General features: G+C 38.6%; 12 protein-coding genes and 4 non-coding genes across 34 annotated transcripts; 12 read left to right on the top strand and 4 right to left on the bottom strand.

Annotated features, from left to right (window-relative positions):
- Window positions 1-2,520: 2,520 nt before the first annotated feature.
- kif3ca (kinesin family member 3Ca) lies at window positions 2,521-19,212 on the top strand. Its single transcript, XM_026318780.1, has 8 exons — window positions 2,521-4,444; window positions 13,137-13,238; window positions 13,609-13,731; window positions 15,472-15,590; window positions 16,018-16,134; window positions 16,467-16,575; window positions 17,418-17,545; window positions 17,989-19,212. Exons 1-8 carry the CDS (start codon window positions 3,035-3,037, stop codon window positions 18,074-18,076), a joined length of 2,196 nt encoding a protein of 731 aa, XP_026174565.1. The 5' UTR covers window positions 2,521-3,034; the 3' UTR covers window positions 18,077-19,212.
- A 1,941-nt stretch (window positions 19,213-21,153) lies between these two features.
- Window positions 21,154-25,300, bottom strand: LOC113137260 (toll-like receptor 5). The gene is made up of 2 exons (XM_026318778.2): window positions 25,030-25,300; window positions 21,154-24,383 (listed from the first exon to the last, which is right to left on the bottom strand). The coding sequence occupies exons 1-2, from the start codon at window positions 25,075-25,077 to the stop codon at window positions 22,497-22,499; spliced, it is 1,935 nt and encodes a 644-aa protein (XP_026174563.1). The 5' UTR covers window positions 25,078-25,300; the 3' UTR covers window positions 21,154-22,496.
- A 1,252-nt stretch (window positions 25,301-26,552) lies between these two features.
- Window positions 26,553-50,971, top strand: dtnba (dystrobrevin, beta a). 7 transcript variants are annotated; one of them, XM_026318209.2, is made up of 22 exons: window positions 26,553-26,818; window positions 32,562-32,602; window positions 35,197-35,288; window positions 35,507-35,587; window positions 35,925-36,138; window positions 36,301-36,386; window positions 37,566-37,720; window positions 37,900-37,999; window positions 38,691-38,857; window positions 39,805-39,929; window positions 40,922-40,993; window positions 41,500-41,577; window positions 42,294-42,378; window positions 42,624-42,703; window positions 43,244-43,357; window positions 45,585-45,681; window positions 45,918-45,938; window positions 46,242-46,395; window positions 47,910-47,999; window positions 48,263-48,310; window positions 49,366-49,398; window positions 50,106-50,971. In XM_026318209.2, exons 3-21 carry the CDS (start codon window positions 35,198-35,200, stop codon window positions 49,371-49,373), a joined length of 1,866 nt encoding a protein of 621 aa, XP_026173994.1. In that variant the 5' UTR covers window positions 26,553-26,818; window positions 32,562-32,602; window position 35,197; the 3' UTR covers window positions 49,374-49,398; window positions 50,106-50,971. The 7 variants fall into 7 exon arrangements, with proteins under 7 accessions (XP_026173994.1, XP_026173996.1, XP_026173995.1 ...); XM_026318211.2 differs by lacking the exon at window positions 26,553-26,818 and adding an exon at window positions 26,847-27,005 and having other exon boundaries at window positions 39,808-39,929; XM_026318210.2 differs by lacking the exon at window positions 26,553-26,818 and adding an exon at window positions 26,849-27,005 and having other exon boundaries at window positions 37,903-37,999.
- A 4,555-nt stretch (window positions 50,972-55,526) lies between these two features.
- On the top strand, window positions 55,527-103,235 carry dnmt3aa (DNA (cytosine-5-)-methyltransferase 3 alpha a). 8 transcript variants are annotated; one of them, XM_026319096.2, is made up of 24 exons: window positions 55,528-55,706; window positions 61,072-61,092; window positions 61,240-61,294; window positions 67,756-67,863; window positions 73,522-73,645; window positions 73,910-73,947; window positions 74,084-74,215; window positions 86,516-86,719; window positions 88,368-88,526; window positions 89,008-89,115; window positions 89,736-89,883; window positions 90,065-90,208; window positions 90,596-90,640; window positions 91,261-91,340; window positions 91,514-91,626; window positions 92,214-92,397; window positions 93,262-93,346; window positions 93,517-93,662; window positions 93,836-93,926; window positions 94,120-94,268; window positions 94,348-94,433; window positions 94,573-94,642; window positions 96,266-96,384; window positions 96,828-103,235. In XM_026319096.2, the coding sequence occupies exons 5-24, from the start codon at window positions 73,525-73,527 to the stop codon at window positions 96,967-96,969; spliced, it is 2,364 nt and encodes a 787-aa protein (XP_026174881.1). In that variant the 5' UTR covers window positions 55,528-55,706; window positions 61,072-61,092; window positions 61,240-61,294; window positions 67,756-67,863; window positions 73,522-73,524; the 3' UTR covers window positions 96,970-103,235. The 8 variants fall into 8 exon arrangements, with proteins under 8 accessions (XP_026174876.1, XP_026174879.1, XP_026174878.1 ...); XM_026319091.2 differs by having other exon boundaries at window positions 55,527-55,706; window positions 61,072-61,294; window positions 73,525-73,645; XM_026319094.1 differs by having other exon boundaries at window positions 55,527-55,706; window positions 61,072-61,294; window positions 96,314-96,384.
- Window positions 103,236-104,623: 1,388 nt separating this feature from the next.
- On the top strand, window positions 104,624-121,910 carry LOC113137594 (dihydropyrimidinase-related protein 5-like). Its single transcript, XM_026319363.1, has 14 exons — window positions 104,624-104,681; window positions 111,134-111,251; window positions 112,026-112,175; window positions 116,359-116,517; window positions 117,554-117,733; window positions 117,968-118,036; window positions 118,369-118,413; window positions 118,504-118,579; window positions 118,712-118,868; window positions 119,013-119,154; window positions 119,464-119,606; window positions 119,721-119,928; window positions 120,133-120,310; window positions 120,430-121,910. The coding sequence occupies exons 2-14, from the start codon at window positions 111,153-111,155 to the stop codon at window positions 120,513-120,515; spliced, it is 1,692 nt and encodes a 563-aa protein (XP_026175148.1). The 5' UTR covers window positions 104,624-104,681; window positions 111,134-111,152; the 3' UTR covers window positions 120,516-121,910.
- A 1,307-nt stretch (window positions 121,911-123,217) lies between these two features.
- On the top strand, window positions 123,218-130,562 carry LOC113137529 (microtubule-associated protein RP/EB family member 3-like). Of its 3 annotated transcripts, none has more exons than XM_026319251.1 (9): window positions 123,218-123,309; window positions 125,826-125,893; window positions 126,189-126,313; window positions 126,711-126,856; window positions 127,048-127,207; window positions 127,299-127,340; window positions 128,065-128,201; window positions 128,715-128,867; window positions 129,584-130,562. In XM_026319251.1, the coding sequence occupies exons 3-9, from the start codon at window positions 126,193-126,195 to the stop codon at window positions 129,650-129,652; spliced, it is 828 nt and encodes a 275-aa protein (XP_026175036.1). In that variant the 5' UTR covers window positions 123,218-123,309; window positions 125,826-125,893; window positions 126,189-126,192; the 3' UTR covers window positions 129,653-130,562. The 3 variants fall into 3 exon arrangements, with proteins under 3 accessions (XP_026175036.1, XP_026175034.1, XP_026175037.1); XM_026319249.1 differs by having other exon boundaries at window positions 126,186-126,313; XM_026319252.1 differs by lacking the exon at window positions 127,299-127,340 and having other exon boundaries at window positions 126,186-126,313.
- Window positions 130,563-132,239: 1,677 nt separating this feature from the next.
- Window positions 132,240-143,796, top strand: tmem214 (transmembrane protein 214). The gene is made up of 17 exons (XM_026319225.1): window positions 132,240-132,484; window positions 135,877-136,070; window positions 136,451-136,601; window positions 136,793-136,927; window positions 137,498-137,580; window positions 137,857-137,962; window positions 138,937-139,018; window positions 139,196-139,297; window positions 140,245-140,386; window positions 140,780-140,871; window positions 141,038-141,086; window positions 141,253-141,360; window positions 141,542-141,659; window positions 141,784-141,880; window positions 142,043-142,211; window positions 142,386-142,537; window positions 142,677-143,796. Exons 1-17 carry the CDS (start codon window positions 132,334-132,336, stop codon window positions 142,801-142,803), a joined length of 2,058 nt encoding a protein of 685 aa, XP_026175010.1. The 5' UTR covers window positions 132,240-132,333; the 3' UTR covers window positions 142,804-143,796.
- A 440-nt stretch (window positions 143,797-144,236) lies between these two features.
- trnaa-agc (transfer RNA alanine (anticodon AGC)) lies at window positions 144,237-144,309 on the top strand. The gene has a single exon. It is a non-coding gene; the product is annotated as a tRNA-Ala (tRNA).
- Window positions 144,310-145,007: 698 nt separating this feature from the next.
- trnaa-agc (transfer RNA alanine (anticodon AGC)) lies at window positions 145,008-145,080 on the top strand. Its single transcript has one exon. It is a non-coding gene; the product is annotated as a tRNA-Ala (tRNA).
- A 227-nt stretch (window positions 145,081-145,307) lies between these two features.
- trnaa-agc (transfer RNA alanine (anticodon AGC)) lies at window positions 145,308-145,380 on the top strand. Its single transcript has one exon. It is a non-coding gene; the product is annotated as a tRNA-Ala (tRNA).
- Window positions 145,381-145,730: 350 nt separating this feature from the next.
- trnaa-agc (transfer RNA alanine (anticodon AGC)) lies at window positions 145,731-145,803 on the top strand. The gene has a single exon. It is a non-coding gene; the product is annotated as a tRNA-Ala (tRNA).
- Window positions 145,804-146,760: 957 nt separating this feature from the next.
- On the bottom strand, window positions 146,761-149,360 carry ccdc25 (coiled-coil domain containing 25). The gene is made up of 9 exons (XM_026318617.1): window positions 149,180-149,360; window positions 148,966-149,013; window positions 148,759-148,798; window positions 148,550-148,601; window positions 148,367-148,442; window positions 148,007-148,110; window positions 147,654-147,856; window positions 147,446-147,491; window positions 146,761-147,339 (listed from the first exon to the last, which is right to left on the bottom strand). The coding sequence occupies exons 1-9, from the start codon at window positions 149,202-149,204 to the stop codon at window positions 147,310-147,312; spliced, it is 624 nt and encodes a 207-aa protein (XP_026174402.1). The 5' UTR covers window positions 149,205-149,360; the 3' UTR covers window positions 146,761-147,309.
- Window positions 149,361-149,812: 452 nt separating this feature from the next.
- Window positions 149,813-156,908, top strand: esco2 (establishment of sister chromatid cohesion N-acetyltransferase 2). The gene is made up of 15 exons (XM_026317954.2): window positions 149,813-149,937; window positions 150,581-150,638; window positions 151,105-151,232; window positions 151,358-151,652; window positions 151,793-152,099; window positions 152,535-152,653; window positions 152,763-152,874; window positions 152,980-153,067; window positions 153,202-153,244; window positions 153,359-153,497; window positions 154,069-154,200; window positions 154,558-154,647; window positions 154,890-155,033; window positions 155,810-155,994; window positions 156,342-156,908. The coding sequence occupies exons 2-15, from the start codon at window positions 150,586-150,588 to the stop codon at window positions 156,472-156,474; spliced, it is 1,968 nt and encodes a 655-aa protein (XP_026173739.1). The 5' UTR covers window positions 149,813-149,937; window positions 150,581-150,585; the 3' UTR covers window positions 156,475-156,908.
- A 279-nt stretch (window positions 156,909-157,187) lies between these two features.
- Window positions 157,188-162,841, bottom strand: pbk (PDZ binding kinase). 2 transcript variants are annotated; one of them, XM_026318732.1, is made up of 8 exons: window positions 162,770-162,841; window positions 161,990-162,157; window positions 161,140-161,279; window positions 160,416-160,585; window positions 159,147-159,276; window positions 158,501-158,686; window positions 157,585-157,799; window positions 157,188-157,421 (listed from the first exon to the last, which is right to left on the bottom strand). In XM_026318732.1, the coding sequence occupies exons 2-8, from the start codon at window positions 162,154-162,156 to the stop codon at window positions 157,419-157,421; spliced, it is 1,011 nt and encodes a 336-aa protein (XP_026174517.1). In that variant the 5' UTR covers window position 162,157; window positions 162,770-162,841; the 3' UTR covers window positions 157,188-157,418. The 2 variants fall into 2 exon arrangements, with proteins under 2 accessions (XP_026174517.1, XP_026174516.1); XM_026318731.1 differs by lacking the exon at window positions 157,188-157,421 and having other exon boundaries at window positions 157,427-157,799.
- Window positions 162,842-164,116: 1,275 nt separating this feature from the next.
- scara5 (scavenger receptor class A, member 5 (putative)) lies at window positions 164,117-223,070 on the bottom strand. 3 transcript variants are annotated; one of them, XM_026318696.2, is made up of 12 exons: window positions 222,827-223,068; window positions 218,323-218,440; window positions 214,049-214,177; window positions 195,299-195,498; window positions 194,691-194,869; window positions 194,449-194,575; window positions 194,148-194,316; window positions 186,595-186,675; window positions 184,554-184,661; window positions 180,447-180,512; window positions 173,437-173,625; window positions 164,117-168,747 (listed from the first exon to the last, which is right to left on the bottom strand). In XM_026318696.2, the coding sequence occupies exons 2-12, from the start codon at window positions 218,432-218,434 to the stop codon at window positions 168,614-168,616; spliced, it is 1,494 nt and encodes a 497-aa protein (XP_026174481.1). In that variant the 5' UTR covers window positions 218,435-218,440; window positions 222,827-223,068; the 3' UTR covers window positions 164,117-168,613. The 3 variants fall into 3 exon arrangements, with proteins under 3 accessions (XP_026174481.1, XP_026174480.1, XP_026174482.1); XM_026318695.2 differs by having other exon boundaries at window positions 214,049-214,180; window positions 222,827-223,066; XM_026318697.2 differs by lacking the exon at window positions 164,117-168,747 and adding an exon at window positions 171,495-172,879 and having other exon boundaries at window positions 214,049-214,180; window positions 222,827-223,070.
- A 747-nt stretch (window positions 223,071-223,817) lies between these two features.
- On the top strand, window positions 223,818-227,961 carry LOC113136893 (sterile alpha motif domain-containing protein 12-like). The gene is made up of 4 exons (XM_026318007.1): window positions 223,818-223,920; window positions 226,575-226,699; window positions 226,941-227,081; window positions 227,352-227,961. Exons 2-4 carry the CDS (start codon window positions 226,579-226,581, stop codon window positions 227,366-227,368), a joined length of 279 nt encoding a protein of 92 aa, XP_026173792.1. The 5' UTR covers window positions 223,818-223,920; window positions 226,575-226,578; the 3' UTR covers window positions 227,369-227,961.
- Window positions 227,962-232,363: the final 4,402 nt, after the last annotated feature.

The raw sequence follows: 232,363 nt of genomic DNA, 5'->3' as shown, positions 1-232,363 counted from the left end.
TTACGCTTGTCAGAGTAGTTCCTTAGGAATGCCGAGTATGCCCTGGTTTTTACGCCAAGTACAGACTTGACACAAACTAAGAAGGAGAGAAAGTTTAAAAAAAAGTTTTGGATAAACTGAGAAATGGACAAATAGGAAACTGCCCGGTGGCCCTAGACTCCCACAGAGGACCCCAAAAAAAGTCCTAGATATACTCAGTATCATTTAGGTCAATGTGAATTTATTAGTCAGCAGTTTGTCTTCCATGTCTTATCTCTTTACAAACACATTATTAATCAATTCTTATACACTTTAGAACTTATCAATTTATAAACAGTGATGTATTTTCATAGGTCTTTTAAGACTCAGTTCAAGTTCACTGATGGATCCAAAAACAGTCTGCAGATCATTTGATAATCAAGATAACAGTTAGTTGCAACTTTACCAGCTGCTTTTAAATATGATGCCTGACACTGCTGCTTAGTGTGCACCAAAAAATCTAAATTGACCCAGTGATTGAACTACTGTGACCCCAACACTGTCACTTCAACTCAGTCATAGTAGAGAAACACTAGGTCAAACCCAAGAAAAGGAGTTATGATTGTTTTTTTTATGTTTTTTTAGATTACAATAAACATATATATGGTGGCAAACAGCTGCATCCTTTAGCCCTTTTACAATTACCAATACATTTGTGATAGCTTTAATGCGAAACTAGAGCTTGTTGTGTTTACTTTAGTTGGAACAAATGACAGAGTGTTAATATAAAAATAACACTAACAATTTTGACCCAGTTGTTTTTTATATATGAGTCAGATCATCCCAGTTATTTACTGACCATAAGTGGAAGAGGTAGGGAGTCAACTTTTCTGTTGGATAAATGATTCTTTCCAGATTTCTATTTCCATACTAAATGAGCATGAGCACTTTTTAATTTTTAATCTAGAAAACACAGGGCAAAAACTGTAGTTAGTGTAAATGTTTGAAAGACAAAGCAAGACAAATTTGTTTGTATTTGTAACACATTTTCCTCTGACTGATGTTTTAGTTTACATCGGTTATTGCCAATTATTTAATCATCTCTTTTGCTTTTTATTTCAGGTCAGGCTTTCACAACCACATTCTTTTTGGTTTGACAGGCAAATATTTCTGGCATCCCATTTTCAGATCACATGACCCCTACGCACTTGGAAAAACTACCTTCAACTTTAATGGCCTGGTGAGTGGTTAATAAAAAGTGACATCAGAAGCACCTGAGCTAAGGGGATTTTTATAGCACACATATGGGTAATTTTCCAGTTCTGCTCATGAAATGTCAACAAAACCTGGGTAAGCCTACAAAGGCACTTTGCCAGTCACTGTAGATTCAGCAAGCCACATTAAATATGCCTCAATTAGGTAACATGTTAAGGTAGGACATTGTTTGTAGCTGTTCCATGTTAGAATATTATGTGTTGAATTCCCCTTTGTGGTTTATCAAAGTCCATTAAACAACACTGAGGTTGTCATATGTTCTAAATGGGAGCAGGCCATTGGAAATTTTGGTTTTATAGGGAATCACCCAGAAATCTGGTCTCTGCTGACATGAATCTCCTGATCTCCTTTGGTGACATTGACCAACTGCAGGTCAGAGGATATTAAGAGTTATTTCACCAGGTGGTGCTATTGGTTCATATTTAATGGGTGCAATGCTTATAAAGGTCTTGTAATGATTTATTTTGCATTTGGACCCTTTGTCCTCAGTTTGTGCCACTGTTGTATAAGAACTGGTGGGAAACATCAAAATATGATTGATGAGTAATTTATTCCATTAGGAATCAGGAATAAATCTTTGTTTTTCTACATGCAAGATGTACAATCTGAATTTCTCCAATGGGGATGAATAAAGTATCTGTCATGTCATGTCATGTCAGATGTAGAAAGCCACAGCAGTTTTCTCACCATAATACCATGTTAACCTTATTGATTCACATTTTTGGTCTAAAAACATTGACATCTGACAAGGATTTACTCTTTGTGTTGTAGTTTTTTGCTAACTTCTGTCTGTCTCTTCCTCCAGCTATAACACTAACAAGATATTATGTACAGAAATATTCTATAGTGTGTTTTTCCTTTTAAAAGTATGTTTTCTCTAAAGTATTCTGTTCAGTTTAGTTTATTTTCTTGTATCTGAGCTTATAATTTGTGTAAATATCAGAATCAAGAAAATTAGGCCTAATGCTTTTAAAATATGATTAATTATGAATCATTCTTAGGTGGGGGCATTACAGTTATAGCAGTAAACACATAAATGCTGACATGAAAGTGGTCGGTGTGTTCATCTAACGACTTGGGGGCAGCTTTGGACAGGAATTAAGTCTTTAGTGAGATTAAACTTCATTTCCCATGATCCCTTGTTTCACTCCGCAGTGATGTGGGGTGTGGTGTTAGAATGGCTGTGTGTGTGTGTGTATGTGTGTGTGTGTGTGTGTGTGTGTGTGTGTGTGTGTGGTTACAGGAGGGGAGTTGTGTGTCTCTCCGCACAGACCGAGACCCGCAAATCCATTTCGGAGCATCTGTGAGCGCAGGACGGGGCAGCGCTGTGTAGCGGATCTGTCAGGTGTCTAGAAATCAAAGCGACATGATTGTCACATCTGAATTGATTTCTTTCATTAGCCTACCGGCATTGTGCGATTTTTATCACCGAGTCAATCTGGCCATGTAGCGGGACTGCAATGGAGCGTCGATCCAGCTCATGAGAACTGCTGACGGTCTGCCTGTTTGGAGTCCAACCTCACAGACAATAAGCGGAGGAAATTAGCCTTTGGAGACAGTGACATCTTTTCTCCTTTACACTGGTAAATATTACAGTCTGATTTATTAGGCACTGCAGCCATTTTCCTTTGTGGTCTGATCCAGAAGCCACAGTCAATTTGTAAATGATTTGAAAATCAATGATTACTGAGTTCACAGACAGAGAAGGATATTAAGGCTGATTAAAGGCTTCATAAAGACTGCCAGCTTGTGTTAATGAAAAAAATATAAAGTGTCCTTTTGTTAAAATTAGAGGACAGTCATGTCAAAAAGTAAGAGCAGTGAGACGGTGAAGGTGGTAGTTCGATGCCGCCCTTTGAACCGGAAAGAGGAGTCCAATGGACCCGCAGGGAGCATAGTGCAGATGGACCTGCGGCTTGGACAGGTGATCCTCAGAAACCCTCGTGCACCAGCCAGCGAGCCCCAGAAAACATTCACATTTGATGCAGTTTATGATGCAAACTCCAAACAGCGAGATCTGTATGACGAGAGCGTGAGGCCTCTGATAGATTCAGTGCTTGCAGGGTTCAATGGCACCATATTTGCATATGGACAAACTGGAACTGGAAAGACATACACCATGCAGGGTGTGTGGATGGACCCTGAGAAACGAGGTGTGATTCCCAACGCTTTTGACCACATCTTTACACACATTTCCCGCTCGCAGTCTGATAAACAGTACCTGGTGCGGGCGTCCTACCTCGAGATCTATCGGGAGGAGATCCGGGATCTCCTCAATCCCAACCACGCCAATGCCAGGGCCCTGGAGCTCAGGGAGAATCCAGAGACTGGGGTGTATGTTCGAGATCTCACGTCATGTGTTTGCAAGAGCATCAAGGAGATTGAGGAGGTGATGAATGTGGGAAATCAGGCCAGGGCGGTTGGGGCGACAGACATGAATGAACACTCATCCAGGTCCCATGCTTTGTTTTTGATTACGGTGGAGTGCAGCCAGCCTGGACCCGATGGGAGGAAACACATTCGAGTTGGTCGCCTCAATCTAGTGGACCTGGCTGGCAGTGAGCGCCAAGCCAAGACTGGTGTCCAGGGAGAACGCCTGAAAGAGGCCACCAAGATCAACCTCTCGCTGTCAGCACTAGGGAATGTGATCTCAGCTCTAGCAGACGGCCGCAGCAGCCATGTGCCCTACCGAGACTCCAAGCTGACACGGTTGTTGCAAGACTCTCTGGGTGGAAATGCAAAGACGGTCATGGTTGCCACTTTAGGACCAGCCCCCCAGCACTATGACGAGACCCTCACCACCCTACGCTACGCTAACCGAGCCAAGAACATCCAGAATCAGCCCAGAGTCAATGAGGACCCCAAGGATGCTCTACTACGTGAGTTCCAGAAGGAGATCGCTCGCCTCAGGGCCCAGCTCAATCACAGGAAGTGGAGGAACAAACAGAAGAAGGAGCAGGTGGATGGAGAGGGCTGGGAGAGAGACGAGGATGGAGAGACAGAGGGTGAGGAGGATGAAGAGGTGGAGAAGGAGGCAGAAGAGTATGTGAAGCTGGAGGAGCAGAGGTTGGAAAGGGAGAAGGACGCCATTAGAGAAGACCAATTCCTGTTGGCTGAGGAGAAGCAGAGGCTGCTGGGGGAGAAGGAGAGGATGATGGGAGATCTGAGGAAGGAGCAGGAGGCCACCGAGCAGCTGACTGCCAAGTACAAGGTAAAAGTCCAAATTTTTTTCTTTTTCTTTGCTTCTTTCATCCTTTCTTCTTCAATTCAATTCATTCATTCTAAGCAAAAATACACAAAAGACAAAATATAATAGTGCCTATAAAATAAAATGGAGCAAAAACAAAACAATAGTGGCATTTATCTTTTGTACTGACAATGTTATTCATTGTTGGAGCACCTGTAAAGCTTTGACCCACATGAAACACCCTTGGTTAAATCAAATGAGTCTAGACTGCAACTAGCTATTATTTTCATTATCAGTTCATCCACTGATCATTTACTGGATTAATCAGTTAATCACACAATCTATAAAATGGCAACCATTACTGACAGTTACCCATTGGTAAATTCCTTCAAATCTTGTTTGTCTGGTCAACAGTCCAAACCCCCATAAAATATTTAGGTCTGTCAGTCATTTGTCAATGTGACATAAAAATAAGATTTCTCAGAAACATTGTTACCTACTCATATACCGTTATTACATTTCTAGTGTTTTGGTAAATTACACTGAGCATATTGTATTGATTGATTTTATTTATTCTGGTTTTAATGCAAATAGTTATTTGTCTTTGCAAAGCACTCCTCTGGGTTTGAAATATGCTTCATGAAATATGTAGCTTCTCTTACTATATAATGATAAATCAGTTTCCAAGGTCAAGATTAAAATTTCACTCTCGTGCTGTAACGCTCTGCTAGGATTTTAAATAAATGCTAGTCAAGAGCCAATAAAACATGTCATAATGGTAATAATCCATATGATTTAACAGCAAAAGGTTAAGATGCTTGTTCACAATGAATGTATCATTTCTCGTTCTTTATATTTCTTTCACACACAATCCAGGAAGTCAGATTAAGGACATGTGGTCTATGGGATTATCACATGTGATAATCTGATGAGCTGTTATTAAGGGACAAAGGGAAGTTTTATAATCTAATTACATCTAAGTGTGTATGTGTATTTGTGTATGTGAAGGTTTGTGTGTTGTAGCCTGAATGTTACAGACTAAAGGGGGCAATTTGTCTGAATGACCTAAACATCATTCACAATGAGCAATTTAGTTTTAATATGGCTAACATAGATGTTACATTGAAATCTGTGACAAAGATGAAAAATGAAAGACATTAATTTCTAACGTATGTTTGTAGCATATTGATGTCTGGAATTAAAAATGTTGTTAGATCGAAAACAAGCAAGTCAACATTATCAGTCTGTCAAACAACAAATTGAGAGACCTAATTTTGAAGGCTTATATGTCCTGAACATGAACTACAAGGTCCCTGGTTGTGTTGGGCAGCTTTGTCTAATGATATTCACTATCTCTCCCCACTCATGTCTTCAAGTCCTAGATGAGATAATACTGGACCATAATGATTCACTGTGACTCTGTCAGGGTCATTTTCTTTAATGTTAGAAAGCTCAAAAAAGAAGAGATCTCAGTGTACTAATTTGTGCGATGCAGCTTGTTGTGGTCTCACATTATCATTCAAGTATCTTTGAACCTATATTGTGTAACTGGTATTGTGTGTGTTTTCTGGGTTCTGGCCTTTACCCACAGTCTGATTGCGTGTCTCATAGGAACTGGTGACCATTGTATCTTAAAATGTTGGTCGTCCATTTCCTACACACCAAGCAATCAAAGATCCACATTAATTACTTGCTCTGATTCATGGGGATATCCAGTCAATAAGTCACCCGTGCAGAATGACTGAGTGCCTGCACTGTCTAACACTGTAGCCGGAGCCTGGATCAGCTTACTGAGTTGCATTCAACAGCCTAAGGCTGTGACGAGGGGATATGAGAGGAGGGAAGAGATATTTTCAGAGAACAACAGAAAGGCATGTTGAAGGTTAAACGAAAAAAAAAAATTTCTGTTATCAATTTGTGATGTTCTGTGCATTTTATGAGCAATAACATGTCATTTTCTACTTATTTCATGGATTAAACACACTCAGCAGCACGACAAAAGGTCTGAAATTCCTGAAACTGGCAAAAAAAGAAGACACAGCCCTTGTGCTTCCCTATTCTTTTTAGTAGCATCGTAAGCTCTTTCATTCTCACTTCATATAGGGGGGTTTATTTTCGGAGGTAAGGTATGAGGTCTCAGAAAGACCTGTGAGGCTGAGCTAGTGTACAGTATATCCTCATTATATGTCCTTCAGCCTGAATGCTTTCATTCCTGTGTCAGCCTCCTCATATTTCTCCCTGTCACGTTGCCTTCCAAAGCGCTGTGGGGCTAATAGTGTCTTGTGCTAAACCATATAAAATCTGCTGTGATCACACAGCACAGTTCAGAGAGTCTTGGTGTTTGATGTTGACCGAGTAGCTGCTGAGTGATGTTAGTGCAAAGAATCAGGAGAATCAGCAAAACTGCTTCTCCACTCCCCCCGAGGAGGAAGATGATTAAAGAGAAGAAGTATTTCCTGCCTTTGATGCATCACTTTTTTTGCTGGTGGTTCAGAAGAAAACCATTATATTGTTTAAACAATCTTGCAAGATACACGTTTAGTAGTTTGGTCTAAGATGCTAAAATTTAAAAAGGTGAGTTTATTTTATTTTTTAATGTCAACTGACACCTGAAAGCTGGGTGGCACTGGATAACATTTTGATGTATTTTATTTAGTCCCATATAGATCATCCTGTTGCTGTAAATAGTCACTAAAGCTGTTGAGGATAGTCCCTACTCTTGTTTAAGAAATCTTTGCTCACGACTACAGTAAGCAGCTGTAAAATTAGAAAATAAGCATACTGTCCCATTTTAAAAAATAAAAAATATACTGTATATTTGTGACTTGTATGTCTACATGGATACAGAAGTAGTGCAGTCTCATTAGACACTGCAGATTCAATCAGTGAAAATAGTCTTTAGTTGGTTAAAGCACAAATTAACAACTCAGGAAATTGATCGAATAACATGAGTCAATGGTTGCAGCTCTGATTTGGTATGACCTATCTATCTTATAAGCTATGTTTTGAGCCAAAACTTTAAATTTTAATTAGTTTGATTATACATTAAAAAAATAAAATATAACATTAGCTATAATGAGTTTGATATTGTCCCAGCTTATTGCCATTCTTCGATTGGCTAATTCTGATATTAGTCCACCAATCACAGAATGTTGCCTGAAGGTTCTATTTTTCTCTCTTGACCAATGAGAGTTAGGGTTTGTTAGGGTTGCTGGGCAGAGACAGACTGATACAGACTGGATGAAAACATTAATGGAAATGAGTCCCGAGATAACCAGTTTTACTTACAATGAGAATGAAATGTACCTGAGAGCCTTCTCCCTCTCTGCCTGTCACACACAAAACAAATGTAGGCCAGAAGACCAAGCTTGTGAAGCTGTGCTGGGTCATCTGGTGTTTCTGCAGGGTGTTATTAGCTTAACTGGCCTCCAAGGCACAGTGCTCCACCTGTGTATTGTGTTGTGATATTGTTCCAACTGTTGTTTAGCTGATGTCTACACTGCTGGAGGTGCCAGCTTTAATGCACATGATAAAATGTAATGTGGGGGCATCATGTGGAGCTCTGCAGATCCTGATACCAGCACAAGTACTCGCAACATCACAGGTTTAAATCTGACATCTGTCCTCATGTCTATGTCACCTTCCTATTTTCTCTATTTCTCTCCTGTTGTAATGTGTGAAAAAGCTGAGACAGATTTTTTTTTTTTTTTTTTTTTACAAAGTGAGATTGTGATGAGCAGGAAAAACAGCCTGGATGAATTTTGGCATATTGTTAAACTGGGAGACATGTAAATGTGTGTTTTTAGGGTAGTATTAGGTTTTATATATTAATTAATTCATCATCTGTTGGATGAAAGACATTGGATGGTGTTGTAAACATTTTCACATCCATGTTTGCATCAGCTAACAGTCTGCCTTTGCCCTTGTTAGCACATTGCTGCATTTCTTATCATCACCCTGTCGACTGTGTGCTGCTGCTCTCACATCTCTTTGACCGAGTCATAAATCGAGTCATCAAATTGTGGTGCGAGGCAGGGGAGATCACGGTATGCAAACCACTGATATGCCAAATGTACTCAGCTGCAGAAATCCATTCAAAGGTTTCTCAGCCGTTTACATATTCAGTTATTCCATCCCGCTTTAACAACAACAACCATCACTGTTTGACGGTATTGAAAATGATGATGGACAGCTTCTGTTTTTACTAAATTACCAGTGACAGTAATCATTATTGTATCTCACCATAAATTCCTGTTGTTTCGTGATTTTCTTAACTTTGCCATCTTTTTCACCTAACGCTTCAGCCAAGTGCAGCTTTTAATAGTATTTGTGATGGTATGAAACTGTGAGGTATCAGTACAGTCACTGTAGAGAATTTCAGGCTGAGCAGCAGCTTCTCATAAGGACGCTGCTGTGTCTGACCCTTCAGTGGACTATTCTTAGATCCACTTTTCTGGGTCAAAACTGAACTGCCTTCCTTCTTCTTTCAGTCTCTCACATTAGATATGTCTTTTTTCCTCTTATTTAATATTCTGTAGGCCCTTAAAAGTGACATAAAATGTCCTCTCTTCTTTCTTCTCTAAAACATGCTTTTATTTTGAACAGTTTGCTCAGTTGCAGTATACTCTGATAGGTCTGCATTCTGTCTGCTTTAAATATTATTTTCCTTTGATGCCTTAAAACCTGGAGTTCAAAGGTCATTTCTGCTTGCTGATGTTAAGATCATGTGGTATGACTGAAAGCTCCAGAACAACTACTAATCATCCACTTACACCATAATATTTCGCTTTATTAGAGAGGTTCAATGTTTTGTAGCATTATCCGTGATCCTGCCTTGTCTCCTTCTTCAGTTATTTCAGTGAATTACAGCTTTCCCTGAGATGCACCATGCTAAATAACGCTTTACACCTTCAACTAAAAGTGTGAAGTTAGTGTTTGAAAATGTCACCACAAACACTTTTTAATTTGTTGGCAGAGAAAAATTATATCAAGACAGAGTGTGAATCTAGTACATTGAGACTAAGAATAAAAACTCTTCCATGGCAGGCTGCCCAGATAAAGTCTGTGTTGGGAAACACTGGGCTATTTCTCTCTGACTCCTTTGATCTTTTGATTTCTTTTGTATGAAGCCTAAAATAGTTGCATTGTCCGCCTCTCCAGCAAACCAAGGACTGCATGTTGTCTGCCTAAAGCAGGATGATAATTAAATCTTTCAGATGAAAAACAAACATCTATGTGCTTCAATTGTGAGCGTTCACATAACATTAACTCATTTTTACCATGAATGTATCTGACAGTCTTTGTCTTTTGTTACCAGAGGAAATTGACATTGACCATGCATTTAAGGTCTTTCCTACATTCTGCCAGCTGAAGTTTAGCCAATCAGAATGCATGTTCAGCAACAATGCCCAGTGCCTCATGGGAAAAACTGTCAGCATAACACACACACACACACACACAGATGCACACATACTGTACATGCACACACACTGTGTGCCTCAGCTTTCCACAGTATGTCATAAACACATACATTTACATACATGTAAGCCCTCACACACACATCGACCATCACAACTAAATGCACTCCAACCTAAACCTGAACCTAAGTCTGGCCTGGACCCTTACACCCAGCTCTTTGAAGGGGTGTCAGAAAGTGAGGAGTGGCCAAAATGTTCTGTTTCCGAGGTCTAAAACTCAAGCTGGTCCTCACAAAGATGGCCATGTGTAGGTATAATCACCTAACACGTCCCCCTTTTTTTTCCTCTCATTAGACAGGAAGACAGCCGTATAAACAGGAAAGAGTCATTCTCTCCATAAAGCTTTACATGTATATGTGTATGTGTGTGTGTGTGATTGCATGGAGCGCTGTGTCACTGAAATATTGATGAATCCACTCTGTGTGTGTTCACTTTAAGTCTTGAGATCAGATTGAGCCAGTTTCTGAAACAATACACACTCTTCTATCTCATACAAGGAGCCAAACAGAAATAGAGACATGTCTTCATGTGAACATTAAATATTAAGCATATCTTTATTTTGCAAGGCATGGAAATTTAAAATGGCAATATTATTAACACCCTATTTCACCATTTTTACCATTCTCTTTTCACATAACACATCTTATATCTGTTCTCAGTAGACTGTGATGTTTTTTTTTTGACAAATAAAACATCACCATACTTGTATAATATAAAATAAAGTGTGGTTAATAACATCTTTATCAATACATTTTGAAATCAATTACTGGGAATAAAAGATGACAGGTTACTTTGACCTTATGCTTGGTGAAATTAGTATGACAACCTGCTGGTTGCATGTCACGCACTGGATTGCCCTTGTGTGTTTGTAAGATGTGGGAGATAACACACAATAAGCGAATGGTAATAAGATTTTAGACTTGTGGCTGTTGTAGTGCTTTTTGCATTGACCGGGGCTGATGTGAAACAGAATCTCAGCGATGGCCTGACTTTATTCCTCTCCCCTTCTGTCTTTCATGTTCAGTGTCTCTTGTCTTTTCCTTTTTACTTCTTAATTTCTTCTTTTATCTCTTCCCAGCAAGCTTTTGGTCTCTCTGCTGCACACATGAGATCTGTTGTCGTCACATTGTATTTATAGCTCTTTTGCTCCCAGCAGGCCCCGGCTTGGCTGCGATTGGCTGGCTCATGTGAACAAGCCAGCTCAATACGCAACACTTGCTATGCTCTTCACTCTCCCATCAGGAAGTAAATCAGTCACATCCACAATAATTTGAGCACACACTGATGGACAGATTATGCTGTACATCCGCACACAAAAACGCAGACCGAAACTCCTTGCTCCTTCTCCTATCCTTCTGCAAACTCTACAGAGTGGGAAAATACATATAGTAGATTAGAATTGTCTGTGTGTAATTATGAAAATAACAAAATTGCAGCTTTTCAGTGTAAGACCTAGATTAGTTCATCATGATATACAGTGAGACATCCATTAAATTACTCTCTCAGTTAATGACTTGTCAATACCAGAAGGTTTATAATGACATGATGGACAAATTTAGCTCAGCTGTGACTGAATATCACACACCCGGACTGCATCTGTCTGTATTCATGAGTGTGACCTAAACCTTGATCCGCAAGGATGCCAGGACACAGAACAATGACTGAAATGACAAGTGGTGCATCTTCAACTGGATTGAAGATCTTGAATGAGTCATTGCTTCTATTCCTCCTCTTCTCGTCTTCTTTTTGTCTTTTAAAAACATTATACTAGCTCATCTCACCTCATCTTATTTTGGTAGAGTGCATTAGTTTTTTCTTATAAACTTTTTAGTTCAACTTTGATTTTAATTGGATATTTGTGAATTAAGGATAATTGGGGCTTTGACACAGTTTTATGAAGCCAGTGAGACTCAAAGTGGATCTTGTAAAAACTCAAATATGTTTATTTCTTGTACTACAAAATAGTATGATGTACTGCGACAAGTCTCTAATGGACAGCATGAAAAGTGTGTTAAAGGGCCAAATTGTTCATTTAAGTCACCGACCATTTATAGCCTGCATTGTAAACGGCTCTATATAAGGGATTTGATTCTATCTAACCAGCCTGTCAGGGGTAAGAGACACAAGATGCATGAGGGAGAAAATCCCTGACATGAATCAGCCCTTTAATGAAGCTGAAAGAATATGACAAAACACAAAGAGCAGCAAACCAGGGAGTCACACACACTCATGGACACAAAGAGAGCTCGAAACAAAGAGGCTTTCTGTAAAAGACCTGCTGCAGATGCATCCTCTCTGAAGGATGCCAGTGTACTCCCAGCGTGGGCTTTTGTGTCTGCTCCTATAATCATATGAATAGTGTGGTATATGAAAGCAATGTATAGGCTGTACAGAGTTACACACTGGCTTTTTGTATAAAGTCCTTATACGGGAATGGCCATGGCCTGTGCGTTTCCTTCTTGGACCCTGTTTTCTATCCTTTCCCTTCCTCCTTTTTGCATTTTCTTAATCTCTTTTCATTCTCACTGCATTACTTCAAAAGTATAGGGTAATGCTGTTTTGATAAGAGCAATTTTAACAGTCCATTTGCTTTGTTAGGCATTTGAGAAGATAGATATAATATTTGATATTTTTAGTTTTAGCCTTACATTGCAGTGCTTCCTTTTCACCATTTTTTTACAGAAATCTGCTTTAGAGTTTTAGAGATATCCTGCAAACTTAACTAACAGACAAACATGCAAACAAACAATAAAAAACTACCTTGGTGGTGGTTAATAATTGATGCTTCATCTATCCATTAATGCTGCTTAAATGAATACATCAACCCAGTCAATATCCTTTTAGATAACTTGGCACAGCCGCATGCTGCACATATCCTCCCCTGAAACTTTTCTGTGTAGCTTTAACAAAGGAAAGGCTGAAATGAATTTGAATGAATAGAATAACTGAGAGAGAGAGAGAACACAAAATAAAAGAGTAAATCAGCCTCTTAAATCCCAACATAATGAAACAAACAGGAGGGTTGAGCTTTAATACACTGATAGTACATACATTGCATGTACATATATTTTAATCCTTACCCTGTTAATTTGAAATAAACTATATCTATTTTTGGTTTGAGAAATGATCAGTAATGTGTGAACAGGGTGGACTGTGTTGTGTTGTGTGTCATTGACTTGCTGTTAGATGGACATGTTTCAGTGTTCAAATGATTAATCCAGATATTGTTCATTTTTTAGGCGATGGAGAGCAAACTGCTGGTCGGTGGAAAGAACATCATAGATCACACCAATGAGCAGCAGAAGATGCTTGAGATAAAACGGCAGGAGATTGCAGAGCAGGTAAACCTTTGTTTTTCAAAGTGTATGTGTCCTAATACTATGTACGTGTCATGTAATTCATACTTTTTACTTGTAGAGTTGACCGTGTTACTGTACTAGTGCCTCACTGTACTTCTGATTCACAGTCTTTTTGCTACTAATTCTTAATTATGGAGTATTTCCTAGTACCAAGTTATATATTTATTTTTATTATATTTTACTACTCTCTTCAACTGCAGCATTAAATACTGAATAAACTCAAGTTCATGTGTAGTTTTCAACTTATAGTTAAGGGTAACCTACAAAATACCTTGGAAAAAAACAAAAAGGCTGCAAACTGCAGGAAGGATGAAGATGAACAGAAAGGTGACACGCTGAATAATGTTTTCAGACACGTACGGAGAGGGAGATGCAGCAGCAGATGCTGGTCCAGGATGAAGAGACGCTAGAGCTGAGGGAAACTTTTACTTCTCTGCAACAGGAAGTGGAGGCCAAGACCAAGAAACTTAAGAAGGTAAAATATCCACTGGCACTTTAGACAACATGCAGAAAACCGTCATCTTTGCACAATCCAAATATTGTAGGCATGCACAGAAGAAAAAGGACAAATCAGTGTAATTTTTACATGCGCCTTCCTTTTTTTGCTCCTAATATGAGTATATGCCTCTTTACCCCTTTCACTCCTGAACCTTGACCTGGACCCTTATGATCCCCTGCCTCGGGCACATGCTCCGTCTGGATACACACTTAAATCTCAGTTGCTCAAGGTTTGTCCTGCCGTCCCCTCCTCTTTCCCAGACCCTAACATCCCCCATCTTTCTCTCTTACTTTCTGTCTTGGGCCTCTTCATACTTTTCGTGCTAACCTTCTCAGTCTCTTCCTAGGATTCTCCCAATAACTCGAACCTAAACCCCTCAGTGTAAACAAATATAAAAAAGTCTAAACCTTGTAAACCCTCCCCTGCTCTTCACGCTTCCCAATCTGTTGCAGTGGCCCGACCAGCAGGACTAACCCCAGACAACCCATTGTGTGAGTGTGGATGACAGTGTGACTAATGATCCTGTGTGGGTTTGTTTTCTTTCTTGATGCCTTAACAACAGTGACCATCCCAGTCTATACCATCCACCCTTCTCCCACTGCATGGTGTTGGAAGGAAGGAGAGCAAAATTTTCACATTGTAAATTTAAAGCTAAGGAAAATGCTCAGAGACTAGAAACACTGCAAACCAGGAATTTGCAAACAGGTGATGAGGGTGATAACACATTATTGTGTTACTTTGGGATTTATAGTGATTCATTTAATGGTCACAGCGTAGCTACAACACGGTTACCAACTCTCAGCCTTTAGGCATGAAGCTCTCAGGCTCTGTCTCTCACTTTCTTGTCAATTTTTAGCTGGTTGACCACAACTATTGTATGCAGCCTTTTTCAATTCATATTCTGTGTTTTGTCCACACATCAGACATGTCAGCTTTTACACAGATCTTTTGTGTGTTGAAATTATTCAGCATAAGGCGCTAGATTCAAGGATGAGTCTGCTTGTGTTTTCTGACAAGCTTCTAATCCCAACAGAGGGTGATGATAGTGAAGACTGAGCAGAATGAAGAAGTGCCCAATAATCTTCTTCTTTCCAGCAACAAACATCTGTAAACATATAGTTACACTGCAAACCCTCTGCTTGCCACAATCACTACCTCTGTCACAGGGAAGGAAAGAACATAAACACCACTGTTGCACAGTAATGAGACGTACAAACATTACCAGGGCTCTGTTTTACAAAGTAAATCAAAGCATGTAAGCAGTTACTCTGGGGGTTATAATTAAATCACATTAAGACCTAATCACATATGACACACCTCTGTTGTCTCATCTTTATCATGACTGCCATTAACCCTTTGCATAAAGTCGAAATCCAGCTTTAATTCTATAACACTTCTATTTATATCATATAAAAATCACCTTCTCAGTCATACTTGGAGAATGGCAGCATCCATGATTGAGTCAACAATAAAACTGGTGTTTGAAGAAGAAAAGTTGATCTATCTAAATACGCCAAAAGGGTCAACAAAGGACAGGACAGGTGCCATGTCGATATGCTCCTATTGGCTACTCAATCCTCCAGGCACCAGTGCCTCCAATGTTGGTTGCTACGGGCAACCAAACTGCAGAGAGTTGGAGACCAGTTCATCAGCAACTACACTGCACTGAGCGACATGGCGCCTCTTCATGCTCTCTGTTTGTCTCTCTCCTTCTAGCTGTATGCCAAGCTGCAGTGCATCAAAGCGGAGATCCGGGACGTGAACGACGACCACGTGACGAGCCGACAGGAGCTGGAACAAACGCAGAACGAACTCACCAGAGAGCTCAAGTTCAAGTGAGTCAAACCAACTTCGTGAAGAGTCAGTGAAATCAAATATTCCCTGATGGTTCAGAAAACACTCACATCAGATGCATACATGTTTCCTGGGTACTTCATTATTCAAAATACTGAGAGATGCTGAATGAATTTATGAATGAGCACTTGAATGACAAATACACACACTTCAACACTTTAGCCCAAACAAGCTGTCAGAGCAGACTGTGTGTGGCCTAAGAGGCAAAACCTCAAGCACCAGAATCTGTCAGGGACTCACTGCTGCTGCTGATGGTTAATATTGCTCTGTGGGCACACACATTATAACTGAAGGTGACCTAAACTGAAGCTGTAAAAGTGAAAACACACAAATCAGATACTGCAAACTTAAAAAATTCTCATCTCATTTGACTCAAAATCTGTGTTGATCCGTGCTGTGTACATGCAGGTATTTGATCATAGAGAACTTCATTCCTCCAGAAGAGAAGAATAAGATCATGAACAGACTGACCTTTGACCCGGAGGAGGATCAGTGGAAGTTTCAACCTCTTGTTCCTGCTGAAAGGTCAGCATTGGTTTGAGATTTGAGCCATTTGGGCCATAGTGTTTGATCAGTGGCCTGAGGTGGATTTAATGAACTCAAAATGTAGTGAATTTGAGTCCAGATTAATATTCTTTTGACCTTTGTAACATGCCTGGTTCTTTATGGTGCTTGCTATTGTTTCTTGTCACCCTCCACTGTAAGTTTTAAGGCAGAGAAGCCTTAAAATACTTTATAATATATGGTAGAAACTTAATTTTGATATGATACGATCAGCTTTAGAAAGCTGCACTTTGGCATTTTCACCGTTAATTTCTAGTTGATTTTTTTGTTCTCCCACTTCTTTCTCTATTTAGTAAATCTTTGCAGATGAAGAAAAGGCCGACATCTGCAGTCGGATACAAGAGACCCATCAGTCAGTACGCCAGGGTTGCCATAGCGATGGGCACTCACTCCAGATACAGGGTGAGCATGTGTGTGGTGGTGCAGGATGTCTTTTGAATGCAGAGTTGAGACGTAACCACTTAAAAGGCTGAGCATCATGTCCAGAGTGAATCTGACTGGAAAATAGATGTGGTTATTTTTAGCAATAAAATGTTTACGATACTAGAATAAAAGCTGAGTACTCTATAAAGGATCATAAGGTGTTGACCCACAACAACAGCATAGTCCATCAAAATACCACAGGTACTTAACTTACACTATAATAGAGATGAGGGGTCAGTACAGCAAAAGCTTGGGGGTTTAATAGTTCATATACTCCTGAGACCCAGCCCACTGACTTGTGTCCCTTGTAGTGGACAGTTTGTTCACACCCAAATGGTCCTATGGTCCACTACAGTGGACATGCTATAAAATTAAAAATAAAAATAAATTTTAAAAAGTCTAAATTGTAACATGTTTTTTTTAACCAGAAATAGGTAGGAAATTACAAAAACAAGAAATTGGAAGACACTTATTTTCCTTGGTTCTCAGGAGGATATACTCCATGCAAAGCTTTTTATATGATTAACAGACTTTAAATGAATGAGCAGCCATTGCCATCATGCCAGGATACAGGTGATGGATGAGAAAAACAGTTCAGATTTGTTCAGTAGCTCAGCTGTTTGTACAAAACAAGCAATATAAAAAGAGGGGGGTCATAAAAGCATATAAGTGATGCATTTAATGGATATATTTGAGTAAAACATCTTTAATGCAATCAGTGGAATCAGTTTTCATTAAAGCGCATGAACCTCAGTATGTGTGATCCAGGTTATACACTTTGATTTGCCATTGCTCACTTTTTGTGTATTTTTTGTGTGCAGGCTGAGAACATCATGTTTCTGGAGCTTGACATGACTCGTCCAAGCACTGCCTCACCGGATCGTTCGGCAGAGGCAGAGCCGAACCAAAGTCTCTCTCTGGACAAAGGCGTTTGCAAGTCTCGCTCCTGGTGAGCCCAACCAGACCCTAATGATAATGTAGATCTGATTAGCTTTTCATATTGGCTTATTAGCAATCCCGCTCAGCATCAAAACCCCAGTATTGGTTAGACAATGGCAGGCTATAAAGTGATATCCAATATATGCTTACCAGATTTTTATTATTCTTTAGTATTTCTTCAAGTTTTTGTGAAATTCATTTATTATGATTAATTATTGTATCTTAGAATTTTTCTGTGGGAAAGCTGCTTTTACTGTTCAGCCTGTATCTATATCTAAATGGTATTATTCAGGATTAGCCTCTAGGTGGTCTTAATCTGATGGTTTATCTTTCATTTGCTCAGCAGTCTGTAATCTCTATGATGCTATTAACTCTCATTAACCTCTGTTTAAGTTGTAGGTAAAGACATATATTGTATATTATACATGTTTTAATTTGCATTTTCATTTGTAGGTGCCAGACTCCAAAATCCATCACTTCCTCCTCTTCCAATATTTCCTTGGCAGCTTGTCACACTGCCACACCCACAGCGGCGCAGTAAAGCTTTAATGAAGAGGGTTTTTTGCTGTTATTTTATTTCCTTCACTTTCTCTTTCTCTTTTGGCCAGCGATCTTCTGAATAACGTTTGAATGAGGCCTATAAGTGGGACACAAACACAAAGCATCACCTCTGCAGAGTCCTGAGAGTTCAGGGACTACTAACAATAAATGACCTTATGAACCTCAGAAACTCTGTAAAACCTCAATCTTTGGATGTAAACACCCCCAGAACCTTTTTCTTCCTGCATGTTTGACACTTAGAGCATTGGCTCATCCTCTGAAACAACTGGCTGCAGTTCTGTACTGCCCAGACTGTTGTGTGTGTGTGAGTGTGTGTGTGTGTGTGTGTGTGTGTGTGTGTATGGGTATATGCAGTGTATATGCAGGGCTGTATGATTGCCTGTTTGTATTTCTAATTGTGACCAATGCAGATCTGAAAACTCACAAACAGCTTGAATCCCCTGTAAGATACCAGTGTAAATATTTCATGTATTTGGGGTTTTTCGGGGGAGGTTTGGTCTGTGTGCAAGGGAGAGTCAGTAATCATTCCCTCAGAGAGGTTATGTCCATGTTGACAGAGCTGGGCACAGTTGTTGGTCAGATGAGGTACTTTGAATACTGAATGGTGACATTAATCGTACCTATTGTTTATCTTTATTCCTCCATCCCTCCATAGTGTTTCAATTATAACAAATGTCCTAAAATAATCTCAAAGGCAAATCATCTTTCCTATCCCCTTAACAAAATATAAAAAAATATCAGTCAGTCAGTTGTCCTTTTCTGTTTTACCTTATGGTGGTCTTCCTCACACTTAACATGCATTAAGTTATTTTCATATATTAGGGCAGGTCAGTAAAAGCTAACCCACTGGCTTTTTGTTTAGACAGCAGTGTGCAGTCAGGTGTGTATAGTTTGGTGTCACAGGGTCCTTTACTTCCGAGGTTAAGAGGAGCAAACGTGGGGGGTCATACTGACTAATTATCACTGTATTATTGATGCCGGAGATCCTGTTGCAGCAGAACCCCCTGCTAGGTATAAGCGAGCACAGAACAGTCCTTTACTAGTGTAAAGGTACAACAAAAATACTGCAGATTGCAGACTTTCATGGTTTTTTATTGTAACTAACACGTGACATAGTCCTCCTTTGCTGTACAAAATGTTTTGTGACACAAGAGTCAAAGTATATCTTAAATAATGTCTGATGATGTGTTTTTGGAAATTTGTGTTTCACAGAAGGATGATTTTACAGGTAGGCTGAACTTGCAACCTGCTTTTTTTTTTTTACAGCTGGAAATGATTTTCATCACCAACATTTTTTTTTAATTGATAAGTTGATCTTTTAAAATATCTGTTACATGTTCTCAGAGCCAAGGTGGTGTCTTCAAATTACTTATCTGACCATCAGTGCAAAACCCAAAGATGTTTAAACAGAGAAAAGAAGTGAATTCCCTCATTTGAGAAGCTGGGACCAGAGAATGTCATTTTGACAAAGGATCTCTCCACAGTCAACTACCTGTAAAACCAGTAATATTTAAAAAATGTGATACAATTTACTGTCATATGCTGTTTTGAAGTGATTTAATTGTGCATTTACCTACTTCCTACTGTGTCTCAGCCCTTTACAGATGCACCAATGATTTTGTGTGTTTTGTCATCAGTATCTGGGCACAAATTTGACCCACTTTAAAAAAAAGCGACTTGAAATACTTTGAGGCTTTATCCAATTTTTCATGTTTGTGCTACATGATATGTTAAAAAAACATGCAAATATACCTTTAATTTGATGAATGCTTTACTGCAGGGGGAAGTATATTATTATGTTGATATAGAATGATACTGTACATTTACTTGCAAATGTTTTCAATATGAGAGGGTCTATCAGGCCATATTTCAGGGTGCTATCAATCAGTCAAAGACAGTAAAATATTAATACACAAGCAAAAATAAATCAGTCAAATAGCTTATTTAAATGTTTGTGTTACGTTGCTCTTTATTTTCCCTATGTACTGCAAATATGCACAATTTATAATCTATATTTTCCAGCTGACTGATGAAGGATGAATATGATTGGATAATTTAACAAATAACAAATTTGGATGAAAAAATGAAAATATATTTAGCTCTTTGCACATTTCTGGTCTCTGTTGTCTCTAAACTCTGCTGATTTATGAACATTTTTGCCATATTAGTAAGTAAAATCACTCCATGTATCTTTCCCATCTGTGTCATGGTTGTAAAATATTGTATAATGTGAGTGCGAAGGCAGTGGGGGTGGGGTGAAGGGAGGATGTTGATGGATAGAGGGGGGATGGATGGATGCAGGATCCAAAGACCATAAGGAAGTGAGGAATAACTGAAGGAGGTGGCTATGGAGCCTGTTTCTATGGTAACCTGTCGGTAAAGGATGTTGGGATGGGGATGGGGAACTAAATGAAGGGAAATTGTGTGCCTGTATGTATGTATATGGTGGGTCAGACTAGTCAGGCTGAGCTTATGTCTGACTGGAAAAAATAAATCCAATAAAGACAGTCACAGTTTCTACTGGTGAATCATGTTTAATTCTCTCAGATCATTATGTTCGTAGGTATTCTGTGTGTGTTTTCTACCAGTCAGGATGTGTGACCAATTATATTCATTTAATGGGATCCCATTAGCCTCATTAAAATAGATGCTATTTTTGCTGTGACTCACACAAACCAGCCACAGCTAAATCTGTAAATACTTACAACTAAAAAACACAACTGTCTCATCCATAAATAAATTCATTAATACAGTTTTTAACTCAATAAGACACTCCACTGTAGACTCTCCAGCATATAAGGTGATGTCCTTGTGTGACCAGGAGTCATAAAACCAGTGATTCCTTTTACAATGTTATAAAACTCCAGAACAGCAAATACTCACATTTGAGAAGCTGCATCCACTAATTATTTGTCTATATTTGCCTGACAAATGACAAAAATAATAACTTAAGTATCAAATGTGTTGCTTTTCTAACTGTATAATGTTCAACTACATTTGAACATTTTTTTAAATTTTCTTTCAGTATGTTTTATGATCATACGAGTACAGACCTAGAATGATCTGACTGTCCATTTATTTGTATTTTAGCATGAAAAACAAGTCATTATTACTACACATAGTGGCTTTAATAAGATATTAAAATATACTGCTAGTATTCTTAAAATATACTGCTAGTATTCAGATGTTTTACAAGAATGTCTGACATTTTCAGGTTTTGGATGTGCACACAACATTCACACAAACAATCGGGTCTGGTGATTACTCAGTTCTCACACACACACACACAGAGGTCTATAAATTCACTCATGCAGTCTGAGTCTTATCAGGAGTTGACCTACAAGCACACCCAGTGTCTCTTCCTCACCCTCCGCCTGTTAACATTTAATATTTTATGACCAGAGAGCAGCTTTATTGGGACAGCAGGAGCAAGTTTGACTCAACTACTCTCCAAGCTGCCATCAGATTATAACAAATAAATACATACAAAACACAGACTGGGCTCTGGGAGTATTAAACAATTCAATTAGGAAAGAATATAAATATGTGCAATGTGCTTTTTATGTAAAAATAATGGGTTTGTATGTTTTTACCTCACTGACACTAAACAAAACATTGTTATTGTTGACCTGTTTCTTAACTTACGTCCCTATCAGCACTGATCAGACCTACTTACCCAGTTTTCCTCATCTCTCATGTATATTCATATTTGTGCAATTTTTATGAAATCCTGGACTATCTAGCTGCTGGCAGGTTGACTCTTTCTCTCTAAATGATCTGACTGAGGATATTCCATTGAACACTGCATTGCTGCACATGGTCCCTGCTGGTTTTTTGAGGTAGCTATAGTGTTGAAAAACAGCATGGAAGTCATCAGTCTGTGGTTACTAATTAGTCTGATGCTGCCCTCTGCTGTAAGAGGAGCAGACAGCAGTTGTCTTATCAAACTGCTTCAATAACAGGTTCAATGACAGCGTAGATATAAATAAAATATATATAAATATTTATATTTAGTGGTAAAAATACAGTATCTCTAAAAAACAGTTGAAAATTATTTTATCTTTCAATTGGTTACTTAAATAATCTCTTGGTTATCTTTTGCCTTGGACAACTTCTACATTCACATAACAGGGCAGTGCTAATTCACTGTAGCATTAAAGCTCATGTAAACTACAGCTTTCCATATTACAGAAGTACATCTGTGGTGATTCTGGGTAATGTATCATTAAATATACATCTGGTGCTGTGTTTTAGTTTGCTCTCTTTTCCTGCTGTTGCACAATAATACTCACACTCAAAATGCTTACACACATATATGCATGACCCCCATTGTACTATACCACTGATCATTTGTACTTTATTTTTGGGGGAATGAAATGTACACATGTTCACTGTTGCTTTTACTGCTCTGTGACCTGAGCCAAGTAATCTAACAGAGGAACCCTATAGAAACCAGAGGGAAATTCACATCTGAGCTCCTGAACAGGACTCCTGAAGGTTATGTTGGTCTCATTCAGCCAAGTCAGGAAGCCCCTCAGGCTGGAGTCACAGTGAAATCGATTCATATTTAGGTCGAGGATGTCGAGAGACCTGAAAGTGGCTGGATCAGGGGAGGCTATAAAGTTGTTGGAGAGATTGAGTACTTTAAGGCTTCTGGGAAAGATGTCTGGCTGGAGATATGTCAAGGAGTTTGATGAGAGGTCCATCTCCTTTACTGAGGTGAGACCCTTGAAAATGCCTTGCGGTAGAAACTGCAATGCATTGAAGCTCAAGTTGAGACCAATTGCATGCCCAAGATCATCAAACATATTCAGACATTTACCCTGGGACCAGACAAACTGCAGGGAGCTGCTATGAAGATCCAGGATTTGAAAATTATTCAGATCAATGGTTGAAACATGTGTGCTGAGCCCGCACTCCCTCACAGTGTTTCCACCATAGAAGAGATACTTCAGGCGTTTCAGCTGAGTCAAAAACGCGTAAACATCACCCAAGTTTGTTAATCTATTGTCCTGAATGTTCAGATACTTAACATTACTGGCAAATCCAGTGATACTAATAACTGATGAGGGCATCAGTTTGTTATCATTCAACAGGAGATGATCTAAGCTCGGTAGAGATTCAGGGAAGCCTAAATCTCGCAAAGAGTTTCCTGTTAGATATAGTGATTTAAGGTTGGGAAGGCCACTAAATGAACGATAACCCAGTACGCCAATGTGATTATGGGACAAATCTAACAACTGCAGGCTTGTCAGAGAAGAAAAGGTGTAAGAGTATAGTTCCCCTAGCATGTTGTGTGACAGGTTGAGCATCTTTAAATGAGCCTCAAGACCTTTGAAGGCGTTTCTGTGTATCTGATTCACTTTGTTTTTGGAGATGTCAATGACGGTGACTTCTTTCAGGGGACTAAAAACTCCCTGTTGCAATGCAAATATTCTGTTTTTAGACAGATCCAAAATGTGGACTGAGCTCTTTTTCAAGCCTTCAAATGTGCTGTGGTCTGGATCAGGGAAGTTACTGAATGAAAACCCTTTACCCATTGATCCTGACAGTATGAGATGGGAGATCTTTGCCCCCTCAATTGCTCTGCAAAACTGTTTTAATGTACCTACACTAAACCCATTGCTGGACAGGTCAAGGGTCTGAAAGGACATTCCTCTGAAAGGATTTCCACATTTCTCCCAGTCAAAACTTTCATTATACATGGCCATAAGAAAACTAGAATGCAAGTTCAGGACCTTGAAATGCTTACCCTGAAAACCAATCAGATCTGGCTCACAAATATTGTCAATTCTGTTCAACTTGAGATTCAGATCTTTCAAGTTAGTCATGTTTGCAAAGAACATTGCAGGCTGGAGTCTCTTAATCTGGTTACCAAAAAGGTCAAGAGTCTTTAAGGCGGACAGTGGTTCCAGATAGTTTTCCTTCAGTATGGACTCTTGAAGAGAACAGTAATCCAGGTAGAGCTGCTGCAAACTAGACAGTCCCATGAAAGCTTGTGGTTCAAGTTGAAGGCCGACATTGAAGCCGAGCACCAGTCTCCTCAGGTGTCTTTGTTTGCTGAAGGCATTGTTTCTGATCACGAGTGGCACATGCTGCAATCCCAGGTCAAGCTCCTCCAGCTGCTCGAGGCCAGACAGGGAAGAAGAGTTGATCTCACAAATGTGATTCATGTCCAGGTACAGGTGGGTGATGTTGGGAGGGAGTGTAGGAACTGAAGTGAGCCTCTTGGCTGAACAGTATGCTACAGAGTCCGCTATAAGGCATGATGGGAAACATCCCGACACCTGCAAGGGGAAATTTAAAAATGTGAATGTTTTTTTTAAATTAAAAGCATATTGCTTAGTTAATGCTTAACATTTACAGTTTCTTTAGTTTGGTGTTGAACATTATCATCATCAACAAACCCTATAGCGCTTTAAATTTCTTATACTCTGAGATTTTCTACTCTGTGACTGCACTGAGAAAACTGAAACTCTTCCAAAATAAATTTATAGATTATCATAGGATATTTTACAAATTGAATTATTAGTGGAGCTAATCCTACACATTCACGGCGCAGCCATTCCTTGTCTTATTGATTATATATATAGTCCCTACAGTTGATTTCCCTGCTTTTCCAAAAACATCATATTATTCAGTATAAATTTCTTTTCAAATTTAGACATAATACCATCTACCTAGCTCATTGGTCTGTCAATATTTTATCAAAACACTGCAGTCAGTCTTTTAGCACGCAGAAACAAATATCTATCATTGTGCCTTTCCCCATATGTCTTTTGTAGTTACAACCCAACATAAAAAATGGAAAATCTTATAAATAATTGTATTTCACTACAAGTTTTAAAGCATTACATTAAATTACTTTGCATACATGACAAACACATAATCATGTTTATTCACATTTACTATGTAAAATGTATGTTTACCTACCTGTAGGAACACACAGATGATAACAACCTGAAGACCCAGCTTCCACATCCTCCTAATGATTGAATAAATGCACTGAAAATATTTGTTAGGTGAACTAACAATCTGGTCTCTTCAATGAAAAAACAGCATGACAGAGATTTCTGTTGACTGTGTTTTTATTTGAGTTGTTGCGTCACTTGTAACGGGAGTTACATTGACTGAGCAACATAAACATGACATTGTACAGGAGTTGCCTTTTAGTGGAGAGTCCAGATTTCGTAAGGAAGGTAAGTACATCTGCATGTTCACATGCATTAATACAATTTGCTCGGGGATGTATTTTACTTGCTATTAGATTAGATGGGTGTGTTATTGTGGACTGTGTTATTTCAAGTGATGAAAATACATGTAAAATTCAGTACTAAACACAATCATACAAAAATATATTTGATGGGAAACTGTTGTAGTCTCAGGATATGTGGTAAAGCTTTTGATCTGTTTTTGCTTAATGTTTCCTCTTGTGCAATCATTGAGTACATTTTTTCAATGTGTTGAATTTTCATTTTAAATGTGTATACTGATTTCCCAAACATGGCTTATCCTTTTTTGGGGGGACTTTCCTGGTTTCTTCATCACCTGTTGCATAATTTTACATGTATGTTGCAGGTAATTAAGCAGGTTTAGTATAGGCAGTGTTGAAATACAACTAAGTGCAAAACAGCACCATTTTGAGGTACTTGGATTTCTTTTCATAATACTACAAACACTTGACGTTACTTTAAAAGTTAAGATTTTTACAAATAAAACATAGAAAAAGCTTGTGGTGTCATGTCAGAAACTACCAAACAATATATTTTATTCAATAAATTCAATATAAAAGTGGCCCTGTACTCCTTTATGGCTTTTCACTCACAAGATGCAATTATTTTCATTGTATTTCGATTAAACCACAGAAAAGTGTGGTGCATACATGCATGTTATATCACACATGACTGATGAATTTCACAACCTCTATAGAATGAAGGTTCATCAAATACTACACAGAGGGGAAGAGGATGACTGACATTGTACCAGTAATGTTACAGCTTATCTTGTGTGTACTTCCATGCCATGCTACTTTATACTTCACCACATTTCAGAGGCAATTATTACACTTTTCAGACACCAATAGCAACAGCAAAGCACTAAATAACCAAGAAGAGACTCAGTACAACTAAAAATGGCACAAAAAGACAAGAAACACATACAAAAAAAAAAAAAAAAACTACAGCTGACCATAAGAGATGTAAATCGACTTCAGAGACAAAAAGTTACTGTACAAAAATACAATAACTACAGAAAAAATTTGCTAAATCATTTCAAAGATATGCACAATGAAAAAAATAGATGCAAAACCATAATAAAAAGTAAGAAAATAAAGGACTAGAGAAACAAAAAAGACAACCAAATGACCCCATTTGGAGTCATTTTGTGTTTTTGGTTATGAAGGGTGGGGTGGGGGCCTATTCCCGTCTGTGCCCTGGGACCCATTGTGTCATTATCCGTCCATGGGTTAGAGAAAGTAATCAAACGGTTCATCCTTCATGCGTGAAGTAAACGCACCTTATTTTTAGCGCCTAAAACAAGTCAGCTACTACACAGACACACACAAAAGTGTAAGATTAGATACGAAGTTGGGTTTTTAGCGGACAACGCTGTCAGAGAGGAGGGAGGAGGGCGGACCGGAGAGGAGTGACTTCTTTCAAAAATAGTAGGAGCAGAAACCGGTAACGATACGGCGGCGGCGGCGGCGCGGAGGGTGTGAAATATGGTGAGCTGCGGAAATAAATAACGGGACTGAGGAGGGGGGGGGGCTATATATTTCAATTGAGAGAGGAGGCCACAAAACAAAAGAGGAAGCGGATATTTTTCCGGGAGAAGAAACAGCTAAAAAAGAGCCACACGTTTCAGTGTTGATGTTGGTATTTGGCCACAAATACCTGCCGAAAATAGTCCCGGTGAGTAAACCCCCGCCTCACACAGCCCGGGGACCGAAATAACACTGACACTTAGCGGCACATTTAAGTTTTAGTCGTCTTAAAGCTGACTTTTAATGTAAAGATTCACCCGAGTTTGGAACTGAGAGATTTCAAGAGCACATTCATTCGAGGGAATAAGGTGAACAGGGAGTTAAACTTTTCTGCAACATGGCCGCTCAGATGTCACACAACTTCCCAGAAGTAGGCAGAACTAAAAACGAGCCCGAGTCCTTTTTGAATTGTACAGGCGCCCAAAGTGTCCACTGAAGACCTCTGAAAGATTTTAGTTTTCACTCTTTGTTTTGAGAGCTGCAGTAAGACTTAAGTCAGATCTGCCTTTCAAATCAAAGCTGCTCCTGGTGTTTGGCTGGTGCTTCCAATCGGGGGAACGGTAGTCCATTAAAAAATCTGACAATTTTACGTTACTCGGCTCATGGGGAAACATACAGGCTATTTGCAGCATGATCTAATACTTTTTTTAAATCGTCAGTATCCATTGTGATATTCGGCACACTATGTTACTTATGTGCTTTTGAGGTTTACTATATCCTGTACATGAATGTCATAATTAAAATGCCAGTTGAATGGAAACGTGTATTAAAAATGTTAGTAATACAATGTTAGGCTTATTAAACAATTTAGCTGACCATTTGAATTAAATAATAGATGGTAATATACTTTAATGAATTAAAACCAACCAGTATATCATTTCATATGGAGCCTGCAAAACGGTGTTATCAGAAACAGGCTGAGTATAGTTCCGAACCAAAAAGTGTAAAATGTGTTTATGTCATACACAAAGTACAGAAAGTGGTAAGTTCTGCCTGTAGTTGTGTAATTTTGAATGGTTTTAAAGATGATTTTTTTTGTTTGTTTTGTGCATCGGTATGAGAGTACAGTTTTTACATTTTAACTCTTAAATTATGTTTTTGTTTTGTGACTCTAACAACACTGATTTTACATTATATTATGCTTTCTGTATCACAATTAAAATACAAAATATAGTTGTTTTCTCTTTTAGCAGATGTTATTCAACAGTTAGAAAATACTTTGACCAGCAACCAAACAACTTTCAGTTTTTTTTTTCACCTGCAGCTGAAGCTCAAGCATTCAGATAATGGTCAAGTTCATTAACAAACAGTGCAAGTAAAAACTGATAGAAACATAGTAGAATGTAAAATCTCTAGTACAAAAACACACTTTTAAATTTTGTATCATCTATGAAGTCAGGATTGATGGATCGAAGGGAACTACTTTTTCTTTTGGTAGCAGCATACTGTGTACTTTGAGCAGTGGGTGATTTGTTGACATCTTTAACAGGGCTAAGTGATACAGGAAACAAGAATCAACACTCCTACTTTTTCCTGGCAGTCATCCCCCTGCACAGGATAACCAGGCATTTAGCTTAGTATTTTACTTGAATGTTACCTGCAGCCTCTTTTTTCATAACATTTCATCTCTGTCTCCATATGGAAGGAGTTAAGCTGTTGTTGATTTACAATAGTGCTGAATTGTGTTACTGTCTCCTCGTTGTGGGTGGGGAGATAATAAGGAGGAGGGTGAAACCTGTGATTACAGGAACAGTCATTCCTATCCAGTCTCTATTTTATGTAACTTCTTAAGAATTAAATTATAGTGAAATTCCTCATCTTGCATGTAGAGGCAGTTGGATGGCCCTCCAACATTTCTGGGGACCTCAGTGCTCTCTACTAGTTTAATATTTGGGATGTTTGATGCCTCTGAGTTCTCAGGTACTTTGTGGCACTGCAAAATGTAGTGTAATGACAGCCTAGTTATGTGTGAGCAAATAACTACCAGTTGTGCCAACAAGTACAACAGCTTATTTTGAAGTCCTGCAATGAGTTTCTAAGGTCACTGGTACTCTTCAACAGCCTTAAAGCTTGATAAATCCAGTACACGTAGTTGGTGCTGGATCCCTGCTACACAAGATTATAATACTGCTTTAAAATTACTCACTCAAGGGCAAAGTGATAGTCAAGGAGCTTTTTGATTAGATCATTGCCTCCGACTCTTATTTTGATGATTGCTGTAATAAGTTGAATTGAAGCTTTCTGTTTTTCCTTTTATGTAAACTTGTGGGCCTGTTGCACATTTTGTTTTTGAGGTATTTTAGGCTGCAAGGCCAATGTGGAACAATTAAACATTTCCACATTTTCATGCAATTTGTTTCTTCAGGCTAATAGACACAACTTTCACATGCGTTTCTTTTTTACTTTGTCTTTTGTTCTATTTTTATTTTCAGTTTGCGTAGATTACATCACTCAAAATTGTCAACTTGAGTTTAGTTTTTAGTAACAGTCCAATCCAGATTTAATGATTTTGGTTGTTTTACAAGCTTTTGGGCCCATGGCTCCACCTCATAATGTGGCTGTAACATTCAAACACCCCTGGCATGCTGACTGTCCATCTTAAAACGTGTAACCGGATCTGAGTTGCTTCTGTTTTTACCCGCCTGGTGACAACCCCAGGGTCATACTGGGTGAATTAGGTTGTCTCTTTGGCAGCACAGGGTCAAGGGTCAGGACTGAGAGGTTGGAGAGGCAGTGAGAGAGTTTTCCTTTTGGTTCAACCTTTTTGCAGTTGGTGCAGTTGAGGATGTTTCTCTGTGGAGAGAAAGGCTCTGGGAAATGTTAGGTAGATTCCTAAGTTGGGTGTTAAGTTCAGAGGAATTTTAATTTGCTTTTCTGTTTATTTCTGTGTGCTGAAGAAATAGTTGCTTTATTGATAGTTAGTTGATAGCCAAACAGGAACAATTCATTGTTTTCAAGCAATATTTCTATGTATATAATGATACATATAGTATCTTTGGGTTTTAGACAAGCATTTTGATGATATTATGTTTGGCTCAGATAAATAGTGATCTGTATTTTTTTTGTGCTACTTCCTGATATTGTATATGCTAAGAATTATTCAGTTTATTAAAAATCTAACGTAAATATTATGAAAATAATCTTAGGTTGCTACCCTGACATCATAAATATATTTTATGAAAAACACTGGGTATCATGCATTGATAACTGAAGTGACATTACCATACATGCTTACAACAGCGTATTTAAATCATTTCAGGTGTAAGACCTCTTTAAGTCATCTACTGTAGTGTCAATCAGTTTATACAATAACAGTCAAACAGTTAAATCCAGGCTGAATGGCACTCGCTAGACCATGTTTGCTTTTCATGTAGGAAAAATAAATCATTCTTTCTGTAGAAATCTTGTTTTTCATTCAATTGCTAATGACAGTTTATTTGGTCTTCATTATATCTAAAATGTTTGAGGATTTGAAGCCAAACCAAGACCGTCAACTCCACAAAATGCATAAACTTCAAGTTCAGAAAGTTGCCACTTAGCTTTGCGGAGGGATTTGTGGGTCTGGCCAACAAGCCTCATCTGTTTCGCATGTTACAGTAAAGGGTCGCTTAGAGGATAAACGGAGCTCATAGGTATTTCAGCATCTAAAGTTGCAGCATAATGTATATATATCACACCCACACTGGTCAGGGCCTGTCAGGGCAGACGGTGAGAATACAGAGCAGCTGCAAGTGGTAATGTGGTCATGTGGCATGCATGGTGTGTGTGTGGGGTGCAAAGGGTGGCAAATACCCTCTTATGCTTCTTTAGTACAACCTCGCCTGCTTGACGCCCATCTCTGTATTGGTGTTTTCTTCTTCTGTCTTACTCTTGAGTTGGGTTCAGCTTCAGAATACAGTGGTGAGTCTGGTATCTGTTTTTTTGTTCAGTTTTTGGTCACAAATCCAATCCTGTTATGTTTTAGACTGACGGTAACTGATTCCTGTGAACAGCTGTTTTGTGTGTGTGTATTTGTGTCTGTCTGTGAAAGAGGGAGAGTGGTGTTTGTAGGAGACAAGATTGTGTGTGTTTGTTTTCAGGACCATTTGTGCTGCTTAGGTGTTGGGCCTGTATGAATGTAACCCTTGTTTTGATGGGATACTGAAGTGTGTGTGTGTGCGCGCGCATGGGTGGGTGGTTGTTAATGCACAGGTGCACTGGTTGGGTGGTCTACACTGACACTCACTTTACACACACTGTGACAAACACAAAAGAGGGAAAATGAAATGTTGATGAGACTGAACATCATAATATTTGGAGCATACAGTCTTACATGATTATTGTTTATATGTTTGTTGTACTTACGAATGGCATCACCATGTTTTTAGAGCTGCGACGATTTAATGATTGACTTTTATGCCAAAGTAAAATATCCATAATCACAATAATGAAGATTTGATGCTCTGTACACATGATAGTTGACTGAATATCTTTAGATGTGTTTGGGCATGTGTGACTTTATAAATGAGGATTTTTCACTGTTTACTGTTGCTTTATAACAGTCAGAAAAATACTTGATACATTTATTGTTAATGGAAAGAGTTGTTGTAACCCTGTATGTTCATAATCTTTGGAACCATCAAAACAGATTGTTTATAAAGAGGAAGGAGCTGTTTTTCGGTGTGTCTAAGCTCTGGAGGCAGCGACAGTTCTTCTACATGAATTTTGCGACATTCTGCAGCTCGACATGAATCTCTTATAGTTGATTATCAAAATGATGTTGTTCTGAGGTCCAGTGGTCAGCACTGACGCCTTAAAGTAAGAAGGTTCTGGCTTTGCAGTTATAGGTGTCTTGTCGTCAGTTTTCCAGACGTCTCTTTTAGAGTTTATATCTATGGGGAAAATGCTTTTTTTGGCCATAGGGGATTTATTTTTTCATTGCAATACCGCACATGCCCACTGCTATAAATTAGCAGGAAGATTGAGAGGAGGTGCTCCATCCAGATTTCCTAATGGGTGGTAACACAGTAACATAAAATGATTTTAGTACTAATGGCTGCTCAGTGTATCAGATCACAAGTTAATATATAGTCTAAAGTTAAAGTTTCCTGATTTCCTGATCAAAGGATAAGAAAACAAAACTTCATGCCAGCTTCCAATACTTTCATAACAATTTTCAGTATTCAGTGTTGCAAACGTGTTGTGGTCTTAAGAGTATTGAGACGTACTTCTTAACAGCAATTACACTTACTCAGCAAGTATGGTACTGGGAAATACAGCTAAATATACAGGAAGAGGTTAATAGATTTCAGTGCGTATGTGTGTGATCATGTGTGGCATTTGAGTTTGGTAACCAGCTGCACAGGAACAGCATATTATTATATCTGTCAATATGCGTTGCAGGTTAGTAAACAGTGTATTTTAATTTGGATTTTGGATTTTCTTGTAGAATTTAAATTTCAGGATGTAGCTGTTGTTATATTGAGTCATTCACATATTTCCTGCCTTGAAACTTTTTGTTACGAAATAACAGTAAATTCAGCAACAAAGATGAATTTTGTCTGATGAACCAACAAACTAACTAGTGGTTAGAAATGTGTGTATCTCTAGTTGTGTTCAGTATTTGTCTGAATTTGTGTGTCCTGTGCTTTCTCTTTGACGTTATTGTCTGCAGACTGAAAGCACTTTTTAAATTAACTTTCTCTTCTGCCTGTGTCTCTGCTAGACGTGGCTCCTGTGTCCTGTGTGACCCCCTGACACAGAGAGGTATGACCACACACACACACACACACACACACACCCAGATAAATACACACCCAGTCTGTATGGGGACACACAAATACAGTGCATTTAGTATAATAAAGAATTCATCTGTGTTTTGCACACTCTATCTTAAATCAGACAGTGTGCCTGCTGTTTAAGGACTCAGTGTACATTTAGAGCAGTGTGTGTTGTTAGTGTGTTTGTTTCTGTACAGCTCAGCAAATGTCAGTCATAATAAAACACCATGGTACAACAGCAGTGTGCATCACCACCCACTGCAGGAAAGCAACACATGCAGTCAGCTGTATATACCTCTCCACATCCGTTCTCTTCTTTCTTTTTTCTCCCCCACTTTACTTTCTGTAGCTGAGATCTGAAAGCAAAGACCTGAACCAACAGAACAGTAATTCATGTCTATCATCAGTCACATTAACTTGGAATGTTCTCATTGAGTTTTTCAGGGTTTTTATTTCTGCTCGAGACATATACAGACTTATCATTCAGGAATACATTTCATACTTTATTTTGTGAGCAAAGCTCTTTTTAAAATAGCTGTAGCAATTTGATAGTTGCATGCCTTAAATAATGGCAGTGTCTGTGTCTCTGTGTCTCAGCTGGTCCAGACTGAAATATCTCAGGAATTTTTTGATGAATAATTATGACATGTGGTAAACATTCCTGCTTCCCTCAAGATGATTTTACTTTGGTGACCTCAACTTTGTGTTTAGTGTAACATGTTAAAATAATAAACTGGGATAAGTGTGTTTTATTTCCGACAGAAAATGTATTCAAAAATAGTTGTCAGATAATCAATAATGAAAATAAATATTGATTGTATGCTAATCAATATGCACCTACCAGCCAATGTTATCTAACTTAAGCTTATGTGAAGGTTGGTCAGGAAGCTGCAGGTGCACGTTACATGTGGGGACTTGATTATAAAGCCCGTTTCAGTTAGACTTTGCTTACTAAAAAAAAACTGGATCAATTCCTGTGATGTACCTTTGTACTTTGGCCCATTGACTGGGGGAAAATGGCACCCAAAACTCTTCCTGGCCCTCTGACTTGCGAGAAGGGTAATTTTATCTATGATGATTTAAAGCTTTTAGAGTTAAAATAAGAAACAAATCTCACAGACCAGATGTTTCTCCATGTCAGCTGTACACAGACAGACAGATAGGGTGTAGTTATTGCCAAGGCCAGGATGGAAATAACACTTTACTCACCATGGGAATCCAGAGTGGTAACTGATGAGCAACTTACACTGACTTTGTTGGCTCATGTACTGTATAATCCAAAACATTCAGTGTAGTCATAATGAGCATCAGTAAAACTCAGCAACAAACCACCTGTTCAGCTGCCTTCTATTTTGGCAAATACACATACTCCCTTTCTGGTTATGAGTTCAATGCAAAGATCAATACTGCTCTCATGTTTGTCCAGTAAATATGAAGCCAAAAATATACAGATTCACAGAGAGACAGAGACAGTATTTGTCAGCTCTGACCCAGAATATGTGAAGGTGCCAGAGACAGAGATTGAGAGAAGAAAAACTTCATATTGGCACAGCAAGAAAGATTTAGCTTAACAAAAGTGTTTTTGAGAGATGAGGACTGTAAACCTGTGAACGCTTTGATTCCCCAGCACATCGTCCAAACTAGTTCTGAGGTCATAACCTGCCGATTAAAGGCAAGAGACAGCATATTCTTCATACATGCATCTGTGATCACTGTCACTTCATATCCCAAGTCCTGTTTTATTAAACGGATTTAATATCTTTATCTGTCTCTTCACTACTTAAAAATGGCTTAAATGATCAATCTCAAAAGCACATGTGAACTTATTCTTGCACCTGACTAATAGATATCAACAGATTGTGTGTGTGAGTGAGAAATAGTAACAGCTGTATAAAGATGTGAGGGAATGTGTTTCTGCATGTGTGTATGAGAGAGTGACTGAAAAGAGGAATTCTTCTTTTGTCTGGATGAAGCACGAAGTCTCCTGGGAAGCTTTCAAATCCTTTCTGGAATGTGTGTGTGTGTGTGTATTGGGGGTTGGTTTGTCACCATATTTATACAGGGAATGCAAATATTTGTCTGTGTGTGTGTGTGTATGTCTTTGTGTTTCAGCTTTGTGTTTGTTGTATAACTGTGATGACTGATATTTTCTGCTGTGATCTGTCACCTGACAGCAGTGGATCATACCAGTCTTTCTGTCTTTGTTTCTTTTCTTGTACAGTCCACCCTTCCCCCTCTGTACCCCCATTAAGTTGTCTAAATACCAGCATACAGATTTCAGATCCGATTTCATCAGCTGCACACATTAATGTGTTTATTTACCAAGCACTCAAATCGTCCCCTTGTGGCCCTGAACTTGACTCTCTGGGAGCCTGCCTCTACTTTGTGTGTGTGGGTGTGGTTGTGTCAGTGTGCATACAGTGGAAAATCTGCCTGGTTTGTCAGTGCCATAGTTGCATTGCAATTTAGTCTAGTCACTTATGAGGTGAGTTCTTTACAAACAAAAAAACGCCTACACCTCAGTTAAGCACTATAAGATCAACAGTTGGGCGTTGTCCTGCTGTGTTGTGTTTTGTGCAGGATGGTGATGGAGGAGGGGGGGCAGAGAGACAGAAGGAGGGCGGCTCCAGCAACAGTAGGAGCAGAGGGGAGACAGATTTTTGTGGAGCTTGGTGAGTGACCTTTGAACCTGAAAATGAACCTTATGTGGCCTCTGCATAAATGGACTTTGTCATTTTTTTTGCTTGTTTGTTCTGTGCTTCAAAATACTGGAAAAATACTTTCATTCTCTACTCTGGTTTTGGCTTGGGATTGATGAGATCCTCACAAATCTTTTCTTTGGTACTGATGCATAATGACCAACCAGGGACCACTTGTTTTTTTTTCACAGGGGAGCAGAACTTTGATGCTATTTGTCTTTCAACATATCGAACGGCCTGCAAGCTCAGATTCATACAGAAGAGATGCAACTGTAAGTCATTAAAATTGTATTATCAGTTTGAATGTTAGTCTTCCACATTTTTGTTTTGAAAACCATGTCAAATTAACTTTCCAGTGCAGTTTCATGTGATTTTTTTTTTTTTTTTTTTTTTTTTTTTTTTTTTTTTGGGCAAATAAGATTATTAAACACAAAGCTGTCTGTGTGACAAATGTCTTATGGAGATAAATAAGATTAAAATACTGTCTCGTCTCTTTTTAAATCAAGTTATTTTCTGTTGGTATTAGTGGAATGATGCACCCTCTATCTAAATACTGTCACAACACTGTAGATAAATTGAACATGTGTACCTTCATTACTCTCATTCCAGTGCATCTGATCGATATTTACAATGTGATCGAGGCGGTGCGGGACGCCGGTCTGAACGCTGTTGAGCTCAACGCTGGCATCTCTGTGACCAGAGTGGAAAACCTGGTGTCCTCGCTGTTCAACCAGCTCAGCAAGCGCCTGCCCACCACGTACACCATCAACGCACGAGAGTGCACCGTCCTGTTAGTTGAATTCCTATTGGCTGCCATTGACAGGTAACTGAAGTACAAAGCAGTCACTGCAGTGACCTGTGGATCTGATGCATTCAGTTGTTTTCCATTACCTTGCTTGTGTCGTCATTTGCTTGTGTGTGTACGTGGTTTTATGTAACGAGGGTGACATATGCCATATTAAAGGGGTTTTTCTGTGTTTTCCAGTGAGCCAGACAGCCAGCTGACGGTGCTTTTTGTGAAGGCAATTCTGGCCACATTGTGTGGAGGGAAACTGGTCGATAAACTCCGATGTGAGTATAAGCCAACAGCCTGTCAGCTGATATTGTTTTTTTTTTTAGTTTCCCCAAAAACATTTTGCCAGAACACTGGCATGAGCTTGTTGATTTCACATGTGGGCTTTGTTTGTAAACACAGAGAAAAATCATTACCGTGACTGGAGAAAGTCACGGTAAACACTCCCTTGGCTGAATGTCAGATATCTCTGCCTACAAGGATGAAAACCCCCACTAAATATGTGCAATTAGGCACATTACATGTACATAACACATTACAAAAGTGACATAGGAAAACAAATAAAAAACAGACATGAATAAAACTAAACACAATAATTGAAAAAAGACAAACTCCAATAGGGCAAAGTTAGAAAACCCAAACTACTCTTTGGGAAGAAGGATCTCAGTGACTATGCTGCATATTGGTCTATTGCTGCAGCTGACTGTGAAACAATATCTCTTGTGATTCTTCTTGATTGTTACTCAGTGGCAAACTTTAAAAAATCTCAAACCGTCTTTGGTATCTGTCATAAATACCAGATGTTCATTTCTGTTATTTTATTTAGCCTTTTTATAGCCCTGTAGTAAATATGGTTACTAGCAATGCTAGTCATATTTATAGGACTGATTTCAACAGCAAAATGGTCATCTGATTTCTGAGTGAAATGATACATTTAATCCTTCTTCCTACTGACAGTAATGTGCAGAATAAAGTTTGTGGAACAGAAGTAGTTAAATTCCACACTCTTTTTGTTATTGGTGTTAATGTGCATTTTTTTATAATATACAAATGGAGGTGTGATTTTTCTTGCCCCTTCAAATGTCTGGTATGTATGTTGGTGGCTGAGCTGCTCACTGCACGATTTTGGTTTTAATGTTGTATTTATATGAATATGTCCTAGAACATATCTTACCCCCATTGTTAATGCAGTTATGTCCAATTCCATTTTCCACATGCATGGAGAAGTATGGTAATTACATATCTGCCACCTTGTGGAAAACACCTGCCAGTGCTGCTGTACGCTCCTGCTGATTTATATACTATTGTATTTATCATGCTCATGGGAGTAAGCTTCTAGATTTACGGGTGTTTTTTGGTTAGGGTGAAGTAAAGATTGTTATTATGCATGTGCTGTATTTGCTTAAGTTAGGGTAAATCTGTGTAATCCTAACTTTATTTTTTTTTTCGGTGTGTAGATGTGTTTTCTCAGGTATCTGACTCCAATGGTGTGTTGGTACAGTCCAAGTTCGATGGTTTTCTCAGAGAGGCCCTCAAGCTGCCCACCGCTGTACATGAAGGCCCGTCCTTTGGCTACTCTAATACATTAGCTCGCTCATGCTTCCCACAACAGGTGCAATCACACAGCCTATATCAACCCTGATTTTCCTGCTGTGTTAATAGAAGTAGTATAGTATGTGCAGTCTTTCTGCTACAGTGCAGTTTCTCTGAACAGGCTTATAAGAATTGAGTCTAATTATAATGATATGCTTTTGTTTTGGGACTTTTTCTGTGTTTCTGAACTTCATGTAGAAGAGGGTGATGCTCAACATGTTCTTGGACATCGTGGCCAACCCTCCTCAGTGTCTGGTCTGGCTGCCTCTCATGCACCGCCTGGCCAATGTGGAACATGGTACACACACACACTGCAGACACACATAAACCTTTTAGCTGGCTAATTTGATCATCTAAAATTTACTTGCACTGCAGTAAATTGCAGCAGTAAATGTTTTCGTAGGCTGTATTTATTTACATAAATTAGGTCTGCACTTTCCAAATCCAGCAATTTTATGTATGTGGTTATTTTTTAGATAATTTTAATTTCCAGTAAATTAAGTGGCTCTGACTAATATGAAAACAACACTGTATATGCAGTTTATTTTCACTGCCCCAAAGTGGCAAAAAATCCTTTTATTGAAAGTGTCATTTTCAAAGTATATTATTTTATGTCAACTTTGACAAAAATGTTTATTGTTCATATGCAACATATACTGCTTTAGACACATTTGTTTCACAGAACTAATAAGCACGTTTCTTGTATTGAAGAATGTAAATGAGGACATAAAATAGATAGATACTTTATTCACCCCCCATGGAGAAAATTCTGAATAAAAATAAACATGATATATTATCAAATGTTCATTATTTTCACATTTTCGTTCAGTCTCAGGTTATGTCTTTATCATGTATCATCCTTCAAAATATCCAACCTCGTTTCTGACTCTGCTGTAGACGAAGGACAGGCGTGTTGTCTGTTTATCAACTTGTGACACTTGTCCGTCTTGCAAAGCTGACAGGTTCTCTCCCTCATGTCTTTCTCTCAGTCTACCACCCCGTGTCCTGCTCCTACTGTCGTTGCAACAGCATGACGGGGTTCCGCTATCGCTGCCTGCGTTGCCGCGGTTACCAGCTCTGTCAAAACTGTTTCTGGCACGGCAACGCCAGCGGCTCACATAACAACCAGCATCAGATGAAGGAACACTCATCCTGGGTGAGTCACTGTGCGATTACTCATTCATCACAACAGGGGGCACTGTGACTGTGTGTGTGTTTGTGTGTTTCCAATGTGCAACTTTTTCTGCTTCTTTACTTCTTGACAAGGATGGACAGAAAATAGTATTTATTTATAAAGATTTTTAACTAGTCATTAAAGCTGTTAAATAAACCCAGGGCAGTAAAGTGACACAAAGAGAAAATACTCAAGCAGAATAGAAAAGTTTGCACAGTACTTGAATAAGTATACCTGCTTACACTCCACTACTGCTGACTATGATACTTTTTAAAAAATGTTCTAGCCAGTAGGGAAAATGTTTTAATGAAGAAATTATGTATTTATAGATGGAAACATAGTTGTTGAATTATTCATTATCAAGGCTTGGCATAATTTGTCTTATTAATGTTTCAGTTTCAAGGATTAATTTTTCACTACTACAGCTCCTTCCTGTCCAGTAAATCTCTTTATCGCAGGCATTTCATCCCAGGACTCCTCAGTAGATTGTACATATCATTTCCAGCAGGATTCAGTTTTGGGCTATGTTTTTTTCTCAGTTTAGCTGCTTCACTTCAGTGCTTTATAGGAAAATGTTACAGCTGCCTGTACTCTCTGTTTTGAAGAGGTGTGCTAAATGCACCTTGATTAAAAAGATCTTAACACTGCCGTTATTCACTTTAGAACATGTGACATCCCATAAGTATATTGTTAGTAGAAAAAGAGATGTCTGAGTTTGCAACAGTTGCTGTGAGTTGTCTGGAATAGCTGAGATAAACAACACAGTGACAACACCTAATGTTTGCATACAGTTCAATCCTTATTTTAAATGCAGTAAAAGTTTCTGTAGAATCTGCCTGTTTTACAAATGTAAATAAACTGTTTATGAACTTTGGCCTGACGTGTGTGTGTGCGTGCGTGCGTGCGTGCGTGCGTGCTTGCGTGCGCAGAAGTCACCAGCAACAAAGCTGGGCCGAGCCCTGGGCAGGACTCTGGGCTGTGTGTCATCCAGAGAGCCCCCCCACCCTATTTACCCAGAGGAGCCTGAGAGGACACTCAACCTTGCTAACATAGTGTAAGACCTCACAACAGTAACACACTCATATTAAAGAAAATAAATCACAACTAAAGCTAAAACATAAGATTTTCTTAGGAATATTTAAGTGAGTCTATGTAACTTTTTAAATGAGAAAATGAAACCTGAAGAAATAAATCTCACCAAGTGAATGCACTCACTGATTTTGGAGTTATAGTCTTAATTGGTCAGATAGGACTGAACTGATATTACATTTATGCAAATTCCCTCAATCCCTCAGACAATTTGTATAAAATTTAATCTGCTGTTTCCAGGTCCAATTAATAAAATAAGTATTGTTATATACAGCTGGAATCTACTGCCACAGTTGAAAGGCTTTACAGTAGCTGTAATGTCAAGACAAAAACCCATGAATAAGGGTAGTTTTCATTACAGAAGGTGTAATATTGCACATCATGATGCATCACTAGCAGGTTGCAGGCTCTTGGCAGATCTCCTGCCTATTGGCTGTCACCAGCAGAATTACATGTACACAGAAAGTCCAGGTAATGTGAATAAAGTTAAAGTTCCACCTCTTAAGAAAGCCACTTTGCTCGCTCCGCCCCTTGTGGTGAATCCATTGTTTGATTTTCCAAATGCTGAGTGGGTCATTACAAACCTGCTAGCATTAGGCACATATTCAGACCATCACACAGAGACCGCACTTAGCACAGATGTGAGTATGCTTCCAGCAATGCTGTGTTAGATTTATTCTCTTTTGAAGCTTACGTTTTCTGAACCTTTGTTTCTCTCTTGATCTACATTCACTCTTTTTTTTTCTTTCTTGCCTTCTCCCTCTGGTGATCTTTGGCCTGTCTGTGTTTGTTCAGACCAACACAGTTCACTATTGCATGAATGCACTTAAAAGCACGTGAGAGTATGCAAGTATGCAAGCTGAAGAGTCGGAAAGGCCCTTGCTTCAAATGCTTTAATGTTATGCTCATTTGTGTTTGCACTGTTGATAGTAATTTTCTCATGCATTGTGTGTGCAGCCCTACTCGACCTATTGGAAACACCAGTGAAGCCATGTTGCTGTCCTCATCAGCACCAGAGTCCTCAAAGAGGTAAAGAGCAGCGTTTGCCTGTTTCTGGAGTTCATGGGTAATAACTTGTTTGGGGTTTTTAGAAATCTTGCTTTGCTTCATTCCTTTGTTTTATTTCTCTGGACTAGTTTGCTTAAAATAAAATTTGGGTGTCTAATTTATACTCTTTTTTTTTTTTTTTTAAAGCACTTTGTAGTTGTGCCATGTGAGTACAGTTATTATCATCTGAAAAATTTTCTTTTTATGAAGAATGTGCAAAGTCCCAACAATGCAATGTGCTGAGACATTCAAAGACTAATAAATGTATAAAAATGACATTTTATTGTAATAAGATAACAGTATATATACAGTATGCAGATTAGATGTTGTGTTGACAGTATCATCCACAATCACACACATCCATCAAGAGTGCACAACTGTCTGTGTGAAATAAAGCTGTTGTTATTTTTCCTGCAGGTCGGTGAAATATGATCATAATCAGTGACTCTTATGCTAACAGTTTTTCTGTCTATGTTTCTGTCATCTAGTTTGGCAGCGGCCCAGCGAATGAATGAGGAACACGCTCTGATCGCTGCATATGTGAATCGGCTCCAGAGCAGCCCACGGTGAGAGAGCTGCAGGGGCACAGCAGGGGGTGGTTACATAAGGGAATCAGGGAGGGTGTAAAGAGGGAGAGCAAGGTGCAGCACAGTTAAGCCTTAACTAAGTCATAGTCCAAATTTAATCTTGCATTTTATTATCATTATAATGAAGAGAGCAAGTGAAGACTGAATTTAAATGATCTAAAACAACAAATGTGGTAAACACAAGTGTCGGTGTCGTACCAGTTTCTGTACCTTAATTTATCCAGGGGTTAAATGCTGCCCTGCAGGGAACATTTACTGAAATTTCAATACCCAGTTATGCGTCATTCATACTGCCACCATGTCTACCTTCCACATAGCCTCTTTTAGTCAGTAGTTCGCCACTTCAATTCAATTCAAAAGTAGTGTAATAGTGTTTTTTTTTTTTCGTTGAAGTGGTTTATGTGATTTTGTTCCTTTTAATAGTGCTGACATTTTATACTGCTGTAGGCTGTGTACATGATCAGAAACCAGACTGGTGGAAACAGTGACAGAGTAATAGAATAGATTGTTACTATTCACCTGCAGTGGCTCGCAGAGTATGTTTTAAAATCTTGAGAAATATAAGTTAAAAATAATGGAAACAGACCTTAAAGGATTGAGGATTTTAAATTAATGTTCCATATTGGTTTTTGGCTGTATAAATGAATGATAATCTATTTTACCTTTGCTAATTTCCTGCTCCTGTGGGTGAGTAGTGTGGACAGTGCCAGCAGGCAAGATGAGGAGCACAAACTGATCGCCCGCTACACGTCCCGTCTGGCGGAGTCTGATGGCACAGGAGTGAGTTGACAACACGTTGTTTTCTTTGCACACAGTAAACTGAAAATATTATCTACATAATCAAGTGCATATCCTGCATACAGAACTCTTGGACATGATGGTGGTCTGTCTCTCTGTCGTTGTTTAAAAAGGAGTTTTTTCGAAACCCAACTTCTTAGTTCTTAAATGATAAATGACCAACCCTCAGTCTGCAAGTCTGACAGCTGAAAATAACTAAGGTGTGTGTGTGTGTGTGTGTGTTACAGATGATACCAAATCGAAGCATTAATTTCGATGTGAACAAACAGAAGAGAGAGCTCATTGCTCAGCTGGAGTGCAAAAACAGGTAGAAATCTGTGAATCAGTAGATGGCTTGCTAGTTTTAATTAGGTTGCTTTTTTTAGCTTTAGTTCATGCACATTTAGGGTTGTCATTTTGATGGTGTTTTTATGTAGATATGCTAAGGCACTACTGCAGTAAGATTTAAGGTGTTTCTGGGTGGTTCATTATCTTATTTTTGAGAGAATGCTGGTCAAATGTTGATGTGTTTAAGAAATTATGCAAATCATCCATGGACTTTTATTCTCTTTGCTGGGACAATGCTATACCCTTTCACATTAAAAGGACCTTACAGCATGTGTTTATTTCAGTGCTTTTCTACGTGCTGAGTATGTTTACTATGGGTGCATACATGTGTCTGAGTTTAGGTTTACTAAATCCTGCTGAACAACTTTTCATATTTATATTCTGTAGATCGAAATTGTATATTTGTCTAAAAAAGCTGCAGTTGGCTGTAGAGGTGTTTATGTTTTTGTCTCATCACAGTCTGTCCAGTCATGCAGTGCTGTTCTAGTCTTAGCTGACCAGTATGTTTTTCATTTCCCAGGGAGATCTTGGCAGAGATTAAACGTCTCCGTGTAGAGCATGACGCAGCGTGCCAGTCCAGCCCAGAGAAGGGCAGCACCAACCCAACCCTGCTGGCTGAGCTTCGCCAGCTCAGGTAAACACAGGCTCCACCAGGGACCAGGAGTTACAGGGAAACTTGATATGCATATACATATACCGATTGCTTCTCTTTTTCTTTGAATTACCATGTCCACAGAAGGCAGGGCAACACATAATTTTGAGAGTGATCAAAGTTTGTTAGCCACTGCGCTGAAACTTTTGCATCATGTGTCATAGTCAGATTTGGCGGGAAATCTGCTGTTTTGCTTTGCAGCACAGAGGGAGCGTACTTTATGGCAGATGGCAATGACAGATGGTTGATCTCTAAAAGCTGATGTAAAAATCACTTCCAACATGTTTATGCTTTTCTGTAAGAACAAAAGCTTCAAGGAGAGGGAGGGGGAGTTGGATGTGATGATGATGTTGTGGCTTTTATGTAGAGCAATGATAGTTATGCTGGTGTAGATGGTGGCTAACAGTTTATTGCCAGGTGTCAGTTCCAGTCCCCCTGTAACTCTAAAGTATTTTTCATTGTCACGTCCATGCTTCTGTGAATTATAGGTCTTTTTTTCCAGGCACAGTTTGGTCTACACAATGAGCAGACTCAAAAGTTTGCTTGTGTAACTCTGTGGAAGTGATGAACTGTGGATTTGAACAGCCCACAACATTTGTGGATTTTCTGGGAACGTGCCCGTAAAATCCTCAACTCTGTAAGCATGATGAAGTCCAGATTTAGGTTTTGATGATAATTTGTGCAAACTGGTTTTTACCCTTAAATGACACCTTTGTCTTCCTCCTCCATATCTTAAAGGCAGACACTGAAGCTATTCATAAAATGAATGAATTACTGTCATTAATAGTAATATCTAGAGATGCTGTGACACCTCACAACTTGTAATCATGCAAAACTTTATCACTTCCCTGTATTGTTGATGTGAAGTTTCATGTCTGCAATTGTAAGAAGAACCCAGTTTTCTTTCTAGTGGTTTCTTGGACACACATGATTTTTATTTCTGTTAATGATTTTTTTTTTTTTTTTTTGCATATGCAGAAAACATCTTGAAGCTTTTGTAGGAATGTCCTAAATAATGCAGATACAGTGGAAGTTTCATCTTTTGATGATAATGGTTCTGTATGATAATGATAATGGTTCTGTATGCTTCATGTCTTAGTGGTTGTTAGCTGACGAAGAAGCTGTCAGAGTTAGTAGGAAGGTGAGGGAGAAATGAGAAAATGCTGTTTTTCATGCAAATATTTTGTTATCACTGCAAACAATTGTAGTCTGTATTTCTTTTATGACTCAGACTCAGACTGTTTTAGTTGTTTACCATGTTCTCTACCATGTGAAGGAAAGTCAAACAGAAAGGAGTGTGTGCCTGCACAACTGTTCCATCCAGACCATATACTGTTTTGGGGAAAAAATTGTAAACACCTGTACATGTCCTGTATGTGTTTGTCACTTCAGTATAATGTTAGTTACTTATGCTGAATCTTAAAACTCTCTTTCAGAGTCTGTAAATAGTAAGAATGTGGATCTACTTTGTATCCTTTAGGTAATTTGGAAGCCTTATTACTATAGAGCATTTTAGCAGTATTTCATTTAAGTGCATGACGGAAGATGTTGACAGTCTTGGTTACACTTTCAAAATCTGGTTTCAAGGTTTTATGGTTTACCCCCAGACTCTCATGTATATCAGCCTGTCTCTGTTAGCCCTCATTTCTCATGCTCAGTCAGAAAAAAGTCTGGGATTTTTAACTGAAAGGTCTCTTCTTCATGGATTCCTGGGAATGTGTGTATACATCAAATCACTATGTTTTCATTTTCTTCTGGCGAAACTTCGACTGTTCGACCTAATCAAGAGACTTAAGGGATGATCCTGTGGTAAAAAAACCTACTTGCATTACATCAGTCTCTTATTTCGCTGACTAGGGAACTTGACAACTGTCTGCATATGTGCAGGAGAGAGAGAGAGGAGTCTTGTGGGAACCCAGCTTTGTTTAGTGCACTAATCAGAAACCGACTCAAGGTTGAAGTGGAGCTGTGCACTGTACGATGTATTTTCTGCAAAATTCTAAATTACTGTGTGTTAAGTCATGACGTGAAAAGGCCAAGTCTAATCTTACACCTCTGTCCTTTTTGACTGCATGTTATTATAAATATGTCCCTGCAGTCCCTGCAGTGAGTCTTTGTGCTTGGCTGTTTTTATTCCTGCCTCCTGATAATCTGTAATATGACAGTAATGGAGGATTGGTTGGTGTGTGTGTGTGTGTATGTGTCGCAGACAGAGGAAAGACGAGCTGGAGCAGAGGATGTCGTCTCTGCAAGAGAGCAGGAGGGAACTGATGGTGCAGCTTGAGGGACTGATGAAGCTGCTCAAGGTGACACACACCGACTATTGTTTCCAACATGGTGTATTGTCACACACTAGAGGGCAAAGTTTCTCCTTTTCCTGCAGCTCTCTTCTTCTGTTCTGCCAGTGACAAGCCTCACTTTCCTCCCTGCTGTTTCCTCCTTAGTAATTTCTCCTTAGTAAATCTAGCTCTGTTTCTGATCTCTTCTTTTCCATCCTTTTCCTCCCGATTTGTTTCCACCTTCTCATGTTGTGGCCCTGTAGGATGAGGAACAGCGACAGGCAGTAAGTGTATCTCCTTCCTGCTGGACTCAATGTTGTAAATGTAGCATTCACCTCTACTAACTTTCTATGGCAAAATAAGTCAACTGAAAATCTGATACTAAGCCAAAAAAAAGAAAACAATTTGAGACTGTGTTTAACAGATTTTTAAAGGTGATCTGTAATAAATGTGAATTAAGAATAAAACAATGAAATAGGTTAAAAATTTAAATTGAACCGGACACCACATATAATAAAAAGCATTAAAATACATTAAAAGAAGACAGAACCAGTAACTTATAACCACCCTTTAATTCTGTCTCTTAGGCGCAGGCAGCTGGCTCTTCTCATGCGTCTCCTTCCCGGCCGAGCCCATCAACTGCCCGCTCTGCAGGTGCTGTATCTCCCCAGGCTCACGTGTACCCTCCTCAAGACTCCCTTGCCGGTGTTGGTGGTGATGTACAAGAGGCCTTTGCTCAAGGTAAGACTGGAATTAACAGGAAATGTTCTTAACTGCATGTGGATGAATATTTCTGTTTATACAGATTTTATGGTCTCTCTCTCTCAGTCAACAGTTATTAAACACACGTGGTGTTCCACATACCTGCTTTTCTACAAGTATTACTTGTAAGTTATGAGCTGAAACCAAGCTGTACACTGCCAGTTTATTGGCTCCTTACAATCTTACTACACTACACTCTCTACACTAAATCCCTTCTCCCTTCATGAAGGTGATAATTTTCAGTTTTTGATGAAACAGCTTTGAAAAGATCTTGGGTTGAGCTCATATGTTTTGGAAGGAGTAGTGCTGTTGTTACTGCTTTATACTGACAGGTGTCTCTGTTATGTTGTCCTACCTATTTATATAAACAAGACTAGGCTAAATAACAGACACACCCATACAGTACAACTGCAACACAAACTCCAGCCTCTGTAATGTATGAAGTTGCAGCAACATATTTCTAAAATATTTGTAAAAAACTGCACATTATCACAGTGTGAGGCATGGTGGAGCAGTGGTTACCACTGCCAGCACTCGTCTTACAGCAAGAAGGTTCTAGGTTTGAATCCTGTTTACCCTGCGGTGGAGTTGTTTTCCCCAGGTACTCCAGCTTCTTCCCAAAGTGTACAGACATGCAGTGTGAGGTTAGGCTAACTTGGGACTCTAAATTGCCCCTAGGTGTGAATGAGAGTGTGAGTATTTGTCTCAATGTGTCAGCCCTTTGATACAGTGGCGATCTGTCCAGAGTGTACCTCGCCTCTTGCCCCCGGTAACCCTGGAGTTAACAGGATAGGCAGCAGATAATGGATGGATAAACATTATCACCTTAATAAAGGACTATTTATTGCAGGACTGTGGTTGGACTGACTTAGTTATTGTCGCTAATAAACTGCCAACTGAGCATATATTTCAGGTTTGCAGATAAAAGCTCAAATTTATCCCTTAAAAATGTTTGTAATTTTATTGCTCGTATGTAACAACTGCTCTGTTGTAATCACAGCTGTGTTGTACATCTGTGCCACATGCTTTTATTGAATCTCTGGTTAAATACAAGCACAAACATCCAGTAGTTTCCAGCTAGCCAGTGTTCTGGATTAGTGTCATATTAACGGTTCATGGTGCACTGTAAATTCTTCACGTTATAATATAAACCACTTCACAGGAATAAATACTTCAAGTGGTGGACCATTGGTCAGGGAAATTCCCATCTTTTACAAGTATCAAAAATTAGGGTGCAATATTAAATTAAGTCAAATAAAATTTCAAAGGGGTTAGAAAGTAATACAAAAGCAGTTTTAAGATCAACTATGTGTGCTTAATGAATTCTGTGCTTTGTGGATGTTTCATTTGGAAGACTGGGGAAAGGAGGCACTTTTGAACTTTAAAAAAAATTAACTTAACTTTTTTGTATCTGGTGTCACAGTAAGAAGCCTTAACATTTTAAGTCATTAGTTACCACAACACTCTCTAATTAGTGTATATCTCCACTCCAGGCTCGAGAAGGAACCTGCGGAACGACCTTCTGGTAGCAGCCGACTCCATCACCAACACTGTGTCCTCACTGGTCAAAGAACTCCACTCTGGTACAATGAACACACACTGAACACACACACACACACACACACACTTTCTGCAGATGTGCTTTGATTATTCCTGTGAAAAGCTAGCCCCTGGTGCTGTCTTTCAAGCCTGGGTCAGAGATGGCATTAAGAAGTAAAAGAAGCTTCTTATAATATTTAATTTTTAAAATCAAATCAATCAGTTTAGAAAATAATGAATAAATAATAATCAATTTTTGATCCAGTACAGATTCATATGTTGACTTTGAGCTCTTCTTTCTGACTAGATGATGGTCGGGAAGAAGAGGAGCGACTGCTGAACGGCAAGGACAGAGGTACATTAATGTCTTCGAGGAGTGTCCCATTATCTTAACTGCAATGATATCTTTCCCCTGTCATACTAATGATCATTATGAAGCCTAACTGTTGCAGTGGGGTTTTACTAACACAGGTTTCCTCAGGCTGAGTTGTGAGCATGTTTATAGCCAGATGCTAATAATCATTATCTTTAAATTTTACCTTTTAACCTGCAAAACAAACAGCAAATGGTAAAGTAACACGATAAAGAAATAAAAATAATAAGTCAATTAAAAAAAATCAGTAGACTCCGTGCTTGTTTTTAGTGGCTTTTCCTTCGTTTAGAGGCTTAAATCAGAGTGAAGCAGGTTTCATTACAGGTTTTATTTGACAGAACAGAGGAATTCATTATGAGTAAATACTAGTAAAACAGGATTGGCTGCAGAGAGACCTCAGTTATAGGTGGAATACATTAAGGTAATTTTTTTTATCACATATCTGCTGTACTTAATGATGCCTGGTATTTTGTTTTTTGTTTTTTTACATAATGGAAGTGAATCACATTTTTTGTTTGCACACATAAAAGTCACTCGGGCTAACATTGGACACTTGAGATGCTTTACCTTTACTGCTTGTCTTTCTATGTCTGCGACCACGTGCACACACTCTATACGACTGCGCTTGTTCTCCAGGTGCTCGCGTCGTTACTGTAGCAAGCTTCATTAACATGCCATCTCATTACCCGTGCTTTATGGAACCCCTCCTCTTTACGAGAGGACTGCCTGCAGAGATGTAGTGATGAAACTGCTTCCTGGTCTGCTCCCCGGGCTCTCACTAAATACTCATTAGAATACTAACCTGCAGTACTAACCCGCTGACCCCGAACAGCCAGACAGACAGGAGGCCAGGGTTGACCCCTGCGTTCAACACAGTTAAGTCTTAAAGTTTGATGAAAATTTTTTTTTTTCACAATAGTGTTTTTTTCAAGTTATGTAGCACCTGTCAATTACAGTTTTTGGCAGAAACCTGTATCACTTGTCTTAGCTTTAGCCTGCGCTGTCTTCTGCTAACAGAAGTTTCCTTCTCTCTTTAGCTGGTTAAGATGATCACAGGAAAAACAAAAACAGTAAGTCATCTCATGTAATTCTCTCTTTTTTTATTAGACATTAATAATAAAAACTGTTTTAACCTTGTTTGCACAGACCTCAAATGGCATATATATATAAAATATCGTTTTCTTTGTCTTGCCAGAGATTAGGTGACAAGATCAGTGGCATCTTCATGTTTTTACAATAAATAGAAAGCTGCAGTCAGCTTAGCTAAGCTTAGCTAAAAGACTGAAAATGGAGAAACTGTTAGTTTGGCCATGTCATATAGTAACAAACTCAACATACAAGCATATCTAAAGCTCGAATACAGCATGTTACATCTTGTTTGTTTAATCTCTACATATAACTGAAACATAGAAACAACAGTGTTTGCTTTTACAAAGCTAATATGTGTATTTGTTGATTGGGTGCCCTACCTTCCTATAGTCTGTTTGTGAGTTTGTCAGGCTGCCAGCAGACTCTGATTTTGACAAATGAGGTGTAACATGCTGGTGACTGATCTTTTCACCTTTGGACAATGTCAGGCTAGCTGTTCATAATAGTTTCAGGCTTTGAGCTAAACTAAGACCTACTGTTGGTGGTTCCATCTTATATTTACTGTAAAAACATGATGATGATATCAGTCTACTCCTCTAAGCCTTTCTTTACCTTTTCCTTTCCCATATTGTAAGACAGAGTAAAAAAACAAATTCATTTCTGATTGCCTGTGTCACTTATTCCTCAGGATATGTCATCACGGCCAAAGAAGATCAACCCTTCTGGGATTTAAATATATCTTCTTATATTCATTGTTAGCCAATGGGGATTAGAGCTCCACTACCAGTCAACCAATCATGATGCTGGACACCAAATGACCCTTGGGGTCCCTACTGATGTATAGCTGTTATTCTGTGTGTCCTGTCACTGTTTTGTTCTGATTTGATTATACATAGCTAAATAAGCAATCTGAAACCTACTGAGTTGTACTGTAGCATGTGTGTGTGCTCTGCGTTTTCAAGGTACAAGAGGGTCGAGTAGGTGAGAGGGAAGATGTAAAGAGACTTGAAGGTTTGTTCAGGAAATTTGTAAAGGATTGAAGTGCATGAAGGTTTTAGGATTAGGATGGAGGTACTGTATGTAATCATATCTGAGAGAATCGGTGGGTGGAGAAACAAAAGTAGGTAAAGATGAGAAGTGAGCTGTAACGTTTTAAGTTTTGGCACTGTGTGCTTAGTATTTATTGATTTGATTTTTTTCCCCCATTTATTCATTTGGTTTGAGTGTTTCTGTGAACATTAGTGTGGTCAGGCCCTGCTGAGACAATAAGCTTTAATGGGATGTTTCCTGCTGCATCAAGCCCGTACTGCTGGGGCGATGCACAGTGGAGATTTGAAGTCTGGGTCTGGGTTCAGGTGTCTGGAGCCTGGATGAGATTTGTGTCATAGGTGCTGGTAGGTTAGCAGCTCAGGTTGTCCAGGCTTCTCTGTGGACTCCCATGAATGAATATGAAGAGGTATCTGATTACGGTGTGTGTGTGTGTGTGTGTGTGTGTGTGAGAGAGGACGAGAGAGTGAACATAAAACCATTTACTTCAGCAGGATCGGTTTATCTTTAGCGTAGCAAACTGAGTGAAGGACTGGAATCTGGAAGTATTTATCTCCATTTTTCTTAGAGACAGAGACAAATGAGACACATAACTAATCTTATTTTCATTAAGAACACAGTAAAGGAATTGCTGAATTTTTCCAAATATTGACCCAGAATCTGAAAGGTAATTAATCTCATGTCAAAATCAGAATGGGAATTTTAAGCTATCTCTTTAGGCAATGCTCCTCACTCAGGGGGAGTTTAAGTTTAACTTGCTGGAATTGACTGACAAATGAGAGGAACGTGTGAATTATATGCAATAAATAATATTTAACATTAAACTCTGAGCGTCTGCTGTCTCTGATTGTTGGTGTTAATCTCCAGGACACAAGAGTACACAGCAGCATTAAAACAGGGGTTTGTACTGTATAATTCAATAACCTTTCCACTGCTAACTCATAGCTCTTCCATGACCTCAACATTTTTTTCCCTCCTGGTTTCATGCCCTCTAACAATCTGTTGCGCCACAGTTTAGCAAAACAAAAATATCTAATGTAATAAATCTGTGAAACAAGTTGGAAACCACACTGTGCTATTATCCTGGAAAGTGACCCATTTGTAAAATTCCTCAACTTCCCTCGTCTGGAGTACAGCTTTTCTAAATCCCATGATATTGCAACAACTCCAGCACAACTGGGAACTCTGCAAAAATAAATCAGTGGTGGAAGAAATCTGAGATTTGCAATACATTGGCAGCGAGAGCATGAGTAAACCAACGGTGAAATATGTTTGCCAGTCCCACCCTGGATTCACTGCCTACCTATGCAAACTTATATTAAACTTATATTAGTTTGTTTGGTTGCCCTGTAAACAGATAAGACATTTGCTCTTATGTAGCTGCTCACTACAATTTCGGTGCATTAACTACATGTACCGTTACAATGGTAAGTAAGTAATATACATTATTTGTCTACAATAACTTTGCCTGTGAAGACATTTATTATCAAGGCTGTGTTTTACCATATTGTCATTGGTTATCTTGTCTTTTTTTTATTCCTTTTTTGTACTTGTCTTTAAGTATTTTAACCTGCTAGGAATCTGTTGTGCCACAGTTTAGCTAAACAAAAATATCTGTCACCGGTTCTGTTAATTATTTTTATGGACAGAATTTCTAGGCGCAGCCAGGGGGCCGGAGGGAGTCCAGTTCGGGGACCACAGGATCTCATCTCTGCTTTTTGCAGATGATGTTGTCCTGTTGGCTCCATCGAGCCAGGATCTCCAGCGTGCGTTGGGGTGAGGGTGTGAAGTGGCTGGGATGAGAATCAGAACCTCCAAGTCCAACGCCATGGTTCTCAACCGGAAAAAGGTGGCTTGCCATCTCCAGGCCAAGGGAGAGAACCTGTCTCAGGTGGAAGAGTTTACGTATCTTGGGATCTTGTTCACGAGTGAGGTAAGAACGGAACGAGAGACTGACAGACTGATCAGGGCATCGGCAGCGGTAATGCGGTCGATTTACCGGTTAATCAACGTTCCTGCTCTCATCTATGGTCATGACCGAAAGGACAAGGTCTCGGATACAAGTGGCTGAAATGTGCTTCCTCCGCAGGGTGCCCGGGCGCTCCCTTAGAGACAGGGTGAGGAGCTCGGTCACCTGGGGAGAGCTCGGAGTAGAGCCGCTGCTCCTCCACATCTAGAGGAGGTGGCTCGGGCATCTGTTTCGGATGCCTCCTGGGCACCTCCCTGGGGAGGTGTTCCGGGCATGTCCCACCGGGAGGAGGCCCCAGGAAAGACCCAAGACACGCTGGAGGGACTATGTCTCTCGGCTGACCTGGGAACGCCTCGGTATCCCCTCGGAAGAGCTGGAGGAAGTGTCCAGGGAAAAGGAAGTCTGGGTATCCCTGTTTAGGCTACTGCCCCCACGACCCGGCTCCGGATAAGCGAAAGAAGATGCATGGATGGAGGAATCAACATGTAGTCGTCTGACATAAAATATTTTTATCCATCATGATCACAGTAATTTGCCGAGATGCCTGTTTACGTCCGTTTACGTCGGTTTACGTCTTCCTGTGAGCCAGTGCTTTTGGTCAAGTTTCTTTGAACAGCACCCGCAGCTTGGTTCCACATCAAATATACACCTATTTTCTCCTTCATGTTAAGACTGAAGTTTCTCCTTGATTTAGTGCCCTCATTAGTATGGATGAGCAGTTCTCACTTTTCCCATGAGCCTCCTTCAGAGGTCATGACTCACTGTGCGTTTTGTATATGTGCGTTTGTATGTGTATGAAAGGTGGGGGTGTAAACTATACATTGAATAAACCTCATTCAGGTTGTCTGTTGTTCCTGACCTCACTGACTGCCATAAATAACCCCCCGCTCACCACCTCCTATATTCAAGCTCACACCACCCAGAGCAGTTATGACCCTGTGCGGTAAAGATTAGTACACCTCTTTCTTCTCAGGGGTCACGTGGAGTTTAACTTTCTCATCTGGAGGCAAAATAACTGGCAAATATTAACTAGTCATAATGTACCAAAAGTCTGAGAGTTGAAGTAACTGTTCACTCTGAATCAATTTATAGACAGAAATTTATTCTCAATAATTTAATAATTAATAATCAATACATCAGTGTGCTCCTTGTTTTGATAAACAGTTTGAACAGGTCACATCAGGCTCTTTCAGCTAAAACAAAGAAAACATCTGATTGGTATTTTATTGATTATCAACTCATAATCACTAATAGTTTCACCAAACTGGAGCTGTCCACCTTCTTCAGCTAATTTTATCGATCACATGACCAACCCCTTAGACATCCAGTCTCCCAGACAAGACAGCCTGTAGAGGAGGAGGAGGTGTAGGAGTAAAATCCAGGGGAAAAAAATATCTGTTTTCTCTATTTCTCCCTGTTTTCTAATTTTCTCTATACTGTTTTTTGAGCTTAATAATTAATGAGCAAATTGATAACCATCTTTCAATACAGTTTTTCTCTACAGTTGCCATGACTCAACCTGTAGATAACTTCCCCAGGACGACTGAGAAACTTCAGACATGTTTCTCTACAGTTTGAGAGCATCATGTAAAATTTGATTTTAATAATTGGACCAAAATTAATCTGTAAATGTAAAAGGGCCTAATCTTCTCATGCTACAATTCCTGTTTTCTTCCCTATGTTACCTAGAATACCAAGTCCACAGCTGTTAACAGAGCAGGTTTCAACTTGTTACAGCAAGTTTCAGCTTCACCTGTTGAAAAAACTGGGGAAGGAGTTAGACTTGAAAAAATGAATCTGCCAAAACCAGAAAATGGACAAGTGTGCTGCACTCACTCGTGGGTTGCAGGTTGAGACAGATAAAACAGACTAAGAAGACTAAGACTAACCTGTGAAACACAAAAGTATATTTTAGTGTCAGATCACACACAAAATTACAAAAAAACTTTATCTGCTTTCATCTGATTGATGAAATGATGATAGAAAATGGACAGGACGGTTTATTTTCATTCTGTTGCACACTGACATAATAGTGTATGTTATTATAACAAGGTCATCTTACCCTTTCCAATTATTATGATTATGGCCAGTCATTAACCTGAGTCAAAACGAGCAGCTGGGTCCCCGCTCCTCCCACTTCGTCTGCACTGTGTACATGACACCTACACTGCAATAATACATGTCCCCAGGTTTACTGTGAAGCAGATTAAAGTAAAGATGATTTACAACAACCCACTGGATACTGGAATGTTCAGCACATTATTGAAATGTATATTTGAGAGTTAACAAATCCACTAATAGTTTGACAGCTCATTATTTTTGTACATGAACACGTCTGTGTGTGGTCACTGAGTGTCTTTGTAGTTATGTTGAGTCTTTGTGTAGTCATTTTGCGTCTGTCTGTAGTCACTTTGTGTTTTTAGTCACTTTGAGTGTGTAGTCACTTTGTGTTTTTAGTCACTTTGTGTCTGTTGCTAGTCACTGTCAGTTTTTAATCACTGTGTCAGTTTTTACTTTGCGTGTGTAGTCACTTTGTGTCTGTTGGTAGTCACTGTCTGTAGTCACTTTGTGTCTGTTGGTAGTCACTGCCTGTAGTCACTTTGTCTGTTGGTAGTCACTGTCTGTAGTCACTTTGTGTCTGTTGGTAGTCACTGTCTGTAGTCACTTTGTGTGTTTTTAGTGACTTTGTGTCAGTTTTTTGTCACTTGGTGTGTGTAGTTACTTTGTGTCTGTTGCTAGTCACTGTCAGTTTTTAGTCACTTTGAGTCTGTTTGTGGTCATTTTAAGTCTGTTTGTAGTTATGTTGACTCTGTAGTGATTGTGTCTTTTAACTGAGATCATTGACCAACAGTCATTTCAAACAAAGGCTCAGGTCCAGGGGGACCCTGACCTCTGAGGCTCCTGGGCCTGAGGTCGGTAGACCGGTTGTTGTCCATCCGTGTTCCCGTACCTCTACACCTGTCTTCTCTTTGAGCGTGTTAGTGCCCGCGCGCGTGTGCGCGAGATTGTGGCTGTAGACTTTAGGACCCCGCGGAAACTTTCTCTCTGGTGCGGCAGCCTCTGCGGCTCGTGAGAGAGCGAGCAGACCGGTTGGTAAGACAGAGAGAGAGAGAGAGGCAGGCGGGGAGCGCGAGCCAGCAGCGGAGAGAAGACCCGGTAGAGCGCGAGGAGGGAGAGAGAGAGAGTGAGAGAGAGAGAGAGAGCTCAAGAGTGAACGACAGGAGAGAGAGCGACGACCGTCAGGGTCCGGGTGCCTGAGGGACGGACGACACGGTAAATATAAACATTACATTTTGGCTGGTGAACGCACACCGGCACCCGTTACAGCCGTTAAGTTAGCTACAGTCATCTCCTAAAGTCATCGCTCGCGCGCTCCGGGGCTAAACCGTTGGTTCCGTTTTAGCAGATGATGTGCGCGTGAAGACGAAGCGGTCCGTTCACGGGGCGAGTGAACTTGGGGAGTTCTTTTGGACGGGGGGGCGCCGTTTTTAACGAATGTGTGTTATTCGTCCTCCGGTGGATTATGCACCCCCTCCCCAGACTCCCCCTGGCACCAGCAGGTAATGTTAAACCGGAGTGCACCGTCCTCTTCGCCGACCAGATGCAGACAGACACATCAGCGCGCGGAACCGTCGGCACCGCGGAGAGCGAGCGAGCGAGCGCGCGCCTACCGGGGTTAACGGGTGCATTCGGTCTGAAACGCGCCCCCGTTTGTGTTTTTTACCTGACCCAGTACAGCTTATCGTCTCTACACACTCAGGCACGTGTCTCTCACCGGCCGCCCTCCCCAAGCACACCCCCGCCGGGATTATACACCGTTTATGAGAGGCCGTCCGGTAAAGGCCGCGTGAGGTCGCTCCCAATATTAATTGTCATAAAGCCGAGCTCCGGTAAGCCAGCGGAAAACACTGCGACACTTCCTGCTTAGACTTTAAAAATAAAAGTCTCACGGAGAAACGATATACACAAGTTAACAGATCTGATCGTTTATGTATGGTATTTCCTGATCAATAAAAACCTTTAGCTTGTCTTCCCGAATCCTTTAATTGCAACAAAATATTGTTATTGAATTTTTTTATTTATTTAACAAATGGTGACAGTCATCACAATTCCCTGTGCAGTGGGGAACTGGCCAGATGCCCCCAAAAGCCCCAGTTTTGTCCATATCATCATATATTTGGGTTTTACTTAAGTTCATTAACTCAAATTTGGTAGAAATAGAGACCACTGAAGTACTGCAACAGCAATAGTTCTAATATTCTCCATCTTGTCTCATGTCATTTATAGGAACTTGTCAAAATGTACTTTTTAAGGCCTTGGCATATTTTTAGTTTATACTCTGATAATTTGTTGTAAAGTTATGTTTTATCAAATGACTAATAGATCTGTTTTAATTATTTGTCAGTCAGCCAATCAATTAACTAACCAATAATTTCAGTTGTAATGTGCTGTGACTACTAGTTTTTGAGTTCATTTAGTGTGGTTGTCATAAGTGCCAGTGCCGTAGCTACCAGTGAGCCTGTCTTCTGAGTGTAATATGTACAATTGACCCATGATGGGTGATACCATTATTTTTACAACCAATTAATACAATTCTGTTCAGCAATAAATAATGCGTGTATGCCAAAGGCTTCAAAAGAAACTTTTTAACACTATCAATAAATATAGCTGAATAAATAAATTATGAGAAATCCATATTCACAACAACATTTTAGAAACCTAATTGTATTTGGTCAAAATCTAGAGACAAGGGCCATGCATTGGTGGGATTAGGACTTGTGACCTCAGATGACCTCTTTATTTCTAAGATTCTGGTTATGGTTATAGTTAATAAGACGTAATTAATCAGTAGGGGAAAAATGTCACATCTTACCGCATCACAAACAAGTTAAGAAGAAGATGCAGAGGAACTCAATTCAAATAAATAAGATGATAAAGAAAATATATGCTTCATTTGAAAGATTGGAGGCTTTTATTCTGAAGACTGATGACCTCCTTCCCTGTCCTCTCAATGTCTGACTCTCACTACCTTGACACACCTCTGAAGCTTTTTCTCTGCGCAACATTTCTCCTCCCACCAGTGAAGGCGTCTTCTTGGGCCTTTGACTATGGTCTAATTTAAACCACTGCTGGCATGAGGGCTGGAACAATTTAAATCAGTGTATATAGATTTGCTATAGGATTGTGAGGTGTGTGTATGTCCTAAAAACACAGAACTTGGAGAAGCTGGTTGGCTTAGAGCTTGAGGCATAAACACTGAACCCCTGGGGGTGGTGGGCTGGATACTGTACACCCATTTCTGCAAAGTTTCCACCCTTGTCTTTCCGCTGGTAACCCTGACTGGCTGCCTGTTGGTTTTACAGTAGGTGATGTAAGTCCACAGCATGGGGAGTGACACACTGTACAATATACAGTGGTGTGAAAAAGTGTTGGCCCCCTTCCTGATTTCTTATTTTTTTGCATGTTTGTCATGCTTTAATGTTTCAGATCATCAAACAAATTTAAATATTAGTCAAAGATAACACAAGTAAACACATCATGCAGTTTTAAAATGAAGGTTTTTATTATTAAGGGAAAACAAAATCCAAAACTACATGGCCCTGTGTGAAAAAGTGTATGCCCCCCTGTTAAAACATAACTTAACTGTGGTTTATCACACCTGAGTTCAATTCCTCTAGCCACACCTGTTCGCAATCAAGAAATCACTTAAATAGGACCTGCCTGACAAAGTGAAGTAGACCAAAATATCCTCAAAAGCTAGACATCATGCTGAGATCCTTCCCGGGAGTGGAATTGCCCAAAAACAAATTACCCAAAGAGTGCAGCAACATCCAAGAGGTCACAAAAGACCCCACAACATCCAAAGAACTGCAGGCCTCACTTGCCTCAGTTAAGGTTAAGGTCATTGTTCATGACTCCACAATAAGAAAGAGACTGGGCAAAAATGGTCTGAATGGCAGAGTTCCAAGACGAAAACCGCTGCTGAGCAAAAAGAACATAAAAGCTCGTCTCAGTTTTGCCAGAAAACATGTTGATGATCCCCACGACTTTTGGGAAAATACTCTGTGGATGAGACAAAAGTTGAACTTTTTGGAAGGTGTGTGTCCCATTACGTCTGGCGTAAAAGTAACACCGCATTTCAGAAAAAGAACATCATACCAACAGTAAAATATGGTGGTGGTAGTGTGATGGTCTGGGGCTGTTTTGCTGCTTCAGGACCTGGAAGACTTGCCGTGATAAATCGAACCATGAATTCTGCTGTCTACCAAAAAATCCTGAAGGAGATTGTCTGGCCATCTGTTCGTGACCTCAAGCTCCATCGAACTTGGGTTCTGCAGCAGGACAATGATCCAAAACACACCAGCAAGTCCACCTCTGAATGGCTGAAGAAAAACAAAATGAAGACTTTGGAGTGGCCTAGTCAAAGTCCTGACCTGAATCCGATTGAGATGCTGTGGCATGACCTTAAAAAGGTGGTTCATGCTCGAAAACCTTCCAATGTGGCTGAATTACAACGATTCCGCAAAGATGAGTGAGCCAAAATTCCTCCACAGCGCTGTAACAGACTCACTGCAAGTTATCACAAATGCTTGATTGCAGTTGTTGCTGCTAAGGGTGGCCCAACCAGTTATTAGGTTTAGGGGGCAAACACTTTTTCACACAGGGCCATGTAGTCTTGGATTCTGTTTCCCCTTAATAATAAAAACCTTCATTTAAAAACTGCATGATGTGTTTACTTGTGTTATCTTTGACTAATATTTAAATTTGTTTGATGATCTGAAACAAAGTGTGACAAACATGCAAAAAAATAAGAAATCAGGAAGTGGGGCAACACTTTTTCACACCACTATACCTTGAGTAAATCCAGACACATTGGCTGTAGTCACACTGAAACTGAATCCAAATCACTTATTCTGACTGAAAAACAGACTTGAATCTACAGGAACAGACTTTATGCAAGACATGCTCTTGCTGAAGGAAATAAGCAAAATAGAGACTACTTTTACTAATGCCATTATGTATGGTGTAATTTGTATGTTAATGTGCATCTTGGCTATGGCCATGGAAAAATGTTAGTTTACATGCAGAGTCCAACATCAAAAGTCTAAAAAAACTTAATGGGGAAAAATGGAAGAAACATCAGGAACATTCAATAAAATTTTATAAAACAAATATTTGGTCAATGGTTTAACCTTTCATTGAAATCAGTGTTTGAGCTGTATTAAATTATGAATTGCTATCACTGTGTGGCCATTAGTTTATGGTAATTTGTTTGGGAATATATGCCACCAAAGGACACTGAAATCCTAAGAACCTTGGGGCAGGTTTCATGCTGTGGTGGTGCTGATGTTGTGCTTACATGGTGCATTTTCAGAGTTGGTGACAAATAGTAAACGTGGAAGGACAGTATTCAACAGTAGGGGTGGTGGTTTATTTCTTGGTCTGTAGGTAAAATATAATGAAACTACCATGAGTAGTCTGCAGTTTCTTCTGTATATAATGGGTACTTAGAGGTAACATGATACTTAGACAATGCCAAGAGAATGGGCGGTACTGGTCTCAACAGAGCCCCACAGCTGAATTTTGCCCCAGGGTCTCCAAGCAGCTTAATCCAGCCCTGGACAGCCACATTTCTGCTTGATGCTGCATTACCAGATAGTAACGCTCATTAAATTGACTTCAAACCAAGATGAGTCATATGAGTAAGTTTTTGCACTCAGGTAACCTTGTTTGCCTTTCTTAAACAGCCTTAATAAAAATTGTGGAAATACATTATGTGGTAATACATGACATGTTGACATTAAGCCTACAACTTCACTGTTTTGAGTCACTCACTTATTTTTGTCTGTAGCAAGCACCTGTTTTTAGAAAAAAAAAATGCCATTATAGTCCTGTACTCTACCTTCCCTGCACTAAACAACACGGAGGCAGTTAGAGACTAGCTGGTGAACATAATGGAGCATTTATCAGCCAAAAAGGCGGATTTTTCCCTCTGAAATTAGTGAGTGTAAACCAGAAACTGAGCTGGAAGAGACTGAATGTTGGACGACATTCTTTGTCGTGGGGGGGGGGGCATTTGGCTACAAGTAATTATGATTTCCTAATTTATTAATCCGCTGATTATTTTCACAACGTATCAATTTTATATAAAGTCTTTTAAAAGCTAAAAAGTAGTGAAAAACACCCAAGCAAACCTCTGTAGCCAGCCAGTGCAGGCAGCGTTATCTGGCCACATCAGTCACAGTGTGACAACCTTGAATGTTGAATGTTACCCTGATTCTATCACACTCTTTAAGGGACACCTGCATTTGTGTATATGTTAGTATATTACTGTGCTGAAATTGAATATTTTCTGCTCTACATGTACAGGAATCCCCGTCTACACACATCTGTTATGCAGCCTTGACCTCAGGGCTGTATGTTTTTGTGTGTGTGTGTGTGTGTGTGTGTGTGTGTGTGTGTGTGTGTGTGTGTGTATACGGGTGAGCAAGAGGTGGATAGACTGAGGAAGAGAAAAAACAGGGATAGTAAAATGTCAGCCTCACACTGTGAATAATATCTTACTCAAACTTGACAAACTTCCTCTTAAGTTATATCAATTCTTATCACGCTGTGTGTTTGCTCTGTTTTCATCCAGGAGAGGGGGAGGACTGAGTGAGTGAGTGATCGTCCAACCGACCAACAGACAGACTGAATGAAGCTGCACCTGCTGTTTCTGAGGGCCTTTCCCATGTTTTGATTTGCTCCATTTTTTACTTTCTGTACTTGGTTTCACTGAACTGCTCCCTGCCATGCCATCGAACAGTCCTGCTGCCACCGAACCACCGCAGACACCAGAGAACGACACCTCCAATGACGTGGTGAGAAAGACAGTGTTGCTATAATAGTTTTCCTTTTTTCTGTAAAAGCCTAAATGATTTCAGTTAGCTCTACTGCTAATAATTATTAATAATTCAACTTAAAAGTCCTGCAGTTATGGGGTCATAAGTATGCCAAAACTAAAGAGTTCATGAAATGGAGAGTAAAAATATTAAATGCATGACACATATGACTTGTTAATAAGTAATTGAGTATCTACTATATGTCAGGGCATGAATGTATATAAAAATACTACATAGTACTGATGCAGATAAAAAGAATTGATGCAAGAAAATGCAGACAGGATTTTTCTGAAAACAAATAGTAAATTTAAGACAGTTATTAGATCAAAAGGTGAGGTTAAAATGACTATTATGACTATATATCAACTGTATATATTGTGTGCATATATAATACTGTTTTTTCTTACAGCTCCTCCTTTCAAATGTGTATCTGTGTATTAAGTGAATATATTGAAACCCTCAAAGCATTTGTATTTATTCCAGTGCTCATTTTGATAATTGCTCCATTGCTGATGAATTAAAATATAAATAATGTTTCAGTGTTTTACAGCAATTGCAGGTGGGACAAACTAATTAATGCTACGGAGTCATTTATATTATGACCAATATGGAGCTCACGATACCGTTGAGTACTAGTAACTTTGAAAAAATATACAAAATTTCCCAGAGTAGGAAAAACCTATAAATTGGAAATAAGTAAGTAATGTTCAAGTACTTGTACTAGAATATTATATAATATTTGAATATATAGATTTAGTTTTCCATCTGTTAGTCTTACTGTACCAGCACTGCTCCTACTTCTACTGCTGCTACTATTGCTGTTAATATTGCTGCTTCTATTATTATACACACTGAAATGCTACGACTGATATTTTTGCAGCCACAGATATTATTTCAGCAACTACCACTTTTACTACAGCTATCATTACTACTACTACTTTGGCTTCTGAGCATGCAGTTGAGAGCTTTTTTTAGCCAACACACAGAAAATCTGGCAAGTCAGACTGTGTGTGCCTGTAATAATTAAACTTAGTTATTTATTTACATTTACTACTGCCTTTCTGCATTCCACACATTCACAACAAACAGTCCTTTTTTTACACAAATGAGCATGGTCACACAAAACAGACACATTACCACACAGTCAGACATACACATAGTGAAAAATGGCTTCTTTCATTTGCGTCCCCAGAGCCCAGGGTAGGCCTCGTAAATCTGTGACAGGTTTGAAGTTCATTCTGTAGTCCCACTTTAGAAAGAGTCACCTTACTCACTTTACATCCACATTCACACAATGGCAATAAGCCAGCAAGTACAGAGTTCCCCCATTTAGAGTTTGTTGTGCTTTTCTAACTTCAGAGACTTAACTCTCTCTCTCTGAGTCAAGAAACGCCAAGAAAGAAATCAGAGTGAGTCACAGAGCTTGGGAAAAGATGGCAGTCACTGTAGGAGATAGGAAAGAAGATGGGGGAGGTTTGACTGGTTCCACTTTACATGACAGAAACTGCTGTTCAGATGTGGAAGACACTTCTGGGGGCTCAAATAAGGGTAAAAATGGGGTTAGGCTTTTTGTTTCTTCTTCTGTTTGCTTTTGCCTTATGCAACTATTTAGTTGAATTTTGTGAATGAACCAAAAGACACAAATACTAATTTAAAAAATATATATATATAAAGATAAATAATTCTTTGATGATGATGTAGTTGTAAGTCACCTGTTGCAAACCTGTGAAAAGCTCAAATTTAGGTTTGTCAGTGTGTAGATTCAAAGACAACATTTAAATACAATGTATATGTACAGTATTTATGTATCATGTATCAACACATGATCAAAACTTTATTGACTCTTATGTTAACCCCTGGATTTTTATATTTTCTAGTAACTTGAAAATTGATTCTATTGTAAGCAATACTTCTCTGAGTGCACCAAACTTTGTTCATCTTTCCTTGGCTGCCAAGTGCCAACATTTATGCTACCTCCAGTATATTTTACAAACTACAAAGAAAGTTGGAAGACAACATATTGATCATGTGCACCACATTGTTTTATCCCAACTACAAAGACTGCTCTTACATACAACTAGCTCTTACCCTTCATTGAGCCAAATTTAAAGGCCAAACCATTTAGACTTGTTCTAAATGGCAACATAGACACTCTGCCTTCCTGATCCTTCTCCAAGTCCACAAATTAGTAGTCTTTATGCAGTTAATTGTATGAGATGGCATAGCAGTATAGGGTTTTAGCCAGTTTCTCTAAAAGGACCCAAATTTTCTCAGGCTAATAGGGTCAGGTGGGGTCTCATTTTACTGCCTGATCTTGGACTGTGTGTCAATGTATCCATTATCTGTGTGGGTGCTTTGGGTCCTTTGTACTGTCTGTATCAGCTCTGATTACATGTTACATCACAGTCACCAGAAGAAACTGAGAAAACAGTGTGTTTTGAGGCGAGAGGGAGACAAGAACGTACCAGGTTAGTGGGTTAACTGAAGCCCAGCTTATTTCAGGAAAATCAGTAGTCTACAAGAATTACAGTATTAAAGTAGAATTTGATAACACATATTAAATTGGTTAAGAATATTTAATTGTATAGACAGTAGAAGGTAGATGGATAGAAATAGGACTTTCAGTGATTCATATATGTTTTGCTTGGCAGTTTTTATGCTTTTACATTAATTCTGAGATCATTGTCATTATATTGCTGCTCTTTGATCAAATTAACTGGTAGTGTACTAGGCCCTGTGTTCAAGCTTGTTTGGGATGACCACATTTTGGAGCAGGTCTTATTATTCTCAGGTGTATTTGGGTCGGGTCAGGCTGTACGCTGGTCTCCAGTGGGTCAGGCCTTGATTTAAGTATGCATGTCAGGTTCAGGTACATTTTCCACAGGTTCATTTTCTTTCTGTCAGACCTCTAGTTCAAATGAATGGTTGTCAACGTGTAAACATAGATTATGTTCTATAAAATTGTTATCTGCTGTAATAGATATATGTTTAAATGTATTAAATCTGTATTGAGGCTAGATTCAGTCTAGTGTTTGTTATATTAACAGCCTTTTTAGGTAGTTATTATTAGATTCAAATTATAAAAGAGGAACAGGAGAGGGGGAGATGTAAGACACGATCAAGGGAAAGAAAACGGAAAAGAGACGCAGAAATGAGGATGTGGGGATGGGGAAGAAAGAAAGAGGACAAGCTGTCTGCTGCGAATGGGATCCTCCTCTGCCCGCCTGGGTTGCAGTCTGGTTGCTTAGCAACTGCAGCGGCCTAAAATAACCTGCCAGGAGACAGAAATAGACCAAAGATATATGTACAGATTGCCCAGTGTGTGTTTGTATGCGTTAGCACATTACTGAAAGGCCTCTGTTTAGTGGTTTCCTAGCATTTGTTGGTTTTATTTCAACTAGTTGTACTGTTTTTTTTTTTGTTTGTTTGTTTGATTGTTTTTGTATCTGATTAAGTACAGTTGTATTTTTAAAACGTGTGTGTCAGAAAGTGTGCGTCGTGGCACAGGCATATGGACAGCACACCAGAGCTATTACCAGTTCTAGCTGGTTGCTATACTGATCGTCAGGGAAGTGACATCAAATGTTTAGTCAGCACGGAGGCTCCGTCGGAGACAGTTGCTAAGCAGTTTTTGCACCTTAGCAACCACTCCACTGTCACCGCAACAGAGGGAGGAAGACATTAATGGCACACAAGGCTGACAGCAGGCAGCATAGAGAGGCAGGTAGCAGTGGTTTTGCCAGAAAAGGGCGTCAAGAGACAGAACACTAACAGAGAGTACAATGTAACACAAAACTTCACAAAACTGTTTTGTGCATCCACAAACAACAAAACAGTGCAGGAAAGCAGGAAAAGCAGCCAAGGAAAAATATATCAATAAGAGAGAGTAGTTCATGCAGAACATGTGCAGTTTTAGGGGTTGCAGCATAGCTTTAGAGTGTTCACACAAACAGTGACACCATAACTGATATAGTCCATCCATTCATTATCTGTACAGTCCTATCCTATCAAGGGTCATGAAGGGGGCTGGAGCTAATCCCAGCTGACGTTGCGCGAGAGGCGGGGTACACCCTGGACAGATCCCCAGTCTTTTATAGGCCTGACACATAGAGACAGACAAACACTCATACTCACATTCATACCAGTCGCCAATGAACTACAAACTGCATGTCTTTTGACTGTGGAGGAAGCTGGAATACTCAGAGAAACCCCACAGGGGCACGGGAAAAAGATGCAGAATCCATACAGAAATGCTATTGTGAAAAAAGATGGGCCTCTGGGTATGAGACATCAACTCTATGTGAGTCTAAATGCAATAGATCCACATGAAATGACTGGGACCCCAATGAAGCGAGAATGTGGTTAAGACTCACAATTTGTTGGTACCTCTCATTTGTTTTTACCCTCCATATGTTTTCCACTGTTATTTTAACCAAACTTTTAACTAGTTGGGCAAAATCTTATTATAAATATCAAAATATTGCTTGTATCCACTACATTTAAAACTATGTAGTTCACTTTAGCAATGCAAAAGTCTGTTTCTTCCTTGTAAAGAAAATATTTATTTAATGAAATGAAAATCCCCACAGATGGCCAATTCCTGCCTCCAGGTGAAAACACTAAAATATTCCTGAAGTATCATGCATAATATTTCACATGATGAAGCCACGCTGAAATTTCTGAGTGCTGGTCTAAAGATGCAGCAGGTGTTGCATATTTTATTTGGCTATTTTACGTGTCCTCTGGGGTCCAACAAAAATTCTGCACAGACCCGAGACCCCCAGTAAGTGAAACCTTGCCCAGAGCCAATGTAAAACTAAACGTGCCGTGCAACTTTGGTTGGAAGCTCCAATGATTACTGATGATTAATTATCTCTGAGCATCTATGCACAGATTACAATTGTGTGGGAGTGGTTTTACAGCTCTGGGAAATAGACTGATTGTAAAAGAGTCCATATTTGCTATTGTGGTTCACATCACTTGGGCATATCCTTCCCCAAGTCACTACCTCTTTTTGCATGCATTTATTATTTCACATTATGACATTAAACCAACATGCCCAGTGGTGGGACAAGGTCAATGTTCCACATAAAGGCCAGTTCTAATTCTTGTGTTTAAAGTAAATCTTTTTACAAGTTTCACCAAATTTTATTTTTAAGGTTGGAAGAACTGACCAGCTATTGTGCAGATTTGACCCATACCCATTAAGTCTGAGAAGATCTGAGCATATCTACTTTCAAAGAGACTTTTTATAATAATCTGACATGGTGTCAGATTCACGGTGTTTGAGAATAATTTGCTGCACATGTTTTTATGACACGATTTAAAATGTTTGATCCTTGGGAGAGTATCAGATGGTTCTAAGTCACAAGTCTGCAGTGAAGGCATGACTCCACTGTGAATTTGGGATTTTATTTGATTGAAGTCGCTAAATTCATGACCCCACTCCACATGAAAAAGGCAAAAATGACTCTAAACCATCAAACTCTCAACAACCCAAACATTAAAAGCGTCGTAAAACGGGCCTTTGGTTTAACACGATGTAACAAATGTGAATAAAGAAAGAATTTGCAGACAAATGGTATCCCAGCATACTGCGATCTCATCAGGAAATCCTTCTGGTTAGAAGACTCTCATAGGTTTTTTATTTTGGACCAAAGACACTTACTATGTAGGGGAAACACAGGTGCAGCAGGCTATTTTTATTTATATATATCACTGTAAAATTACACCACTGCTGATCTGCAACACTGCTCTACCATACCACTTTGTCTTTGCTGTGAGCAGAGCACAAGAAGCTTTTTGGACCCACTCAGATTATCTTATTTAGTTTTATAGCTTCATACAAGGCGTTCATTTAACGCAGTGCAAAAAGGCATTATGTTATCAAGGTTTCCATAGCTTATAAAAGGCCTGAAATGAATGCTCTAAATGTAATGTCTTAAATAGATGTTCTATATATTGTATCCACATTTAGATCAATCTAGAGCAGGTCTAGTAGTACGAAATACATCCACCTGTTTTACTACACTCAGCTGCATTTCATGTCATTTAATTTACTGGTTTTCTTTTTCATTTTTTGCCCATTTATACTTTGAAAAATGCTTTCTTCAATTAGAAATAGACTTAGTTTTAAGATCTTAGTTTTCTGAGACGTTAGTTTTAAAATTGATTTTCATTTCAATATTTTATTTAGTGAAAAGTCTGCAAAAAGTGTGAAACTTGGCTGCAGATAACCTGGTTCCTTGCTGCTGTAAACAATGTTCTGCTAACATTTATTCATATTATCCTGTTTTCCAGTGTTCCCCCAGAGTGCTTCGTAACCACACTGCCTTGGGTCATTGTTGCTTTTATGTGGTCTCACTGCTGAAATCAATTATAACTTGATACAGTCATTTTATTGGTTCAGTGGTTGATGTGGCCTCTCTATAATTGGTCAGAGTGAAAATGGAGCAGACCAAGACAGTCCAGAGGAGGGGACGCCAGCGAGTCCACGCAACAAGCGCAGAGTGGGCCGTCCTGGCAGGAAACGCAAACAGCTGCTTCCTGTGAGTACTGTAATTATAGCCTGTTGTCTGCCTTGTATGCTTTGATTCATAGCAGAGTGATTATCTATGCACCTCTGCAAAAAAAATCCATGTGTAACCTAAAAAAGACACAATAAACATGCACACACTATACTCCTTTGCTTCACCTTCATGTAGTCAGTGAGTCAGCAGACACATATTAATTGTCACATTTGAGTGTTTGACAGAGAATGAGACTGACCACTTGCCTGCACACAGCAGGTTGTCATGGCTTCTTCTGCTTTTATGTGTTTTCTTGACACATTTTTTATTATCAGTGTGTCTACAAATGGGAATTCCCCTTCAGTATGCATTGATGATTGCTAAGTTAACCAGTCAAGCATATCGTCTCCATCAACATGTAATATTAGTTTCATTTCCTCATCATTTTTAACTTTGTCATCATTTTCACTTGTCAGCATTGCTCCACCCCCCACATTTTCCACATATTTTAGCAGTTACCACTTTGGTAAAGTCACAGCATAGCAGAAGTTTGATCTTTTGTACCACACTACTGTTTCTAATGGAAAAATGTATGTTTATTAGCAAATGTGGGTTAGCTGATGTTTTCCAGTTAAGCTGTAGCTTTTTATTTTTTTAACACTGTTGGAGACTAAATACTGTTTACACTATTAATACTTTTACACAAGGTGACAATGGTGCTTGTTTGTTACTTCCTCTGTGTTAGTCTGACTGGGGCATTGAACTGGCAACCTTCCATTTACCTTAGGCCAGCAGTAATAACCTGTGAGTGCTGTTACAGAGCTGCATTATTACCAAAATGACCCTTTACATTATATTTCTTCACTCAGCCTGAATTCAGGACTCTGGCAGCTCCTCACCTCCATATTTCTCTCTCCATTCATGCTCTTATTGCTCACCTTGTGTGTGTGTGTGTGTGTGTGTGTGTGTGTGTGTGTGAGTTAGAGTGTGTGTCCCTTTATGCCAACTGAACTTTGCGGCAGAATCAGCAAGTCAACATAGCTGATCAAACAACCCCCCACAGAAAGGAATACCAAGCATGTGTGTGTTATCTGTGTGTGTTTGTGCATATGTGTATCTGTGTGTGTGTGTGTGCATTTGTGTGTGCAGGAGAGCAGGTCTGAACATGCTTTGATGTCTGAGCTCTGACAAGGTGTGCAGAATTAATATAGGTCCTGTCTCTCATACGCACACATACATGAAGCACTCACAGAGCTGTAGATAAAACACATGCATCACACATACATGTGTTTATGAAACAAAGGGTCTTTATGTTGCTGTCAGTCACAGTAGTACAGTAGGATTTTATCAGGAGGAAATATAGTATTGCTAGAATCAGTAGTAATGTATAGTAGTATAGTAGTAATAGATGTAGCTGCATCATATGTTTTGAACTAAAATTTGTCCACACAACCACAGAAAGACATTTACTCATTCAAACACACACACACACAGAGTGGGGGTTATCCAGAGAGAGACATCCTCACTTTGTCTTCCCTGTCTCTTTTACTTCCCTCCTTCACTCACACATTTACCTCTCACAGAAGTACACACAATTGCACTTACTTGTACACCCAGATCACTATAATAACCATTATTATTTTATGGATAATTAAATTAATATCATGGCTCTTCACTTTTTCGATTCTCCATCTTTGCTCTTTTTTCGTTCATGCTCACTGGTCATATTATTTCTGGCTACTCTTTAGTCTTTCTTTGCTGCTCACTTTAAAACTTAAGATAAGTATCAGCCTCTTCCTTTTCTTCCCTCCTTTCTCCTCCGTTTCTCTCTTTTTCTGCCCCTGCAACCATATGTGGAGCAGCTGGTGGGTTTTTAGGCATGTGTGTGTTGCGCTTGTGGCTTCTGCTTAAACACTGGAGTAGTTTGAAGTACAGTTATACTGGCAGTGTTCCCAAAATCTATGCCATGCTTTTACACGTAAATCCCCTCACAGCCACAGTGAGCTGTGATGTCAAGTAGAATAAATACTGAAACTTTTCATGCACACTAGATTTTATTCAGGCAAAGGCTGAACTATAATTATTCTAACTGTCAAGGTCTTAGCTTAGGCAAAGCATGATTTAGTAACCAGAGCTTCTGATTTGTTGTAGGCACATATGCAGCTTAGTCTGATTTCTTTTGGCGTTACCGTTTTGCACCCAAACCACTAAGGTCGCAAAGAGATTATGAAAAATTTGTGGTTGCGTGTTCGATGTTTGACATAAAGTGTCTTGACTTTCAGCTGGCAGATAAAAAACATTTTTCAGCCAAAAGAGAAACAGTGTTTATGTTAAAACTAGCTTTCAAGTAACCTAGCTTGTATCAAGGTCCTGTATTAGGTCATTTAAACGTTCTCTGTGGTGTTAAAAAACGTGCCTCTTAGTTGTTTGTAGAGGGAGTCATATTACTAACAATAAAGTCAAAACTAATTACAACAATAAGCTAATGTTGATCATAATCATTAGAGGTAGCAATCATTAGGCAAACACCATTGTTAGATAAGGTGCTAAGCTTTGTCTTAATTTGCTAGATAGTTTAAAAACAGCTTCTCACTTGTTATAGCTCCTTTGGCCAGTGTGGCTGTAGGAGCTATCTCTAGTAATAACAGTTGTTAGCTAGCAAAACTGAAGCAGTTAAACTAAGTATAATAACAGCAGATAAGGAATCTTAAGCTTAAATGTGGAGAAAGTTAAACATTTTTCAGTTAACACTGTTCCTCACAGGCTTGTTGTGTGTTTTTTTTTTTTTTTTTTTTTTGTCGACAGTCTGTGATGTAAAGCTGAGGCATGTTCAGTTTGGATGCTTTTCCAAATTATGTCATGCCCAAAACACAATCTGGACTAAATTCACAGCTACTGTGATGTGAATTTCTAATAATAAGTTGAATTAAAAAAGGCCTACTGTGCACATATTTCTGCACATATGTGTTACCTCCATCTGTCACACATTTTTGGACTGGTCTGGACACACTGCTTGTGTGTTTGTGTATGCTACAATGTAAGTCACAATACATTTTAATTACTTCATTTATAGTGTATATCTATAAATGAAGACACAACCATCGTGCATTTATTCACTATATGAGGCTTTCTTATTTTATTATTTCAGTGCACTATTGTTTTATTGTTTGCTACATCCTGTTCTCTGCTCAGCCTCCCCCCCGGGTATCATCAAAATTTCATCCAACCTAAAAAATGCCCTTCTTTGGATTACTACAGAATATTGACAAGACGCAGCTCAGGTTAGAGTGTTTTAGCTGTAAACGTAGGTACTTTCCACACTGTTTGTCATTAAAGGTTAGACACTGAGATAAGAGGAAGCTCAGGTCACCAAGGAGTTGTTTGAAAACCACCAATTTACATATAGGATATAATTTCTGGGTTTGTGTGTTTACCACTAATTAAGACTACTGTTGGAGGTAGTCAGCCTCTTCCTGAAAATGTCTGCAGTTTTATGAACCGTGGGCTAGTTTGTGGCAATGTTTGGTTATACTTAGGCAGTAAGGTCAAGTCTCACAGTACAACTTTAAAGCTGCATTAAGCAGTATTTTTTGTGAAAGTCACACTGAATGAAAAATATGAATCAACCCTGGAGTCGGCAGCCAGCAGCCACATTCAGGTTCAGTTTTGATTCACTGGGCCAAATGAAACCAACCAATGCACCTGCTCTCACAAAAGGAAGTGTACAAGCTGCTCACACGGGCCGAATGTACACTTCCTGTTTAGCACTAAATGGCGGAGAGATGAAGTGACTGAAAAGCGTCGAACATTTAGCAATCCAAAGACATCCAGATATTTTTCTCAAGAGTCTGTGGACCAAACCAGGGCTGAATTGAATTTGCATTCAACATGTGGCCAAAAAGATGACTGCAAGCCCAGATTCCTGTGTTTCTGCTGAATGTGTAAGTAGTCAGTTGTTTGCTTTACAGTTAGTTGTAGGAACTGATATAGTATCTGTTTTTTGCCTCCTTATTGTTAAAAAATGTTTAATGCAGCTTTAATGTCATTTTGGGCTTAGACCAATACATTTTAAGATCATATGTTTACATCAAGGGCACGTGATGATATTGCTTGCGCAACCATACCATGTGTTTCATTGTTTTGTGCACACAGTTTTATAACTGATGTGAGCTAATGCATTGCAGTAATTAAGTGTCCATAATTTATGTTTTTGTAACCACATTTAATTTAGCAAGTCTTGCTCTGAGTTCAACCACTTGACTTAAGTGGTTGACTTTTGCCGATTGCTTTGGTTTGTTTAGTTTTGACATGTTTTGTTTTTTCCATTTCCTACAAATAAGTCCAGTCAGATCAATTTAATTTTATTAGCTGATTTTCTAATGTTCTGTCATTTCTTACATAAGCATCCTCTCTGCCAATGGTTTAATTATAACATTTAAAAATGATACACAGTTATTACGCTTATTAGTAGCATATTTTTGGGTGAAACCTTTATGAATTATCAAAGTAATATCTGCTGCCAGCTCTGTAATCAAGCCTGTGATCGTGTCAGGATAAATATATACTTTATTGCCCAGATGGAAAATTTATCTTGGGTTCTGAGTTTCTGCCACAGAAAACCCTTTTTTCCAGACATAGCAGCATCCATATGACAACTGATGCATTAAAGTGCCAAGGTTCCTGAAGTGCAGGAATTCATACATTTAACATTCAACTTAAAAACTGGAAAATGTAATAGGCTCATGCAGGGCTGTCAATCTGAGATTTCAGTAACCCGTGTTCAGTATATCCACATTGTAGATATAAAACTGCAGCTACAAACGATGCTGATTTATTTTTGAAGCTTAACCATTTTGTCTGGGATGTTCTGGGCAGTAAAATCCACCTATATATAAAAAAGCTTGTTTCTGTTTGAGGACCCAGTGTTAAGTGTGCCCTCATATAGTTCAGCCTGTCCCGAGGCCCTTTAAGTCATTTTTTGTGTTCCTTGTCTTTTACAGGCCTTCTCACCTGCTCATTACAACCTTTGTGGGCTTGTTAGTGCTAGCTAGTGTTAGCATAGCCTTTGAGCTTGACATTCATCCCTTTGCTACATTTTTAACAACCCATCTATAAAATCTGTTAGCAATATACACACATAAAAACCCCTGCTGGCCTTTTTAAAGCAGACACATGATCAGAGTTTAGCATCATTAATGCTAATGAGCTAATGAATAAGGCACTGAATTAAAGAACTATACACTGGAGGTTGTGTAACATCAATATTTTAATTACATGGAATGTATGAAATATAAAAACTAGTTTTTGAATATTTTTTTTAATTTTACGTTATACATAATTTTGACCTAGTTTTATGAGGGGTTGGCAACATTTAACAGTTTCCCCCATACAGTATGTGCTATTAATCATCAGTACTCCCCTTCTCTGATAAGTGTGTGTGTCTTTGTGTGTTAATGGGAGCTGTGAGTGTTCATTACACTGATCCAGCGCGCACACACACTGCTAGATGTGTCTGTTCTGTGTTGTATTAACAAGAGCAGACTAATAGGTATGTGCTTGTATTGCAGTAGCTGTTTGATTTTATGTGTGTATGTGTGTGTGTGTGTGTTTATTGTGTTTGGGGAGTTCTTTGATGGATCTAGATAAGTGCAAGCAGTGGTTTTCTCAGACCTAGAGTTTACTCCGTCTGTTTCCCAGGAGATGGCGACCTCTGACCCCTGTGCAAACGCCCCCCCAACTCCGCCTGAGGAACCAGAACCTTCCTCTTCCCCTCGCAAGAAGCGCGGGCGTCGGAAACTGGAGCAAACCGAGAGGAATAAGGGTATAGATTTAACACAGTCGTATAATTTCAAATAATATGACTTCACTCATACGTACTACAAATAAAATGTTGGAACATTTTAGCTGTTTAACCCATGGGTCTTTAAGTGCACTAGTTTACCTGAAAAATTGCTACCTTCATTTAGACATTAAACATTAAATATATATGGAACAGCAAAGTGCTGAAAACCATGACTTTACCTCCTCATTAAACCTTTTTTTAATACGTATAAATGTGTCATTTTTAACTTTTCTTCTCCAATAGATGAGCCAGATGACAGAAACTGCGACTCCCCTAGAGAGGTGAGACATTATATCCAAAAAATGAAGCTAACAACTCTCATACAGTAGTACAAGAAGATTTAAGAGTATAGTGAGCTAGTGAGCGTATAACAAACATTGTGTGTGTGTGTATGTGTGTATGTGTGTGTGTGTGCAGGGTGAGACTGGGAGGCTGCGGAGGAGGCCAGTCCCCAGAGTGACTTTCCAGGCTGGAGATCCATACTACATCAGCAGGAGGCAGAGAGAAGAATGGCTCAGCCGCTGGAAGATGGAGGTGGGAGCGATTCAGGTCTCTGTCTGTGTAAATTTGAGGCTATAGTAACATGGAGCTTTGCATTTCTTTTATAACATCAACCAAAATATAAATGCTTCAAGTAAAGACCTCGATCTGAATCAACTAGACTGGCTTAAAAAGTCTGACATAAACACTTTTTGACAAGTTATCACTTTTAACATTCAAACTGAAATTACATTTTAATACTGGAATATTTTTTTATACTATAAATTTTTAAGTACCTGATATATCTGCTGGGAAGATTGCTATGCTTTTAAATGTAATCTTAAAATGGGTGCTTTGCGATGTGAAGCAACACAAATGCAGTAGAAATCACCTGTGGTTTGCAGTCAAGTGGAAATCCCTTTCAAAAATGAAGTCAGTGTCAGTGTTCACAGCAGAGTTTCATTGTGCTTATCGTTGGGGATATCATTTAAATTGTTAACATGATGCCCCATGTTGAGGAACATTAAGTTCATATGTGTTAATTCTGTTAAATGTTCGTTTTACTCAAATAAAATGAAAGAGCAGTCGTAAAAAAGAACTCATTTCATTGATCATTTGTGCTATTTAAAAATGAAGCTGACTTGAGTCCACTGTTGCACTCGCATTGCAGACAAAATACACTTAACCTTCAGTTTAACATTGACATTTTTTTCTGCCTTCATTGCCCATTTTTGTTTCTCATCTTGTCTTCCTGCCCTTCTTTGCTTTGTAGTGTTTGTTTACACTGGAAGGGAGCAGACTTCCCTCTTATACACAGTTGGCTGTTGGAAGATGAACTGTGTTTTTTCAATATGATTGGCTTTTTAGACATTTACTCAACACTTCACACAGTAAAGTACCACTGAAAATGAAAATGTTGTTTTCCGTTTCTGTGCCTGCAAATGGCTCTCATACATAACATTTGTCTGTCAGATTTTGACATTGTGCTAAAGTGCACCAGTGGTACGCTAGCATTTTAACTTTTTTTTTTTATTCAGTGGAACCCCATAGTTCTCCATTGTACACCTTTCTGTCCTTTATTAAGGGCTGTAGTGGATCCATGACACTCTCATGCCAAAAGCTAAATAGATTTTATTGATTAGGGGTTCTCTTCTAGGGAAGTTTATACCTGTAGAAAAAAATCAAGTATTCTGACAAATTTAAAATAATTAAATAAATGCTGAAGTTTTGTGATTTTTAAATACTCATATGATTTTGGCTTTTATAAGTGTCTAGGGCCCTGTTGTAAGCCAGAGAGGCTGTGCGTGTGTGAATAAATGTCTGTAAATACAAGAAAGTGTGTGTATGACCACAACATAATGAAAGCACAATGACTAAAAGAGACACAGGATGCATGTGGCAGAAAGGCAGAAAGTCATTCAGGCAGATTGACAGATACTAACAGAAACACATTGGAACTGGAGAGTGTGTGACAAGCAAAGCAAAGACTGTGAAAGGAAAAAAAGAGTGAATAAGGCTGATAGAACAAATGAGGAGGTAGCTCAACCACATGTGGCTGCAGTTTCCTTCTCTTCGTGTTTGAACTTGTTCAGTCACAGCTGGTGTTTGATGGACACAGAGCTTAAACTCTGTGCAATATATGACAAGAGATCACTTGAAAGGGCTAAAAAGATCTTTTTTACTTACAGCTTTAAATATGTTTAGAAATCCTAAATTAATAAATAAGCTATAACAAACAGTGCTGCATGAATTGTTGATAACATGAAGATGATGGTTCAAGAAACGCAGAATTAGAGAAACCATATGTAAACACACACACAGATCCTGGTTGTCTTCAGACTGCACCGTGCTGCATGTGCATGTGACAGATGGAAAGATAGATAGGTACAGTAAGTGTGACTTCCTGTTAACACTGTTCTCGCTTACGGCCTTGTCACCTACTTTCAATGATACTAAGAGGTTGGTTGTGATTATAACTTTATATTAAAGAAGGAAAGATATACAGACATAAAGAAGGGAAGTGTAAAAGCAAGAGGGCAGTGGTGGTACTCAATTCATTTATCTATTTCCCTATACCTTAATAATAAAATGCTAAATTGCATGACCAGCATTGAAAATCCTATTTATCCAGCCATCATCTACTGATCTACCGCTTATACTGGAACAATGAGGGTCGCGAAAATCATGTTTACGTAAAAGTCTTTACATGTTTTCTGCTCATGGCCCTTTAAATGATACTGTATATTAATAGAGTACATTATTAGACCATTGATACTGATGCATCAACAGCATTTTACTGTTGAAGCTGACAGAGGTGGTGCTAGTTCCTGTATACAGTTAGCCAGTTTGGTCCAGTAGTCCAGGTCAACCTAAGGATTGGGCCCCTTCAAAGGGTCACAAGATTAAGCTAAGGGGCCATGAGCTGATTAATAGGATCAGCAAGAAGAAAAAGCAAAGTTCTGATACACAAGTTTGTCTTAGTTTGGAGCTGGATAAAAATACATTTTCTAATCTCTAATTGTGTTTTTTAGTTGAATGATCCAGTATCAATTCTTAAAGTCCTGGGCTGATGTGCAGAAGAGATCATTTATGTTTAAAAAGAGCATAGATCATAGGTATAACTAACATATGCATAAACCCTAGCTGCTGTATATAAGCCACTTGAGTCATGGCAGTCTCATAAAACTGTAAATAATTAGTGTCTGTGTTGATCCAAGATGGTTAGCTGTCTCACTGTGAATCTCTCATCCAGAAGAATAGACCAAAAAAGACTTTGCACACTGATCTCAGCTCTGTTTGTGTTTGCTGAAGATATATTATCTCTGGCTATGAGATGTGAGGTCGCGCAAGTCGACTGAACAGTGTGTTATTCAGTCTGTTCCTGCCAAGGAGCTAACACTAGCTAACAGCTGTCTGCAAATATCAGGCTCATGTCTTGTCAGCACAAATAGTACATATGAACTAATGAGACTTTTAGATTCTGTGATCATTAAAATGAATATGCTGTGTTGAAACATTTGATACTGATAATCCATATGTATTTTCTTTTAAATATGCGTGATATAGACGTCCTTGTAAGTGGTGCAGGCTTTTTATTATTGTTGCTTAACTGTGGATGTTTCACGTTAGATAAGGGACACTGAGAAAGTCAAATAAAATAAAAGGAAAGAGGTAAGAATGATTGAAAAGCAAAGCAGAAATGCTACAGAATAAGGGGAAGAAAAAGAATGGAAGGAAGAAAGACTGAAACGAATGGGGAAAGGCAAGTAAAAGATGTATGGAAAAAGAAAGCAGGCAAGAGAATAAAGGAAGCAGAAAAAAGGAAAATGAAAGAGAAAGGAATTGAGATGTAAAGCAAGAGAAGAGGCAGGCTTTGACAATGTGAGGCTGTGAAAGAGAGAACAGGGAGAAATCAGTGAAGGAGACAGAGGTTAACCAGTTCCAGGTTTCTGCCTCTGTGTGTGTGTGTGTGTGTGTGTGTTTGCTCTGTCAGTCAACTGAACTGCAGCCAGCTGTTAACAGCCCCATCAATATCACAAATCACTGCTGTGTGGAGGAAACCTAGTTACCCTTTTCAGGGCAAAAAAAATCTGTCATTTTTTTCCACTTCATGTCTAAAGTTACAGCCAAGAAAATAAATACTGAGTGGGGATATAGAGTACTGTATATATTAGAGGTTGTACTGTTTTCCTGCTTTAACCTGATTGAATTTAACAATTCACATCCTGAACACATGCACACACACTTATCCTTGATCCTTGTTGTGACCTTTAACCACTTGTTATCAGTTAGATGCATAATTCTCATAACTTTCAATCAGTCTGATCATCGAGGATTGACTTTTGAAAAAGTATGCTAGCTATGATTTAAAAATTAGCAAATTAAAGCTACACTGTGAACAATCAAAATGCATTGTGTATTTCCTTGAGACCCAACAAATGTAAATGCCTTTATATGCTCATAAAACAATTGCAAAGCTTATTGTTTTGGAACTTGGTTAGTTTACATTAGCTAGCAGTCGCTTGCCTTTATGATTTTTTTCTGAAATAATCTGAATCTTATCTAAATCTTTTCACATTATTTTGCATCACTGAATTGTTTTGGAAGGCAACAAATAACGTCGTCCTGGAACACAATAATCAAGATGTGTTAACGTCCCCTCCTTAAACCTTCCTTAATCAGTGTTTTTCTTTACATTTATAAAGAAATGCCTATGTGTAACGTGAAAAGTATTGACTGCAGTGATGCACCCACCGAAAATTACTACGACCCCTGTTGCTTTATTAGGCCTTTTAGCCTCTTTAAGCTCATTGTTTTGGGTTTACCTTACTATTAGTACTATAGTACTATTTACTATTTAGTCTCAGCGCTCTTAATGATCCTCTTCCCAGATGATGTAAGTAGTTTTTAGTTTTATTAGAAAAAACACCAGAGTACACTATAAAGCCACTCACAAGTTGAAGAAGAAAGTTAAACATTTAGCAGCTACATATAGCTGCCAGATGTTTTTCAGATATTGCTTCAGAAGAAAGCAGAGCTGAAAAGAGAGTGACTATGGGACTTATTTTCTTTAGGCAGATAGAAACATGACTCCGGAAAAATGCTAATGTTTTGTGTCTACTGGATGTGTAAATAAGCAGCAGTTTGCTAACTTGTTAGCTATAACAAATGAGGAGATATTGCACCACGGTTGTGTGTCTTGTCAAACTGTTGCCCCTGACTAAATGCATTACACACTAAATGCATCAGTGTAGCACATGAAAGCAGGCAGTGTCCCACCAATTCAAAACATTCAAACATTCACTTTACAGACATTTTGCCAGCCTTCCCCTAGTTTCCTCACTATGAAGTGTGTCATGTGACATGCCGTGTAACTGCATTACATAGTAATGCGTGTGCATGATTATATGTGAGAATGTGACATTCTGCTTCTAACACAGCACTGAGGCTTACCTAACCTCTGACCTCTGTGTATGTACACACCTCATACACACTCACGTGAACACTAGCCTGGATTTGTGTGTGTGTGTGTGTGTGTGTGTGTGTGATCACTCTTAGCCCCCTGGAACTACCAGACAATTCTATACTCTGTGTGTGTGTGTGTGTGTGTGTGTGTGTGTGTCATCACCACTCTTAACCCCCTGGAGCTACCAGACAATTCTATACTGTGTGTGTGTGTGTGTGTGTGTGTGTGTGTGTGTGTTGTGGAAGTTCACCTTAACATCTGTTTGGTGAAGGAGCCAGTAAATCACACACTTCACTGCTGGCCAATCAGCAGAGAGGGAGAGGGCGAAAAAGACTTGAGGGCTTGAGTGAAACAGAGGAGACAGAGAGGAAAGTGTAGGAGGAAGAGGTGGAGAAGGTGAGAACAAGACAGATGAAGAAAATGACAGAGAGAAAAAGAGCCAGAGATGAAGGGTTACAGTTGCAGGGTTGCCATGTCTGGTCTGTAAGTGATTTAAATTTTTTTCTTTTCCATGTGTACATGTGTAAGGTTTTCTTTTAAGTCTTTGTAATTTCATTGCAGTTTTGTTTTATGTTACTTGTTTTAATAAGGGGTTTTAATTTTCTCATTTTGCTGGTGGTTTTATGCCAGGTTAAGTACAACACATGAATTACAGGTTTATTAGACCTAACACACATTAGTTTAAGGTGTTTCCCACTGGCAAGAAAAGCATTCATTTGGATCTTTTATATGTTAGCCTTTGACCACCCATCCCCCTCTTGGGCTTGGTCCACTTAAATAACATGCCAGGACCTGTGAGGGCTCCATTCACTGCTGTTGTGTCATTTAAGCAGACAGTGCTTAGAATGTTTGAATCCAAAAAAGTGAAATTATTCATTCATTTACAAGAAAATAGACAGAAATTTGATAAAATTCCAAAAGGAAGGAAAGCAGTGTTGCATGAACACATTTTTCTTCTGTTTTCCTCTACTGTTAAGTGTCTTAAAACTAATTTATCTTGCAACTCCTTCTGGGGTCCTGCAGTGAAGTTTTCAAAACATAAATAATAAAAAAACACAACCTAATAACCTGTTCAGTTGTTGTTGATCATTATTTATCTTGTCATTCTACTGATACTGCTGGAGCCTTTTAGGTGGAATAGATAGTAAAAGATTAATACTTGGAAAACAACACTAACCCATCAAAGTATTACTATGAAGCGTTAAGGGTACATTTTGTTTTTATTTTCCTTAAACAACAACCAGATTCTTTATTCCATTTTGTTACAAAAGGTTGTTTTGGGGAAAGGGTGATCAGATTAACAGTAGAAAATGTGTCCCATTTCTCCACTGGCTGAAAAAGCAGTCAGTGAATATTAATAGAATAATATACCAACCCATTAAAACATCGGGTTTGGTATACTTTGGTGTTGTCTTTAATCAGCTGTGAAACAAATATTTCTAGTCTTTTTTGGGTTTTTTTTGTTGTGTTTTGTTTTTCATTTTTGATTGAACAGTTGTGCCAATAGTTATCAAATTATTCTAGTAATTTAGGTGTGTAAATGTTTCCCAAATGTACCCATGATTAGAAAGCACTAAATTACCAACTTATGTCAATGTTGGGTTCACATTGATGTTGCTTTTGTCTTCAGCCAGCCATCAGACACTCTGATCATAAAGTGTGACTTCTTTTCAGTTCACTTTGACACTATTGATTACCAATTGAAAGCATTTCCCAATTTTACACCAGCTGAAAATGTACCCAAATGGTTACAATGCCAAACTATAGAGGTACTGCCCTTCAAAGGCTATCAGACAGATGTTTGGTCCATGTCACTCCCAGAGGCTTTACAGCATCATGGACGACAGTGGATGTCAACTGCTTTTTAACTTGCCCCACGGCTGTGATCAATGCTAATGAAAGAGCAATCACTTGGTGTGTTTCCTATTGGCTATGTGAAAGAGGGTCTTCTTAACTGCTCTCTTAATTGTAGTGTGTGTATTGAGCAATGGTGGGTTCATCTTGAGGTCAGGGTCAGTCACGCTCATAAAGTGGGCGTGGTTTAAGATATGGCTCATTGATTAGGTCACAGGGTAAGGAGTCACAGGTCAAGGGGGTGGCACTAAGACTGAAAACATTGGCCTGGTCATGGGGTTTGTCAAAGTTCAAAGATATAACTCACAACATTACAACTTCTCTCTGTCTTTCTCTTCCCTCCTGCTGTTATTTGTCCCTCATGAAGGACATGCTGGCCTTTTTTATTTTTTCTAAGTACCATGTTGCTGTCAGCCATATAGCATTTGCACACTTCCTTTTCATGTTAAAAATCAAGCAGTTCCTTAGATCACTTTTATATAGCATGGTAATGACAGTATTCTGGCATCATACATCCCATCATGCACCTCAGCATAAACAGTTTTACCTCATAATGAAGACACTCAATGCATAAAACATCTGGTATTAATCTGGGTGTTGACTTGTTTAAGTCAATAAAACAGAAAAAAAATCACAGTGGCAGGTTTCGGTTTTGATGATGGTACAGTTCAATCAGTTAATGCAGATTTTGATTGTTGAGTAGAATCTCTTTAAAGACCTCTGATGATATTAATACTATTGATAGTAATAGCACAGTTCCACAAGTGTGCTTTAGTGAAAAGTAGTGAACATCTAATATAATTTGCATCTAATGTAATCTAAAGTAGTGACCTTGTATGTATGGTGCAGGTTTAAAACTTGGGTTAGTATGCAGTTCCAAATAAAAGGTGCTAACATGCACACAAAACTTCTAGGATTCAAATGAAGAATTTGCAGAATTTTCAAAAATCAATATTTGTCAAGGCCTTTTTCTTGTTGACACACTTTTAATTTGAAAGCCCAAACAGAAAGGTAGAAAGTACTTCAGTATGACTGTTAAATTGCATTTGTGTGGTGTTAAAAACATCTTTCAAAATTTAAATTGTTAAATGGGCCATATCCCTGAACCCTGTACTCAGTTGTAGATTAGATTAATGTAAAAATGTATATTTGTACTATATGTTTAATTTCATGGCAGACTGTACATTCAGATTTTCAGCATTTGACCCAACATGCTTTCCTTTAAATCTGATAAAAATGTAAGTTATTAAAGTTTTAGGTATATACAAAAATATAAGAATTGGGTACATTCACACTTAATATGTGTAGGCATTAAAAATAAGATGCATTCAGTGCAGTCAATCAGCCACACAGTCAGTAATCAAGCGGAAGAGCAGGGTTTTGTTTTTTGAGGACTCCTCTCTCTCTGTATGAAACTGACCCTTCAGTTTTTTTCAGTGTTGCTTTCACAGAAATCTGAGCAGATGAATATAGACTCTTCTGTCATCAGTGACTCAGCTTCATCCCTGAAAGCAGCAAAGCTTCCTGATGGACTGTTCAATCAGCTAATGTTGCCAGGCAACAAACACAGTTGCATCCAGTAAGCAGGATTTTGGCTGGTATCTCTTAGCAACACGAGTCAGGTCCAAGTCTTTTAATGGGATGATCAGGTCCAGATGCTGACAAAAATGGTCAAGCTTTCTTAACAGCAACAAAAATTGAAGAGGAAATGAGGTGTAAATTAATTGAATTCTGCAGGAAAATTTGGTGCTTCATGTTTATAGTAATATTGCTGTTATTTCTAATGCATCAATGACAAGTATCTTCAAAGGCATTTAATGCAACAGGTCACTGCTAGATCAAGAAATTAAAACACAAATCACAAAGCTAAAACGTTATATGCCTTCAAGTTTAAATACTATATAAAGAATTGATAACAAACATATTAAAGAAAAAAATAATATCTGGAAAACATATAAAATAATGAAGCCGCATTCACCAATACCACCCACAAATAATTTTAATATTTTCCAGCTGTGAATAGCTCTTTTGTTTCCTTTTTACGTTGCATTCTGCCACATTTGTATCCATCAACAGCACACTCAAAAATCAACCATGTATTAGCTATTCTTCATTTTGTCAGTTTGGCACAATTATTTGTCATAGTATTTGTGACACACTAACACTTTATTTTATTTGTGTTAAGTAGAAATCCAGGCTTTTATTTTAAGTGTCCCACATGTTTTAGAAACCCATGATGACATATGGAGTTTCTTTTACAGTGCACATGCATGTGTGTGTGGTCTATGATCTGTGTAACAGGCTGATTAGGTTTTTATGAGGTCACAGGTCAACAGGAGTGGGAAAAACTGACCTTCTCACCTCAAGATCCAACACTCACTTTTACACACTTTTACTGTTTCTTCCACTTGAATTTATGCTGTCTTCCTCCCTCTTTCTTCTGGCATTCTCCTTTTCTTTTTTTGTTCTGGAAGAATGACTCATTTATTACATTACATTGTGGTTTTCAACTCAATAATGGCGAAACTGAATAGTTCTCCCCAGTGTTAAAAACCAAAAAGTTAGAATGTATTTAGGTCACGGAAACGCTCTGAAGGAGTCATGGGATTTTACATCTGGGCCACAGTGAGATTCTTGCAGTGTAGTAAGCACTGAGGTCATGATTATTTTTAAATTGGGTTCTTTTGAAAGAAAGAGCTCACAGCTGCAATGTTTCTGCAAAGGACTTCCCAAAATTTGCTTGTAGTAAAATTGTGCTGATTATTGCACCTTCGGTCTCTAGACCTGTTTGGCTGACATGTCCTAGGAACGACATTGTTTCAAGTATATCCTGCTATTTAAGCCCCATCATGCAAGAACTTTTGGCTGTAAATGGTACAGTAATGGCTAATAAAAGAGAAAAATGACTTTAAAGGTACTTTAATCAATATTTTATATAGGCAATGGATTAAAATATTAAGTGCAATAAAAGGGAAAGGGTCAGTTGTTGTGACAAACCCACAGAAAATTGTCACCTGACCTTGTGGTTCTTCTCAGCTCTGCTGAGCTTTATTTCAACTTTCAGCTCATTGTTTTGGTTTATGACCTGCGTCTTCACTCTCTTGTCTCTCTTGTAGCATTTTCAGCATCAGCAGGCAGCTATTTTCAGTGTAAATGCTCAATGCACCTTAGTCTACCTGCACTGAACTAAACATCAGGCAGGCATCAACAGCCTGCTGGTGAACATGATGGAGATAAAAAGCTCTCAGTTTGTGTAGACCATCTATAGCTAAAAGGAGAGTGAATATTTGGCTCCCATTTGCCATGTGGTCAAAACCATGACTCCTAATGTCTGAAAAAATAGTTTGTGATCAGTTCTTTAAATTTGCTTAAAAGTTGTTGCTATATTAGTGTTAACATAGGATATATTTTAGGTTAAATTTCTATTGTGGTGCATCATTTGCCAATAGAGTCCTTAACCTACTTGAAGATGTAGCTTTCTCTTCTCTCTGCCTTTATCCCTCCCATCACACATGCTTCACTTTCTGTCTGTATTGTATTCCTCAGTTTTATATTATAATCCTATTTACTCTCTCTGTTCCTCCTGAGCTGAACCCACTGAACTCTCTCTGCACCGCACCCTTTCTCCCTGCTCACTTCCTGTTTAGAGGAACAATTAAAGGATTGTTCCTACAGCCCAGGGCACTAAGGCCTTGATCTAGAGCAGCCGCCCCATCAGCTAGTAAGATCCACATCAAAACATCAGTCCTCCTCAAAGGATTGTGTTTGTCTATAAGACCACCAGGGGTAAAACAAAAAGGTTATTATAAATCAGCAAATTATAAGGGAACACACATGAGGGAACGATGTCCTCAGCAGACCCTGGAAATAATCAATGACAAAAACAAACTGTAAGTCAGTGCCAGTGTTACTGACTGAGAAACTCTGTGAATGATCTTTTCAGGTCAGGTTAGACTTACAGTATATTGGCTTGATAATATACTTTTCATCTTAGTGTGGTGATTGTTTGCCTACAGTTTTGTATCTATTGGAAAATTGATCACTTCTACAGTACATTACTGTTTGTTGGAACGCTATCACCTGAACTAATTGGAGTAGGTTTAGATTAATAGGATCTCACACTCACATGCAGGATAAATACATTTTTTTGTTTTATTTTTCTCCTATCAGACACGTGACAGAAATTAGAGAGAGTATAAATCCATCTGTTTAACAATAGAAACCAGGTTATAGTGACATGTAAACGGATTATGATTTTTCATAAAGACTGAGATGCAGAGACATCATTAGACAGCTGTACCCACATGATTGTATGTCAAGAGAGATAAATAACTATATATACTAACTATATATGTATTGGGTGATAAGACTCAAAACTGCCTTACTTCAACTCATGTAAACATAATAGATTATTTATAATGTCAGGGAGCAAAATGATCCATCTGCAGCTTAGTTTACGTTTGTATGCCTATGTTGAATGGTTATTATTTTACAATTTTTTTAAACTACCTAAGTTATACTCATTGGACATCCCCAGACTGTGACTATATACAGACTTTTCCGTCATGACAGGATACAACATAACTTGGCAAGCGTTAACAATAGTTTACTACTGTGTAATAATATCCTTTTATGTAGTTGTTTCTTGTTTCTGTTTTGGTATGTACACAGCGTGCTAATATAAGTAGTTATAATAGTATTTGGTAGGATGTTGTTTTTCAAAAATAATAAAACCAAAAACAACATAAGCCACAGTGTTTGAGTTCAGCCTGCGATCTTTGTTTTATGTCATTTCTCATCATTCTCCCACCTCCTTTCCTGTCAGCTCGCTGGTGTAAACTCTAGTAAACCCCCCTTCCCCAAAACTGCAAAATGTTCCTTAAAAGTCAAATGGAAAGAAAAATGGCCGTCAATCATAAGCTAGTGTAAATGCTGTGTATTTTCATTTGATTGAATGTACTTGAAAAGATTTGAATGAGTAATCCATTATCTAATCACGTCAGCACTAGTGGAGGAGGTTATCTGTGTGGAGGCGTTTTCCCTAAAGGAAATTCTTACAAAAACTCACCCATAAATGGTGAATCATGTAGACTTGCTGCTGGTAAATCTGGCATAGTGCAGAGGTGAGGAGTATGCCAAGCAATTTTGACAGATAAAATCAAAACTCACTTTAAATCAAATGTAAACACCATGTAGTGTTATTTTAGCATGTTTGCCTTTGCTATCTAGTCTAACTTTGCTTTTCATGTGTAATTGTTTGTTTGAACTTGTTTAATTTACTTGTTAACTTGGAAAGTGCTTTGTTATAAAGCTATCATTATTATATTTGTTTTTCTGTTAATATACATTTTCAATTAGCTAACAGTGGATACACAAACATGGTTACTAGGTTGCTTGGATACACAATTACTTGGCTTTGACTTGACATGGAGTCAAATATACAGTATTTCTTAATAGGTTTGATCAATATGAAACAAAACTGTTGATTACAAATAGAAATTACCGTTTCAACAAACCTAACTTTGAATGTCTCTGTGCTTCCTTCACAGGCTGAGCGACGAGCGTACAGAGAGGCAGAGATAAACATGATGGACGACCTATCAGAGGCTGACTTTCAAAAAGAGGAGGAGCCTGCGAGTCCAGCTCCTCCCCCTTCACAGCAACACACAGACCCCGCCTCCCCAACAGTCGCCGTGACTCCGGAGCCAGTCGCCAGGGGAGACCAGGCCACTCCTAGTGAGATTGAGTACCAGGTACAGCAGCCACTAATTATGCTGCAAGTGTTTGTGTTTCATTTAAGTTGATTCAGCTTTGACTTTATAATGTCACCACAAGGTCCATTAGCAGCTGTTCAGGATCATTGATTATATTACCAAATTTTCTTTCTTTACCTATGTGTGCTCAAAAATTAGAAATTTGACCATCATCTTGACAACTGGCGCCTCAGTGGCTTAAAGAGTTCCCAGGCTTGCTCAACCTAGCAGCTAAAAATATTTATTACAGGCATAAAGCATGGTGCACATATGTCCGTTTCTAATGCTGTGTTAAGATTTATTCATAACTACAAGGCATAGTACACCATAAAACAGGGTGGTGTCTATGAGTGATAAGCCCAGTGTGTTTTTAAGATTCAGGCTCCTTCAGAGCCTTGTTTTGGTAGTGGTGAGCTCTGAAAGCCAGACTCACACAGTTAGAAAAGGGAGCAGTTCAGAGGATTCTGCTTTAACTATTCATCCAGGGAGATGATACAAGCATCCATGCAAATTAACTTTCCTGTCGTGTTTTAGCATCAAGAGTACATCAGGATAGTTCGGTATTAAAGGGATTGTATATTACTTTTCTCCACTTTTTTGGGTCTTTTACATTGGGAAAATACGTCTTAAACTACGCTGCCAGTGCACACAGGTGATCCCACATAGAGGACTGTCAGGTGTGGTCTTGCTGTGTGTTTGAAATAGAACAATGGCATCCCTGCTGGCAATGAATCATTATTTTATGTAGCTGTTGAATTTTCAGTTGAAGGCTGTTTTTTTCCTCCTTTATTTTACTCTCTTTGTTGTCTTCTTCTTCAGTTGGACCTTTTTTCAGCTGATACAGCAAAATATCCTTTTTCTTCATTATAAATCATGCTAGCTATCACAAATGCAGCCACCCTTCTTGATTGGTGAAGCTGCTTTTCAGAGGTTCAAAAATATGCTTTTCGATTATTGTAAATTAATTTCTCAATGCGACACACATTATAGGTAAATACACCAGCCATGAAATTCATTGAATCTGAGCGTGGACCTTTCTTTCTTCCTTATTTCATGTCATCACATGCACTCGCATCATGTAATAAAGGTGTTAGTGGCCTCAGTCATTGTTTAACACATCTAACAAGACAATGCATGACTCGCTAATAATAGTTAGCTAGCTGGGGGAATAACCTTGTGTATTCATTTGAAGAGGGGGTAAAATTTGAGAAACAGGACAGTACATTCAAAGCAACATGACTAATGGAAATGAGACACAACAAATCACTCACCACTTTGCCAAAGATGGAAAATGTATTATTTATTATTCTCCAAGCTTCTTCAGACACCTTGATGAAGGTTGAAAGACTGAATTGCAGTTTGTCCTAACATTATCCCCTTTTGGCCTGGAAAACATGGTGCCATTAATTATCATATTATATGTAGCTTTTAGACACTTACATTCAGTGTAAAGTAACTCATATTGGAAATTTGATACTGCCATACTTTCAAAGTGTCATTCTTTAATAACTGTAACATAAAACATATTCCCCATTTAGAAACTTATAGTTCTCCTCTTACAACCTGAGCATCAAAACTTGGCTGATGGCTGAGAGCCACCTTCACATGATAAATGAGCAAATTATGTTTTCTGTGCATGTGCTGACAGGACGGCCGGGGCTTTGGCATCGGTACACTGGTGTTTGGGAAGCTGCGAGGTTTCTCTTGGTGGCCTGGCAGGATTGTTTCCTGGTGGATGAGTGGCCGGAGTCGAGCTGCAGATGGCACTCGCTGGGTCATGTGGTTTGGAGACGGCAAGTTCTCTGTGGTAGGTATCTTTAGTTTCACGACTAAATTGATCAGATGCTCATTTAGTCATATCAAGGACTCAGAAAGTGAACCTGATGTATTGGATGTAATTTGACTTTAATGTAGAACTTTAACACCCTAAATCTTAATATTTCAACTTTATACTTTTATAGATACCAATATATGTCTTAGTTAAGGCATTCCTAAACTTTTAAACACAATTTTACTCCAGTCTAACAAGTTTAACTTAGTGTTTAACAGCTATTCAAGTGTTCAATTCAAAACTTTTATTTTCTCTCAGCAGAAACTCCAGTGAGTGGTATTATCTTTTACTGCTGAAAGCTGACCTTGACTTTTTTCTATTTTCTTTTTAATTATTTGAATTCAGAATGTAGTAAAAACATTTATAAGGAGATACCTTGATCACAAGCTAAAAGAATGATTGGACTCCTACTTTAATCTTGATGACATTTATTATATATATATTTTTTGTTTTGTAGGTTTGTGTGGAAAAGCTGATGCCATTGAGCTCTTTCTCATCTGCCTTCCACCAGCCAACCTACAACAAACAGTCCATGTACCGGAAAGCTATTTTTGAGGCTCTGCAGGTAACAATCTCACTATTGAAACTCAGCTTCTTAATGTGAGGGAGTGTGTGGTTTTGTGTCTCTTTTTTAATGGCCCATAAAGTTTTCTGTTACTGCACTTATTTCAAATATCTGTGGTTATCAACAGGTCTAAAGTTCATATTTTACTCATTCTTTTATATAACACTCTTATTTTGCATTTGTGGAGGTGCTGTTGTCATCCAGCTCTGCCCACAATTTATGGTAACATGGCAACATGTGGGTACATTTTTTAGATTTTTTTCTTTCTTTTTGCTTTTCAACAATACAGAACTCAGAACTTCTATGGTACGCCCATCCTTGTAATAAGGAGTTGCATACTAAAATCTGCACTTGTATCAGCATTTTCTGCATAATTACATGGAGTTAGCATATTTATAGTTTTATTCAGCCTGTTGTTACGCTGTGCGCTATACATTTTTATTTAAACATGATAAACAAATACCCCTATCACTTGTAATCTCCTAGTTCTGATCATTGTATCAGAAAAATGTGGCTGGAAACTTGATTGGTAAAATCCAAAAGAAACTTATGTAATTGTGTGTGTGTGCGTGTGTGTGTGTGCGTGTGCGTGTGTGTGTGTGTGTTTGTTTTGAGTTTAGGTGGCCAGTGTGCGGGCGGGGAGGCCAGTTCCTTCCTGTGATGCTAGTGATGATGCAGAGGGGGTGGAGATTCAGACCAGAGAGATGATAGAGTGGGCCATGACCGGCTTCCTACCCAGTGGCCCACAATCACTGGACCCTCCAGAGGGTATACACACCTTTGTTAATATCAAAAGTACATATGACATATGAATGTACACACTGGAGAAATACTTCTATTACAACAGGTTTAAAGCTAAAGAGTCATTGCTGTAAAAAGCAAACTCGTTTTGGCTGTTACGACCATATGATAATAAAAACTGTGTTCCTTCAATGTCTTTGCCCCACAGAGGAGCAGAATCCGTATAAGGAAGTGTACCCAGAAATGTGGTCAGAGCCCGAGGCAGCATACACGCCTCCACCTGCAAAGAAACCTCGCAAGAACTCAGCTGAAAAAGCTAAGATCAGAGAGGTGATTGACGAAGGAACCAGAGGTAAACAGAAAAATGAACCCAGAATCTCTTGGTATTTTAATTTAGAAATATTTGGTATGCATTTCCTCAGTTCATTTCTGATTCGTCTCTTATTACCAATTCTTGACCAGCCCCAGAGTGAATTATAAAACTGTGAAAGGCCTCATTTCCTCATTGATTCTATTCAGGTCAATGTTGTGTATTTTTGCTGTTGTTGACATTAATCCCTTGAAGTGTCAATGACAAATACACAGAAAATCACATCAGAAAGAAGAAACAATATCATAGGCCTGTAACTTAACTTTTACATTTAGTAAATATAAAATACTGACTACATATTAGTTACACTAATTCTTGACTCTGTATGTCATATTCAAAACAATATGTTGGTGTTGTTTTTTGTTCTAGAGAGACTCATACATGAAATCAAAAAGAAAACCAGGAACATTGAAGGTAAAAGTTGGAAATTTTTTTCAAGCATTATTCTTAAATGTTAATTTGAAATAAAGGTTAAGGGAATGGGCTGCACAATGCCTTTGGCTTGTAGAAATGGTGTTTTACAGAGATGACTTAAAGCTCATTTTATCACTTGCATCTTTTAGCAAGTAATTTATTGGCTGCTAAAAAGTGTTAACAGCCATTATTTGTCAAAACATAATAAAATATCCCCTCAAATTGGCTGTAAATGTGACAGATCTTTAAATATAAGCCCTACGTTGTTATTTCAGAAAATGTCACTCTGAAGTAATGTAATCTGCCATTACGTCACATACAACTTTCATAACTTTAATTACATTTTTCAGTGTTTCGCTGTTACACTGTTCATTAGTCTGTTATCACATTATGAGTTATTTCATTTACTTGTAAATTTTCCAGTTCCAAACTAAAAATCTCTGTAATCCAATTTTGTTCTTGTTTAAATTTTTTGGCATTTGGCTAAATTTATCATTTAATTAATCAACAAATCAAACTTACGTTACTGTCACTAATGAGAAGTGAATATCTTTTGTATTGCACCGTTAGATTCCTCCTCCTAATTGTGGGATCATGTTTCTGTTATGTGTTTTCTATAGATATCTGTATCTCCTGTGGAAGCCTCAATGTCTCTCTGGAGCATCCTCTCTTTGTAGGAGCGATGTGCCAGGGCTGCAAAGTAAGAATCCTCAGAGAAAAACTGTCTTTTGTCAGTCAGGGCTGGGTAATGATTCAGTAATATTATTAAAGAAGAAATTTCATATTCACATTAAATACAACAAAATAGAAACATAAAATTTCGTTATGGTGAACAACAAAGGCAATATCTGTAACTCCTCTTCTCATGTACAGAACTCATTCCTGGAGTGTGCTTACCAGTATGATGATGACGGCTACCAGTCCTACTGCACCATCTGCTGTGGAGGGAGGGAGGTTCTCATGTGTGGCAACAACAACTGCTGTAGGTCGGTGGAGTACAATATATGCTGAGTCTGAAACTGGCAAGCAAAAGTATCTTTTGTGGTCCGAACAAGGTTTTCAATTACACATAAACAAAAACAGTTCACCCATAAATGTCAAAGCATGATGCATGACTTCCTTTATTGGTAACTGAGTCAGACAACTCACATGGAACAAATTTATTTATGTGAATGAAGAGTAAGTACAGAGTTGATTTTGGCATTTACAGTAGGCTCTAACTTTATCACTGCAAACACAGCGGAGAACAGGAGTCACCATAATAGGTTTCACCACAAAACTGCTTTCAACACATTACTTCCAGCTGTACAGTGGCCATTTTACAACAAGTAAGAGAGGTAGTACTACCTAGTGAAACTGAGGAAGTTAAATCCAAACACACGAGGTTAAATCCGATACACGAGTTTAAAAGATAGCTCCTATTAAATCTCTGTTGTGAACTGAAGGTGATCTCTGCGTAAATTACCTACTTTTATTTACTATAGCCAAGGTTTATGCAGCATTATTTAGTCACTTTGCTAAAACTTGTGCATCAGTATTTAAGTGTATGGTCTATGTGTATGTGTGCGTGGAGGTGTTTTTGTGTGGAGTGTGTGGATCTGCTGGTAGGGGCCGGCTCAGCGGCAGCAGCCATCAAAGAAGACCCCTGGAACTGCTACATGTGTGGACCACGGAGCACCTACGGGTTACTGCGTAGACGGGATGACTGGCCGTGCAGACTACAGCACTTCTTTGCCAACAACCACGAACAAGAATTTGTAAGTCAGGCTCTGACATCACAGATGTAATGAAATAAACTATGTCAAAACAGACAAGCTTCCTTCAGGAAGGCTCCTTGTTCAATATGACAGCAGTTTCACATCATTGTCTCATGTCCAAGTATGTGCTAGAGCACTTTTCACAACCACAGTCTTACTAGAGTTCCAACATCCAACATTTATCATAAAGTCAATGACAGCACCAAATAATTAAACAGTTTTGTCTTGTTGGGGAGATTATTCTGATGAAACGAGCAGAATTCTCTAATAAATGACTGAAATTGAGGAGAACTTTTATTAATGGATTTCACTAGTGTGAAAGGGGGGTAACTGTCACTCATAATGGTTGTTGAGGCTGCAACAGCAAAAGAAGTTTTCAGTCCTTCACTGATGCAGCCTGTAACAGAACAGAAAACTTTCTTCTCTCCTTATATCATTAATTTCCAACTTATTGCTCATTAAAATCACCTGTGTCTGAATGACAAAAAGCTTCCAGACTTGCAGTTCATACAACTCTGCTCAAAAACAAATGCATTTATTCTATTCCAGTCAGTTAGCAGTAGTAAATTTGATGTATTTGTTATCTAATTTTGAATCTGCAGTCCACTAGTTAAATAAGAAACGCAGGGTTCAGTGCAGGTTACAGTGCAGGGCTTGTCAGCTGTAAATTATCTATGAAGGCTAATACAAATGGAAACAGACCATATTAACATATAGTTATTGATGTTCCCCAACCAGATTTTACAAAGATGACCAGGTCATTACCACAAATGGAGCTGATCTCTGGTCTTTACCTAAACGTTAGCATCTTTTGTATCTAATCTTATCTGTAGCTTCTTTCTTTTTTTTTTCTCTCGATTTTAGGAGCCAGCCAAGTTGTATCCTCCAGTGGCGGCAGAAAAGAGGCAACCAATCAGAGTCCTCTCCTTGTTCGATGGTATTGCAACAGGTAAGTGTGTGTAGTGACGTGAATCTGTTCATAGGCAATGTCTGTCATGTTCACCACAGATTTCCTAACTTCTGTAGCACCATCATGAGGTACAGAGATGGTGACAAGGTGACACTGTCAAATTGTCTGTTTTGTCTGAGTAAAGCCAAAGTTGTTAAATTTGAAACCAGGGCTGTTGGTGCTGAAGGATTTGGGAATCCAGGTTGACAAATATGTCGCATCTGAAGTGTGTGAAGACTCTATCACTGTTGGCATGGTTCGACACCAAGGACGCATCATGTATGTCGGAGACGTACGCAATGTAACACGCAAACATGTAAGAAAAATCTTTTCCTCCTACAGTTCAAAAGCAGAGCATGTAAACATCTGAAAGATCTGTGGACATTGTTGCCTGAATGGTTCACTTGAGTTCAGATCAGTGCCACCAAGCTGCTCTTTAACCTCTTTTCTCTGATCTGAAGCTAATATGTGTTGTGTTTTGTCTCTCAGATCGAAGAGTGGGGACCATTTGACCTGGTGATAGGAGGAAGCCCCTGCAATGACCTCTCCATAGTCAACCCTGCAAGAAAAGGCCTTTATGGTAAGACGAGGGGATGTTTCTGCTCTGGAGATGTTTTAAAAATAACAAACTTTTAGGGACCAAGTAAAATTTTTATCTCTGTTAATATTAAAACCTCAAATGCTCAAAGGACCTAATAACTTGTTCTATTTTCATTTGTTTTTCATCATGTGAAATGAAATATGGATGTTAACCTTTCTCTGTCCTCCTGCAGAGGGAACTGGTCGGTTGTTTTTCGAGTTTTACCGTCTGCTGCATGAGGCTCGACCAAAGCCAGGTGACGAGCGGCCTTTTTTCTGGCTGTTTGAGAATGTGGTCGCTATGGGAGTCAGTGACAAACGTGACATCTCCCGCTTTTTAGAGGTACAATAAACAGCATTTTCATAGTTTTATACACTAAATGCAGCAGAGGTTCAGAAGTAACTGTGCTGTTCCTCTTAAGTGTAACCCAGTAATGATTGATGCCAAGGAAGTATCTGCTGCCCACCGCGCTCGCTATTTCTGGGGAAACCTGCCAGGCATGTCCAGGTGATATATGTACACACACAAGCACTGTTATGAAGAGTTCACTTTCTGGTGAATTATTTAGAAATACAAGTTTTAATTAACATTTTACTTGTTTTAATATTTCATGACTTCTCTTTTTTCCACTGCATGGGGATTGCAGACCTTTGACACCCATGGCAAATGACAAGCTGGACCTACAAGAGTGTCTCGAGCACGGGCGCACAGCCAAGGTATCCACCTGTGTATGTGTATGTGTGTGTGCGTGTGTGTGTGAATTTTTGCATGTGTATGTCTGTGCTTCTTATCATTATGATATCTAACTTTCTGACCAGTGGTAAACAAAAATCCTGGGTTTTAGCACTAATTAAAGGGCCCTAAACACAAATAGGAAGATGGCAGTGAACTACATTTTTACAAATACTGTCAGTGATACATTTTATGCTACCAGCAAGAGGAACTGTGAATCAGTTGTTTAAAAAAAATTTGAAAACTGTAACTTGTGTTACTATACACCACCAAGGGTGGACAAACCCAGGTGCTTGAGGGCCACTGCCCCTGCTTGTTTACCAACTGTCCCTGCCATACCCACTGCTGATTACCAGGAAGCAAGCACGGCAGTGGCCCTCAAGGACCTGGGTTAGTATCCCTGCTACACACCTTGTAGTGTACATACAGTTGTGCTCATAAGTTTACATACCCTGGCAGAATTTATGATTTCTGGGCCGTTTTTCAGAGAATATAAATGATAACACAAAACTTTTCTTTCACTAATGGTTAGTGTTTGGCTAAAGCCATTTATTATCAGTCAACTGTATTTACTCTTTTTAAATCATAAGAACAGAAACTACCCAAATGACCCTGATCAAAAGTTTACATACCCCAGTTCTTAATACCGTGTATTGCCCCCTTTAACATCAATAACAGCTTGAAGTCTTTTGTGGTAGTTGTGGATGAGGCTCTTTATCTTCTCAGATGGTAAAGCTGCCCATTCTTCTTGGCAAGAAGCCTCCAGTTCCTGTAAATTCTTGGGCTGTCTTGCATGAACTGCACGTTTGAGATCTCCCCAGAGTGGCTCAATGATATTGAGGTCAGGAGACTGAGATGGCCACTCCAGAACCTTCACTTTATTCTGCTGTAGCCAATGACAGGTCGACTTGGCCTTGTGTTTTGGCTCATTGTCATGTTGGAATGTTGGAAGTGGTTTGGTTTCAACAGAACCCCTCATTTTCCACTTCTTTATTAGAGTTTGAACACTGCTGATTGGCATTCTCAATTCCTTGGATATCTTTTTATATCCCTTTCCTGTTTTATACACTACAACTACCTTTTCCCGCAGATCCTTTGACAATTCTTTTGCTTTCCCCATGACTCAGAATCCAGAAACATCAGTGCAGCACTGGATGAAAGATGCAAGGGTCTGTCAGGAGTCCAGAAACTCATTGACCTTTTATACACACACACTAATTACAAGCAAACAGATCACAGGTGAGGATGGTTACCTTTAATAGCCATTCAAACCCATTTGTGTCAACATTTGTGTGCATGTTATCAGGCCAAAATCACCAGGGTATGTAAACTTTTGATCAGGGTCATTTGGGTAGTTTCTGTTGTCATTATGATTTAAAAAGAGTAAACCCAGTTGATTGATAATAAATGGCTTTAGCCAAACACTAACCATGAAACCTGAAAAATAGCCAAGAAATCATAAATTCTGCCAGGGTATGTAAACTTATGAGCACAACTGTAAGTGTGGCTCAAAAAGGGGATAGCTCTAGGATTAAAAGAAGGATGCATGTGTGTGTGTGTTTGTGTTTGTGTATGTGTTTGTGTTTGGTTCTGGACGCTGATTCCAGTTTGAGAAGTTGCGTACGATAACGACACGCTCCAACTCTGTGAAGCAGGGGAAAGACGAGCATTTCCCCGTCTACATGGACAACAAGGAGGACATCCTCTGGTGTACCGAGATGGAAAGGTACAGTGGTGTTTGTGTGTTTCTATCTCCACCCGCTGTGATTTATATGTCACTCTCTAATTTTACCTTAACCCTTTTGCAAGTTTGTCAACATGAGCATCAGACATGGTAAATGAACATCAAAACCTCTGGCTATAGCGACAAAAACCTTAAATTGTTTTTTGAGCACAACACGTTACACAACAGGTGATTCAACACGCCCGTACTTTATATACTGTACATTGAGAATTGATATAATAAAGCTTTTATAGCTGACCTCAATTTTTGCATTGCACTGTAGCTGGTGTTTCTTTGATTTCTTGTCATTGTAAAACACCATGGAACTTATTTTTCAAACTATAATAGTTTCTGGTGATCAGCTGATGATTAAATGACTAATCGTTTCATCTCTTGCACCCTTCATATAATCCATACTAAAATAATTACATTTTCTGTGTCTCCAGGGTGTTTGGTTTCCCCGTCCACTACACCGATGTGTCCAACATGAGTCGTCTGGCCAGGCAAAGGCTGCTGGGACGTTCCTGGAGTGTCCCTGTCATCAGGCACCTTTTCGCCCCGCTCAAGGAGTATTTTGCCTGCAACTAGTCACACACCAACTCTCTCTCTCTCTCTCTCTCTCTCTCTCTCATATATACACACACACTCACGCAAACACACATAAACAATATGTAATAGACACACAAAGATAACAACACACAAGATGCAGCTAGTTCATGAAGGTTGGCTGACGCAGCATGACACACATGACCAGATACATACACACATGTAAAAATACACACTGTAAAGGACTGCTTTCCTAGACCCCATGTAGACCACTGGCTGACCTTAGTCCCCTGGTGCTACCTTTCTGATTTACACACGCACACACACACACACACACACATAAACACACATACACATACACACACACACTGGTGCAGGGTTTCTGTACTGTATACTGTATCTTGCAGTTCATACATACAGTGATAGCTTCTGGCTTTACTGTGGTGTAGTAGCTGGAGTTCAAACCTCCAGGGGGCGCAAGACGGACAAAAATGCCCCAAATTTCTGTTTTTAATATCTCTCTGAATACATTAACACCAACAAATCCCTCTGAATCGTAACACTTAACTGTATTCATGCGTAGTGACAGTGCTGCTGGTGTATTACAGTGCAATGAACACAAATATATACAACCACACAGACACATGCCTGTACTTCTATCTTTGTGAGGACACTTGTTGACATAATGCATTGCCTAGACCGTTATCCCAACCTTAACCATCAATTAGTAAATGCCTAACCCCACCCCTTACCATAACCATAACCTTAACCCTAAAAACAAGTCTTAACCCTCAATCAGGAGTGAGGACTAGCCAAATTGTCCTCACTCAGAGAGAATTATGCTCAAAATGGTCCTCACAAAATAGAAGTGAACACACACACACACTCACACTCCAGTTAATGCTCGTGGTGCTGGTCAGGCAGTGATAGAGTCCAAATGGTGCCACTTTAATACAACACTTGTACAGTTTTTGGTGCTCTTGGAGACTGTCTGGTCTCTGGTTGTTTCAGTCGCTGCAGTTTTATGTCCCTTACTGAGTCAAACCAAATGATCACAAGCAGATGGAGGCAACACCAGCCAAGATAGGTGACCATGAATTTTTAAGATCTATTTATTTGTCAGATTTGGTGTACTCAAGTGTGCAGGGAAGGATCCAAAAGAAAAACCATCCTTGTTCAGACAGGATTAATATGAAGCCTTTATTGACTTAACCACAACTAAGTCAGATTATAATTAGTTTTGTTTCTTGGTGGAAGAGCTGCTGTAGAGGTAAAAATCTCAGTGGTTGAGTTTAACCTCAGTGGGCCAAGCTAAAATACGAGAAGCTTTTCTGTCTAAGTAGCACCAAAAGATATTTTCATCTACATGTGAGGGAGTCCTCACCGTTTTGAATGAAATTTCAATAATGCCCATAGTTTAAAATACTGAAATTCAAGGGTAAATTTTTGGGGATGTCACAGCAGTTTAAATGTTTTTCATATTTGTTATGCAACACCTGCAAGTATCTATTATTTACTGTAGGAAATACTGTAGTATTTATAGTACATACTGTAGTATGTACTGCAGTTTCTCCTCCTGCTGTTACTAGTTCACCTGGGGTCAGTAAATTATTCCAAATAAACATGCAACAAACTCTAGACATTAATTAGGCTATTAAGAAAAAAATAACACAAGGAAGATCAAATACAGACCGCCATCTAGTGGGAAGCATGCATAACAAAGCCACACTTAGAGTGTAGTTAAAACAATCCTATATGTTTCAGAGTTAATGTCATTGTACAAGGAAAATTGTGAATTGTTCATTTTTATAATTAGTGGCCATTCTCATATATACAGTATAGACATAATATATTAGGCTTCCGTACAATAAGTACTTGAAACTTTATACTGTTTTGATTATTTACTGCTGTTTTTTTTTTTGTTTGTTTTTTTTTTTTTTGCAATATTTTAGGCAGTGATTGTACATTAAGATCAGCTAATTTTGTGGTAAATATGCTGTGAAATACTGTACACTAGTAGCATTTTAACAATTTCCTCATGTTTAGTATATGCTGGTATGCAATACATACACAATACCATTTGTAGAAGTGCTGTTGTATTGCATTAGTTACTGTTAACTGTTGCTAAAATGACTGTGATGTTCATCCTAATGGTGCAAAATTGGAATAATACTGTTTGTCACTTTAGTAACTATGTCACTTGTTTGTGGCTGTAGCCAGAAGTAATTTAGGCCTTAGGTCTCACGGCCGAGGTTGGATGTTATAGCTCGTGTGTATAAACATCAGACCCTCTTGTGGTAAAATTAGTCTCAGTAAATATGCAGGGTTCATCGAGTAGTGGACACTTATGCCTACACTGGTCATTGTGTTGATGTGCTGGACGTAAGGTTATGTTAAAATAGTCCCATACAGAGTCACATAAAAGAGGTAAACTGTGAACAGACAATATAGTGTAGACTTTTCAGCTTGTTTAGCTTTGCTTTGAATTTGTTTTACCCATCATGAGAGTGGCTTTATTTTCTGATACATTATGCACGGTCTCTATATCTCTGTAAACTAGTTTGTTAGCACATTAACCTTCTAAAATCATGGGTGCCTTCAAGAATTGCAATTTTTTTCTTCAACTTTAAATTGAGAGATTGTAACGTCAAGATATATTTATTGTTCATGGCATTTAGCAGTGCATGGGCCAGATTTGGCCCCACAATCAAAGCTAGAGATAAACATTTACATAAATGGGATATAGTCAACAATATGTATACAAATATTAAATTAATCTCGATAAATGTACAGCCAGTAATCTGTACCTCAAACAGACTAACAGAAACAAAAACAGCTTTGTACATTGCACTGATAACTCCCAGCAGCAGTAAATAAGCGACTGTGGCTTTGCTAGGTACAGTGTCAGAAATAATCCTATAACAATCCTAAATGAAATCAAAGACGTATTTCAACATTGCATCTTCACCAAATAATGCTAAAGAAACCTGGCCCACAATTAATTCTCACTCCTGACCCCTGTCTTGTATATCCTTCCTCTGCCTCAGTAACCATTTATTTCCTCACATTTTCATGTACCCATTATTACTTTTTAAACTAACAGGAAGGTACTACTGTTACCTTGGAATTACAAACATGACGGGTTTGTATACCACAAAAATACTTGAATCTTGGCTCCATCCATTAAGGGTGAACTTAACCCACTGAGATTATTCCTTCCTTCAGAGCCGCTCACAATCTGAGAAATGCTTTTACTTAACTTATTTTCACTTAAATTCCACTTTGCAAAGTATAGGTCTTGCCGACTGAAGGTACATCCAAATTCCCTTAATTTTATCTGCATCTTAGTGGCGCTCACTAATGACATGAGGAGGGAATTCTGAACTTATCAGACAAACTACATGGACTTTACTGCTACAACTGAATGCACATGAAGCATTTCTAGTCGCAGCATTTTTTTTAATGTATTGATTATTTGCATCAAACTTTATTAATATTTGATTTCCTGGATTATTTAATAACCCAGGTTGCAGTTATAATGTGTTATATTTTGTAGAAATTATTTATTAGCCCAAATGTTGTAGACAAAGTTGGAATTATATCTCACATCAGTGTCTATAGCTAATGGAGATAATGATATACAAGTAAAATGCAATGATTTCTGAAAGACACTGGACTCTCCTCCTCTCACAGAATAGGGGGAAATGACAGTTCTTGCAAAGGAAAAATTCTAATCAATGAAGAAGGTTGTTTGTGGTTCTTCTGATAATCAGATTCACTGTTTTATGGTGAATCTGAAAAACAAATGAAATTTAAGAGTTGGGAATAATGTACGCGAGTGGATTAACTGTAGTGGTGTTTTGATGTCGGATCAGATCAGTCTGATCAACTAAATCATATACAGAAATAATAAACAGGTGTGTCTGTTGGGTAAAAGCCTTCTGTGAAGGATGGTCTTGTGATCCTCATTCCTGGCTCCTTAGAGCAAAAATAAGCTTTTCAAGATGGACAATCCAAACAGTTTTCCAGGTCAAGCAAGGCAAATAAGGGAATTGAGACCTACCCTGAGTGGTCAGTGATAGCAGCAGCTCACAGGATGGATGCATGATGGAAAGTGAAGGAAGCCAGTGAAGGGATTAAATCTTAACGTTTCCAGTTACTATACAGCTTCTCTTGTGCCTCAGCCCCAGTGTTGCCCTTTGTGGTGAAAAAGTTAAAATAGTGACAAGTTAACAGTCACAGTCCACCTTTGCAACCTTTGCAGTTCTACTCCTACTTTGCTTCATAGGGATCCAAAACGTCCTCCATTTATTGTGTCGCAGCGACATCCACTGAAACCAGAGGCAAACCTTTACTCTGTAGACACTATGCTGGTTTTCTACTTCCTACGACTGAAACAGATAGCCCTGTTTAAATAACATTACTTCTTTACATAATCAAGATACAATTATTCAAACTGCCTTGGGTGCTTCTTTGCCTTTTGATGCCCAGTGTATGCTGGGATAAACTAAGCCCTTCCATGATTTTAGTATGAAACGGCAGGTTAAGAAAATGGATTATCATCAAGTTTGGTGTACATATATTTCAAATGTTTCACAGAGTATTATACACAATATGTGTAAACATCCCTGTATACCAATGTATGTGTTATTTAGAAAGGGCTGTCTTGAGAAAAACATTTGTCAGTCTGGTGCTTTTGGTCCTCAGACGACCATCTTTTTCCTGGAAGCCTTCCAATGCTCTGACCTTCCTCAGATACCAGCTAACAACTGGACACATGCAGTCTGTGCTCACACACAAACAGTCACAAAAAGCAACGGTAAACCAGCAGGTTCAAAGTATTTTTCCATCATGTTTACTCTCCGTTTATACAACCAACCTTCAGGTGCTTTTTAAACTCTGCTCTTTTTTACAGTGCTATTGCAGGTCACACATACATGCACACATTTGCTGGAAACATGGTGCCGAGTTTCATGCTTCTCTAAACTCCTTTTGCTACAAAGCACATCATCAACACATACACACACAAGCAAATACACACACATGCATACACACTGTGGTTTTGCCGGCCGCCTGTTGCCATCAGGCTTCCCACAGCGGTGCTGGGTGTCACATTCTCACCTTGCGTCGCTTGGTGCTCCCAACAACCCCTCACCCCCACCCCAACCCACCTAAATCCCTCCCACCCCCAGGTGCTGCATGTCAGTCAGTCAGTGTAATCTCTGATTCCATGTTAGATTAGGGAGTAATGATAATGATAATAATAATAATTACAATAATAATCTGTTATTGTGTGTGTTTACTGTTCAAGGTTGGTGCTCAGTTCAGTTCAGTCTCAGCCTAGAGGGGAGAGCGAGAGGCTAGAGAAAGCATATATTACAGTTAGTATAGTGACTTGTTCTATTGTACCCAAGGATGCCAGAAGAAACTGAAAGGTGAAGCGATGAGCGACAGGACACTCACAAACAGGAACAAGTTGAAATAACACAGAATGTGGTGTTGTAAATTACAATCAGTTCCAAGTGACCCAGAAATCATGCCTAGTAGAATCAATAGGAATTTTTTCACCATGTTGAAGCAAAAAACTGCTAATTAATATCATAAATTGTAAAGAGTTGAGCTTCTTGAAATAGTAGACTGGTAATGTGCAAGAATTTGCTTAAGTTCGAGTAAGAAACTAAAGAGATTGGGAACCACTGGCTGCATTTTAGTTAATTGTTAGTTTTTACACTCAACAGAAGAAGTGTTATTTCAACATCTATCTGTCTGAGAGTGCAGTCAGACAAGAAAAAGAACAGCATGAGGAATGGAGTTGATGTTTTTAAATGATGGGTGACACGGTGATGATGTTTCTGTTCGCCTATCAACAGCTTTTAGGCTGAGTGTTGCGCTGTTTTAAACACTGATACACTTACAAACAAATACACACAAAACACTGTTGTTGACACACAGGGCGACCAACGCTCACACGCAGAGATACATGCACAACACCGACAAATACAATGCTGTGGCGCATGCAGACACTCATCTCATGGACTAAATGAAAGATGAGCTTTTAGGAAAAAGAGGACCTGGTGGTGTTTCAAAAGGTGCTAAAATTTTATCTGAAAACAAGAAAAATATATTGTTAGAAGTATAAATCAAGTTTGTCTTTACAATGACTGTATTTAAGTTTGTCGTAGTAATGAAAAGGCACTATTATTATTTTACTCTTGTATGAATATGAACTAATTAAAAAGGCATTTTAACTTTGTACTTGAACAATGTAAGAAATGAACCGTGAATAAAAAAAGGACTGTTTCTTGTGATTTATCGTTAAGCCTCACTATCATCTATCCAATTGTATGTCAGTGAGGGGTGTAATTACCCGAATCCCACTCAAAATTCTGAAGTGCTCTGCATCTTCCTTGTCTGGTGTTCACAGAGGACAGAACAAACTCTTGCCAATGACAGTTTTACCACTTGTGAGAATGTTATCGAAAAACGAAATCTAAAAATAATAATTATTAGATTAGACAATATGAATCATTATTACACCCCTGATGTCATCATTTATTATGTCTTTAATGGGGTAAATGCAGTATGAAATGGCAGGTTTTAATGAAGGATGATTGTTTATTGTGTTACACATATTATTATTGTATTTTTCCCTTTATTAATCAGTTATTCGTTGAAAGGTAGAAAGGAAATGCAAGGATAGAGAGAGGGATTCCTGCAACAAATAGGCCTACATAGTCCTTGGGAGTCTTTACAGTGAGTTCAGTTTTTGTCTCACCAGACCAAAGAATCTTTTTCTTTGTGCGCTCAGAATTATTTAAATGCTGTTTGTCAAACTCAACGCAGCTGTTATATACTATTTACAGTGACTTCTGTCAGCTACTCTAACATAAAGGCCTGACATGGAAAAGTCTAAAAACATCTTTCATTTGGATACTATACATTTTTGATGCATATTGACAATTTTATCAATTTAATATTAAATCCACAACACAATAAAAGTATACAGAATGTTAAAGGCCTTGAATATGTTATACTGTTCAGTAATTGTGGAGCCAGCAAATAGTCTTTTAAACCTCCTCCTTAAATTAATTACTGCTCCTGAATTCCCACCACAGCAGCAGTCAGCCATGGTGCCAAGGAGGAGGTCCTTGTCTCCATATGTGGGTCTTCGGCTCCACATTGTTGCCTTTAAGTGCTGCTTGTAAACTATTTGCACTGAAAGCACAACCTTTAAGCGCTAGGGTCAGAATAATACCAAAGTAGATCTTGTTAATTTAAAATGATTGTTGTTGTTTTGTTGTTATTAATGTTCATCTTAAAATTATTTGCACAGTTTTTTTCCATCAGACATGTAGGCTAATTTATCTTTACTTTTATAATGGATATAGGTTACATTTAATTTACCTTTACCTCATTGATTATTTTAAGTCTTTAAGAACATTTACATTTTGTATTATCAAATGAATTATCAGCAAAATCGGTATCAACTGCAATATTTCCGAAAGCATTTGAAGGCCTCACAGGGCACAGGAGACACGCCCCTGTGTCTGAAAACGGGGACCCCCTTCTTTGGATACACGTGTTCTCCTATTGGTCAGTTCTTCTGTTACTCTAGCTCGAGCGGCTTCTGATTGGCTGCTGTCGGCGAAGAAGCATCTGAGGCTCGCGCTGTGCCAGCTGTCGAGCACTCGGCTGGTGCTGGGCAACGGGACAGGCGGGCTCCTGTAGAGGAGGGTCTGGGAACCTGAATAAGGGTAAGTAACAAACCTAATCAGAATTAAAATGAAATTGTCAGTGTATATTTTTTATAATGCACTACGTTTTGACCAGATGAGTGAATTTTATTATTAAGAACCTTTTTTATACCGTTAAAATCACATTCTATATGTCGTTTAACGTTAAAAACCGCAGGGCTTTAATGCCAGTTCATCTCTTATTTGGTAACGTCAACGTTATATTACATTAATAGCAGATTGGAGGAGTTGTCTATTGCTTATTTTCATTACCACTTACCCAGTGATATGTTTTCACGTTTGCATTTGATGGGAATGAATTAATGCGGGCATTTGCTCCTCGAGCACTAAAATGAATGGCACTGTATGAATTTCGCGTAAAACCGCAGAGAAATGAATGAATTGTATGTTGGAAGCTTAATATCTTCTGTCCTTTCTGCGACGAAAAGAGCTAACGTTATATGGGTGATGGGCGAGTGCGCGCGCGTGTGTATTTGGCGTGCCATCAGTGCAATAAGGCAGTGTGTAATGTGTGTTTCCAGTTATGTAAGCGAAGTCTGTTATTCGTCTCATGGTTATTCTCAGTTGAACCAAATATATTGAGTCACCGTGATGATGAGGAGGATGGTTAAGAGTCGTCATGCATACAGACGAGGCTGCTGGTGTGTGTGTGTTATACACTGTAATCCTGTTGGGTAAAGAATTTGAATTGAACAGGTGATATGATTCCCTGATTTACCTCTACCTTTTTTTGTTCTGCATGGCGGGTTGTGCATGCAGACTTGCTCTGATTTTGTAAATCAGGCCTTCACATTAAGGAACCTTAAGGGTGTCTGAGGGGGCTCCAGGGGTCCTCAGTGCAGCACAATCAGTTGAATGCATTAGAAAGGATCATTATTAGATGATGTAACTGTTGGCCTACACATGGTATCACACATTGGGAATACGTCTATTATCATAAATACTAACACATTGTTTAGAATAGTCTAACTAATAAAGTCACAAATTTACAATAATATTGAATCCAGAAAGCAACATTCTCGTGTTTGCAAGGCTGTAATCAGTAAATCTGTGATACAGTTGCTTGTAAAATGGGTGGCACAGGGCTGCAGTGGTTTGCGTCTCGTCTTTATGTGTGCAGTTTGCATATAATCCCTGAGTGTGTATCTGGTTCCACCCACTGTCCAATAACATACAGGCCAGATGAATTTCCTATAGGTATGGATAGTTTATAGATGTGATAAACTAGGGATTTGTCCAAGGTGTACTCTGGCCTAATGACAACTGAGACAGGCTTGAGCAAGCCAATAAAAACAGATACAGGTAACAGATGAACAGATGGGTATTTGGCAAATGACTGAAACAAATTAGCTAGTGGCTTATCAACATGGTCACCCATCGATTGGATTAAAACGACTAAGGTCATATTTCAGTCAAAAGATCTACTATTCTTAGCACTTCTATCAGCCTTTGGACTGGACAATGTGCACATCAATTATCCATCATATGGAATCGTTGGGTCAAAACCACAAAACCTTTTTATGGATAACAGATTAAAATTCTTAGGTTTGTATAATGTGTCATTGACTTCTAAAAGACGTATTTTTACAACAGTTCTAAATAATCATTCACAAAGGCAATTTTATTAGACCTATCAGTTAATCTCATTATTTTCTCAAGATGTCTTTTATCAGTGGAGAGGCGAAAATGCCAATTACAATTTCCTTGACTCCAAGGTGATCCAATGAGCCAATAATATAGGATACTTAGTTACATTAAAAAAAGTGGATTGCATAGATACTGTCTCATTCTCACATTTTAAAAATGCGTGAACATAAGATATCTAGCGGATGTTGATGTTATCTAATCTAATTTACTGCATGTTACTGATAAGACCTACCTTTAAAAAGGAAATACAAATGATTTTAATTCACCTCACAGTTTTACTTAGTATTCAGTCACTTTATGTTACCTTAAGAGAATGATTAACTTATTTATTGTAATAAATCAAAGTCAACACATTTGTACCATAACATAACCATAAGTTAATATCTTATGAAACGTTACTCCATGTCTTTGATCAGAATATCCGAAAACAGCACAAAAGTCTGGTGTTTACTACTATTTAAACTGACCAGAATGTACAGACTGACCCAGGAAATATGTGCATATATGGTTCATCTGTTCAGTCTTCACAAATACACTATGGTAAGAGTACACATAGAAAAAGAGAGATGCCCCTAATCCTCAGAGTGATGCCCTAGTTTGTTATGTGAAGCTGTAGTTATTGTCTTTTATCTTTGTGTGATTCACTAATGGCTTATTCATCCATGAACCTTCAGTAGCACCCACAGCTCTTTAACCTCGTTCTGTGTGTGAGTGTTTAATGTCTATTATTATCCCCAATTGCTTTTAAATTTGTCAGATGCATGTTTGTAGTTTCTGGATTTTTAAATAACTCCACCATTCACACACACAAACTGGCTCACGCATATCCAAACACACACTGTACACTGTCCCTCCCCATACTGCTTACTCTCTAAACCAAGCAGGAGTCAGCAGCTGTCTACTCTTTTCTTCTCACTTACAGCATGCATCAACACACGCACACACATTTCCATGCCACACATATAGCCTGCACTTGCCCAGAAACCAACATCTGAGGTTGTCAGCAGCTGCTATATCACATTTAAACTGTTTCTAAATATGTAGGCTTTTTTTCTAAAAATATATTCTTCACAATCAAAGCACAGTCAGCAGGCTTTGCTCTTTATCTGGGTTTTCAGTGTCATTAATACGACAGAAAGTAGTTTCATTCCTCAATGATGCCTGCAGTACTGGCATGCCTTGTTCTGTCGGAGACGGAGAAGGGGCTGTGTGTCTGGTATGGCTACAGTATGTTGTACTGTGTGTCCTTGTGACATTGTGAGTCTGAACTAAGTCTGCCTGCTGCTCTTCATTCATTATTAATTATCACCTTCATTAAAAAAACTCTGCATGGAGAGAGGAGAGGAGATAGTGTGTGTTTGTGTGTTAATTTATAAGGTGTTTGTGTACATGGGAAGTTACTGTGTGCTTGTGCATCTATTTGTCTATTTGTCTGTATATATTGTCTTTATATACAGTCTACCATGTGCTTTTGTTCATTTGTGTTTGAAGCAGCTGGTCACAGGGTGAGTGAGAAACGCTGCCTGGTGTGTCAGTGTGTGTCGTTGTGTCTGTATCTCAGGCTGCCTGCTCTGTCATAATAACTATGACACAGCAGAAAGCAAATACACACACTGTAGACTTACACTAAAAACGATCTAAAATAGATCTGTGCTTTTCAGCCTGGTGGTCTTTAGAGGAATTTTTTGGGCACATTTAGTAAAGCCATCCAGGTAGTATACAAAACATGGTCAGCCTTTTTAGACTTAATAAACTCTTGTTTTTTTATCTTAGATTTTAAAGCCCTTCCATGTTTCACTGTAACAACAGCTTTTCACACTGTCACTGATTGCTGTGAAATGGTATCCTAAGGGTTCTGAAATCCAACACCAAGCTGACCTTAAAAACAAGTAGTAATGAAGACCATTGGATGGATCTCCTGATGTTGTTTCATGTTGTCCATGACACCTCTCATTTCATCGCATCACATCACAGCTCCCCACGGTCCTTTGTGTCGTATCACATCTCTTCAGTCACATTTCTTCATGTGGCCTCAAATCACTTCAAGTTGTCCCAAGACCGCCTTAAAAAGTGAGACATCTTTTACAAGATGTAAATATGCTTTTGATGAGGAATAACCAAAAACTCATCTAAGTAGGTGAAATTCTGATTTAGCAGGCGAAACAGCTGGTGCACAAGATGCACAACACTGAATTAGACTGAAACATGTAGAGCAGACTGAAAAACTACAGTGGTCGAGCACAGACAGCTCAGTGATGCCTGAAGTTTGAATGTCAGCTTGGTGTGTCTTAGCCAATTTTCAGTCTCTTACTCATTGGTTTGTGTAGCCCATAACACACACATAGCACAATGAAAACACTAAAACAGTATTTGGTAGCACTGCACAGTAGAGCTGGAAACAGTCATTTAGTTGATTAGACAATTCACACAAAATCATTTATTTTGGCAATCAATTATTCGTTTCTGTGATTATTCAAGCAATTTGTAAAACAAATGTGAGAATTTGATGCTTTTCCACGCTGAGTATTATTTGCCAGAAATTTGTCTTGTCATTAACCTCTTTTTAAAGGCTCTATTATATGATAAAGAAAACAGACAGTACAGAGTATTTTTTTGATTATATTTTCTTCTGCTGAGCAGACGGGAGGTTTACTTGGTGTTTGTGAGTGTTAAAGGGATCGCTGTCAAGAATGTCACTTACATAATTTGACTTTAATTTCCACAAAGCTTCCAGTGTCTGGTGCAGAGGTCTGTTTAGTCACTGTCTCCCATTCCCACACACACAGTCAGCTATGTGGGTTTGGACAGAGCTGACTGGAAAATAGTGACAACAGCAGCTTCAGCTATTAAATCTCAAGTCATAGAGGCCAGAATTTTACATAGTACTTGGGAAACATTTCAAAACAAAACATGGCCACAGCTCAACCATCTACAACAGTATGCAATGCCTTTATTAGAATTCTCATGCCTAATTTTACATGGATTGGCCTGATGGTTAGAAGGTCAGGCAGGTTGAGTTTTAATGTAAAATGACAAATGTGTTTGCATTGATTTTACAATTTAATTTGAAGTGGCAAATCAGTCCTGGTGTTTTAATATTCCTCGCCCTGCTATGACATGTAGGTGTTTGTGGGTGCGTTTGTGCATAGCCTGTTTTCTCCTGAATGCATGCCACTTCCCATCTCCTGGGAAACCAATCTTTTAGTCTGGCTGCCGTGTCTTTAGGGCACCGCTTTCCATACCGCAATCCCCAGCCCCATCATCACTACCATGTTTACCACAATCACTTTATTTTTCACCTCTACACAGTCATCCCCGTTTATAATCTTCTTCTGTAAGTTGACTTATCTCCTTCTGTTATTCCTCTCTGTCTCTCTTGCTCCCCTCCCTCTCTAATTTAATTTTCTATTTTTTTTTCTTTTTCCCTCAATTTTCCCTGAGTCTGCTGTGATCCCAAATTATTTCTGTGCAATGCTGAAGCCATAGACTTAAGGCTTAGTGTACAGCAAAATTGTATGTAAGATCTTGAAAGTAACTGCTCTTTTCTTACGCTTAGTAATAATTAATTTTAAAAAATCCCACCAAGCTTGAACTTGACTCCAACTCAGTGAGTAGTTGTCAGGCCTGTGAGGTGTAGTACTGTTAGTCACTTGGGACAGACCTCTCTTGATCTACTGCATGTTTGTGTTATTTAAGAAGTAGATTCACCAACAGGAAACCCAAGGTCTATTTTTGTTTCATATCTGAAATCCTCCACCTCACTGGACCCATCAGGTTGGGGTACAGATTTCAGGCTCTGTTCTCTCCCTATTTTTTGTTTGTTGTTCTCTTTCTTCCCTTGTCACTCCCCCTCTCTCTTCTCCTTCCTCTCTCTATTCTCCACCAGCTCTTTGAGTTAATTCTGTGTGACTGGGAGGCCATTGTGTCCCACCATCAAACACATTGCACACAGCCAACCATGCAGAATACACATATACATACATATACATATGGATATTTGTAGAAGAACTGTCGTATCATCCCATTACTATAGTTTCTTTTTGAATAATTATCTGAAAGTATCACACATTGGACTCGGATTTGGAATTTCTGTTCATCCTCTGGCCTCGTCCTAATCTTGAGGATGTAGGGAAGATTCCAAGGTCTGTTCTGTTCACTCTGTCAGCGAGACCTAAACATTCATGTAGTGACTGTCAAAGCTGCACCAGGTTCCCAGTCTCACTAGTAGAGAAAAGGAAATGCTACACTAAGTGTTGGTCCATCCCCTTTGTTTCTCCTGTCTTTTTGTGTTACATACTATAAGGATTTTTGGAAAAGCCACTTCATTAGGGATGCAAGGTCAGATGAATGAAAAGAAATGCTACTGTACTTTCTTTAATTCTTTGCTGCACAGTTTTGAGCTGTCTCAATTCAAACAATAAATGTTTTTTAAAGCTCAATCTTCCTGTATTTGTATGTGTCTGACAAATATAAGACTCCACAGGATGCCAAGTCTGGGAAAGAAAGATCATGACAGTGGTTAGCATTAGGCAAAATATAATTTAGTTTGCGGTGGAATTCATTTATAAAAAGAAACATTGGACAGCCTGGTGGAAGTAGTGCTCAGGGATGAAAAAATATTGTGGTTTGCGGTAAGGCTGCCCTTCAGATGTGCCAAACATGTCATGCAGCAGCATTTCTTGGTTATTTCCCATTGCTCCCCCACAAGACGTAGAGCTCAGTTTTATAGCGTACATTATGAACCATCCTTTTTATATACTGTAAAAATTAATTTAAATATCTTTTTTTTTTTTTTTAATATCCAGCAAGACTAAGGCAGTCAACATGGGGTCCATGCGTATCCTCATCAAGGGAGGGAAAGTGGTTAATGATGACTTCACCCAAGAAGCAGATGTCTACATTGAGAATGGCATCATTCAGCAGGTAACACCCAGCACATATTACTGCTGTATGTATTTTATCCTTACATACATATGCAAATGGATTTTTACTCGATCTTCATTAAATACACATGTACTGCTTCCATTACTTCTCTTCATGCACACACACATACATACACTCTCATTGTGACCTGCACGTTCAGTGTCCAGTTTATCTCCAGCTGTTAGTGTGACTCATTTGACCATAATACAGCATGAAGAGAATGAGCTCTCCATGATGATAGCAAACACTATAATTAGATCACAGAATGTTGTCATGGAAATGAGCACCAGTTTCAGTGAAAATGATGCATTTGCTTCATGGAAAGCTCATCTGTTCTCTTATTTAAACACTCTACTGCAATGACAGAACATGAGCTTTCCTGTTCACTGTCTTATTACAGTACTGTCAAGGGTATGTCATAGGGTGCTCATGTTCAGCCTATTAAAGGGTGAAAAGGTTTTACCATAAGTTTGATCTTTAGTTTTGAATGGCTTGCTGAAACAATAAATAATGAGTGATGAATTGTTCTAGTAAGGTTCTGTATATTACATGCTCAGTTAAACAGTTCTTGTACAGATAAAAACTTAAAAACTTAAAAACACGAGATGCTTCATTTTAGCAATACTGAAAGAATGTAAATAGAAATAACATGTGGAGAATGGACACACACTGTTCACAATTTAATGGGCTACAGTTACTTTGAACCCAATAGCTCTCTTATGTGAACAAACCACTTATTAATAAAGTTGTGTGTCTCTGTGTTATCTCTGTTAGGTTGGAAAGGAACTGATGATACCAGGTGGGGCTAAAGTGATTGATGCCTCTGGAAAGCTGGTGTTGCCAGGTGGAATAGACACTTGTGTGCATCTGCAGCAAAGCTTCATGAATGCCAGCATCCAGGATGACTTCTACAGTGGGACAAAGGTATAACCACACACACAGAAACACACAAAGCTGTGTTATGAGTTGATTCATCAGCATGACTGTGATCAAACACATTTAGAATCAGCTGTCATACACACATACCCTCTCTCTTACTCTCTGTCTTGTCTACATTGAAATATTGGTCCCTGCTTTCAGCTTTCTACATCCATCAAGACTAATGATGACATATGTTCTCACGCTGGTCCTATAGGAAGCAAACTTAAACAGCTGTCACTGATAGCTACTCCTAGCTGTCTGGTTAAAAGCAACAATTTTTACAGGCTCATTTACTCTCTCTCACAAATACAGCTGTTCAGTCTTTATTCGTGCTGGATTTATTAGTTCATTATAGACATGGATGATTATGGATTCTCTGCATATTTTCCAGTGATCCCCTGAGACTCAGAGCAGAGAGGATGATTTAATAATTAGGAAGCTTAAAAATTCAAAAGAAGCAGTGTAATTGTTGCCTGCAGTGGCTGCATGTTTTGGAGGATGTTGTAGGCTGTTATTGTTTTTGTTGCCTGGAATATTTTTGCCCCTGGGGTCTTTAGTCAGGGAGTGTCTGGGTGAATGAAGGTGTGGCATATGCTAAGCATAATATGAGATGAGGGCACATTGGCTAATTGTTTTGCTAATAGTTCTTGTCAATGCACCTTGAAACACCGTTAATAATGTACAGCATAGAGGTGCAACTACTGGTTAATTCATCATCAATTTCTATGCCAATTATTTCTCTCAATTAATTTATTACGTTTGTTCTGAAAACAGAATCTTGTCCAACTTGTCCAAAACTGAGATCTGAAGCTCTTTTAGTACCTGTCAGCTTTAAAATACTGCCAGTGCGTTTGGAAGATTCATGACTCAGTAACTGCAGGGACTTTGCAGTGCTGTATTTTAGTCAAATGAGGCCAGCCTGTAAAGAAATGCCAACTGAGATCAGAGGAATTTTGGGGGCTTGAATCCAGCTCTTCCCCAGTACCCCTCCAAGCACCAACCCCTACCCACTGACCTTGTTGCCATGGCAACTAACCACCGCTTTTACTGTGGCAATAATTGTGTGTGTGCATGACCATAGTAGCATTGTGTGGCCCCTATGGTTACAGCGTCACCATAGCAATGGCCCTTGTGCAATTGTGCTGAACCCCAAAACTATTTTCCCTCCACATCCTCTTCCCTTCTTCTCATCGTTTTGTAACACTGTGCTTCCTCTCCTGCTTCCTTTCCTTCTTCTCTTCTTTCTCTTCCTTTCTGTTTTTTTTTTTTTTTTGCTTCACCCCTTTTTGCCTGTCCCTAACCCAAGTACATACTCACACATTTAAAGGTTGGTGTAAAGTAGAAAGAAATGACATGCAGTGTGGATGATTTGTTTGTACATGCAGCTGTAAGTAGTGTTTTAAGGTTTTATACAGAGTAGTATAAACTCGGTGACCTGAACAAATTGCTGGTTTTTGTCTTTGTTGACTATTTAGACAACTATGTAATTTATCTTAGCAAAGCAACTGTTATTTATGTTCATCACAGTACTCAAAGTATTTGTATTAGTAACTAGTATTTGTAACTACTAACAGAATAACGTATGCTGTACTTATACTCGTAAGTTGGATCCACTCCACTATTATCCATATTCAGTCTGTACATTGCAGATCAATCATACCAATCATGGCAGTAGTTGACTGCACAAGACGAGATCTTACTTTTTCATAGAGCACTGATTCAGAGCAGTATCTATTCCTGCAGAGATAATATTAATGTCACTGCAGGCAGGAGAGAAGGAGGATGAAAGGTGTTCGGCTGTGATGTGAAGTATGAGTGGTGCTGATAGAGGCTGATCAGAGAACTGCAGTGGTAATCTGTCTGGCACTGATAGCCTTTCTGAGTCCAACATACAGAGATCCTGTCCTTCTCTCAGATCAGTCATGTCTCACTCGCACTCACTGTCACCTCCTCCCGTTCTCTTTCGGTCGTGCATGCAGTTTCCATCAGAGCAAGATTTTACTGGACATTTGATAGACATGGAACATTTTATTGGATGGCTCATGTCTGTGCGCAAAGTCTGCAGGGCTTTGGAGATCGCTTCAATTTCCATTGCCCAAATTAAAAGTGTATTTGCTGATGTGTACACCACCCAGCTGCTCTACTTTTTGTCAGGGGATTATCATCACAGTAGGCGTTTTTAATAGAGTGGAGGACTGATCTTAAAACACTGGGGTTTATGTGTCACCATTGACTTTCTGAGATCCACAATATGTTGAAGGACCCAAAGGTTCCAGTTGGACTTGCTATGGTTTGACAAGAGAGTGTGGGACATTTGATTAAATTGTAAATTGTATTATGGCATAATGTATTATAACTGAATAAACACACTGCCTGCTTGCAGAGTCAGATGTTACATGTTTGTCTAAGACAGTGACAATGTGCATTTTGTTACACTGTAGTCCATCTAAATTAAACAATGAGTCTGTTTCTGCAAGCTGTATGATAAATGCAGTAATGTCACATGCTTAATCCAACACTATAGGATGATTATATTAGATATTAAGTAAAGTAAGATTTTCATGACATATATTAATTGGTTCTTTATTTGGTGACAGATGTGGCCTAAAAAAAAGAAATATTTTAGACTGAATTTTATTCTGGACAGAGAAAAGTGTGATACTATCCTCTGAAATCCTCACACTGATGAATTTTTTAAGTCTGTTTCTTTTTCTGTTCAAACAGTGCTGCCTTTCTAAGGCCTGTACTGGCAGTAAATTCTAATTAAGGACATGTAGACAGCTAGACAGTTTAAATCTCACAATCCCCAGCTGTGTGTCCAAAGTCCCTGATCTCTGTCACACACACACACACACACACACATACACACATAAAGATTCACTCTCACACACACTGACAGTGATCGATGATGCTGCACTCCTCATGTACACACATGTGCCGAAGTCGTTGATGCTGATGCTGCAGATTGCAGGACAGGTTACTATAGTAACGGGTAACCTGGTAATATTGACTAATAGAACTGTCAGTCAAAATCATGATCCCATCTGAAACCCGTCTGGAGTCTGGAGGCACAAGCCCACACTGACACAGAAATTAGGGCTGTGCTTAAATTTTGTGACATGTCCCTTTGTTAAGTTGTAGAAATAATGTTTTTTTTCTATACTGAGCAGAAATAAATTGGCATGTTACAGTAAATTGGCAGTAAAGGCATGTTACAAAAGCAATGTTTTTAGCTCTCTCTCTCTTCATTTTCTGTTTAATAAGCAATTAGACTGTTTCAGATGACAATGAATTGGTCGCTGTCAGAGCAGTTTAGGTTAGAATGATGAGGAGGAAGAGGAGGAGGTGGTGGATATCCGATAGGCATGACTGAGCAGTATCTGTTTTCATGGCTACACAAAAGCGCATTTACCATTGAGTCGCCTGAGACCAGTGATTTTGGACCACTGTCTCCAGCACATCTGTTTTCTAGCCAGTCAACTCATTGTTCATCCTTCTACTCATTCTTCTCTGTGTCCTCTTTCTACCTCCACTTTGTTGCTGGTTTTGTTTTTCGGTTTATTCATTGCTGTGTTTGCTTTGTATACTGATTGTGATTTGTTTTGTATTGTCCTCTTGAGTAGTTTTATGTAATTTTTTTGTATTTTTTTATTTTGAGTTTTAATTATAAATTAAATTAAGTTCAATTATTTGTAATTATTTGTATGTAAATTATTATTTTTTTCTTTATTAAATATTAAGATATAAATATTTAATTTAAATATTAAGACGTGTGTTTGTGGGGGTTGTCTTATGATAACCAAACCTAAACAAATTCACATTGGATTTACCAGATTTATAACACAACAGAGCTCTAAATCAAAAGATCTACAGGCTACAATATAGAAGTGTGAAATAAAATTTTCACAAAAAAACTCAATCCACACTCAATCTTTCTGTATTAAGAATGTTTAAACATCAGTTTATATAACTAGCAATTAGTTGACTATATGATGACAAGAAAACACTTAATAAGGACTGCTGCTCACTGTTACCAGGACAAACAGAATCTGTGTTACACACAATGGAATCATTGTTCTCTTCTCTAATCATTCTCTCTTTTCTGTCGCTCTGCCTCATTTTTGTTTTTTTCTCCATCCTTCCTTCCTTCTCCAACACACCCCTTCTCACCCCTCACCTCAACCAGGCGGCTTTGATGGGTGGTACCACCATGGTGATGGCTCTGGTGCTGCCTGAACAGCACTGCTCCCTGCTGGATGCCTATGAGAATTGCCGAGCTCTGGCTGACGCCAAGGCGTGCTGCGACTATGCTCTGCACGTTGGGGTGACCTGGTGGGGACCAAAGGTAAGACCCACAGAGTCAAAGTGTGAGCTGATTCAGGGCCAAAAAACAGCCTGAAAACAAGTCAGTCTTGATTTTTAAAAAATAAATCATTCTTTACTGTTTTGCTCATCAAGGTCATAGAATAAAAACTGAAGCAGTGCAACCATTTTCATTTATGTGTAAAATGTGTAATGACCTAGATTAAACCTTAACACAGTCTAGGTTAACATACATGTTCAGTGGGCACATTAGGCAGATTCTATGAGTCAGTGTGCCTCATTCAGCCTTTGGCGTTAATGTCTGAGCTATATCGTATGCTCACTGTGTGCATGTGCTAGATCTTATTTTATATACATATATATATATATGTATATATATATATAGTAAAATGCTAATGTCAGATTGTGTAAAATGTAGCTGTTTATAACATCCTTGTAAAACCAGGATTAAAAAGACTAAGGATTTGGATGGTTTCCTTTGTCAATTAATGGTGCAGTTAAGCACATCTTAAAATGCACTCACACAAAGATGTTATTTGAAATCACTAGTTGTAACAATTGCAAACAAGATAATAAAACCCCAATTCACTTACTGCCTTATTGCATGGTTGACACATGCATTTTGGCAACAGCGCGTTATTTTATTGTACACTTAAGACCTTCGTATTTGTAACTTGTGGTTTGTGCCTCAATATTTCATCAGGACAGCGATGTGACTATATCTGCTATTTAAAAGATGACCTTAAAACACCTTTTACTGCAGCGTAATTAGAATATTTTACCTGATAAACACAGTTTATTTGGAGTTGGCATTCTGAGTATATTAAAGATTTTTCTGTATGGCTAATATCTGACTGTGACTGGGACAGTCCTCAATCTAAATGCAGCATTGTCATTCTGGCTGCTGCCCAAGCTCATTTCACACCCCATATAAATAATATACATACATCCACACCCCCCTAATGCACTTCCCTGTCTGTCCAGCCAAAACTTGCCCGTACTGCTGTCTCCTAGCAGCAATTCAGACACTTGACCTCTGATCTTTGTTCTGTGATCAGGTGTGTAGTGAGATGGAGACCTTGGTGAGGGAGCATGGGGTGAACTCCTTCCAGATGTTCATGGCCTACAAAGACATGATGATGCTGAGGGATTCAGAGCTGTACCAGACGCTGCAGACTTGTAAGGATATTGGGGCCATCGCACGTGTCCATGCAGAGAATGGAGAACTGGTGGCAGAGGTGCACAACCAAACAAAGAAATAACCACACAAACACATTCACATTCTTCATAATCATACAAACTTTGGTCTGTCACGAGAGCAAAAGCATTGTATAATGGGATTGTATTTTATGTAATAGTGTGACTTTGACTGCTTTGGATACGTATATAGAAAAAATTCAATCTGCAATTGTCTGCATGCTTTTTCAATACTGCAGAAAGAATTACAAACTTGAATATATGTGTGTTTTTAGGGTGCCAAAGAGGCTCTGGATTTGGGCATTGCTGGACCAGAGGGTATTGAGATCAGTCGGCCAGAAGAGGTAAAGTTACACCTAATGTTATTTTTTATTGCGCTTATTTTTTATTTTAATTTTTCTCTGCTCATATTACATGAACATAAGGAATTTTTGACAAAACTTGCATAATTGATGACTTGAGCTTTGTTTGGGATTTAAAAAACACTGTCTGGCATGTGAAGTTAATTGGAAATGTGATACATGTGTCATTTACCATAAAAGTTAATAATCTGACCATGACAAGTTATACACATAAGGCATTGTAATTTATTTGGATAGAAGTTTGTGGTAAAGATTCAAAATCAACATGTATATAGAGTACTGCTCTTTTTGTGATTCTGTCTGTATGTCTGCAGTTGGAGTCTGAGGCAACTCACAGAGCTGTCACCATTGCCAACAGGGTAAACAGATGCAACACTATATTTTATTTTATTTTGTGTGCAAATATCTGTATTTTACTGCTAAATGAATGAATCCACTTGTGATTGCAGGCCCGCTGCCCAATCTACCTGGTGAATGTGTCCAGTATGTCTGCTGGAGACATGATTGCTGCTGCTAAGATTCAAGGTAAGTGGCAATAAACAACACTAGCATGAGGATTTTGATAATGGTGATGACATAAAGTGGATGAAGATGAGCTTCTTGTAACATACCACTTTTCTTCTTTTCTTTTCCTTCCCTTCCATTTTGCCTCTGTAGGTAAGGTGGTCCATGCAGAGACCACAGTGGCTCATGCAGTGCTGACTGGGATGCAGTATTACCACCAGGATTGGGCTCATGCTGCTGCCCATGTCATTGTCCCTCCTCTCCGCCTCGACCCCAACACACCAAGTTACCTCATGGGCCTGCTGGGCAAGTATGTACTCACTACATACCACAAATAAACACTCTGTTGTGCTGCTCCTTGTGCTGCAGTGAATCTGCTGACATCAAGCATTTCTTCATACAGGCACTAAGTGAAAATTTAAACTGGTGTTGCATTTGCAAATCCTGTTTCCAGTGATACTCTGAGCGTTGTGGCATCAGAGCACCGTCCATTTAGCACCAAACAAAGGGCTTTGGGCAAAGAGGACTTCACAAAGATCCCTCATGGAGTTGCTGGCGTCCAGGATAGAATGAGTGTCATTTGGGAGAGAGGAGTGGTACATACAGAAACACACACACTTACACACAAATCTGCAAGTAAATCTGTGGCATATTTAACACATACTAGACTGATAGGAACAGACCAAGTCCCTTTTCTTTGTGAAGTAAACACTGATATTAGAATAGTTTTGGAAACTGTTGAATAAATATAAGGAAGTTTATTTTGTTTTTTTTTTGGATTTGCACTACCCTGAATCCAAGCTCCCCAAAAATGAAGTAGCAAACCTGGAGCAAAGAAACTGTCTTTGTCTTAAAAAAAAATAGATTTATGTTGTATTGTTTTCTGACATTTTGATGCATCACAGGTTACAGGAAAGATGGATGAAAATCGTTTTGTGGCAGTGACAAGCTCCAATGCTGCGAAGATCTACAACCTGTACCCACGCAAAGGTCGTATTATCCCTGGGGCTGACGCTGATGTCGTGGTCTGGGATCCAGATGCAACGAGGTAGGAAATCATATTTACAGTGTAAAGATATGTTTCATATACACAGATTACTCATCCTTATTGCTTGATTTAGTGCAGAACAAACTCACAGGTATTTATGGCTGTTCTGTTTAGGACAATCTCTGTGAGCACTCAGGTGCAGGGCGGAGACTTCAATCTCTATGAGGGGATGCGATGCCATGGTGTTCCTCTGGTCACCATCAGCCGAGGACGTTTGGTGTGTGAGAATGGTGTGTTTATGTGCGCCGAAGGATCTGGAAAGTTCTACCCACAACGTACTTTCCCTGACTATCTCTATAAGAAGATGGTACAGAGAGAAAAGGTGTGTTTGCTTTCATTCATTCACACCTGTTTCTGTCCTCATCTTACCCACTATAAAGACAGTACATAATACTTGGATGATAAAAGTGGTTTCAAAAAGTAAAGTACTACTTTTAGTTTAATTTTTGGTGACAAAATGGTTACAACTTGCTGTCCAAGTCCTGCTCCCATTCTTAACCTTTCACTTCTTCTTTTTCTGTTTCAGACTCAGGCTTATAAAGGGGTTGTCAGAGATCCATACTCTGGTGATGTGGCCAAGGTGGCAAACACTATGAAGAAAGAGCTTGGTTTGGGCCAAGTAGATGGAGAAACGTCAAGCAAACCCTGTGCTCGAGTGCACCAGGGGGTCCGAGATCTCCATGAGTCCTCCTTTAGCCTTTCAGGTTAGTTGAAACAAAACTAATAAAACTGTGGTTGTTCACTGGAAGCCTTATTCCAGTTTTGGTCCTTTTAATTTATGAATGAAACAAAGGTAATTGTATTTTGTGCGATTCTTTCTCAGGGTCTCAGGTTGATGACCACATCCCGAAGAGATCCTCAGCTCGGATCTTGGCCCCACCTGGTGGCCGCTCCAGTGGTATTTGGTAATCACTGGTGCTCGAGCTTCAACCATCCGAGGCTCCATGTTTTGAATATTTCTGAGGAACCAGGAAAACTGCACTGATTTGAAATCACAGGATTAATGTTGAGAGGGAAAAATATAATTAAGCAGGTCTGTGATTGGTGACAACCTATCGGTGATTTGCCAAAGTGACTTTTACAAATCTAATTTGTGTCTTAATTGGAGTGACTGACCAGATTAATTACATAAGAGTGAAGGGCTAGCTATGATTTTAAAATGAGTTCCCAAATTCAAGGTGATGATACTAACACTGAGAAAGTCCGCTCATTATCACCCTGCTCGTGTCCTGTGAATAAACAAACTAAGCAAACTGAAAGATCAAAACCAGTACAGTTTTTGATGGTTTGAAATGAAGTTGACTGAATTATGTTAAAAAACCGTAGAACTGGATTGAGTGAAATATCTATTATACCCGTCACATGCACAGACATACGGTACACTGTAGACACCATAGTTTTAGAGTCATATGAACATGTGTGGATTCTGTTTGTGATTAAACCACCCACTGTGCTCAGCTTCCTGCTGCACTACGGGTTCTTCTAACAGTGTTTTTGTTTCCAGTGGATGAACTGTGCTGTGTGGTGATGAAATCCAACTGCGTCAAACACCATGTGATCTTAGGGCTACACTCTCTAAATAGTCACACTTGACCCATCAATCATTATCAATACTTTCACTGCCACTGACTGACACACATGTACCAGAAACATCCCAGCCTCACCTGCAGTTTAGCAGGGTCTATAGACTGTACGTATACAAGCTATGGCCAGACATGGGTGTATCTCAGAACTAATCCCACGATGGCTAAATGTAGGCTTTTCTGATAGATCTTTGTTGGCTTTGTGGCATCTGTAGACTTTGCAAAGTGCTATGTGTGTGTGTGATTTTAAACCCCAGTGGGGAAAACAGGAAGGCAGTACAGAACGTAAGAATCATGGATGTTGTAGTTTACACTAATAAAGGGTAGTGCAGTGCCTTCTTATTCACCAGAGACATCACGGCTTCTGAATGAATTCTGGAACTGTTTGTCTGTTGTAAACTCTAAGGGTGTCATTTATCAAAATTTTACTAAACTAATTTGTAAATTTGTGTCTAAGAATTGTTAAGAAACAAAAAAAATTACAAAGAAGATCTTTAAAATGTCAAGAAATAATTGAGGAATAGTTGTCTGCCATTAGGGATTTTTTAGGCTCCCATGAATATCAGTTCTAAATGTTCTCACATGATCAAGCACAAGAACAGAATAACCAGATTTTTCATTTCTGAAACAATTTACAAACGAAATTGACTGTATACAGTTGATAAATGAGGCCCTGGATTGTGTGCATTTTATGGATTGAATTTTGAAAGTAAAGCTACTACTTGTAAAAAAAATAAAGGTGGATTGTTATTAGAGCAGTGTCTCCACAGGGCAGAAAGATTGAGCTGCACAGGCGAAAGAAAACCACTGACCTTCTCACCTCCTGATGATGTCTCATTCCTAGCAGTATTATATTTATACATGATCATGAGTTCTTGTCTGTGTACTATATATTTAAGATGTTTTTTTTTTAATTGAAAGAATAAACGTGCCAATGTGAATCACCCGTGCCACACCAACACCCATGCATGAAGAGCACCATAAACAGATAGAAGTCTCCTGAATGCCACAGGTTCACAATAACTGGTGCTGTTTTTTACCTAATAATATTATTTTTTGTTGGATGGATTAGTTGTTTTGACGGCACTGTGACTGGTCAGTGGCTGTGTGTGTTTGTGGATTCTTGTTGTGTTGAACAGTAAACTTGTTAAATCTGTAAGTGGCTGCTTGTTTCTTACCACGAGAATAATGGCAACAGAATAAAGTGGAAAAAATCTCTTGACGGTTCCTTTGTGTCATCTGTTTTTAAAATGATTTAGATCTGTCTGCATAAATGATTAATGTCAGCACAGATGTTCTGTAAAATGCTTAGATATGTGATTCCAGAACCAATCACTTCTTCATCTTCTCATACAAACCCACCTCTGCCTCCAACACTGAGTGTGTCAGATGTTTTTATACTCTTATTGATACAATTTAATGAAGTTTGTCCATGCTCTTTCCTCCCACAGTCCAAAAACATGTATGTCAGGTTGATTGGTGAATCTAAATTGCCCGTAGGAGTGAGTGTGAGTGTGTGAGGTTGTCTGTCTTTGTGTGTCTCTATGTGGCCCTGTGATGGACTGGTGACCTGTCCAGGGTGGACCCCTGCCTTTCACCTGAGAGCTGGGATAGGCTCCAGCAGATCCCCGTGACCCTGGCTTTCAGGAAAAAGCGGGTATAGAGGATGGATGGATGGATGTCCATGCTCTAAATTTATTAGATTTGGTCTGGAAATAGATGCTGTATTACTTCAACTGCTTTTTTTATTTGCCGTTCATAGTTTACACATTAGTCTTAAGTTTTCATTCATGCTTTATATTATCTCAATCCTTTGGCACGATTATACATGACCTTTCTTTTTTATTGGAAAACATATAGTTGGAGAAGCAATACAGGCGTGATTAAGCGCCAGGTGTCATGGTATCGGACCTCGTCTCCAACATGGCTGCTCATCCGAGACCAGTTTCACCAAAACTCACAGGAAAACCTGCAACTGCTCTGCGCATGCCCACTTCCAGCGCCTTATTTGGAAGCACTCTCGCGCAACTTGCTGAGGCAACGGTCGCGGTGATAGCAACGGAGAGAAGCTCATCGTCAGAAACAACGGGACAGCTGAGAGAGGGAGTCAGAGCACTTCAGTGAGTAATAAAAACTCAGCTTAACTTAAAATGTGTCTCTTTACGCATGAAATTTGTTTTTTTAACGGTGGGTTTGATTCAAAAGTCAGATAAATAGTTTAATCATGCAGTAGTTTCATTGGTGACGCGCGTGTGTATTATTGAAAAGGCCTCCAGAGGGGGGTAACGTTAACGTTAGCCTAGAAAAGTCTGGTTTTCACATACACTTCTGTATATTTTCGGGTCGTTGGTGTCGCAGTAGGGAAATGGAATTACCTGAAAAACGTCTGAACGCAACAATAAAAGCCAAACATTAACTCAGGTCGACACCCAACGTTGGCAGAGTAAAGAGTTAGCTGGGAGCTAGCAGCATGACAGCAGGGTCACACACACAGAGGCAGCGGTGTCTGTCGCACCGTGAAACGGCTGTAACTGTCAAAACACCAGGCTCAGCGTGAGACCGAGAGCCTACGGGCTCAGAACTGCAGTCAGGAACAGTCAAACACGGGAGGATTTAGATGTATTATTATTTTTGCATAGAGCAAAACGGCGGACCTTATAATGCGGTTACATCTGTGGTAAACAAAAAGTGCTGGCGTCAGTAACGTTAGTGGAAGGTAACGTCAACTAATTTACTCAAGTACAGTAACGTTAGTTGACAGGGAAATCTGCCTTTCTCTATTTTATGCTAACTAACGTTACTTGTTACATCTGAAAAGAAAAATAAAGTGTGTTTTCTGTATTATAAACAAGACGTTAGGGCACATTTAAAATGTAATGCATTGTAAATATTAAACTACCCAAAAGTGTATAAAAATCAAGCTTGGATGCTTAGATACGATTAATTATTTCATAACAAAATGAATTTTATAAAAAAAAAACGTTCCTTTTCGTGTTTCTGGCTATATCTTTTTTATCTTTTTGCAGTTTTGCAGTTGTCCCATGTCCTCAGTTTCAGTAAACGGACAAAACAAGTTGTTGGGACGTATCACTTTAGTAACTCTGATGTTACAAACCAAACAATAAATGCATTGCTCTTAAAAATAGTATCTTAAACAGAAACGATAACGAGATATTTGTTGTCGATAAAATTAAGCTCTGCCTTAGTCAGCTACAACATTTAAATGCTGCTTAAACATTAATGCATCACTAACAGTATTGTAATGATACGATATAATTTAATAGATCTAGTCTAGTATTACATTAGATATACTATATACTCGCACAGAGACCAATTTTTTTTGCATTGAGTACTTCTGTTTTTGATGTGTTCAATATATTTTCATTATTATACTTACATACTTTTACTTATTCAACATTTTAATGTCTTTGCAGTTTGGCATTTGTGCTAAAGTAGATAATCTGAATGTTCTGTACTGCAGTAATGTAGTAATATGTGATTATTTTGTTGCTCTTGGTGTTGCACCAAATTCTGTGACTAATCAGATTTTGTGACCCGAATAGGAATTTCAGCTATAATCCCACTACAAAAATTTGATGTGTTCAACGCCTCACGTGTTTTAGAAATATTAATAAAAATAGAGAGAGGGTCTGTCAGTTGGGGCCCAGTCTTGGTCTAGCATTTGGGATTAATAATGAATGTTAATATAAATACTGACTGTAGTTCTGTAGATATAATTATTATGTCATAACTATTGTCACAGTCAAACATGTAGTCATTTTATGTACACCTTAAACAAAGGCAAGTAGGTGTTGTCTTGTCTGTCTAGAACTTTCTAGTTTCTTAGTTCTTAAAATTAAAGTTAGAGCTATAGATTATTACAGTATTGATCACACTATCATATAGCTGGACAAATATTCTAGTAATTGTTTGCTCTAAAAATTACCAGGCAGTCCTAGGTAATGTCTTCAAACGCCTTGTTTAAAACAAGGCTTTTGCCATTTAAATTTGCCAAAGGAAAATCTCATAGGACATGCACTGTATATAAATTGACCAAAAGGCAGGTATAGACTGAGAGATTCACAAGAAACATCCAGATGACCACAGTTCTCTAGTGGGCAGTGTTACCTCTGTGAAGTCCTGCAGTCAGGAAGTGATTGTTCAGCACAACATCCTGTATGCTGTTTATTTTGGAGGCAGTCAGTTCACAGGAAATGCTTTGGTATTGTTGAATTTGTCCTTATCTCAAAGTGTCAGCCTATTGAATCGTGGCTATATTAGTTTTTATGCCATTTGGATTCACCTACTCAGGATCTGAGCTGCTTCTGTGACCTATGATGAGTTGGGCCTGGGCTAAAAGGATTAGATCAGGCAGAGATTAGTGGCCTAGAGAGTGAACTAGTCGCTGACTGTTAGTTCATCTGTAATGTCTCTGTTAGTAACACTTCAGATGTTCTCCTTAGCAGGACACTATACCATTTTGACTCTCATTAGAAACAGATATTCAGGAGGTAGTGTTTAAAGAGAATATGCAGACAAACATCAGTTACTTGTGAAGAAAATTCAGATTTGTCAGTTAAACAACTTTGATGTATGATTAACTGTACAGTGCTCAATGAACCATTTCTTTCTGCAGGTCTTTCTCTAAATTGTTCCAGCACAACCTTATTTAATCAGTTCACATCAAACACACACTCAGCACAGGTGAGTAAAGTGTGTATGTGTTAACATTAGCAAAACATATCTAAAGTATAACAGTAAAGCAAGTTAATGCAAAATGGCCCTATTCATGGAGTTTTAATAATAAAAATGTCATAGTTGCCCTTCATAATCTTATTTAAGAAAGTCTATGTTTCAGTTTTCAAATAAAGATTTATTGGAATCAGGGAGTAAAACTGAGAACTAAAAGTCTTAAACATCCCTCAGAGATAAAATATTCAACTGGTGTTTGTAATATCTGTGCGCATGAGCTTGGGTTTGTGTGTTTTTTGTGAAGCAGGAGGATGGCGGTGAATGTCTACTCCACCTCTATGACTATAGAGAACATGAGTCGTCATGACATGTTGGCGTGGGTCAACGACTCTTTGCAGCTCACCTACACAAAGATTGAACAGCTCTGTTCAGGTAAACACTATTAACATTAGGGCTACACTAAATAACATTATTTTGCAGGGCCGACACCAACTCCAAACTTTGTTTCAGCTGCATACTTTTATTACCTGCACTTTGAAGTCTGCAGTATAGCTCTTTCTGTTGGGTGGCACTTTCACTTGTGTTACACTAGGAGTTACAGTTTAGCATGAACATAAGCGTTTGTACAATATTATCTTCAATTGAGTCAAGAGCTTCTTCTAACGCTAGTGACTACTCAACAAAATTACTGTAAATATACACATATAAGTCACACTACAAGTCAGAGGACTAAAAAAGTTGTGACTTATAGTTCAGAAAATATGGTAATTAAATTAAAAGTCTATAATAAGTTTTAAAATTAAATATGTGTGTGATTTCTTTTCCCCAGGTGCTGCTTACTGTCAATTCATGGACATGTTGTTTCCAGGGTGCATATTGTTGAAAAAAGTCAAGTTTAATGCTAAACTGGAGCATGAATACATCCACAATTTCAAGGTCTTACAGGCTTCATTCAAGAGAATGAATGTGGATAAGGTGAGAATAGAAACATAGTGACACATACAAACATTCTGACCATATTTGATTAAATACATCCCCATCAACTGGTAAATTTAACATCATTATTACTGTCTCTTCTATTTAAATAGCATTATATTCAGTGTAACAGTTCTGTAAAATTTGTTACTCACACTTTGCCCCTCTGTCAAATTCTCATTATTTCTCAGATCATTGCTGTGGAAAGGTTGGTCAAGGGAAAGTTCCAGGACAACTTTGAGTTTCTCCAGTGGTTTAAGAAGTTTTTTGATGCCAACTATGATGGGAAAGAATACGACCCTCTACTGTTACGACAGGGCCAGGAGGCAACGCCACCTCCACCTAATCCAGGTATTCACGCACGTAAGGTGCATTTAGCTCTGTGTGACCTCAAAGGTTTTATTTCACCTCTTCATGCAACCACATCCCACCTCTAACCCAGGTGAACCCATTCATCGCAAACCGAAAAGACTCAGTCGCTCAGGTAACATCCCCTCCATCAAGCATGTTGTGACTGTGCCTTTCTATGCTTGTAGAGTATTTAACAATCATCTGGTCACTTATCATTAGACTGGTTTGTCATGACATTTTTTTGGCTTTAATCTGTGCAGTTGTGTCTTGCAAAGGCATTTCTCAAGTTTTACAGTTTATGTATGAAAATCAGTCTATGGCTTCCTTAACAGAGTATTCCGCATGACATTTGGAGTTTCAGCATGTTCCTGAAATGGAATGCCAAAAGAGGACAAAACTAGATGAATAAGACTGAACTGAAAGTTATCAACTATCATAATCAGCTGTCCCATGTTCTTTATTGTCGGGAAGAAAGCATTAGAGCATTATGGTCAGGGTTTTGGTTGCAAACTGTGGTGTTGAACTTCAGTGACAGGCAAGAAAAAACCCAAACAGTAAACTACTACACACAGTGCCTTCTTGAAAGTAATAATATTAAACACACCTCAAAGACATCCTAAAAGGATTAATCTTTGTGACAGAACAGACAGACGTAAATCATGCCAACTTGCTTTGGGTTACATTTATGTGCATATAATGCAAGTAACGCATGAGCTGTTACATGGCCATAGTAGACATCTTCATTGGTTAAAATATAGTCAATCCATTAACCCTGTTAGAGTTGGTGGCTAAGGGAAGGCATCAGTGAGGCTCCTAACAAGTGTAGATATATAAACCTGTGGGTTTCTGTCTTTTAGGCCCCATGAGAACATCTCCCACAGCACTGAAGAGTGTCCCCACCCCACAGAGGCAGACAAACATAGCAGCTCCCCGCAGGAACACTCCTGTGTCACGTAATGGTGGAGACGCCGAGCTCATAGAGCTCAACCAGCAGGTATCACTGCTCCAGCTACTCAGATATTTGGGATTCTCAAATTACTCTGTGACAATAATTTCATATTGAGTCATTTTTGGCATAAGTGACATGTAGAAAATCTGTGATGGCCCCAGGCTGGACAAATACTGATTTCTCATGATGAATGTTGACTTTAGGGTCATGGTGCCCAGGCTCTGCCATAATAAAAACAAGGTCCAGAGATGTTGGGACTGTCTCAGTATTTTTAGTTTGTTGTACAGTTAGACTATTGATAAAATGGTACTTAAATCGCTTCCTGATAATAAAATGTAATATACAGTATATTGGATGGATTAACCTATGTTTCATTTGTTTTGCCATTTTTTATTGCTGTTTTGTTTGTCCTGAAAGGCGTCTTTACCAATTTTGTTTTGATTAAAGCTCACAATGTTTCTCTTTAGATTATTTTGTGTTCACAGTATCTGTTAGTTTCATCTTTTCAGGCTTACATGCTTTCTGACATGTCTTTTTATATGTTGTCCTTGCACACAGCTGCTGGATCTGAAACTGACTGTGGATGGACTGGAGAAGGAAAGGGACTTTTACTTTGGAAAGCTGAGAGACATTGAGCTCATCTGCCAGGAACATGAAAATGAAAACAGCCCAGTCCTCAACAAAATCATGGAAATACTGTACGCTACAGAGGTAAATGAAATCAGAGTACACATAAAGCAAGTGCACCACAGAGACAAACCATCTATCCAGTTCATTCCATGGCTGACAGAGATACACAAACACTCACAGGATTCAAACCTGGAACTTTCTTGCTGTGAGGAGACAGTGCAAACCGCCATGTCCCACTCTAGACAAACTGGTTCAGGTTAATACTTATATAACAATACAAGTGTACATGTGTGTACTTGAACTTCTGAAACAAAGGGAGGTGAAATCACCACAGTATAAAATTCTAGATACTTAGTTTAAAAATTAATAGTGCACTTCCTAGTATTTAGATGAATGAATTATTCTACTTCTAATACAACACTGCACTGAATACCAGTTTGGAGAAATTTATAAATAGTAGCGTACATTTACATGTATGCAAGTGTCAAGGTCCTGACAGAAATCAGGTTAGACAGGAATTCAGAGAACATCGGGTTAGCTAGCTAGTTGTCCCAGATGGATCCCTATGCAGTTAGCTGAAATGGCTACCCTAGATGGCTATATCTTATATCTTGGATCCATTACAGTTTTTTGCAGCATGTTTATGCATCTGCAGTTCAGACATGCAGTGACTGAAATGAAGACAATTAGCAGTATCTTAAAACCGGTCTGAATTGCAACATATCAGTACCAGACACAGCAGAATGATGTAACATGGCACTCATCTTCAGTACACTGACTTAGGTTTTCTTTTGCAGGAGGGATTTGCGCCACCAGAGGATGATGAAATTGATGAAGGAGCACGGGGAGACCAGGAGGAGTTCTGAGCTCCTCCTCTTTCCTTCATCACTATCTGTTTGTTCCCTGTCCTACTTCTCACCCTACAACCTACCTGATCATTATTCTCTTCTACCCCTCTCATTTTGTCTTTTATTTTACTTTTTACAATGTCTTCTTACTTTTCCCACTTTGTCTATGGCTGTCCATATCCATGACAACTTTGCTGTACAGCCTAGCTTCACAAAACTCCTTACTAGTAAAGGACACTTAACCTAGACCTTTCTGGACTAGGACCCAGCAGCCTACTTGGCTTACTCGACTCATTCTAACCTGTTACCAAAGGGAGCGGTAGCACTACAGGGCTAGTTTAGCCTGCTAGTCTGACAGAGGTTTAAGGTTAATAGCAATGAGATTACAAGGATCCAGCACTTGATTGTCTGGACTCAACAGTACTATTAAATTGTCTGAAGAGGCAGGTCACTTCCTTTCAGCACGTACTCTGGTGACCATACAAATGCACACATGCATCAGGGTGTTCTACAGAGTTTATACATACATACACACACACACACACGCATACACACACAAATACATGAAATCACGCATTTTCCACATAATGTGATCAGTTTTAGGATACTTTGAAAATGTATAAATGGTGTTAATTCCTTTAGGAGAAAGGCCTGGAACACATGCATATACAGTATTTGATATATGCTTATGATGATACAGCTGAACATACATTAAACTTGCAGACATATCACAGACTTTGAAGTGCTCACACGGACATGAGTTGAAAAAAATTGTCATTCCGAAGTGAAAAACATCACAGAATATGTTCTTACTCATCAAGATATCCTAACAGAGAGGGTTTGCTCATGAAACTGTTCTAAAAGCTTGTTAATGAAACAGCATGATATATTTATGTTTTTATTTATTTATCTTTTTTAATCTGCTATACAGTTTCATGAAAAAATATGTGGTTTTGGATTTGAAGAAATTGAAGTTCTTGCACTAAATGTAGCAAAACAAACTGACTGAAATGATCCAAAATGCCAACATGCAGTGACTGGCTGCTGCCAGGAGGATAAGGAAAGATGCAATTTTATATTTTGTAGATTTGTTTTAAAGAAGTGTTTTTTTATTTGCATTGAATTTCTCAATGGCCAAGTCAGAGGTGTCAGTGTAAAAGTTATTTATCAGACAAACGTCAGGCTTTGAATTCTATGAATGAACAAAAGAAACATTTAAAAACTAAGACTACAAACAAACACTACTAAATACTAATGTTTGACTATGTTAATTGAGTTAAACATTTTAGCTGCTATCATTACTCTTCTGTTGCAGTATTTAACTGAGTTTTGTTGCATAGCGTTAAAACGCAATAGTAGATGGCAAGGAGCTATGGGTGTGGTTTATTGTGGCAGACAGACAGGCTGTGTGTGATTGACATTATTTGGACAGGTCTGAGAGAAGAAAACATCAAACCCCCTCACAGTTAGTTGCCATGGCAACCATGTGATACTCTTGCATCTGTTGGAATGAAATAAAGCTCTGAGGTTTAAGAAAAGTAACAAGCCTTATCGTGTGTGCTATCTGTATTATCTAATTTGTATTCCCAATGCAAAGCAGTAATACACTCTGACAAACTATTTACATCACACAAACACACACACACACATAGACACACACACATACATGTATAGCGTGTGTCTTGCCATCATATAGTCAAAAAATAATTTGTACATATATGTCACATGAGAGGAAAACATTAGCATATTCCACCAGTGGGATTTCTACTGTGGTCACTGGTTAGGTGTCCACTCATACTGAATGGAAAATATCTTGACAGAGACCCAGGAGGTTTGTGCCAAACATTTAAGTGATTCATTAGACAGGCCCTGGAGCCAACACTCACCGTCTGTTCTGAAGACAGCAGCCAGACAGAAAACTGCACTAGGTTTAAATGAACCTGGCACTTGTAAACAAAAGAACCAATAATTTCAATCAACCCTTAGTAGAGTACATTTCTAAAATTGATGTGGATAAGATAAACTATTTATTAGTCCATTAAATGATTCAGTTATGGGGACATTAGATCTGATAAAGTTGACAATGAGTAAAAGTATGTTTATTGAGTTTTGTGATAAATGTGGCAGCTAATTATTTCATTATTGGTTAATCTACTAATCATTTTCACAATTCTCCAATTAGGTAATTGCTGGGCTATGAAATGTCAGAACCTTCTGAAAGGTCACAATTTCTTAAAATTTACTATTGATTTACTAAACTATTGTTTTTTTCTGAGCAACAACACAAAACCCAAAGATTATTAGACATTAGAAAAAGAGAAGCAGCAAATTCTCACATTTCAGAAACGACATGGAAAATTTCAGTTTAAACTCTAGGCAGACGCCATTTTTAAATGTATTTTATGCAAAACTGATTTACATTTTACGGATCATTGAGTTAATTAAAAGTATGTATAATTGAATATGAACTTAGAGAAAACTTGAATCAAATGTACTTGGGGTAAACCTTTAAGACACTTTAATGAAAACATTTACGAAAAGTGCGCAGAAATGAAAGTTCAAACGTATCGCTCTGACGTCATGCCGACAAATAGACGTGGCACGCGGACGTTTGAACGATCAGAGCCGTTGACGGTGCGTCCCGTCGTCCTGCCTCATTCAGCACCCCGAGGTAATAACACCCCATTTGGACCAGAAACATGGCTTCAAATAATGGCTCAGCCGGCAAATGGGAGGTCGTGAAGAAAGGAAAGAAAAGCCACAGCTCAGGAGGAGGGAAGAACCCGGCGGAGAAGAAAACCGGCAACGGGGGAAGAAAAGCCCTCGGTGAATCTAACCAGCCATCCAGACGTAAGTGAACATGGCCCGCTGTGGGCGACTGTCATCTACCCCGTGACTCTTTTAGCTCAAATGAAAGGAGAAATGTGTAGCTGTGTTCATACGCTAAGCTGCCTCCTTAAACGTAAACATTTGGTGTCCTCACTGTGGTTTTGTTGAAGTGGGAGATGGCATGATTTTAAACGCTAACCTAGCTAGCTTAGCTTCGAGCTGCTAAGTTACAATGATTTGATTTTGGGGGTTGGGAGGTTTTACCAAGTTATCTGAGTGGCTACAGTCAAGTTTTACTTTCAAAGTGATGGCTAAGTGAACTTCCTGTGCTCTGTGCTCCTCCACGTAGCTAACGCTAGCCTTTCCAGCTAAAAGATGTGCTGTTAGCCTGATAGCAGCACCTCCAGTAGTGTTGTCAACAGCAGCACCATCATCGAGGAGCTTCACGTCCAAAGCATGCGTAGCTGCCTTATAGCATGTTTGATTCACTGGTCCTGCTATATTTCTGAATGCTTCTCGTCGTTGTTGTTAAGTTGTATCTGGAGATTATAATGTTAAGAATAGGCTTGTTACCATGAGCAGAGCCTACGGTACATTGACAGCTGTCACTTCTGCGTTAAGCTATCGATGTATTATTTCCGTCACCTATGCCCTATTTTAAAGAGCTGAAACAATGACTATTTGGTCTACCAGTACGATTTGATCAAATATATAGCAAACATTTGCTGAATTCATGTTCTCTAATATGCAGCTTCTCTTTTTCTTTTTTTTTTTTTTTTTTGTCCAACAGTAAATTTGTGGTCATCGGACACAAGAACTCTTAAGACATGACCTATAGGAAATCTTATTTCAGATCTTCTAAAAATCTCTCTATTTTTTATTTCTATTTTACTTAGTGACTTGTTGTTTCAGTTCTTCTTTGTATTTGACCAAATTATTAATACCATAATGAGAAAAGTAACCAAAAGTAAAATTAACCCTTTGGTTTGCACAGACCTGTAACAGATTGTAACAGATAGTTGAAGAACAGTAAGGTAAGGTTACCAGTTGAACAACTGCCATGGGGTCTCAGAAGCCAAATGGCCCTTAGAGTTGGGAAGCCTAGTTCCCATAGTTTGTATTAAATCAAATTACCATGCAGAAAATATGGGATCAGGTCATATCCTAGTGAAAACTACACACATAGATTGGGAGGCAACTGTTATTAATAGGGGCCAGCAATTGTTATCCTCTGGGACCTTAGCATGTTAATCTGCCCATAGTAAACATTATGGTGACTTTATTAAGTAGTTTCCTGTGTGGTTGTTTTGAACTGTACTAACAACATCCCCATTTCACCACCAGAAACAAATGTTACCAGACGATGGTGACAAAAAAAAAGTTTTTGACCAGTATTTTTCAGCTTTGCAAGTCAGATGACTTTCAGTATGAGTACTATCTGCTTACTACATGTCTGGTTAACCACCTGAGCTTTGTTTCTATGTAGCACATGTCTGTTTGCCAGCACTTTTCTGTGGGAGGTTCCCACACATGAGACTGTCCGCTAGGCCCAATGTGGGAGAGCATAATTACAGACCTATGATGAATTGTTTACATTTTATCAGCCTGGCAGAAACTACCATTGTTCCTGTAGGTATTGTTGCTGTTGCTAGGTATTGTTGCTTTTCTACTATGTTGCATAGTAAAAAAGATTAGATCTGTCCTTGAAACTAGTATTTGTTTTTGTGCAAGTTTTATCAGCGAGTCTGCCATTCCAAGGTCTGTCTGTGTGATCACTGTGACCATGGCTGTGTCAGTCAGAAAGTCATGCATTTAATCTGCATGGCCACTGACACTTTAAAACCTGACATGCTTTTACCCAGCTCTAAATATCAATACATTTAATTATGAACTCCACGAGACAATTACTATAGCACTATCAATGAGCATTTTTGGCAGACCTCACTTTGTCCCTCAAAGGCTCCCAGCACTTAAATCATGAGACTGAAGACTGCTCAGTTTGTGGCTTTTGAACCTTTGAAGTAAACCCCCAACTCCCAGTTCAGCCTGAGGCGTTTGTATCTGTTAGAGCAGGCTAAAAAAATATTTTTGCATGTTTTTAGGTTTTTAAAGTGGTGCGCTGAAACTACACTTACTGTATGTGATTGCTGTTTACATGTGTATTGGGTATGTTGAAACTATTGATAAGATACCCCTGTTGGTTTTGTTTAACACTACATGTTTGAACAAGTTATTGGATAGCTGACAAGTGCTCTTCTTTCATTCATGAGATTTTGTCAGGCCATCATCAGATGTGCAGGATTGTCTGCTGTCTGTTTTCTTATACACTACCAGTCAAATGTTTGGACACACTTTCCTGTTGAATTGAATGGGATAGTGTGTCCAAATGTTTGACTGGTAGTGTATGAGTCTATATGTGAAGTGTCCTGTTAATAGACATGAACACCAGGTCAGATTACATCACTCTCAGCTTTCATGCTGCAACAACTGGATTTCACTGTAAAACAAATGCAGCTCATGACTTTGGTCTGCTTGTTGTGGTTTCCTTATTTCTACTAACGAAAGTGAAGTATAGTTTTGACACTTAAATGTCGTTATGGCAGTTGAGTGATAAAACAAGTCCTTTCTTTGTATCACAACTATTGAAGTTTTTGGGTGGGTCAGACTGGATTCCTTGTTTGCTGCATTGCATCGCTACATTGCTGCGTGAACCAAAGAAAATAGTTTTCTCCTTTTTGAGTTAAGTCAACTAAAACTACAGTGTCAAGGTGTGTTAGGAAAATCAACTAATAAGCTGATTTTTTTTTTAAAAATTGTATTTATGATGTGTTTATAGAGATTTGTTTCATTATTAAGAGAAAATGAGATTGATATTAATCAAATACGCTGGTGTTGAATGGGATTTGTTGACAAGAAAAATATCAGCCTAATCCTTTTAGAGGATTTCACATTGTTTTAAGAGTTAATAAGAATATCAAGTTTTGGGGAGTTTTTATGAAATTGATACAGTCAACATTGAGTCTCCATACAGGCTTAAAAATAAGAAGTATTGGCATTCATTATGTAAATATGTTTGAGCTCTAATATGAATAGATGTTTGATTCAGTTAAAGTGGGCATCGTTTAACAAATAGGGTCCTAACTCTGTTGAATTGCAATGAGTGTTGCATGTTGCAAGCGTCTTGGATAATAACAGCCTGTTACACAAGCAGTGGAATGAGGGTGGAAAGGATAAATAAGGGATAGAATGTGAGGGGAGTGAGCTAGAAGAGAGGGAAATGCCACGCTTTCATGGATTAACTTGACGATCAGGACAAGAAAAGAAAGTGTCATAGAAGACCATTCAAAAAAAGTACAGTGTCTACTATCTTTATAGAGAGGTGTGTTTAACCACAGTTGCCTTCTTTCATTCAGCGCCCCTGAAGATGTCAGAGACTCTGTTTGACAGTTTCGAGAAGATGGGGAAAAAACAGAACAAGGAGCAGGTTCCACCACCAGCTGATCCTCAAAACAAAAAGCCTTCATCAAGTAAATCATCTAAGAAATCACACTCCAGCAATGCAGTCACCTCCTCAACTCACAAGACCCTAGAGGAAGCCTTCAAAGCTGTGAGTAACACTATTGCTGTCATTATAAAGGCTATATTTGAATTTGACTGTTACCAGGTTGTCGAGAAATTGAAAATTGGAATTTGTTGACAATCTAAAAGCATGTGTGAATGACTTGAACAGAGCCATTCTTATTTCTTGATAGTAAACTGTTTGAAAAATGTGGTCTGTGCTTTTTATGGCAAAATGTAAACCAATTAATCATCCATAATATTGGTGGGAGAACATTACTGATCATTTTCAGCAAAATGGAAAGACAAAGTAAATGTAAAAGTCCATGTAAAAACCCTACATTTCTTCATATACATTCACGTTCATGGTAGACATATTGTTTCTGTGTATGCAGTGTCGGTTTTCTCAGTCCCATTTTCTCTTTTTAGTTGGATGTTGAGGATCTGAAGCAGCAGTTGGCTCGCAGCCAGACCCTATTCCCAGGAAACCCATCAGTGTGGGTCAAAGATCTGGCAGGATACCTCAACCTCAATCTGACTGCGCCAGAGACTGAGCCCACACTCAGCAGTTATGCTCACGGTTGGTTAAACTATGTTTTATTTTCATTATCCCCAAATTATTCAGTGCATATATTCTAGTGCACTTTCAATATAACCTTTTAGGAGTCATTGGGGGAAAAAAATGTTGCATCAAATGTTTCTGCAGTGCCACATTGGACTTATCAAATGTCAGCACTTAGCTCAAATATATATTTTCTGTCTTTTCCCCAGACTACCCATACTGCCTTACAGGGAAAGAGCTGAGAGGTGTGATCAAAGGCCTCATTGGACGTTGCAGCGAAATTCTGCCAGATTTCTTCGACCACTGCGTTTACACTATGCTCAGGGAGCTGGACAGACAGTCGGGTAGGTGTGAGAGGTTATGAGAATCAGGCTCCAAGTGGTTTGAACATCACCCATTTCTCCTTTTTGTTGTCACAGATTTCACTTGGCCTCTTTTCAGTGTTGTTTCCAGAGGTGTACTGTTTTTTTTTATTCAATGAAAAGATGAGCAGATTTTGCGCTTTGGCCAACAAGTTGCTCGGCTCTGTTCTGCAATCCTTCAAGTTTGTAATTTGTCATGCAAAATTTTGCATGAAATTGTCGATCACTGTCAAATGGATACTCAGTTTATTAGGTGTTGAATTCATACCTTAATGAATGTTATTACATTGAGTTTTTCTTAAACTCTTTTAGACAGGTGTCAATTCAAACTCTAGTTGTTTGTGAGAGTGTAGTTTCTGGTGCTGTGTAATTGTGTTGTGTTGAGAGGTTCCAGCCACACTTGAACTGCAGATGATGTAATTTCACAGTCAGACCACCAGAATTCTCAATCAAATCATAGTCAGAATGTATAAGGTTCGGCAAGAACAAAGTTAAAGAACAGGCCAAGCACAAACCTTGAAAAAGACAACACCTTTTTCTTTCTCTTTCTAGGAGAACCGCTACATGGCTACAGAGTGTGCATTCAGGCAATCCTGCAGGACAAACCCAAAATAGCTACCCAAAACCTGTCTGAGGTGGGTGTTTGTGTCTGACCTTGAATCCTGCAGTTTATTGACAAATTGCTGCTTCACTGTTCTCATCTGCTTTGAATGTATTGGTTAAAATATTCAGTAACAGTACAGATTATACCATCACCAGTTGCTTATTCAAACTGTAAAATGAGCAGCAGCCAACCAGTGTGTGCACTGGTAGTTGCAGTTCTGTTGTCCAGTGTACTGTGGATTTGTCTTTAGCAATAACCCTGCAATAATATGTTGTAATGCCCTCCTCCTCCTTTCCTTCTTCTCTAGTATTTGGAGTTACTACGGTCAGTTCAGAATCGCCCAGTGAAGTGTTTGACCATCATGTGGGCTCTGGGCCAAGCTGGATTTTATGACCTGAGCCAGGGACTAAGAGGTAATGGCCAAACATACCAAATAATGAACACACATTGTCACACAACTAGAAAGCCACATACCTCATTATATACTGCATGTAGGCACAGTATTTTCCTCAGAACTGTACTGCTCCTAGTCCATGTCTTTTTCCCACTTTCCCAACAATCTATGTTGACAGAAATTCTAGGTTGGGGGTTAATGAAGCAACAGTGCACATTAGAACTGTAACACGTCTGCTGTCAGCCATCTGTGATCTTAAACACCACAGAGTATCTTCAAAAACTCAGCTGCTGCTCTAGGGCTTTGCCTGGTATTTGTTGAGGCTGTAAGGTAGGGGAGTCATCAATGAAGTGGTGATAGTATGTGGGCAGGGTGGGATGAATATACTTGGAAGATTACATAATCTACAGTACATCTGCAAAATAAGTTTAAGTCTCATTAGATACTCCTAAGGCAATGAAAGACACATTTGAGTCATTCTGAGGCAGTTCGCTGACTTTGTATGCAAGATATTTTGCATCTTTAAACAATTAATCCGAATAAAACACCAGTATACATTCTCTAAACTTTTGAGAGGAAACTCTTTTTAGGAATGTGATCTTATTATGGCTTTGCTATAACTGGACTGGGGAGGACCTGACCTGATAAAAACGATTTCTGGTGAAATATGCAATGGAAGTTGGGGAAGATGCCTTAAATGGGTCATCAGAGTTACACCAGATGGCTTTTAACTTTACAGACTTACCCTGAATGGTGTAAAGGTAGTGAGTTTGATTTGTTAGCCCACAGAAAAGGCACCCCTGGAGCCCATTCATCCTTCATGCTGCTCCAGTTTTGTTTCACCATGTTAAATAGATAGTCATGTTTTGCTGGTTGCAGTTGTTCAAAGCATTTTTATAGGGAAAGCTGAAAGGGCCAGTTGTTGACACATTAAGGCCAAACCTGAATGTTCTTTCAGTTTGAGATTAATCAAGTGCTGGTTTTATATTTCAGTGTGGCTGGGTATTATGCTGCCTGTACTGGGAGTGAAGTCCTTGTCTGCATATGCCATTGCTTATCTGGAGCGCCTTCTTCTGTAAGTCTGTGAAAAAGGAGTATTATTTTTCTTTTCATTTATTTTGCAAGTGGTGACATAAGATTCTGTAGGCTCTCTACAATGTAATTGTGTTCCATGAAAGATGTTTTGTGTTTTTAATGTCTGACTAAGTTGAAATGTACCATGAATCTCACACTTTTATTGTTCTTTTTCCAGACTTCATGCAAACCTGACAAAGGGATTTGGCATCATGGGTCCAAAAGAGTTCTTTCCTTTACTGGATTTTGCTTTTATGCCCAAGAATGCTCTGCCATCAAGGTGAGTGTAAACTAATGCAAGCTTTTCTACACACTGTCAGTTTCCTTCATTTTTTGTTACAATTCCATGAGCAGCCTATAATTGTATAGTGTAGAAATAAGGGGGTGTAGAGAATGGATATTTGAGAATTTCACTTGGATGCTTAGCCCCAAATTATACCCAATTAAACAACCACAAGTGGTGAGTTCGGGAAGAGAAGTGCAAAGTCACTGTGGTTCATCTGCATATGCAGGGAAGATGCTCGAGGGCTTTTAAAAATATTTGCATTGCATTTTTAGTACTGCATCATTTTGAATATTCATGTTTTGCTTTTGATCTGTGGCCAATTTTCCCATTTGTTAAATATATATATTTCTTCAACACTTTTATATTTATATATATATATATATATATATGTACATACATATTTATCATTCTTCTTTATATCCATGAGAAACAGTTGAGTTTGTCATCACTCACAAATGATGATTGTAAAGAAAACAGAAATACTGTAAGTGATTTTGCTGTTTCACTGATCGTTTCTGTTCTTCTCCTTTGGAAGTGAAAACATTTATGTGCATTTTAACACAATGTTCACAACTTAACACACTCTATGACCGTTGAGCCCATTATGAATGTTAAGGGCGTGATGACTGATCCAGCAAAATAGGACCAAGTCTGCTCCAGTCTGAATCAGCTGATGACAGTTATGGGTTGCCCTCCATGTTTGTTTTGGTACAATAATGCTCTCTTGGGTTTCTGGGCTCAGTGTGTTAGCTTGATTTATGATTTCTGAAGACTGAAAAAAAGTCATGGCATGTTGGTGGAACCCATCTTTGTGTGGCTAATGTGTGTATCCTAAGTTTTAGTGATGTGATATATATATATATATATATATTTTTTTTTTTTTTTACAGCCTAATAACAAAATTAATAAGCATTTTTAAACTTTTTTTTGCTTGTGTTCAGTCTCCAGGAGCAGCTCAGGCGCCTGTACCCTCGACTTAAAGTCCTTGCATTTGGAGCCAAACCTGAGAACACATTACACACATATCTGCCATCATTTTTGTCCAGAGCCACCCCGCACTGTCCAGATGACATGAAGAGAGAGGTATAAACCACACACGCACACACACTTGTGGAAGAATTTAAAAAAAATATTTCTACATAAGACTATTGCTGCAAAGGTCTGAGTATCTGAGCATAATTCATACAGATAAATGACCGACCATACACTCGTTACTAGGCTCATTGTGATGACCCGTGCCGTAAGCAGTCATGAAATACTTGAAAATACAGCGGAAGGACATGTTTTGTGTGAGATGTGGTCTTGAGTTGCTACTGCTGTCACTGTTGTGTAACTAAAAAGCCTCAAGGTCAAAACCAACCAAATGTTCTCTAGGACATAAAGGAAAGATGTGGAATGTAGCACTTCAAAAATAGAGTTGTCTCTTACTCGTCATTCTCCTTCTGCCTTTCTGTTCTTCTTTTATTGTCCTTGCAGCTTCTCAGCAGCATGACTGAGTGTTTGTGTGTGGATGTACAGAGTCTAGGAGTGTGGAGGCAGCTCTATACCAAACACTTACCACAGTCCAGGTGAGTTATACACATATGCATCATTCTCTATAAAAATGAGTTTTTATAAGGTTTAGATACTAACATTTACCACTGAATTAAATATCAAAGGGCTATGGACACATGGGGATGCAGTTTAGATTTTTCAGGTGACCATTCATTTCTTTTTTTTTTCTTTTTTTTCCAGTCTGCTGTTGAATCATTTATTGAAGTCTTGGAATGTCCTGCCTCCAAAGGTATGACTGCTCACTTTCATGGGAATATTGTATTAGGGCATGTTTACACTCAGAAATAAGTGTAATGACACAGCAGGCAGGCTGCAGCATGAAGTATGTATGAACTCCCCATTATAGTATCTTGGATTATCTTGCACTTGACTGTTGTACTTTTTTCTATCTTTAGCTGCGGAAAAACCTCGAAGAAACAATCCAGTCTTTTAGAGTGACCAATGAGGAAATGAGAGACAGCATTGAATCTCGGGACCTTCAGGAGTGCAATAACCTCTGCCAGGTCAGATGAAATTACTGGAAACGAAGTATATTTGATCCCAACTTCTTGAATATCAGAATTTGTCAGGGTCTATATTTACTTACTATTTTCAAAAAACATCAAAAGATGTCATTCCTCTCAAATTTGTATGCTGTTCTACCTCAGACACAAGAATAAAAATTTGAATCTTTTCTGTTTTCAGAATCTGCAGGTGAAGATGCGTGGTCATGGGTTTCCCTGGACCAAATTGGTCATGGTTCTGCTTGTGTTTGCTGGTGGCTTCATTGCACATGACATCAGATCTCATGGTTCCTTCACAGGTCTGTCTGAGTGCTGTAACACAGCACAGTCACTTATCAAAACTTGCATTGCCGTTTCCTTAAACTTTTTTTTCTTTTTTTTTTTTTTTTGAGGTTTTATGGTTTGTTTTTTTTTTTGTTTCAGATTCCACCACAGCCAGGTACCTGCACAGCTCAGGGGCCACAGCCGTATCTCAGCAGGCCTGGAGCAAAATAACAGTCTACTCAAAACAAGGCTTCAAGTACGATTTCACCCTCAAACATTAAGACTCCTAATATGATTATGGACCTAAAGGACAAGATCCATGACAAATCATTAAACTCTGCATATGTTTAAAAACTTTCCAGGGAGATAAGCAATTCAACTTATGTTTTGTATTCTTTGTTTTCTGTACTTTCTAAAGCTGGTTGGAGACAAACACTCCATATTATTACTCTGAGTGTGCTCGAGTTTTGGGGCCACTAATGGAACAAGGTTTGGAAAAAGCAAAAGCAGGAGCCATGTTCATCTCTGAAAACACCACTCAGTTAATCCTTTGGGTAAAAGAAAAGACACCGCTGGTCATAGAATGGGTAAGACTGTATAAATAACAATAAACTGTCCTTCAGTAATGTTTACTTCATGCTGTTAAATCAGTTCCACTTAGATCTTGATTTAACAGAATGAATGTATTAACTAAGTAAAAGGTACTAAAAATGAATAAATTTTTTGTGACTGATGTTTTACTTCTTTTTGTCTTTGACAAGGTGAATGCCAACACTCCAGACAGCGTGTTCCAGGTGTTGGCATACCTGAGAGAGCTCCTCCTCTTCCTCCATCAGAACTACATCCTGCCAGCACTAGCATACATATCTGAACTGCTGCAGCGAGCATGGAGTAACCTGCAGGACTCCTGCAAGTCAGTACTTCGAAGCTGCTTTTTCACTTGACTTTAATATTCTTTAACAGTCATTTAAAAAAAAATATTCAGACCCAACACTTTTTGCACATTGTATTGTAGAGTTGTTGTTGATGATTTTTCATTGTCTTTCTTGCAGTGGTGAGGTGTCTGTATCATGTCTGCAGGGGCATGCATTGTCCTTTACCAACTCAACATGGCAACTGCTCCAACACACAACCTCTGCCATCAAGACATGGGCTCAGGAGCTGCTGACGCGGGCGTGATAACATCCCAGATGCTGACTAATTTTACACACACACACACACACACACACACACACACACACAACAGGAAGTTATATATACACACTGACTCACTCTGAGGCTGACTTGCCCTGTGTCAGGTCCTCTCTAAACAATTATTGGACACTGTTGTGTCAGACAGACTCTCTTTCAAAAGGATCCTTCTATCTCTTGCTTTGGCTATATTTTATCAGTTTGTTGTTCTATAGATGTTTTTTTTCTACCAGTCTTTTTTTGTCACTGCTGGACACAGAGGTTGTATCTCTCTCCCTCCTTGAGTTTTCTACTGCAAATTTCAGCTGTTGCTTTAACCTCTGAGTTAAACTCTGTAATTTATAGAAAATGTAGGTTTGTAAATGATTTATAAACCATTTTTATTTAAAGATATAAAAAGTGTTATGTGAAAACATGATAAAGGGCAGGGAAAGACCCAAAAAATATATTCCAGACCTCTCTGAACCACTGAACACCTTGTCAGTTAAAGTCTGAAGTCCAAATCATCTTCAGCATTTTGTCCAGCTCACTCTGAAGTCAGAGCAGATGCAGTATGGTTGTCAGGTTTAATAAAGCCTCAAGCCTCAGTCGGGCACCTTGCAATTTAACCTATAACCTACAACAGAAAAAAATTTGTGAGGAAAGGCTCACATCTGCTGGACTGGACAGCATGAATTAAAACGAACAAAAAGAGCATCACGTCAGTCCAGAAGGAGAAGACATGTACCTGCTGTCCCTCTGTCTCCCTGTCTTGTCTTTTCTGCTTCATGTTTCGTCTGCTGTTTTTCGCATTTCTTCATTTGCCATCAGTAGTTCAGTACCTGAACTAAAATCAGCACTGCAACTGTGTGGTCATACTTGAACGCTGATATTCTGTGTGTGTCTGTGAAAGTGGAACAAATGAGAACTTAATGAGATCAGATCAGACAATGTCCTATTGTACACCAAAAAATAGCTTAAGAACCCCTTCCTCTGGGCAAGGCAAAAGTTTCTGACCAGCTGATTCACTAACTCTCTCTTGCAAATAAGATGTTTGGATGGATTAACACAGGTCTCACTTTGTAATGTAAATGATTTATAATAAAGACTTTCAACCCATTTCACGTTTTTGGTTAATTTGTTTTCACCAGTAAGAATAGTGGTTGAGAAGACAAATGGCACCACATGGTCATTGTCAAAACGTGGGAATTAGTTAATTTTCATCAAAACTGTCGTACTTGGTGGAACTACCAGCTGGAGAAGCAAGTTATAGAACGTCTTTCAGTAGTTTTGGTGGCGTCCTTACCGCTTGACGCTTGTAGAATTGCCGATTCATATGTATTTTATTCGTGACTTCTGTGTGAAACGCTGACTTGGACTAACCACCAATAGAGCTAGCGCTACCTTTATCATAATGTATCTTCGTATAGTACCTCTGTATTGGGGGATTAGCTCAAATGGTAGAGCGCTCGCTTAGCATGCGAGAGGTAGCGGGATCGATGCCCGCATCCTCCAAGTTTTCTATTTGGCTAATTTTTGTACTATTATGAGCATTGGATATATTGTTTAAGTTATTTTGACTGCAGTTTGTAGTGACTCGAGTGGGTGAAACACAAAACTAGTGTGTCATTTATGCTGAGAAATCTCAACACTCCTTAAGCAAAACAATACAGCAGGTGTCTGCACAAACCCAGCCAATGACAGGGCTAGCTTCATCTTTCAAAAGCCATGACATGACAGAGTACATGTTTCCGCGACCAATTACACGACTTAAATCCTTTTTATTTCTACCAATCACACAAGGCAGGTCCATTGTTCAAAAGCTAATGACACGAGCGTCCATGTTTTCAGCTAATTTACCAAACCTGGTCTTGGAATCCACGCAGATAATGTGGCACCATCGTGGAGCTGTTATCATGGTCGCCTTGGAGCATGGTGATGCCCAATTGTGTGGGCCCAAGAAAGGCAAAGTCGAAATAATATGAAATCAACTAACCTACTGGGCTCCGTCACGCCAACTTTCGATACGGTGAGTTTATATCTATTCCTATAATTCCTTTAGTGAATATTTTTGCTGCTGGGTGAAAGATTTTTGTAGGAAACCAAGCTAGTCTTTATACGTTGAGTGGAAATAGATTAAATTAGATAAAGTAAATATTAAATAGAGTAAATATTCATGAATATTACGTGTCTATATATGCGGATGTGACACCGGGGGATTAGCTCAAATGGTAGAGCGCTCGCTTAGCATGCGAGAGGTAGCGGGATCGATGCCCGCATCCTCCAGCCGGTTTTCTTTTTCTCGTTTTCTCGAAACTTATTTAATTTTATCATATAACCTATACGTTGAAGCGGGTGTTGTCACGTGACTGCATTTTGGTTCGTTTCAGCTGGTTTGGACCAGAGCAAACAGTGTGGCGTGAAAAATAACCAAAACAGCTGGAAGAAGCTGCCACTCTGTAAATTCTGCTTTTAGTCCTGAGCAAATTAACCGAACTGCAGTGTTTCCAGCAGGGGGATTAGCTCAAATGGTAGAGCGCTCGCTTAGCATGCGAGAGGTAGCGGGATCGATGCCCGCATCCTCCAGCTCTACATTTTTCCGCCTTAATTTGTCTTTATGGGAAGTAGTTTTCCATTTTCTGTGACGGCTCAGTGACTGCATTTACCAAAAGGTCGCTGAGCCATGCGACTGCTCAGTAGTATGGTTTGGTTGAAAATAATACTGAGTCTCATCTTGTAAAATCCTTAGTCTCGTTGGAGGGAAGAAGCCAAGTGAAGGCAGAAGTCGGACAAGCACGGTTAGCTACTGCTGTGTGGACTTGCCATAATTAAGTCTCTTCCCACGCAGGGGCTGTATTTGTTTTCATTTGGTCAACGCTAGTGCTTGAATGGCAGGTTTTTGTATATAAGGGATAACATGGAGTTCAGGTAAATGCGGGGGATTAGCTCAAATGGTAGAGCGCTCGCTTAGCATGCGAGAGGTAGCGGGATCGATGCCCGCATCCTCCAAGAAGCTTTTTTCTTAATTTTGAACATTTAGGAAACGTGAAGAAAAATGTAATATATAATATCAAAGTATTGAATATATAATATCAAAGTATTGTTACAGATTCATAATTTATTTTATCAATTGAGATCAACATATTTCAGTGTGGTAGAGATTTCTAGACAAAACAATAAAGGGAGAGGTGTAGTTTTTAGAGTAGCACCTGGACATTATAATAAGACATTTATTTTAGTATATTTTCCTCCACTCAAAGCAGCTGGATATCAGATCATCTAAAATATATAAATATCTCAACACCACTAATTTACTGGTATAGATTTAGTATTCAAAAGGTTTGCTGCAGTCCTTTGGGATTGCTGTCATGTAACAGCCATCTTTATATTGTGATTCTGAATTTAAATATTGGAGCAGAAACAGAACATAATAAAAATTGATACAAATGAGCTAAATCATTGAAATTATCCCAAAATTCTGCATGATCAAATTAAGTGAAACTATTTTAAAATTTTATTTAGTATTTTTACATGCAGAGGACCTCACAGAATTGTAAATCTCAACAACAGCATTTTGCAAATTTTCTCCACATTTAACAGGCTACAGATCTTCCACAGGTCCAGCTGTTCAGCCATTGTCAGACACAGCAATTTTTTTTTAAAAAAAGCACCATCATCAGCGTTTCACACCTGCAGATACTCGACACATCTATGGTGTAGATGTGTTGATGTTGCCACCTACAGGGGAAATACAAACATAAAACATTTGCAACCAAGTGCCCTAATCTACTCTTTATAGTTTATCTTAAACCTGAAAAATGTTTCAGTTTTGTTAATAAAAGCATTGTATCTACTGAGTATTGCAAAATTGCAGACACAAATCTGCAGGTGTAAAGTAATGCTGCCTTTATATGTAAAACTGTTCATACAAGTCGATTGTTGATCATATGTGAAAGTACTGGACACTTTTAACAAAACAAGAAACTCTTTAATGTGGTGCCAATTACTGCTTAGTGAGTTTATCACTCATACATTGAAAAGTATTCAACAAAATCTCACATTCAGAGAACAGAACACATGATAAAAGTGAGTATTGTAGTCTTTAGATCTGTAGTTATAGTTTACAGCCTCTAGTTTTAGCATACATCAGCTGACATGGCAGTGAAAACCCAATCAAAAACTTGAGGTTTGATTGTTTCTCCCTAAAGTGACCCTCTTGTTATTCCTGTTGTCCTGTGTTCTTCAGGTGTCATCCTGTGATGAAGAGGTCCGACAGCTGGGTTTGGTCTAAAAGCAGCATCTGAACCAGTCAGTATGTGGAAGACGTCTGAGTGCTTTTCCCACAATGGTTCACTTTCTGTTCAATTTCCAAAAGCAAAAGGTATCCATTTGTTTTTTGTCTTTTGTCCCACATGTCACTGCAGAGTTACGGCAAGCAAAAGCAGCTGGGGAGCATCTGAACAGCAGATCTGAGTGTTGGAGGAATCTGTCTGCTCTCTGCCTGGTCTACACCTCTTACATGAAGTCATCTGAATCATAGCCATCCTGTAAATGACATCCAGTGAAGGACACATATCTTCGGAATGACATCCATTGTTCTATTGTTTTACAATGCTAAAACAATTTCTATAGCACGGTAAGACTGACTGACCTCATTAGTTTGCATGTTTTCAGACTTCATCAGTGTTGAATAGCTCCTGGAAAAAGAAACCAAAACATTGATTTTGATAATACTACAATAATAATAGCAGCATGTATGCAGTGTTCTCAAAATAACCTGTTGTAGCGTGAGGTCGCAAATGTTTATTGCATGAACATATATGATCTTGATCATTCAATCATTCAAAGAGCAGATGTACCTGAGTTCTTCCATCTCTTTTTTCCTCTTCTGCTCTTCCTTCTCTCTCCTCTTCTGTTCTTGGAGTTGAGCTTTCTTTTCATTCCTCTCCTCTCTATCTCTCGACTCCTTCTCTGCTGCCAGGTCGGGGAAGCGTTCTACTTTAGTTTTCTCCAGACGGTTTACAATCTCATTGATTTTCTTTTCCACTGCCACGATCTTTACCTGTGAAAAGCCATTCATTTATGTAAGTATAAAAATGTAAGTTTGATAATACACCTCTCCACCAAGACGTCTGGGTTGTTCAAAGTTTTTGTTACATCCTTGATATACTGTACAAATGAAGTGTTTTTATTTTGGTTACAGTTTACTTACCTCTTTCTGTCGATGGAAGCCAATCTGTCCTACGTCCATGTCCCCAGTTTTCTTCAGGTTGGCCCATGGTGTATAAACCACGTTGATGTTGTTCATCTTACAGCCTGACATCACAAAGCACAATAAGGCTAATATACAGTGAAGACAAAGTGCAATAAGTATGTGTCAAAAACAACAGCAGTATATGTGGATATTTTGTGGATTTTTTTTTAAATGTAGTGGATCTGATGCACTTTGATCAGCTGTTATAATGATCCTTCTGGTTTAACCAAACCAAGACAGCAACAGAGTCATTCTTAAACCCAGATCTCATAACTCATTCTACAAGCGACGTGAAGTTATTCTGAAGCTAAACTTTACCTTGGATGCTATTGTTTTTCACAAGCTGTGCACAGTCTATCAGCACCTCTGGGGGAATATCATCTATGGTCAGACCCTAGAAAAGATATGCCCAGATCAATCAGCAGCAGCAATCTGATAATCCTACCTTCTTACCCAGTGATTGTGTACAATTGAGTGTCGAGTTTATTGTTTACTTCTTACCTTTGGTAATCTCAGATAAACGTGAGCTGAAGACAGTTTGTCCACATGAAACCTGAATGTGAAGGAAATAGACATTTTTCAGTTCAGTTGTAAAATGTTATATTCAGACTGTTTTGTTCTCTTCTGTTAACTGTGCTTCAGAATTAGCCATTACAGCTAAGAATAATAAATCCCATCTTTACCAGGTATAAAAATACAGAAAATCTCACCAGATATCTTCAGGCCACCCGTACTTTATTAGATCTTCATCTGCAAAACAATCCCGTAATTTTAAAATTGATGTGATATCATTTATGTGTCATGACAGTACTGATTCAAGAGTGTAAATACAATGATCTGAGGGACAGAGAAAAACAAGGCAGCATGTAAACGTGTCAGAAAGGATGTTTCTCCAATGTAAAATATAGAAATCTTACTTTCATACTTGTCCTTTCCCATGTATAACGTGTAGGGAGGCTCCACCACTGAGAGAAGAGTTAAACAACCACATCAGAGTGCACATAACACATAAAAGGAACAGGCATAAAAACATAAAAACACACTAACTAACTTAATCGTAACGATACAGCTTTAAAGAAATAGTACTGGCTAACTAAGCTACTAGCTAGCACTGCTAGTGTGTTTACTCACCGGCACTTGTGAAGTAAAACACCATTTTATTTAAAAAAAAACTCGCAACTTAAATATGAACAGTATGTGCATAAACTTTGAGGCTAACACGCTTGTTATGAACACAGGTAAAGATCATCAGCTGTAAACCAACTGATCGGTGCTGCTGCCAGTTTTCGCATGCACAATTTGACCCGGGAAGTTGTTCTCTAGCTGCGTAAAGCTAGCGTGTACCGGACAGGAAGTACACAACATTGTCTGCAAAGTAAAAGTTTGAAATAAGACTAATATTGCAAGATTACAATTACAACTCTTTTATAGCTATTTTCTTAACTACTTGTAGTGAATGCATAGCCTTTAGTGAACTTCATTTATCAGAAGCAGCTTTATTGGTTTGTCGTTGTCTTGCAAACGCATTTGTAACCCTAATCTCTGTAGTTTTATCTCAGAATGTTAAAACCAAACAATTTTATGTCTGCAGCGGTTACATGTGACATTATAATTACGCCTAAAGTGTTCACATCCATACTCATTCTCATAAATCACCATTTACTAAACAAAAACTCTTATTTTGAAAGCTAGGACCAGAAATGTTTCCATCTGTCCGCCACTCTATGAACTGCTCTATCCGTTTCCGGTGTACTTTTTTTGTAAGAGTCATTCGCGCGCTGTTCAAAACACAGAGTAGAAACGCGGGTAGAAGAAACAGCAAAATATCCCACATTCTCAGCTTTTTACCAACATTTACCGTTTAATGTGACGCGACGTGAACTTGTCCGGTAAGATGACTTGATACGTGTGTTTTTAAGTTTTGTGATTTATGTGTTTTTCACCTTAACGACGTATTTAACTACTTACTGGGAGCATTGAGTTAAGACGCCTTTTTCGTCCGAATAATAACCCACAGACAAATGTCACTGTTCGGAATACAATCTGTCAGCTATGACAAAGTTTTAGCAACAGTTCGTTAGTCGATATTAGCTCGTCTTTACTTCGTTCTTCGTTTTTGCTGCGGACAGAAGCAAACTTGGTAAACGCTGGTTAGCCATCCCGCCAATTAGCCATTGATATCAACCTGTATAAGCGCTGAGCTAGCATGTAACGTTAGCGCTAAGCTAACCGAAGCTCATGTCGCGATAATCCACATTTGTGCAGAGAGCAGAACGTTTTAGAAGTAGTTTCAGACGTGACCTTGAAGTGAGAGCCCGGATCAATATATCTGTCAGTAACTTCGTGGATGTGCATGACTGGGGCTGTAATTTACCGGGGTGACCTCCCTGCAGTCTCCATGAACAGTCACGTTAAATCTTGAATTAGCATCATTTAAAGCAAGATACTCTGGCATCAGTATTTAATAAACATCCTGTTGTGTTATTTTCTATGTTATTCTGAAGAGCTGCTAATGTGATTGTGTGTGTGCAGGTGAGATGATGCCCATTACCACCAGAAAGAGGAAGCTCTCCCCTCTGGACTCTGACAGGTATGAACACACAGGGTGTGAGGATTCTTGTCCTTTTGCCCAAATGTAAGCCATATTCATAACGTTTCTCATTTTATACCATTCACTGTAGTATATCCTGCTTTACAAGTGCTCGGTTTCAGTAATTTGTCAGTTATGTTCTTGATAATGTTTCTGAAAATGACAAATCTGCAATGTGACCTGTTCAGGTTGCTTGTAGTGTCTGTCCAAAGCCCTTAGAAACCCACTTTGACCAAGAAACACATCAAGTCTTAATGTTTGAAAAGTTGCAACCAGCAAATGTTTGTCTTATTCTTCTATTATCAAAACACCATGATATCATCTCTATATAGACGCAGCACAGTTACATAATGTATTACTTGCATGGGTTAACAAACTTATCACAAATTAGGTTGTGGTATAGGTAACCCTAACTAGAAGCACCTTTTTCCTCATTGTGACTGATGTTTTGGTACCCTACCTCCAGTCACCCAGCCAAGAGGGGGATGAAGGAGGAGATGTCCCCCATGAAGAGGAGGTCCCCAAGGAAGAAGCCAGTGCGTCTCAACAAGGAAAACTGTCCCTCGCCACAGAAATCCCCCAAAAAAACAGCAGGTAGGTTGGATTGCTGAAAGTCAAGCTTGATGTTCAGTGTACAAAGATGTTTTTTGGACTGATGGTATTGGTTGGCATCTTTACTTAGCGGTTTCTAAAACATACCTGTTTGTCTCTTCATCTAGGCTCACCAGCCAAATTGCCGCGTCAGTCTCCATACAAACCTTCTGTGGTTACAAGCTCCTTTTATGGCAAGCAAAAGCCCATCTATCTCACTCCTCTAGAGCGGAAGGCGATAAAGGAGTCTCTGCCGTCACCTCCCTCCCCGGCCAAAAAGCCAGAGAAAAAGAATATGAAGAACATAAAAAGAGGCAACAAGCAAAGAAAGTTGTCTGCAGGCTCTAGTAATGTGAGGAAGATGGGTATCAAAGGCTATACAACATCTGTGAAGACAGTCAAGCTGCCAAAACCTAAAAGCAGGTCTGTTTCCTTATGAATCACAATTCATTCACAGTGCTTCTAGTTTTCTGACACTCATCGTTGGGTTTTGGACATCATAGGTACTGCATTTTAGTTGTAATTTAACTTTAATTGGACTTTCTAATCATTCAATTTAACAGTGTCGTGGGCACATCAGCATCTACCACAGCTGCTGCTCCTGCCAACAGAACTAAACCTGCGGAGTCCAAGAAATCAGTCACCATCACTTTCAGCAGCCTGAAGCCTAAACCTAAGATCTTTGTTGGAGCTGCATTCTTTGGTACTGGAAAGAAACTTACATCCATGTACAAGAAGTCCACACCAAAATCCTGCCCCAGGCCAAATTCAGTGCAGGGGAAAAGTCAAGCAGCTTTGCCACAGATGAAGAGTGAGAAACCAAAGCAGACTGCAGCAGCAATGAACAAGCAACAGAAGCATCCTGAACAGGTGAGGAGAGGTGCTGTTTTGTTTTATACTGTATTTCTTTTAAATGAAGACTTTGAAATGTGCCCCCATTTAAACATGATGTTAGGTATCGTGAAGTAAATTCTGAATGCTATTGCTACATTATGCATGGATCATTGCCCCACACATCCTCCACCTTACGTTCCAGCTGTTGTTTGCATTAACAGGACATACAACCTGTAATTCCTGTAATTTTATCTACATCCTGTCCTCTTGTAAAACTGAATAACTGATTGTCACACGTTTTTATAGACTGACTTTGTTACTGTGTAAAATAGTGTGCAGCTTGATGTTGTAGTTCAAATGTTACCAGATTTGATACTGTGAGAAAATATGTCTAAATGTATATGAGAAATTTTAAGTTATGATTTTGTTTGCTGGTTTGCAGTTGATATTTTATCCTGGTTGTTTCTGCAGACTGTTCAGCCAATGGAGACAGAAGAGAACCAAATGAGCACCAAGAAGAGGGCAAAGTTTGATCCAGCAGACTGGATGGATTCGGTTGGTCAAGAGCCTGAAACTCCACGGTCACTGAGGTGCTTTGGTGATGTGTCAAAGTTTGACTTTTTTTGTCTTCCAAAATGAAAATGCATCGTTGCAGTCTTCAGACAGGAAAAAAAAAAATTGTTAATCTTCTTCCCTCAGCTCTGCTGAAATGTTGCATGAGAAATATGGGCTTACCAAGGAGCTGACAATTGTGTTGACAAGGACTCCAGAACAAAGTCGTGCATCTACAGTTTCATCCATTAAAACTCTGGTACAGCCCTGCAAGTTTACCTCCAGTGACCCAGCAAAGAAGGGTTCATACAGTTGAACTAGAGTTGCAATATAGAACATTAACAATGTTGAACTTTTTCCCCAGAATGATCCTCTGACAGATGGTGGCTCTGAGTCTGTCTTTGATCTGAGTGATGTAAGCCCCACCTGTGCTGCCTCCAGTTCTCCCAAAGGTAAATATACAGTGCCAGTCCCATTATGATAGAGACATTCAGCTAGTACACATCAAAATCTTCGAGACATCAGCAGCTTTGTCACCACTGTCTGTTTAAAATATCTTGTTCCATTTAAATGTTTTTGTCCTCAGAACCTGCAGCGGTGTACCCCATCTTTGGCTCTGCATCCAAGAGGTGAGACTGTTTTGTCTGGTGAACAACACTTGAACATTTAATATGGTGCATGGAGATTTTGTTTAGGTTAAACCTGACAACACTACAATATGTGCTGTTATTTTTGTCCTGCAGGTTAAAAAATGCAGCTCTGCATCCTCCAGTGTCCTGCAGCACCCCCTCGGGCCAGATGGCGTCACTACAGTCTCTTTCAGCTAAAGATCGAACTGGGAGAAGGAGAAGAGATAAAGACAATGAAGACCAACTCATCATCGTACGTTAAGTTCATTGTGTTTTATCATTATATGCTTTGTATCCCCACATTTTGGTAGATGTTTAATAGTTAGGTGGAAAAATGTGTGATTTACATTACTGTTTCTAAATCAATGCACAAATGCCAAAATAGTTTTGTAATAACATTTAATAAGGAACATTGGCAATTTAAAAACAAAATGCTGAACTCAGCTGTGAGGGCACAGAGATCACATAATCTTATAGATTTGGAAAAAGACACATTTGGGTGCCATTTGAGTTTGGTGATGCATTAATTAGGTTTATAGACAAAGGTAAAATATTTTGTGAATACTTCAGCCAGTTATCTACAAACTATCATTAGTGAAGCATAATTAAAGAGACTGGCTAGCCAACACATTATGTAGCACTTTGCAAAACTTCACCCCTATGTGTTCTTTCAAAAAACATTTACCCATAACTATAGCATGTGCAGAAAAATATGTTGGGTTGAGGTTAAGTGGAAATGAGTAAGTCAGATGTTTTGATGCCAAAGTGCCAAACTCCCTTCTTTTATTTGGCTTTGTGTATTGTCTGTTATTTTCCCCCGTCAGGATGCGGGTCAGAAGCAGTTTGGAGCCACAACATGCAGCTCATGTGGAATGGTGTACAGCGCTGATGGTCCAGAGGACAATTTCCAACACACCCAGTTTCACCAGCGCTTCCTCGACTCCATCAGATTTCAGGTCAAATGGCCTCTCTTTCGACCTTTCTGCACTCTTAATTTAATCAAGTAACACAGAGGGAGGGTGAATAGTTCTTTACATCAGTGCTCAGCTGGTAGTGGTACTTTTATCTGATTATACAAAATATAAACTAAAAGAGACAAACAGCTTTTCAGGATGGGTTGAACAGAATGATAAAATGGAAATGTTTTGATGTAAAGTTGGTTTATACATCCTGAACAAGCTACATTATATAATTAGTTTTGTATTTGAAGTGGTTTGGTATTTTTCAGAAATCATCTGCCAAAGCTTCAGGCAGTTTGTTTCACTGGGGGTGAACTTGTTTTGGCTGAAACTTCTTCTCTGTTGTGTTTCCAGGGCTGGAAGAAGGAACGGCTGGTGGCTGAGTTCTGGGATGGAAAAATTCTCCTGGTCATGCCAGATGATCCCAAATACGCCATAAAAAAGGTGTGGGTCTGAACACATGGAGTAATGCAGCTTAAGTCTTACACATGTATCAGTGTCTTTGCTTTAGTCAGGAAAAAGCTGAATGTACAAAGATCAATCACTCCTACAGAGATTAGTCAGTGTAGACAGTCTGAACTTAGTCCAAGTGTAGTACTTAGTAACTGTACACACTTTTTTTTTTTTTTTTTTGCTGTCATGTCTGTCTGTGTCTCCCCCCCCGGTGTGTGTGTGTGTGGTTGCAGGCTGAGGATGTGCGTCGTGTTGCAGACAATGAGCTGGGTTTCCAACAGGTGACTCTAAGCAGACCCACACAGGCCAAAACCTACCTGTTCATCAACACAGAGCGCATGGTGGTTGGATGTCTTGTTGCTGAACCCATCCGACAGGTAGGCCCCAACTCCTATTTCTTTTACTACTACTCTAGGACTAGCGGACTACCACTTCTAAGTAGTAGCAGTAGGAGGAGTATAAGATGGACAAGGAGCAGTAAAGAGTAATAGAAGAAATAGTAATTTGAGTAGATGTAATAAAAAGAGTAGTATGAAAAGAAGGAAGAGTAATAATATAAGTATTCTACTTCTATTCCTTCTAGTACTCCTTTTACTATGACTATTACACCTACTCCTACTCTAGTACTAGTAGACTACTACTTCCATTTAGTAGGAGGGGAAGGAGTAGAAAAGGAGTAGTTACTCATTCTAGTACTACTATTCTAGAACTAAGGTATCACATCTGGTAATTTGTAGGAGTAGTCAAAGAAATAGAAGAAGCAGTAGTATAAAAAGAAGAGTAGGAATAGAAAGGGTGCTCTTTTATTACTATTTTTACTCCTATTACTATTACCCTAGGACTATTAGATGATGATGAGTAATAGTACAATAAGTAACTAGTAGATTAGTAGCATTAGGAGGAGTAGATAAACAGTAGTCTTTCTACCATTACTCCTTTTACTCCAAAGTAATAGTAAAGGCAATAAAAATAGGAGGAACAGAAGTAGTAGTACTCATTCTACAACTCCTAATAATACTCCTATTACTGCTTCTTTAGGTACTAATACTTTCACAACTACCACTTCTTCTATTCCTGCTTCCTCTTCTACTGCTATTACTTATTTTAGTATGTATGCTATTACTACTTTATCTACTACTCCGTGTTCTTTCAGGCTTACAGAGTTCTCGAACAGCCGGACCGACACAAGGACATGACTAAAGACGACTTCATGGAACGACACCGAGCCTGGTGCTGCTCCACCATCCCAGAACAAGCTCTGTGTGGGATCAGCCGGATCTGGGTCTTCAGCCTGGCCAGACGACAGGGCATCGCAACCCGCATGCTGGACACAGTCAGGTATACTGGTATCACCTTACTTGTGCTGCAGAAATGAGCATGTTGTCAGCATAGCCAGGTAAAACCTGTGGTGTTTAGCAATGACCACAACAAAGACACATTTGTTTAATGTAGCTTTGTGGTCATTTCAATGTCATACAGTTAATTCCATGAGTAAAGCCAAAATGTGGATTATTCCTTTATTAATTTGTCAATATTTTAAGGTTTGCTTTTGGATTTCATTTAATTTCATTTCCTAAACTTTGCTATTGATATAATCCCAAACTGTTATAATGACAATGATTCAATAGTCAAAATAGCTGCAATTAAAGGGTTAACTGATACTTACATTTTCCATGTTTTTTCAGGAACACCTTCATGTACGGCAGTCATCTTACCAAGGAGGAAATCGCCTTCTCTGATCCAACACCTGATGGGAAACTGTTTGCAACCAAGTACTGCAACACACCAACCTTCCTTGTCTACAACTTCATTGCATGAAGTTTGGATTAAAGATTTCATAGTACAGCCTATTGTAAGTGTCACACATTAACAGCTCTTTTGTATGCAAAGCAATAACTTCAGGTTTTTCATGGCGACTGGCTTTAGTTGGTACAGACCGGTATGTCCATAACCTTCAGTTGCATAATTACAGTTCTTCTCGTTATTGTTAGATATCATTTTACGTCCTGAATGTTTTGTATAATTGCTGCATGTTCAATTCAGATGTTCATATTTTGCTTTCTGAGCTTAGGTCTAGAATGACTGAAAATATTTGTCAGTAAATCCCCGTAGTTTGCCTTGATTCATTTTGAATTGGACGATTTGTTGGGGGAAAGACTGGAGGCATTTGGCTTTTTTTTTTTTTTTTTGCTGTAAGCTCAAGGTTTCTGTGCAGTTTGGAATGAAATTGACTTGAATTTATAGACTGACATGAGCATTGAGCATTGTTTAGGGACATTCTACATTGTAAATACATTCAATAAACATATTGACTTTATTTTATGAACTAGATTTGCTTCTTAAATGTTTTAAACTGTGGTTCACTTTTATCTTGCTAGGAATTAGATGGTAAGGTTGCTACCTTAATCTGTCCATTAACTAGAGTTATCAGTTACAGCTCCAACAACTGAGGAAACTATCTAATGATGAAGATTGTCATATGGTCAAAAACATGAAAAAAAAAAACACTTGTCAAATAAAACCAATACTTCTTAAACTCCTGAAATTCTAATTTAATAAAAGATTTTAATATGTAAAAATTAAGACATTTTGAAGTGCACTTTGAAACCACAAGTGAAACAGAATATGCAGAATAATTTGCAATTGAAAGTATCAGATACTTGTACAGTAAAAAAAAAAATAGACAAATGAACTAAAGATATTTACTGCCATCTATGCAGTTTCCTCAGCACATTTATATTCCCTGGAGGTTGTAATTTTTGTTACTAAATTAACACAAAAACAAACGAATAGGAAAAAACACGGGTAGAGGATTCAGGTTACGCCCCTATGGCCTATCCTATCATTAAACAATAGACTTGACAGACTGGACAATAAACACCCATAGGTAAGAAAAATGAATCGTGTGAATCAGTCAATAATAATCACCTCACAGGGCGTTTTCTCCAGAGGGGCATTGTTCTCTAACACCTTGATGATCTGGGCAGCTGAGGGTCTCTTTTTAGGGTCTTCTTCTGTGCAAAGATAAAAAAGCTCCACCATCCTCTGGTATGAACTGCCCAGACCCTCAGTGTCCAGAGCTGGCCTCGTCCCCAGCCTCTCATAGTAGGCGTCTTCATCGAAGCTCTCCTCCATCAAGTCCTCTGAAACAGACACCACAATCAGTACTACTGGTTTGAGTGAAGAGTTTTGCTCTTTTTTTTTTTTTTAGTAATTACATACACACATTTACTCCATTTTTATAGTAACCAGCTGAAGTGATTCTTAACCTTTTTAGCATGTGAATCCTATAATAAAGTGATACTATCACACGTATGACAACTACTGCTTCCAGCTGCACATATTAAAACTTTAAGTATTGGTTTTATTTCAGTGCAGACATAGAATGGCATCAGTATAAATACTTTAACTGAATAACGTTTAATTACAGAGGTGTTTTACCTAGCCTGCATTAAAAGCCACCTCTGCACACATCACAATTATACACTAATTACAACATAAAACATTTATCTTCAGGCTAAATAAGGTGCTTCATTAAAAAAAAAAAACAAAACATGCATTACATTTAATCTGAGTGGTTATAAGTTATGAACCTGACTGCTTATTTTGACTTTGATCACAGCCATGCTGCATTTTACATTCATGATGGAGCGAAAACCACAGAGAAACTTACTAATAGTTTCAGAGTCAAACACGCCTCATCATTAGTAGACATTAAGCATAAGAGGAAGGAAAACAATTACCCACATTTAATTAGATGAAACCAGCAAGGTTTGGCATTTCACTTCAAAAATGACTTCAAGGGTTCAATGCTTACAACAGTGCTGTGACCAGGGAGGCTCACCTTCAGTTTCTTCATCATTGTCATCCCCCAACATCGCCAGATGAGGCATTGTCAGCGTCATCATCTCCCACAGAGTCAGACCATAGGCGAAGATATCAGTCTTGTCTGTGATCTCTCCTCCCTCCTCCAGAGCCTCCTTTGGCATCCATGGCTCTGTGCCGATGTACTCGGCCTTTGAGTCCGACACTGACAACAGGAAAAAACAGAATTTTTTTAAATGAAACTCAAATTGGACAGGATAACTTAATCAAAAGAAAGATTCAGTTTGTTACACCCAAAGTAATATTTTTAATACACAAAACTCATGAGCTCTTGGACTTTTTACAGCAACAGCAAAGCAAGATTCAATTAATTCAAATTAAATCCAAAATGGAAGAGACACCAGTGCCTGATGATGTGTATGCACAAAACAAGTTAAAGTATGAGCGACTCAAGAATTGATGTTTTGTCTGGGCAGAGAAAAAGTAAAACTGTGGTAAACAGATTTTTACAGAAATGTTTCTGCCAGTTCTGTCCTTATAATGTATATGATTGTGTGGTAACTCCAATCAACAAAAATGCTTTTGAGCCCCATCTCTACTCTAAAAGCATCTGAGTTACTGCTGCAGATTTGTTCATTCTGTGGCTCATGACTGCAAATCATTACCTCTCATGTTCTCATCCAGTGGCAAAGACACCCCAACATCACAGATCTTGATGGTTTCAAAGTCGCCCTTGATCACGACATTGCATGACTTCATGTCACCATGCAGCAGCTTCTTCTCATTGTGAAGATACTGCAAAGTCAAATAAATAAAGCATTCCTGATAAATGTGTATAACAATGACCTTAATGAGTTTATTTTGTTTTGGTAATCAATCATTTATTAAATTAAGTTAAAAGACGGGTGTATTTGCATGTCTGTTTTTCACTACACACTAGGGATGGGCAATGATTTTTGAATATGGGGGGGGGGGTCCAATAAATGTTTAATTTGACTTTGGGGTCAATAAATGTTTAATTTGACTAGCTCAAAATATCATTTTACTACAGCACCAAACACAAACAGCAGAAACTAGTGCTGTAAACTGCCAGGCCAAGTTAGGATATTAAAAGAGGTGTGGTCCATGGTCACACAAACAGTTTTGTCACCCTAAGAAGTAAGTTTGACCAATAATTCATCACTAAATAATAAATAAACTGTCAGCTCAGGTAGCTAACATGATACATATCAGTGAGAAACAACAGCTAGTAGCAGAATGCTAAACAAGGCTATATGCAAAGTTAGCTCCACAGGCAGTGAATAAAACATCAGCTGACAGAACCTAGAAGCTGAATAAAAAACTACTGCTTCCAGCTGCACAAGTTAAGTGCACGGATGCCCTAATTCTGGTTAATAAAGTTATACATTATATTATACATTAGCATATACGAAAATCCTTAAATTATTTACAGAGACACTGCCTTCCAGTGTTAATTTTCTGCTCTTCAAACATAACACACCCAAAGCCATCAGTCTGCTCCTCTATCGGCTAAAACCAAAACTCTAAAATAATGTTAAAGAGAGCGTGACAACATTCACCAAACACCATGTACACACATTAACACTGAACTGATTAACCTTAAAGCTGGTATAACTGCTGCAGATAGTAAAATTATCAACAGAGCTCTGAGCAGATCAGTTGAGCTAACAGCCAATTCTATACGGTGCTAACAAGCAGGTTTTCTTCTTAGGAAGCTGAACGAGATTTATAGTTTTAGCCAGAAAAAAAAAAAAAACTCTTCACATTGATGTCATCATTTGATACCTGAAACCTGAATGTGCATCTTGCTGATGATTTCACTCAGAAACCTATCAAGTGTATTGTATTTATATGTATTATAATATCTAATCCAATATAAGATCTGATATAAGACGTGTCAATGTGTAATTTACCTTCAGACCACGGGCCACATGCACTGCCACTTTTTCTATGTTGGCTGCAGGAAAAGCTTTGAGGCCGTCCTCTCTCCTCTTTTCTATTAGGTCATTCAGGGACTGTTCTCCTCCATACTCCATGGCCAAACACTTGGAGCCGTCTTTAGCCGTGGTGAATGCACGGAAACCTTAACATTAGGAGGAAGATGAATACATTGAACAACTGGAATAACTGAATACCAAAATACAAGTAGATACATTATATCACATACAGTGATAGAATGAAATGAAAGCAAAGGGAAATCAGATATCACTTCCAGGCCTATAACACATGGTAAGATCTTATCTGCTTGGTGGAAAAATAACACAGGCTTACTAACAGCACAGAGAAAACCCTCTAAGGTTTTATTTTATATTATTTTTATTCTTTTCTTTCATTCTGTTGATACATTGATTAGGATTTCACATATATAAATACAAAAATAGTAAAATTCAACAGTTAGCTTATTATAATGTCACTTGATTAGTTTTAAATTTGTGCTTAACCTTTCCTAAAACACACAAGTCTGGATTTTACAGCATAACAGGATTTGCTTGGCATCTGTTTATGAAAAACATACAAACTCTCTATATGTACATTACTCCAGAACACACTGGTTGCCTCATGCAGATGTAGCAGCAAGGAATCATGGGTCCTCAACCTATACCACCCAACCAAATCAGAGTGGAAGTATTGTCTTACCAACAATGTTTGGATGATTGATTCCCTTCAGGATCTTTGCCTCTTCATTCAGACGTTTCTGGTAAAGTGCCACCTGTTTGGCTGCACATTTACTATTGATCTTCTTTACAGCCCAGGGAGATGCGTTCAGCTTTTCCCCTCTGAGATAATTGATTCAACAATACTGTATTAGAGTGCAATATTTTATTATTCATACACAGACACAACAACCCTAATGTGCAGATTTTGAAACAGAATAATGTTCGAAAACTCATACTGGATACCGATTTGTAAAGTTTTAGGAATCCAAAAACTTTAACAATCTACAATATTTTTTATAGAAGAGAAGGAATATCATGAAACTTCATACACATATTTGGCAATTTAATTTTTAGTAAAAACGTTCCAAGTAACAACTGCTTTTTTTAATTAGCAATTTAAGGTCAGATAAGTTATTTTACCTGACCAACTATTTTAGCAGTGCTATGATAATAGTTGGATTTCATCTTGAAAAATCCATTATCAAAATCATTGTTGGGTAATTTTACTAACAATAACTTTCAGGACACTAGGTTTCTTTATTTCCATAAAATGTCAATTTCAGTACTTGTCTTTTTATTTCTGGATTTTTTAGTGAATAAGTGCAAACTTCTATTGTAAATCATGGACATACAAAAACTGCTAAAGGCCCTGGAGGTTATTTTAAATCTTACTCTGCTTGGCATCTGTAGTCACACTTGACCTAGGGTACATTAAACTGGGTCATTTATGAATGAAGTTTGAAGCAAAGAAATACATGAAGATTAGTGAAAGACGGTTTTGGTTTGATTGGTTTAGTGTAAAACATTTCATTTTAAAATTTTGAACAAACCTGTCCATGAGGTAAACATTGACCCCGGTCCCACATCCCAACTTCTTCATGAAAGGCGAAGCTGGGATGGTGATGGGGGTCCCTGCGCTGCGTCTACAGCTCCTCACTCGAACAGTTTTAGGGGTCTTGAATGTGCCCTCATCAGTGCATGTGGCAGGGGAGGCCATTCTGTCAGAAGAAATCAATCAACAGTTTTTGGGACACAAACACATTTAGTAGCATTAGTGACTAGCCCAAAATGTAAAATGGATTAGGGTCGTATTAGTTACAACAAGCCTTAATTTCTAAAGTTAGTATTTTACTTTTTTGATATATGTGATACAAGCCTAATGTGTCCCATATTCTACTTTGTATGTAAAAAGTTGATTTTCACTAAAAGTACGTCAAACGACAATAAAACAATAAAATTACCGATATTCCTAACGGAGGTTGGCATAATAACCGTAAATAATGCAGTAGGGAAGTAACGTTAGCATAAAGTTTTACGTTGAACACACATTAAGAGTGTTTGTCACCTTTACACTTAGTGGCAAATCAAATATAAAAGTTTATTTTGACTGTTAACTAGATAAGTTGCGTGCTAGCACCACAACAATACACTGCTTAGCTGGCTAACGCTAATATTTAAGCTAATTATCCGACGACAGTAGCTACAAAAACTTAAAGATAGCTTAGACGCACAAAGTTACTATTGTTAAAATTGTCACAGACCGTTTAAAAGCAGATATGGTGTTGTTTACGTTAGATACACAAATTATTTACTCAACAAACGTAAATTACCTTGAGCAACAAAAACGCAGCTGTTGTTAAAACGCGCTGAACATTCAAACTGACGCCGAGCACGTAGTACGGATGCCGCCGAGGAACAAACTGAACCGAAATCGTTTGTGTTTGTTAATCACATTAGCTAAGCACAAACTGCAGTCCAGTTTACGTTAGAGAAAAGAGTTTAAAGGCTCTATAGTATATAATGCTATAATAAAAGGGGACCCAGCATTATCTTAAAAGTATTAAAAGGTAGTTTTTAAAATTGGTTATAGTTTTAATATATCTATTTTACCAGATGAGGTCAAGGGACACCAGGGCAAAAATGTGTTTATTTCTTATTGTGAGAACAACCATGATTTGATTAAAGGTGGTCTGAAAATAAAAACTGCAACTCTAAAGTTTAATTAACTTGAAACAAATTAAAGATAACGGATTCAGTAATGAAATTAGACCTATAGTTTTATCACAGTAATGACTTACTGTTGTATTAACATATATGTTTACTAAGCCAGCACTGTGCTGCACTGCATCTCTGCAGACTTTTCATTACTGCATATGTCTGTTCTCTCTCTCACATCAGGGCTTGTCAGAAAGAATTTCCGTGCTTGTGACAGTGAAGCTGACCTTGTCCTCGAGTCTCACGATCCCTTCAAAAGCTGCAGATGTTCCTGTCCCAGCCATTTCATTGTGTTGAGGGATAACCGTTCCATTATGAGGAAGAGAAATAGGAATGTGATCTGATGACAAATGGATGTGCAGGGAAGACTGGGACTATTGATTTCTTTCTCCCAAGTTTTGGTTCCCCTGAGGGGGAATGAAGTCACATTTGAGGGGTCTGCTGCCACATGTTGTTGTGTAAAGCTGGATTACTCTATGGGCAGAAAACATTGAAACATACAGAAAAAGAGAGGAGGATGCTTACATTCATGATCAAAGGTTGATTGAATGCATCAATTCATGTAATGATTCAAACACAAACATAAGAGTCAGCTGCTTTCTGTCTTTAACCCTATTATTAGGTGTCCCTAAACTTAAATTTGCTCAAACAGATAACCCTGATCCATAGGTTAGATATCATCCATGTCTCATAAGACTGCCACCTGACTGCTTATGGCTGCTGGAGATCAGGTGATTTTTCTCCCCTTCACATGTAGAAACATTCATACTCCACTTCAGAACTGTCAAACAGGGCGTGCACATGACGTACACATCCATGTGTTTCAACTTTTGTGATTATGTGTGCAACTCATGTTCACTTCTAAGTGACGTTTTCTCTTATTTTCCACCTGATGACATGTTAAAAGTGTCTGTTTCTAATTTACCTCACTCAGTTTTCTAAGGAATAACGCAGTCCACCTGTTAAAACGAATCTATATTTTATTATTTCAGCAGTGCATATGCAGCATTTTAGTGGTACAAAATTAACAGAACAGAAAGTAAAAAGTATATTTTTTATACACAACTCCATAGCCCTTTCATGTCTTATGACCAGCACAATGTAATACAAAACAGATATGCATATGCAGCCAGATATGCCCAGAGCCATTATTCCTAAGTTGCATATAGAAAGTTCTGTGTAAGTATACATGAGAAAACCAAACACTTTAAAGTGCACTTCTTTCAGCAAACACACATGTTTCTTTGACTTTTATTGCCACATGAGATTACAACCATTAAAATCAGTGAGGTGTTTTAATGCTTCAGCCCCTGTAAGGGCCACTAAGGTTTTGAAAGGCACCAGAGGCCAGTATATTTTTTTAAGCTTTGTATCTAATCTTTTTTTGGCACAAATGGAAAGAAAGCCCCAAAGCGTTGGAATTTCTAGTTGAAAACTCTGAAGAAGAACAGCTCTGTAGCCATAATCATATTTGTCTTGTTAAACCTATTTGATAGAAGCCAAATAAGCAAAGGTTTTCGCAGGGAGACACAATTTCATATGTAAATATGACTTGTATATTACAAAGATAATGGTGCCTGTATTTCTGCAATCCTTTCCATTACATGGTAGCTACATGTACTGTATACAAACTTTCAGAATAATTGAAGAAGTATTGATACTTTTCCAAACATAAATGAAGCCCTGTCCAACATCCAAAAGCATGTTGATAATGTTGATATTTGCTCAGCAATCTGCCTAAAAAAAGAATATTCAAAATACATCAAGTTCCATATCCTGTCCCTTTGAGCCACAAGTCTAGATAAGCTGCTGTAGTTAGCCTGGTTGACCTCAAGATGCTATAATATGGTACAGTTTCTGCCACTGATATTTTTATTTATGCTGACAAGAATTTCTGCTTTGCCAACAATATGTCTGTTAACAGAGCTTCTGAGCAATGTTCTGATAACAAGAATTGAGATCAATATATACCAACCTCATGACACAACATTGCATTCAAGTAATAATAAAAAAAAAAAAATCAATCCCCATCCATTCATATAACGTGTCAATCCACCTATATTTTCCTTGTCTTCAGCTCTCCGTGCTTGGCTTTGTAAGTTTTAAAAAAATGACCAATGATCTGTTTTCTATCTGTACACAGCTGCACTGACAGCTCCTCTCAAACACTGTATTTTTTTTAACATTGTTTTTGTGGATATTGAAAGGGGAATTTGCATCAGTACCATGGAAAACAAAATACTTAAGATTTATAACAGAAGAATACAGGTTTCCTCAAAATCTGTGTCAATACACGACTATTTTATGACAAAATACTTCAGAGGAATTTCAATTAATAATATTTTGTTTGCATCTTTGGTTAAAAATGATTATTTTTTAAATATGAGATGACAAATAAGCATAGTGAAAATATACCAAAGGAGCCCTGGGTGTTATCTTTGGCTGCAGTTTTAAAGGTGAAGTAATAACTCTTAGGCCAAAGTGCTGAATATGACACCTCCAAATGATGAATGAGAGAGATCGTGACCAAACACAAAAGTCTGGACACCACTCACTCGAACTTTAGCATGAATGTGTGTGTTCCAGAGTATTACGATCGCTTATTGCTATGCACACACATGCTGACACTATACACACTATACTAGACTTGTAAATTTCTGTATTTTAGCTTCTGTTGCTGCTGTACGTTTGACATGAGCTTAAAAATCCATAAAATTAACATCAGTCCAAAACCCCCAAATGTTCAATTTACAATAAACATAAAAAAAACATGCCAGGTATCAAAAATCAACAATGACTAATCTACTAATTGTTTCTCTGGTGTAATTAAGTGCCAGTAATTACACTTAGGAACACTTAAGAGCATTATAATATTCAAAAAATGCCTTAACATTGTGAACAAACAAAGAAATCCAAAGGTTAAAAAACCTGTTTCCTCATAGTCCATAGAGCTGTCAGTGCTGTTTAATATCATGTCAAATAGAGTTTATAATGCATTTCATTATATTTGTTATTCAGCAACACCAAAGGGTAACAGAAGAAATAATAATGTAGATGTACAAGCTCATCTCAGCATTCTGTACCACAAACTATTTCATAACAAGACAAAAAAAATTTACAAGTGAAACATGTTAACAAACCACTATTCCCTTTTGTATAGCTATTGAATAAAAAAAATCTCATTTTTTTGAGATCAAAAATCTCTCAGATCTCATTTTCCTTTTTCCCAAACTCTGTTTTCCCCTTTTACCCATTTGAATTGTCTTCTTCTGTGGCAAAGTTGTAGTTTAAAACAGAAACCCTGACAAACACCAAGGCTACATTGCCATGAAACCTTTTTTCTCCTCTCACTTGCACTCAAACTCTTAAATGGACATCATGTGTGCAGATTCCTTTTCATAACAAGTAAGTGGGCCAGGCAATTCCTGACTTGTTTAAACCAGGAGAGCTTACACACAGATTTCAGTACAGATAATAAGAGCAACCCTTGGGGGACATATTTTAGTTTTGTGAGTTTGCCAAATGTTTAGGTGTACTAAAAATATTTTCCCTCTTCAAATATAAAACACGACTGGGTAAAGAGGATCCTGCATATATCTTATTCCAACCTGCAGCTTGATGTCCTCTCTTGGCTCAAAAAGAGAATGAACAAGGACACTTGGGAGGTACCAGCTTTTTCGGATTTGAGTGCACCCATAAAGATTAAGTCTCACTAAGAGACACATAAAAAGCTGGTGTGTCATGGTTGGTTTGGTGTGAGTGTGTGTGTATGCGTATGTTTGTATGTGCATTAATGCTGAAACAACTCAACATTTGGCAGTAAACACTGACAGACCCACCACTGTAAATCACACATGGCGGGTTTCCATGCATCCATCTGTTCATACTCATCTGTTCTCTCTTCTCCATAATCACTTCATCTGTCAACTGTAGTGACTGTTAACCCTTTCTAAAGTCTGCTGGTAGTAGATTTTATTTTTTAAATGTTTGTTTTTATTAATATAAAGCACACAGTGAGCACCGATTTGATGATTAGCAGGTTAAACATTGAAAGATATTGAGGGTAAAACTGTGCTGAAAAGCTGCAATAGTTAATATTTTGCCCACTTGAGGGCAGAAAAACAAAGTGGAAAAACACAGCAGTAACATACACTTCATTATGTATTAGGTAGTTATGGGTAAAATATTGCCTCTATACATATTCTGCAGACAGAGCAGCAATAACATTCATTTAAAGTCATATTTGCTCACCTGTATCAACTCAATAATTCAGCCTTTTTTTTTAGTTGATCACTTTCCACCAGCTCTTAAAAAATATTATGCATTTTAGCTACTGGGTGTTAAATTAATTCAAAGGCTAGTTGATAACACTACAGAGCAGGTAAAGCGCAGTGGATTTATCAGGACCTTTTCACTGCACACAACTGTTGAATCTTTTTGAAACAATAATATAAAACTCCCTGTAGGGAGCGCTGCAAAGCACAGTCCCCCTCACAACTGACACTTGGTGGCAGTAACACGCAAAGAAACAAAACAATGCATCAGCAAAGGTGGTGTAGATGAAGACTGAACATGAATAAACAGATATAATGCAAGCACAATTTCAAATATTAACATTAAAAATTTGCAGCAATGTTGAAAAATGTTCTGAATGGAAACAGAACTTTATGTTTGCTCACATAAAATCACCACATGGTAAAATTCTGCTCAAATTCATTCAGTTTTAACTTCATTTCATCTGCAAATCACCAAATATTTACCTGCTGGGCAGTGCTTTGCTATATATCATAAGTCGACACTGTGATCTGGTTAACTATTTCTACATAATACTGTGATAAGCAGCTTCCTATAAATGAACAGTTAATCAGCGACACTGTCTTGTCAGTTTCATTATGTGCCATTTCAAACCCCTCAGCAACTTGGAGACCACAGCTGACAAACGAAGGCTCCAGGACGATGAAGTTGTCAAACCAGTTCGACCTCACACTGGAGGTCAAAACAGCTAACATGACACCAGAGAAGCCTCTGACCTACTGCTATAAAATCTGACCTTCAAGCTTTCTTTGAAGATGTGGACTCTGTAAATCAGTCTGATGAAGCAGTCCTGATGTAGAGTACCATCGTGTCATTATCCTCCAGCGTACCAGCTCATACAGTGCAGTTAATGAAAACATAACTTTGTTTCTTGCAGTTTGACACAGATAAAAAGTTGAGTGCCTTTTGATTGGCTCCATGATGCACATGTTTAGTTCTGACCAGCTAAAAAAAAATCTGCAGATTTAGTTCACAATGTACAACATTCTGGCTTTTCAGGTGAAATGGCACTTTTTTTGCAGATAAATAAGCAACATACTGCTAATATGGTACCCCTGATCCGAATGGCATGGCGATGGGCACCTTGTAGCTTCTTTAAAAACTTTAAATCACAGAGAAGATACAACGGTGTCAGGGTCTGGAGATCAGATGGCGCAGGTCACACCGGCATCCTCAACATGGCCGCAGTTGGTTTTGCCCCAGCCAGAAAATTTACACTCAAAAACGCTGTCCTCAGTCCCTGTACATGCGACATCATCCATCCAGATCAGACCAGTACCTGCACAAAAAGGATAACATTACAAAATGCACAAATAGGAACTATTTCTGACCAGTTTGTGGCCTGAGGTCCTTCTGCACACTGTTATTGGAGTTTTTTGCATTTTAGTGACTCAACAGGTACAAAAGTTCATTTATATGTGAATTTAAACACACCAATAATTGTCATCTTAGCTCGGACCCCATCACTCCCTGCATCACACACTTGCATAGAGATAGACTGAAGAGTGAGTGATCATGGCAGATCTTACCCAAGGAGCAAAAGTGGATGATGGGGTGGCCACAAGGAGACAAGAGGAGCATTTCTAACACCTTAAATAGACCTCCAACGTAAAAGTGTGTGTTAGGTCATGCAGGGAGCAGATGTGGAAGTAGTATTGCAACTCTAGTTGACTGCCTGAACTGGCACAAAGACTTTGCTCCATTAATCTGAGAATGTTTTCCTTTTTTTTCATGTTTTCCTTTGCTCTCATCTGTTTTGCTGTATAATTTATGTTTTGGTCATATGCTGCCCATTGTAAAGCAAAAACCAATAAATGCATATAAAAGTTTGCAAATTCCCTTTTCCAAGACAGCCCTCCATCTTCGGTGCAGCACATACATAAAAATGTGAACAAAATAGGAACACAGTAAATGAAAATTATTATTAAACCTCACATTTAAAGTTTTGTTTGTAGTTATGAAGAGAATAGCTCCAGCCAAAATATTTAAATGTGTTTGGAAGCAAAAAGATCACATCTGGACTTCAGCACCAGAAGTCCACATCAAGTCGTCCCTTTGTTGGCACATTCATGAATCGCTTTGCCTCATCTGTGTTCATACACACAGTCAAAATGATGTAACCACAGCCAGAGATTGAACATGCTGAATGGAGCTGCTGATGAGTTTAATCATCAGCTGAGGTTTGCGAGTACCATGAACTATAGGAATCCTACGAAATCATAGAGTCAACATAAACACAGCCTGAACCCACTGATGGAGCTTAAGTTATGCATATGACACGTCTACATACATATGGAGCTTGTGAGCATCTGCGTACAGTGGATGTATTAGTTAAATATTGTTGGGTTTGATCTGCTTTGTGCCCCAAATTCCCCAAATAGTTATAAAAACTAAGGCAAATTATATCAATCAAAGGTAAAACTGATACAGCATCACATCAAACGCGTCTGAAGAAATATTCATCGTTAGAAATGTGTCTTCTGATTGAGAGAGCAAGTGCTCAGGTGTTTGCTCACACAACTGGTGATCAAATAATATTGTAAGTTGTAACAAAACACTGAGTCCCAGCTGGTAAGCAGAACTTTTGGCAGTACCGTTTTCGCTATAAACTTTGGTTTGTAAAACCAGAGTCACTGGAGGCTTCAGAAAGTCCCAGATACTTCAGTTTTGCATCAGTGGTTGGCGAAGATCATACTCAGCTGCAAGGGAATAAAAGTAAGACCGAACAACATTTGGTTACACTCACACGCTGATCATTTAAATTAAGGATATGGGCTGTACATGAGAGGAGAGGCGGACTCTTCACTGATGACAGAAAAATCTAATCAGCAGCTCTGTTTCAGCTTTGGGACAGGCTCAGGAGGCCAAACTTAAATAATATTTGACCAACCTCTTAATCTTCTACTCTATTTCCTCTTACAACTGGCAAAACTTTCAAGGTACTGCCAAGATCGAGACAACTGAAAATTAAATTAAAAGGCCTATGAGGACCATCTGAAAAATTATCATTGTTTAAGAAATCATGGGAAAAGTATATTGGACCCATTTTTTTAATTTTCTGAGTGAACTCTGTTGTCCTTTCTTTAATTTATCTCAGACTTTATTAAATAAACAGAAAAAATAAGACAAAGGAGAGTTCATTTGTCTGCACTGATGCTAAGGGATATTTGTACTAACTTTTCTCTTGTTAACTGAACTCCGGTCCCCTCTCATGGGATAAAGTTTTGACTTGCCAGTGCATTTTATACAATAAAGGTGGGATCATCCTCATTCACTGTGCTGGTAAATCATATTTGTTTTTCCATTTTTTCCATTAGAAGCACATTTAAGAAAATTCACACAAATTGCAACAGCCTGTGAAATGGACCAGATACAGACCAATCAGAGAAATGTTTCTAAAATCTGCTACTGTTAGACAACTTGTCACTCCAGTGATATTTTATATTGTGTTGTTCCATTTAGGTTTTACTCAAGGGAAAAGGCAAGTCAAACATAACTCAGGAATGACACCAATGGAACAGCAGATCTGGTAGTTATCTAGCCTGATGGAAACAGCACTGAGATTTCAATGTGTGTGATATTGGTGTTTGGAAGATGTACGGTATGAAATGTTCCCTAACTGTGCTCACTTCCATTTGAGAACTTGTTCTGCCAGTTGCAACTTTTTTGTGTGTTTTTACAACACATAACCAATGAATTGTAGGTCAGGTTTATTTACAATGTCCAAAACCCTAATTCAAAAAGTGTGCTTCAAAAGGTTTAAGGGATAAACTACAGGAAGAGCAACCTATGATGAAACTCCTTTTCAGAATAATAACATGCAAGTGATATCAGAAAATCAGCTTTGTAGTCAAACCATATGCTTCGACACATTCCTGTGTAACATGAAGAGAAACTGGCTGCATGACACCTTGAATGCAATGCTCAACACAACACACACACAGCACACACAGACACGGACTGACACACACACACGCACGCACGCACACACACACACACGCACACACGCACGCACACACACACACACACACACACACACACACACACACACGTCTCCATGCAGGCATGCACAGGACAGAGATGAAGGATGGACTGGGGAACGTGCACATGCGGATGCAGAGATAGCCAGTGTTGTTATACATGGGCCCCAGCTGTTCTGCTGCTGTGCCTTCTGAGGGTTTACTTTAATGGACATGGACCTTTAAACCATGTACTCTGGATCTCAGTGGATATTTACAGCACTGTTGGCAAATTGAGATTATGTCTGCTCCAGCCAGATTTATGACTCTTCTCACAGACAAGTGTCAAATCACCAAAACACAGTGTGTGATTCCAGGGAAACGCCCAGAGACATTTTGTAGGAGAGTCACTCAATTACAGAGGGATTAGGAGAACTAAAAGCAGAAAACGAAGAACAGCCCCATCTGCAGAAACACAGTCAGACCTGGATTTTGTAAATGTCCACATTTTCTATCCTCTGTAACTGATTCTACTTGAGGGTTGGTGTCTGTTTTTTCACAGTGATTACAAGGGCAGACAACTGTTTTTGTTGTTCTGTTGTTTCTTGTCATGGGAGACAGAAAACACTGTTCAGCTAAACAAAGTTATTAGTGTTTGATTTACTTGGATTCCTTTGTAACAGTTTAAGCTCAGGAGCCTGAAGGTGCCTTCACATATCTGTTTGGTTTAGTTAAGTCAAACTGGGGTGTGTTCACAGACTAAACTCAAACAATACTGTGTGAAAAGGAGGGTCACAGTCAGTTTTCAAGTTAGTTCGTTTATGGTGTGAAATTAAAATGAACCAACACAGGATTTTCTATGAGTTTATCTATAACATTCATATTCAAACATGAACAAAAATGAAGTAAATTAATTTTAATGGAGGTGGGGCAGTTAATCTGATATACATTTGACAAACCAACCAGCTATTCTTCACCCTCAAAGTTTTTTTATCAAGTAAAACCAAAAACTACAGATAAATCTTACATTTGTGTCACTTGACCCATCAAGTTTTCTTGTTGCCTTACGTACATTGTACTTCTTTATTTCTTCTTCTCCTCAGTGATTGTGCACCAAGTTGCAGCAGGCTTACAAAGTCACTGAGGTTTTCTTTTCATCAATCATCCCAAGGGGCACTAATGAGCCCATTACACACTCAAAAACACACATCAACAAGTGACACAAAAGTGAAACAATGAACGAGTTCCAGCAGCTTCGTTTCACAAATGTAATTCTGGCTAACTGCCCCACCTCCATTAAAGAGCCAAGCAAAGCCACTGCACTCAACATTTCTATCATATCCAAATCAAAAAGGTGAATGACTCATCTGAAATGATGTATTTAAATTCCGGATGGTGTCAAATTGAATCCAACAGTGGTGTTAGTCACTGCTGTAGCATGGAGGTCATCACCTGGAACAAAGGGATGCTTTACCCCAGTTTTCCAGACTTAAGGGTAACAACTCTGCCTGGACAGAGACTCTGAATGATGTAAGGTGGACTGGCAAATAAAGTAAATGGAGAAACAGTAAAAGAGAGATGGATATGACCTCTGAGGCTCACTTTTGATGACATCTGGCTTACATGACTTTCCTCATAAAACCTTTATATTAATCCCTGCAGCATTTAAAGGCACTGTTAAAATAATACCACTAAACAGCAGTTAGTAAAAATCCAAACTGCTTCAATTGGTAAATTTTTACCATGGATACTTGCTGGGAGCAAATATTCTTTATTTTAAAATACCACTGATCACAACTTACACCTCCTTGTGTAAGTTACTGAAGTTAAAACATTGGTAAAAAGTGTATGTGGATAGAATAGATGCTTCCTGCCCATCAACCAGTCTGCTGGGTTGTGCTGCCAGCTTCATTAGTATCAGCTCATATACATCGAGTTACAATAGGACAATCTTGAAAAGTATGCATGGATTGTTGTTAATGGGTAAAACATCTAAAACCATTTCATACCCTGTCCGAAGCGTCCAGTCTTATGAACCGCCGTGGCTCCTTGGTATCCCAGCATCCTACACACCACATCTCCGTCCTTTTTATCCCAGACGTCGTCGCACACCGTCCCCCAGCGGTGTTCATGGAAAACCTCCACACGACCTTCATGAGGGCCTGACCCATTCACCAACCTCACCAGGGTCTCCTCCACTGCAAGATACACACAAACATTTATTTATATAATAATAAACATGCAAATGAGTTGTGTTTGAACGCAGCTTCTGATGCATTTATGGGCTCCGCTATACACATTTGTAGCCATCATCCATGTTCCTTAGTGTGCAGAAAAACCTAAGTCTTTATTATTTATGTCAACAGGACTTCATTGAAAGAACGTCTTTAATCAGATGTTTGCTAGCATGACTTTGACACACTAAGCAGATTATTTTCATTGTCAGTGTATGAGTTTAATGAAAGCCTGTAAATCAAACTCAGATGAATAGATTTTTCTAGAAACAACAAAAATAGCTGTTGATTTAAAAATCAAAATACAAAATACAAAGTGAGGAAACCTCTCCTTTCTTCGTCCTATGTGAACCCCCTCGTAAAATTTGGGTTTGAAGTTTTGTCCAAAAGTAATTTTTCAGTGACTGACAGTGTACTCATTGAAGCACATTCAAATTCATAACTTCTTTCTTTGATGCTTCACCACATGCATCTGTAAGAGTTTACGCAGTCACCTTGCTGGAAGGCTAAAATCAGATAAGACAGGGAGAGAACCAAAAAAAAGAAAAAATGGTAAGTGAAGATAAGAAAAAAGAGAGAATGAGAAAATATACCATATCAAAAGTAATGAGAAGAGATTAGAAGAGCAACACAATGGCAGAAATGGATATGACAATAAGATGAGTATGATCATGAGGGAGGACCAGACATGGGAAAGAATGAAAAACTGAAAACAGATAAGAATAGGAGAAAAAAAAAATATGTGTAAAGAAAACACAGACAATAGTTGTCATATAAGAAAAGAGACGAGAAGAGAAAGAAAGTTGAGACATTGAAAAGAAAGAGAGGATCTGATAATCGTGATAGAGAATAAGTGAGGGGTTCATTATAGTTATTATAATTCATCCTGTGGGGAACCAAATTTCAGTGTTGGACTAATTGATTGACCAAAATTGTTACCCCCAAATGCATGAAACGCAATAACTTACACCAAACAGAAACTATTTCGTACTGTACGTGTTAAATACGAAGACTGCACCAGAACAAATGGAACTGTGTGGTAAATAAAATGTCTAATGTCTGGGTTGGAGTTCATTGCATGTGCTAGACAGTCAATCACTCGTATGCAAAAACTTGCAGCTCATCTCATATTCCTGAAAATATGCAGCAGCTGTACTAATACAATTGTCTTGATTTATCACTTTCGAGAAGCCAGAGAAGCAATGAGCAAGCACACCCCTCTTCTGTACGTCTACTCTGCTTAGACATTCACCACTGACTGAGGCTGTTGACAAAGTGCTAGAGAGAAAATCCAGACACATTATCTAGACAGGATATTAGTCTCATCAGACCATCATAAATTTAAACTGTGTACCTTATACAGTCAGATAGTCTGCACTCAGTAGCCCATCATAATTTAATATCTACCATAATATTATACTGTCACTATCACGCTACTATCTGCTGCACATATTTGAATCAAATTCTTGCAGAAAACCAACAAATTAAAACCAGAAATTAGATGCACTTTTAATCTTTTTCCAGACAGTATGAAAAAAATGAGTTTATGAGAGAAACGCAAAGACTGATAGAATAGCACACACTTCATTTTGAACAAGGGGTGAGTAATTCAACAACAGAAACTATGTGTTCATTCATCAACAATTCAACAATTTCCACAATCGCTAAAGCTGGCCTGAAGATGCAGACATTTCACAGCGATCAATAACGCTAATAATGGTTAACAACCTTTCAATATGATATTAAATGAACCTTGTGCCATAAGGCAGAGGAGGCCTTGGCTGGTGATTGAAACTAACTAAGGTTCATCACTTTTCAAAGTCCTACATGTTTAAATATCCCTGAAACATGACTCACTACTTTCTCACATCCCTCTCTCAGCCTTTCATTGGTCCTATCCCCGTCCAGTGCCTGAGGCTCCTCACTGTGCAAATGGAAGACTCTGGAGAGAAGAGCAGGAGGAAAGACTGGAAAGATTCTGGATGCAGGCAGCACATGACTTCAGAAATAATTAGAACCATACAATCAATCTTTACAGACATTCATACCTCTGCCATTGAAATGAGTCAGCTGGAAATATTAAAATCAGCCAGAAAAGTGTTTTCAACTCATGGAGCCATTAAATTTATTTATTTATTTAATTGATTTTCTAGCTTGCTACAGCTGGTATAATCTGCCATCAACAGATGTATTGTAATACTGAACAGCCATAGCCACAAATTTCTCAAAAAGGTGCATTTAACAAATTACTATGGCTTCAAGTTTACGTAGTTAATGATGGTTAATGAGTCAAAACTGCTTGTTCACAATAGCACACATGTCCACTAAGAAAACAAAGTTAGAACTCCAAATAAAAAGCCTATTTCTTTGAGTGTTTATGCAAAAACTACAGGATCCTGATCATCAACTAATCCTGTCTCTCCATGGTCTGAGAGGTCTTGGAAAGCCAACAGAGTGGTTTACTGTAAATTAGAAACATTCCCTAATTTGGACTAAACTTGACATTTCATAACAAGCCTTATACCTTCTCTGTGAAAGTGGGTAAATTAATGTGCATAGGACATTTTTGTCCAGAGAAAACTAGATGAGTGAGCTCCAAGTGTTGGTGGTTGTCCAAGTGGTTCAAGCCTCGGAGGCCAAGGGAACTGCAGCACCAGACTGTCAATACCTGAGGAAGGCCAGAACTGGAGTGTTCACATATTACTAATGTTTATCTGGCAGGCAGGAAGGGTCTGGACTGGACAGGAGAGAACAGCTCCAAGACAACAGTTAACCAGCTCCATCTGTTTGTAAAACGCTTTCCCTGAAATTGAGATGTTATTGTCTTTGATGTTGTTTCTTCAGTGTGTTTTCTTCTTTTGACTCTTGCATTGTCTCTTCTCTTCTGTGTAATTAGCGTGCCTCTAATTAAATTCTCTTGGCCAGTACACATGCACACTCAAAATTTGGCAAGCATACATTTTTGAACAGTTAGCGCTTGTCATGTAGCCTGTAGCTTCTCTTTAAGAAGGCCGGAAGCAGGGAGAGCCGCTACAACTACTGTAGCCTGGCTCTGCCTAAAGGTAACCAAATCCACCGACGATCTCATCTCACGTCACCAATAACATCTCATAAAAGAGCATGAAGTGGTCCAACTGGGTGTGATACTTAATCTGAAAATAAAAGTAATAATTCACTTCTTTGTTTTCAAGTGGCTGCAACATGTGCATTTCTGCATGTGTGTTTGCTTAACTGTGTGTGCATGAAATAAGAAATAAATAAAATTCAATTAAATTGCACTGTGGGGATGCTGGGTTGTTTTGTTCTACCAACAAATAATTTGATTCAGCAAATAAAACAATAAAAAATGAGCAAGTGGGAGGTAAGTCACAACAGCAATAGCAGAAAATAAATATATAACCAATTATCTCTCCGCAAAACTTCCTCAGTAGTGATGCTGGAGGGTCACATCAAATAAAGCTTATAACTTGGCTTTAGGTAGACCCCACACATAAAAAATGAAATAACAACAACAGCATGAGTCCAGGATAGAAACAAATTCCCCATTCAAAGCTGAAAACATTTATATTTGAATGTCTGCAGCTGCAGAGGTGCACTGTAAAAACAACTTGTCAAACATAAACCCCATTTTTAAATGTCAAGCTGCCTTCTGAGAATTAAGTGTGTGAGTGTCTATGCCCATGTCTATGTCACCTCCAGTTACTTTTGCAATGCAGTCAAATGTACATGAAAATTACACAAAATTTTAAAAAGGCCAAAAATGAAAAGCAAATTAGTGATTTGTTACATGTTAGACACCCATAAGAAAATGTCTTGTAGGACTTATAATATGCAGATTGTTAGACTTGAGCCTCTGCTAATGTTGATTTGGTAAAGTTTATTTGGTCTGCAGTGGATCATGGAAAGATTCATAGGAATATAACTCATATATATCTATAGTAAAGAGTGTTCATCTACCTAGTCCAGCTTATAGACGACAAGTCAACCAGTCTGAGCTGGGTTGAGATTGCAAAAAGAAGGTATTAATGTTCGTTAGAGCCTTCAGATTAATAATGAATGTATAGCCTACTGTTTCTGAAGCCTGAGAAAAGTGAAATTTAAAATTAAACGATTACGAACATACAGTTGAAAAAATAAATTTGGGTTATCAAGCCTTTTATGAGTGAGTGTTTGGCATTTTTTATGAAATCTCACAAAACACAGGCCTTTATTAAGCACTGGCAACTAATTTGATATTAAGAGACTTAAAATACAATGAAAGCAAAGTGAGAGCTCCGTATGACGTGACTTCATGCAACCATCCTGCTGGACCCGTTTGGTAAACTGCCAATACATAGCTCAACGGTTTATAGGCTTTACATGACAAACACACTGTGTTTACATCAGTACAGAGACAAACTGTTATCACAAACACCAGCAACACATGTCAGGGAAACCACAGGGTGCAAGAGACGATGGATGAAAAAAAATGTTTAGTAAGAAATGTTCAACAGAACTGAAGCTGTCTGAATGGCAGGTTAATTTTGTGTTAACACCCAACATGTGTGGACAAACGTTTCTCACAGAAAAAAAAAAAATCTGCTGCTCGTTCTGGTAAGAGATCATACAGCTATGCTCTGTAGCCTTTGAAGTGTAAAAAGATCCAAGTCATGCATCACATGATAAGTTGAAAACATAAGGTTGTGACAAAAAAGTGCCTGATGTAGTGATTTGTTATTTCTGACAGCCAGCTGCATGTGGTCTCACTCTTGTCTTTCCTTCTCCGAACCATCAAACATCAGTGGCTTGTAAATGACGTGAGGAAAGAACCGATCTTTGACGGATCTCTAATGGCCAGAAACGTCATTCAGATGGTTGAGGGACCAAGTCTATTTGACTTGAACACAACTCCCTCGCTCATCACATGGAGAAAAGCAACAATGATGTAACAAAGGAAGAAAAACATTTATGGCAAAAAAGAAAAGAAAAAAGGAAACGTCTGTGGGTTGTGGGGTGATGGGCTGTTTTTCTTTTTCTTCCAGATTGGTGGTTTTGTACAAGGTTTCAGTTTACCAGCACAGGACACAAAGTGCAGACTCGTTAAGTATTTGGACAGTTTCACATTTTTTTCTTCAGGCTGTGTGAAATAAAATAATGTATACTACAGTACTACATCAAACCTATGCTTTAGGTCGAGTAGGTAAGAACTGTGTGGGAGATATTGCCTTGTAAACACACAATGCCCAAACCTCAAGAATTCAAAAGTAACGGGACACTTGGCTATCACTTATCCAGCTGTGCATTGTTTCAGCTTATGCATGGTTCTTGTCAACAATCAAAAGAAGACTTCATACAAAAACCTCAGAGGTTTCAGAACAAGAGGCCTGGTAAACCTCAAAAACAGAAAGGTTGGGTTGCTGTTTGCAAAAGCAAACAAAATCAAACTGGTAGAGTGTGGACCAAAGTTCTGCGGCCTGATGAAATGCAAAGTGACCTCTGTCAAAGTGATGGAAGGCACATTATCTCATCTGTTAAAGGTGGTTCTATAGATGGCACTATAGTCAACACCTGTCTCAACATTAGAGACAGAGAGACGACACAACAAGCAGGAGCTGAAGGCCTGTGAGAGCATCAGCAGGGAAAATGTAAAGGCTGTGCTGGTGTGTTTGGGTTGGATAGTTTTGTTTGACTTCATGTGTATCTGTCCAATTACTTCTAGGTACTGTGTGTTAAAATAGCTATATCTCTCACAGTTATTTCTTTTTTGGTGTAATCATATCCAGTTAAAACTTTATTGTTATATGCATTATTTTATTTTAAATTGAAAGTACAGAGCCTGAAGAACAAAAATCGGCAACTGTCCACATACTTATGGTCTGGCTTGTCCACGCTTGCACAAGGATTTCAAATACTTTTGATATACTGTATGCTAAGCCATGTGGTTCTTCAGCATACGTTGGAAAGAAAAGCAGCCCTGCTGGTCCTGTTAAATTTGCCACAGGTCGTTGTCCAGCACCAGGTGGGACAGATATGTATAAGCCCCATAAAGTCATCAGCTCATAAATTTTTGGTTCTGTATTCTGCCAACCATTGGTTTTGGATCAAAGACATGGATATATAGCATGTGCTGACATTACAGCAACAGTGCCCTGGTAGGATTTTCTCCCCAGCGACTGTGCAGCCAGACAGAATCAAAAATATAAGTTAATATGAACAGTACATTATGATCTTCATTTAACATTAAGGAACTCTTAATGTGTAAATCATAATACGTTATATTTGGTTTGCATTGACATGTAGCACATTTTAACTGAATTTGCAGAAACCTGGCAAAAGAAAGCAAATATTGGGATAATAAATCAATTCTCCAGTTGGGTGTCATTAAACCATTGCAGAAGCAGGGGGAGTAACGAGATGATGCATTTTAAAAGAGCGCCAGTCAAATCTCACATGATGGAAAACTATGTGGAAAATTAAATGGGAATATGGTATATATGGAAAGACCGAATTATTTATCTTTGTTCCATGTGTGTTCATGTAAAGAAACCCAACCAAATGACTGAATGTTATTAATAACATTAACCTAACACTAAAACTGACACTCAGTAAGACGTAGGTTAGAATTCTGTAGGTCACAGGTGGTTTGGTTATGTACCAGCTACTCCAACACAGTTTTATTAATGTGGAAGTAAAATAATATAACTAAGATATACTGGTAAACAGAACTTTTTGATCAATGGCAGCTGAAGAGGACCAAATCATTTTATATTACTTTATATTCAGATTTATATTAGATTTCAACTCACCTGTTTTCTCTCCTCGGTCTCCTCGATCACCCTTCTCACCCTTCAACCCTCGTTCTCCTCTGTCGCCTGATGAAAAAACACAGTGAAAATTATAGACTCATATTTTCTGTGATTGGATGTCTAGTTCCCAGAAAAAGAAAGATACCTCTATAACATCACGCCACACAGAACAGTGAAGAAATGTCAGGTACCTCAGTCTCATGTTTATATAATACTAATAATCTCCAATAATGACCTGTTTTTAATCACAGACCAACAATGGTCTTTCAGTTGAACCTGTCGACAAAAACAAACCCTAATGTATAATACTGCAATATAAAACACATTAAGGCAAAAATATGGGTAGTAATACACAGAGGATTGGAAATAGTCAAAATATCCAGAGAAAAGAGCAGTTCACCTTTTCTCTATCCATTTGCTCTCTTTAGTACTCATAACTTTAGCCTAAAGCTCTAAAATGGCCAGACCTTTAAATGTTTTGTGATTTGGATTTCATTCCTGTGTTTTTTAATTGTATAGTGGATGTGAATGAGGTCAAAAGATAAGTAGAACGAAGAGAGAAGACAGACATTTTTAATAAATGGTACCAGAGTCAAGATAATATTTCAATGTATGTAATTTTTCAAAGTATCAATGTAGATCTTTAAATGGTGGAAAAGTTAATGCAATGCAAAACCACTAAGTCACTGTACGTAATTTGTGGTTTCTGCAAAATGACGGTACATTTATGCAGGACACTCCCTCCAATCAGCAGCTTGGATACAACTAACTCTCATTTGTTTTCATTACTTATTTCATTTCATCACTTTGACTTCATCCAAAGCAGAATAGTCTGTTTCAGCGCCATTCCTTGTTAATTTTCAAGCTCAAAACCACAAGTCTGTTTTTGCCATGAAGCAATAAGAGGACCAGCTTCAAGTCGGCATTTGTCCCACCTTTAATTTGACTCCTTTTTACACATCCAAGACCACGGAGCAGCTGCCAGCTGAGGTGGCATTCAATCCCACCTAACATGTGTGACTGTATGTGGGTGTCCGTGTCTGAGCAGTGGAGCTAACTCTAGACCCCACCCTGCCTGTGATGTCCTCAGCTGTGAGTGTCAACTCTGTTTTAACCACATCCTTAACAACTAAATAACACTGCAAAGAAAACCCTGACACATCACTAAGCTACCACTGAGCCACAGAAACAACAGATGCATGTGCTTTTTTTTTTTAAGTAATGTCAATATGAATGACCATGAACAGTTTTCATTTCCAGTAAATATCTGAGGATCTACCTGACACATTTGCATAGTTAATCCTAAGAAGCTAATGATAGTATGCAAACATGGCTTTAGATGGGTATGGGTATTCTTGTTTTTATTAACAATGAATGAAAATTTACTTTTTTATTATTCTACTAGGGCAATTCCAGTCACATCACCTACTGTAAATCTGCAACTGTACTGAACTTTTTGGTGTCTTTTAGCTCATTGTTTTGGTTTTACATATCAAATTTCATTTCCAGCAGAAACGCAGAACAGGTAATGGGCAACTGGGATCAGTGAAAAACTCTGATAAACCCTAAACACATCATGTTCTCCTACCAAATGGCAGAGGAACAAAAGCAGCATCTAGCTACTCCACAAAATTAAAATATTCAGAAATTAAAGACAAATGTTTTTTTTTTCTCAGGAGCAGAGGAAGAACAAATCAGAGCTAAAAGAACAGTGAATATTACTTCACTTCATCAGGGGCTTAAAAACATGACTCAAAATGCTAAAGTTGCTAACATGTTAATCTGTCCACTATTTAATGTATTTCAGTGCTGTATGTCTGTCAGCTTGATTGAACCAAATGTAGTCCCTGTTCAGTGCACCCACCATTCATCTATAAAAAGAAACCATGAAGCCTCCCGGTGCTGTTTCAACAAGCTTTTCAGTATCCTTCTTCCTCCACAGCTGAGCGGCTGCCCTACACCGGGGCCCCGTTCACACCAGAAGGTCTACAGACTCTTCACCCTTCACTGGTTTGTTAAACCCACAACCAAACCCCAGATGGATGAAAACACAGACAGACATTGTTGTAAACTGCTAGAGTGTAGATAGCCAAACATCCTTGTTTTCTAAATCTCATATCCATCTTAAATGAAAAACGTTTGTACGGTGTTTAAAACTGCTCTTTACAGAATTAACTTGTCAATCAAACAAACGGACCAGTGGCAGAGTTTTTGTGGGCAACACTGACTTTATGTTGGTTAACGCTGCCCGTGCTACTTGCCCATGTTTTCTCCTGTTTACTCCAAAGTAATCGGAGGCACATGTCTCTAAATAACAATGATCTTTTCTTCTCACTCATTTTTATACATTTCTATGATCAAAACAAACATTCAAAAGTGATATTTGTAAAATATGACTCTGCCACCATTTGATATCTGAAGCTGAAACAGGCTGCTTTAACAAATTAGCTTTTCTACTCAGGTGAAACAAAGCAAGTCTGCGCTAACAGAGTCAGAAAGCTGTTAACAGCCTTTGTATAAGCACTGTGAGCCTTTCCTTCTTTAATAAAATGCTTAATTTATTAAAATGATTGATGACTGGGTAATAGGGAGGATATAAAGAAGCCTGGGGAGCGATTGTGGCTGCCTGTAACATGTTCCTGCTGTTAGCTTTCCAGCTACAATAGTTCTCCAACCAGCACTGAGAGTAATCCCCACATCACTGTGCATCTGTTTTAGGAAAAATTTCCTGTGCCACTTTCTGGTATGACGAGGTTGATCTCAAAGTGCTGGTTTCAACATTAATTTGAAGTTTGTTTCATAGCTCAACACCTACATGCATTGTAAGGGTAGAAGGCAGCAGTCTCAACAGGCAAATCTATAAAATTGCATCAAATTAGGATGAATTCCCGTCTTTAATGTTACGCCATAGCAAACAAGTTCATGTGCACACAAAGAAGACAACAGATCCCCCTGGTCCACGGTTTCAAGAACTATCAGCCAACATAGGCACTGTGGGACTCCAACACTGGACGTTTTGGCCAAGCCCAACTGAGACTGGCAACAGCTGTTGGCTGAACACAAATACACACTTGCTGACACAAGAAAGACAAAGACTGCAGCGCCTTATTGTATTAGTCATGGCTATGATTTCATCAACAGATCTGTGTGTGTTTGTCTGAGTGTGTTTTTGGCACTGTCCAGCTTGTGATGCCAGAGTAAAAACATAGACACCCAAGGGCTTATGTGCACACACTGGCCTGAATAAATAAAATTTGTATCTATCAAATTTCAAGGCAATGCAAAGAATTAATGAACTGTACAGTGTATTAATTTGTGAGTATTGTGAGGTGGACATGTAGACTGCAGGATCCTTACATCAATTTATATGCATGCTGTATATAAGATGCCCATTGGGTGCATTTAGTTGAAGAATTGTTTTGGCTTCGATGTGTTTGGATTCATACACCTTTAGAGTCTCTCTCTGTGGTATTATAAAGATGATTGTTGAAGTATTTTTGATACTAAGAAGGTTATTTTGTTGTAAATGAATCCATAAAGACAATTCAACACTGATTTGATTAGCACAAACAGCTGTATCCTGGGAAAAAATACACAACGATATGGACAGTTAATCAAATAAAACTTCCGCGGCTGAAAATGTGTGGAATAATTTCTAGTACTAGGAACTTTTCACTCTGGCAAAAACAGGCACCATTTCATGGAGCTGTCTGAGAACTGAGCATCTTATTTCACAAGTCTCAAATGATTTGAGCCGTGAATGTGTTGACAAAATTCAGCTGTGAGTTGTACGAGACTGCAAGAGTCCCAGACGAGCTGTTGGGTGAGAGACTCAATGCAACTACTACTGTTGCTCCATAAACTACACAAAATACTATAGAATTTGCACAGTGTTATTTTTATATAATCTCTGATATTGATCATATATTGATTGTATGTTCTTGCTGTGTGTGTGTTCTAGATGTATGTTCTTGGCTATTATCTTAATGGATCATATAAGGTTTAAATGCAGAAGCCAACTATTATTCTAACATTCGAGGAGATTTGCTATAAAATTATAATATAAAGAGCACAACACTGTACAACATGATAAGACTACAGAAATACCTTTAGGTCCAACAGGTCCAATATCTCCTTTCTCTCCTTGAATACCTTCGACCCCAACTGACCCTTTTATTCCACGAGGACCCTGGATGCCTTTTTCTCCTGTAAACCCTGAAAGACACAAACACATACAGGACAGGCTTGAGCTATGACACCATTCAGGTTGCTCCCTGTCCTCCATCCTAACCTGACGTAATAGACGATACAAAGACGTTGGAAGTGACATTTATTTGGCTTCTCACTTCTTCCACCACCTGTCAATGCCCCAATCTCTGAGAGATTGTCAACAGTGGAAGTAATGCACTTTTATTGTTATCACATTTATTTCATCACATTTCAAACTAGCATATGGCACATGTGATTTGTTTACTGTGAGCACACTGGAATGTTTCGAAATGAACGTGGTAATGAATCAGTGATTGTGCTGTTGAAGTAACCAAAATCTTTTCAAATGTCACAGTACTCTCATATGCTTTGATTACACCGCTCAGCAATCTGAGTGAAATAACTAGACTGAATACATTAGAGGCAAAAGCACAAAATAGTGTGATAATGCATGATGTCATGTTTGCTGTGATTTTCTCTTTCTTTGCTGCAAAGGGCCAATAATTTCCTCCTCAACAACCTGTTGAGAAAAATGGTCATCATATCAATCATATTTTGGAGCCAAAGCAGAAGTGTTTCTGTTCGTCAAAACAATCAAACTAAATGGTTCAACAAGGCCCAAAGGATTTTTAGAGGCTGGATGTGATGATAGATCCCCTTGGCTTCAATCAAAATGGAGCAGCAGATGTACATGTGCTGCATTGCTAACAGACTGAATATGTAGGCCTGTTAATACCAAGAGGTACCAAGTTGGAGGCGTCCCAAAACATCTGGAGTCATGTTGCTGTAGTTGTTTGTATCTCACAGAATGTATGAAAAACCATCACTTCATGGTTGTGTTTAAATTCTGCCTGAATGAGTGTTCATGTGGCAGTTTTGGTGGAATTACCTGCAAGACAAAGATAGATGACCAGTCCCACTGGTCCTGCCCACACCCTGTTTGAAAATACACTAACAGTCAAACAGTTGGACACTTTTTCCCATCGACTTCAATGAAAAAGTGAGTTGAAACATTTGACTGGTAGTGTACGTCTAGTGTCGTGTTTTCTTAGGTGGATTTCTGTGACCTTTTATTCTCTGTTCAGTATTATTAATGTAACTAAATGTAATTACAAAAACAGAGCTATGTCAAAACACTAGCCAGTGTGTGTTTCGTGTAAAAGCCACCTAGATTCTCAACTTACAAGCCACTCAAACCTAAATCCTGTTGAGTGCAAAGAAAAGCTTGTAACTCAAAATTGATGTTTACATTAGACATTTATGGTCCAGGTAACTTTTACGGCCTATGCCTATTATAAAACCAATCCAAACACCAGCCCTGTCCAAAAATTATAGAAGTAAAACAGACAATAAGAGACTGTGTGTGTACATCTCTTGCTACATTCATTGATTCACAAATCATTTAAACATTCAGTAGTTTTGTGAAATTCCTGAACTTTCCTTTCTTACATGTATGCCAAAGACTTGCATGAGTAAGACGCTTCCAAATCCAAAATACCAGTGTTTCCCACAAGGCTGAAGAACTGGTTGGCAAAAAAAAAATAACAAAATCAAATTATACAGCCATATTTTTGACTTATGAAATCAGACGATTTGAAGTTTCAATAGGATTTCCATGCTTACAACTTCTTAATAAACCATCCAAATATATTTAGAAAATAAGGGTGGGGACAAATCTATTACAGACTCCATTAAATTCCATATAAATAACACTTTAGGCAATTCATTTTAGGATTTCTCAACATTTAATTCTATGACAAAGTTGAGTTTTGAAAAAAAAAAAAAAAAAAAAAAGATATCATTCTAGATGAAGCATGTCGACTTATAATCCACATCAATATTACAGTATTTGTAATGGGATATTTGACCACACCAGAGATGTACATACAGTATATTTTCAAGTTAAAATATGAAAAAATGGTACTGTGGTTGGACCCACCTCTCAAGCCAGTTAACCCAGGGGTTCCTGGGGGACCCAGTGGTCCAGTGTCGCCCTTCTCTCCCTTTGGTCCTGGAGGCCCTGCAGAAAGAAGGAAAATATGGTCAGTGTTGATGATGCTTAGGGCATTTCAGTAAAATTTGACAGTTCCAGTAACAATTTTGGAGATCCTTTAATACCAACAGCAACATATGTTTATGGCAAAATGTATTAATGCAGCAAGAAACAAGCAATGTTGATAGTGCAAACAACAAGGATGGATGAAGGAAACATCAATTTATTATCTAACGCAGACAATCACAAAAACAAGGGGATAGATGTACTTTAACAAAAAAGATAACTAATCATACCATGTAATTTTTGCCAACTTAATAGCAATAGTTTGCAAGTCTATCAGTGCTGGCATATAGAGACAGATAACCATTCATACTCTTATTCCCACCTACTGCTAATCTAGAGTCACCAGTTAACCTTCATGTGTTTGGACTGTGGGAGGAAGCTGTTGTACCTAGAAAAACACACACGCAGGAACTGAGATCAAACGCCACAAAATTAAACCCCAGTTAATCAGCAGGTTTGATGGTTACTGTGAAGTAGCAGTGCTAACCACAACAACACTGTGCTACCCATACATTACAGTTAAATTTAGTCAGTATAATCAGTGGACAAACCGAAGATGTGGGTGGCATTTTAGGGTCTAGAAATGAAAATAGGTAGTAAAAAAAAACTTTTTTTGTTCTACCCACTAATGAAAGAGGGTTTTTTTCCCCCAAGAAAATAATTTTCTTTGAGCTGAAACGAATTTAACATTTAGGGAAATGACAAGAGGTGCTTGTTTATAATTAAATAAAGGTAGAAATATGAGAGGCCCCGGTCCTTTATTATGAATTCAACATGTTGGAGTACTTATCAAAGGTGTTACCAAAACCAGAGCAGGCAAGAATCTCGCAGATTATCACTTCAAAAGGAAACACATGGGACCAAAATGTGTTTCAGAAAGCAACGTGTGACCCTGGATTCCTGCAGATAATGATTTTATTAACGGCATGAAATTCTAGAAATCATTATATTTATACCTATTGACACACACTTATGCACGCGCGCACACACTCACGCAGTGACGTAGCAGACTTACAGCTGGTCCAAGCATTGAGTCCAAAGGTCTGTTGTCCTTGGAGAAAGTAAGTGGAAAAAAAGCCAAATAGTGAGTGAAGGAGAGAGAGGCCTGCCCACAATGGAAACCACATGTTCAACAAGGTAGACCACAACACAGCCTGTGGGAATGCTTAGAAATTTGGGGCTTATTGTCCACCACATGTCCAGTGGTTCAGAGAGCTGATGATCTTAATTTGCAGTTTTCTGATGCTGCAAAGCTGCTGCTGAACTGCAAATCTGCTTGTTTTTGCCTCAAGCCGCTCCACAACTGCACACACTTAACAGCAGGTCAAGAGACTGTGAAAAGGTCACAGCAAGAGGAGAGGATGGATGTCTTCTGTGTGCCTTGTGTTTCTGTCCTTGTGAAGACAGGAGTACAGGGTAAGAAAGAAAATCACCACCTCTGTCTTAAAGTTAGAATAAAGGTTAAGCCCAGAGCTGAAATTATTGATTCACTAGTCATCCAAAAAAAAAAAAAAAAAACGTTCACCATTTTAGCATGTTAGCATGCTAACAACTGCTAATTAACAGTGAACATATAGGCCAGGACTGACCACATGGGACCCACGAAACTTTGAAGAAAATTTAATGGTAGTCCACTGAATAGCTGCTCTGATTCTGGATAGGAGGTGGTCAGGTCAGGTAAGGCCACATAGTCTTTCAGGCCCATGAAGTTGTCAACTTTGATGCATCTCTCCAGACCAAAACTTCAAAAGAAATGAGTTTAATAAAGGTTTTTCAAACTGCCAGTGAAAGAGCCTTTTGTTGAGACAAAGCTTGACTCAGTACTGATCTGATGGTTGAACCTCTTCACACGTTTTCTCAAACCTAAATCTACTGCCATCATTACTTAACCAAAAGTCTGGTTATTTAAATCTTAACAAACATTTACTCAGAGCTTTTAACATACACTGCCTGCTTTTAAGGTCGTACCCTGGAGAGTAAAGGTCCTCACAAGTACATTAACACAAAAATATTGGAGAAGACAATTCACCCCGGTGGTCCTGAAGAGATTGTGTTCTTTGTTAATAGTTTGTTTAAGCAAAGCCTTACATTATTAATCTCTTGCCCCTCAGAATCCTATTTATTCATTCAGCTGAGAGTTTCAACAATAACAAGCTCAGCGGCCCCTCCAGGATCAGCCTGAACACATCTGACAGCGTCCAAGAATACAACAGCAGTGAGGATTTCAGGCGCCTCCATCCAACATCCAGTCTGTGTTATAAATCTACTGTAGGGTGGAGCAGCAGAGCAATGGGCTTATCTTTTACATGTGTAAGAGTCACACAGTCTAGCACAGATCCCAACACCACTGTGATGTGATGTGACGTGACAACATCTACAGTATTAATGTTTATGATGTTTAAAGGATAAAAGTGATCTGTTCTGACAACATTTGAAAAAAAAAAAAGGGTGTTATCTTGTAAAAGACTGGGTTTTCCTAGTAGGGTTTTCCATAGTATCTCAGGAAATCTTTCTTAACATATCTACAGTCTTCTTTCCCTTTCGGCTGCTCCCTTCAGGGGTCGCCACAGCGAATCATCTGCCTCCATTTGACCCTGTCGTCTGTATCCTCCACACACACACCAACTATCCTCATGTCCTCCTTCACTACATCCAAAAAGTGTTGTATTTTCAAAAAGAGGATATCTTATGTCCAGGTCTATATGGTGTTTAATCGCCAGAAGTAAAAGAAAACATCAACTTTCATTTGTTTTTCAATATCAACTACAGTTTTGTTGTCATTTGAAAGAATTAATTACATTTTTTCATCACCCTGTTCCAACGTGGCATACACATGTGGATGGAAACTTGGAGATTTGGAAATAAAAATAAGACATAAAAATAAGTCTAATTTAATCAGTTTTACTTGTGTCCCTAAAAAGGGGACTCCTAATTCCCAAGAAGGCTCTCTTCTTGGAGTGGAAATGATGAGTTTTACATTTATGGAAGCTCCAACTGTGGTTTCATTGGAACAAGTACAGGTAGAAATATGAGAGGTCTCAGTTCACCCTGAAGGTCTTTATTATTTCAGTATGTTGGACCGTTTTTCATCAAGGGCCAAGGCAAGCAAGAATTGTGTAGATTATCATTTGAAAAGAGACCACATGACACAAAACTTACTTTAAACAGCAACATGTGAATTTTTCATTATCATCCATAGTCACAATAAATATGAAGGCAAATTATTTCCACATCTTAAAAGATATTTTAGACTATCAGTTTACTAAGGAGAGCATGGTGTTGTATTTTGAACTGATTACAGTTATTAAGAAGCAACAAAGTTAAACATCGGTAATAACCTGAGCCAGAAAACAAGTGAACTGATCAGCTTCACTGGAAACATTGAGGACATTATTATATCTTGATCTGGATAACTCAAAGACCAGAATGGTCATAGACCAAGAAATGTCTGGGTGAGCATGTGTAAGACAGCCTTAACTGGGCCATGGATCTCTTCACTAGTAAAGCAAATATGCCACTCAAAATTGGACATTAATGGTGATCAGACGACGCAAAGGCTGTAAATGTTTCCAGGCCTCAGCTCTAATCAACTCGTAATGTATGCCATCATTACTTTAAAAAAAAAAACCCTGTGACGTCTGTCTTGGTGATTTTTAGATTTGGGCTTTATTGACGATTAAGGTTGTGTTACCTTCTGGTAAATCCTGGAGAAACAGGATGAAGGGCAGGGAGGAACTGGCCACAGAGAATATGCTAAGTATTATTCCTGTGCAGAGAAATTCAGGAATTATGTACAAGTAAGAAGAGTGATATGATGTTTTGTTTCTAAAGAGTGCAATAGGTTGCCTTCACAGTGAACCTGAGGCATCATCCTCTATTCCAAAACCTGTATCACAGACAGGACAGTGAGAACTGGTTTTATTTTGAAAAAATCAATTCCAGTCAGTAACAGCACAGAAATTCACTTAATAATCATATCACAACAGCACAGAGATGGCCTGAGAAAAGGGATGGGGGAAATTCTATGTTAATAAAGCATTAAAATTATTATATAAACTTGTAAATGCATGGTGGTCTAAAGACGTTAAACAAAGGCATGTGAACACATAATCTCTCTCATCCACACAAACGCACTGACACACATGCTGCTGTCAAAATAAAAGATAGTTGTGAAACCCTAGCACACAGCATTTTCTTCATGCCAGTCCAACACTTAGAGGAAGGAAACATGGCTACGAGGAAAAGAGTGGAGAGAAGGAGCAATTACATAGCAGGAGGAGGGATGAAGAACTAAAACATGGAACAGAACATGACAAGAAAAGAAAAAAAAGAAAGTAGGGGAATACCACTCAGGGAGCTGTGCCATTTTCTAAATATTGCAGGATAATACTGGGGATGTGTTGCAGTGCCCTTCCTTTGCTTCTTACCACCAAAGTTTTCTGTTTTCTTGCACAAGACTTTGTTGCTTATTGTATTTTGAAAGTGTGGATATTGTATAGACTCAGTGCAGGACTTGGCCTATGTAGCAGAGAACTCATACTAGTAATATGAACAACATCTGGGCAATAGATATTCAGAAATATGATGTACACAGATCCTGTTGTTATTTGGGTGTTGGTCTGCCAACAGATGATGGATGTACACAAGCACAGATGGTTCTCAGTTTAAATCCTAATACACTTGGTGATTTCCTTTGGTGACTTTTCTTCTAGTGCCATGATGGGGTTGACAACTTTGATATTTGATGAAATGTCATCACAACATTTGGTTCATCGATTTTCCCTCTGAAAATAATAATAGTCTGGTCACCACTTGACTTTTTAAACTTAGCACCATTATCAGGTCAAAACTTTAATTTGTCCAGTACTTTGGTTCATGACCAAGTATTTGCCTCAACTGATAAAATTCCCATGAGCCTGAGCATTTACATATCACACAAAACAAAGGTAAGATCACTGTGCCAAACGAAAGCTCACTGAGCTTTTGGAAACTTGAACTTGGAGACTGAACGGATCAAGCGATTTATTGATTTAAGAAACCACAAACTTGTCATGGTACCAAACGTTTTAAAAATAACTCAAGGGGGGAAGTCTCTAATTTTAGGGGATTTGTAAAAGTAATTTAGTCAATTTCAGGTCAGTGTCCAAGTAGAGTCCAAAAACTGCTCTTCAACAGCTCCTGGAAATACTGAAGGAAACAGTATGTGAAGTTATTATCTGATGTTATGCAATATAGCAGCTGGGGATAACATCATATCTATAATTTTGGCAATGATATTTGAACATCCATATGTTCAGCTACTAATGAGACACCAATGAATGATATTTATTGCTGCTTTCTGCTGCACATTGCAGTAAAAGACCATCCATCCATCCATTTTCTATACCCACTTATTTCTTAACCAGGGTCACAGGGATCTGCTGGAGCCTATCCCAGCTCTCTCTGGGTGAAAGGCAGGGGTACACCCTGGACAGGTCACCAGTCCATCACAGGGCCACATATAGACAAACAACCTCACACACTCACACTCACTCCTATGGGCAATTTAGTTTCACCAATCAACCTGACATACATGTTTTTGGACTGTGGGAGGAAACCAGAGTACCTGGAGAAAACCCACACAAGCACAGGGAGAACATGTAAACTCCACACAGACAAGCTGGGTTGCGAACCCAGGACCTTCTTGCTGTGAGGCAACAGTGCTAACCACTCTTCCACCGTGCTGCCCCACAGTAAAAGTCAACTAATGCATTTGCCCTCAGTGGGAACACATTACTTTAAATATAAGCATGTACCTCAAGAATCAACAAGAGTTTTCTACCCCCCATAAAAAAACAAGCTCTACTTTAAACAGCTTTTTGTGTTTCTGTATCATTAATTAAAAAAAAGTAACATGTGGGGCATGGACACAGTGTGAGTCACAGAGGAATTAAGGGAAAATGAACTGAATAAGAAGAGCAGAGAAGCAAAGGAAGCACAAGAAGAGAACAAGAGATTCTCCTGTTCCAGGATTAAAAATGGATAGAGATTTAAAACTTTTCCTGGCTAAGGTGACGGAGTGTTAACAATAAACAAATGGGCTGTGGAGCTAAAACTAATGACAGAGCTGAGTGGCTAAGTTTTCATTTTGGATGTAGAATCTAAATTTAACCCACAATTGTTTCCAGGCTCGGGAGAAACGGCATCCCACCCACATGTGAAGCAGACACAAAATCAGGAGTCCCATTCAGTTTGAGTTGCCATCAATCAGCTTGGGCCGTGTCCCCTGCCAGCATTACATCATGACATACCTATTCTGATTTTAACAAGCCAGGGGAGTCATTTGCTGCTCTGGCAGTGAGAGCAGTACCACGTCGGGACTAATCAGGTCTGAACAGATTGGAGGAAGAACATTCAGAGTTGCTCTGTACCCCAGGGTAGTAATCCCACAGTGTACAATCATATTTGCATGCATTCAATCACACTGCAAACATCTACTGGCTCAGACGAGCTGTTGTAAATGATCTTTTCACAGTGCTGAGGTCGACCCAAAGGGATTCATTACTAAAAGTTAAAGTTTTCACATTCTGGCACTATGCTTGTATCTCAGTATATCATCAAGTTTGAACTTTGCAATTGTTCTTGGGCTCTTTAAGAGTCAGATATGAAAAAGAATAATGGCGCTTCTTCCATACCTTGGATTTGAGTCATGCTTCAGGTCGAGATATCCTCAGGGCCATTTGAGCCAATCACACTTAACTTTTCTTTTTACAGGGCTGAGGATAATCACCCTGAGCTGAGCAGTGAGCGGCCTTAACTATCCAAGCCATGCCAACTATCCACAGCACAGCATGACAAGTTAAAAGGTACTTGTGTAGACTGATTTTTTTGAAGAATAGCATCATTAAAGTTGAAATAAGTCAGAAACAAATGCATTGGATTTCCATTAGCTCTTTCACAATAAAAGCCTACTCCTGGTTTTCCGGTAGAAAACATTTGATAAAAAGTGGCAGCAGCAAATGTTTGTTTTGCATCAGCGGTAAATTAAAACAGCTCAGCTAAGGACAGTAGCGATCAGTAAACTGTTCAGTAAGGCTCACATCTGAAAGTACTGGTATGTAGGAGTAAGGAACTAAGCTCCAATGTGGCTTTGATTAGAAGGAAAGAGCAAAAAGAAAAACTGTCACCTTTCAACCCAATTTATCCCAACTTTAGCTTAAAAAATCAAGACGCCTTTTGAGCTGCAAATGATCCAATCAATGCTGGGCAGAACCACTTAAGCTGACTACAAGGACACTTGCAGGAGCTTTTGGGCTGAGAAGAGGTACTTGAACTGATTGAGTATCCTTCTTCTGTCCTTCTGGGGCCAAATGAAGTATGGTTAAATAAAACTTAAAGAAGGCTCCATTAGCACTCAGAGCAGCATTTTGAGCAGGCATGTTTTTTTGGCTGACCTTCTACTATGGTGAGGTTCTTCAGGGCCATGGAGTGCTCCCAGTCTTTCAGACGGAGGTCCTCTGTGATCGTGTTGAGGATCTCCATCTCGTTTCTCAGCTGGGCCTCTGTGTGGACGTGGGTCACCCATAAACTGCTGGTGTCCTCTGTTATGTTGCTGATCTGGATCTGAGCAGCAGCAGTATAGTCAGAGGAGCATTAACAGCAGCACTAGTCCTGTACAAATATTTACTTTGTGCTTCCAACACTCTAAAGTTGATACACAGGGCATTTTTGTGTGAGGTGTGATGAACGCCTAACCTGTAAGTCCTGTATCTTCAAGTGGTGAATACTGATGTCATTGCTGAAGGTGTGATTGACAGCTCCCACCGTCCAATTAACGTCATCCAGTTTCTCTCTCAGCACACTCACCTGTCCTGATGCTTCCCTGAAATAAATTAGAAACAACGAAAACTTTATTTTAGTTTGAATCAGACTTTTGTGATTCAATTAGAACATCGTGATTTGGAAATTAGATTCTTTACTATAATCTGAGTGTTAACCTGAGCATGAGGTCCTGGTTGTGGAGCCAGGTGGAGGCTCGAGCCACCTCTGTGGTCAAGCTCGTCAGGTTCCTGCCGAAGGAGCTGCTCACAAAGGACAATCTGTCGTCAAGCTGCACCAGGTAGCCCTCTGACTGAAGGGAGTGAGCCTGGATGCTCCTCAGCTCCACCTCTAGGCCCTGAAAGGAAGAGACCTTAGACTAAGCTACACATTGATTGCACAGTAACTCATAGATAACAAGATTTATGTTGAATAAATATTTAAAAAAGCACTTTTCTGGAAATTACAGGGTTTATTTAGGATTTAGATTTAAATTAGGAGTCTAATCTGCTTTGTAGGTATCACCCACACAAAGTTTTATATAAATGTATACATGCATTTATAGATGTACAGTACAGTGGGAAAAAAAGAACAACCAAAAGTTAGGGTTGAAGAAAGAGGTTTCTTGTCTGGAAGTGTTTTGGTTTCTCTGTTTGGAGGTGATAAAAACTTTGATTGATTTAAAGAGAAACATATTACTGGAAAGGTTGAGCTCATTCATGTCACTGAATAAACTCATCCTCATCAAATTCTATTAATGTCATGTCATTTCAGTTTTGTGTCATACTTTCATGAAGATCTCTAGCCTCTGCAGCCAGTCGCTGTGGTTCTGGAAGAGATTTTCCAGTTTCCAGATGTTCTCCAGCAGGTCGGCCTGAGTGGATGCTTCGGCCAGGGTCTGCTGCAGCAACTGAGAACGCTCTGACATACGGGTCACGTTTTCCATCAGCACCTCTTGCCGCTGTGAAGACACCTGGGAGCGAGAGACTGGGGAAGGGAAGAGAAAGACAGAGAGTAAGAAATTTGTTCTGTGTGTTGACTCACTGATCCCTAAGCCACAGCAAAAGTCCCCAAATCGAGTATCAATTACTATCAATCACTACTGTCAGTTCGGAAATAGCCAACACTTAAATGCAGAGCAGATGTTGATTTAGTCGACTGCTCTAATTCAGCTTGTCAGCTCTTAGTAAATGTATTGTTTTCTTAAATCAAACCTAAATATTTTAATTTTACTCCAAAACCAGTTTCTAATGTTGGCTTACTATGAGGTTATCTGTGCTGTAATGTAATATTGTATAAATTCTGTCTTCATTTTGACTGATGTTGAAGTTGGCCTCTGCATATTGCATACTTGCAGGAGAGAGATTATTGTTCAGTACATCTCACACAGATGTGGATTTCCAGCAATTTTTGTTGTTGATCTTTCTTGCCATTAAAATTCTTGTTTCATTATGTAAGATGTTCATTCAGTCTTATATATACAGCAACTCTGATACAGCAACTCAGATTTAAAGGAAGATATATAAAAAAGCATGAGGGAGACCATGTTTTCCTTTTCAGACGTTGTGGAGTATATCTGGACAACATGACCTGTATTACACACATTCACTTAGCTGTAACATCACATTTGCTGACAGCTAACGTACTGCCGATGAACCTCTCGTCTTGTTTTTGGCTTTGGCGTAAAGCCACAACTTTAGTCTTTCGGTTTTCTTCTCGACCGTGCCTAATGAGAAAAAGCTCCTCAGTTCCATGTTATGTTGAACACATTGCATGGTAACGGCTCGCTAGCCTGGGAGATATTTTGAAACCAGAGTCTCAGTGTTAGGCCATGATGGCATCCCCTCTTTCTGCAGGACAGCAGGGACCAATATGTGAAAAAACCTCAGAATGGAGAAAAAAGGAAATAAAATGAAGCAGATAATTCGCTTCACACATGTGGGCTTTGATACGCTGATGGCCCTAAGAGCCTGATATTACACACACTTTGAATGTTTCTGTTTTCATGTATCTAACAGTGATAGAAGTGTGTGGGTATGCTGGAGCCCAATCCAAGAGACGTCAGCATGACCTCAGCGCAGGAAAAGCACGCCAAAGCCACAGTGATGCAAACAAATCTAAATTCCCTTCCATTATATGTGTTAGGTTTATTCCTAATGACCTGAAAAACTAAATAGGATGAAATCTCTCCACTACACAGGATGCCTAATTACTAAATGATGCTCTGTGAGCAGCAGTGTTTTTTTTCCCCCCAAATTTAGGATTAACCAGAACCTGACAGCATGGAGATTCTTAGCAGTGCTACTGCTTAAAAAGCAAGAAGAAAAGAAGAATAAGACCCAGAAAATGATGATAAATGATGTGTTAAAGAAAAAAGTAAAGAAGAGAAGATACAAAATTGAAAGATCAGGAGAGAACACAAAATAACACAGGAACAATAAAGGAGAAGAAATAACTTTCTCTGCTATTTAGCTGGAACAGTTTTGTTAATGCATCTCCCAGTTGACATTGGCACATCACATTATAATCATCATGTTTACAATTAAAATCCCTAATTTCATCGTCTTTACAACAAGTTGTCTATTTCCTATTTACAGTTTTAAAAAATCCAACATATTATGTGGATCCAATTTAACATTCACTATTGTTATTAATCAGCATGTTGGGTTTCTGAAAGCCTTTCTAAATGACTACTTGATTATCAACTTACAAAATTTATGGTGGTCAAAGAAAAAAAACAAAAAAAAAAAAAAACAGGCGTTTAAACTTAACTTTTTTTAACTTTATGAAATGTTGACACAGAATACAGAGCACTAAACTAACCATGAATAGCACATTTCTGTCAGAGAATCTTGTAAGGATGATATTAAAGTTACAGATGGAGCAGTAGCACAGAGTTTAGTGTTAATGCAAACCATGAATGGTTTCCAACTTTTGTGAAATTTGTCAGAGAAACCATGCTGTGGTTTTGCTAGTTTAAAGGTGCAGAGTTACATTTTCTAACCACAGGCTGTTTGGGGGGCAGTGGGCTCTCACAGGTCAGAACCACTGTGTGCCATCAGTGCAAAGATACATAAACGAATAATCATATCCTCTTGCCAGAACACAGTTGAACACATTTTCCATTGAATGTCTCATTTTGCTTCTTCTGGCTTCATTTCCTTCAGGAATCATCCATCAGCATTAGCAACAGCTCTCCACTAATTAATGTCGGTTTAACTGCGCAGTTAATACGGACTTCTCTGTATATACTATCAACCAAACCACAGAGGTCACTGTCTGAATCATTGAATCACTGAATAGAGATAAAAGGCTCTTCTATTCAATGACACTACTAAAATAGTGACAATAGATTGTTTTAGCAATGCCGACATATTTACAACTTTTTAAGTCTAAATGGCAAACTAGCAAACAGTTGCTTATTTTACACATCCAGCAGGTATGAAGCACCATCATCATTAACTTAAAAGTTGATCATTACAAGTTTAATATTGACTCTATTTGACCTCTTTTTGGTTTCTATCAGCTCCTTCAGGAAATGTTTAGGAAATCTTTAGCTGCTAAATACTCTACTGCGTTCACCAGCTAGTGTCCAACGGTGTCCGTCTGCTGTTCAGTGATGAGCGCGTAAAGCTTTTGAACTGAAAACATCAGTGGGAGCTAAAAGTTTCTACAAAACTCAAAGACGGAGCAAGATGAAACCAATAATTTGCTGTTTGTTCTGCAAAATTCATTTAGAGTAGTATTTCTGGCCACAGGGTTATTATGGCCTATGTCAACTATCCACTCTCCTTTTAGCTCCGGTTTTTGAGGAAAACATCAGAATATTTAGTTGCTAAATGCGCCCCTACGTTCACCAGCTAACCATTAACTCTCTCAGTTAGCTCTACATATAACACACTGAAAGATGAGACTTGGAGTATGTCTGACAAACCTTAACTCTAGCCTGTATGATGGGAAAGCCATCTTTTGACTTTTCCAGTTCTCTCCAGTTCTTTCTGCACTATTTCACAGGCTGGCATGCTGGCTGGACAGTGTCATATTCAGGGCAGAGAGAGGAGACAGAGGGAGGTCCATCAAAGCTCTGTGGGCAAAGCCAAAGACAACATGGTGCCTTCATTTATCTCTCTATCAGCAATCTGAGCCTGTGTGTGTGTGTGTGTGTGTGTGTGCGCTCGCCTGGTATTAGTCACACTGTAGGGACTGTTTACACTTCCAAGTAGTCCCTACAAATCATTAAATTTTAGGGTGATGACTTGGTTGAAGGTTTGGTTGAGGTTAACATTAAGGTTAAAGTAAGTCCCCAGGAATTAATCTGTGTGAGAGAGAACCACAAATTCACTGTTTCCAGGGGAGTGTTAGGCCACACTCTGCTGGCATCATGACAATTATCAGTCTGTCTGGATACACCACAGTTTACTATTTCCCACTGTCAGTGCATGTCAAACTACTGAAAATCTAGTTGTTTTTATTTTTCGCCAACCCTGAAAAGGTTCATCTTTAGTATCAGCTCAATACACTCAGCTTCACTTTACTTTAGCTGCCCTCAAAGCACTGAGCACCTACGTTTTGGTCAATTAAATTCACTAAATGATATCAAGTAAGTGACTCGTCTTTCTGTCAGCTTTAGTCCTAATATTTACTGTAAGTAACTGGTTACTCTTATACTTTTAGTGCTTTCTGAATATGTCAGATGCAGACAAAATGCTGGAGATAATGTGAATCCAGTGCAAGCTTATGTAGAGAGATCATGTGAGGACTAAAGCATGAAGCCCAGCTGTTGAGCTGGCCTGTTCCCTGAGAAAAGAACATGATACATGAATGGACAAAGTGTCCTCCTCTGGGTCTCCGCTGAAAAAGTCAGAGACCATAAAACTGTACATTTGGGATTTTTTGGATCTTATCAATGCTGCTACTCCTCTGACATAAATTAATATCAAACTTAACATCTTAAAAAAACAATACATACAAAAGTCCTTTATACTTCATGCTAAAAGTTTCCAAGTTGCAAAGATGCTAATCTAAGTTCTGTCTCCTGAGGTCTTATCCTGTCTGTCCTGAGGTCCTCAGCGTGTGCTTATCTGTGTGTACTTCATATAATCATGTATTTAGTGTCTGTCTCTTCTCTACTTTAAAGGTTAGAAATGACAGGTAATTGTAAATGGATTGTTTAAGTCTGTAGTTAATCTGAACCTTTTCTGATGATCTCTTCCTGTGTCGCATTTGAAGTGTTGTACAAGTCAAATGTCCTGCAGCGCTTTGCCTTCTGCTCCTGCACCCCGGTTACTAATCTCCTGTTTAACTCTCACAGGCTTTTTTGATGAAGTGGGAGGCGTGTGTATGTGTGTTTCCTAGGAAAGAATATTAAAGCTAAATGAAGCTATAAACTCTGCTACTACAAACAGACTTAATGAGTGTCTGAAAAAAAACTGTTACCTAAGTTTATCAAATGTACTTGATTTAAAGTCTCAGTATCAGTGGGCTTTACAGTTCTGCATCCCCAAACAGTACACCATCAAAGAAGACATATCTCTATCATCAAATCTCATGACTTTCTATTTCAAATATTACACATTTTCACCTAATACATGACTCCATTCTAAAAGAAACTGCTTTCTTTTTCAAGACATTATGATTTGGTTGATTTTGTGTTGATTAATGTACAACAGAGATAGTGCACAAGGAGTAACAATTACCACAAAAACCAAACAAACAAACAAAAAAGGAGTATCCAACTAAGACATATACCTTGGACTTATAATTTGACTTAGAGTCATTTTTCTAATCACATAGTTTGTCTAGGCTCAGAGTAAGGATCAACTCAAACATTCAGCAACCATTAATAAATGTAGGCATTAGATTCCTCCTCAAGATACATCATCTCAGGAGCTACACAACATCAAGTCAAGTTAGGAAAAGGTTTGAAGGATTTTTGAATGCATCAAGTTTTGGCACCTGTGGTTGTACCTCTCATGGCATGTATACATTCCCATGCGTATGTCAAGGCTATCATGGAGACCACACTAACTTTGATTGTTACTTTGGTCTGCTTTCTGTGTGGTAGTGTACACTAACATCGAAGAAAAAAACAAGCTAATCTTCTACTTTTTGTATTTTGTAATGTGAAAAAAAAAAAAAAAAAAAAATATATATATATATAAATATATATATATATAAACACTTTGTGTTTTCAGTGGTTATACAACATAGGGTGAATTTATAGTTCAGCAGAGGGCTAGATGATGGAGTTATGGACATATATAATCAAAGTAATCATGTTTACAATCTATCCTTCATTTTGTGAGCACCCATGAGCTACAGTTGTGGTGAGGCCAAGGTTTACATATATATATATATATATATATATACATATATATATATATATATATATATACTACTACTTTGTGTTTTCAGTGGTTATACAACATAGGGTGAATTTATAGTTCAGCAGAGGGCTAGATGATGGAGTTATGGACATATATAATCAAAGTAATCATGTTTACAATCTATCCTTCATTTTGTGAGCACCCATGAGCTACAGTTGTGGTGAGGCCAAGGTTTACATATATATATATACATATATATATATACATATATATATATATATATATATATATATACATATATATATACATATATATACATACAGATATAGTATAATAAATCATATATATATACATATATATATAATATACATAACATATATATACCATATATAATATATACATATATATACAATATACAATATACATACAATAGAATATACATATAGATATATACACATATATAACATATAATATATACACATATATACAACATATATAGATAGACAATATAGATATACATATATATAGATACATATATATCATATACATATAATACATATATATATTATATACAATATATACATTATATATATATATACTAACCTAGATATAACATATAATACATATATATATGTAATATATATCACTACTACTTTGGTGTTTTCAGTGGTTATACAACATAGGGTGAATTTATAGTTCAGCAGAGGGCTAGATGATGGAGTTATGGACATATATAAATCAAAGTAATCATGTTTACAATCTATCCTTCATTTTGTATATATATATATATATATATATATATATATATATATATGTAAACCTTGGCCTCACCACAACTGTAGCTCATGGGTGCTCACAAAATGAAGGATAGATTGTAAACATGATTACTTTGATTATATATGTCCATAACTCCATCATCTAGCCCTCTGCTGAACTATAAATTCACCCTATGTTGTATAACCACTGAAAACACAAAGTAGTAGTATAATTTGAAAGACATTGTTTGCTACTTGTCTGTCATGGCCGGACCTCCATGAAGTCATGAGTCAGACATGTCTGGTTGCCCTCCCCCTACTACCCTGTCATGTTGACCTTCCCACCTCGACTCCATATCAGTTGTGATAAGCAAGGTGCTGACCCCTAACATCTTTATGGAATCAAGCATTTGCAAATATATCACGATCCTCAACAGTAAAAAGTCAGAACAAACAGTTCTTGTATGTCGAGTCTGGTCTCAAGTCTGAAATAACCCTGCAAAACATAGCTTCAGATGTTGAAACTGTGAGAACAGAGCACTCACTAGCACATCAAATGTGTTTTGATCCTCAGCTGAAAATAGTCCATGACAAATGCACCATGGTTTCCTGCTTGAAAAACATTCATTAAAAAATATTCTGTGTTTAAGTGAAATACTTTGTTATAGTTAGGGAAAGATAATAATGATGATAAAACAAATAAAGAAAATAAGATGAATTGGTCTGTAACAGATTTATGTCAGAACATAAACTCCAGCCTCTCACGCAAAAGTCATTTTGTCTTTCTTGCAAGTTTATCCTCGATACAACTTGTTTTGAGTCTTTTACAGGCCTTATTGCTGACCAAAACAACTTTACGTGTCTTGTTAAAATAGTATAAACATTTTCAACATTCGTAGACCATAATGCAACTCTAAAATACAAATCCACTTCGGTGCAGGGTTTATAATTGACCAGCCAGAGATGAAAGCGATCTGGTCTGGGAGGAGGATGAGAAAACTAGCAACCTGAGAAATGTTAAAACAGCTGGTTTTCAGTTAAAAATAGACAATTTACCATGTGTTGCAACACACACACACACACACACACACACACACACACACACACACACACACACACACACACACACACACACACACACACACACACATACACTAGCTCTGTCACATTTCAATGGCATCCATTTTTCAATTTCCTAATAACAATAAAGGCAACTATAGACTGCACATCTGTCACAGTGTTTTGAATGTGTTTCCGTGTAAGTGAGGGAAACAGTAAGAGACCAGTTACCTTCGACCAGACAGAAGCTGACCAACATAATACTTGACTTTGAGGGGATGCCAGCAGCAGGAAGGAGGGAAGGAAATACAGAAGAAAGAGTCTTTTTGTGAACAGCAGACCTGAAAGTCTTCCAGCGGCGAATGAGAATGAAATTACAGGATCTTAAAATCTAAAAGAGAACAACCTGGTTTCCTTCACACACACATCAAAAAGCAACTATTGGGTAATTGTAAATGGAGACCACAAAAGATGAGATTCGGGTCCAGCTGAAATGCCACCAACTGGCTTAGAGATGGAATGTGTGTGAGATAAAGATTCAATTAGATTACTGCAGCACTAAATAAAAACTCACCATTTCAACACTAAATCAATAAATAGAAGTATTTGTAAGGTCATGTCAAAAAAAGCTAATTCATTTAAAGGATAAAGTTCACACACAGGCAGGAAATGCCACAGAGCATTTATCAGGCGGACACTTTGTCCATTCTCGTATCAAATGTTCTTTTCTCAGGGAACAGGCCAGTTCAACAGCTGAGCTTCATGCTTTAGTCCTCACATGATCTCTTTACATAAACTTGCACTGGATTCACATTATCTCCAGCATTTTGTCTGCATCCGACATATTCAGAAAGCACTAAAAGTAAAAGAGTAACCAGTTACTTAGAGTAAATATTAGGACTAAAGCTGACACAAAGACGAGTCTCTTACTTGATATCATTTAGTGAATTTAATTGACCAAAACGTAGGTGCTCAGTGCTTTGAGGGCAGCTAAAGTAAAGTGAAGCTGAGTGTATTGAGCTGATACTAAAGATGAACCTTTTCCAAATGTATATAAAACAGGGTTGGCAAAAAAACCCAAAAATACAACTAGATTTTCAATTGATTGGCATGCACTGACAGTGGGAAATAGTAAACTGTTTGTGCCTCTTGCTCAAATCTGCATCACAGGCCTGTTTGTGTTGAATCTGAACCAGCTTGGAGGAGAGAGGTTTATAATCAACCACGGTCAATCACCGTAATAAAACAATCACACCACATACTGGAAACTATAATACACAAACTCCAATGCAGCAGACACAACAACACACACCATTTTGCAAATTGCTCCAGCAGTCTCCAGCTGCAGTGAAGGAATGTGCTTTGACTGTTTGGTGGTGATTGTTTGTTTTAATTTTAAGCCTGTACGGGGAACACAAGGGAGAAAAGATACACATTAAGCAGAGTATGACTGATCAAACAAAGTTATTTGTCCGTTGGCTCTGGATTTAGTGTCATCAAGGTCAACCTGACTGCCTGATGTTGGTCTTATTTCTTATTTCTATTTCTAAGTTCAAAAGATCTTTAAGATCTAAGAAGTTAAAGCTACAATTATTATGAATATTTATATTAACTCAGACACAATTGACTATGGCAATGTTAAATGTGCTACTTTCAGTGGTGAACTTATATATTGCAATATTACAAAGCTCTCTGTGTTGTAGTAATCTAAATTTACTGTACAGTTTGGTCTCAGTTGGCTTAGACTAGCCACATATTTGGTATAGGGTCATGAACCCACGCTCATATCCATGTACATACAAATGTCATAGTCATTGCACAAGACCTGGATCAGCAGCTGAGGCTGCATAGAAACCACTGCAAACACATAGATGCATGCAATGAGTTTATTTGTCAACAGAAACTGGTTTTATCAAAAGTGGTTGCAACAAAGTTAAAACTGGAGATTCAGCATGGCATTGTAGAATGATGGGGGTGGGGGCTCTTTTGTTTGGTTATTTTATGGAAGATTGAGCACAACAATGTTTCTACACTGTGGAGCTGTGTCTCAGAGGGAAGCTGTGCGTAGAGCTCAGCCAACTGTAACTCAGCTTCAGGAATGTCCAAATGAAGTGACAGCGGTGGGGTTTGTTTGATTTCTAAGTGTGGACTCTGATGTAGCAGGCATCAAAGTGAGGCTCTTGCTGTGAGAGGATGAATTACTTAATGGATGTGTGTGCATGTGTGTGCATGTGTGTGTGTTTGTACTGGTGTTCTGCCTGCTTGTGGTTCCTGGAGTGAGGTTGGTGGGTTTTAAAGAATTTAAATAAGCCTCATCCACTAATCTTTAAAATTGATCTTTTACTATTTATCTTCTCAAATGTAATAAAAACACTAAACATGGCACTGTACTTGTACATTCTTAGAGGCTTTTTAAATATTGGTAATAAAGTATATTTTGTGCTGACCTCTGTACATCCTTCTTGATTTTCCATCATACATCATAATAATAATAATAATGACTTCCTTTCCTACTCAGAAATGAACATTCAGATCTAGATGGTCCACTGAGTGTGCCAAAGCCGAGCTTTATCACGCATAACTTAACATGTATGCTAACAAATCAGGAAAAATGTTTAATTTCATGGGCCATTTCAGCTACGAAATCTAACACTTGAGAGTTCACTTCGCATGACTCTGGAAGATGCTTAAACAAATCAACTCATTTAGAAAGCTAAAACTAGGATAAGGCCTCGGAAATGTAAAAAAAAAAAAAAAACAATGTGTGATCATTAACATCAATACCCATAACACAAACACCTTTCAAAGATTTAAAAAGTACCCTGGTATAAATGTCCTGGTTTGTTTTGATTGGACTGTATGGAGGTGGTGCTCTACACATTCCTGCTAATGGTTTCACACTGTTTCACTAATCAACAGGAGGCAATGCGCCCAAAAAAAGCAATAACATGCCAGTAAAACACAGGGAGGAAGAAAACTAGTTTTAACTATTAAACTCACTTTAAGCCACACAGCAAATGTAAACAACTGAAAGAACAACTTCCAAGAAAATTCGACAAAGTACATTTAAACTTGGCAAACAACCACACATCAGTCTGCAGGTTGTGTCATTTGCTGTTGGTGCACAATGGTAGAGGACAGTATACTGTCTATTAAGTGCTATGAACACATCAAACTTTATAATTGCTATATATATGTCCTTCTAAAGAACTAGATGTCTCCCAAGCTTGTATGAGATGTAAATGTTTAGATAGTATTCTGTTAAATTATTCAGCTTCAGAGAACAGTAAAGTCCATTTTTCATTGAATTGATTATGATTATGGACTATTGATTATAATCTATTATGGAAAAGTCATTGTTTTATTGTTTCCTCACATTTCCATCATTTGTTTAATTCTTTTGTTCCAAGACAAAGTTGGAAAATAACAGTCATTCAGTATTAAGACGCCAGCTTTCATAATTTTACACTGTATGTTTCTTTGGACTTCAGTGCCAACATCACTATTTGCTAGATGAAGCCCCCTACACAGTGTGGTGTGTGTGTGTGTGTGTGCGCGCGCGCGCCTGAGCACAGCCTGCCCTGAGTCTTTGGAATCTGTTGTTTAATTAGTCTGCTAGTAAAACAGAGAAAGACATTTAGAGGATTAATTTTGGCTCCTGCTCTTGAAATCTCTAGGGGCTTTAAGCCCCCTCTGCTGTAGATTTATGAAACCACTGTAACTGTTTATCGAGAGCTGCATCAGTGAGACCCGCTGCTTTTATTTGCGTGGGAGTTATTTACTCACCGCAATGTCCCATTTTACTGCATCTCATGACCTTATTTGGCTTGAAGCTGAAATGACTGAACTGGTACATGTTTACAGCCTTTTGTTTAGGCTTTTCCAGTCAAAGGTGTCAGGTGTTATATTTCTACTTTTTATTAGACTTCTTTGATTTTATTAGACTTCTCTGATGGTAAATCATATTGAATGTGACATCTCAACATTTATAGACAACCTATTAAAAATGAACAGTGATGAAATTAGGTATTTATACCAAAGATGTGGACTGATCATAAGTCACTGCAACATGTATTGTTGTCTGCGGAGTAGTTCTGTCTCAAGACACCATAAAAACTCTTTGCAACACTGAGGAAACAGAAAGACAACTGGAATAAGTACCAGTGGGAGGGAGACAGAGAGAGAATGAGGTCTGGTCCAATTAGTCTTGACATGTTAATGACCTGCATTTGCCTGAATGTGCTGTCTGTTGACTTTTGGGAGTTCACTTGTAGAGGAATGAGGAGCTGACCTTTCTCTCTCTTCATTGAGAGTATGTGTGCCCCTCTTATGATGGACCCCTGCTGGGAATGCTGGACTGTTTCCAGGGTCTTTTCTTCAGAAAAGATGTGGAGTAGACCAGAGCACAAAAACCTATTAGAAAAGGCTTTAAGTTCTCAGAGTCAATTGGCCCTGGGACATCTTGTACATGTGCCATACGTGTCCAAATATGTGTGTGTGTGTGTGTGTGTGCGTGTGTGTAGTCATGTTTGAGGTTTGTAGGTTGCTTTGTTCGTGTTATGTGTTTTGGTGTGTGTATATATGAGTATGTGTTTTTGTATCCCTGATACTGTGTATTTTTATGTGTTTTGTTACTAATTAAATGTGCACATATGTGGATGTTTGTCATGTGTGTCTGTGAATGTGTTTTCATTTGCATTCCTAAATGTACTTCTCAGCATATATGTGTGTTTTTATGTGCCAGTTTCTGTGTCACTGTACATGGACATGAAAACGTAAGTGTGTTTGTGTCTCTCTCTCTCCTGGCACGTGCTCTCAGCCTGTGATGGTGGATTTTCTTTCCTGCAGGTGACGTTTGTTTGGAGAAGGGATTTCTTACCCACATCGAGTGTAACCAGACCAGAATCAGAAACACCTCATCTTTAGCAGCCCCTGTTTTCACAAGGGTGTGGTTCAAGACCTTTAAAGTTGTCAGGAGTGGCACTTTGTGGTGTCAGATTTAGCCTTGAAATGTATTTCTGTGGACAAACGTAGCCAAACGCATATGGTCGACAGTCAAGTCAGGTTTTATCTTGTATCATGTAGTGACAGAGGGTGTGCCTTTGTAAATAACCTCAAGAAGAGCTAAAGTAATCCAAAGCTTGTAGCTGTGATAAATTTAGCCTTTGTTTTTCCTAATGGTTAGATATGGCAATGACCTCTGCCTTGGCAGGGTCCCATGAACCTAATGTTAGTTGGAAGTATCTATAGGAGAGAAAAGATGCTTCAAAAATATCTTCTAGGCCAGATAAACAAAGAGACTGTGGTTCAACATTCTGCAACAAGAATCGACATATTTCATCCTGATTTTATTCTTTTGTCATAACACCTACAAGCACTACAGGGCATCATCACTGGGGACATTTGCTGAAATAACTAGTGCTGCAGTGAACATGCGTCACACAGCATAGTAATTAGTCTAGTAAACATATAGGCCCAAGTATAAACCACACTACTTAAAGGGAAAATTGTCACTCAAACAAAAAATTATCAACTTATTTAGGACATTTGAGGAGTAGATGACTCTGTGCTTGGTCACAGATCAGAATAAATGGTGGATGAAACAACATCAGTTACACTGGCATGGAAACGTGAAAAACACTAGTTGCTACTACAGCGGACACTGTTTCAGATAAGATTTTATGAGCCCCCAGAGCTTATTGCCCATTTCTGCTTGTCTGTAGCATGCCACTTACCTACAGCAAGATTTCATGGCTCATAAGAACAATAACAAACTCAACATCATGTTTTCCAGCAATTAACCGACTGAAGAAAAGAGCCCCACCATGCCAAACCTGAGAGTTGCATGTTTGCGCCAACTGGAAAACATGACTCAGTTGCACCTACAGTATACAGTAAGTTAAACAGAGGATGTAAGGCTACACTCTAAGATCTGAAGCATATGGAGGGGAAATAACTCTATAAACACAACTGGCTGACATCCTTGCACAGAACCTATAACATACTACAGGTGTGTGCAGAAACTAGCTTATCCTTTGGGGCTATACTGTATAAACAGCAGGTGGACATATATAATACTGATTAACTTATTTTATCACCAACATACCACCTGTACAACATGACACACTGCTAGAGTCCCATCCAGCTCATAAATATATATATAATTATATATATATATAGTCCTCCTGTCCTTAACTCACAGCCAGTTATCAGTCCAGGCTCCATCTCTGAGGCCATATATGGGCCAATGTCTAGTTATTTGATGTGTTTGTTGGGTGTTTTACATGACCTGTTATTCTGAAAAATGAATCCAGATGTAGCACAAAGTATTTGTAGTGGTGTCTGGCCAAAAATGCAACAAAAACATCCCAATCCTTCACACAGGAAAAAAAGTAAAAAAAATAAAAAATAAAATCTATATTTAGGATTTGTACAAAAAACAGTGTAATGCAATGTAGGATATAACTAAACTCATGCATAACCTTATGTAACCCTTTTAGCGTGTATGACCGTCACTGTGTTTGTAATTACAGCTAAGGCTTAAAAAGGCAAACACAAACCAAACCATGAAAAAAAAAAATCGGAATATCGTGCTGGTTGGAACACGACAGAGTTAATGTGCTAGTAACTGCCCATAGATCACTTAAAAAATGAGACAATTCTGGCTGCCCACTGAGACCACACACACTATCCATAAAAAAGAAAATAAAAAAAAGCTCTGGTCATTTAACAATATTGTACATGATGATAAAACATTACTTAATATGTTACATACTGGATACACTTTTAATCTAAACATTTCAAGTTTACTTTTGCATTTTTCTCTACTAAAGGTAGAGAAGGTAGGTAAAACACACAGATTATTGCATAAATTAAACTGCTTAGGAATTTCCTAAAAAAGTCCATTTTGCTGCTTTTTAGTTCAAGAATCACATGGACCAATCAACTCCAAGCAAGAGGAGGTGTGCTTTTGTGCAATACAGCCAGAAACTGCACAATAAAGCTCTTTTGGGTATAAGACATTAAACCATTTGTGGGATCATAAATTCAACCTCTCTTTCATTGTTCATCTTCAAAGATCACAGCTTTCACTCTGCTCTTGTTCTTTAATACCTATGTCCAATAATTTCTCATTCTATTTGTGTGAACCTACCATACCTCATTGTTATGTAAGACCACATGGGAACCACTGCAAAGACACTTGCAGCTGACACATCAACATTAATTGAAATAATACAATAATACATCCCATTGGGGAATATTTTGATGTATTCTGTTTAATAAACCGATGAAATGATTGCTGACAGATTTTCTCTGCTTGCAGGTAGTTAAGAAGATTAACAGAAACAAAAATACAAAAACGTCAGTGAACACCACATCCAAATATAAACTACTGCATCATTACTCACCACACACCAAGAAAAAGACTGACCTCCTTTTGTGCACATACAATGTGCCAGTGTATCAAATAACAGGAAAAGAAATTGGTAAATCAGACTTGAGCATGTGAATCACATGTTCTGCGGTAACGCTGCCTGTACGCTTGTACACAGGTCAAGGGAAAGCCTGATACCTTAGGTTCTGTGCAACTAGGGAGTAAAAACGTTTTACTTAGGTCAAGCGGCAGGGTTTCTGGGAAGCACCGTTTTCAAAAGACGTAAATCTTGCCACCCTTTGAGCTAGCCAGCATACTCAGTTGTCAAGTGCGGCTCTAATGCTGAAAGGACAAAACATTTTAAGTAATGGCCCTCCTCTTGAGCTGTCAGCCAAAACCAGTGACTACAAAGACAAAAGTTTCTCCAGCAGGCGCCTCTATGATGATAAAAGTCTGGTTTCTGGCCGGAGGCTGTTCAAGCTGCCACAGACACTGTGTATCATGGGAAGTGAACATGTGACTTTCCAATTACTGACCAATCCCTCTGCTGCTACCACGCTTCCTGATCAGAGCTGAGAAAGCTTTCTTCCATCTGCATGGAGATAAGTTTGTAGAAACCATGGACTGATAAGGCACTCCTTAGCCTCATGATGAATGGAGCAGGATTCATCTGGCTCTTGTCTGTTTTTATCCATCTGTTTCTGTTTATCACTCTCCACTCCTTTATACCTCAAAACACAAAATGTAGAATGAAATGCGCTGACAGAAAATCATGTCATGAATGCAGATGTTTTCAGCCAAACAAGAGGCTCCTAACAGCCATAGAGTATGATTGTGTTTGAATGCACAAGAGATGCTGGGGCTGGTGGAAGGTTAAAAGAGGCAGCATAAGAGCTGGGAAAAACAAAAAGTTAAAGTTGAGTAAGAATTCAAACAGAACGTAAGCGTGGTTAACAGTTGAATGTGTGTTCACATCGGAAAACTGGCAGCAGCTGTGAGTGTGCACATCACATGAATGTGTGCGTATAACACAGGGGCCTCCTGTGCAGTTACACTGAAACCAATGAGCTTTTGGATGGCCGGCATTTTATTTAAGACAGGCCTTTTGAAAAGCTTGGTTTGATTACTTTTCTAAAACAACCTCATCTAAAAAGCCTTAAATAATCAAATATCTCTGTGATGACAATGAAGCGGTTCAAAACTAAAACTCTGTGCCTGGGAATACACACAGCCACAACCATTTAATGGCATCAGCTGTGTGGTTACAGCATGAGCGGGTGGCTCGCTGAGAGAAGCACTTGAAATTAAGTTAGGATTAGTGAATCCACCAGTATCCTGCTGGTCTGAAGCCAGGTAACTCTTTCAAACTATCTTCCTTAATTTGTCTGCCCTTACAACTTAATTCCTTTTCTCTTTGTCTCCATCAGCATCTCTGTCTTCCACTCATCTAATGACAGAGTTGACTTTTACAGGAGGCCACAGAACGATTTGTACAAGGTAATAACCATTAAAACCATTAAACCGACCTCTAAAAGCTCATTCACACACACAGGAGGAGGGGGAACTGCAGCAGCAGTGTAAGCTCTGAAGGCACTGGAATTTATTACAACACAGTGTCAAAGATTGAGTGATATGAAAACAGCAGCTAAGGCAAATTTCCATAACGTACACGGCCAAATTTCCACATTACAGTTTTGCTTATTTTGTGCCTGTTACTGAGATATGTAATATTTGAAAGGAATATTGTTTGTGCCTTCAGATGTAGCTTTGAGGTGGTTCGGGACTTGCCAAACCTTTTGCCAGGTAGAGAATTACTTTGGTGGTATGTGAATGACTGCTCTCCCTGTTTCATTACATAATGTACCAATGACTGGCCTTAAACAGATCAAAGCTAAAAATATAGACCTGTTTGTCTCAAATCAGAACAGACTTCAAGTTCCAATCTTATTCCCTTACATTAAAGTTCTCTGCTGCCACTTTTAGACATAAACCTCAACCCTTAGAAAAAGTTATCAGTTGACAGATTGGGCTTATTAGTTGACAGCCATTTGCAATGGAGATCAATCCAAATCAGATCAGCTCGAGGCTAAATGCATAATCTAATAACCAAATGTCATTAAAATGACAAAACCTGATTTTTCCTCTTTTCTTGACTTTTTAGCAGTCAGCTTTGCTCTATAGGCACCAAATTAGATGCTGAACCCTCAAAAATGGCACAAATCTGTTCAACTGAACCAAATTATCATGCCCTGGATCTCCTAGAAAATCAGTTAAAATGCCAACTTGTGAATCAGGAGAAAGCTGGTTTAGCCTTTTGCTCTCCCTGTGTAGCCCTTGTGTACGTCAGACTACATAGTGGAAGCCTAATGCTAGTAACTGAAAGCTGGCACTCCAACAGCCATGAATAAGAGAACCATGGGAACCATGAACTAGAGAGAAGCCAGCATGTTGAAATTGCCGTCACGCTTTATCTCTTCTCTGCCTTTTATGTCAAAGTGTAAAAGGTTAAATGTGTCACGCTTCGAAAACTGTGGTGACATACAAACCTTTCACATGTGGGGATCAAATTTAAACCTGTCACACATGTACCAATCTTCACGATGGCAGCAGGAAGCAGACAAGTCAACTGTGCACTGCACGGGGAAAACTGATTTCACGATTCAGCTTAGAAATCTCCATGGACAGAGTGAAGTTGCTTTGAGCAGGTAGAGACCACTGTGCTAATTTTGCTATTAAAACATTACATTATAAACTTTTAAGCAAATACAGCAGCAAATAACACAATTTTGTCAAATGAAGGAAGTCACTAGGATCAGCAGCAGGATTATATTACTGGAAGTTTCTTACTCTTTATGTGATTGTTTATGCCTTGTGCGTGTGTGTGTTCTCAGTGCTAGACCACAACAGACAGTTTAAGAATCGGCTAAGGTTTCAGACCACATCCTAGAGTCTTACCTAAGAATAACTAAATGGGTTTTATTGTGTGACTGTATATGTGCATGTGTGTGTCCTTCATTGTAATTCAACCTTGAGGGATGGCTGATGTCATCTGCATAACCGAGCTCTGAGAACAAAAAATGGGCAATATGCTGTTTTAGCTCAGTGTGTACAGTACAATACACTGCCACTGTTTCTTTCTTACTAGCTCTCTTCCTTTTACTCCCAGAACAGATGAAAGATGATCTGATAACAGCAGCAGTAAAGCTCAGCCTAATTTGTACGTGCTGTACAAACTAACCTGTCCTTGCCTGCTCCAGAGGCTACGAACACCCATCAAATTTTAGTTTCTTAAATAAAAATCAAGTGAAGGATGGCAGTTGAAAAGTGACATACCTCATGAGGAGGAAACATATCACCCAGAACAGCAGCGTGGCTCACTGGTTTTTAACAGATAACACTGGAGGTCTGTGGCTTATAAGAATAAGCTAAACCAAGTTGTGCATTGACATATGTTACAGAGGAGCACATGGCTCATTGTTGCTTTTAGACTTTCTTTGAAAATTTCACAAAACTGCCTCATTTAACCTCAGGTGAAGATGCACGTCACAAGAAAAGTAAAAATACTGCACTGTAATGTGGAAACTTATCTTCTACTGCACATGCTGTACATATCCTGACATTTCTCACCTAAAACATGCACCTAAAAATTGAATTTAAATGTTTATATTGATTGTGTTATAAAAATCATTGATCAAGTTGAAGTGAAGTTAGTTATGAAATAAGTGAATTTAACTTGAACTTTGTACTACAGGGAAAATATTACTCAAACAACTGTACCATGTTGAAATGTTTGTTGGGCTCCTGAAAACATCCAACATGTTACAATAATTACTTCTTAATTAATTTCTCCCTGTCCACAAAAATTCCCAGTGTGGCACAAAAAAGTTCTTTGTGCTAATCAAACACATGCAGTGGAATTGAGGGCTAAACCATCTGGCACATAAACATAAAACACAAAGATAAGTATAAACATGCATACCTATTGCAACTAAACAACATTAGATTCCACATTTTCACCCTACCTGCAAGGCAGAGTCCAAAGATGGTGAGAAGAACCAGGATGTAGAGGGAAATAATTGCGTACTTTATGGCTGAGAGGGAGCTCATGTGACCGCAGCACTGATCCTGCTTCCTGCGACGCTTCCCAGAACCTGCTGAAAACAGAAGAAAGCATTAGGACCAGAATTGAGGACAAATGTCCAAATAAAAAGTTTAAATATGTAAATATGCTAAAATACAGCATGTTTTCTTATAAATAAAGTATGAAGGTATTTGGCTTGAAAAAAAAAAAAAAAACACCTCATTGGTATTAATGGATGACAGGTAAGTAAACAGCAATGTATTATATATATTTCTTTGTTTACAGATATGCATACTGGTTTAAATTGGTCACATGTTGGTCAGTTTGACAGATAAACAGAAGACTGTTTCACAAAGTCTTAACGGTTGACATGTTAAATTGGTAAATGGTTAATATTATTCAAAGGCCAATGACACACAAGTTGCACAGATTCATGAAACAGAAACAACAGAACTCTCTTAAACACACTGACTAAGGAACTATTATTATAATTCATGTCACCACTTAACACGCCTCTTGGGGTGAACCATGATTGAGAATTTGTCTTAATAAAACAGACAAGGCACTGTTTATGTATGTTGGATGTGTTTTGTGTGTGTGTGTGTTCACAATAGACATCTTGGCAGCAAACGGGTTAAGCTGAGGCCTTTTGAGAGAATAAGTACTTGAGGTCAAGAGGATGAAATTATTTAGTAAGATCGTTCTAGTGGTATATCCTTCATTAGTCACAGAACAGGAATGACATATTACTTCACCAGTATTGTTTGCAAATAATTGTCCTTAACATTGTAAAACAAATGTCTGTTTTGCTGACAGTAAAGTAGTATTATCCATCCATCCATCTTCTATACCCGCTTTTTTCCTGAAAGCCAGGGTCACGGGGATCTGCTGGAGCCTATCCCAGCTCTCTCTCGGGTGGAAGGCAAGGGTAAAGTAGTATTATATTACCAAAATATTAAGATGTGCCTGGAGGTTATGGGGCAACAATAGCGACTACAAATGAAATATAAGGTGCAACATAAATGTTGAAATGTCTCTTATTTGACAGCTTGAGAAGTCCCATTACACTGACAAACAAATTTATAGCAATTTGTGGATCAATAGGTGCTTGATTTGAGATAGACAAAGACAGACTACTCATTGTCAGTCAGTTATCATTGATTTTGCAGGCTATGATGTTTAGCTGTTAGAGTTCATTGCAGAAGCTGCTTGGAAACTCTTTGTCTGGCAGACTTTGTTTTCATCTGACTTGTTTAATCCCAACTATACCAAATGCCTTTAAGTATGCACATAAAGACACACTCAATAATTCAAAGACCAGAACTAACATTTAAGGCTTAGTCTAGAGGTTCCAGGTAAAAAGCCAGTATTCTCATTGCTGATCCATGTAGAAAATGCTGGAAAAACAGAGTAGCATTGATGTTGTATTACAGGTTTTGTCAAGTTTAGCCTGAGTAGAACAGTATTAAAAACCAACCTGGTATTTCTACATGGTGGATGCCAACTGTAATGCAGAAAACACACTTAAGCGTAATAAGTGAGAATTATTCTAGATTACTTTCTGTAATGTGAATAACATATATTATATATTTTAACATGGCACATAAGGGTTGAGTGCCAACCTCTGAGTTTAATAAATTTCTCTATTCATCTAAAAAAAAAAAAAAAACCCTTCCAATTCCAATGAACAGCATTAACCAAGGTGTTTATGTGCTAATACTGCTAACGTCTCTTGAATGCTAAACACAATACACCTTCTGTGCCTACTAACAGTTGCCAAGCTACAGTAAGACTGTATTTAGAGAGGAGGTTTAGTAAATGGTCAGTTATCTACTACATGTGTCTGATAAAACTGAAATGCACTACAAATAATCAGACAATGAAATCATTTCAATACCAGTGGTTCCATCATGTATTTGGTAGACGCCACCACTCAAGACAAACTGTTTGCATTAAGAATAAGTGAAAGGAAAGAAGATAAACTGGACCAAAACTAAAGATCACTGTGGCCATGAGCATTATGATAAATATTACACTCCCTGGGATATTATGAAAGTTATGAGATTTTACCTTCCTGTGAACGATGATATTGGCTTGAGTCTGACTTTCAAATATAAACACTGATTCTGCATCGTGGTCTCCCAACAGCATGATTTCATTTGGACCATGACAGCCTGTCAGTGGACACTGGTGGATTGTTGCTGATGCACAAACACACACACACACACGCTCATTTCCCCTCTATGATGAAGAACACACACTTCTCCAGCATAAGACAAACACAGCTGGCTCAGATATGTGTGTGTCACATGGCTGGAATGTATAGAAACAAAACGAACTCCAAGCTAGTTTGTCTCCTAAATGAAAATCATGCTGAACTTTGAAACACATTTTAACGGAAGAGACAAAGCAACTACATGCTGTACAAACATCTTTATCAAAAACAGACTGGAAAATAAAACCTGCGGTCTGGAGCTTAATGAAGAAATGATCACATACTCTTCCATCTTCTAACTTGTTTCCAGCCTCAGTAGAAGACACGCACAAAAACTTTGAAAGTTTAGTTTAGTTTAAGATTGGTCAACTTTGTTGTTTCAAAAGTTAGATAAGAAGCTTGACACTACAGTTGCATCTGTATAATAAAGTTGGAGCCTGGCGACAGTAAGATTAATGTATATGCCCAATGCCGCTCTTGTCGAAACGCTCTCCAAGACTGCAGAGGCTTGTGCAACCTCAGTGGCCAAGTCTAGCAGGACCCTGTCTTCCAAGGCGGTCTCCCATCCATGTACTAACCAGGCCTGGCTCTGACGGATCAGAGAGTCAATATTCATTCACAACTGCAAAAACCTTTGGAAATCACATCATGTCTGTCTTGGGATGGTACTGTACACTGGACAAAGACAAGGAATTTAATAAGTCAAGGATTGGCAAACTTGGATATGCAACTAATTTCTGACCTATTTTGACCTATATTCTGGGTCTGTTTCATTCTATCAGGGTCATTGTGAGTCACAGTCTGTACATTTGGTGAAATTAGTGGATTTACAAAAATCAAGCATTGGCCTCTTAACTTCAGCTTGCCAAATGAAACACACATGGGGCTTAGCGAGTGTCAGAGTCCATAAAAGTCAGGCACTGTCTTTGTAATTAGCAGGTAATGGTGACAGTTTCCCCAGTTATTTCTTAAACTATAGAAACAAAGAAATCCCTGGTTTAAAGGTGCAATTCATTAAGTATATATTAATGTCATTTATCAACTGTAGTCAAGTGAGAGCATGGTGGAAAGTCTTTATACACACAACAGATTGCGACAGGGTGTGTTGCTGCAAGAGTTCATGACAGAAAACTCATTCTTTACCCAGTGTGTTTAACGCAAAATGCATACTGCCCATGTACCTGTGTGAATCTGTTTGCTCTTACAGAAACCTCCTGACTGCTTTATTTTGCTCTTCTGCTGTGCAGTGAAATAGCCTGCTCTATGGCCAGAAATATAATCTCTAATTTAATGAGGTGTGAAAATGTCAGAGGATTAGAAAAGTTTATAAGGACAGTCTTTCTGAAGTGTGAGGCCATTGTGCTCTTTCCATTAAAATGTCAACAAATTCTCCAGTTAATGTTCACCAAGTCTTTCCCACCAAGCTCACACAGCCCTGAGTTGCAACCTGAGAACACCAAAGCCAAATGTGGATCTCTCTCACACGCGCACACACACACACACACACACACACACACACACACACACACACACACACACACACACACACACACACACACACACACACACACACACACACACACACACACACACACACACGTTACTCCTGACTTTCATAGATGACTATAGCAAAAGGACATCCAGTGCCAAATGATGACCACATTGCCTCTGTGTGTCTGTCTGTGTCATAGGTTTCAATATTTGTATTTAATTTTCAAAAGATATTTAAATAGTTCAAAAACGAAAATATGAAAATTTAGGTTAAATGCTTATAATTTCTTTTACCTACTTAGAAGAACCTTGGTGCATAATCACCTATGTTCACCTCAGCTTTCTCTACAATTTGTATTATTCTTGCAGCAAGACAACATCACTGACTGTAAACTATGGTGTTACGTTTCTTATTGCGCCAGAAAATATGAGGACACAATAGGAACATGAAAACATAAAGTCAGTATGAAATAAACAAATCCAAAACTTCATAAAACTTTGATTCTTACCTTCATCACAAAGGTTGAGTTTTGATAAGTTGTGTCCATCGTAGCCCTCTTCATACATAGAGCCATTCTCTCTCTCTTCGTACGTACTCAGATACATGGCTTTGTTCTCCATCTCCACCTGATGGAAAACAACATCTACATGTGAGCCACTAAAAAAGACAGTTTCTCATTTACAAAACAAAAAGCAGTTACAGTGGAAATTTGAGAGACTATATAAAAAATATACAGATATCAGTTTTTTTGGTGTCTAAAGAGAAATGGAAATTGCTAAGATTTGGTGCTGTTGTTTAATAACCTTTGACTTTAGCATAGCAAGAAACACCCCAGCTAGTGTGTTTCTGCGGCTGCCCTCTAGTGTTGGAAAACAGGTTGGGAAGCTGTGAGCGCTCCGTCTCTGTTGCACTTGTCAGGCAGCACAAACACACAAAAATGTAGGTCCAAGCTAAACACACAGAAGGAAACCTGAAGAGTGAAAACACAAGACTGTGGACATCATTACAGAAGTGTGGGTTGTTGTTTTGCACCATTTGATTACTGTCTTTGAAGAAGATATTTTAGACAACTTACGAAAGAATGTGCATCAAACATTTTGGAAATGTCAGTCTTCTACCTTTCATACAAACTGATCATGCGGCGTGTGTGGGAGCACAGTGTAGATGTAGTAAAGAGCACATTTCACATGGAGTTTAAATGTCAGCCCTAATAGAAACAGTAACTGAACAAATAAAGCATACAGCTTCATGGTCATCTAATGATTCCACTCTGAAGTGTTTCTCTATGTTTGAGCTTTTAACCTATCTCTTTAAGCATGCACAGATACCCTGCACCAAAAGCTGCAACGTGTTCATGTATGAATTACGTTGCATTTGCATTGTGTATAAAGGATTCTTGTGTCTACAAGCTGCAACTGTTCCAATCAAGACAGTTATGACATTTCAGATTTTATCATTAAGTTGTCCATTAAATTTCTGCTGAATGTTGGTGTCATATAATAATGATATCTTCTAAAAACTCTTGTCATTGTAATCTTTGATTTAAGATTCCAAAACCTAGAAAGAACTTTATGATCCATTTTGGGTATAGCACCAAAGTTGTGTGAACCTCCTGCAACCGTAAGACTAGACTGGTAAACTGGTCAGTATTAGTATATTGCAGGTATGGTATTGGTACCGGGGCACACGTTAACCTATAAGTAAGCAGAACTTGCAACAGAGTAAAGGGATTTGAAGTTTGTTAGTATCCAATAACAGTCCGATTATATTTGATTCATAAAAAATAAGTAGCACAGAACTGTAGCTGTATCTAACACAGCTGTGATGAATGCTTCTCAACTACTTCAGCACATATGAATTATGAGAGGAGAAAAATGAAAAGTGTTTTATGGCAGGATTCCAACATGTCCTTGCAAAACTAGGGCCAAATGTGCACATAAATCTAATAAAAACATTTCCTGGGGGAGGAAAAGTGTCTCAGAAGCCACTCATCAACACGAGAAATGATTTTAAACACACAGTTGACAGTGTCATCCAACAGGTGCAGCCATGGCTGACTTATTGTTTACAGTCTGGTATAACTCAGCTTTTAATTAAATACAGACTGAAATTCACTTTTTTTTTTTTTTGGTCAAGAATGAATCACAGTCAACTGCTTTCTTTATGAACAACCTTCACTGGCTTTTGAACATTACTTCACAGCCATGCACCAGACTATTTACTCCTGAGTCCAATCCGTTCGCCCTTATAGTTTGGGCAGGGTTTCCCACGCTACACATGATGCAAACCAAATATGAAAAAAGTGAAAGGGAACACAAAACAAACAGACAAAACTCATGACAGAAAGGCTGTGTCAGACTCAGACATTTGAGGGATAAAATTAAATCTGATGCAGTCAGGAGTCAGTGGTTGTTAAAACTCCCACAAGCCCCAGCAGCAGATCTGTGAGTGTTTGACAAAGTCGTTAAAAAGCGCTCAATCTGGACTTTCTCATTACCAAGGGGATAGAGAGGTCAGATTGACATTTAGACTGAAGCTAGGCAGGAACCATTAGGGCTGCTAGGAGATCCCTCCAAACCCTCTGTACCCCTGCATATGTGTTTGTGTGTGTGACTGTGTCCACAGTCCGTGGGTGCATTCATGAGGTGAGTTATCTTCTAATTACATTGAGTTTGGTGGGATGTAATACTCTTTTAATCACACACTCAGTTGGACTCTGTCGGCGCCATCACAAGATGGTGGGAAAGCAAAACAGCCACTTTACAAAGCAAAGAGTCATCTCTGTATGCTCCCACAACCTCTACGGCTGTGGACAAAACAAAAGAAACACCCCATGGCATTTACAAAAGAAATCCAAATTTAAAAAAAAAAAAACAAACAAAAAAACTCATCTATAACATGTATAAGATTTAAATGGCTTGTAGGTTCACTCCATTTTCCACAACATCCTCCATGAGCAACAGCACTGACTATAAGTCTTGAAGCCACTCCCTACTAACTTCACATCTAACAAGGAGTCCTAAATCTACATACTCTGCCTCAGAAAGTCTTTTTCGTTAGTCTACATTGGCATCTGATTAAATACCCAAGAATCCTTTAATGCACAATATCAGTGGTTCGTCATATCACCTCAGGCCTCCTCTATCGCCAAAACTACTGTGAACACACCCTAATGGGAAGTGGATTTCTACTCTCCTCATCTCGCCAATGACTAGAGGCTTTCCTTTTCAGAACCCCATCCAATCATTACAAACAGTTCAAGATGCAACTTGACAAGAAGCCAAGAAAAAGAAAAGCTGCACCAGAGAACCAAACTTTGGTGTCCTGTTCTCTTAGAAAACCTCCTTTAAAATCCCACTGACATCTGTAACATCATCTTTAGTTACTGCTGTCAAGACTTCATTAATAATTTGACACACATTTTTTCAGCTGTTATATTGTTTGGTCCACTTGTGTGGTATGAACCTCCCCAGTGGAAGAGAAGTACATGATTTCACAGTTTATAATGACGTAAAAGCACTGAATTTGCTCACTCAGAGTCGCTCTAGTCAATGTTCTTATATTAACAATGGGTCAAATAACTGCATAATGAGAAAGGGTTCACTTGTAGTGACAAACCCAAAGAGAACTTTGAGTCTGCAGCTCTTTTCTGCCTTTCAGCTCATTGTTTTGGTTTTCAGCCACCATTTTAATTCATGTCATTCCTGCACATAGAAGACAACCACTTTCTTTTATTTTAAAAAAACAAAGCAGCTTGGATAACGTCAGTACACACTACCAAAGTTAGTGACTATCTAGTCACATTTAGAAGAAAAAGTCAGATAGTAGTAAGGAAGGATCTAAAAAGAGACAATATTGTCCTCACATTCACCAGCTGGAACATGCCTCCAAATGAATAAAAAAGTTTATCTACATCTGCTGGAGGTGTAAACACACAAGCATATTTTTAAAGCTACTTCTGACATACATTCTTTTGGTGAAGCTTTGACCATTTAGGAGACTGTGCAACAGCTCCACTCAGCTTCTTCACATTTAGTGAACAGAAAATGCACACGCAGGCAGAGAGTGACAGTTTGCTGAACAGAGAGCAAGACAGGAAACAATCATCTGGTCATGCATCTTAAGATTTTCCTTCAACAGAGCATCCGATTGTCTGCCAGGTCAAAGGGAAGCAGCGTGTGTGATCTATGCTGCCTGTGCAGCTATTGGACATAGGAAACTTGAAAGTAACACACAGGCGGAAAGTAAGAGCATCATCTTCAGGGGTGTGAATAACAAAAAGCTGACTCAATAGGGCGTAAAGAGGTCATGAGTTAAGGTAGGCTCACTGACCTGGTCTATGAAACACATTTATTGGAAAATCCTTAATACTCAGTGTCTTATACATTATTACCCAATATTACCCCTCACAAGTTGAAAGGAGGGGCTATTTAAAGCACCTTCCCTCTGTACACAAACAGGAGAACAGTAACCCTGTTTTCCTGGTTAACTGAAGCAAGAGATGCTTCACCCATGACCCCTAAAAAAAAACAAACAAAAAAAAAAAAACAACAAAGCAACAATTTTCTGCGGTTGAGTTAGAGTAAACGTGCATTTCCTGTCGTTCCGTGCTGAACCACACCGGTCTAATAAATAGCATGCAGTACCCAGATCAGCTGTTTTAACTCCTGCCATTTAACCTAATTGCAATAAAACTGTTAAAGATGTCAAACAGCGCAGCACCATAAAAGGTCAAAGTGTGACCCACAATGAACTCAACTAATAAATCATGCGGTGATTTTACAGGGCTGCTCACCACCAAACACATAACCTGCGCAACTAAACCGCGTCCCTATTTCATAAAGTATCATCTTTTTTTATTTTTATTTTGAAAAGCCATGACAGGTGCCACGAGTTTTAAAACAGGTGCAGACAAATGAGGATTTAAGCATGTAACGAAGCAGGTTTGAATTATTTGTCACACTAAGGTAAAAAAAAAAAAAAAATAAGAAGCAAACGCTTTTCTGTCTCACCTTATCAGTTGTCAAATTAAAAATAATAATAAGTATAATAATTACAGCTCCACGTTTCTCATAATTTCCCACAAAAAACTTCGTCTGGACGCGGTGACGCCAGGTTTCTCCTCGGTCAGTGTCATTCAAAGTGCGTCAAGTTTAAAGGAAGCGGCAGAGAAACGCGCCGCACCATGAGGCACCTCTGCAGTACAGACCAGGCTCATGTGGAGTAATATACCCACGACACCGTCATGTGACCTCCACAAAGCCCCAGCTCAGGTCTGCTCTGCCTGCCGAGCTGCTGCTGAAGAGGAGACTAAAAACTCTGCTCCACCTGCCGTGCACTGGCGCCCCCTGTTGGATACTAGTGGTAAAACACACACACACGCCGGTTTGTGTTGTTTTATTGACATTAGCGCTGCAGGAAAGAAAACAGGTGCTTGAAGGGGAGTCGGATACAAAATGAAACACATGTTTAAAAAGGAGCAGAAAACAATTAGTGTTTGTTCATAATTTACACGTGACGCGATGATGACGAATGGTGATGCCTTCAGGAACCCCTCGCAAATTCCTCGTTTCAACAATGTGCAACATAAATCCATCTCTAAGTTTATCTGGTCTAATGACGAAAATAACAAGTTTTAACAAAATTATAATTATGAATCTATTATGCTATTAGTGTATCAACAAATAAAGACTGGATCAATAAACAGTCAAACTGGGCCTCTAAGGCCCACGGTTTACTCTGCTACACAGTATCCTACTCATTTATATACATGACGAGGTCAGAATATTAGGAACACCTCTGAATATAATCCAGTCCAGTACAACACCGCTATGAACTTCATATGCTGCATAGCCTGCTGCTCTAGTGCTCCTGTAATGTGCAGTTTTTTTTCTTGTTTACTGTTTAGTTGCCGTATAATTGGACTTTTCGTCTAATATGCATGTGTCAATATTTATGACAGCACTTAAAGGCGTCATGCGAGTGCACAAGGTGAGGGGTGGAGCTGCCAAACGAACGTGCTTAATGTAAAACTTCCATGTCTTGAGCAGGTACAGAAAGAGTCGCCATTAATTTTTAACGATAACACAAACGCACCGGGGCGAAGGTAAATACAACTTTTCATTCAACAAACCTGCAGAAAGTCTGTGTTTATTTTATTCTGTTATCAATGTTTGATGTTGCTGCGACTGTATTGTACTGTAAACCACTGAAGGGCTTGTCCTGTGGGGTTGAGCTTTACGCCCAGTTCAAAATGTTATTGTTTTCTTTAGGATTATTTTACCAGCTCAGGGAGAAACTCCTGTATAATCCTTTAAATAAACGCAACTGATCCATTTTGGCAACAGCCTGTCTGATTTAGTCAAAATCTGACATTACCAGCTAGTTTGTCTGTTTACTTTGAGTTTTTATATCAGAATAAACAGCTGATCAGAGCTGTGAACATAGTGAATGTATCACTACAAAGCTTTAGATGATTTTTAAAAGAAAATCCGATTAGAGACCCAGCCTAAACTCTTTTATAAAGTCGGATCTGTTGAGCAGTTGCTACTTAGATCTAGTAAATACGGCAAAATTAAAACTTGATTCAAAAACAGTGTACTCCCGAAAGACACCACAAGGTGGCAGGATTACATTTTAGGGTGCATGAAAAATGACTGTACCCTGTGTTTTAATTGTGCATCCAGTTAGAACATGGGAGTTTAGTTTGATGTTGTTTGGTTTACTATGTGACATGAGAACAATCCCATTTGGACTCTGCATGTCTGTTGTTAAAATAAAACATTTCAGCACAGTCCATTGTTTTCAAGGTTTTACTTGTAAATGTGTGTGAGGATGTGAGTGTTCAGCTGTTTCTAGTGAGGTTTAGGTTGGTATGGATGTCACAGTATTAGGGCCCTGAGACTCAGGGTCCAGAAACTAGTGTAGAAAAATGTTCAAATTGGACCATTTTTTTCCATTTCTATCCATTTTTTTGCTGTCACATTTATACAGGAAGAAAAGTAGACATCTATCTAACGCTGTGGTTATAAGCTGTGGGTGGAAAAAGTGTTAAGATTTTTCTTAACACCTTTGCAAACTCACACAATGATATTATTGCACTGACGTCTGATTGCAGCATCAGGGAGCATCACGATGCACATTGTTCTTATCAATTGTTGCATAAAATAAAGTTAAAGAAAAGAAAAGTAACAGAACTGCCCACTCCATAACTTCAGCTTCTCTGCCCTGAGGCTTAATAAAACTGTCAAACTTAGAAGCAGAAGGTGGCAGCAGAAGCAGATATTGAGAGAAGTGGAGTGTAGCAGCAAGTGAAAAACATTTCTGTGAGGTTAATAGCATTTAAAGCATTGCCGTTCACATGTCAAATGTGTTTAATTTTAAAGCATCAATATGGATTTAGGCCTAAATATAAGTTAATGAGTTGGTATTCAATAAAGTGAGGGTTGAGATATAAAAAAAAATCTACCACACAATCATTAAGTGATACAAAAAGCCAATTTTGTGCTTTTCTTTTTACTGCATATTACATTTGTTTACAAGTCCTGGTTTAGCTGTAACTGGGCAGTGTGAACATAAATGAAATGGTTCACTGGTAATAAGACAAGCTGTATATTTGCCCACTTTACGCCCCTGCTGATGTAGACCCTTTGGGGTCCAGTTTGGGAGCTGAATACTTTAAGAAATTTGGTTCTCAGGCATAAAAACAGCATTATAGACAACAGTAAGATTTTCTTTACTCCCAGCTCACCCTGACTCTGAAAGGGAGTTTCCCCTGTCTCCCTGCTCCAGTGTAAAGGTCTTCACTCTCTGTATGTCAATTACTCTGCTGGGACCTCGTTACAGCCCTGGCCAATCACGCATCCCTCTTAATTAACACAGGAAATTACATTTCTGTATTTATAACCCAATAACTAGACTGGCCTGCTGAAAAGGTCACATCAACAGTTTAGCAGTTTTCGCCCTATAGCAGTGCAGCCCAGGAGGATATGGCTGGGAGGAAAGCCAAATAAGCTGGAGGCATAAAAGCAACTTAAAAAAAAAAAAAAAAAACACAGCAGAACTTTTTTGACCTCTGAGCGTTGGAGTTGGTTGATTTCACCTTGCTGTAGAGAAATCCCTCAGCCATGCTCAGCTATTTGTCATAATGTTCAGGAGGTTGTCGAACTTAATCACTGGAAAATAGGCTTATACTGAGTAAGCAGGTGTCACAACATGAGAAGAAACTTTAGCCCATAACATCAAATATTAGGACAATATGACATTTCCTTATGTTTGAGGATCTAGCACAGACAACAGTGTCCCCAGTTAACGTGCCTGCAGCACAATGCCAAGAGCAGCTGCAGAAGGACGACTGCACAGTTACAGTGATGGTGGCTATAAATTCCTTAGCTCATATTCTGGTCTGATGAACGTTAATTATAGGTGCATTTTTAATAACATGCTGTTGTTGTTGAAATAACCTTTATTCAGCCTATATTTTTTTATTCTTGGCAAGATTTTCTGTTTTCAACAGTTTATATAGAGGAAACAATAAACTCATAAAAAAAAAATACAGAAATAAGAATCAAGTTATAATAAATTCAAATTATGCTTTAAAATTTACATGTTGCTTCAGCCTTAAAGGTTACTGGCAGCACTTTTCTCCTGTCACGGTGACAAGGGCCTAAACATTTGGCTAAAATCCACTGTTTAACACGTGTCTCTCCACAACAGTTTTTCTATGTGTAACTTTTCAGTGTGTGGCTGATGTGGCTGCAGGGTGATGGGCCTGTCGAAGCGTGTGTCGTCCTGGTCGGTGGAGGAAGTGTTGGAGTGGATGCAGAAACGGTATCCAGCCCACATGAGCACACTCCAAAAAGCCATCATTAAACACGCTATATCAGGTACAACTCATAAATTAAATTCAGCTTGATTTATAAGCATGTATTTTATATGAGAGGATACATACATCAAAAAGATATTGACTTTTTTAGTTTTTATTGATAGAATTTGTTTTAAAATTTTCTGTAAATAATTGTAAATTAATGACTGGAGAATTGTGAAAATATGCTATGGTTGTTTACTTCGCTTTGAGCATTTCTGATTCACACTCAATGCACAGTGAATTTGTGAACGAACCTGCAGGCCGTGCATTGCTGAGATTAAAAGATCATCATCTGGAGGTTCTCGGGGTGGTAGCTGAGGAGCAGCAGCAGGAAATTTCACAGGACCTCCTTCTTCTCAGAGTTCAGGAAGAAATCGATGAACTCGGTGACATCTGCTCTGGTGAGAATCCCAATAACCGTAGCTTCAGGCTGCAGCTGAGCTGTAGCTATAAAAGTACATTTTTTGACAACTTTACACTCAAACAGCAAAACAAAACTTAGTGGTGGTGAGGACCAACATATGCGCAGGAAGTCGTGCATGGCTTTACTGGAAATTATTTATTCTCTTGCAAACTTCAGCACTAACTTTTGAATTCTTGTGGCATTTGTCTTAAATGACAGAAACCAGCTGCTAACTTCTATTTTATTTGTTCTCTTTTCTGCTCTCCAGAGTGTTTTTCACCATAACAGAAATGCAGCTTGCTGTTTTGTTTTCCATCTATTCATCCATCCATGCGAAGGAGAGACAAAGGTGGGAGTGATGGAAAACATTGAGAAAAGTGAGGAGACATAAGAATCGATGAGGAATGAAGAGAGAAAGAAACCCATTTCCCGTGTGAAATCTGACCTGTGCAGATGGATGAGATTAGTTTTTGTCTGAGTGTCTTTTTCTGATCCCTACTGTCCATTAGTCTGTGTCTGTTGTTCTCTCTGTAGTGAGGCTTTACTCCATTGTAGCACGGTAAAAAATACTATATTTGCATAAAATATGATGTGCTGATGCTGGAAAGCTCCCATCACTACGTTGTACAGTATTCATTTCCTTAATGACATCAATGACAGAAAATTATACTTGGGTAACGTTTTTCACCTACACAGGAGTCGAATGACAAATCTCAAAATATCAGGCCAATTAAAGAACTGTCAGTTATGTCACTGAACGGAGGAAAAGCTAAATTAGAAACAACCATTAAATTGTGAAAATCATCAAATGAAGGTCATACAATGTATGTGCACATCTGAGAGATGGGGTTGTTCTACAATTTTTTAGCTCTCAGGAAGTATGCAGAAAAACAGAGACTGAATACTGGACAGTCATACAACATCCACTCATTTCATTCTGGATTTGTTGCTGTTTTATTTTAGATAATTTCAGCTCATTACATCTGGTCCCTGGTTCCTGGAAAGATTGATAATTTAATGCAAATGGTCCTAAAACTTTCAGACATTTTTTTTTAATACAAAATCCTCTTTGATAACCACTGCACATTTGTATTAGGTAAAAGGTTATGTCTATTTCTGAATATTTTTCATGGTACTGCTACATTATAGTTGCTTGAATTAAAATTGCTGCTTTCACAACAAAATGCTGCCTGCTGGGTTTTTTTTTTTTCTTTTTTAAGTCTCAAACTCCAGATGTCCTACTTTCAGTGTAATAATCAGTTATTTGTACGTCAGCTTTTTGCCTTTACAGCTGCAATTTCATGCATCAGTCCTGTTTTCAGCTGCGACTCTGTTCTTGTTTATGAGACAGACCACTGTTAAAGACCTATGAGTCCTAACTAAAACTAATAGTTAGAAAAGATAACGCTCATGTGTACATCGCAAAGCAACAAAGGATGAACAATAAATATTTGATCACATTTCGTCATAACGTATGGGAATCATCCATACATTAACTGGGCAGTGAAGGGAAGGTTCCAAAAAAACATCTTTCTTATGTTTTTATTTAGTTTACAATTCTGCACATGTCGCCAGCATACCAAACTTTAAGTGACCTTTTCTCTTTCTTTCAGTTTCTGAGCTTCTTTGTGTGTGTGTGTGTGTGTGTGTGTGTGTGTGTGTGTGAGAGAGAGAGAGAGAGAATGTGATTAATACCCCAGGAGGTGGTGTGACATTTGATTTGGCGGGGTGTGGCTGGGAACGCGCTTACTCAGCACAAACGTAAATCTACCTCAGTGACAGAATGAAGGGGGGTGATGAAAAACGCCACTGACCCTGTGACAGAGCCAAAATGAGAAGCCTGATACAACATACACAAATGCATATGTAATGTCATGTATTTTTGAGTTATATCCTTTCTTTTAGAAAATCACAACCATGGGGGTGTTTATAATGTGCACGAAGAAAAAAAAACCCCTTTAGGTATTTAGACCGAAAGAGAAATATATATTCAAGCAGAGTCAATAAATGTCTTACACCATTGTTGGTTCCAACCAGGCCGACATTGCAGCTGTGATGGCAACTAGGTGTCCTGTGCTTCATATAGGCCAGCCTCTTCTTCCTCAGTCAGTCCTTCTGTGTCTGCCCGCCACAGCAGCCTCTTTGTCAATTTCATGTGATTTATTCACAGTTGCACCAGGGAAAGAAAAATCAATAGTTTCTGAAAGAAAAATGAGTTAGCATCAGGCAGCTGCAAGGGGAGGAAAAGAAAAGGATTCATTAACAAGTGAAATTTTGAAACAAAAAAACAAAGAAGCTCAAAATATTGCATTATTTTTGATATTGGGTTTCCTGTAAGCAGTGATGGATTTGCAGCCATTTTGGTTTATTGACTTGTTTGTGGCCCTTTTTCAGAAGTTTCCAATGTCTTCGACTCTGATTTACAACTAGGCCGGTGACATTAACCGTTTTTCCTACTGAAGACGTGACATGAATGATGCGACTACCAACAAGCTAATGCCTGCTAACACAAAGCTAACATGATAACATCATGGCTTTCTCTTAGCAAATGCCAGCTAATAGCACACAATGCAAATGTAAAAACACAGGTACTGTGTTTGCTAACAGACCAAGAACATTCTTATGCATATGTGCATTTGACCAGTAAGTGTGTGTTTGTGCCTAGTTCCACACGTTTCCATGTGTGTGTGATGTTACCTGTGAATGCAAGCATTATATGACTTGACTAAAACTGTCACTTGAGAGCAACCAAACAGCACAGCTCATGCTTATAAAGGCACTTCTAACCCTCCCCTGTCAGTATATAAGCCACTGCAGAGCTACAAAATGTGAGGTGTGGTGCCTGACAAATATCTGCTTTCAAACATATATTTATTTTCTGCTTTTGTTCAGTCAAGATGCAGAAAGTGTATGTAGGCGGTGGAGTGAGTTTATAAAGTGAAGTTTCAGCTCCTACAGCAGTCTGACACTGATGTGGAGCTCTTAAGTAAAACACAAAATTTCTACCAGCTCCAAGAGCGAGGCTTAGGATTCGACTAGGTCTAATTGTGAAGGACATAAGAAAGCCACATTATAGTTACAGTTCAATAAATGTTGGGGTGAGGACTGAATGATAAGTGTAGCCTGTAGCCTGAGTGAAATGGCCAATGGCGAATATACACTTTTTTATATCCATCTGTACCATAATTTTCATTTCAAATATTATTTTGAGGGAGCACTTTTCATTCCTCATTCCTCACACATTTAAGTAAAAATAATATTTTCAAACCAGTCCAGCAGCCTGAATAACAATATTCGGTGTTCCTGTCTTACAATACTCCCCTACACCTAGCAGGAGTACCAGACCTTTCTTATCATGGGAGCAATAATAAACAGGGTTGTGATTAAGGAACTGTAACTGTTTCGTTAGATTTAGGCACCAACATCGTGGTTTGTGTTAACATATCAACTTCCTTAAGAGCGCAATGTGTGAAATGTAAAAAATTTACTGACTAATGCTGAGCCCCGTTTCCAGGCACAAGAGAGGGTACGATACCCTGTCTAAAGTCAGTGTTTGATTTGGTTCTGGGCAACAGTACAAACATGGTGGAGCAAGATGAAAACAATGTAACAGTTGTCAATTTTTTGTATTGTTGTCACTTTGTCAATGTTTACCCACTAATAAAAACAATGAATGAATTTATGAATACAATATTCCAATTAGATCACTCTAAAGATTACACATTGAGCCTTTAAGGTTAAAGGATCCTCAAAGACTGTGGAACAGACATCTAGTAAACACTAATGCTAGACTGGTCTAGCACTGGTCTCCTTCTGCTTTCCATCTAATCCACCCACTACAACTTCCTCCTAATGTGGACCTTGATGTATGTACTACATCACCCAACTACCTCCTCTGCTTATTTTATAATGACTTGCTAGGAATAACCTAATAATAACAACATATTGGTCATAATAAGCTACTGACACAAATGACATATGGACACACCTTTTACAGGAGGATAGTCTCCTTGTCTCCTAATCTTAAATTTCTACTAAATCTCCTTAACCACCTTATATGTTTTAGCTTTTACTACATCTGGAAATACATTGTTATGAGCATTAAATATATTTACACTCAAATTATTCAGTTCACTCCTCTATAGTTTAATATCCTTAGTGTAATTTAATGTTTCACGCTGGATTTTTGCCTTGGAGTCTCTTAGCAATGAAATTACAGAGCAAAGGGAAATATCCACCAGCTCGAAGCTTTTCCCTCCTGAGACTCTTCATTTCAGCAGGGATCAATGTGGTGTAACGAGCACACTATCTACACATTCAGTCAAACTCTCCCAACAGGAGGGAATTGATATGTAAGGATACAAAAAACAGGTTAAGGCAGCACGAGTAGAATAATTGACCTTATCTTATCTACCTTATATTATCTTATACATTCAGTGATGTGTTGACACTGACAGATGCAAATGTTACAGCTCCTTCTCTACATTGTGTGTCACTGCTGATTTTCTGGCAGTTTGGACACCTTGGAGTTAAATTATTATTTTTAGGGTTTAGCGAACTGATTCACCTGATTAGGAGCAAACAGCAAGAGAGACAGGGAGATGGATAACACAGGCAGCAAAATAAAAGCAGATTTTGTTTTCCTGCTGAGTTTATTAGCAGAACGCACCTGTTCACCAGCTACAGCAGGTGCCTCTAGCATACAAGGCCAGACTGAGGGTAAATGTGTGGATCTGTGTGTTTGTGTGTGTGTGTGTCCGTGTGTTTATGTACTAGTTCAATCACTATAGCCGTCTGCTACCAAACACGTCCATTTGTCAAGACAAACGAGTGACACAGGAAGGGAGGTAGATGGTGTGGCAAACCTCCAGCTACAGCCAAAAGCAGAAGAAGAAGGAAAAAAACAACACAGTGTACTTTATTACCTGGAAGTGGAAAATGAGTTTTGTCAACAAATGGTCCATCTATTTCCCCTCACATCAATGGACTCATGGCACTTGATTTATCTTCTGTGTATTGGAAGCAATGGAGTGAAAAAGGGAGAAAGTGCAATAAAGGTGGGCAAGATGGGCTCCTGCTGCTTTGTGAGAAAAAACACCAAAACAGCTCAAATGTTTCAGTGAATGCACGTAAGTTAAGAGTGAACCACTGATCAGAAAACCACGTCACACTCAAGCTCTGTTCTCAGGATGTCAGCCTTTTCCTTCTCTGTGCTCAACTGGTATTTTAGTCACTAATTATGACACTGACACTGCATGAACACATCCCCACATCTAATTG

The sequence above is a fragment of the Mastacembelus armatus genome, chromosome 24, assembly GCF_900324485.2.
Source record: "Mastacembelus armatus chromosome 24, fMasArm1.2, whole genome shotgun sequence".
Lineage (NCBI taxonomy): Eukaryota > Metazoa > Chordata > Actinopteri > Synbranchiformes > Mastacembelidae > Mastacembelus > Mastacembelus armatus.
The sequence above is the reverse complement of the archived record's forward strand: the minus strand, read 5'-3'. Positions and strand labels throughout refer to the sequence as shown.

Excerpts from the sequence above, each read along its gene's own strand:
- pbk (XM_026318731.1), bottom strand. The coding sequence starts at position 162,156 with ATGGCCTCCCCTGCCACATGCACTGATGAGGGCACATTCAAGACCCCT. Across the intron at positions 160,586-161,139 it reads CAATCATCCAAACATTGTTG|GTTTCCGTGCATTCACCACG; the intron begins GTAAGACAATAC and ends CCTAATGTTAAG. Across the intron at positions 159,277-160,415 it reads ATGTGGCCCGTGGTCTGAAG|TATCTTCACAATGAGAAGAA; the intron begins GTAAATTACACA and ends TTGACTTTGCAG.
- LOC113137529 (XM_026319251.1), top strand. The coding sequence starts at position 126,193 with ATGGCGGTGAATGTCTACTCCACCTCTATGACTATAGAGAACATGAGT. Across the intron at positions 126,857-127,047 it reads AGAGAATGAATGTGGATAAG|ATCATTGCTGTGGAAAGGTT; the intron begins GTGAGAATAGAA and ends ATTATTTCTCAG. Across the intron at positions 128,868-129,583 it reads AAATACTGTACGCTACAGAG|GAGGGATTTGCGCCACCAGA; the intron begins GTAAATGAAATC and ends TTTCTTTTGCAG.
- ccdc25 (XM_026318617.1), bottom strand. The coding sequence starts at position 149,204 with ATGGTGTTTTACTTCACAAGTGCCG. Across the intron at positions 149,014-149,179 it reads GTTTTACTTCACAAGTGCCG|TGGTGGAGCCTCCCTACACG; the intron begins GTGAGTAAACAC and ends CTCTTCTCTCAG. Across the intron at positions 147,857-148,006 it reads GCTTCCATCGACAGAAAGAG|GTAAAGATCGTGGCAGTGGA; the intron begins GTAAGTAAACTG and ends GGCTTTTCACAG.
- LOC113136893 (XM_026318007.1), top strand. The coding sequence starts at position 226,579 with ATGGGCCTGTCGAAGCGTGTGTCGTCCTGGTCGGTGGAGGAAGTGTTG. Across the intron at positions 226,700-226,940 it reads CATTAAACACGCTATATCAG|GCCGTGCATTGCTGAGATTA; the intron begins GTACAACTCATA and ends ACGAACCTGCAG.
- dnmt3aa (XM_026319090.2), top strand. The coding sequence starts at position 61,226 with ATGCCATCGAACAGTCCTGCTGCCACCGAACCACCGCAGACACCAGAG. Across the intron at positions 89,116-89,735 it reads CTATTTTTGAGGCTCTGCAG|GTGGCCAGTGTGCGGGCGGG; the intron begins GTAACAATCTCA and ends TTTTGAGTTTAG. Across the intron at positions 91,341-91,513 it reads CGATGTGCCAGGGCTGCAAA|AACTCATTCCTGGAGTGTGC; the intron begins GTAAGAATCCTC and ends TCTCATGTACAG.
- dtnba (XM_026318209.2), top strand. The coding sequence starts at position 35,198 with ATGGTGATGGAGGAGGGGGGGCAGAGAGACAGAAGGAGGGCGGCTCCA. Across the intron at positions 40,994-41,499 it reads GCACCAGAGTCCTCAAAGAG|TTTGGCAGCGGCCCAGCGAA; the intron begins GTAAAGAGCAGC and ends TCTGTCATCTAG. Across the intron at positions 45,939-46,241 it reads ATGAGGAACAGCGACAGGCA|GCGCAGGCAGCTGGCTCTTC; the intron begins GTAAGTGTATCT and ends TCTGTCTCTTAG.
- LOC113137594 (XM_026319363.1), top strand. The coding sequence starts at position 111,153 with ATGGGGTCCATGCGTATCCTCATCAAGGGAGGGAAAGTGGTTAATGAT. Across the intron at positions 119,155-119,463 it reads TCATTTGGGAGAGAGGAGTG|GTTACAGGAAAGATGGATGA; the intron begins GTACATACAGAA and ends GATGCATCACAG. Across the intron at positions 119,929-120,132 it reads AGATGGTACAGAGAGAAAAG|ACTCAGGCTTATAAAGGGGT; the intron begins GTGTGTTTGCTT and ends TTTCTGTTTCAG.
- kif3ca (XM_026318780.1), top strand. The coding sequence starts at position 3,035 with ATGTCAAAAAGTAAGAGCAGTGAGACGGTGAAGGTGGTAGTTCGATGC. Across the intron at positions 16,576-17,417 it reads GCACTCACTCCAGATACAGG|GCTGAGAACATCATGTTTCT; the intron begins GTGAGCATGTGT and ends TTTTGTGTGCAG. Across the intron at positions 17,546-17,988 it reads GTTTGCAAGTCTCGCTCCTG|GTGCCAGACTCCAAAATCCA; the intron begins GTGAGCCCAACC and ends TTTCATTTGTAG.
- esco2 (XM_026317954.2), top strand. The coding sequence starts at position 150,586 with ATGATGCCCATTACCACCAGAAAGAGGAAGCTCTCCCCTCTGGACTCT. Across the intron at positions 150,639-151,104 it reads TCCCCTCTGGACTCTGACAG|TCACCCAGCCAAGAGGGGGA; the intron begins GTATGAACACAC and ends CCCTACCTCCAG. Across the intron at positions 153,245-153,358 it reads TTTGGCTCTGCATCCAAGAG|GTTAAAAAATGCAGCTCTGC; the intron begins GTGAGACTGTTT and ends TTTGTCCTGCAG.
- LOC113137260 (XM_026318778.2), bottom strand. The coding sequence starts at position 25,077 with ATGTGGAAGCTGGGTCTTCAGGTTGTTATCATCTGTGTGTTCCTACAG. Across the intron at positions 24,384-25,029 it reads TCATCTGTGTGTTCCTACAG|GTGTCGGGATGTTTCCCATC; the intron begins GTAGGTAAACAT and ends TTCCCCTTGCAG.
- scara5 (XM_026318695.2), bottom strand. The coding sequence starts at position 218,434 with ATGGAGAACAAAGCCATGTATCTGAGTACGTACGAAGAGAGAGAGAAT. Across the intron at positions 186,676-194,147 it reads GAACCTCACCATAGTAGAAG|GGCCTCCAGGACCAAAGGGA; the intron begins GTCAGCCAAAAA and ends TTCTTTCTGCAG. Across the intron at positions 173,626-180,446 it reads AGACCGAGGAGAGAAAACAG|TGGAGGAGACCCTGGTGAGG; the intron begins GTGAGTTGAAAT and ends TGTATCTTGCAG.
- tmem214 (XM_026319225.1), top strand. The coding sequence starts at position 132,334 with ATGGCTTCAAATAATGGCTCAGCCGGCAAATGGGAGGTCGTGAAGAAA. Across the intron at positions 136,928-137,497 it reads GGAGCTGGACAGACAGTCGG|GAGAACCGCTACATGGCTAC; the intron begins GTAGGTGTGAGA and ends TTCTCTTTCTAG. Across the intron at positions 141,361-141,541 it reads AGTGCAATAACCTCTGCCAG|AATCTGCAGGTGAAGATGCG; the intron begins GTCAGATGAAAT and ends TTCTGTTTTCAG.